Consider the following 243,793-nt stretch of genomic DNA (forward strand, 5'->3'; position numbering starts at 1 on the left):
TTGAATTAGGATCTAGTTGTTAGGATGAACCAGTACTTATGTAATTTTCACACTATTGTAAGGGGATTTTGACTGTTGAAGAAATTTGGCTTTCCTGGAGCGAATCCAGTAAATTGGGAAAATCTAGTTTCTATGTATGTGAATGAGAAATTCCCTGACAAATCCCAAAGGATAATCTCCTTCGAATCTCTGAGTTATTGTGAAATTTGAAGTTTAATTGGTGTTCTGTGAGATTGAATGGACTTGTGTTGACTGTGTTAAATTCCATGTTTTCTTTTTAACTGAGTTTCTCGTGAATTCTAAGTGTGTGGAGCGGACGATCGAGATTAACAGAGGAAGACCAAGGACACAGTGGTGTGAAGATTTAATTTGGACTGTTAGATCTTGGTTGAGATAGATCTACAATGTTTGGGCGAGGAAGTTACCCGACAGTTAACGAGTAGAAGTGGGTTGGAGAAAACCACAAGTGGATTTCGGGCAGAGGAAAGGTTGTAAGTGGTAATTCCCCCGTTGGCTCTGATTCCATACACACAGTGACACGTAGCAGCGAGGAGAGAGAGGGAAACCGCTTTTCGGGCGGATTTGGAGTGCGCAAGTTAACGGGCCGATATGCGTGTGAGCCGTTAGATCTGGTGGAGCGAGATCGACGGTTGACAGACGTGGAGCAAGTTCGAGGTCGGGGAGTGTTGTGACCATTGGATCTTGAATAGATCAATGGTGAAGAAGTGCCGACGAGTTTTTAGAAGGCGGATTTCAAATTTTATTAAACTATGGTTTGGATCATCGTCAGGTCCAGAGTAGTGAAAGTTTAGCGGAACTCTGTGACTTTTGGGGGGGTCTGCTAACTTAGCGAAAGCTCTAAAGTTGTGAGTGGATGACAGAGAGCCCATTGAACCAAAAATTACACCTGCAAACAGAAGTAGAAGATATAATTTCACAATTTTGGAGATTAAGACTCCTGCTTGTACCTACACTGCCATCAAAAGCCTTTGCATTTTTCTCTACCTTTGGAGCCTTCTATTCCTTTCCCCTTATCATTGTTGGTGGCAAGTCACGAGACTTCTTGGATGCAAACTTCTCCTCGAACCTAACAACCTTACTCATAGTTGTCTTCCTCTACACTAGTATGAAGATCCTATAAGATTTTGAGGTCTTACTATACCCAACAAATATACCCTTTTGTCCTAAAGGCTCCAATTTCATCCTTTTCTTTGCAGGAACATGGATGTATATTGGACAACCAAAGATCCTCGAATATTCTATCTTTGGCTTCACCCCTGTGAAAGCTTCTTCAAGAGTCTTCTCCCCAAATATCCTGTGAGGACTACTCTTGTTTCTCCCATAAACTTTAGGGTTTACATGCTCTTTCCCAAAGAAAGAAAACATAGTTAACTCCTAGGCATGTATATCATGCCTTAGCACAATCAATGATGGACCAATTATTTCTCTTTGAAACCCCATTCTGTTGAGGGTAGTATTAGATTATCTGATTTGGATCAGTCTCTCTCAATCAATCTTCCTTGGCTAATTTGGATCCTTCTCCCGTATTACCCCTTGCACTCTTCTTCAAACCTTGCACACTCAGATGAAATTCCTTCTTCACCCAATCCCTAAGATCTCACTATCTCACTATGTATTTTGCACAAGACATGTCTTCTCTTTTAGCTTAGTATTCATTTATATGTTTGAATTATTGATAAAATCTATAATTTCATTGGCATAATCAATGACGGACCAATTCTTTCTCTTCGCAACCCCATTCTGTTGAGGGTTGTATTAGACTATCTAATTTGGATCCTTCTCTCTGAATCAATCTTGCTTTAGCTAATTTGGATGCTTCTCCCTTATTGCCACTTACACTCTTCTTCAAACCTTGCACACTTGGATGAAATTCCTTCTTTACCCAATTCACCCAATCCATGAGATCTCACTATCTCACTATGTCTTTTATGCAAGATGTGTCTTCTCTTTAGTGTTAAAATTGGCAACTAGGGCCGAACTCCACATGGGTCATCTTATTTATGAAATTTGATATTTTTCTTGGATTCCCCTCTCCGAGAGGTGTAGGATCGATCTAAAGATCATCCGATTCTGACATGTACAAATGAAATTATGAATTTATTTTGATTATGGTCAAATTGTCAAGGTCGGCCAACAAACTTATGTAGGTTCAGAATCCCAACAGTCACGTCTATTCATCCTTAACGTTGCATATTAATAGAAGGTGACTTAGCCTCATTTGGACACACTCATCTTCACACCTCTCTCTCTCTCTCTCCTCATTGATTGGGTATGGATTTCTGGGCCTCTCTCTCTCCACATGTCCGAAATTTAAGGAGAGCGAAATTTCAAGAGGGTGAAATTTCAGTAGAGTGAAATTTCAAGAGGCCAAAATTTCAGGAGACTGAATTTCTAGACAGTTGACCAAGCGTTGACTAGTATACGTTGACCTCCTTTGACTATGTTTTTGTGAGGGCTATCTCTATTTGGGCAAGCCACATTTTTGGGCACATAAATCGAGGCTAAATGTTGATTGCAGCTAGGGCTGACTACAGGTGCACTGTTTGACCAGATTTTGACTGGGCTATTTTGAGGGCTAATTCATCTTGCTGTGTGGAGGCCGAATTTGACCAATTAGTTGAGGGTCAAATATGCCTTGTTGACTAGAGATAACTTTTTTGGTTAGGGATCTTTTGTTGTTGTCATAAATTATCAGATTTGTAAATTGTACTATCTCTCTCTGCTGAACTATTGAAGACTAGAAGAAAAATTGATCAAGGGTTTCCTCACATTGGGGCTTGTCCCTGGCTGGTGCCACATCTTGTGTCCTCTTGTCTTGGCTTGTCTTCTACTGTTTATGTTTATGTTTTATCTGCATTTTACTATCATGTTGATATGATTTCTAAATTGGATATTGATATTTGACTAATTAAGATATTGAAGTAAAATTTCTCTAAAGCATAGAACATACCATTGTTACCTAAAATTAACATGGTATCAGAGTTGAGGTGAAGACAAAGCCCAAGCAAGAGTGAAAGAGCAATCACCAAAGACAGTTGGATAAGGACAAGAGGTTCAATGGGTTCCTCATCTTACTTCCCGGTTGAAGCCAAGATCCATGATAAATATGACTATCATGGATGGAATATGTCTCTTGATTTGACCTTGGAAGAAAAATAAGTGATGGACTATGTACAGTATTAAATCCCTAAACCTCTTTCAAATGCACCGACTGCTGTGAAGACCAAGCACAATAGGGTTGAAGTCAAAGAAAAGAAGAATATTATGGATTCCATTGAAAAGCATCTGGTGGCCTACATCTCCGAATTGAAGACCTTCAAGGAGATCTACAACAGGTTGGTCGGCATGTTCAAGGTTAGTAATGCTAATCATATTCTATTTCTCAAGAATAAGTGAAGAATATTAAAAAGGGCAAGGAAGAGGATATTCAATCTTATTTCTTGAGGATTACTGAGATCAAGAATGATATACTCTCGATTGGAGAAGTCATTCCTGACAGGGAACTTAGTCTCACCACCCTTGGAGGACTCCCACCTCAGTGGTATGTATTTAGAACCATCGTCCTCAACAATGATCGAATTCCAGGGTTTGAAAAATTGATGTCGAGATGCATTCAAGAAGAAACAAGAATGGTGGAGCAAGAAATGCCTTATAATAGAAGCAACCCCACTACATTCTTTGCTCATGCCAAAAGGAGAAATAATTCAGGGTCTAGACTCTAAAGGTCATTTCCATGGAAAGCCTGGATCTAAGGGAGGAAGGAAGGGAAGGTGCTTTGTTTGCAATAAGTTTGGCCACTTTGCAAGGGAGTGTCCAAATAGAAGGGACACATCACATGATGATGATCACAATCATTCCAGGGGCAATTTCAACAACAATGATCAAAGGAATGGCAGGTCCAATGGAAAAGGAAAAAGGAATGCGGGACATCAAGGAAATGGTTGACCCTCCAAGAAATGAAGGAACTCCAGGTATGTAGAATCAAATGTTGTTAGCAATAAGTAAAAAGAGTGCTATCTTATATCGACCCTTTCCACTACCTCTCCTTCGGACACTTTGGGAAATTCGCTGATTAATAGTGGTGCCTCAAGGCACTTCGCTGGATACAAGGAAGCTCTCTCCAATCATAGAGAAAATGATACAAACTTGGAGATCATCCTTGGAGACGATGCCACCTATCCCGTGAAGGGAGTAGGGAAGGTTACCCTTCAATTGAATCAAGGTAAGTCTAATCATTTGCAAGAAGTGCTATATGTACCTACTCTCAAGAAGACCCTGGTGTCCATTTTAGCCATGGAGTACAAAGGATTCAAGGTGGCATTCATCGATGGATAGGTACGTGTTTGGAAAAGAAATTTTAAAGATGCTTTTACTCTTGGGTTCGGGGTTGACACTTTGTATCAAGTTGGAGGAAGTCCATTTGGGAGCCATATCTTACGACACATATCTACAATGTGAACTATGGCACTAGAGGTTTCCCATCTTCATTATAAGGCCCTACCCGATGTGAGACAGATGGTGACAGGTATGCTCGAGTTAAAAGTAGAGCATGAAGGTGTATGTCCGGGATGTGTCGAAGGAAGACTTACAAGGGGACCATTCCCATCAAGTAATAGCAAGGCCATAGATATATTGCAATTGATCCACTCTGACATATCTAGTATGATGCTCATAAACTCTTTGGGAGGATACTTATATTATCTCACCTTTACAAATGATTATTCTTGCAAGACTTGGATCTACTTCTTGAAGAAGAAGGATGAAGTGTTCACCTGGTTTTGATATTTCAAAGCCTTGATCGAGAACCAATTCGAGAAGAAAATCAAGTTATTGAGGATTGATAATGGGACTGTGTACGAATCCAATGAATTCCAATATTATTGCAAAGAAGTTGGCATTAAGAGGGAGACTATAACACCATACACCCCCGAGCATAATGGTGTGTCTGAAAGGAAGAATTTCTCTATTTTAGAAGTTGTTCATGCCATGCTTCATGATCAAGGCCTTTCGAAGTTTCTATGGGCTGAAGCTGCAAATACCGCCATGTATGTTTAAAACGGATGCCCTCATCAAGCATTGGACTCCAAGACTCTCAAATAAATGTTCACTGGTAATAAACTCGATGTCTCTCATTTTAGAATTTTTGGAAGTCCAATATATTTTCATGTGCCGAAAGAGAAAAGAAGCAAATTGGGTGCATCTGGGAAGAAAGGAATCTTTGTGGGTTATAATGAAAATTCCAAGGGATATAGAATTTATGTGGCTGGTAAAAAGGAAGTTGAGATAAGTCATGATGCCACCTTTGATGAAGATATGGCCCTCAGGAAGATCAACAACCTTCCTATCCTAAGGAAGGACAAAGAAGTTGACATCGAAAATCAGGGTGCAAAAGAAGACGAAAAGATCCCTGATGCTGATCAACCTATGGATCCTATAGGTCCTCCTCCTCATGAGCCTTCCTCCTCCAAGAGGAGACCGTCATGGCTTAGGGAGACTCTTGAAGATGTTGAAAGACATATTGCACCAAGGGGGACTTTCTGTGGAAGCAAGAATCCAAACAGGTATCAAAGATATGTGACCGCCATGAGCACTATCATTCAAAATGAGCCTTCATCATTTGAAGAATCCATGAAGCATCAAGTATGGAAGGCTGTTATGAATGAAGAATATGAGTTAGTTATGAAGAATGATGTCTGAGATGTGGTCCTTAGACCCTAGGACAAATCGGTTGTCACCTCTAAGTGTCTCTACAAAATCAAGCATGGAGTTGATGGAAGTGTAGACCCTCTCATTCACCAATGTAAGAGGGAGTTGGCTTCTGAATTTGAGATGCACCTAGCACTGATGCACTATTTCCTAGGGTTGGAGTTCTGGCAAAAGGGGGGTGAAATTTTCCTTTCTCAAGGAAAATATGTTGTGAAGATATTGGAAAGATTTGGGATGGTGGACTGCAAGCCTATGACTACCCCGATGGAACTTAACTTTAAGAAGTTATGTGGTAATGCTGTTGGACCTGAATTAGGAAATGCTTTTGAGTATTGTCAACTCATAGGAACACTGATGTTGTTGGTGAATTCTCTTCCGGAAATATGTTTTGGATTTAACACATTGAGCCAATATATGGTTGAGCCTCATCATATACATTGGATTGGTGCCAAGAATATTCTGAGATATCTTCGGGGCACAATCACTCATGGATTGAGATACACTGCCGGAGATGTGAGGCTGCATGGTTATTCTGATGTTGATTGGGCTGGCAGTGTGGTGGATCGAAAGAGCACTTCTGGATGTTTTTTTTCTTTGGGTTATTCTTCGATATCCTGGATGAGCAGGAAGCAGAAATCGGCTGCCTTGAGCATCGTCGAGGCTGAATACATAGCTGCTAATATGGCCTCCTGTGAAGCTTTCTGGTTGAGGAAGCTCTTCAATGAGCTGTTTGGACATATGCTGGATACCACCATGATCCTCTACGACAACAAGAGTGTGATCCGATTATCAAAGATGTAGGGACCAACCCTATACAATTCTTTTTTTATTTTTTATTTTTTATTTTTATTTTTATTTATTTATTTATTTATTTTTATCTAAAGTACATACAACCATAAGAAAATAGCATTGGGAAGTCAAAAATTATTAAGCATTATATAAAACTTTCCTAAATTTCACTTCATTGAGCATATCATCTAATTTACATGTTATTAACTAAAACCATAATGAAGTCATACAAAAGAATACTATAACAACATAGTTACCGCTCACCAGGAGACGAGATTCCAACTTGACTTGCCACTATTTTCCCTCCTTTGTTGTCATTCACCTCCAAGTGTGAATGTCAATGTCCTCAATCCGAATGCAATGACCCACCAGTTGACCTCCCAACCTACTCCTTGGGTACTCTCCTTTCTCGCGGGCCCTCGAGCTGCAATGGGGTTGTACAACGACAAAATGTATTAGCTAGTAGAGGAGAACACTCTTTGGCTCAAGAGCCCCCTCTATAAAGTCCTCTACCACACCAAATTCACTATAGCTCGTAGTCACTACTCTGACATAGTCTCATCCATCCAACAGTAGGGTAAAGAAAAGTCCCTTCTCCCATGGCCTACCGCTTCTTTTATAGGAGTCCTCATAGGGGACACTTGGTATCTCATGCATAATTAATTATTTTTGATAATTTAAGAGTTTGATTATTCCCCACCCATGTGCCACTCTCTCATCAAGGGTCTCCAAATTTATTTACTTAAATTTTAATCTAAAACTAATATTTTTCCTCACCTCAACAAGATTCTTATTTCTTCTCCTAGTTGTCTCTTGATCCCCCTTTTTACTCCTTAATTTGTGTTCATTACTAAATTCAATTGATAAGTCAAGATTTTATCCCCTATATACTCCCTAATTTAACTCAAATTATCTATACCCATGTGTCACTCTCTCATCAAGGGTCTCCAAAATTATTTACTTAAATTTTAATTCAAAACTAATATTTTTCCTCACCTCAACAATATTCCTATTTCTTCTCCTAGTTGTCTCCTGATCCCCCCTTTTACTCCTTAATTTGTGTTCATTACTAAAGTCAATTGATAAGTCAAGATTTGATCCCCTATCTACTCCCTAATTTAACTTAAGTTATCTATTAGATGGATATTCTTATGATGGTTGTTGCCACATGGAGGTTATCTAAATTTCTCTGAAATTTGATTTATTAATCTTATTTTAATTCACCAGCCTCTTCTCTTAATTAGGTTTAACTATTTTAGAATTAATATTTATCCTTACATTTATGTCCCTTTTCCCCTTTTTACTTAATTAAACTACATTATCTACCTAATATTTTCCAAGACGGGAAAGGTAGAGTTTTTAAGGTAAAATATTTTATTTCTTCCTATGATCATTTTAACCCAGGTTTTATTCTTGATTTAATTACCTTAGTTTCTAACATCATTTACCCTTGATGTGAATTTACTTGGTTTTCATATCTTTATTATACTTATTAATTTATTTATTTTTAATGATTCCAAGGATGCCAAGTTTGGTTGTGCCCCTCAAGAACTTCCCTTGAAGTTCCAAGGGTGTCATGCCTAATAGTTTATTTGTGATGCCAAGGGTGCCATTTTGGTCATGCCCTTCAAGAAATTCCCTTGAAGTTCCAAGGGTGCCACGCCACTTGCCCTTCAAACATTTAGTGGCTACGAGGCGAAAGTATAGGTGCAACGATAGAGACCACTATCATCTCTTATGTTGCCTGCTGTAGTGGGACTAATGGTGTCGGGGATCAAGGAATCCGCCTTGATGTGTGCCTCCTGGTAAAATCCTCATGAGCGACCCAACGTTGGGACCTGCCCTCATGACATCATGATCTTCAAGGTGAAGGTGTTTCAACCTTTCCATCCCAAGTCACAACGGGAGTGCTAGTGGGTGAGATCAGTGACACTGTCCCACCCCTTCCATGCAATTCCATCCAATTTTACAACCCCATCACCCATATGTGATTCATTCGGCCAAGCAACGAATCTGTGCTTGCAACCACTAACATATCATCAGAGTATAGATAAACATATATAGCAGATTTCAAAATTGACTTAGAATTTCAAAGACAAAATATAAATTTTCATCAAACCAGGTGTCATCAACTAGTCATATGTGATTGCCTCTAGTGGTTACTTTCCATATACTCAATAATCATCAGTAACAAGGTTTCTCGTTGTTAGTCATTGTCATAATAGCATCATCAACATCACCTAGTCACTTGCATCATTGTTCATTGTGAACCAGAACTAATGCAAGTAGGTAACATAGGGGACACATCCATCATGGCTATCATCATCATAACATTAATGGAAACATGCATATCCATCAAAGCTATCAACATTGTAACATCAATAGAAAACATACCTATCCATCAAAACTATCATCATCACGATATCAATAGAGAGCACACATACACATCACAACCACTAATAATAGAGTCATGTGCCCGAATCCTCCTCAACCTGAGGTCAAAGAATAATGTGTGGGTATTAGCGCTAAATAAATGTTAATGTCATATCACTGTCAGTGAACTAGAGCGGGGCACTGCAAGAGAATCCCGTGTTTCATTATCGCTCCAAGCATATAGATATCATGTACCACTTTATCTGGGCTATGGTACAACGAGGAGCAATAAGGTTCCATCACATTGGGACTGATGAGCATGTCACCCATATTCTGACAAAGCCCTTGGGGAAGGTCAAGTTCTTGGCCTTCCAAGAATGACTTGTATCTGTGGAGAGACCCTCTTATGAGGGTCCTATATGAGATGGACATTGAGCTCTGGGAGCTTCGGGGGTTTGGAGTACTTCTTGGAGCGATGAGCAACCATAGGGTGAGTGGTTCAACCTTCCCTTAGTGGTTTGCTATGTACAGGGTGAGTGGTTTAGCCTTCCCTTGCGATACCCATTAGCGACATGTAGGTAGGATGAGTGGTTCATCCTTCTCCTGCTAAGACATCCTACCCATGTAGTCTGGGACTCATGGGAAGTACCTCTCATCTAGCCAATGAGTAGGGAAATGAGGATAGGGACTATAGTACTACCGATGGACGCATCGTGTACCACCGTACTCTTTATGCTAGGATGACCGATATTGATATGTAATCAATTGGAACTGACTTCGAGTCAGTAAGAGTGGTATGAGACACTCTCTTTTGATTGAAACTGACTTCGGATCAGTAAGAGTGGTATGACACACTCTCTTTATATTGGCACTGACTTCGGGTTAGTAAAGAATGGTATGATACATTCTCGATCACTTCTTCTTCTTCATAATTCAACAGAGCAGAGTGGTGCAGAGCAATGCATTGATGGCAAAGATAGTACAGATTGGCAGATGGAGTTCTCCCTAGATGAGAGGGAGTGTTAAAATTGGCAACTAGGGCCAAACTCCACATGGTTCATCTTATTTATGACAACTGATATTTTTCTTGGATTCCTCTCTCCGAGAGGTGTAGGATTGATCTAAAGATCGTCCGATTCTGACATGTACAAATGAAGTTATGAATCTATTTTGATTATGCTCAAATTGTCAAGGTCGACCAACAAACTTATGTAGGCTCAGAAGCCCAACAATGATGTCTATTCATCCTCAACATTGCATATAAATAGAATGTGACTTAGCCTCATTTTGACACACTCATCTTCACACTTCTCTCTCTCTCCCCACATTGATTGGGTATGGATTTCTGGGCCTCTCTATTTCCACACATTTGAAATTTCAAGAGGGCGAAATTTCAGGGGAGCGAAATTTCAGGAGGCTGAAATTTCAGGAGACCGAATTTCTGGACAATTGACCAAGCGTCGACCAGCGTGCGTTGACCTCCTTTGATTGTGTTTTTGTGAGGGCTATCTCTGTGGGCATGCCACATTTTTGGGCACAAAAGTCAAGGCTAAATGTTGACTTTGACCAGTATTGACTGCAGCTAGGGATGACTGCAAGTGTGCTGTTTGACTAGATTTCGACTAGACTCTTTTTGGGTTGTTTTTAGCGCTGATTCATCTTGCTGTTTGGAGGCCAAAGTTGACTGAAGTTGACCAATTAGTTGAGGGTAAAATCTGCCCTGTTGACCAATGTTGACTTTCCTGGTTAGGGCTCTTTTGTTGCTGTCATAAATGATCAAATTTGTAAATTGTACTATCTCTCTCTGATTAATTATTGAAGACTATAAGAATAATTGATCAAGGGTTTCCCCACATTGGGGTTTGTCCTTGGCTGGTGCCACATCTTGTGTCCTCTTGTCTTGGTTTGTCTTCTACTGTTTATGTTTATGTTCTATCTACATTTTACTATCATGTTGATGTGATTGCTAAACTAGATATTGATATTGGGCTAATTAAGAAATTGAAGTAAAATTACTCTAAAGCATATAACATAGAACATACCATTGTTGCCTAAAATTAACATTTCGCCCAGCCTTCGTTTTATATTTCAAGTTATTGATAAAATCCACAACCCTAATCTTTGAAGTGATTAATAGTTGTGATTAGGTCTCAACATTACTTTAGAATCTAGATTAATGATTGAGATTCATTCTAATTCACTAGTGCAAATAACCTTTGCATTTCATTAGATTAACTCAATATTCTATAAAAGTTTAGTTAAAGTAATTGTTAAGGTTAAAGGTCAATTAAACCATTTTTGTACATCTAGACACTTAGACCTTTGCAAAAGTACTTGCTCAATACTACAAACATAAAAAGGATGAAGTTTAAGTACTTATTTCATAAGATGGTACAATGCTCCAAGCTCTCCAAACCCTAGCTCAACAAAACCAAGAGGATTCCTAGTTCCACCAAGATACTCCAAGAAGCTAGAATAACCTCATGGAAGTCTTTCTTGGCCTCATGGAATTTTTTTTTGGCCTCATGCAAGGCATCTTTTCTTCTCTTTCTCCTCAAAAAGTAAAACTTAAATTTGATTACCAAACCCTAACTCTAATGCCCCCTTAGGGACCAAACCCTAAAGATGGCAGTGCCTTAAGACATGGAGAAAACATACAAATAAGATTGAGAGAGAGAGAGAGAGAGGAGAGAGAGAGTATTATTCTTCTTATGTATCTCATCCATAATGTAAAGAAACATAAGCATTTGTACATGATTGATTATAATAATTCTTCTCTTCTTCCTCTATTTATATGAGAGGTAAGGGATATCTACAATGACAAGTAGAGCTAGTCCACTATATGCAATCTACAAGACACAAGCCTGTTCACACATGTGAAGCACTCTAGTCCTAGTGACACATGTTAAGTGTAACAACCCAAATAAACATGTAATTACTTAACTAATTAACATCAAGTTAAAACTATGAGTAACACTTACTTGTGGTTGAATTCTGCGTACTGCAACAAGGTTTTGGGGACGACTCTCCACCCAACCGTAGGCTCAATTGCAAAAATTCTTGCTACAACTGGCCACCCCCGAGCCCTCAATCAACGTACCACTGCCAGGGTATCTTTTGTTTCACAACACTATTCTCCTAAGAGAATGGATGGTGGAATCATGGAACGATGGAATGCCTCCCATCTTCCTCACCATCTAATAAATAAAGCAAACATTGGAAGGGGAACCACATGCACACACTCCATGTGTCTACATGCAACTTTATTTTTTTCTTGTTTTATTTCTTTCTGATAACTTTATTGATTTTTTACTGTTTTCTTGTTTTATTTCTTTCTGATAGCTTTACTGATTTTTTACTGTTTTCTTGTTTTATTTCTTTCTGATAGCTTTACTGATCTTTTATTGTTTTCTTGTTTTATTTCTATTTATATTTATTTAGAGCTTTAGTATGGTTATTTATTATTTATTACTATTTTTATTTTTATTATTTTTTGCATTGTTTATTATTTATTTTCTTGTATATATTTTTCTTAATATTATTTATTATTTATTATTAAGGGACATTACATACTTTCTTGCTTTAAAAAACTTCGTCCCGAAGTTAAGTTGATTTTTTATTTTTATTTATTTATTTTTACTTCATGTTCGCCCGACACCCTCTGTTGTATTAGTATAACTAGCGGGCATTGAAAGTTTCACAACACCCGGGAAATCCCAAGGAATCTCTGTCCTTTTTCCCACTTTCGGCACCAGACATAACCCTGACCCGGTCTGTATCCTAGTCCAAGGCTGGCCGCAAGGCTCGTGCCTGACTCAGACCTCATCTGCCCCAAGGCAGGCATCTGGTACAGTACTCAATGACTCTGGGCATCTCGCAACACTGGCCCACTCCTTCCACAACTACTAAGGCGCACAACCCCAAGCATCGAAGTCCTTACACCCCCACCAGACTTTGACATCCCAATCCAATAAAAGGAACCTAGCCTAGAACATCAGGCACTTGACTTCTTCAAGATGGTCCCATAGCCCTACAAGAGTTATCCATCAAGAGCTACACAAGACGAATGAACTACTGGCATATGTAGTGTTGATTGAGTTTGTCCCTAGCCCATATGGTGTTACTTATTCTCCCTCGTGTGTATGGGCTTGCACGAGATCATCAAATAAACCGGCCCTCTCGGTCCATTTGTGGAGTTCTTGTCAGTCACCACATCTCAACATGCAACCACTACATTAATTATAATCATAATATCATATAAAATAATCTGCATGCAACTCTCCAACTTTGCTCTCAATTATAATAGCTAACGATTATGAAACCTAATACAATTTAAGAGAAATAAATAAATTGGAAATGAAATTTGCATTTAGCATTCTGAAATGAAAATGAAGAAACATTAAGAATTATCCTTATACGTTTATATGTATAGTATAAAGGTTTTTATTAAAAAGTTTGAAGTATAACTGAATTTAAAATATTATTTTGAAAATATCCATTTACTTTTTATAGTTATTTACAATGAAAGTGACATTGGTTATTATTGTATTTTCTTAAATTCCACATATTTTAATGTTGACGTTAAAATATTCAATATACAAATAATCAATATTATAGAAGTCAAAAAAAACTTCATATGGAGATAGACTTTACATGGATATTGTCAATATCAATTTAAACATGAAAGATGATTATGGATTAATAAAAATGAAATTGGTGAACTGTTATAGTTGTATATTTAGTATTTGTATCTAAATTGTATAATCTATTAAAGTAATAAAAGTTATTAATGAATTTATATAAGCAACATTTCAATATATTAAAAAGGAATTTAGATATGAAAATGGAAAATTATGGAACATGAAATAGTAATGGGTAACAACGTGTCCACTCTTTTCCTCTATTTTTTTGGATTAGTGAGAGTGAAACATAAGTAAAGGCTTCCATGCTATTGTTGCTTGTACATGCTTCGGAAGTGAAATGACGGTTGAAATGGATAATTCACAATGCGCTGTAACGTCATGAATTAACTTAGTTTCAATTATTTCAACGGCCACGTTGCCACTTGTTACCGATGGTAGGTCCTTCCCGTTTGTAACGCGCAAGAAGAGAGTTCATAGCAGTAAATGCAATACTCCGACAAAGCATATGCATATTCTTTTTGGTCTCACGACGGTAGGTTTATAAGGCAGCGCCTAACGAGCCATATATCAAGTATTAAATGCACCCGGAGATGCACGCGATATAGCTCGTTAACACGCAAAATGCCTTTTTTTATTTAGTGACGAGTTTTGCATTTTGCGTGTTAACGAGCTATATCGCGTGCATCTCCGGGTGCATTTAATACTTGATATATGGCTCGTTAGGTGCTGCCGGTTTATAAAATCATAAAAAGTCAACGTAGGTTAAAATGGAAAGATTTTTTTTTTTGCTATTTTATAAATAAAATATTTTTAATTTAATGATAAAAAAATTAAAGCTGCAAGAGTATTATAGAGTTAATATTCGTTAATGTGATACGCACATGATTTTAGCGATATAAATTTAAACACATGTACATGTTAATGTATCTGATCTTTTTGGGTTTTAATGGAAATATATATAATATTTTAATGTGAATAGTTATTATATATGGGTTTAAAATTATTTGTAATATGAATAAAGGTAGAGTAAAATTGATTTAAAAAGTGTTTAAGAGTGTTGATAGAAGATAAATGTAGTAGTGCATGTTTATCTGTATATTAACTTTTATTAAATACAAACCAAAAGAGCCTCATCATTTGGTAGTGGGCAGGGTAGTGCTAGTTTATGACCAATTTTTTGCCCTCATTTAAAGCATATGCAAGAACTTATAAATTAGCCTAGAAAATTATGAAAATAATCGAAATTTAAATAAAGTTATAATAAAATCCACTAACTTTTTTTATTTTATTTTTTTGAAAATATAACTGTTAAACTTTAAAATTTCTTTGTTATTTTTTTTTACCAAATTATGAGAAAAAATCTGCCACCATCACACATTTGTGGTTTTGCCTTAATTTAACCCCGGAGCCAGAACATGTGTGCAATTACCAAGACCATCAGAAATGCACATGGAATCTTATATTGAATTTCAATTTGTTCTGGGAGTAGTCTACCGAGGCGGAAGAATGGCCCAGTTTCCGGCGCCGCCCGGAAAAACCTCCGGCTCCGGCCGCCGCCAATTCCTCCGCCCAGCTCCGCCACCCTCCTCGAGCTCCGCCCAGCACCGCCGCGAGCTCCACCCAGCTCGATTCTGTGAACTTCCAAAGATTAACAAAACAGGGATCGTTAAAACAGGGATCCGTGGCGCAATGGTAGCGCGTCTGCCTCCAGCTCCGAAGGTTGCGTGTTCGATTCGCGTCGGGTTCAATTTTGCGAGTTCGTTTATTTTGCGTGTTCGATTCACGTCGTAAGGAGCTGGAAGAGTCTGCCATTCAGTCCTAAACCTACCGTTCTCCCTTGACTCGAAGAAAATTAAATTGTAACTCAAAACCAAAATAAGGAGCTGGAAGAGTCTGCCATTCAGTCCTAAACCTACCGTTCTCCCTTGACTCGAAGAAGAGAGAATGGTAGCTTTGGGAGAGTGACATAAATGAAGTCTTCTTGCTCTGCTAATTTCCATTCCAAAGCTAAGCAGAAAGCTGAGATAATCATGGCGGGCACTGGATTTTCAGCTTCAGTTTCATTAGTGGAAGATTTTAATGGCCGCATTAAGCTCTACAGCGACGGATCTGTGGTGCGTGGAGACGAACCAACTTCCACCCATCCTCCACTGAGTAAAAGTTACGACCACGTGTTATACAAAGACCCGACGTGAATCGAACACGCAAAATAAACGAACTCGCAAAATTGAACCCGACGTGAATCGAACACGCAACCTTCGGAGCTGGAGGCAGACGCGCTACCATTGCGCCACGGATCCCTGTTTTGTTAATCTTTGGAAGTTCACGGAATCGAGCTGGGCGGAGCTCGCGGCGGCGCTGGGCGGAGCTCGAGGAGGGTGGCGGAGCTGGGCGGAGGAATTGGCGGCGGCCGGAGCCGGAGGTTTTTCCGGGCGGCGCCGGAAACCGGGCCATTCTTCCGCCTCGGTAGACTACTCCTTTGTTCTGACTGTCACGTCAGAAAATCATGATGATTATTTGTTTGTAATGTTTACCATTTTAAAGCATTATGTAAATTCAGAAATGTTAATTTTGTTTTACTTCTTAACATATGAGTGATTAAATGAAAGAAGTCTATTTTGATGCGATTTATTACATATTTTCAATTTAATTTAATAAGTATAAGGTTGTGGGAAATTTTATTGAAAATGAAATATATGAAATAAATTAAACATAATTAAGATTTGTAAAAAAATAAAAAATAATAATAATTAATAAACAAAAAACTTTGTCATTAATATCTAAACTATTTGTTTTGAGTTGTTTTCTGCGAACAACCAACAAGATTGAAATGTATATGCTTATCGGCTAATTATTATTCTCAATTTTAAAAACAGAAATACATTATGTGAAATGTGAAATTCGAGTAAATGTCAAATTCCAGGGTTTCAGATTATGGATGTTGGATCACGTTGATATCGGATAAATGAAAAGTGGTTTAAGTTATAATTATTCTTCATGAAGGGCAAAGTATTACGTGGCAATTTTGATCATAGAATTTTGCTCAGTTTTGATTTTTCCTTAAAAAGAATCCAAATGACTAAATAAAAAAATAAAATAAAAATCATTTTCATTCTATATTTACTGTACGTTTATATTTCAACTTCCTTGTTGATTTCGATATCGTTTTTCTTTTTAATGTATTCGGCGACCAAGAAAGTCTCACCAAACATAAATATCTAAGTGATTGGACAACAAGGAGAAAACACATTTTTTTGACAATATTTAAAACTTAAAAAAAACGAAACGTTAAAAAAAAAACAAAAAAACAAAAAACTAATAAAGATAGAAACATCTTTATAGTTGTTTTATCTAATAATATAATTGATTTTTATCTCATATATTTTGTAATTAGAGGACGAAATTTACTAGAAAATGCCAGTTGCTGGGTTGAGTAAACTTAACATAAATTTCTTTATGTAGATTTTTTTTGTTTGAGTTTAAAAGAGCCCATCTGGACTCTTTAAGAGATCAGGGAGCATAACTTCATTTAAAAATTGTATAATCCCTTGAGACTTGAACATTATAAAAATTCCATTTTCTAAAAATGAACATAAATCTCTAATGAAATTTTTATGACTAGCTGTCTGCATGTTACCTGTTAGTAGGAATTTTGGGTGCATGATTTTTCATTGTGGCTACCTACGCTAAGGTTCATTTTCCAATTACAACCTTGCTTGTGTGTTTCTTTTCAAATATACAAGGCTACATCAAATTTGGTATTAGAGTGACCTACTCTAGAGAACAAATCCAGCTTGAAAAGTGCTTGTTCTTGAGGAATTTGCAACTCCAACAACATAGTTTTGCCGGATAAAGAGGACAAGGAATTAATTTAGCTTCTACACTACTCTACCTTATAGATCATATTCTTCAAAATTCACATTGAAGGATTTTAATGAGTAGATTGATTGCTTACTTAGCTAAAATAGATGCTTTCATGAAGCATCTAAAACATGTTTTATTGTTTAAAATTTATGATACATCTTAATCATACACTATGATTTCAGTTTAGTTTAATTAATTGTTATGATGTTGAGTATAATTTTTCATGAGGTTTCGTGATTCAAGGTTAATTGCATATATTGGTTAAAGTTGTCTAAGGAGAAATGGAAAGGAGAAACTTGCAAATTTTCTAATGATGATAACTAATAATAGCTCAATAAGAAATCAATAAGAAGAGGCAACCTATTTCAGAACATAATGCAACATACTGGGTACTATAAACGTATCACTATAAGGTCTATCTAAGGATGATGCACATAAAGAAAAAAATATCGGCAATCAACTAATGAAGTTGAATAATCATGGTAATAATTAAGGTCATTTTGAAGGAACCTGGAAGGTATGATGACATAGATTAAAGAAGTAAATCCGTAATAAAATTGATCAATTGGAGGAGATAAGTTGTTCGCATGATAACATCTATAATAGTTTTTCCCTCTAATGGGAGAGCCACATTGTAAAGTTTTCTATAGGTGACTAACTATATGCATGAATTAGGGATAACAAGATGTATGATCAGGCAATTTTATTATTTTGATGTCTTAAAACAGGAATGATAAGCATATTACATTCGGTAGCCATATTAATGAATTTATTTATAGGGTATTACCCAAGTTGGGGAATAGTAACAACATTTCCAAAGTGTATCAATGCTATGCTTCTAAGAGAGAAGGAAAAGAAGCCACAATGACTGGAGGTGAGAAATTAAAGTCAATTTAATAAAATAAGAATGAAGTGAAGAAGTTTCCATTTTTGAAGCTAGTAGACATGGAATATTAGGAAATTAAGACTAGGAGAAAAATAAAAATATATCTATGAATATCGGGTAGGAGGAAATGAAGGGATGTTCTATCAAGAAGAAAGTTCTTTTAAGGATATTGATGAGTGGACCGAGAAACATGATTGGTAATGGTCATAGTGATGATTTACATAGTTTAAAAGTGTGAAGATATGAAGCTGAGAATTTTCATAATGACCAGTGATGATAAATAAGGAAGATGTTTAAAGGTTTAAATGAAAAAAATATATATGTGTACATATTGACAAAAGAAGTGAGAGTCAATTAATAGAGGTTGTACTTGACTGATTTGCACTCGTTGTTTCATGAGTAGGACTTCACATAGAGAAACTTATCAAGTTTTGTTCCCATAGCGTTAAAAGAGGTTGTTTCGACAGAACACCACACATTTAATTTTTTCATGGACAATGATGGTAGTAGTGTTTCCAACTATTTCAAAATATAAAATAAAGATACTATTTAATGAGCAAGAATCTCTTGTCCAACTTGAATAAGGGTGAATTTACGATAAAGCAATCAAGTGGTATTGAGATAGGAACTTGTCGAGATAAGAAAATATTTGTGTGGATGAAAATGATAATTGTTAAGGGATGTGTGTTTAAGTCAACATGGATCAACAAACCCTCATGCAAGTAAATTAAGCATGACATAAAATTAAATCATGATGACCTACTGTTTATATGCAATTGCATATAGTAGTATTGGAATCGGTAAGACAAAGGGTAAATGGATGTAAAACAAAGGATTTTAATTTTGAGATAGATGATTTAAATAATGATTGTATGACTAATAATATCTTAACAATGAATTTCACCAGAATTTCCTTGAGGAAGGAAGAAAATATGACGAGAGATTAAGACTCAAGATGATGAGGCTCAAGTGAAATTTAATGATGTACTTAAATGATTATACCTATGGTGTAAATGGTCAACTTCCTAGTTGAAAGAATTGGAAATGATTATTGAAAAAGTAATTGGTATATTGACGAAAACATAACACTAATAACACTGATGAGATAACATAGATTCTAGATGGATGTTGAATAATCTTCATTCATAATTGAATGTTTGTAAAGTAAATGAAATTGATTTTTCTGATGAATCATGATAAGAATGTTTATAGAGTATTATTTTATATTTGATGAGTATTGAGATGTTTCTCATATTGATGATGATTCATGATATGATTGCATGTGGTTCATATTTATATATTTGTTACAATAGTGATGATGTATCCTTATAATGATGATGATATGCATAAGTATTATGATGTTATGTCAAGGTATATTGGAATATTCATTTACTACGTGATGATAGGTATTTAATGTTGAATACTCATGATGGCTATGATATGCATAACATGGCATAGGAATTATGATGCTATAATATGAGGTTTATTGACATGTGGTTCATTTATTATGTGAAGTCATGATATATCTTTGATGCAAATATGTTGATGTTATAACTTATGATGGTATCTCATGAGGTGAAGCATGTGATATTTGCGTACAAATTTATGTCATGCATGAGCATGCAGTTCGTTATTATTCATAATTTTGTGATTAACAATGATGAATGTTCTCATAATGACATGCAAGACTTGGCATGTGGATTATTTTCTATGATACTATGATGGTATAGCTAATGCATTGGTTGTATGTTGAGGTGTGATGATTCACAGGACTCCACAAATGAGCTGAGAGGGCTGGTTTATTTAATGATCTCGTGCAAGCCCATACGCACGAGGGAGAATAAGTAACACAATATGGGCTGGGGACAAACTCAATCAACACTACATATGCCAGTGGTTCCTTTGTTTTGTATAGCTCTTGATGGATAGCTCTTGAAGGGCTATGGGACCATCTTGAGGAAGCCAAGTGCCTGATGTTCTAGGTTAGGTTCCTGTTATTGGATTGGGATGTCGAAGTCTGGTGGGGGTGTAAGGACTTCGATGCCTGGGGCTGTGTGCCTTAGTAGTTGTGGAGGGAGTGGGCAAGCATTGCGAGATGCCCAGAGTCATTAAGTACCGTACGGGATGCCTGCCTTGGGGGCAGATGAGGTCTGAGTTAGGCGCGAGCCTTGCGCCTAGCCTTGGACTAGGATAATCTGTAGGCATATGAAAACAGAAGATCTCAAATGCAACAATTGGTTTAAAATAGAGATCGTTCCAGGTTTATAAATGTTAATTTATTTGAAGTATCATCAGGAAGAATGTATTAGCCTTGATGTTAGCAAAAAATTAATGGCTTATCAGATTTATCATGTGATCTAGAAATGAAAAAGAGGTTGTGTGACAAAAATATCAGATTCCTAGCTTACAGCATCATCCGCTATTGCCTTAGATTATGTGTGCTTTGAGTCAGAGTTGAAAAACTTGAATACAATTTTTTATCCTCACCGTTATAATGACATGTTTGAAAAAGGTTTTCAAAGCTAGATCAGGTTGAACACATGATAACCATCAATTGCTAGAATGTAATGACACACGAATAATACCGGCACAAAATCATGCCAAGTCCAAATTTTCCATAGAACTCGTCATTTTTAATCTCCGTTGCCATGAGAAGTGATATAAAACTATTTGTGTCATGAGAATTCTCACAACAGAATCAAAAGTTAACATAAATTGAAATTTTGTGTTGTCGAGTAAAATATTTTGAGTATCTGTTTAAGCAATTATAATCTATGTTAAAAATAAAAAATAAAAAAATTTAAATTAAATGGACTGTTTTTAACAAAACAAATCGTTAAACAAATTTATTGAATGTATCTTGAGATTCTTATGGCCATTAAATGGCTACTCGTCACCCCTAAAACGGAAAAAACAGAAGACAGAATCAGTGGCTTTTATCTTGAAGGGAAAGAGACAATGAGAGTGGCTAGTAGTCCGAATCGATGTATTCAGTGAGGAGTACGTTCTTTTCTTTCCTTTTAATGCACAAGCAGCTGCTAATTTAAACCAACATAAATAAATATAATAAGAATATCTAAGAACACATAAATAAATATAATAAGAATATCTAAGAACACGATAATGTTTATTTAGTTAAAAGAAAAATGTCTATCCAAAGTAGAGGAGAAAGGAAATCGCAGTATTTAATTCGCTATTATCAAAGGAGAAAAACGAAAAGTAACTAAGACTATAAATGTCAATGAAAAAACTGTTGCTCTGAACCCTCAAAACTGAGAAAATCACTGCTCTTCCTTTCAAGAGCAGGAGATGTTGATGCTAACGGCTTATAATTTACAAAAATTACAAAATTATTAAATTCACTTGTTATAATAAAAGCCAAAGCTGGCTACAAGTGCAATGAATTTAACAATATTCAATTTACAAGAAAATAAGAAAACAAAAAAACACCTTCTAAAGGCAAAGCAGAGCAAAGAGAACACAATAATTAATCGATTCCATTTCCAACCTCCATAACTTTTAACAATTTCACATTTAAAAACTTGAAGAGTGGGTATCATCAGATAAGGATAAGAGAAGGGGATTAGTGGAAAACTGCTTTTAAGACAAATGAAGGATTGTATGAATGGAGAGTTAATACCTTTTGGGTTGTCAAATGCACCAAGTACGTTTATGAGATTCATGAATGAAGTTTTTAAGGAGTTTATTGCTAAATTTGTAATAGTATATTTGGATGATATATTAGTTTACAGCGGGTCTAAGGAGAAGCACATGAGACATCTGAATTATGTCTTACAAAGGTTACAACAAGAGAAATTATTGCTGAATTTGAAGAAATGTTCATTCATGAAAGAGGAATTAGTGTATTTTGGTTTTGTTATTTCCGTTGAAGTTTTGAAGATGGATCCAGAGAAGATCAAGGAAATTATGGAGTGGCCTTCACCTAAAAGTATCTTTGAGGTAAGAAGTTTTTATGGTCTTGCTAGTTTTTATAGGAAATTCATAAAGAATACTAGTAAGATCAATGCTTCTATTGTTGAGACTATAGAGAAAGATAAGCAACCATTTAGATGGACTGCTGAAGCATAAAAGAATTTCCAGCTGTTGAAGAAGAAGATCACTGGAAAACCTATTTTGGTTCTACCTAATTTTAGTAAACCTTTTCAAGTGAAATGTGATGCCAGTGGAGAAGCTATTGGAGGTGTTTTAAGCCAGGAAGACAAAATAGCTTGTTTAGTGAAAAGCTAAATGATTCAAAGAAGAAGTATTCTTCTTATGATAAAGAGTTTTATGCAGTTGTGCAGTCATTGAAGAAGTGGAGACATTATCTAATGTCAAAAGAGTTCATACTTTATTCAGATAACCATGCATTGCAGTATATTATGCAGCAGCCAAAGCTTAACCAGAAACATGCCAAATCAGTAGAGTATCTTTAGGGTTTCCATTTTGTCTTGAAGCATATAAATGGCCAATCAAACAAAGTTGCAGATGCTTTAAGTAGGAGAAATACATTATTTCAAGCGAGTCAAATTCAAGTGTTTGGTTTTGATCTTCTTAAAGAATTGTATGAGACAGATTTAGATTTTAAAGAGGCATTTGAAGCTTGTAAGAATCTTGTTTTGATGAATAGGTATAAATGGTTGGATTATTTCTTACAAGATGGATTTTTGTTTAAGAGAAATCAGTTGTGCATACCAAATTGTTCTATGAGGGAGAACTTAATCAAAGAGAAACATAGTGGTGGACTTGCAGGACATTTTGGTATAGATAAGACTTATGAGCAGTTGAACAGAATTTATTTCTAGCCAAAAATGAGAGCTGAAGTGGAAAAGTATGTGAAAACTTGTAAAGTCTGTCAATATGCAAAGGGAAGAAGCCAAAACACAAGTTTGTATGTTCCATTAGCAATTCCAGATAGGCCTTGGGATATGGTAAGTATGGATTTTGTTTTGGGCTTACCAAAGACTCAAAGTGGAAATGATTCAATTTTTGTTGTAGTGGACAGATTTTCAAAAATGACACATTTTATTCCATGCTAAAACTAGTGATGCTACTCACATTGCTAATTTGTTTTTCAAGGAGATTGTAAGATTGCATGGGTTGCCTAAGAGTATTGTCTCAGACAGGGATTCCAAATTTGTTGGACATTTCTGGAGGACACTATGGAAAAAGTTGGGAACTAAATTGAGTTTCAGTTCTGCCTATCATCCACAGACTGATGGACAGATTGAAGTTGTGAACAGGAGTTTGGGTAATCTTTTAAGGAGTCTTACTGGAGAAAATCCAAAGCAGTGGGATCAAGTATTGGCACAGGCTGAATATGCATATAATGACTCACCTAACAGGAGTACAGGGTAGAGTCCATTCCATATAGTTTATGGAATGCATCCAAGAGGAGTGTCTGAGTTAAGAAACTTGGGAAAAGATGAGATGAGAAGTGTAGAGGGAGAAGATTTTGCTTCAGAAATACAAGCAATACATGAATAGGTGAAACAACAGCTACATGATAGCAACATCAAGTACAAAAACAAAGTAGACATGAGAAGAAGAGAAGTGAACTTTGAAGTTAGGGATTTGGTTTTAGCACACCTAAGGAAGGAAGTATAACAAATTGAAGTTCAAGAAAATTGGACCATGCAGAGTATTAAGGAAATTTTCTGCAAATGCATATGAAATTGAATTAACCCTTGATGTTGGAATATCTCCAATTTTGAATGTTGCTGATTTGTACAAGTATGAAGGTGAAATTGCAAATGATATAGAAGAAGACCAAGAGACACAGGAAATTGACTGGGTAAAACAGTTACCTACAGCAAAGGAATTACAGCCAGAAAGGATTTTAGACAAGAAAGTGTTCAAGAAAACCAGAGGACAGGAGTACTTTCAGTATTTGGTCAAATGGAAGGATTAGCCAATTGCTAAAGCTACTTGGGTAACAGAAAACATGCTACAGAAATTGGGCAGTTCTGTAGAAGAGCTCATGGACAGGATCCCATGAACGATTTTGTCCTCAGGAGTCTAATGTAGGAGCATAAGGCTTGAAGACAAATTCGAAGAATTATTCCAAAAATACAAAAGAATATTACAAGCAAAGGAGTGGGATCCTTTAGCCATCAATTTCCATGTTTTTCTAGTTAAGCATAGAGCTAGAATATAAGATTTGATCATGATGTAATAAGTTTTAGTTAGTTAGCTGTAGTGGAGATTCTCGAGGAGAATGTCTCGCAAGACAGATAGGGTTAATAAATTTTAGCCTTTGAATTAGGATCTAGTTGTTAGGATGAACCAGTACTTATGTAATTTTAACACTATTGTAAGGGGATTTTGACTGTTGAAGAAATTTGGCTTTCCTGGAGCGAATCCAGTAAATTGGGAAAATCTAGTTTCTATGTATGTGAATGAGAAATTCCCTGAAAAATCCCAAAGGATAATCTCCTTCGAATCTCTGAGTTATTGTGAAATTTGAAGTTTAATTGGTGTTCTGTGAGATTGAATGGACTTGTGTTGACTGTGTTAAATTCCATGTTTTCTTTTTAACTGAGTTTCTCATGAATTCTAAGTGTGTGGAGCGGACGATCGAGATTAACAGAGGAAGACCAAGGACACAGTGGTGTGAAGATTTAATTTGGACTGTTAGATCTTGGTTGAGATAGATCTACAATGTTTGGGCGAGGAAGTTACCCAACAGTTAACGAGCAGAAGTGGGTTGGAGAAAACCACAAGTGGATATCGGGCGGAGGAGAGGTTTTAAGTGGTAATTCCCCCGTTCGGTCTGATTCCATACACACGGTGACACGTAGCAGCGAGGAGAGAGAGGGAAACCGCTTTTCGAGCGGATTTGGAGTGCGCAAGTTAACGGGCCGATATGCGTGTGAGTCGTTAGATCTGGTGGAGCGAGATCGACGGTTGACAGACGTGGAGCAAGTTCGAGGTCAGGGAGTGTTGTGACCATTGGATCTTGAATAGATTAATGGTGAAGAAGTGCCGACGAGTTTTTAGAAGGCGGATTTCAAATTTTATTAAACTATGGTTTGTATCACCGTCAGGTCCAGAGTAGTGAAAGTTTAGCGGAACTCTGTGACTTTTGGAGGGGTCTGCTAACTTAGCGAAAGCTCTAAAGTTGTGAGTGGATGACAGAGAGCCCATTGAACCAACAATTACACCTGCAAACAGAAGTAGAAGATATAATTTCACAATTTTGGAGATTAAGACTCCTGCTTGTACCTACACTGCCATCAAAAGCCTTTGCATTTTTCTCTACCTTTGGAGCCTTCTATTCCTTGCCCCTTATCATTGTTGGTGGCAAGTCACGAGACTTCTTGGATGCAAACTTCTCCTCGAACCTAACAACCTTACTCATAGTTGTCTTCCTCTACACTAGTATGAAGATCCTATAAGCTTTTGAGGTCTTGCTATACCCAACAAATATACCCTTTTGTCCTAAAGGCTCCAACTTCATCCTTTTCTTTGCAGGAACATGGATGTATATTGGACAACCAAAGATCCTCGAATATTCTATCTTTGGCTTCACCCCTGTGAAAGCTTCTTCAAGAGTCTTCTCCCCAAATATCTTGTGAGGACTACTCTTGTTTCTCCCATAAACTTTAGTGTTTACATGCTCTTTCCCAAAGAAAGAAAACATAGTTAACTCCTAGGCATGTATATCATGCCTTAGCACAATCAATGATGGACCAATTATTTCTCTTTGAAACCCCATTCTGTTGAGGGTAGTATTAGATTATCTGATTTGGATCAGTCTCTCTCAATCAATCTTCCTTGGCTAATTTGGATCCTTCTCCCGTATTACCCCTTGCACTCTTCTTCAAACCTTGCACACTCAGATGAAATTCCTTCTTCACCCAATCCCTAAGATCTCATTATCTCACTATGTATTTTGCACAAGACATGTCTTTTCTTTTAGCTTAGTATTCATTTATATGTTTGAATTATTGATAAAATCTATAATTTTATTGGCATAATCAATGACGGACCAATTCTTTCTCTTCGCAACTCCATTCTGTTGATGTTTGTATTAGACTATGTAATTTGGATCCTTCTCTCTGAATCAATCTTGCTTTAGCTAATCTGGATGCTTCTCCCTTATTGCCACTTACACTCTTCTTCAAACCTTGCACACTTGGATGAAATTCCTTCTTTACCCAATTCACCCAATCCATGAGATCTCACTATCTCACTATGTCTTTTATGCAAGATGTGTCTTCTCTTTTAGTGTTAAAATTGGCAACTAGGGCCGAACTCCACATGGGTCATCTTATTTATGACATTTGATATTTTTCTTGGATTCCCCTCTCCGAGAGGTGTAGGATCGATCTAAAGATCATCCGATTCTGACATGTACAAATGAAATTATGAATTTATTTTGATTATGGTCAAATTGTCAAGGTCGGCCAACAAACTTATGTAGGTTCAGAATCCCAACAGTCACGTCTATTCATCCTTAACGTTGCATATAAATAGAAGGTGACTTAGCCTCATTTGGACACACTCATCTTCACACTCTCTCTCTCTCTCTCCTCATTGATTGGGTATGGATTTCTGGGCCTCTCTCTCTCCACATGTCCGAAATTTAAGGAGAGCGAAATTTCAAGAGGGTGAAATTTCAGGAGAGTGAAATTTCAAGAGGCCAAAATTTCAGGAGACTGAATTTCTAGACAGTTGACCAAGCGTTGACTAGTATGCGTTGACCTCCTTTGACTATGTTTTTGTGAGGGCTATCTCTATTTGGGCAAGCCACATTTTTGGGCACATAAATCGAGGCTAAATGTTGATTGCAGCTAGGGCTGACTGCAGGTGCACTGTTTGACCAGATTTTGACTGGGCTATTTTGAGGGCTAATTCATCTTGCTGTGTGGAGGCCGAATTTGACCAATTAGTTGAGGATCAAATATGCCTTGTTGACTAGAGATAACTTTTTTGGTTAGGGATCTTTTGTTGTTGTCATAAATTATCAGATTTGTAAATTGTACTATCTCTCTCTGCTGAATTATTGAAGACTAGAATAAAAATTGATCAAGGGTTTCCTCACATTGGGGCTTGTCCCTGGCTGGTGCCACATCTTGTTTCCTCTTGTCTTGGCTTGTCTTCTACTGTTTATGTTTATGTTTTATCTCCATTTTACTATCATGTTGATATGATTTCTAAATTGGATATTGATATTTGTCTAATTAAGATATTGAAGTAAAATTTCTCTAAAGCATAGAACATACCATTGTTACCTAAAATTAACATGGTATCAGAGTTGAGGTGAAGACAAAGCCCAAGCAAGAGTGAAAGAGCAATCACCAAAGACAGTTGGATAAGGACAAGAGGTTCAATGGGTTCCTCATCTTACTTCCCGGTTGAAGCCAAGCTCCATGATAAATATGACTATCATGGATGGAATATGTCTCTTGATTTGACCTTGGAAGAAAAATAAGTGATGGACTATGTACAGTATTAAATCCCTAAACCTCTTTCAAATGCACCGACTGCTGTGAAGACCAAGCACAATAGGGTTGAAGTCAAAGCAAAGAAGAATATTATGGATTCCATTGAAAAGCATCTGGTGGCCTACATCTCCGAATTGAAGACCTTCAAGGAGATCTACAACAGGTTGGTCGGCATGTTCAAGGTTAGTAATGCTAATCATATTCTATTTCTCAAGAATAAGTGAAGAATATTAAAAAGGGCAAGGAAGAGGATATTCAATCTTATTTCTTGAGGATTACTGAGATCAAGAATGATATACTCTCGATTGGAGAAGTCATTCCTGACAGGGAACTTAGTCTCACCACCCTTGGAGGACTCCCACCTCAGTGGTATGTATTTAGAACCATCGTCCTCAACAATGATCGAATTCCAGGGTTTGAAGAATTGATGTCGAGATGCATTCAAGAAGAAACAAGAATGGTGGAGCAAGAAATGCCTTATAATAGAAGCAACCCCACTACATTCTCTGCTCATGCCAAAAGGAGAAATAATTCAGGGTCTAGACTCTAAAGGTCATTTCCATGGAAAGCCTGGATCTAAGGGAGGAAGGAAGGGAAGGTGCTTTGTTTGCAATAAGTTTGGCCACTTTGCAAGGGAGTGTCCAAATAGAAGGGACACATCACATGATGATGATCACAATCATTCCAGGGGCAATTTCAACAACAACGATCAAAGGAATGGCAGGTCCAATGGCAAAGGAAAAAGGAATGCGGGACATCAAGGAAATGGTCGACCCTACAAGAAATGAAGGAACTCCAGGTATGTAGAATCAAATGTTGTTAGCAATAAGTAAAAAGAGTGCTATCTTATATCGACCCTTTCCACTACCTCTCCTTCGGACACTTTGGGAAATTCGCTGATTAATAGTGGTGCCTCAAGGCACTTCGCTGGATACAAGGAAGCTCTCTCCAATCATAGAGAAAATGATACAAACTTGGAGATCATCCTTGGAGACGATGCCACCTATCCCGTGAAGGGAGTAGGGAAGGTTACCCTTCAATTGAATCAAGGTAAGTCTAATCATTTGCAAGAAGTGCTATATGTACCTACTCTCAAGAAGACCCTGGTGTCCATTTTAGCCATGGAGGACAAAGGATTCAAGGTGGCATTCATCGATGGATAGGTACGTGTTTGGAAAAGAAATTTTAAAGATGCTTTTACTCTTGGGTTCAGGGTTGACACTTTGTATCAAGTTGGAGGAAGTCCATTTGGGAGCCATATCTTACGACACATATCTACAATCTGAACTATGGCACTAGAGGTTTCCCATCTTCATTATAAGGCCCTACCCGATGTGAGACAGATGGTGACAGGTATGCTCGAGTTAAAAGTAGAGCATGAAGGTGTATGTCCGGGATGTGTCGAAGGAAGACTTACAAGGGGACCATTCCCATCAAGTAATAGCAAGGCCATAGATATATTGCAATTGATCCACTCTGACATATCTATTATGATGCCCGTAAACTCTTTGGGAGGATACTTATATTATCTCACCTTTACAAATGATTATTCTTGCAAGACTTGGATCTACTTCTTGAAGAAGAAGGATGAAGTGTTCACCTGGTTCTGATATTTCAAAGCCTTGATCGAGAACCAATTCGAGAAGAAAATCAAGTTATTGAGGATTGATAATGGGACTGTGTACGAATCCAATGAATTCCAATATTATTGCAAAGAAGCTGGCATTAAGAGTGAGACTATAACACCATACACCCCCGAGCATAATGGTGTGTCTGAAAGGAAGAATTTCTCTATTTTAGAAGTTGTTCATGCCATGCTTCATGATCAAGGCCTTTCGAAGTTTCTATGGGCTGAAGCTGCAAATACCGCCATGTATGTTTAAAACGGATGCCCTCATCAAGCATTGGACTCCAAGACTCTCAAATAAATGTTCACTGGTAATAAACTCGATGTCTCTCATTTTAGAATTTTTGGAAGTCCAATATATTTTCATGTGCCGAAAGAGAAAAGAAGCAAATTGGGTGCATCTGGGAAGAAAGGAATCTTTGTGGGTTATAATGAAAATTCCAAGGGATATAGAATTTATGTGGCTGGTCAAAAGGAAGTTGAGATAAGTCATGATGCCACCTTTGATGAAGATATGGCCCTCAGGAAGATCAACAACCTTCCTATCCTAAGGAAGGACAAAGAAGTTGACATCGAAAATCAGGGTGCAAAAGAAGACGAAAAGATCCCTGATGCTGATCAACCTATGGATCCTATAGGTCCTCCTCCTCATGAGCCTTCCTCCTCCAAGAGGAGACCCTCATGGCTTAGGGAGACTCTTGAAGATGTTGAAAGACATATTGCACCAAGGGGGACTTTCTGTGGAAGCAAGAATCCAAACAGGTATCAAAGATATGTGACCGCCATGAGCACTATCATTCAAAATGAGCCTTCATCATTTGAAGAATCCATGAAGCATCAAGTATGGAAGGCTGTTATGAATGAAGAATATGAGTTAGTTATGAAGAATGATGTCTGAGATGTGGTCCTTAGACCCTAGGACAAATCGGTTGTCACCTCTAAGTGTCTCTACAAAATCAAGCATGGAGTTGATGGAAGTGTAGACCCTCTCATTCACCAATGTAAGAGGGAGTTGGCTTCTGAATTTGAGATGCACCTAGCACTGATGCACTATTTCCTAGGGTTGGAGTTCTGGCAAAAGGGGGGTGAAATTTTCCTCTCTCGAGGAAAATATGTTGTGAAGATATTGGAAAGATTTGGGATGGTGGACTGCAAGCCTATGACTACTCCGATGGAACTTAACTTTAAGAAGTTATGTGGTAATGCTGTTGGACCTGAATTAGGAAATGCTTTTGAGTATTGTCAACTCATAGGAGCACTGATGTTCTTGGTGAATTCTCGTCCGGAAATATGTTTTGGATTTAACACATTGAGCCAATATATGGTTGAGCCTCATCATATACATTGGATTGGTGCCAAGAATATTCTGAGATATCTTCGGGGCACAATCACTCATGGATTGAGATACACTGCCGGAGATGTGAGGCTGCATGGTTATTCTGATGTTGATTGGGCTGGCAGTGTGGTGGATCGAAAGAGCACTTCTGGATGTTTTTTTTCTTTGGGTTATTCTTCGATATCCTGGATGAGCAGGAAGCAGAAATCGGCTGCCTTGAGCATCGTCGAGGCTGAATACATAGCTGCTAATATGGCCTCCTGTGAAGCTTTCTGGTTGAGGAAGCTCTTCAATGAGCTGTTTGGACATATGCTGGATACCACCATGATCCTCTACGACAACAAGAGTGTGATCCGATTATCAAAGATGTAGGGACCAACCCTATACAATTCTTTTTTTATTTTTTATTTTTTATTTTTATTTTTATTTATTTATTTTTATCTAAAGTACATACAACCATAAGAAAATAGCATTGGGAGCTCAAAAATTATTAAGCATTATATGAAACTTTCCTAAATTTCACTTCATTGAGCATATCATCTAATTTACATGTTATTAACTAAAACCATAATGAAGTCATACAAAAGAATACTATAACAACATAGTTACCGTTCACCAGGAGACGAGATTCCAACTTGACTTGCCACTATTTTCCCTCCTTTGTTGTCATTCACCTCCAAGTGTGAATGTCGATGTGCTCAATCCGAATGCAATGACCCACCAGTTGACCTCCCAACCTACTCCTTGGGTACTCTCCTTTCTCGCGGGCCCTCGAGCTGCAATGGGGTTGTACAACGACAGAATGTATTAGCTAGTAGAGGAGAACACTCTTTGGCTCAAGAGCCCCCTCTATAAAGTCCTCTACCACACCAAATTCACTATAGCTCGTAGTCACTACTCTGACATAGTCTCATCCATCCAACAGTAGGGTAAAGAAAAGTCCCTTCTCCCATGGCCTACCCCTTCTTTTATAGGAGTCCTCATAGGGGACACTTGGTATCTCATGCATAATTAATTATTTTTGATAATTTAAGAGTTTGATTATTCCCCACCCATGTGCCACTCTCTCATCAAGGGTCTCCAAATTTATTTACTTAAATTTTAATCTAAAACTAATATTTTTCCTCACCTCAACAAGATTCTTATTTCTTCTCCTAGTTGTCTCTTGATCCCCCTTTTACTCTTTAATTTGTGTTCATTACTAAATTCAATTGATAAGTCAAGATTTTATCCCCTATATACTCCCTAATTTAACTCAAATTATCTATACCCATGTGTCACTCTCTCATCAAGGGTCTCCAAAATTATTTACTTAAATTTTAATTCAAAACTAATATTTTTCCTCACCTCAACAATATTCCTATTTCTTCTCCTAGTTGTCTCCTGATCCCCCCTTTTACTCCTTAATTTGTGTTCATTACTAAAGTCAATTGATAAGTCAAGATTTGATCCCCTATCTACTCCCTAATTTAACTTAAGTTATCTATTAGATGGATATTCTTATGATGGTTGTTGCCACATGGAGGTTATCTAAATTTCTCTGAAATTTAATTTATTAATCTTATTTTAATTCACCAGCCTCTTCTCTTAATTAGGTTTAACTATTTTAGAATTAATATTTATCCTTACATTTATGTCCCTTTTCCCCTTTTTACTTAATTAAACTACATTATCTACCTAATATTTTCCAAGACGGGAAAGGTAGAGTTTTTAACGTAAAATATTTTATTTCTTCCTATGATCATTTTAACCCAAGTTTTATTCTTGATTTAATTACCTCAGTTTCTAACATCATTTACCCTTGATGTGAATTTACTTGGTTTTCATATCTTGATTATATTTATTAATTTATTTATTTTTAATGATTCCAAGGGTGCCAAGTTTGGTTGTGCCCTTCAAGAACTTCCCTTGAAGTTCCAAGGGTGTCATGCCTAATAGTTTATTTGTGATGCCAAGGGTGCCAAGTTGGTCATGCCCTTCAAGAAATTCCCTTGAAGTTCCAAGGGTGCCACGCCACTTGCCCTTCAAGCATTTAGTGGCTACGAGGGGAAAGTATAGGTGCAACGACAGAGACCACTATCATCTCTTATGTTGCCTGCTATAGTGAGACTAATGGTGTCGGGGATCAAGGAATCCGCCTTGATGTGTGCCTCCTGGTAAAATCCTCATGAGCGACCCAACTTTGGGACCTGCCCTCATGACATCATGATCTTCAAGGTGAAGGTGTTTCAACCTTTCCATCCCAAGTCACAACGGGAGTGCTAGTGGGTGAGATCAGTGACACTGTCCCACCCCTTCCATGCAATTCCATCCAATTTTACAACCCCATCACCCATATGTGATCCATTCGGCCAAGCAACGAATCTGTGCTTGCAACCACTAACATATCATCAGAGTATAGATAAACATATATAGCAGATTTCAAAATTGACTTAGAATTTCAAAGACAAAATATAAATTTTCATCAAACCAGGTGTCATCAACTCGTCATATGTGATTGCCTCTAGTGGTTACCTGCCATACTCAATAATCATCAGTAACAAGGTTTCTCGTTGTTAGTCATTGTCATAATAGCATCATCAACATCACCTAGTCATTCGCATCATTGTTCATTGTGAACCAGAACTAATGCAAGTAGGTAACATAGGGGACACATCCATCATGGCTATCATCATCATAACATTAATGGAAACATGCATATCCATCAAAGCTATCAACATTGTAACATCAATAGAAAACATACCTATCCATCAAAACTATCATCATCACGATATCAATAGAGAGCACACATACACATCACAACCACTAATATCTCAACCACTAATAATAGAGTCATGTGCCCGAATCCTCCTCAAACTAAGGTCAAAGAATAATGTGTGGGTATTAGCGCTAAATAAATGTTAATGTCATATCACTGTCAGTGAACTAGAGCGGGGCACTGCAAGAGAATCCCGTGTTTCATGATCGCTCCAAGCATATAGATATCATGTACCACTTTATCTAGGCTATGGTACAACGAGGAGCAATAAGGTTCCATCACATTGGGACTGATGAGCATGTCACCCATATTCTGACAAAGCCCTTGGGGAAGGTCAAGTTCTTGGCCTTCCAAGAATGACTTGTAGCTGTGGAGAGACCCTCTTATGAGGGTCCTATATGAGATGGACATTGAGCTCTGGGAGCTTCGGGGGTTTGGAGTACTTCTTGGAGCGATGAGCAACCATAGGGTGAGTGGTTCAACCTTCCCTTAGTGGTTTGCTATGTACAGGGTGAGTGGTTTAGCCTTCCCCTGCGATACCCCTTAGCGACATGTAGGTAGGATGAGTGGTTCATCCTTCTCCTGCTAAGACATCCTACCCATGTAGTCTGGGACTCATGGGAAGTACCTCTCATCTAGCCAATGAATAGGGAAATGAGGATAGGGACTATAGTACTACCGATGGACGCATCGTGTACCACCGTACTCTTTATGCTAGGATGACCGATATTGATATGGAATCAATTGGAACTGACTTCGAGTCAGTAAGAGTGGTATGAGACACTCTCTTTTGATTGAAACTGACTTCAGATCAGTAAGAGTGGTATGACACACTCTCTTTATATTGGCACCAACTTCGGGTTAGTAAAGAATGGTATGATACATTCTCGATCACTTCTTCTTCTTCATAGTTCAGCAGAGCAGAGTGGTGCAGAGCAATGCATTGATGGCAAAGATAGTACAGATTGGCAGATGGAGTTCTCCCTAGATGAGAGGGAGTGTTAAAATTGTCAACTAGGGCAAAACTCCACATGGTTCATCTTATTTATGACAACTGATATTTTTCTTGGATTCCTCTCTCCGAGAGGTGTAGGATTGATCTAAAGATCGTCCGATTCTGACATGTACAAATGAAGTTATGAATCTATTTTGATTAGCTCAAATTGTCAAGGTCGACCAACAAACTTATGTAGGCTCAGAAGCCCAACAATGATGTCTATTCATCCTCAACATTGCATATAAATAGAAGGTGACTTAGCCTCATTTGGACACACTCATCTTCACACTTCTCTCTCTCTCCCCACATTGATTGGGTATGGATTTCTGGGCCTCTCTATTTCCACACATTTGAAATTTCAAGAGGGCGAAATTTCAGGGGAGCGAAATTTCAGGAGGCTGAAATTTCAGGAGACCGAATTTCTGGACAATTGACCAAGCGTCGACCAGCGTGCGTTGACCTCCTTTGATTGTGTTTTTGTGAGGGCTACCTCTGTTTGGGCATGCCACATTTTTGGGCACAAAAGTCAAGGCTAAATGTTGACTTTGACCAGTATTGACTGCAGCTAGGGATGACTGCAAGTGTGCTGTTTGACTAGATTTCAACTCGACTCTTTTTGGGTTGTTTTTAGCGCTGATTCATCTTGCTGTTTGGAGGCCAAAGTTGACTGAAGTTGACCAATTAGTTGAGGGTCAAATCTGCCCTGTTGACCAATGTTGACTTTCCTGGTTAGGGCTCTTTTGTTGCTGTCATAAATGATCAAATTTGTAAATTGTACTATCTCTCTCTGATTAATTATTGAAGACTATAAGAATAATTGATCAAGGGTTTCCCCACATTGGGGTTTGTCCTTGGCTGGTGCCACATCTTGTGTCCTCTTGTCTTGGTTTGTCTTCTATTGTTTATGTTTATGTTCTATCTACATTTTACTATCATGTTGATGTGATTGCTAAACTAGATATTGATATTGGGCTAATTAAGAAATTGAAGTAAAATTACTCTAAAGCATATAACATAGAACATACCATTGTTGCCTAAAATTAACATTTCGCCTAGCCTTCGTTTTATATTTCAAGTTATTGATAAAATCCACAACCCTAATCTTTGAAGTGATTAATAGTTGTGATTAGGTCTCAACATTACTTTAGAATCTAGATTAATGATTGAGATTCATTCTAATTCACTAGTGCAAATAACCTTTGCATTTCATTAGATTAACTCAATATTCTATAAAAGTTTAGTTAAAGTAATTGTTAAGGTTAAAGGTCAATTAAACCATTTTTGTACATCTAGACACTTAGACCTTTGCAAAAGTACTTGCTCAATACTACAAACATAAAAAGGATGAAGTTTAAGTACTTATTGCATAAGATGGTACAATGCTCCAAGCTCTCCAAACCCTAGCTCAACAAAACCAAGAGGATTCCTAGTTCCACCAAGATACTCCAAGAAGCTAGAATCACCTCATGGAAGTCTTTGTTGGCCTCATGGAAGTTTTTGTTGGCCTCATGCAAGGCATCTTTTCTTCTCTTTCTCCTCAAAAAGTAAAACTTAAATTTGATTACCAAACCCTAACTCTAATGCCCCCTTAGGGACCAAACCCTAAAGATGGCAGTGCCTTAAGACATGGAGAAAACATACAAATAAGATTGAGAGAGAGAGAGAGAGAGGAGAGAGAGAGTATTATTCTTCTTATGTATCTCATCCATAATGTAAAGAAACATAAGCATTTGTACATGATTGATTATAATAATTCTTCTCTTCTTCCTCTATTTATATGAGAGGTAAGGGATATCTACAATGACAAGTAGAGCTAGTCCACTATATGCAATCTACAAGACACAAGCCTGTTCACACATGTGAAGCACTCTAGTCCTAGTGACACATGTTAAGTGTAACAACCCAAATAAACATGTAATTACTTAACTAATTAACATCAAGTTAAAACTATGAGTAACACTTACTTGTGGTTGAAGTCTGCGTACTGCAACAAGGTTTTGGGGACGACTCTCCACCCAACCGTAGGCTCAATTGCAAAAAATATTGCTACAACTGGCCACCCTCGAGCCCTCAATCAACGTACCACTGCCAAGGTATCTTTTGTTTCACAACACTATTCTCCTAAGAGAATGGATGGTGGAATCATGGAATGATGGAATGTCTCCCATCTTCCTCACCATCTAATAAATAAAGCAAACATTGGAAGGGGAACCACATGCACACACTCCATGTGTCTACATGCAACTTTATTTTTTTCTTGTTTTATTTCTTTCTGATAACTTTATTGATTTTTTACTGTTTTCTTGTTTTATTTCTTTCTGATAGCTTTACTGATTTTTTACTGTTTTCTTGTTTTATTTCTTTCTGATAGCTTTACTGATCTTTTATTGTTTTCTTGTTTTATTTCTATTTATATTTATTTAGAGCTTTAGTATGGTTATTTATTATTTATTGCTATTTTTATTTTTATTATTTTTTGCATTGTTTATTATTTATTTTCTTGTATATATTTTTCTTAATATTATTTATTATTTATTATTAAGGGACATTACATACTTTCTTGCTTTAAAAAACTTCGTCCCGAAGTTAAGTTGATTTTTTATTTTTATTTATTTATTTTTACTTCATGTTCGCCCGACACCCTCTGTTGAATTAGTATAACTAGCGGGCATTGAAAGTTTCACAACACTCGGGAAATCCCAAGGAATCTCTGTCCTTTTTCCCACTTTCGGCACCAGACATAACCCTGACCCGGTCTGTATCCTAGTCCAAGGCTGGCCGCAAGGCTCGTGCCTGACTCAGACCTCATCTGCCCCAAGGCAAGCATCTGGTACAGTACTCAATGACTCTGGGCATCTCGCAACACTGGCCCACTCCTTCCACAACTACTAAGGCGCACAACCCCAAGCATCGAAGTCCTTACACCCCCACCAGACTTTGACATCCCAATCCAATAAAAGGAACCTAGCCTAGAACATCAGGCACTTGACTTCTTCAAGATGGTCCCATAGCCCTACAAGAGTTATCCATCAAGAGCTACACAAGACGAATGAACTACTGGCATATGTAGTGTTGATTGAGTTTGTCCCTAGCCCATATGGTGTTACTTATTCTCCCTCGTGCGTATGGGCTTGCACGAGATCATCAAATAAACCGGCCCTCTCGGCCCATTTGTGGAGTTCTTGTCAGTCACCACATCTCAACATGCAACCACTGCATTAATTATAATCATAATATCATAGAAAATAATCTGCATGCCAACTCTCCAACTCTGCTCTCAATTATAATAGCTAACGATTATGAAACTTAATACAATTTAAGAGAAATAAATAAATTGGAAAATGAAATTTGCATTTAGCATTCTGAAATGAAAATGAAGAAACATTAAGAATTATCCTTATACGTTTATATGTATAGTATAAAGGTTTTTATTAAAAATTTTGAAGTATAACTGAATTTAAAATATTATTTTGAAAATATCCATTTACTTTTTATAGTTATTTACAATGAAAGTGACATTGGTTATTATTGTATTTTCTTAAATTCCACATATTTCAGTGTTGAAGTTAAAATATTCAATATACAAATAATCAATATTATAGAAGTCAAAATAAACTTCATATGGAGATAGACTTTACATGGATATTGTCAAAATCAATTTAAACATGAAAGATGATTATGGATTAATAAAAATGAAATTGGTGAACTGTTATAGTTGTATGTTTAGTATTTGTATCTAAATTGTATAATCTATTAAAGTAATAGAAGTTATTAATGAATTTATATAAGCAACATTTCAATATATTAAAAAGGAATTTAGATATGAAAATGGAAAATTATGGAACATGAAATAGTAATGGGTAACAACGTGTCCACTCTTTTCCTCTATTTTTTTGGATTAGTGAGAGTGAAACATAAGTAAAGGCTTCCATGCTATTGTTGCTTGTACATGCTTCGGAAGTGAAATGGCGGTTGAAATGGATAATTCACAATGCGTTGTAACGTCATGAATTAACTTAGTTTCAATTATTTCAACGGCCACGTTGCCACTTGTTACCGATGGTAGGTCCTTCCCGTTTGTAACGCGCAAGAAGAGAGTTCATAGCAGTAAATGCAATACTCCGACAAAGCATATGCATATTCTTTTTGGTCTCACGAAGGTAGGTTTATAAGGCAGCGCCTAACGAGCCATATATCAAGTATTAAATGCACCCGGAGATGCACGCGATATAGCTCGTTAACACGCAAAATGCCTTTTTTTATTTAGTGACGAGTTTTGCATTTTGCGTGTTAACGAGCTATATCGCGTGCATCTCCGGGTGCATTTAATACTTGATATATGGCTCGTTAGGCGCTGCCGGTTTATAAAATAATAAAAAGTCAACGTAGGTTAAAATGGAAAGGTATTTTTTTTTGCTATTTTATAAATAAAATATTTTTAATTTAATGATAAAAAAATTAAAGTTGTAAGAGTATTATAGAGTTAATATTCATTAATGTGATACGCACATGATTTTAGCTATATAAATTTAAACACATGTACATGTTAATGTATCTGATCTTTTTGGGTTTTAATGGAAATATATATAATATTTTAATGTGAATAGTTATTATATATGGGTTTAAAATTATTTGTAATATGAATAAAGGTAGAGTAAAATTGATTTAAAAAGTGTTTAAGAGTGTTGATAGAAGATAAATGTAGTAGTGCATGTTTATCTGTATATTAACTTTTATTAAATACAAACCAAAAGAGCCTCATCATTTGGTAGTGGGCAGGGTAGTGCTAGTTTATGACCAATTTTTTGCCCTCATTTAAAGCATATGCAAGAACTTATAAATTAGCCTAGAAAATTATGAAAATAATCGAAATTTAAATAAAATTATAATAAAATCCACTAACTTTTTTTATTTTATTTTTTTGAAAATATAACGGTTAAACTTTAAAATTTCTTTGTTATTTTTTTTTACCAAATTATGAGAAAAAATCTGCCACCATCACACTTTTGTGGTTTTGCCTTAATTTAACCCGGAGCCAGAACATGTGTGCAATTACCAAGACCATCAGAAACGCACATGGAATCTTATATTGAATTTCAATTTGTTCTGACTGTCACGTCAGAAAATCATGATGATTATTTGTTTGTAATGTTTACCATTTTAAAGCATTATGTAAATTCAGAAATGTTAATTTTGTTTTACTTCTTAACATATGAGTGATTAAATGAAAGAAGTCTATTTTGATGCGATTTATTACATATTTTCAATTTAATTTAATAAGTATAAGGTTGTGGGAAATTTTATTGAAAATGAAATATATGAAATAAATTAAACATAATTAAGATTTGTAAAAAAATAAAAAATAATAATAATTAATAAACAAAAAACTTTGTCATTAATATCTAAACTATTTGTTTTGAGTTGTTTTCTGCGAACAACCGGCAAGATTGAAATATATATGCTTATCGGCTAATTATTATTCCCACTTTTAAAAACAGAAATACATTATGCGAAATGTGAAATTCGAGTAAACGTCAAATTCCAGGGTTTCAAATTATGGATGTTGGATCACGTTGATATCGGATAAATGGAAAAGTGGTTTAAGTTATAATTATTCTTCATGAAGGGCAAAGTATTACGTGGCAATTTTGATCATAGAATTTTGCTCAGTTTTGATTTTTCCTTAAAAAGAATCCAAATGACTAAATAAAAAAATAAAATAAAAATCTTTTTCATTCTATATTTACTGTACGTTTATATTTCAACTTCCTTGTTGATTTCGATATCGATTTTCTTTTCAATGTATTCGGCAACCAAGAAAGTCTCACCAAACATAAATATCTAAGTGATTGGACAACAACGAGAAAACACATTTTTTTGACAATATTTAAAACTTAAAAAAACGAAACGTTAAAAAAAACAAAAAAACAAAAAACTAATAAAGATAGAAACATCTTTATAGTTGTTTTATCTAATAATATAATTGATTTTTATCTCATATATTTTGTAATTAGAGGACGAAATTTACTAGAAAATGCCAGTTGCTGGGTTGAGTAAAATTAACATAAATTTCTTTATGTAGATTTTTTTTGTTTGAGTTTAAAAGAGCCCATCTGGACTCTTTAAGAGATCAGGGAGCATAACTTCATTTAAAAATTGTATAATCCCTTGAGACTTGAACATTATAAAAATTCTATTTTCTAAAAATGAACATAAATCTCTAATGAAATTTTTATGACTAGTTGTCTGCATGTTACCTGTTAGTAGGAATTTTGGGTGCATGATTTTTCATTGTGGCTACCTACTCTAAGGTTCATTTTCCAATTACAACCTTGCTTGTGTGTTTCTTTTCAAATATACAAGGCTACATCAAATTTGGTATTAGAGTGACCTACTCTAGAGAACAAATCCAGCTTGAAAAGTGCTTGTTCTTGAGGAATTTGCAACTCCAACAACATAGTTTTGCCGGATAAAGAGGACAAGGAATTAATTTAGCTTCTACACTACTCTACCTTATAGATCATATTCTTCAAAATTCACATTGAAGGATTTTAATGAGTAGATTGATTGCTTACTTAGCTAAAATAGATGCTTTCATGAAGCATATAAAACATGTTTTATTGTTTAAAATTTATGATACATCTTAATCATACACTATGATTTCAGTTTAGTTTAATTAATTGTTATGATGTTGAGTATAATGTTTCATGAGGTTTCGTGATTCAAGGTTAATTGCATATATTGGTTAAAGTTGTCTAAGGAGAAATGGAAAGGAGAAACTTGCAAATTTTCTAATGATGATAACTAATAATAGCTCAATAAGAAATCAATAAGAGGCAACCTATTTCAGAACATAATGCAACATACTGGGTACTATAAACATATCACTATAAGGTCTATCTAAGGATGATGCACATAAAGAAAAAAATATCGGCAATCAACTAATGAAGTTGAATAATCATGGTAATAATTAAGGTCATTTTGAAGGAATCTGGAAGGTATGATGACATAGATTAAAGAAGTAAATCCGTAATAAAATTGATCAATTGGAGGAGATAAGTTGTTCGCATGATAACATCTATAATAGTTTTTCCCTCTAATGGGAGAGCCACATTGTAAAGTTTTCTATAGGTGACTAACTATATGCATGAATTAGGGATAACAAGATGTATGATCAGGTAATTTTATTATTTTGATGTCTTAAAACAGGAATGATAAGCATATTACATTCGGTAGCCATATTAATGAATTTATTTATAGGGTATTACCCAAGTTGGGGAATAGTAACAACATTTCCAAAGTGTATCAATGCTATGCTTCTAAGAGAGAAGGAAAAGAAGCCACAATGACTGGAGGTGAGAAATTAAAGTCAATTTAATAAAATAAGAATGAAGTGAAGAAGTTTCCATTTTTGAAGCTAGTAGACATGGAATATTAGGAAATTAAGACTAGGAGAAAAATAAAAATATATCTATGAATATCGGGTAGGAGGAAATGAAGGGATGTTCTATCAAGAAGAAAGTTCTTTTAAGGATATTGATGAGTGGACCGAGAAACATGATTGGTAATGGTCATAGTGATGATTTACATAGTTTAAAAGTGTGAAGATATGAAGCTGAGAATTTTCATAATGACCAGTGATGATAAATAAGGAAGATGTTTAAAGGTTTAAATGAAAAAAATATATATGTGTACATATTGACAAAAGAAATGAGAGTCAATTAATAGAGGTTGTACTTGACTGATTTGCACTCGTTGTTTCATGAGTAGGACTTCACATAGAGAAACTTATCAAGTTTTGTTCCCATAGCGTTAAAAGAGGTTGTTTCGACAGAACACCACACATTTAATTTTTTCATGGACAATGATGGTAGTAGTGTTTCCAACTATTTCAAAATATAAAATAAAGATGCTATTTAATGAGCAAGAATCTCTTGTCCAACTTGAATAAGGGTGAATTTACGATAAAGCAATCAAGTGGTATTGAGATAGGAACTTGTCGAGATAAGAAAATATTTGTGTGGATGAAAATGATAATTGTTAAGGGATGTGTGTTTAAGTCAACATGGATCAACAAACCCTCATGCAAGTAAATTAAGCATGATATAAAATTAAATCATGATGACCTACTGTTTATATGCAATTGCATATAGCAGTATTGGAATTGGTAAGACAAAGGGTAAATGGATGTAAAACAAAGGATTTTAATTTTGAGATAGATGATTTAAATAATGATTGTATGACTAATAATATCTTAACAATGAATTTCACCAGAATTTCCTTGAGGAAGGAAGAAAATATGACGAGAGATTAAGACTCAAGATGATGAGGCTCAAGTGAAATTTAATGATGTACTTAAATGATTATACCTATGGTGTAAATGGTCAACTTCCTAGTTGAAAGAATTGGAAATGATTATTGAAAAAGTAATTGGTATATTGACGAAAACATAACACTAATAACACTGATGAGATAACATAGATTCTAGATGGATGTTGAATAATCTTCATTCATAATTGAATGTTTGTAAAGTAAATGAAATTGATTTTTCTGATGAATCATGATAAGAATGCTTATAGAGTATTATTTTATATTTGATGAGTATTGAGATGTTTCTCATATTGATGATGATTCATGATATGATTGCATGTGGTTCATATTTATATATTTGTTACAATAGTGATGATGTATCCTTATAATGATGATGATATGCATAAGTATTATGATGTTATGTCAAGGTATATTGGAATATTCATTTACTACGTGATGATAGGTATTTAATGTTGAATACTCATGATGGCTATGATATGCATAACATGGCATAGGAATTATGATGCTATAATATGAGGTTTATTGACATGTGGTTCATTTATTATGTGAAGTCATGATATATCTTTGATGCAAATATGTTGATGTTATAACTTATGATGGTATCTCATGAGGTGAAGCATGTGATATTTGCGTACAAATTTATGTCATGCATGAGCATGCAGTTCGTTATTATTCATAATTTTGTGATTAACAATGATGAATGTTCTCATAATGACATGCAAGACTTGGCATGTGGATTATTTTCTATGATACTATGATGGTATAGCTAATGCATTGGTTGTATGTTGAGGTGTGATGATTCACAGGACTCCACAAATGGGCTGAGAGGGCTGGTTTATTTAATGATCTCGTGCAAGCCCATACGCACGAGGGAGAATAAGTAACACAATATGGGCTGGGGACAAACTCAATCAACACTACATATGCCAGTGGTTCCTTTGTTTTGTATAGCTCTTGATGGATAGCTCTTGAAGGGCTATGGGACCATCTTGAGGAAGCCAAGTGCCTGATGTTCTAGGTTAGGTTCCTGTTATTGGATTGGGATGTCGAAGTCTGGTGGGGGTGTAAGGACTTCGATGCCTGGGGCTGTGTGCCTTAGTAGTTGTGGAGGGAGTGGGCCAGCATTGCGAGATGCCCAAAGTCATTAAGTACCGTACGGGATGCCTGCCTTGGGGGCAGATGAGGTCTGAGTTAGGCGCGAGCCTTGCGCCTAGCCTTGGACTAGGATAATCTGTAGGCATATGAAAACAGAAGATCTCAAATGCAACAATTGGTTTAAAACAGAGATCGTTCCAGATTTATAAATGTTAATTTATTTGAAGTATCATCAGGAAGAATGTATTAGCCTTGATGTTAGCAAAAAATTAATGGCTTATCAGAGTTATCATGTGATCTAGAAATGAAAAAGAGGTTAATGTGTGACAAAAATATCAGATTCCTAGCTTGCAGCATCATCCGCTATTGCCTTAGATTATGTGTGATTTGAGTCAGAGTTGAAAAACTTGAATACAAATTTTTATCATCACTGTTATAATGACATGTCTGGAAAAGGTTTTCAAAGCTAGATCAGGTTGAACACATGATAACCAGCAATTGCTAGAATGTAATGACACACGAATAATACCAGCACAAAATCATGCCAAGTCCAAATTTTCCATAGAACTCGTCATTTTTAATCTTCGTTGCCATGAGAAGTGATATAAAACTATTTGTGTCATGAGAATTCTCACAACAGAATCAAAAGTTAACATAAATTGAAATTCTGTGTTGTCGAGTAAAATATTTTGAGTATCTGTTTAAGCAATCATAATCTATGTTAAAAATAAAAAATAAAAAATAAAAAAATTTAAATTAAATGGACTGTTTTTAACAAAACAAATCGTTAAACAAATTTATTGAATGTATCTTGAGATTCTTATGGCCATTAAATGATTAAGAAATCAAACAACCAAAGAAATATTCCAATAGAAACACACCATAAACAAGAAGAGACACCGCCACCTGATCCAAAACTGAATCGGATGACTGGGAAGGTTACCTCTCCCCAAAACACAAAATAAAATCATTTTATTAATAAGATGGCCCGCCTGCAAGCGCACCTGCGAAGGCAACCCCATATCAAACCCTTAACAAGCTTTAATATCTACGGGGTTTTACATTCATTAATTACAACATAAAGATCGAAACAATACCAGGAAACTCTGAACAACCTTTGGTTACAATACATTTTAGCTATAATGATTTTAGCGCTTTGAATTCTTGACGAGAGAAGGAGCTTCTTTTGGTGCTTAGACTTTGAACAGATATGCACTTCCTTTGAGGTAACCTTGTGGATCATATAAACATGCTGACTTCCAAAGGGTCGTGCTAACTTCTTGTAAATTTGAAATTTATTAGTAATATAAGGGATGAAAGACTGTGATCTGCAAAAGCTAATGAATTGACAGCAGATCATTTACCATTAAGTCGTTAAAAGAGTTTGATCTGCAATAAAACAATCATAATGACGGAGTAAAGAGATCAACCTGCATTTAAATGCCAAATTTTCTTTGAAAGGTGGAAAACATCACCTGACATGATCAGACCAATAAATAGTGAAAGTTTGTGACTTCAAACAAGATGTTGAGATTTTAATTATCAAACTAGTAAGTAACAATTCCTACAAATTCAATCTAAATTTTTAATCATTATCTGCAAATTCAAGCTGCATCTTTAATTATTATATCAACAATTCTCACATTACTATATCAACATTCTAAATATTACTATATCAACATTCTAAATAGATTATTCACATTACTAAATCAACATTTTTAAACAGATTATTCACATTACTAAATCAACATTTTTAAACAGATTATTCATATTACTAAATCAATCTGTTTGCGCAGAGTCTTCAGCTAGGATGTCGTCATGACTTGGTACGGTAGCCTTATGTGAGGGAGATTATCCATTCCTGTGTTCTTGTCTGCACCAACCTCCCTTAATAATAAATATAATAAATAATAAATAATAGTTGGTTAGAGAGTGTGGTTGTTAACCACAAGGTCGGAGGTTCAAGCCCTCCTTCTAGTGTCATTCTTCTCAATTGGACATAAACATTAGGTCATCATTGTTTAACTCTTTTTGTCATGCTCACTTGCACAAGGGATGGTGGATCCTTGTTGATTTATCCTTCACTTAGTCATATTGTTGTTCAGTTATCCCATCATATTCTATCTCAAAGGCACTTGATCCCCTTAGATGCACCCTTCTTCAAGTGATGATTTACTTGGACTAAGACCAACAATATTCCTTCAAAATTTTATTTATAACCCTTGCATTAAATATTCAATTAAAAATATCACTATGTAAAATCAACTTTATATTACAAAATGTCTCAAACCATTTTATTAATCAGTAAGACATATACAAAATATTTATTAATATCTCATCCTAACTCACAAAACTAATTTCTTATTTCTATATTTTTATTTTAAAAATAAACGAATAAATATATAAAATTTAATATCTTTTTAATCCAAATCATCCTTTCTTATATTAAAATAAAAATATCAGACTCTTAAAATAAATCTAATAAATATTAAAAAATAAAACTTTATATTCACTCGAGTTTTTTTTGGTTTCTACCCCAAAATTTCGCTTCCCTTGACAACACTTTTCTTTTATATAAATCAATTATTTACTTGTTAAATAATATATATAACACATATAAATTCATTATTAAATAATATAATTTTATTAATATCCCTATTTCGTTTAATCGAATCATTCTCATTTGATGAATTATTTTCATATTTCAACCTAAGAAAATCGAAGACCAAAAGAAATTGTATAACATATTGTTTTTCCTTCTTATTTCCCAGTGATTTGCCGTCAAGCTTCAATGTAAAGTACTTTGTAGTTGTTGGATTACGAGTTAAAGCTCGTACAGAAGCTCGTCCAAAGCGTTGTTTACCGTCACAAAATCGCTCATATATTTAACATGGCGGAGCTCAAAAAATAGATTGAGTCTGAAGGACAAAAGAGCGGGTACTTACATTAAAAATAAATTATCCTAACAAGAATAGAAGCCATGAGAACAAAACTCCTGACCTTCACACACACTGGAAATTTGATCTTTACTTAATTTTTCATATTATATATCTTAATATTTTAACCAGTTGTCTATAAGGCGACTTTTTGAAAGTTTTTCCGGTCGAAATCCGGCAGGAATTTATTCGAATCGCAAGTTTGATAGCTAGTTTCTGCACAATGAAAGCGTCCCAGGGGTTTTTCAGGTGCTGAATCCAAATATGCAGTTAAAAAACCATTTTAACTGCAACAAATCAAGATTTAACCTCAATTTCTTCTGCCGGATTCCGTCACCGGAATCTCCAAAAAGTCACATTATAGACAACTCCATATTTTAAAGTCAATTTAGAAAAAAGAAATTTTATCCATTACGACATGCATGATCTTAATATTTTAAAGTCAATTACGACATGCATGATCTTAATATTTTAAAGTCAATTTAGAAAAAAGAAATTTTATCCATTACGACATGCATGATTTTAAATATATGAAGTTATTTACTAAATAAATAATTTAATGTGTATATATTAAACATATTAATCAATTATAAAGAAGATAATCTAAAGTTCTTTATAATCTAAAGTTCAATAGAGTTGAAGCTTGCTCCGATGGTCTTTTTTATGTACAAATTGTAAAAAAAAATAAAATTGTGCTTGATTAAATTCTTTTATTATAACAAAAATATATTGATAAATTTAATTAATTGTTTTTCTCAATTTTCTACTTAGAGGTTCCCCGTTCTGATACCATATGTAACAACCTAAATAAACATGTAATTAATCAACTAATTAACATCAAATTCAAACTATGAGTAGCACTTACCTGTGGTGGAAGTCTGCTTACTGCAACAAGGTTTTGGAGACGCCTCTCCACCCAACCGTAGGCTCAATTGCACAAAATCTTGCTACAACTGGCCACCCCTCCAAGGTCCAATGCTCCCCCTTCAAGGCTCTAAAGCTCTAATGCATCTCCAAGGTCACAAGCCTCCTTAGAGACCACCGCACCTACATGTCCACTCCCTAAATCTAAGTTTTCTCAAGTAAAGTGTAAGCCTCCATGAAAGCAACCAAACAGCCCCATGTTGTCAACACATGTGAAGCACTCTAGTCCAAGTGACACATGTTAAGCTTAAGGTGAAGATGAATGTGTCAAGCTCCAAGGCATGAATGCTCCCCCCAAGGTCCAATGCTCCTCCTTCAAGGCTCTAAAGCTCTAATGCATCTCCAAGGTCACAAGCCTCCTTAGAGACCACCACACTTTATTGTCCACTCCCTTAATCTAAGTGTTCTCAAGTAAAGTGTAAGCCTCCATGAAAGCAACCAAATAACCCCATGTTGTCCAGGGCTTGACACTCTCCCTTAGAATGTCAAGTGGCCCTCCTACAATGCAAGGTGCTCAAAGCAGGCAACCTCCCTTCATGTGATAGTTACATGAAGTCGTCACAAAACTCCATAAGTATCCAACACTCCAAGGAAAAATGTCATACAAGCATACATACAAAGTCTATCAACTAAAAAATAAGCCACTACCAATGTGCAAGTCCCCCATGGAACACCAAAGTTTTCGGGATGACTCTCCACCCAACCATAGGCTCAATTGCACAAAATCTTGCTACAACTGGCCACCCCTGAGCCCTCAATCCACGTACTAATGCCAAGGTATCATTTGTCTCACAACACTATTCTCCCAAGAGAATGGATGGTGGAATCATGGAATGATGGAATGCCTCCCATCTTCCTCACCATCTAATAAATAGAGCAAACATTGGAAGGGGAACCACATGCGCACACTCCATGTGTCTACATGCAACTTTATTGTTTTATTTCTTTTTGAAAGCTTTACTGATTTTTTATTGTTTTCTTGTTTTATTTCTATTTATATTTATTTAGAGCTTTAGTATGGTTATTTATTATTTATTACTATTTTTATTTTTATTATTTTTTCATTGTTTATTATTTATTTTCTTGTATATTTTTTTAATATTATTTACTATTATTATTATTTTATTTATTTATTATTTATTATTTATTATTTATTATTAAGGGACGTTACATTAAGCTCAAGGTGATGATGAATGTTTCAAGCTCCAAGGCATGGATGTTCCTCCCAAGGTCCAATGCTCCCCCTTCAAGGCTCTAAAGATCTAATGCATCTCCAAGGTCACAAGTCTCCTTAGAGACCACTGCACCTACATGTCCACTCCCTTAATCTAAGTGTTCTCAAGTAAAGTGTAAGCCTCCATGAAAGCAACCATATGACCCCATGTTGTCAACACATGTGAAGCACTCTAGTCTAAGTGACACATGTTAAGCTCAAGGTGAAGATGAATGTGTCAAGCTCCAAGGCATGGATGATCCCCCCCAAGGTCCAATGCAACTCCTTCAAGGCTCTAAAGCTCTAATGCATCTCCAAGGTCACAAGCCTCCTTAGAGACCACCACACTTCCATGTCCACTCCCTTAATCTAAGTGTTCTCAAGTAAAGTGTAAGCCTCCATGAAAGCAACCAAATAACCTCATGTTGTCTAGGGCTTGACACTCTCCTTTAGAATGTCAAGTGGCCTTCTTACAATGCAAGGTGCTCCAAGCAAGCAACCTCCCTTTATGTGATAGTTACATGAAGTCGTCACAAAGCTCCATAAGTCTCCAACACTCCAAGGAAAAATGTCATACAAGCATCCATACAAAGTCTAGCAACTAAAAAATAAGCCACGTCTAATGTGCAAGTCCCCCATGGAACACCAAGGGTCGATCACACACACCATGCACCTCACATCTCATGAAGCACCCCCAAACAATGGTGTAAACACTTTTGGATTAACAACCAAACTTTAAAGCTAACAATCCTAATAAAGATCACAACTTGTCACAAACATGCTTTTGTATGTGTTTCTCTAATAGTGAAAGGGAGCAAATTTGACATTTTTCCTTTATATTTGTCCTCAAATTTTGAAGAATCTCAAACTCAAAAATTTCATAGGTGTTCCTAATAAGAGTTTTAGTTGTCACAAACATGCTCATGTATGCATTTCTTTGATACTTAATAGGAGCAAATTTGACCATTTTGCCTTTTTATGTTTTTCTCTAACAATCAATGGGAGCAAATTTGACTTTTGCATTTATTTCTGTCATCAAATTTTGAACAATCTCAAACTCAATTATTTCGTAATTGTTCTTAGTAAGAGTTTTAATTGTCACAAGCATGCTCATGTATGCATTTCTTTGATAGTAAATAGGAGCAAATTTGACCCTTTTGCCTTGTTGAAATTTTAAAAATTATGTTGAAAATTTGTAAGGCACATTTGTTCTTTTGAGAACAACTTAACTTGATTTGCATGCTTTTCCTTCATAGGTTATTTGATAAAGATGAAAACAAGGAGACTGTTGATCCCTCGTCAGTTGAAATGTCTATATATAGTAAAGGTGAGTCCATAAATGCATTTGTTGATGATGAAACTGAAGATGAAGATGAGGATATTCTACTAAGGCATGATGAGGATAATAACTCTAAGGAAGATGAAAATGAAGACTTAAAAGGATTTAGTGTCAACCACTAAAAAAGACTGGTAAGCAGATCAATGGAAACGAGATGAACTTCATAGGAAATGGATTGAAAAATGGGATGCTGCTAAAGTTGGTGATATTTTTCCGACGCTGTGATGTGGTTGGAGACAAAAAAGAGGCTAGGAAGCCAGACACTTCTTCATGAGGATGATGACGTTGCTTTTGATGATGATGGAGATGACATTGTTGAATGTGATGATAACCTAGGACACAATAGCCTTGTTTCTCAAAAATATGAACACGATGATGCTGACTCTAATATGCAAGCATATCCTCTAAAATCAATTATAGACGATGATGATGTTTATGAGTCATTAGATGATGAAGAATTGGAAGAAACTCTGATGCCTCAACGAGTGCTTGAGGAATTTGTAAGTAACTTCTCATGTCTCAATGTATGAACTCATCCTAAGCTTCTCTATGTTTCAATAATTGGTAAATGTAAGGCTAAAGTATAACAAAATTTTCTCTTCTACAATCTAGTGAAATTATTACTTTGAAACTACGATTTTGTGATTTATATTCCTTCTGATTTTAATGAAAGAAGATACTTCTCTTATGGATGTGAATCAAGAGGATAGATAAGCATTTTTAAGTACAGAAGATGGTGAAATTTGAAGAGAAGGTTTTGGCCTTATAAAGAAAGTGATTCTTGCCCCAATTGTCAAGAAGAAAACAAAACTATCATCAAGTACGATGTTTTATGGCCCTTTTCATTGTTTTCTTAATCAAGTCTTGACATTTGGGCATTGACTAAACATGATATTTCCAATTCTCAAAGTGTTGCATAAATGTGACTGGTGTGTGCAACATGTCGCTGAGTACTACAATCAAATGTAAATGCGTACATTGCTAGTCAATAAGTATGCATTCCTATTCTTTGTACATATTGTGAATTTTTTCTCATGTTATTGTTTATGCAAATTTATATACATGCACTAGTAATTGAACTCTATGATACATTGCAGGGTGAAGGATCTATTGCTTCTTAGTTTAACACTGCAAAATAATAGACTTCTAGCATACATTGTTGCATATACTATTTTCAAATGCAAACATCAGAGATTTTAGACATACTAGATCAAGACAAGCCAATCAAGGTCAGGGTGGAAGGGGGTTGTCTGAGGAAACTATCTCTCGTGCTATATATCATGTGGTATGAATTGTGGTTTTTCATGTGATTTTTATTGTGTTGAACTATTGTTAGCCAAATGGGATTTCTTTAATCTTAACACTAAGGAGGGAAAATAGAGTATTGATGTGTTAATAGAAAGCTTTGCAGATAGAATTTATACAATTCTTTGTATTTTTAGATACAATTTTTGGTAGGGGCTCCAATATGGCAAGGGAGAATGGAGGCTACCAAAGTGTAAAACAAGGCTAGCAGAAACTCTACCTTACCTTCTTCCATGACCTCATAGAATGTTCAAAAGAGAAATTCTCCAGTATCAATTTATATAATTCTTTGTAGATACAGTTGTTTGTAGGGGCTCAAATATGGCCAAGGAAAATGGAGGCTACCAAAGTGTAAAACAAGGCTAGCAGAAATTCTACCTTCCCTTCGTCCATGACCTCATAGAATGTTGTTCAAACTAAGAGAAATTCTCCAATATCAAAGTGTCTACCTTACCTTCTTCCATGACCTCATAGAATGTTCAAACTAAGAGAAATTCTCCAATATCAATTTATACAATTCTTTGTAGATACAGTGGTTGGTAGGGGCTCAAATATGGCCAAGGAAAATGGAGGCTACCAAAGTGTAAAACAAGGCTAGCAAAAATTCTACCTTCCCTTCATTCATGACCTCATAGAATGTTGTTCAAACTAAGAGAAATTCTCCAATATAAAAGTGTGTATTCTTAGACTTCTTAGATGGATTTTACTTTCAAATATGTTTAAATAAATTTGGAAGTTTTGGCTGGAAAATCTATAGCAAGTTACAATGTCTATCCTTTCAATTGTTTTCCATCTTTGAAGCAGTTGCTTATGTGGTAGACATTTGGAGATGTGCTATTGCTTTTTCTGTAATGATGAATTAATCAGAGCTAGTATTGTCATTTCCGGCTTGTTGTCTATGACTTCAAAAAAGTTCTTAGATTCAATTGTAGATATATAAAACCTTTGTTTGTGGGCGGGTGGTTGGTAACTAGAGGGGGTGTAAAATCATCGCTGTGTGGTGTTTAAAGTTGAAAAAGTCTATATGATTCCACCGAGTTGAGAACCCGCATTTTATAACAGTGAAATCGATTCATTACCGTGCCTTTCATTGCTCAAAAACCTAAAAGAATATGAAGTTGGCATATTGTCCTAGTTGTATTAGCAGCTGTGGGTAGGTCTCATTCTTTGGTTAGCTCTTTGTTCTCAACGCTATAATTTTGGGTTTATTGCTTTGCTTAAGTCTGTCTTTTTAAATATATGTAATTTTATTTTTGCACTTCAGATGAACTATTTGCTAGTTTTGTTTATCTTGCAGTGCCTTGACAACATCCACCAGAAGTACATTTGTCATCTCCAATGGGTTATCAGCAGATGCACATGCTCCATAAACCAGGCAGGAAGTTGATGTCCTGCTGCTGCACAAAACTTGATGGGTGATGTCTTGAAGTCGAGGAATGTACAACAACCACCGACTCCTTAATCCGCACGCGCAACTGCTTCGACCCCTGTATCAGTGCAAGGACAGTCAATAGTTGGTTCTCAGCAGTATATTTCTCATGTGACTCTGACATTTGTTTCAGGGGTGCATACGTCATTTTTAGATCCTATTCAACTCCTATTGTGATTGTATATTTGGTTGAGTATCCTTCTCATAGGCAGAAGCTGGTCTTCATATTGCTGTAATGTATCTGAATTTTTTTTTGTCTCTCTCTGCTTATTGCTAGAGAGTAACTGCTTATCCCTGGAGTAAGGGACTGATTCTATGGAGATCATTCAAAATCAACGGATCTAGACTCTACTAAAAGTCTAAATATGATGCTTAAAATCTCATTCTATATATAGGAGGATTCTTAATCACCTTGCTCAGATTGATACAGTTGAGGAAATTGAAAATGAAGATTGAAGGAGACGATGGTCTTCTTTCTCAGCAGGTTTAACTCAGCATGCAATTTTTTTAAGAGACATTAGGTGATGCATCGGGTTGGGACTCAGGAGGATGTTGGAGGATCTTGTACTTTAAATGATCTATTTGTTAATTTTGTTTTGTCTTGCAGCTCTTCGATAGCGTCCACCAGTGGTACATTTGTCATATCCAATGGGATGTCGACAGACGTACATGTTGCACAAAACTAGGCAGGAAGTTGAAGCCCTGCTGCTGCACAAAACTTAATGGGTGATGTCTTAAAGTCAAGTAATTTACAACAACCACCGACTCCTTAATCCCACGTGCAACTGCTTCAACTCCTGTAACAGTGCAAGGACAATCAATAGCTGGTTCTCAGCAGTGTATTTCTTCCGTGACTTTGACATCATTTCGATTCCTGCATGGCCTGTCGCAAATGCGTCCCTGAATGGTGAGAACATTCGTGGGTGTGGTTTCACCATGGTTACAATAGAGTCCAAGGATTCCCATGCAGTGGAGTTTAGATTCATTAGAATAATTGCGGAAGAATTCAAAGACAAATGGGAGCGAATTCAATTTGATTGGAAGATTTTTGAAACATATTAGGTTTAATATTTAATTTATATTTTTTTAATATGTTTAATAATTAGGATATATTTTAATATTAGGTTTAGGTTTAGTATTTACGTTTATATCAACCACATTTGTGCTAGTATATTTACAGTTGAGATACTGAATGACTCACTTTGTATTGTGCGATTGGTTGCATTACTGAAAGTGCAAGAATGTAATGACTCAGTTTGTATTGTGTGATTGGTTGCATTGCTGAAAGTGCAAGAATATTCACTGTTGAGATATTGAAGTTGCATTATTGAAAGGGCAAGAATGTAATGACTCACTTTGTATTGTGTGATTGGTTGCATTGCTGAAAGTGCAAGAATGTAACGACTCACTTACTTTTTATGGTGTGATTGGTTGCATTACTGAAAGTGCAATAATGCTTTGTTGAAGAATTTTTTTTTTGAGAAATTTTATTGAAACTCTAACTAAGCAGAAATCTAGGGCAAGAATTACCCTAAGTTACTACATATTATAACATTGGGAGATTTTCATGGTGCACCTTATCTTTTTAGATGGGAGAGATACTTTTGGTACTAAAAATACTTGCGGTACTTTATTTAGTTGCTACTGTATTTAGTGTCATAGCAGTTGGACATTACCATGGTGGAGGTTTAGTGTTATAATATTTGAAGATTCTTACGGTGGAGGTATATGATGAGATATAGCATGTTTAATTGATGGATGCCAGTATCTTGAATTCCTGTGATTGAAGCTCATATGTGAGTGGAACTTGACCAGAGGTTCCTGTGTGTCGTAGCATTTCGAGATTACCATGGTGGAGGTTTAGTGTTATAGCATTTGGATATTCTTATGGTGGAGGTATAGGATGAGGTATAGCATGTTTAGTTGATGGATGCCTATCTTGAATTCCTGTGATTGACGCTGATATGTGAGCGGAACTTGACTAGAGGTTTCATGTGATTGAAGATGACATGTGAGTGGAACTTGACCAGAGGTGAGGTATAGGATGTTTAGTTGATGGATGCATATCTTGAATTCCTGTGATTGAAGCTGATATGTGAGTGGAACTTGACCTATAGGACATTTAGTTGATGGATGCCTATCTAGAATTGCTATGATTATGATATATAAGTGGAAATTGACCAGAGGTTTTATTTTCATCTTTGAAGGGTTTTTTCTTTTAAAAAAATACATTAGTTTTTGATATCTATCAATAAAAGAATAAAATTTGACAAGAAGTTTTACATTTGTTCCCAATATTTACAAAACTTACTAGTTTACAAAATGTGCATGAAATTTTGTTACAAGGACTTGATGTAGATTTCACACAATACCCAAATTCAAGGGCCCATGTTGATATTACATAATATGCAAATATTCACAAACCTTACTATACTTTTTGAAATGTTCATGCAATTTGTAAAATGTTTAACTAACATAATATACAAATTCCTTGGTCAGTGGTTGACCATACATCTCTACTTTGTGAAATGTTCATGCAATTTGTTAAATATTATTTAACTGACATAATATGCAAATTCCTTGGTCATTTAACTGACATAATATGCAAATTCCTTGGTCATTTAACTGACATAATATGCAAATTCCTTGGTCATTAGTTAATGACCATAAATCAGAATTTGGTCATAAGGTTTAACTAGTTCATGATTTTGTAAAATGTTTAACTAACATAATATGCAAATTCCTTGGTCATTAGTTGACCATACATCTCTACTTGTGAAATGTTTATGCAATTTGTTGAATATTATTTAGCTAACATAATATGCAAATTCCTTGGTCATTAGTTAATGACCATAAATCGGAATTCGGTCATTAGTTGACCCTACATCCTAATATAGGATTTAGGATCTAATCAAGAATATCTTAAATAAATGAGCTAATCGTGACTTGATATTTCACACAAAATGCATATGACATAATATGTGAAGTTCTGTTGGCATTAGTTGACCATGCATCGCTGATATAGGAGCTAATCACTTAAACTTAGATCTAATCAACTTTCTGTATGATATTTCACACAAAATGCATATGACATAATATGTGAAGATTTGTTGGCATTAGTTGACCGTGCATCGCTAATATAGGATCTAATCACTTAAACTTAGATCTAATCAACTTTCTGTATTTTTATTACTATCAAGATTAGTTTCACATTTGGTTTGGCCATTTTATTATGGGTGTCTTTATCTTATCATTCCACCTCATAAAATTGAACAACTAAGTTACATAAAAGTGAACCATTGTTGAGTAATATACTACAACAAAGTTACATAAAAGTGAAACTATTCCATACTGTGGTATGAAATTTTTGTAGTATATTTTTGTTAATTGATAGTCATTTTTCTACTTTTTTGTAAGTTACAAAAAAAGGAACAACTATTTAATATTGCATTGTAGATGAACATATTCTTGCTCATCAAAATTTTACCTTATCATAAGTTACTTTTTTCACCATTTTTTTAAAGCTGCATAAAAGTGAACAACTAGTCAATGTTGCATTGCGGATGAGCATATTCTTGTTCATCAATGGACTAAAAGTTGTATCATAATCATTGCCTACAACATATTCTCAATGCTTTGATTAATGGATATTAGTTTTTAAGTTGATAATACTGCATTATGGATGGGCATACATATTTTCAATGTTTTGCTAATAATGCATATTAGTTTTTAAGTTGATAATACTGCATTATGGATAAGTATATTCATATTCATAAATGGTGTGAAGGTTGTAAGTTGTATCATAATCATTGCCTACAACGCACACTCAATATTTTGAAAGTAATCAATATTAATTATGTTGATGATGTCCAAATGCACATTGTATTTGGCCATATTTTATATCAAAGCAATAGTAAATGCTTTGTGAGATAATATTTTGAAAGTAATAAATATTAATTATGTTGATGATGTCTCAATGCACATTGTATTTGGTCATATTTTATATCAAAGCAATAGTCAATGTTTTGTGAGATGTGATAGCTTGACTCGTTGGAGGTTGGGAAGAGAGAGGGATGATTTATAGAGACACTTTTAGTTGGGTTTGAATGAGTGTAGATGTCTCTTGTTTCTTTTGTTTGAGAGTCAATGGTTTGAAAGTATAGATGTGTTTGGGTGTTGCATTTTTTTATTTGATAGTGAATATTTTGCATTTCAATAGATTGAGAATTGAAAATTAATTTAATAGCTTTCACGAAAAAATATATAGTGCTTTTATTTACTAGTGAATCTTTCACATTATAATAAGTTAGAATGAAAACACCATTGTGAAACCTTTTTACGAGAAAATTAATTATTTTAATGTGTGATTCTTGTGCATTTCAATAGATTGGGAATTGAAAATTAATCTAATAGCTTTCACGAAAAAAGATATAATGCTTTATTTACTAGTGAATCTTTCACATTATAATAAGTTAGAATGAAAACACAATTGTGAAACCTTTTTACGAGAAAATTAATTATTTTAATGAGTGATTCTTGTGAGATGAGATAGCTTGATTAAAAAGTTGGAGGTTGGGAGGAGAGAGAGGGATGATCTACAGAGACTGTTTTAGTCGGGTTTGAATGAATGTGGATGTCTCTTGTATTATTTTATTTGATAGTCAATGGTTTGAAGGTATGGATGTTTTTGTGTGATGAATTTTTTTATTTGATAGTGAATATTTTACATTTCAATAGATTGGGAATTGAAAATTAATTAATTTAATAGCTTTCATGAAAAAAGATATAGTGCTTTTATTTACTAGTGGATCTTTCACATAATAATAAGTTAGAATGAAAACATCATTTTGAAACCTTTTTATGAGAGAATTAATAATTTTAATAGAGTGTGGTCCTCTCTTCACTAAAAAAAACAGAACTGATTACAAATTCACGATGTAGTAATCTTTGTTGTTAATATTAAACAACATTTAAAAAAATTGTATTTAAACATTCATGATGTGGTAATATTAGTTATTAAACAATGTTTATAGTTGTAGTTGTTAGAGAATGAAAATTTCGGGGTAGATATTTGCTCTTCTCAATATTATCAACAATTAAATAGATTACATAGAAAACATCAACAATAAATGGCTACAATGAGATTGCACTACATCTCAATCGAATTGGACTGAACTCTAACTGATTGTTACATGAATGGACAATTATGACACCTAGTAGCTGGTTGGAATTACATTCTCCAACGCTCCCCCTTAATTACAACCACAAAAAGTTAAACTAAGATACCCTTGCTGGTCTGATTCTCAGCGAGGCTTACAATTTAAAAAACAATTGACATAGCTAGTTTTCTTTTCTTCCATATATTGTATCCTCTAAATTACTTTAGCTTTGTCTTTTCATTGTAGGTTCCAAACTTTAGTTTTTTCATTTTCTAGTGCACGTCTTCCATCTAGTGGGCCAGAACTTGGCCCTCCAATGTTTGACAAGTGGTGGCCATCTAATGCTCTGATCTGGGCCATCTAATGGACCAATCTGAACCATCCATGGCATGCCAAGTGGTGGACATCTAATGGACCAATATGAACCATCTTGGCATGCCAAGTGGCGGCCATTTAATGGCGTGATTTGGATCGTCCCGAGTGTAACAAGTGGAAACTATCTAATGGCATGATCTGGACCGTATAGAGCGTGAAAAGTGGCGACCATATAACTCTCCATTTTATTGAGTAGAGTTGCAAATTTCCACAACGACAGGTCATTTCACCTTTGATTTACAAATTTCTTTAGGGGAGGGCCATATGTACAAAAGTAATTTACAACTATCCATTTGGGATGAACTCATTCATGGGCAATGAGATGCCAAGAGTGAAACTTTGGATCGGGCATGTAAAACCCTTTCGGTAACATCAGAGAGAGACACTAGTTCCAGGACACCTATAACCATAACAAATAAGCAAAAAAACCCATAGCTAGTCAACTACCCCATCTCGGCCAAAGTCTAGCATGCTTATGATCCATCAACAACACTACTCACACAAGTGAGTTTTCTGCCATTCGAATAACGATATTTTTCTCTTTTCTGCCTTTCATCCATTCTGCAATGGCTTTTCCACTTTTAATGGTATATGTTTTAATATAATACTCTTGTCTTTTTTAATTATGTTTTCTTCTAATTGACCTTGAGAGTTAAAATGTTCAAATGAAATGTGAAATTGATTGGATAGTTTTCACCTTCTTATTTTTTTGTCGTTCATCTCTAAATTTTGTCATGACATAATAAATTGGCCCATTCTTATGATCCAACAATGGTATTACATACTCAGGTGAGTTTATTATCATATGAAATATTTTTTAATCTATTATAATATCCCATCCTTAATATTTTTTAATTTTTTAATTTTTTAATTTTTCCCCTCCCTATTGTGCAAGGGCTTTGCATTGGAATGATAATTCATTTGTATTAAACTTTAAAATTGCAAGTATCCTAGGACTGAAACATTTTCTAAGCTAAGTCAATTTTTGATATCCATGAAACTTTATACATTTTTATAGAAATACATCCATAACATTTTATACATGTAATGCAATTTGCAATTACAATTGTATAAATTACATTGATATTATTGCAGAAAATGAATGTATAGTACAAAAGTACTTTAGGTAGATATTGCATTTTACTTATGCATATATGAGCCTGGATTTTTTTCCTCTTTAAACAATGAATTGGAATGATAATTTATTTGTTTTCAATGTTGAAGTTGCAAGTATTATGGGACTGATAAATATTTACTAAACTAAATCAATTTCTGTTGCTATAATATATCTGGTTGATATCCATGAAACTTTATACATGTTTATTTTATACAGGTTATCTAACTTGCAATTACAATTGTATAAATGACATTGATATTATTGCAATTAACAAGTTGGTAAATTAATGTATAGTATAGAGTAGTTTAGGTAGATATTGTATTTTACGTATGTGTATGCATTTATGAGCTTGGATTTTGGCAGCCCAAGTTGTCCTCTATAGAGGATAAAAGAAACAAATAACCTAATTCAATATTTTTTTGGGAACAAACCTTAAGAGGTTTTTCTATTTTGCCTATTGAGCTCAGGGTAAAACGATATCCATAGAGGTCAAAGTCATCGATGCCACATTAGATTACAATTCCATGCTTCGACAATGAGGGTAGAGAACATGAGGCCCTATAACCCCTGCAGTGGTATATGAAATTTGTCGAGACTGGTGCCTAGGGTGTATGTTATAAAAATTGTTTCATCAGTTTTCTAGGTCATGATGTTTCATTGGTCTTCCATGTCATGATGTTTTCTCATTAGGGTAAGTTTGTCACTATTAACCAATTGACATTTTTCAAGCCCCACTTGCCTTTTCACGATAGCAAATTACTTCCTTAGATGAGATTCCACTCCAAATTTTGAAAATGTTAGATGATATTCAAACATTCTTCATTAATGAGTACACCTCCTCTGATCTTATATACTACCACCTTTAATTTAATATCTCTCATCACCAATGGATCCCTTTTCCAGTGGTGCTTATGGAATTTAATTTAACTGTGATGTTTATGGAAGATTAACCTCATATATTTAATTTAATATATTTAATAAATTTAATAGATATTACATATATATTTTTAATGTGGTCCATAGACACTGAGTGGTTTCTACATCCACGAGAAAATCCAGGTTGATCAACACGAAGGGATCTACCTGCCAACCAAACTAGCAAGGCCTAACCCCAAGGGCACCGAGGAGATTTGATCCCGTGAACTCCCGATAGACGAGGTACTTAGCAACATAAACTCAACCGAGCTCTCCCTTGGGGCTTAATAGATATCATATATTAAATTAATCAATTTAATATATAATATATTTATTTAATTCAATTTTGAATTTATTAAGAAAGGAAAAGATAAAAAACTATTGAGATTTATAATGTGTATTTTTATATTAAATATTAAAAATAAAGTAAAATGAAACACTATTAAAATCTACAATTAAAACTATTTGAAATTTATAATTAGTAAATATACTAAATATTAAAATATAAAAAATTAAATCTATCACCACTGACATCGAAGTCATCAAATTTAGTCTTTAGGATAATACTTTAGTTTTTAGGACAATAATTAAAGTTAATCATTCGAAATTGAAATAAATCCGAAGGAAAAAATACAAAATACATAGACATATAATTAATACTTAATACATCAACACATCCATCCCATCACATCCATAAAATATAATTTGTGATTTGATACTTCTTAATATTTCAACACATCCATTTCATCCCAAGTTTAAAATGATTCTAAAAAGAAGACAACTCGAATGTATTTCCCAACACTATAAAAAAGGCTTTCCACCCTCGTCTTTTTCTTGGGTTACTTGAGTTAGAAAAGATGGGTTATTTGGTGTCTAGTATAGGGAAAAATGGTTCACTGCCTACAAATTTGTAGCTCGATAGTCGATGTTAAACCCTGCCAATGACACAAGGCAAGGTCAAAACTAGCTCGATAGTCAATGTTAAACCCTTTCAATGACACAAGGCAAGGTCAAAACTTCTTACTTACAGAGACACACGAAAGTAAAAACGTCATATATGAGGGTGAGTAAATATATTAAATAGATCATATAAAATTCATAGAAATATAAGTTAAAAACATGAAATAAAGTGTAGATCAGTGGTAATAGCAACACGTGATAAGGTAAAACAAATACCTAAACTCATGATATGCTCAAACAAATACTAAAACAGAAAGACAAAAATTAAATTGGTTTAGGAATGTATTCACATTGATCATATGGTTAATGATAGATAAAATGTTTGGCCTTGGTTAGGAATAAGAAGAGCAGAAGGAGCCCTTCCCTTTGTTGTTACTACCTCACGTCACCTCTAATGATAGACTCATCTACAATGAAAGCCTCAGCCTTGACAAGGCAATGTATAATGTTCATAAAATTATTAAACATAGAGGAGGGAAATGTGAATTATTAAATTGCCATAAACAATTTTCACCTTGGTTAATTGAAGTCGGTGGTAATAGCAACACGTGATAAGGTAAAACAAATACCTAAACTCATGATATGCTCAAACAAATACTAAAACAGAAAGACAAAAATTAAATTGGTTTAGGAATGTATTCACATTGATCATATGGTTAATGATAGATAAAATGTTTGGCCTTGGTTAGGAATAAGAAGAGCAGAAAGAGCCCTTCCCTTTGTTGTTATTACCTCACATCACCTCTAACGATAGACTCATCTACAATGAAAGCCTCAGCCTTGACAAGGTGATGTATAATGTTCATAAAATTATTAAACATAGAGGAGGGAAATGTGAATCATTAAATTGCCATAAACAATTTTCACCTTGGTTAATTGAAGTCACAAGCACATTAGCATAAGTTATTGTATCAAAAATAATTTTACGCCCTTTGTATAAGGCTCAAAAGTGGGCTCTAATCGCAAAGAAGAGAGATAAACCAATGCTTTGTGAAGCCTAATAATCGCACAAAAACACAAGCTTTGGAACTTTACATGTTGTGCATGAGCTATGATTTTTTACAGTCCTTGTAATATTGATTGTAATTGCCACATTTTCTAGGATATTGGTGATGATTTAGCCTCCTAGTAAACTTCACGAGCAACGGGCTAGTTGATCTGCTCACAGATTCAATTTTTCTCAACCTTTCAATACTTCAAATAAATATAATATTTGGTCAACCACATAATGAAGGTTTACCTTAACATAGGTGTATTCGATCAAGTGATTATAATAATCACAATAATCCTTCAGGCACAACTACCAACTTGCCCCAACCAATAATATGTTAATGGATAATTGCAAATGGTGTATGCTAGTCATCCATATGGAATAATGCCATATGGGAATGTTTTCATTCATAAACATGTGCTAACATACAACAAACATTATCAACACCATCAAGGGTAACTTTTCTCAACAAGTTTGTAGTAAAAAACTCTGTAATCACATTAGCATCTATAAAGGATAAATGTGGAAACCCACAAGAACTAAGCTCCAACTTTCCAACCTTGAGATACTAAGAATCATCTACTATGAATTTCACCAGCTAAGGATATTTCATTATCAATAGATTTGGTTAGTCAAATCAATTTAAATTTGAATACTTGAGATTCAATGAAAACATTGTCAAATTAAGCAGCAGCGAATAACATTGGACTATCATATTTTCAAGAAGATTGCATTTTGATACAGGCATGTACTAAAATGTATGAATATATAATATATTCTATCTTTTAACCCAAATTAATAAAAAATGATTTGTAGTGTCTTTTACTTGAAGAATGGCAATTTGTTGGTCGAGTCCACATGAATAAATGGATAGTGGAATGATAGCTATGGAAATAACATAAGAGGGAGGTTCATGTACTTCGTAAAAATTGGAAATTGACAATGTATGTTTAACATTGATGAAGATGTATTAGGAATGAATGAACTATTGAGTGTTGCAACAATAGGAATGGCATCAAATAGTTAGATGCATATAAACAGAGTTCAACGGAAAGTGTTGGTAATGAAAACGAAGCTAAAAAGTGGCAACATAAAGGAATTGGGTGAAAATTCCTTTAGTTGAAATTGAAATTTTTGTTTCAAATTTATGCATGCTCTGCATGGATATCAGGAAGTTCCCTAGCCTTACCACTGTATGACATATGTATGTGCTATATTTCATGAACATTTTAATGATTAATGTCATTGATACCATTTTATTTGATAATTTGTTGTCAGGAATCATTCTTGTGGAAAGATGATTACTTAATACTCATAAAAATATGATGAATATATGAATGACATGTTTGGGATAATATAATGAAATTATCTAATGAGATCCCCTGTCATGTGAGGGATCCATTGAGTAAGTGATAATTTTTGCTATTAATTATTATTATGATCATGTGATTATGACATTTATGTGCCCATATTTATATTACGTTTAAAACCAAGAAATGTTGATTGTGTTATCAAGATATATACTAACTACTAATTTGATTCCTTGGTCAAATAATTGGGTACATACAACTCGGCTATTGCCACCACCAATGTACTAACTAGCCACTTATATATACTTGCTGAACAATGACACTTTCCTTATGGAAGTGTAATCATATTGGAGGACAGGTAGACTACCTCGAGTGGGGGTTGCTTAGGCCTAAGAGGGGTGATGATATTGGAGGTATGGTGATAAATATATTCTTGTTGACAAAATACTACTTGAATTGTAGTGCAGACAATCATTGGGAAGCAAGTGAAGAGGGGGAGGGGCTTATTTGGACCTGTATGAAAAGAATGTGTAGAGAAACATATCTTCCACTGAGTGCTTCCCTTGATGGTGAAACTACTCAGTGAGCTAGCCTGTAGACGAAGTTGGTTGAAGACTACACGGAGCATATATAACAATGAGTGCTTACTTCAACAAATAAACCACTTAGTGTAGAGGCAAAGAGGAAGCCACAAAGATAAGTATTAATTATCACTTAAAATATTTTTTTCTTAAGATTATGCTTTAATTTGGTTTAAAGTTCCGATTCATAATGACTTGAGTTATGTTTTAATATGATTATGCTATGTTTTATATTGATGTAAAAACTTTAGATTATCTCTCATGACATATATGTCCATGATGTAGGGGAACCATTGAATTGTCCAATATGAGCATATGAGGTTGACTGCAAGGCATACAACAACAACTTGTAATACTAAAGTGTGCAATGACAACTTAATAGAGCGGAAGACCTCAAGAACTAAGTCATTAAAATCGTGTTGGAAACCCGTGGAGCCTATGCGGATTTTAGAGAGAAAATGGGCCACTAAGTGTTGACTGTTGAGTTGGCAGAGCACTGGAATAGTGGACTCCATTTCTTGAAATTATGATAAACCCATTGGTTTAAACTCCTTTCCCTGAGCAAGATTTTCCTTCATTCCCTAGATCTAGCATGGGGGTGGTCAACCGCAAGAAAGGTTGTAGTGCAATTGGCCTATGGTTGGGTGGAGAGTGGAAGTCCCTCCTTCAATTACCAATTTAATACATTCAGATAAGTGTTTATATGGTAAATCCCATGATGTGGAGAGAGGGAAGGGCTAAACAAAAAGAAACAGAGGAAGAGAAGGAGAGCTCAACAGGATAGGAGTGCAAGGAGCACATGCGCAAGAGGAGATGCATCAAGAAGAACAAAACATTGTATGCTAGGATATTGGAAATGGTTGACCTAGGCTGGGTTGTATTTTCCCTTTTCTTTGGTGGACTGCCATTGGTTTCATAACTTGATTTGGGTAACCAACCATGTGTTCATTCCTTATAATCGGTGGGATATTTTTCTGAACTTGTGGACCCTATGCGGATTTCAGAGAGAAAATGGTACACTAAGTGTTGACTGTTGAGTTGGCAAAGCACTGGAATAGTGGACTCCATCTCCTGAAATTATGATAAACCCATTGGTGTTAACTCCTTTCCCTGAGCAAGCTTTTCCTTCAGTCCCTAGATCTAGCTCGAGGGTGGTCAACCACAAGAAAGGTTGCAATGTAATTGGCCTATGGTTGGGTGGAGTGTGGAAGTCCCTCCTTCAATTGCCAATTTAATACATTCAGATACGTGTGCGTGTGTGTGTGTGTGTGTATATATACTTGTGGTTGCAATGTAATTGGCCTATGGTTGGGTGGAGTGTGGAAGTCCCTCCTTCAATTGCCAATTTAATACATTCAGATACGTGTGCGTGTGTGTGTGTGTGTGTATATATATATATATATATATATATATAATGTTGTGAATGACTAATGAATAACCTTTTGATGTCTATGTAAGATTACTTGAGTTACTAGGTTGCAATATGGTAAGGTATGATGTTGGACATACACTTGTATTGTCAGTGAAGAATTGAATATTCCTATAGCATTGTTGTAGGAATGTCTAATGTATTATATAGTCATGATTGTTCAACTATCTAGTGTATCTATGGTGTATACAAGATACTTGAGCTACATGCTTGCAATCGTACTAATTCAATTGTAGGTTGCTTGATGTGTCCATGGCCGATGGTCTAAAGACAAGTATAATTAATTGGTTATTTCACATGTTTTAGACATTTTCTATGTTTATGAGTTGGGGTAGTTCCCTGTCATAATAATGTTTGCGGGTGGTCTCTTGAGTCATATCCATAAGTATGCATGGTTGTCTAATATGCATCAACACTGCTAAGGAATTAGTAAGTATTCATGTATGTATTTGTAATACAATGTGTTCGCAATGGGATACAATGCAACAAATATTTGCAAGCTCAAAATATGAGGAACTAGTATAATCCAGTAAATATTGATGTGTTCTTGGATATTTGCATGATTCCTGATGTTTATTTAAGAATTTAGTTGAATTGTTATGGATGTGTGAGTTTTCATGGTTTAAAGACTATAGCTAGTGGAGGATATTTATGTTTGATCAGTAAGAGAGTATTTGTCGTTAATGAACCATACATGGTTTGTTGTGAGTTCATCTGGACCTCTATTATGTTGAACTAATGGGTGTTTTTGTTCTCATGAAATGGTAATAGAGATCATGCATGAATGTTTATATAAATCTAATCACATATCAGGGGAATTGGGGTCATGATTCACATCACAAGTTTTTGCAGCCATGATTGACTAGGATTAAGCTTTGTTCATAGAGAGAACTTGCACCCTGTGAGTGCACTCTGATAATGGACTGCATTAGGGTTACTAATGCTAGTTGAATAAATATATACATGGATGCATGTATATGTGCATGTCCCTAAATTTATGTGGGTCTTAGGAGGAATTAATATTTTAAAGGAAGTTGGGTTAAATTCCTGAATCATTCGAAGAAAACCAAAAAGGTATTCAGGTGCGCTAGGCAAAAATCTCCCTTGGGTTCAGGATGAACTTGGACTAGACTACACTAGTTCGGGAGTTCAACTATTCAGGGGAAAAGAGGAGCGCTAAGTCATCATGGAGTCGAACCCCTAATGGGTCGGACTCAACTAACGTAGACGTTAAATAATAATCAAATTAAGTTAGAGTTTATTTGGCGTGGTGCCTAGTTAGGCTAACATTTATTGTGTTGGGGGTCAATCACATTTATAAAATAAAAAGGCGCTAAATGTTAGTTGAATTAAATAAGAAAAGGGGCGCAATGGATGGTTGGGCCCAATTGGATTGGATTAGTTCGGGAGTTTGGGGCGATCGAGAGAATGAATGCATTTAGGGCATTCGGGAGACCGATTGCGTTCAGGGGCATTTAGGAGACCAAATATGTTCGGGGAATTCAAGAGACTGGATGCAACGTAGGTTTGGAGGTGCACGCCAGAGAGTGTAGTTTGGGAGTTTGAACCCCCAAACATGTGAATTTTTCAGAGGAGCTCAAATCTACAGGTTCCAGATATAAAAAAAACACGTTAAGGGGGTTGAACTTGTGGGCCAGTTTAGTTGAATGGCATGGAAGGTGCCATGTGGATAGAAATAAGGACATGTTGATGCCAAGATGTGACATGGCACCATGTGGCATGCCCTTGCCTACACGGAAAGGATTAAATAGTAAGACTTCAAATGGCCATATCTTTTGATCTAAGCATCAGATTTCAATAAAAATTATATCGTTGAAAATATCTCAACAAGCTTAATGCGATGGTGTTACCTAAAGCTAATTCCACTAAGTTTGGGAAAGGAGGAATTTTGGATGCCCCATTTCTATAATGCGACCTTGGAAATTAAGTTAGCTCAATGTAACACCTTCCATTGCCCGAGAATAACTAAAGGGGATGGAAGGTTGTGTTACAATATGGCCTTGCAAATTATCCCACATGATTTAGTCTTATACTTTATAATAAATGCAAAAGTGGTATTGGATAGTAGGTTGTAATGTGACCCATATTTAATGTTTTGGTCAGTGCCGATTCCATAATAAGTGGCAACCTACCCAACATTCTAAGCTGCCATTATTGGGAACAAAGAAATATTTCTCTATATATTCCAATAACCCGAGGTGACTATATACAAATATCTCTTGCTCATAACAACCATCATTCATGTGGCCTTGCAAATGACCCCATTTTAGTTACTCAATAATGGATAATAAATGTAAAACTAATGCCATATTTAATATAATAACACATGAGAATATCAACCACATAAAGGTAATCTAATTAACAATATCAATTAATTCTATTTAAAAATTTAAAAATTAAAATAAACTTTATTAAACTTTATAAATTTACACCTTTATAATTAAAAAAATTAAAAATTAATTACATTTTATGTCAAAAGTGAACACTATGAGGCACTCAATTATCAATATAGAAATACCAACTTCACAATTATCAATATAGAAATACCAGACAAAATGTTTATGCATAGTTCAAATTAGGATAGTGTGAATCTTGCTCCATTATTTTTTTCAAATGTTGAAATCCAACATTAGAAAATTGAAAATTTGTTTAAGGTAAATTACAATTTAATTTTATAATGAAAAAATGATATTTAAAATAATTGATTGCTAATATTAAAAAAAATATTTTACAATATCAAAATGTTTATATTTCTTATAAACCACAAATTTACATATTTTATAAAAGTTGTACTATACATATACTTTATATGTGTACCCAAAAGCCTAGGCGTAAGAACCAACCTAGCATATTCACCATTCATTTTAACCTAGCAAAACAAATATTAAAATTCTTTTAGTACCAAAGGAAAAAGCAACGATATAGTTTGTTCACTATGTATCATGCACAAACCAATATCTCTCATGTTCCCTTTTAGTTTAAAGAAATATATTCAAATTTGAACACCAAAATAAAATATCAAATATATGATTGGCTTGAGATACATTAAAGAGACATGGGCTCTATTATTAATTTGAATAGAGTTAATCATCATGTCAATTATAGTCTATGACCAATTATCTAACTAAAGTGGAGCAAGGGTAGTTTTCCCACTCTTCTTTGGGACCTACTCCTAGAGATTAGAATCATCCTATCACTGTTCCCCTCATCCCTTCCCTTTCCTTCTGTTTACTTGCCTCTTGGTTCCTGTCCTTGCCCTCCTGGTTCCCTTTCATCATGTCAAGTAGAAAAATAAGAAAATTATTATTTTTTTAATCAGAAAGAAACAACCGAAAATATAATTTTGGAAAATATATTCAACAAAATCCAATATATTTCCCTATCTCTTTGCAACAATTAATTCCATTTTCCAAGTGCAAACAAATTCTTTTAGTACCAAAGGAAAAGGCAAGGATATAGTGTGTTCACTATGTATCATGTACACACCAATATCTCTCATGTTCCCTTCTACTTTAAAGAAATATATTCAAATTTGAACACTAAAAAAAAATATCAAATATATAATTGGCTTGAGATACATCAAAGAGCCATGTACTTTATTACTAATTTAAATCAAATATATAATTGGCTTGAGCTGCATTAAAGAGTCATGTACTTTATTACTAATTTGAATAGAATTAATATATAATTGGCTTGAGATACATCAAAGAGCCATGTACTTTATTACTAATTTGAATACAATGAATCATCATCTCAAGTAGAAAACATAATTTCTTTTTTCAATCAGAAAGAAACAACCAAAAATATAATTTTGGAAAGATATATTTAGCAAAATCCAATATATCTCATGTTCCCCATCCCTTTGTAACAATTAATTCCATTTCAACACCAAAATAAAATAATGACATGATTGGCTAGAGTTAATTTAAAAGCTATGGATCATATTTTGAGAGAATACTTATTTTTGGAATATCATTTGAAAATTAGCTTATAACATTCCTCCTCTATTCCTCCTCTATGCTCAATTATAAATTCAATATTTGTTGCCAACTACAAACTTGCCATTTCCTGATCCAGTACAGGTTTTTAAATTCAATATTCCCATCCTATACTTTCCTTAGACCCAATCTATTATTTTCTTTGGATCATAATACTTTCCATTTCCTAATCTGGGACAGGTTTTTAAATTCAACATTCCCATCCTATATTTTCCTCGGACCCAATCTATTACTTCCTTTGGATCATAATACCTGAATTTGTGATATCCTTTTATCCACTCCCAATTTTAAGACGAACTTAAATGCAATTAACGTAATTGTTAATGCCCCTACCCATACCTTCTTTGAAATGAAAGAAATGATCATCATATATGAATAGACAACCTCCAAGACCACAAACAAATTCAGTATCTTTACTTGCTCCATCAGAGAAGCCCGAGCGAATTGACTTGTCAATTTGGAGATGTTATATAAGTCTAATTTATAATTCTTTGGTATAGGATTTAAAAATCCCATAAACAAATATAATTTGAGAAGCACATTAATAAGGAGTGTATCTATCATAAAATATACTTTCTTTTATAGCTATCTAAATACCTAACCCACCACAAATGGGAGGGCCTCTCCCCATGAAGGTCTTATCCAAACATTCATACATCTAGTCACTACTTCTATCCATAACAAAATTGTCACTACCTCCATTTCTATCCATAACAAAACTACATAAGGATAGGAGATTAATAATTAATTTATGGATTATCCTCCTATAATCCTAGTTTATCGAGGGTGCTTATTCCTAGGGCATTCTAACTATGCTTTTGTAATGCATCCCTTGTGAAGGTTTTTTTTCTAAGCACCGACGACATAATGACATTATGTTTTAAAGGATACTTTATTTTCCACATAAATTTCCACCACCAAGACTCCTCTCCTTCTCCTTGACGAACTTCTTCATATAGGACCTTGTAACCTAACATCCCCCTGACAAGGATTCTAGATCATATTAGAGCATCCTCCTCTTTATTAAACCTAATACAACATTTCTATAGATGAATAATGTAGGCCTTCCACAATGGTGTTTCTTTCCCTATCAACATAAAGTCATCCCCTTTTTCAAGCCTTGTTAGAATATAAAGGTAGTTATAAAATCAACTTCCTTTTCTAGGGTGCATATACATTATCTTTATAAAGGTTCTATCAACCTATAGGGTGGTCTAAGTAGATTTCCATTACCAACCCAATTATAACTCTATCCTTTTCCGTACTTTCTAAAAAGCCGATTTCTAGTCAAAAGAAAATTCTTTACTAGACCTTCCCAAGAGATGGCACAACTACCAAGATTCGGTGAATGGGAATGGGAGGGAGAAACTACCAAATTGGGAATGCTTATGGTCTGGTTTGGTACAAGAGGAAATAAGGCGGAATAGAAGAGACGGGACTTCAATCAAGGGCGAGGATGAAGAGAAATGTGCCTTGGCTAGAAAGACAAAGAAGGGGAAAGGGAAAAAATCCCAATCTAAATCAAAATCTTGTCAAGGAGGAAAGAAGAAAGATTTGTCCAGAATCAAGTGCTTTCACTTCATGAATTCAGAAACTATACCATGAAGGGTCCACACAATAAGACAAGTAAGAAGACCTCAGGAGGAGGAGCAAGTGAAGCTTTGGCTTCGTAGTTCGAGCTTGATTTTACTCTCGTTGCATGCATGGCCAACACAATGATGAGGAGCGTGTGGTACTTGGACAATAGTGCCTCATTCCATATGACAGAGAATAGAGATTTTTTCAGTAATTCGGAGGAGAGATATTTCCATATGCACATTGAGATGGGAGATGACAGAAGGTACAACGTGATTGGGATTGGTACAGTCACCTTTTAGAGGGAGTCAAGCTCCCCTCCCAGACTCAAGGATGTGATGTTTCTTCCAGGTTTAAAGAAGAATCTTGTCTCTGTTGCAGTTTTGGAAGACTGTGGTTATGACGTGATCTTCAGCAAAGGAAAGGCATTCCTGAGACACATATCCATGGGACAAGTGAAGCATATCGGGGTTTGTGTGAAGAACCTATACAAGCTAGATGTGGAGGATTGTGTTGCATTGAGCACAAAGGCGGAGAAGGTGCAAATCTGCAATGCCGATGAACTTTGGCATAGAATACTAGGCCATTTGCATCATGGCGCTTTGAAAACTATGCATCAGATAACCACATGCCTCCCCAAAAGAGCACTAGAGTAGCAAGATAGATGGAAAAGGTCTAACCTTGTGGAAGTACACAAAAGCCACTTTCCATGATCGGGACAACAAAGCACATGCAGTCCTTGAAAAGATCCACTCTGATGTCTATGGACCTTTCTCAACAATCTCCACCCCCAAGCACAAATATTTTGTCATTTTTATTGATGACTTCTCACGTAAGTGTTGGATCTCCTTCAAGTGGAACAAGGATGATACTTTCTAAGTTCTTAAAATTCAGAGCACTGGTCGAGAAAGAAATGAGAAAGAAGGTGAAGGCTCTCAAGAGCAATAATGTAGGCGAGTACGTGTTGAATGAGTTTAAAAATTTATGTGGAAAAAAAGGCATTCAACGAGAGTTGACAACACCCCACAACACACAACAGAATGGGGTGGCTAAGAGGAAGAACCACAACATTGTGGGAGCAACGAGGGCGATGTTGCACGACGAAAGCCTACCTATACACTTGTGGGCTGAAGCATCAAACACATCGGTCTATTTGCAAAACAAGAGTCCTCATCGAATTCTTAGCATGATCACACTAGATGAGGCTTTCTCAGGGAGGAAGCTGTATGTGTCACACTTCAAGATTTTTGGAGCTTTTGTTTACTACCATGTCTCCAAAGAATAAAAGAAGAAGCTAGAGCCGACAACAAAATTGAGGGTATTTGTGGGTTACATAGAAACTCCCCATAACTGTTGTGTGTACCTGCCATCCCTTAGAATGACAGTTGCATGAAGGGATGTAAAATTTGATGAAGACAAAGCCATGTGATGCTCTCTTTAGAGGGAGATTCAAATCCCACCAGAGAAGGAACTTTTATCTCCAAAGGAGGAGCCTCAAGATGTTGTGGAGTAACCACAAGTTGAGGAGCAGAGAGTGGAGACAACCACTAAAGAAGAACCATCCAGAGAAGGCAGGAAAAGGACCAAGGAAGCTAAGAGACTTGTGTAGGATGCGAGGGAGAATGTGGGTGCTCCTTCAAATCAACATAGGTAGAGAAGGTCACCAGATCGGTACACTAGCTACATGGCTCTAATGAATGAGCTAGTAGAGACTGAGCCATCCTCTTTTGAGGAAGCAATAGAGCAACCTGTATGGGTTGATGCAATGGTGGAGGAGTACAAATCCATTGTAAACAACAGTGTTTTGTAAGTGGTTCCAAGACCACCAAAGAAATCAATTGTGGGTTCGAGATGGATCTTCAAGGTGAAGCATGCAGTAGACGGAATCATAGAAAAGTACAAGGCCAAATTTGTGGCCAAGGGGTACTCTCAGGTTGAGGGGATTGACTATGATGAGACATTTTCTCCTGTAGCAAGGTGCTCATCCATCGGATCAATCCTTGCTCTGATTGCACAAATGGGGTGGAAGATCTACTAGAGGATGTGAAAACAACATTCCTTAATGGAGTTATTGAGGAGGAGTTGTATATCGAGCAACCAAAAGGCTTCGAGACTTTTGATCGAGAGTCTCATGTGTGCAGATTCAAGCGAGCATTGTATGGTCTCAAGCAAGAACCCCATGCTTGGTACACCAGGATCGATAGCTATCTCACCAGTTTGGGCTTCACCAAAAGTGAAGTGGATGCAAACCTCTATCATATTTTGGTAGAAGTTAAATTGTTGATTATTGTCTTATTTGTTGATGACTTGATTTTGACTAGTGATGCACAACTTATCATATTTCGCAGATAGGACCTTGTAAGAGATTTTGAGATGAAGGACATGGGTCTCATGCACTACTTCCTCAGATTGGAAGTATGGCAAGGTCATGGGGAACTGTTTGTCTCTTATGGAAAGTATGCCAATGATATACTTTAGAGGTTAGGCATGGACAGGTGAAAACCCATGGAAACTCCTCTAGCGACCAACTTGAGGAAAGAGGATGCCACTTCAGGTGAGGAAGTGGATGCTACTATTTACCGACAGTTGGTGGGTTCATTCATGTATCTTATGAACACACGACCAAACATGCCCTTTGCAGTCAACCAATTGAGCCAAGCTATGGTTAGGCCAACCAAATTATTTTGGAGGGCAACTAAGTATGTTCTACAGTACCTCAGAGGCACTACCTAGTTTGGACTATGATACAGACAAATAGAGGGAGTGGTAGCATCGGATGTGCTCTAAGCCTCAAAATTTGCAGGGAGGCTAAAACACATGTATTCCAGAATACCCAGAAAATCGTTTTGGGAAATTCCACCCAGAGACAATTTTATTAAAATAATTAATTATTTTTAATGAATGCCTAAGTCTAAACTTAGGAAATTAAAATAATTAAAGGGAAATGATAAAACTGGGTGTGAATCTTCTAGAAGAAGACGAAGATCGAGTCAATATGATATGAGCCATTAATTATAATTTAAGTTGGGTCATTGATTACTCAACAAGAAGATTATAAGGACTTCAATGGGCATTTGGAAGACACGTCGAGTGAGATATTAAAGATCGATTTTCGCAAGAGAGCAACGCAATAGTTGCCGAAGAGGTCATCGAGGAGATTTCTTGTAGTGAGGCACAAGGATAGTTTTATGTTTGGAGAGTTTCCTGATCCGGGGATACATTGCAGTGGAGGCAGAGAGAGATCCAGAAGAGGCAACATAGAGCCATGCTGAGGCAATGCAGAGCCTAAGAGGAGATTCAAAATTTGTTGGAAAGCTGAGTTCTAGAGCCAGAAGCCGGGTGTGAGACTGGAAGGGCAGAGAGTCGAAGTTCCAGAGGCAAATCAACTAGTAAGAAGGGTGATGCAAAGCCTAGTCGTTGTGACACTAAACTGCATAGGCTGATACAGAGGCAGCATAGAGGCAGTGTGGGGCTTTCCATCCAGAGCCTAGATCAATATTGAATCTCCACCGATAGTGTGAGGTATTTCTCACTAATTTCTTTGCTAGTTAGATTCTTTGTATCAGATAGCCAGCAAGGCATCCAAAGATTGTATTAAGAAACTACTGCATAATAATACAAAACCTTAGCTATTGCACCACTTTTCTCGCATTGGGTTTTTCTAGGGACATTTGTCCAAAAACAACGGTTTCATTTGTGTGTGTGGTTATTTATTCTTACTCAGTTCTTGTTTCCGCATATAATTTAATTAGTGAAGGTTGAAATCGTATTTACTTTGATATTTACAGTGTAACACATTAAATAACTTGCATGAATTAACAAGTAGAAGTAATATAAGTTTGTTGCAGTAGGGATTTGGGTCTCCAAATTTTCACATGGTATCAGAGGGAAGGTGAAGCAAGAGAGATCGAGGTGTTGCGTAGGCAGTAGATTGAATCCCTAGAGGGATTACGCAGTCCATGCTAGGAGGGCAAAATTCTCAAGGAAAATCTCTCTCTAAGTGAGTTGACAGAGAGGTAAGATTTTTAGTTCGTGATTTATCAGTGGCAGAGGGAGCAACACAACATTAGATTCAACGTTGAGTAGTATTTAGGTGGGAGACAGTTTTCTGCAGCAATTGCTAGGGCAGAAAAATGTCGGAAGAAGGAAGAAGACATTTTTTGAGGGAATTCCTTCCTCGGTGAATTCCGAGCCAAGGAATTCTATTTCTTAGTTGCTAAGCAACAATACCAAGAAGTAGATCTACCAACTCCAGCAAGGAGTGCGTAGGCCAACCTAGTAGCTGCGCAGAGGAGAGAGGGAGTAGTTCGAATTTTGTTGGTAGAAATGGCAGCTAATGGGTTGAGAGATCAAGATAGGTTGGAAGGAGCATCCAACTATGTGATTTGGAAGGCTAGGATCTCCTGCCTTCTAGATGAGCATGATCTCAAAACCTATGTCGATAGTGTGGTGGCTGAACCTACCGATGAAAATCCGCTCAAGAAGTACAAGGTTGAGATGGCGAAGGCCAAGTGGTTGATGCTCGATGGAGTGAGGGATCACGTTGTATGTCACATTGCTGGAAAAGGGACGACCAAAGAGATGTGGGATGCCTTGGCTACATTGCATCAAGGATCTTCCAAGTAGTGAAAGATGTACTTCGACGAGAAAATGAGATCTGCAAGGAAGCATAAGGGGGAATGCATTGATCTGTTCCTATCGAAGCTTTAGGAAGCCCGAGATCAGTTGGAAGCTATAGGATCAACACCTCAGTCTAAGTGAGGCTTAGCCCTGAGTTCAATCTCCGAAGAATGGAAAGTATTTGTCCAGAGTATCCTGGGCAGCGAGAAATTGATGGATTGGGAAGGGATGTGGGTTGCTCTTCAATAGGAAGATATGAGGCGAGACTTAGTCAAGTGCAAACTTGACGGCAATAACAACAGTGGGACGAAGCCCAAGGAGGAGGAGGAGAATGCATCCCTTGCATCAAAGGGGCAACAATAGCAGCGAAGATGGAAGAAGGACGTCTCGAAGATCAAATGTTTCCAGTGTGGTGAATTTGGTCACCACGCTACGTAGTGTCCTCTTAAGAAGGACAAGGACGAGAAACATGATCTGCAAGTTGCAACCACAAAGATCAAGGAGGAGTTTGCCATGATTGCCCAGATACCTCCAGGGGAGAGGTGGGGTGATATAGTACTATAGTTCGAAAGAACTACAGATGGGAAGATTCCTTGAGGAGTCCACCTCTTGGATCAAGACCTTGCTATGAGAGCCCATAGTCAGTAGTAGCAGGATGGACCAGTGTTTGGCGGTGCAGTCAGGGGCCAGAGTGACAGATGAAGCGCCTAGTAGTAGTCAGATACTGAACAACGCAGAGCTAGTGTTGGCAGCAGTGCAGTTGGCACAGAGGAGGGTCAGCTGCAATGTAAAAGATTCAATGACAACGCAGAGTCTAACAGCAGTCAGAACTCAGACGACAGACGCATCATACTGAACACAGTTAGTTCAATATTTTGGATGTTTTTCCGTTGCAGATGTTGCAGTGGCAGCAACAACAGAGTTGTAGTGCAGATGCAGTAGTTGACAATAGTTCAACAGAGTCAGCAGCAGCACAGATGCAGCGCAAATTAGAGTTGTGTAGTAGTTGGTGGGTAGTGATGCCAGACATTAGCAGCGCAGAGGGAGATGTTACAGAGTTAGGGTGATGCTTCAGCAGGTTGCATTATTAGAGCACATTCCTTGCTAAGAGGGAATGTTGATTTCTGGTAGCACCATAAGTGCTCTAAGCCTCAAAATTTGCAGGGAGACTAGGACACATGTATTCCAGAATACCCAGAAATCCTTTTGGGAAATTCCACCCTGAGACAATTTTATTAAAATAATTAATTATTTTTAATGAATGTCTAAGTCTAAACTTAGGAAATTAAAAGAATTAAAGGGTATTAATAAGACTGGGTGTGAATCTTCTATAAGAAGACAAAGATCGAGTCAATATGATCTGAGCCACTGATTAGAATTTAATCTGGGTTGTTGATTACTCAACGAGAAGATTATAAGAAGGACTTCGATGGGCATTTGGAATACACATCGAGTGAGAGATCAGAGATCGATTTTCTCAAGAGAGAAACACAACAATTGCCGGAGAGGTCATCAAGAAGATTTCTTGTAGTTAGGGGCAGGGATAGTTTTCCAGTTGGAGAGTATCCTGATCCGGGGATACACTGCAGAGGAGACAGAGAGAGATCCAAAAGAGGTAGCATAGAGCCACGTTGAGGTAGTGCAGAGCCTGAGAGGAGATTCAAAATTTGTTAAAAAGTCAAGTTCTAAAGCCAGAAGCCAGGGTGTGAGACCGAAAGGGTAGAGAGTCGAAGTTCCAGAGGAAAATCGACCAACAAGAAGGGTGACGCAAAGCCTAGTAGCTGTGACGCTGAACTGCTTAGGCTGACGCAAAGGTGGTGTGGGGCTTGCCATCTAGATCCTGGATCAGTATTGAATCTCCAGTGATAGTGTGAGGTATTTCTCACTCATTTCTCTACCAGTCAGGTTCTCTGTATCAGATAGCCAGTAAGGCATCCAAAGATTGTATGCAGAAACTACTACATAATAGTACAAACCCTCAGCTGCTGCACCGGTTTTCTTGCATTGGGTTTTTCCAGGGACATTTGTCCAAAAACAAAAGTGTCATTTGTGTGTGGGGTTATTTCTGATTGCTCAGTTCTTGTTTCCGCATATAATTTAATTAGTGAAGGCTGCAGTCATATTTACTTCGATATTTATAGTGTAACAAAATAAATAACTTGCATGAATTAACAAGTAGGAGAAGTAATATCAGTTTGTTGTAGTAGGGATTTGGCTCTCCAATTTTTCACAATGCTCAGCTCGGCAAAAGTAAAATACATGGCTGCAAGTCAAGCAACATGTGAGGTGATCTGGATGAGAAAGAAACTTGTTGGGATTTTTGGTCAAATGATGGATCCAACTATGATTTACTATGATAATCAAAGTTGCAGCAAGCTCTCTGAAAAACCTATTTTTCGTAGTAGATCCAAGCATATTGATATCTGTTATGACCATCTACGAGATTATGTGTAGAGGCATATTATGTTGTTGCAGTACATTCCAATAGAGGAACAATATGCTAACATTTTGACAAAGGCCTTATCAAGAGGGAAGTTTGAGTTCCACAGGTGCAGGTGATCTGGGAGGATCCAGAAATACAAGTGGCCTTGAAAATATCTCAAAAATCAAAGTTGTCATATGGAAGTGAAACCAGGACCATATCATATGCTCGTCACCCTAATTCCAAATGTGTGAATGACACTCAAATCCGAGTTCGTATGGTCGAGATATGGCTGGCCAAAGTTTTGGTCAAAGTGGAGAAGTGGCAGGCTTAAGGAGGCTACAAATTGACCGGGACCTGGCACACTGAATCCGGCTCTGAGAACGGGCAAATTTGTAGGATGGTTAGTTTATCTATGACCCCTTAAATTTGGAAAAATTGAGAAAGGTTAGTTGGCTATATAAAAAAACAAAAAAAATATAATTATGGGCAGGTGGGCTGCCACCCCCACTCCGCATATTATATGGCATATATATATAAAGTTTGGGTCAGGGCCACGTGGTGTTGACCCTACCCACCAAACAACAACCAATAGCTGAGACGGACAGGGCTTGAACCCACCTGGCCCACATGGTAGTCTCCTACTGGGCGATCCTAAAACTCCACCCAACGACAGATATCAACAACACAATAGATATATGTATTAATAACTGGCGGTTAAAAAAAATCTCCAATAGTTCAAGCAATGCCAAGAGCTCAAAACAGATCCGCGTCATATTTAAAACAAATATGCCATAGGTGGGGGGTCGACAGGATTGGAACCCCTGACCTCACCTCTTCAACCTCTATGCGCTAACCAATGCGCCAAGGGGGGCGCTTTGTAAAGTCTCCCCTCGACTTGTATAAGAACATTTTCCAAGCAGTCAAACGAGGGGAGAACTAGTGGACTAGTGGAGCAGATAGGTGAAACCTTGATCCTAGCAGAGCGGTGGAACCCTGCCCAAGGGAATCTTTGGGTGCAGAAGGTGACATTGTCAGAATTTGATAAATTTATAGTCGTTTTTCCACGCTTTCACACTAGGTATTCAATGGTTACGTTAGTTTCAACAGCTGGGCTGTCCATTTTCAGGCCATGTTCCGGATTGGAGGTATAAGGGCCATTTATGTAATGTTGCTTGTACTTGACTTTTTTTATGCCACTTAATGAAAGAAGGCATCTCCACTGTTGAGCAAGGCCTAGAGATGTAGCTGACATTGGGTGAACTCTGTAATCAAATTGTTGTGTCTTGATATCATTCTTGTTTATGTTTTTTCGCTTCATTTATCATGTGGTTTAATTTACCTGGTTAACATGCTCGATTATATGTAACTCTAAGTGCATCCTTGAAGTTAAAAGATCTGGATTAGCAGGGTAGAGGTGGTTGATAATCCCTTTCTTGCTGAGAGGTAGTGTTGAAAATGCAACAAAAAAAATCTCAGTTTGACTTTGCCTTGGTCAAACTAGAGAAAATTTGAATTTCTATTTGAACAAAAATATTGGAGGTATTTAACTGAGCTGACATGGAACTTGTCACTCAATTAACTCAATTAATTCGAGTTGGGGAAGATTGAGTTCAAATCAGTATGATTGATTTCTAATTTGTATCAATCTAAATCAGTTAATTTGAGTTATTGTCAATTAAACTAGTTCTAAATGTCAGAAGAACTAGTGGAGGTCAAGTTGTGGAAGAGGAACTTCAACCACACTCAGTGATCAACCAGTTAATTGATCAATCAATCAAAGATAATTGTTGAATGAGGAGAATTCGAGTTACCCAGTTGAGATGGAGATTCCAAGGTAGTGTACTATCAATTATAGAATATTCCCATGTGTACAGGTGGTGCATGCAATGAGAGGAAGGACCTAGAAGAATTGTGCAATTCAATAGAGGGAATATCCTAAATAATAGGGGCTATTTCCTCAAGGAACAACACAAATAAATAAGAGCTTGGAGTGTTTGAAATGGGCTAAGTGTTGGCCAGAGTCAGTCAGTCAGGTAGAGGGATAGACCATACACCTATAGGGTGTGCTCATGCTTGAGCAATCATATGTATTTCATCTCTATTCTCTGATTAATGCAATATAGGTAGGGAGGGGTTTTAATCTGTTGGTTTCCCCTAGATAAATCTTTGTGCATGTGTGATGTTTCCTTTTGCATGTCTATGATTTGTGTTCTAGAAGGCGAATTAACTTCCACATATCAGTAGAGTAGCATCTAGTCTTGTGATTTAGTAAATTTCAGGAGCATTTTCGAATATACACATTAATTTCTACATGAGCCACATGGTGATGTACTCAATCGAATGACACCTTGTTCTAGTAACTGTTGTAATTGTTTCTTCACCTCACTTGCTTCTATGACAAATTGTATGTATAGTTGAAGGTTTGGAAATGGGGAGTCCAACAATAGCTGGGTCTCGTGCTCCAATTTTCTCTTAGGTGGTAACCTTTTAGGCGCCCAGAATACATTCCTATATGCCTGGAGCAACTCTTTCAATTTTTGTCTTTGTTTATTAATACACCTCTCTAGGGATCTTATTCACTCTTCTATAGACTGATTCTCTCTCAAAAACAATAAAACATACTTCTTGCTAGAATTGATCAATTTATTGGCTTGGTTGGCACTTACCAACGAAATTTTTGACTTGCCTTTGTGCACGTTGATGGTGAATGATTTTCCATCCCTGATGAGCTAGTACTAGTTGGCTCTTCACATGAAGATTGCATCGCACATATACATGTATGGAATTCCAAACATCGCCCCACATACAGCAAGGGGAACTACATCTAGTTCTACTTCATCAATAAAATCAACACTGGTAGGAAACCTAATTTTGCCCTGTTTTTTTACTTTCAACTTTGCATCCTTATTTACCCATCCAAATGGATATGGGCTTGGATGATTATGAACTTCCAATCCCAATTTGTTGGTTAACATGCTACAATAATATTTGCCTGTGATCCTAAGTGAAACATAACATCAAAATTTTTCTTTTTGACCTGTGCCTTTATGAGGAAGAGTTTGGTCATTTCTTTCTTTTTCTATTGCTAAATGATACTCAGATTCACCTCCTTTTACACTAATGTACAAAAGATATTCTCATCCACATTCGAGTTGCTTTCAACCTAGTTTCTCGTATGGGTGGTCGTGTTCTTTATGTTAAGCTCTATATGGAGCTTCCAAACACTTCTTTGTGTGGATGTCAATGTTACAGTGGTTGGAGTGGTCGTTGGGATATTTGCACTGGTGTTTTGTGACTTCTTTCATTTTATATTTTCCCTCCTTCCACTTCTTCTTCCCCTGCTTATAAGTGTGATGTTGCTCCTTTTGCTTTGATCCACTTGAATTCCATTTCTTCAAGCCTATGTTATGTTGAAAGAAGTTGTCATTGATGTCAAACGTTGTTCAAGAAAAAGAGAATTTGATATCTTTTATTTGAATTATTTTTTACTCCACTCACCTAGCTCACATGGAAGCATTAATAAATGGTTGGAAAGCTTATTCCAAGACATTTCCAACAATATATTTCACTTCCTCTAACTCGTCACGGTTGAGGAGAAATCCATTTTTTAAGTTTATATATTATTTCCCCAAAAGTCAAGTCGACCCACAAAAATAATTTGAAGAGTTTTAGTGGTTGGAATAGACGCATCCTTTCACTCCAAAGAGCTCTATATATAGGCAAACATTTAGGTACTTCGCTCAAGAAATAATTCATATATGTTTAATGAAGCACATGAAAGAAGGGTTCTCAAGGCTTATATCTCATGAGCCATAAGTCAAGAATAGTTGATTTGAAGTTATTTTCTCTGGGAATTTGGCACATGTTTAAATGTTTTTAGGCTTGTTTATAGCCTACTAAATTGAGGATTATCTTGTGGGGTTGATTTATGGGAGGAGAACAACAACCTTATAGTAGCTTGAATTTGAGTCTTTCATCACTATATTATAAGCCAAGTTGTTTCTCTTGAAGCGCACAACTTTTAAGAGCAAGGTAGATCCATATTGGAGGTGCAAGAGGAAGGGACGAGCCATCTTTAGGACTACCTGCAAGCTATTACAATTCCGGACCTTGGAAAATAGGCAACCACAGTCATATTTGGAATAGACTAACCCCTTTCAAGGGAAATTTCAGTAATTGGAAGAAGGCAACATCACTTGGATTGAGGGCGACTATCTTGAAGGTATTTTGGAGTATGTTTTCACTGATTATTAAGGTTTGATCTATAACAAGAGTGGACAAAATATATTGTTGTATTTTTTTCTCGTGTAGTGTATGTGAGAGAGCCAATATTCATGGTACAAGAGTCCTTATTTCTCTTTATTAAAGCAAGGGTGGAAGGGCGTTGCAAGGCAAAGGAGTTGTAGCTTCCTTCAAATTGAAGCTTGTAATTCAGGGGGCTGGTGACTCCTTCTAGTAGGCGCTGGCAAACTAGGGGGTTGTTGCCTTCTTCAAGTTGGTAATTATAAACATTGAAACTATTTAAGATAATTGTGATCCACAATTTAATGTGTTGTTGATAAGTATTATTTGCATGATGTCTTTGAAGTTTTAAAGTATTGTTAAAAGTGTCAACCATTGATTCATTAGGGGAATTTTGAGTCCTAAAATTGGCCTCCTAGAGAAATTATAAAATAATAGTGGAAATAATAAAATAATATTAGATTACATCATCAAATTTTAGAGGGTAAAAAGAAAAAAACTATTTTTTCAACTTATATCCCTATGGGTTCACACAAATTTCGAGCGGAAACACTAGTTGGATGCAAAATTTGATTCATCATCTAAAGAGTACCCATGTTGCATACTTTGGATGGACCCTGCTACACGAAAAATAAGAAATACATGAAAAACGTGATTGCAATCACATTTTTTCATATATTTCTCATTTTTTGTGTAGTAGGGTCCATCAAAAGTATGCACCATGGGTACTCCTTGGATGAGGGATAAAATTTTGCATACAATGAGTACTCCCACTTGAAATTTAAGTAAATCTTTAAGAAGATAAGTTGAAAATACGAGTTAAAAAAATAATTTTATTATTTTATTATTTTTTAATCTTTTTACATTTTTACATTTTTCTTAGGAGGCCCATTTTAAACTTCAATACTCCCCTAATGCAAGCCCCACTCTCAGATGTGGTGATTTTGGTCAATACATCACCTAGTCTCTGAAGAGATAGAAGTACAAGAAGGGGCAATAGACAATAGCTTCTGCATAGATCGATGAGTTTACCTCTAGATTGGAGGAATTCGCATTGATAAAGACAATACCTCCAAATGGAGGAGGATCATGATACTCTAGAATGCTTTGAATGGGCAGGGTCCATGGAAGAGAAACAAGAAGTCTAGATCATATCTAGTTGTTGTATATTCTTCACATGGATCAAAACCTTTGATACAAAAGCCTAATGTATCAAAGTAGCAGGAGGACCGAGGTGTCAGCAAGGCACAGTCAGATCTTGAGGGACAATGTAGATATTGTTGATGTTAGATACTTGAGAGACAATTGCAAAGCTAGTTGGGCACAATCTTGTTCTCAATAGACAGTGTAGAGTTAGTTGTACACAAGGACTCAAGGGACGGTTGAAGAGCTAGTTGCAAGGGCACAATAGATTAGAAAGAGATCGAGACTCAGAGGGAAGCTAGCTTTAGAGGGAGCAACCTTATGGAAGCTTGATATTCAGATTCTGAGCAGATCAATACACAGTTGCAGTGGTAGTATCAATGCAGAAGTAGCAATGCAGTGGCACCAATAATATTGTTGGATGTGGAGCATGATTATTTAGAGGTCTTTGTTTCAGCCAGATGTATACCCCAGGAAGTTTGTACACCCCTCCACGCGGGGGGGTGTGGGGGGGACTTGTCCCCCCCCCAACGGGGGTTCGGGGGGGCCCATCCCCCCCGGCTGGGGGGTCCGAGGGCCAGCGGTAACCTGGCAGGGGTTTCGGGAGCAGCGCCCTCAAAGCTAAAAATAGATGTAAAATTGCCTTGTAAAAGTATAGTAATTTCTAGTCAATCTGGGCCGTTCATTAGGTGAATGATCTGACGGTAGAACTTACGTTTAGTTTAGGGTTTTTTGCCCTAGAAGGAAACCACTCCCTTTGTATGAGGGCATTGTATTGAGGCTGTGTCATAGATGTGTATTCGCCGAGCGAGAAACAGAGAGGTGAAACTGTGAGAGAAAACAGAGGATATTACAGTGGATCTGATGTAGGTTGTGTCTCTTCATTTTGCTGGATAATAGAAAGGAAGGACTGGCTGTTCGTGGTGGACGTAGCCCAAACTGGGTGAATCACGTATATCTGTGTCTCTCTGGTTTTATGCGTTTTTTTGTGTTTATATTTATGCAATATTCTATGTGTTCCATTGCTCTGTAATATATAATTTTCTAAGAACTGGCATCAAAGTCGAAGGTCTATTTGGCTGACAAACTCGCAGGAAAGAAGGGTTCCTGGTTCAAGTGGGAGCAATGGCGGAAGATGGTAAGTTTAGGGTCAAGAAATTTAACGGCCAAAACTTCTCACTGTGGAAGATGCAGATGGAAGATTATCTGTATCAGAAAGATCTGTACCTACCATTGGGTGGAAAAACAAAGATGCTGATGGGTATGACAGATGAAGAATGGAACATTCTCGATAGCAAGGCACTTGGAATAGTACGGTTGTGCTTCGCAGCGTCGGTCGCCTTCAAAATTTCGAAGGAAACAATGACAGAGGGTTTGATTAAGGCATTGGCGAAACTATATGAAAAACCCTCGGCCTCAAACAAGGTATTTCTTATGAAAAGATTATTTAATGATGTCTGAAGGTGGATTTGTTGCAGACCATTTAAATGATTTTAATACCTTTACAAGTTAGTTAAGTTCTATAGGGGTAAATTTTGATGATGAAGTTAGAGCTATGTTATTCTTGTGCTCATTGCCAGAAAGTTGGAATGGTTTAGTAATGGCCATTAGTAACTCTGTTTCTGGATCTAGTACTTTAAATTTTGATGATGTTATCGGTGCTATCCTTAGTGAGGAAATGCGACGGAAAAGCTTCGGTGAGACATCGGGTAATGCTTTGAGTGCAGAGTCTAGGGGAAGAAAAATGGAAAGAGGAAAGAGCTCAAGATGTCGTAGTAAATCAAGGAAAGGTAGATCCAAGTCCAGATCGGGGATAATGTGTTGGAAATGCAGAAAGAAAGGACATCTAAAGAAAGACTGTAGATCTCGGAAGGGAAAAGAAGGAGATGCACAACAAGAAAACAATCATGAAGCAAATGTGACAAGTGAGGTGTTACAAGATGCTTTGATTCTTTTTTTCGAAAATATGATTCCTGAGTGGTAGATTCAGGGGCCTCATTCCATGCCACACCTGATAAGAAAAAATTTCATGACTATGTTCAAGGAGATTTTGGACAAGCCTGTTTGGGTGATGACAAACCCTGTAAAATTGTTGAAATGGATAAAGTTCTTGTAAAACAGCAGAATGGAAACCAATGGCTACTAAAGGAGGTAAGGCATGTTCCAGATCTGAAGAAAAATCTGATTTCAACAGGGTAGTTAGGCGGTGAAGGTTGTGTGACAACTTTCACAGATAAAGCTGGGAAGGTCACCAAAGGAGCACTGGTAATAGCAAAAGGCGAAAAGGTTGGTACATTGTATTTATGCAATGGTGTTTCTAACTCTGTTAATGCTTTAACTTCCAAAGGAGCAGATGCAACATTATGGCATCATAGGCTCGGACACATGAGTGAGAAGGGGATGAAGATCCTTCACTTAAGGAATTTGTTGCCGGGTTTGAAGAATGTTGATTTAGACTTCTGTGAAAATTGCATTTATGGAAAACAGAAGAGAGTCAGATTTCTCAGAGTTGGGAAACAAAAGAAGAGCAAAAAATTAGAGCTTGTGCATACAGATGTATGGGGACCTGCTCAGGTATCATCTCTCGGTGGCTCTCGTTATTATGTTACTTTTATTGATGATGCAACTAGAAAAACTTGGATTTATTGTATTCAGAATAAATCTGATGTATTTGATACTTTCAAGAAATGGAAAGCTTTGGTTGAAATTGAGATAAGAAAGAAATTGAAATGTCTCAGATCAGACAATAGAGGTGAATATTGCAGCAAAGAGTTTGATAGGTATTGTTCAGAGCATGGAATTTGCAGAGAGAAGATAGTTCCAAGAACACCACAAGAAAATGGTGTGTCAGAAAGGATAAACAGAACAATCATGGAGCGTGCGAGGTGCATGAGATTGCATGCAGGATTGCCTTTACAGTTTTGGGTAGATGCTGTAGATATTGCTATTTATCTAATAAACAGAGGACCTTCAAGTTCCTTGGATGGTGGTGTTCCAGAGGAAGCATAGACAAGTAAAAAGGTAAACTACTCCTTTTTTAAAGTCTTTTGGTTGTGAAGCCTTTGTCCATATTAATAAAGAAAATAGAACAAAGCTTGAGGCAAAATAAAAAAAATGCACCTTTATTGGATATCATGTTAATGATTTTGGTTATCGCTTATATGATTATGAAAATCACAAAATCATTAGGAGCAGAAATGTAATATTCAATGAAAAGGTCTTGTATAAGAATCAGTTGCAGGAAAAGAAACAGGGAAAAGAAAAAAAGGAATACACAGTTCTTGATGAGATCACTGAAAAAGTAAAGGTGCCTGAAAATAATAATAATCAACAACCACAACAACAACAACCACACAACAGCAACAGACACCCCAAACACCTGAAAGTGGTGTTAGAAAATCTACCAGGATAAGTATACCCCCTGAACGATACTCTCCTTCATTATATTATTTATTGTTGACTGATTCTGGTGAACCCGAATGTTATGAAGAAGCAATGTAGGTTGAAAGCAGGAAGAAGTGGGAGGTAGCCATGGAAGAAGAGATGGACTCCTTAATGCATAACCAGACTTGGGACTTAGTCAGGTTGCGTGCAAGGAAAACTACATTGAAGAATAAATGGGTTTATAGGCTGAAAGAAGAAGATGGAGGAAAACAAAGGTACAAAGCTAGACTTGTGGCGAAGGGGTTTGAACAGAAGAAAGGTATTGATTTTGATGAAATATTTTCTCCTGTTGTTAAAGTGACTTCAATCATAACTATTTTAAGTCTAGTAGTAGTTGAAGATTTGCATCTTGAGCTGTTAGATGTAAAGACAACCTTTCTCCATGGGGATTTGGAGGAAAAGATATATATGCAGCAGCCACAAGGATATGAGGTAAAAGGGAAGGAGAAACTAGTGTGCAGGTTGAAGAAGAGCTTGTATGGCTTAAAACAGGCTCCAAGGTAGTGGTATCTAAAATTTGACAAGTTTATGTCTGAACAAGGTTATACTAGATGTCACTCTGATCATTTTGTTTATCTGAAAAAGAAAAATGATGGCAGCTATATTATATTGTTATTGTATGTGGATGACATGCTTGTTGCAGGGTCTAACATGCAGGAAATAAATGTGCTCAAAAGAAAATTGGCAAATTCATTTGCAATGAAGGATTTGGGAGTTGCAAAACAAATCCTTGGTATGAGAATAACTAGAGACAAGAAAAATCGCAAATTAACATTGTCTCAGAATGAGTACATACAAAAGGTGTTGAAAAGATTTAATATGCACAATGCAAAACCAGTTAGTACACATTTTGCTAGCCATTTCAAACTTAGTAAGGAAATGTGCCCAAAGACCCAAGAAAACATGGATTATATGTCTAAAGTTCCATATGCATCAGCAATTGGAAGCTTAATGTATGCAATGGTCTGCACAAGGCCTGATATTGCACATGCAGTGGGAGTTGTAAGCAAGTACATGAACAATCCAAGAAAGGAACATTGGATGGCAGTGAAATGGATTCTCAGATATTTGAAAGGTGCCATAAATCAAGCATTATGCTTTGGTGGTTCAAACATTTCTCTACAAGGATATGTTGATGCAGATATGGCAGGTGACAGAGATAACAGGAGGAGCACTACAGGATATGTATTTACTGTAGGTGGAACAACTGTCAGTTGAGTTTCAAAAATCCAAAGTGCTGTTGCACTTTCAACAACGGAAGTAGAGTATGTTGCTGCTACAGAGGCTAGTAAAGAAATGATTTGGTTACAAAGGTTTATGGGTGAATTGGGTAAGAAGCATGACATGGGAACGTTATACAGTGATAGCCAAAGGCCATTCATCTTGCAAAGAACTCAACATTTCATTCCAGGACTAAACACATACAGCTCAACTACCATTTCATACGATCAGTGTTGGAAGATGGAGAGTTGAAGCTGGGAAAGATACACACTAGCCAGAATCCTGCAGATATGCTAACAAAAGTTGTAACTAGGGAGAAACTGAGAATATGCTCAGTTTCAATTGGTCTTCAAGGATGACGATGAAGATGAGAAACAGCCAGGTCCAAAGAGGAGCTATTGTCCAGCAAATGACGTAGCAGTGAAGTTGCTACAATCATTCTGCAAGTGGGAGATTGTTGGGTGTGGAGCATGATTATTTAGAGGTCTTTGTTTCCGCTGGATGTATACCCCGGGAAGTTTGTACACCCCTCCATGCGGAGGGGGTGCGGGGGGGGGGGGGCTTGTCCCCCCTGCGAGGTTCGGGGGGGCCCATCCCCCTAGCTGGGGGGTCCGGGGGCCAGCGGTCCCCCGGCGGGGGTTTCAGGGGCAGCGCCCCCAAAACTAAAAACAAATGTAAAATTGCCTTGTAAAAGTATAGTAATTTCTAGTCAATCTGGACCGTTCATTAGGTCGATGATCTGACGGTAGAACTTATGTTTAGTTTATGGTATTTGCCCTAGAAGGCAACCCCTATCTTTGTATGAGGGCATTGTATTGAGGCTGTGTAATAGATGTGTATTCTCCAAGCGAGAAACAGAGAGGTGAGACTGTGAGAGAAAACAGAGGATATTACAGCAGATCTGCTGTAGGTTATGTCTCTTCATTTTGTTGGATAACAGAAAGGAAAGACTGGCTGTTCGGGGTGGACGTAGCCCAAATTGGGTGAACCACGTATATCTGTGTCTCTATGGTTTTATGCGTTTTTCTGTGTTTATATTTATGCAATATTCTATGTGCTCCATTGCTCTGTAATATATAATTTTCTAACAAGTATGAGATCAACAATTGATTCAACTATCGCTGGTGGTGTTGTTTTTCCACAATCCTGGTGTTTAGGATAGAATCTTAAATCACTAACGCTACCAAACCAAGAATCACAACAAATCTACTTTGCACTGCGGAATATAAACAATCATACGTCTACAAGTGCACAATATAAACACAACATTTTACACAACTTTGTACAATAGCCCAACTTTGCTATATTAATCCAACTGAATAATACAATAGTATAGGGCTCCCGTACTAGGGATAATGGCCCTAATACATCCACTGATACAAGATATACAACAAAGACTGCTTGGTGTTTGTCACGATGACCACCAATCTACCCTCAAAAAGATACTCTAACCATCTCGTTGATGTAGCACGCTCTCTCATCTCCTCTTGGTCGTACCCTGTACCTTCCTGGTCCTTCGACTCCCGATCTGCAGCACCTGCCTCTATCAATGCTCCAAGTCCATCCGACCATTGAATCTAGGCTATCAATCTGCTCACTAGTTGTGCCATAGTCCATCAAGGGAACAACACATCAAGATTCTTGTTGAGTTGTTCACAGCTCCACTTGTGAGCAACTCTTAACTACCAACTACTGCTCCTCAGCTACTCAGAGACTACAGCCCACTATAGTCTTCCCGCGCTTCTCCAATCAAGACTAACATAGAGCACGAAGGGTTGCCACCTATCACTGCAAGATTTCCATCTCTCACAATGAACAAGGGCTAGGAGGACTTCCCTTCATCTATTATAGATGTCCTTCTCCACACACAAGTCTAGGGTTGCACAAACTGCTCCTCGCTGATTAGACCCATAAGCTCAACAATTGCAACTCTAGCAACCACTTGAGTCCATGAAGATGGTGCATACCGGGCTCCAACTTGGGCACTATCACGCTGCCCTCCAACAAACCATAAATGCCCAATCCACTATCCTCACTTGGTCCATTCTCACTCTGCCCTACAATAGACCACGAGTGACCAATCCTTACTGTAGCATCTGCTTGTGGTTAGGGCATCCAACCACCTAGGAAACCCTTCCTCTTGGATGCTAAAATACTTCCAAATTGTCCTCTCCTAGGACACCATCCTCTAGCATCAATTCAACCTTAACACATTAATACAATACATACCTAGCCCTGCACATCTTCTGCATCACCCTGGTGTAGTCTGCTACATGCTCAACCCTCACTCGTGTTGCCTGCACTAGCGCACTCCTACACTCATGCGTTCATGGACTTGCGCGTTCATGCACTCGCATTCTTGCACTCACGCATTCCTGCACTTGCACGTTCCTGCACTCACACATTCCTGCACTCGTGTTGCCCACACTCAAGCTGCCTTTCTTGATGTGTAAACCATGAAAGATGCTTCTTGGATATGTTAAATGACTATCCTCCACCTTACATTTATACACAATACAAAGATTCCATCAAGTGACATGTGCGGGATTGACAACTTGTCACAAAGTCTCCAAACACCTAGCTGACCTGGACCAAACCCACACATTAACTTCAAAAATTAATATCTCCACATAGACAACTCATATCTCGGTGATTTTCGTTGTGTTGGATTTGTCTCAACATCCTCTATCATATCCATTAATCACATGTCCAATAAGCCTCATGGATTCACACCCACAAGCTCGAGTGCAAAGCCCCCATGCATGGGTTCCATGCCCACAAGCCACACTTGTGTGCCAACTCCTCCACAACCCTCCAGCCTAGTGTTTGGAGTACCTACCAAGCTACAAATCTCAACACTCCTTAACAAGGGAGGTACTTCCAACACTAGGAAGTCTCCATCAATACTAACGACACTAGCCCATCTGACATCCATCACTGCAACATACTTTGTAGAATGAACCCTGCAATCTCAATAGTGCCTCTACCTCATCACATCTGAACCTGAAGATCCTAAACCTCCATAGGGCTGCTCCCTCTAAGGATAGACTCCCTCTGAGCCTACACGATCTCCACTGGCTTAGTCCTGCAAGCACTCATCCTCCTGGATCAAATACCATTCATGAAAATCCCTCCAATCTCGGATATGCAACATCACGATCCGATGAAGACTCTAGCCTGCCAATATCTAGTCCATCACATGAAGAAATCTCAATCATCCTGATCTCATCCATGCCAAAGAAATCCTCGAGCTGTCCCAATGATCCATGGAAAATCAACAGAATTCCATGATCAACAATTTTCCCTACAACAAACTGTTGTTCACTAGGGTTGTCCACCAATCCACCAGAACTCCTAGCCAATCTCGCTGCCAAGCCAGTCAAGACGACATCTCCATGTCCTCAACTGAACACTCTACTCCATGATCTAGACACCCACAACTCCCTCTAATCAATGTGCACTCTTTGATTCACTGTCCCTGAAAGTAGCTCAGATAGGCTCTGATACCATGTTGTTTTTCCACAATCCTGGTGTCTAGGATAGAATCTTAAATCACTTACGCTACCAAACCAAGAATCACAACGCACAACGGAATATAAACAATAATAAGTCTTCTAGTGCACAAAATATACACATATTTTTACACAATTTTGTACAATAACCCAACTTCTTTATATTAATCCAACTGAATAATACAATAGTCTAAGCCTCACGTATGAGGGATAATGGCCCTCATACATCCACTGATACAAGATATACAATAACCAGGGCTTGGTGTTTGTCGTGATGACCACCAATCTACCCTCAACAAGATACTCTAACTATCTGGTTGACGTAGCGCACTCTCTGATCTCATCTCAGTCATACCCTATACTTGCCAGGTCCTTCGGCTCCTGATCTACAACACCTGCCTCTATCAATGCTCTAATTCCATTTGGCCACTGAATCTCGACTATCCAATCTGCTCACTAGTTGTGCCTTAGTCCATCAAGGGCACAACACATCCAGACTCCTGTCGAGTTGTTCTCAACTCCACTTGTGAACAACTTTCGACTGCCCACTACTGCTCCTCAACTACTCAGCGAATTCAACCCACTAAAGTCTTCCTGCACTGCTCCAATGAAGACTAACATAGGGCACGAAGGGCTGCCACCTATCACTGCAAAATGTCCATCTACCACAATGAACACAGGCTAGGAGTACTTCCCTTCATCTGCTATAGATGTCCTTCTCCACACACAAGTCTAGGGCTGCACAAACTGCTCCTAGTTGATCAGGCCCCTGAGCTCAATAATTGCTACTCTAGAAACCACTTGAGTCCATCAAGATGGTGCACATTGAGCTCCAACTTGGGAACTATCACGCAGCCCTCCAACAAACCATAAATTCCCAATCCACTATCCACACTTGTTCCACTCTCACGCTGTCCTCCAACGACTAACCAATCCTTCTTGTAGCATCTGCTCTTGGTTAGAGCATCCAACCACCTAGGAAACCCTTCCTCTTCGTTGCTAACAGACTTCCAAATTGTCCTCTCCTAGGACACCATCCATTAGCATCAATTCTACCTTAACACATCAATACAATACGTACCTAGCCCTGCAGAGCTTCTGCGTCACCCTAGTGTAATCTGCTACACATTCAACCCTCTCTTGCGCTTCTTGCACTCACATTCCTGCACTTGTGCGTTACTGCACTCACGCGTTCCTGCATTTGCACTGCCTGCACTCGAGCTAGTTGCACTCGCACTGCCTTTCTTGATGCGTAGACCATGAAAGATGCTTCTTGGATTTGTTAAATGACTCTCCTCCACCTTATATTTATACACAATACAAGGGCTCCATCAAGTCACATGTGTGGGCTTGACAACTAGTCACAAGGTCTCTAAATGCCTAGTCGACCTTGACCAAACCAAGACATTAACTTTGAAAATTAATATCTCCAGATAGACAACTCGGATTTTGATGATTTTTGTTGTGTTGGATTTGTCTCAACGTCCTCTATCATCTCCATCAATCACATGTCCAATAAACCTCATGGATTCACACCCTTAAGCTTGGGTGCAGAGCCCACATGTTTGGGTTCCATGCCCATAAGCCACACTTGTGTGCCAACTCCTCTGCAACCCTCAAGCCTAGGGTTTAGAGTACCTCCTAAGATACAAATCTCAACAGGTGGCAGGTAAATCAAATTATGTGCAGTAGCATGGTGAATAATGTTTCCCTAATTAACTTCTTCACAGTGATTTCTAGTGACAGGGAATTAGATTAGTTTGAGATGTGAAAAAAGAAGGTACAACAAATGTCAATCACCAGTAGCGTGGATCAATCCAGCTATAGGTTTCTCATCAAGGAGAAGATAAGTAGAACGAAGAATGGATAACACCTTCCTCGCTAAGAGGGAGTGATAGTTTTTTATGGGTATGGTAGCATCAAACACTTGTTCTAGTCTCTAAGGTGTCAGAGGGGTTAAGGAACACAAGATCTCCAAAACCCATAAAAGGTTTTGGAAAAAGCACTTAGAAAACTCTCAATTAAATTAATTGATCAATAATTAAAAAGCTCCTAAGTCTAACTTAGGAAAATTGATTAATTAATGGGCATTAATTAAGGAAATAGATTTTTCTCTATAAATTTCTGGAAAAGTGACTTGACATAGCTTAAATTGATCTAAGCCATCAATCACTATTAGATCTTGGTCGTTGATGCTCTAGTGAGATATTATAAGAGCAGATCGAAGGGATTGGAGAAGATACATCGACTTAGAAAGGCAGTTTGAATTACCCAGTTCACAGTATTCAATAGGGTGCAATTCAAGCCAAGGGTGAGATAGTAGCAGGGGTTTGCAACATTGAGAATTTCTGAAGAAATTCTCAGGAGGTTTTCTAATGACCTAGAGTTGGGACAAGAGATCGAATTATCTAGTAGAGGAGGTCGTATTTTGCAATGCGAGTTAGCCAAATTCCCAATGTGAGTTGTCGGAAGGAGGGTCACTTCAGTTGCAAGTGCTTGAATATATTCCCGGGAGGTAGAGAGAATTGATTCCAGGGGAAGAGGGAGGTTAGACGTCCCACCCGGAAGAGTTTCTTGGTTAAAAACAAATTCCCAGAGGTTGCAATGCACATTTCTAGTCAGCGGTGTGAGTGTTGGGGAGGAGTGCGAGTGGACAAGGAGAGGCCAGATCGATTTGTTGAAAGGGAAAATAATTTTCCCAATATTTTTCCAGTTGAGATAAATTGTTGGAGGATTTCCAGTTGGGGATCTAGTTATAATTCTCTAATTTTGCTGCATAATAAAAAACACTCATCTGTTACACTGGTTTTCCCCTTGGGTTTTTTCCAAGGACTTTTGTCCAAAAATACCGATGTCATATTCTATTGTGTGTGTGCATCTATTTCTTAGTTTCGTATTTTTGTTTCCGTAGCATAATTTTATTGTGAAGAATTGCAGTGTGAATTATTTACTATTTGTCATAATAATAAAAACTTTAAGACAAATAAACTATTAAATTTAGGAGAATAATATCCAGTTTCTACAGTTCATGGAATTTTCACAATAGAGGTAGAGCTCATGCTTGGCTTTTGGCCACATCCTAATTTGTAAGTCCCAACCATCTTTTGAATTTTTTTATGCTCTTTCTTTTTCTTTTAGCTGCATCAACCTCCAAAGATGCATTTCCATGTTTTCTATATTGCTAATTATATTTGATGATTTTTTTTAGTCTTTTCACATTCTAATTCATTACTTCATCATTCAATAATTATTAAAAAGACATCAATAGTATAATTCTTAAAACATTATGATCACAAAGAGACATCCACACAAAATAAATAAAGAGTTTACCCTAGGAAAACCCACATGGGGAAAGCCCAACAACTTTTCCAATATAGAAATCTTCAATTCAATAGAGATACATCTTAGTCAATAACTAGGTCAAACTTGGTCCAACCTCCTAGTCAAGTCAACTTCCCACAAAATGGATTAGGCTTCTGTCTTTCTCAGAATTCGATCCCCTTATGCTCTTTTTCATCTCAGAACTTCGACCTTCTCATGGAGTCTCTACCTCAGACTTTGTTGCCTCAGATAGTCCTTGGCCTTAGAATAACCCTTCACTTGCCTCAAAAATAATACTTCGCTTGCCTCAGAAATAAATCGTCTGTTACCTTAGAATAGGCCGAACCTAAAAGAAAGGAGACCTGAATTTCTCTTTCATAAAAGCTATGTGAATTTCCCTTGAGGAGGTCGAGTCACTCTTTATTTATAGTTTTTCAATAGGCCGAATGGGTGTGTCCTTCAACTGAGCTTGTTTGAGCATTTGAGGGGTCGACTTGACTGAGAGGAGGCCAACATGGCTAATTTGGAGCTATAATTTTATTTCAAAAATTAAAAATTCTCTCCTTTTAAAAATCCAAAAGGGATAGTACTGAAATATTTTTTCTTTTTTTTATTCTATCTTGAATAACATGCTTACAAATACATAAATGACTCAAACATACATTATGAAAACCGACCATAGTTACAAAAATTAACACTACCCAAGGTATGAGGATGTGAGGATGCCAAGTCCCAATGAACCAATGGCCAATTGGCCCGAAGAAGGGATGTGGGATAAGGGCTCGTTATGTAAGATGGAAAGTCATATGGAAAGGGATGGATGGGACATGTTATCTCAATCATGACTTCTTGAGTAGTGCCCCTTCCTAAAGCCATGGGCCATTAAGGGAGGTCCAACTGGTCTAGGATAGAAAATTAACTCGCCATTTAAGGTTAGGGAATAAGACTATAGCCAAAACCCTTCCTTATTCTAAGTCACCCCATAATCCATGCCAAAATGTGTGAAACTTTCATGAATGCACCAACTAGAGTTTAATCTTCTAACTATTAAGTCACTAATGCACTCTTCATAATAAAAATATGTTGCGGAATATAAAATCAAGAACCAAGAAATAGATGGACACACATAAAAATAGACACCGATATTTTTGGCCTAAACGTCCCAAGAAAAATCGGTGCAGCAGATGAGGGTTTATTTTATTATTCAATAATCTGAGAAAAAATTACAATTGGATGCGCAACTGGCTATCCTACGGAAATATACTGGCAAAATAAGATCCCAAATTTCCTCTCAAATCAACTCATCCTCTCTCCAACCACACATATTTCCCAACAATTCATTCAACTGGACTAGAAATGCGCACTGCCTAGTTAGAGCAAATTGTACGACCCCGAATCTTCCTCTAACTGAGTTGTCTTTCCTCCCTCCGCCTCTAGAAGAAATCAACTCTGCCTTCGAAACACTAATCTGACCTCCGGCAACTGAATAGACCCTCTTCCGGCAACTCGCACTAGGATTTTTGTCTATTTTCACTAGTTGTAGCGGCCCTCTCTATAGATAATTTAGCCTCCCTTCTCCTATCTCTCCAATACCGGAAAATCACTGGGAATCTCTCTCAAATCCTATTCACAAATTTTTTGTTGCTCCCTCTCTTCGATGCTATTCACCCTGGCTCAAACTGTGCCCTTACTGAAGACTACAAACTGGGTAGCTCGATCTACGATTCACAACTTGATCACTCTGATGCTATCTCCAAGCGTCCAACCTACTCTTAATAATCTCTCATTGGAGTCTCAACGACCATGATTTAATCTCTATCGACAACTAAGATCAATTAGTCTTCATCAATAAAAGTCTCTAGAGCAATCTTGAACATCCTTAATTAATTAACTTTAATTTACCACTTTTCCTAAGTTAGACTTGGGAAATATTTTAATTATGGAAAATTAATTTAATTAAGGTGTTCCCTAAGCTTATCTCATGAAACCTTTTCAGGGTTTTGGAGTTCTAGTGTTCCTTAGACTCTTAGCATCATCCGAGACTAGAACACATGTCCGATACTACACAAACTAACACTCCCTCTTAGCGATGAAGGTGCTCTCCACTACACCCATGTGTCCTCTGAAATAAATGAACTTAGCTCTATCTGCAACCTGCTGCTCTGTGGGAACATGTTGTAGCTAGACTGCTCTATGTTGCTTATGTCTGACTTCTGTTGTACCTCCTTTGTTCACATCTAAACTGATCTGACTCCTAGTCACTTGAAGTCACTGTGAAGAAGAAGTTGACCTGAAGACATTATCTATCAACCACTGCTCTGTTGCTGCTACAACTATTGCAATAGCAAGTTAGATCTCACTTGGTCTCCCTCTGAAGCAGAATTGGGAAATCTCTTTTGGATGGAAACTCCCTCTATGAGTCTCGCTCTGATTGGAATTGTCCCTGCAACTTGCAACTAGGCAATTCACATTGTCCCCTCCAATTCCACGAAATTCCCGCAACTGCACTTGGAAATTTGATCTCTCTTGATTTACTGTGCCCTTGTCTTGTGACTGGATCTGCAACTATCTCATGAGATCTGACTGCAACTAGTTGTGCACTATCTACTGAGCATCTGACTACGCGCAACTGGCTCCACACTATCTCTCACATAACTAACTGTGCCTACAACACTGATCTCCTACCACTGTGATTATGGGCTCCCGTAGCAAAGGTACTGATCCATGTGAAAAACCACTGCGTGTGATCTAGACTTCCTGCTACTCTTTGATGGACCTTGGTCATACAGTAATCTGAAGCATCATGCTCCTCCTCCATGTGGAGGTATCACTGCTATCAATAAAAATTCCTCCAATATAGAGGTTAACTCGTTGATTTCTGTCGAAGTTGTTGTCTATTGCCCTTTCTTGTCCTTCTTCCTCTTTAAGCACTAGGTGATGTAGTGACCAAATTCACCACATCTAAAGCACTTGAACTTCGATAGGTTTTTCTTCTTCTTCTCTACTCCTTTTGAGTTTTATTCCTGACTGTGACCTTTCTTCGCCTTTCCCTTACCTACAAGGGCCACATTCTCCTCTTCCTTCTCCACCTTCGGTCCCTTACTACTATTGTTGAAAACACCCTCTCCAACACTGAGCTGTAGCTCCTCCTAAGTGAAGTCACTCCACATGTGTTCCCAATTTGGTAGCTTGTCTCGTCCAGTGATTCACAGAATGAAAGTTTGCCATTCCTTGGTAAACTTGTTTAGAGTTGTCCACACCAGTTCACTATCTGTTGGCTTCTCTCCTACAACTGCAAGTTATTTTCAGACTCCTAAAATCCTTGTAAGGTAGGAAGTTATGCTCTCATCCTTCTGCATCTTTGTTGTCCTCAACTTCTCCTGGAGAATCATTTTACGATTCTCAAATGGATCTTCGAACAACTTCACAATGGCCTCTCACATTTCCTTTTTCGTATTCTGTTCTATGCGAGACGATATGATCCCGAACCCCGTCTAGGACCATCCTCTTTTCTTTTGCAATGTCCTTCTTGAAATCAAGATACTGGATAGGATCAGTTTGTTCAGCTACAATTGTTGTCACAAACACCTTCAAACCATGCTCACCTAACAAGAATTGCATTTTGGCTTGCCTTCCAGATGCCAAATTTTCAGCCTCCATCAAGTCTGTCTCGATCTCTGAGTCCTACTGTGACCATCTTTGGGAAACTCAAATAAACTGGAGAAATATCTATTGGAAATATCCTTCTCCTTCTGGAAACTCAACCTCTTCTCTAATACACGCACTCCCCTAGAATGCGCAGATTTGCTTCTGTCCTTGCCTTCGGTATCCTTCCCAGAATTCACATTGCCTACTATTTCTACTAGGTAACTCGTTCTACCTCGCGGAAGTCCTGCAAAATCTCGCACATGTACTGCTAAACCTAAAACTCGTACTAGATGGACTGACAAGTCTGTTGGCCTTTTGTTGCTAGAAATCACGGCGTCCTTTCCTCCTTTGGAAAACTCAAAACCCACTGAGAAATAAACTGGAATTTCCCTCACTGTGCTTTTCTCTTCCTACCCTGCGCAGATTTGCAACTACAAACCCTTGCTGCAAATCTTTGCACTCAAATCTACTCTGCGAAATCACTGATCTACTCAACGGAACCCTCTATCGATCAAATACACACAACCTATTGCAACTACTTCTAGGACAAATCAATCTTTTCCTTCACTCTGAATTGTAAGTCGATTTTCATTTCCCAACAATTCGCACTGCCTGGCTAGCCTGTGTAGATATGGAAACGGGTGCTTCAAATCTCCCTTTGAAACAACACAATATACTTCCTTCACTTATGAGCTTCAGTTCTAATCAACAATGCTCTAATACAATGTGAATACACCAACTGGAGTTTAAACTTCTAACTATTAGCAATTTATTTCTTTACAGAAAAGAGCAATTAAATCATTGATGCACTCTTTGCAATAAAAATACGTTGTAGAATATAAAATCAGGGACTGAGAAATAGATGCACACACATAAAAATAGACACCCATATTTTTGAACTAAACGTGCCCGGAAAAATCTCTAAGGGAAAACCGGTGCAACAGATGAGGGTTTATTTTATTATGCAACAATTTGAGAAATAATTACAACTGGATTCTCAACTGGCTATCCTCCGGAAATATACTGGCAAAATAATCTAGATCTCCTCTGCAAATCAACTCGGCCTCTCTCCAACCACACACACTTCCCAACAATTCATTTAGTTGGACTGGAAATGCGCAATGCCTAGCTGAAGAAAATTGTACATTGATCCGGCCTATGAAAACTGAATCGACCCTCTTCCGGCAACTCGCACTGGGGTTTCTGGGTATTTGCACTCGCTATAGTCACCCTCTCTGCAAATAATTCAGCCTCCCTTCTCCTGTCTCTCCAATATTGGAAAATCACAAGGAATCTCTTTGAAATCCTACTCCCAAATTTTCTATTGCACCCTCTCTCTGATGCTCTTCCCTCTGGCTCGAACTATTCCCTCGCTGAAGACTGCAAATTGGGTAGTTTGATCTGCCTCTCACAACTCGATCACTCTGATTCTATCTCCAAGCCTTCGACCTGCTCTTATAATCTCTCATTGAAGTCTCAACGACCATAATTTAATCTCCAACAACGACTAAGATCAATTAGACTTCATTAATAGAATTTTCTAGAGAAATATCGAACATCCTTAATTAATTAAATTTAATTTACCACTTTTCCTAAGTTAGACTTTGGAAATATTTTAATTATGACAAATTAATTTAATTAAGGTGTTTCACAAGCTTATCTCGTGAAACCTTTTCTGGGTTTTGGAGATCTAGTGTTCCTTAGCCTCTTAGCATCATGTGAGACTAGAACACCTATCTACCATTGCAAAAGCTAAAAAAAATTCCCAAATACAAACAAGCATAAGCACCTTATTGCATAATGAATAAAGTACCTTTTGATCATAATTCCATCTTCCAACATGTGCTCTTGACAAATGGCCGAAAAAACATATGACTAATGTAAATGGAAGAGAGATGACCGACACATAACATTGGCTAAAAAGTGGCACATAGGGGCTGCTTGCTGTCGATTGGAAGAGATGAATAGGAGAAGGGGTCACCCACTTTTGGTGGGTACAATAACCTACAAAATCAATAAATAAAAAGCAAAGATCCATGAACAACGACAAAAATACAAAACATAAGGAAAGAGCGTCCACAAGCAAGGGAAGGCACTCTCAAAAGTAGTGTGCATAAATGCGAGGAAGCACTCTCAATGTGAAAATTTCATCTTTCACAACAACTAGAAATTACTTTCCTAATTGTTAATTTGTTTAACAATTTATTTGCAGTTTGCTACGACAAACACCAAATAATTCACACTGTGATTCTCACAAATAAACTGTGAAAGAAAATAGCCCATGAAACCGAGAAAATTCTAGCAAACACACAATGAAAATGACAATATTATTTTTGGACAAATGTCCCTGGAAAAACCCAACTTGGGGAAACCGGTGTAGCATATGAGGGTTCCATTATTATGCAACAGTGAAATCTGAGTACAATCTATGGATGCACAACTGGCAATCCAAACAACAAGAAAATCTGGCAAAAATTATGTAAGGGAATTACCCTTCTTCCACAAGCAACCTTGGCATAACTTTCCTTTAGAAAGCTTGTCCTCCTGGACCCCTCTGTGGAGTGCTTGCGAAGGCCCTATGACGTCTAGCCTCTAAACTTCCTCTCATGAAGTTGTTCTACCTATCCCTACTGAGGAAATCACTTCTCTAGCACTCTGGAACCTCTATCCGACCTCTGGAACTGAAAATGATTTTTCCTCCAGCTAAATTGAGTTGCTCTTCTGAAGCAATTGTGTAGTCCTCTACGCTGCCTCACTAGGAATAACTCAGCCTCCTAGTTGTTGCCTCTTTGCATTTAGAAAACTTCCTCTGGATCACTGTCTCTACTTCGATCTCTAGCTCTCCAGCAACTGTTGTTGCTCTCTGGAAATCGATCGGCCAAGGAAATTCAATTGCCCAAATGTGTTCTCCATCACCACATCGATCCCTTCTTATATCTTCCTATTGGGACTCTAACGACCAAGATTAAATCTTAGTCGACGACTCATATCATTTCTGGATCGATCTGTGTGAGTTTCTAGACTATTCTCACCTTGACTTAATTAAGTATGATTAATTAACTAGTTTTCCTATGTTTAGACTTGGGAAAAAAAAAATGGATTAATAATCTAATTAAGTCATCTCTAGGTGGAATTTCCATAAACAATTTCTGGGTTTTGGAGATCTCATGCATTCTAGACTTTTTACCAATTTTCATGGCTAGAACGCATCTGATGTTATAGAAACTATCACTCCCTCTTAGCGAGGACTATGTTCTCTCTAGTGTTGCACATCCTGCCACAACACCCTGTTTATGTATCAGTTTCTTTCATGTGGTTGATGTCTGGTCATACCGCCCACCAAGCCACTGCACAGCTATGATGCTACATATGTGTTGCTGCTAACGCTGCCATACTGCTGCCAACTCTAAATTTGCACTGCAACTACCTCTCATTTGTTGTTGCTCCAACTAAAACTACTGCAACTGAGAAGCATCCTAAATATTGAATCATTTGTGTTCAATATGATGCATCTGTCTCCCAAGTCTTTGACTACTACTAGCATTTGCACTGTTACTGAAGACTCTGCGCTACTGCCAACTCTACATTGAGCCACTTGCTTTGCTGTTAACACTGTACTGTGCTCCTCAACATTTGACTGCTACTAGTCAGTGACTGTCACTTTGGTACTGACTGCATCAATTGCCATTGATCCATCATGCTAGAGAATACTATGGGCCCCTCGTAGCCAGGTAATGATCCATGAGGTGTACTCCTCAAGGACCCTGCCCACCTCTATAGCTCTTGGGGCTACAACACCAAATCACCCCACCTCACTCTTGGAGGTATATCAGATATCTGCATCGCGAAATCTTCCTTCAACCTAGAGGACAACCTATTTATCTCAGCATGTGTTGCCGCCTAGTCCTGCTTCTCATGCTTGTCCTTCTTTTGAGATGACAATGGGTACTGTAGTGGCCAAACTCGCCACACTTGAAGCACTTGATTTTAGATAGGTCCTTCTTTTTCTTTTGCCCCCCTTTCGCTGACTGGGACCCTTCAATACAAGGGCCAAATTCTCCTCCTCCTCCTTCACACTCTTCGATTTACTACTATTGCTGCCACTGATGGAGCTCTTTAACCGAGCTTGTCTCAACTCCTTGTGCTACAAATTGGCCCACATCCTGTCCCATCTTGGAAAAATGTCTCTACCCAATATACTTTGCAAAAACACTTGCCAATCCTCCAATACACTGTCTAGTGCCAATCACACTAGATTTGATGGTTGAGGCACTGCCACAGCAACTGTACGCTGATCCCCGACCTCTTAAATCTTGGTGAAGAAGAGATCTATGCCTTCTCCCTTTTGCATCCTTATGCATCTCAGTTTTCTTCCAGGAACGTCTTCTATTGCTTGGAAGCACCTTGATATAGCATGGAGAGAGCTACCCACATCTCTTTGGCTATAGCTTTATTTGCCAGATGTGAGACTATATGGTCTCAGAGTCCATCCAGGATCAACCATTTCACCCTTGCCATCTCCTTTATGTATTCTTTGAGTTGATTTTCATCTTGGGGAACTACCACCACATTTTCTACGTAGGCTTTCGGGCCATATTCATCTAGAAGGAATGACATCCTAGCATTCTAGATGACATAGTTGGAAGCTCCATCCAACCTATCCTGATTTCTAAGCCCTATTGTGGCCACCTTTGAATCTGTCGAAAACTCCCCTCTTTCCCTTTGAATGGTTGTTGCTCTACTACTCGCACTCCCCCCTGGAATGCACATGTCTGCTAGCTGCTACTGCCAATTTGCCTAGAAAAATCGAATTTATGAGACTCGAAGTTCCCTGAGAAAAATTTTCCCTTCTATTGTGTGTGATTTTCTCTTCTACCCGACGCTGGTTCTGCTACTACAAAACCCTCTATGTCCAACTAGAAATATTCTCAGTGAAAATTTGAGCTCCTGTTGCTCCCTCTGACTGTTGGAATCACTAACTCAGGAAACTCAACTTTTTTGCAGCCCTACAATTGAAAATCGAATTTTTGGCCTAGTAATTCGGTCTGCCTGTTAATGATCTGCACAACCTCTAGGAATTTAGGCCTGCTATATGCTCTCAGACTCCATCCAGGATCAACCACTTCACCCTTGCCATCTCCTTTATGTATTCTTTGAGTTGATTTGCATCCTGGGGAACTGCCACCACATTTTCTATGTAGGCTTTCAGGCCATATTCATCTAGAAGGAAGGACATCTTAGCATTCTAGATGACATAATTGGAAGCTCCATCCAACCTATCCTGATCTCTAAGCCCTGTTGTGGCCATCTTTGAATCTGTCGAAAACTCCCTCTTTCCCTTTGCATGGTTGTTGCTCTGCTACTCGCACTCCCCCCTGGAATGCACAAATCTGCTAGCTGCTACTGCCAATTTTCCTAGAAAAATCGAATTTATGAGACTCAAAATTTCCTGAGAAAAATTTTCCCTTCTGTTGTGTGTGATTTTCTCTTCCACCCAACGCTGGTTCTGCTACTGCAAAACCCTCTATGTCCAACTAGAAATATGCTCAATGAAAATTTGAGCTCCTGCTGCTCCCTCTGACTGTTGGAATCACTAACTTGGGAAACTAGACTTTTTTGTAGCCCTACAATTGAAAATTGAATTTTTTGCCTAGCAATTCGGCCTGCCTGTTAATGATCTGCGCAACCTCTAGGAATTTAGGCCTGCTACTCACTCTGAGTAGCAAAATTCTTTCCTCTGCTTTTGAGCTTCCCAATTGATCACTCACACTAATACCATGTGAACATTTCATCTATCACAACAACTAGAACTTATTTCATCTATCACAAATAAACTGCGGAAGAAAATAACGTTGGAAACTGAGAAAATTCTAGCACACACACATAATAAAAATGACAATTATTTTTGGACAAATGTCCCCAAAAAAACCCAACTTGGGAAAACCGGTGCAGTAGATGAGGGTTTTATTATTATGCAATAGTGAAATATGAGTACAATTTATGGATGCCCAACTGGAAATCCAAACAACAAGAAAATATGGCCAAAATTATGTAAGGGAATTACCCTTCTTCCACAAGCAACCTTGGCACAACTTTCGTTTCGAAAACTCGTCCTCCCGAACCCTCAACAGAGTGCTTGTGCAGGTCCTATGACATTTAGCCTCTGAACTTCCTCTGATGAAGTCATTTTGCATGTCTCTGTTGAGGAAATAGCTTCTCCAGCACTTTGGAACTTTTGTCCGGCCTCTGGAAATGAAAGCGATTTTTCCTCCAACTAAATCAAGTTGCTCTTCTAAAGCAACTATGCAGTCCTTTGTACTGTCTCACTGGGAATAATTCAACCTCCTTGCTCCTGCCTCTCCAGATATGGAAAACTTCCTCTAGATCACTATCTCTTCCCCTCACTGTCTTTTCTTCGATCTCTGGCTCTTTGACAACTGTTGTGTCCCTCTGGAAATCAATCTGCCAAGGAAATCGAATGGCTCAAGTGTTTTCTCCATCACCACATCGATCCCTTCTTATATCTTCCTGTTGGGACTCCAACTACCAAGATTAAATCTTAATCAATGGCTCATATCATTTATGGATTGATCCATGTGATTTTTTAGACTATTCTCACCTTGACTTAATTAATTATGATAAATTAACCAGTTTTACTAAGTTTAGACTTGGGAAACATTAAAAAAATGGGTTAATAATCTAATTAAGTCATCTCTAGGTTGAATTTCCAGAAACGATTTATGGGTTTTGGAGATCTCGTGCATTCGGGACTCTCCACCAAATTTCGTGGCTGAAACACATCCGATGCTAGAGAAACTAACATTCAAAAGTATTTGAAGGCTAAAGTCAACAGAGAGGAATCACAAACTAATATAATCATGCACAATTTAGAGATGTGCAAGAAAAGCTTCCCCTTCCCAATGAATATATTCATAAATTTTTGGACAAAGGAACTCTAATCCATGGGAAGTGTAATGTATTCACGAAGAAACAAGATAGTAAAGTTATATATTCCATGAGAGAAATAGCAACTAGTCATTGAACTATGGACAAACAAAATCTTGCATATGGACAAAGTTTTTCATAACAATTTGTGACCTCACAAACATCGAAGTAAACAAAAAGTACCAATGCCCAAAAATACAAAGGTCCAATACACATGCAAAGGATGAGGATTTCACTCCTAAAATCAACCCTCAATTAAACTAAATTAAATGGGCGTGAACTAAAAACTTACTTAGATAGTCAAAGGTGGTTGGTTAGTCTTGCATGTAAGCATTTGATGGAAAATCTTGCATATGGACAAAGTTTTTCATAACAATTTGTGACCTCACAAACATCGAAATAAACAAAAAGTACCAATGCCCAAAAAGACAATGGTCCAAGACACATACAAAGGATGAGGATTTCACTCCTGAAATCAACCCTCAATTAAACTAAATTAATTGGGTGTGAACTAAAAACTTACTTACATAGTCAAAGGTGGTTGGTTAGTCTTGCATGTAAGCATTTGATGGACTCGGGTCATAGCGATACTGAGAGGAATATTGCTTTAATGTGATGAGTTACGATTCGATACTAAGAAGAATATTTTTTTAATGTGATAAGTTACAATTCGAAAGGTAAACTACAAAGAAGTATAGCAATTAACTACATTAAATTAAGGGCAGCAAAAGAGTCATGAAGGGAAAGATGAACCGATATACTAGTTTAAAATGATGCTTTCAAAACTCACCATGAGCCATGGTATTGCCATAGGTCATGTTTTTTGTACTACATTCCCTTAAGGAGCAAAATGCCAATTATCATGGAAGCATGGTTGCATATGTTTTGAATGGGAACAGGGTAGGAATGGAAAAGAGTAACAATCAAATAAAGTAGGAAAATATACTGAGCATTTAAGAAAATATTCATGGCAGTTCAAGGGCCAAAGATCTACCATGAGGAAGATAAGAAATCAATCATGTATGGGTGGCAACTTGCAATGTAACGTAATGTAGGGTAGGTTCATATTTAGACTATACCCTAAGGCAGTTTGTCACTTGCATAATGTGTCCAAGAGACTTTGAACTAAGACAACACTACAAACTAGATAAACAACAAGGTCCTTTGTTCATATTAAGACTATACCCTAAGGCAGTTTGTCACTTGCATAATGTGTCCAAGAGACTTTGAACTAAGACAACACTACAAACTAGATGAACAACAAGGTCCTTTGTGCAAGTGGATACCATAGTTCATGGGTTTCCTCACCGTCCACCAACCATGAAAAAGATAAGCATGTTAGTACACATTGTTGTATTGTCCTACAAGGTCCTTTTTTCATATTTAGACTATCCCCTAAGGCAGTTTGTCACTTGTATAATGTGTCCAAGAGACTTTGAACTAAGACAACACTACAAACTAGATGAACAACAAGGTCCTTTGTGCAAGTGGATACCATAGTTCATAGGTTTCCACACCGTCCACCAACCATGAAAAAGATAAGCATGTTAGTACACATTGTTGTATTGTACTTGGGTTCAAATAGATGAGAGGTAAGTTCTGTTCAACCAAAATGAAAACATTATATATAATAAATTAATAAAAAAAAATCATACGCAAAGTCAAAATCCATATGTTACACCAACTCTTGTGGGGCTTGTCGAAGTTTTATGAAAGAACATGTTTGAAACAAAATAAAAAAAAAGATCATGGATTGAACTTGTGTAAGTGAAACTCTTAAAAGAGTAATTTAAAAGAGATCATGTTGCCACCTAAACTATCAGGTTTGTCAAGGTTCCTACAACCCTATACACTATGGCACAATAAACAAACGTCCATTGTCATTTCAATGCATGTCCCCACTCTTTAATACCAACTCCTACCTGAATGACTGTGGAAGAATTCCCTCTATGGGATGCTTCACCCAACAATTAGTAGTAGACTAGTGCCTTAAATGGGGTCTTGGGTGAAGAGGGAAATTAATTTTCTTATTAGGTTGATCTGGAAATGATATTATGCATACAAATCTTTTTGACCAACAAAGTGATTTAAATGGGTTCTTGGGTGAAGAGGGAAATTAATTTTCTTATTAGGTTGATCTGGAAATGATATTATGCATACAAATCTTTTTTACCAACAAAGTGATTTACTCTAAACTTGAGATATTAAACATGTAAACAGTTCATAAAAATAAAAATATAATACACTCACCAAATATATAAGTTGTTCTTGAAACGGACCTTTGGTAAGGGGCTGTCTTGTGTTTTTCTGCTTCTTGTCATCTAACTGCAGATCTGTAAAACATAGAAAAAACAGAAAACAGCAAAAAAAATCTTTCAAGGCCACCCACAAATGTCTATACACTGTAAAATTGATAATCTAGGAGTGGGGCAGCTAGGACAGCAAATGGTATATCAACTTAACCATTCCTAAGCTTCATATGTGCAAGAAATTTGTGTTTCTAGCAAGCTGGAAACTTGTTGCATAAGTCTAAGGGTTCAATACCCATGAGGTGAAAACCCAGAAATTTGTTTTGGTTTGTAATTTAGCTTTCTAATTGTTGTAATTGGCTATAAATAGTCCCAAAACAGTGATATAAACTTTATCAATAAATTCGGTAACTAATACAAGGGTTTTATGAATTTATATGTAGTTGGAAATTGCCCTATAAATAGTCCCAAAACAGTGATATAAACTAGATCAATAAATTCAGTAACTAATGCAAGGGTTTTATGAATGTATACGTAGTTGGAAAACGCCCTCGTACCTTGACTTTTGTTGGTTTTTGTTGGGTCTAAGGATGTATTATTGTAAATTAGTGCAGATTTGCAAAAATTAACTCAATATACCTCATGAAATATGTGCGTTTGAAAGCCCAAAATAAGGTGTAGTTTTCCCTTGGATAAAATCTAAAAATTATCGCTTAAAACACCACAATTAAAGAGCTAATTTGAAGATAAAACTCAGAAAGTGTAAGCTAGTAAATATTTTTATTCTTTATTTTTATAAAACAGAAAAATAAAATGATTTTGAATTTTTATAATAGGATGGTTTCCGAGATATACTTACCTTAGCCCAATATTTACCTTCAAGTGCAGGTTGTGAATTAAAACCACTCTTAAGTTGGCCTTGCACTTCGGACAATGAAATGAGTTTGGAATCCAATAAACCATTTCACCCCAACCTTGTTTAAGATAGTTACACAAGTCCCCCAGTTCAACTAGGTGCTACTTCAAGTGAAGTGTCTCTAATTTTCAGGTCCATTATGCCACTGGAAGAGATATTCATCTAGTTGAAAATATCCCCGATAAGGGTTTGGCCAACCATTATAGCCCCACCCTTGAACAAGTTTTCAACCAAGACTAGGTCCTTGGTTGCATGCTCTAAGTGACTATGTAGCCCCTTGGTGGATCTTCCCCTATATTCTATGTAACTGGAATTTACTTGTCTGTTATTAAGAACTATTTACAACAAGAGCCAAGAGAAAACGAAATAGAAAAATCCACTGATAAATTGTACACAAAATGTTTATAAATGAAAATTTCTTTAGTAACATGTCATTTGGACATCACTCTTTAGTAACATCTGGTGGTTAGTTACAACTTAGTCAAACATGGTCAATAGGTCAAAATAGTTTTCTAGGCCATAGAACTAGGGCAATATTAGGATGTCCGTGACATGCATGATGTCAAAATTGGTCTACCCATTTCCAGCCCTACTTAAATTTTTAGTTTAAAACTCACGTAACTTAGGTGTGGAAGATAGATAGAAAGGACAGTCGAAATTTCTTTAGTAACACCCAATGGTTAGTTACAACTTAGTCAAACATGGTCAATTGGTCAAGATAGGTTTCTAGGCGATAGAACTAGGACAATATTAGGATGTCCAAGACATGCATGATGTCAAAATTGGTCTACCCTGTGACATGCATGATGTCAAAATTGGTCTACCCATTTCCAGCCCTACTTAAATTTTTAGTTTAAAACTCACGTAACTTAGGTGCGGAAGATAGATAGGATAGTCGAAATTCACTTTTTTAGTTTAAATATGGAAATTATTTTAGTGAGTACACCAAGAGGGTTTAACCCAAATTTTGAATTTGCAACGTGTTAAAAATTCATTTTCAATCCTATTTTAGCTGTGGGGAGGCCTCAAATGTGAAAATTACTTGAATGCAATAAACCAATGTTGTGAAAAGCGCGAGCGGGATTAAATCGGTGCGGGGAACAAATTGGAAAAAATCGGAAAAATCGGGAAAAAATCGGAAAAGAGCGGGAAAAAATCGTTTGGTTCAAAAATATTCATTTTTTTCAATTTTTTTAATATCTAAACCATCTACAACATAAAATAAATACATTGACACATAAATATGATAAAAAAACTAATATATAAGATGTTTAATATCATTTCTAGCGCTAAAATCACACATAACATTGAATCATGTCCTGAATAGTAAGTCCTGACTCCTGAGTCCCAACTCAGCCTCAAAATATCAACAAAAAATATGATAATGTATCTCATCATGTCATAATTTCATATACAATAAAATGAGGTCTAATCCTATTGATTTCCTCTGCCCCTCTTGCGAGAAAATGCCACAGCTTTCCCTTTCCCTCTAGATGTAGATGCTAGTGCCTGTGCTGGTGGAGATGGCAGTGGAGTTTGATGTGCTCTAGAAGCTGAAGAACTAGAAGTAGGAGCTATAGGAGGTAGACCACTTCCTCTACTGGTGGCAGGGGTAGCCCGAGCAGGTGGTGTCACCTGGAAACATTACAATCTCCTAATCCTGAAATCCTGAAAAACTGATAAGTCTGCTGGATTTTAAATGAAATCTAAAATTCTACTTTCTCCATATGAAATCCAATGACACTGGAACCACTCTCAAACATCCTGAGTCATTTCATGGTAATGTTAAAAATTTAAGTAAAAGGATGAAAATGAAGATTAAGGAGAATGTCACTTTTACTTTAAGAATTTAACATTACCATGAATAGCATTTCCATACTAGGGCCTAGACTTGATCATTACGCTGCCCCACTCAAAATTTATTTGTTTCTTTCAAAAAATTGCATGAAAAAACCCAAATGACCAAATGAAAAACCAAAAAAAAAATTATAAAATCGTGCTGTCTCGGCAACCCTGCGCTTTTTTCGGAAAAAAATCGCGCTTTTTTCGGAAAAAAATCGTGCTTTTTTCGAAAAAAGCGTGCTTTTTTCAGAAAAAAAATCGGCAAAAAAATAGCCGATTTTTTCGTGTAAAAAGCGCGATTTAATCGCGCTTTTCACAACACTGATCTTGAGGTCTACATGTGACCTTTTAGCCTAGCGGAATGCTTCAAGCAAATTTTTGAGGATTTTTGTTGTAGATTAGTGAAAAATGACTTGATTGCCCTCGTATAAATAAAGGGAAGTCATTTTCAATTAATAATCATCACACGCTCTCTCTCTTTTCTTATCTTGAATGAATGCACACTAGTGTTCTTTTCTTATTCCCTTGGTCACAAGCGATGGTTGACGAAGTGAATTGTTTGGAAAGAGATGTTTTTGCGTGAAGAAACTATTTTTGGATTCTTGAAATGATTCTTGATTGAACGACATAAGTTTATTATCATTTCCTTCAATTTTGCATATTATTTTCTGAAATTAGGGTTTCTCTTGTGCCATATTAAAGTGAAAAATCTTTCATGAAATCTTGTTTCTACATGTTTTGCAAAATTTTCCATTCAGGAATTCATCAAAGGAACTTGTTGTGTTTATCCTCTTATTTTAACTATCCTACTAAAAGAAGTCACTTAGATTTCTGAGAGAAGTTATTTAGTCTTCCACCCTCTACATACAAGTCCTTCTATCATCGACCTCACCCAATTGAATAAAGGCACTAGTCTAGTTGTGGGATCACCTTTTGAAATTTCTCTCTCCCTTATTTTCTGGTAACTAGGGTTAGGATTTGGTGTAAATTTGCATTTAATAGCGATTTTGATTTCCAGGGGAAGTTATTTAGTCTTCCACACTCTTCAACCAAGTCCTTCTATCATGGAACTCACCCAATTGAGTAGAGGCACTAGTTTAGTTGTGGGATCACCTTTTCAAATTTCTCTCCCTTAGTTTTTGGTAACTATCATGGAACTCCCCCAATTGAGTAGAGTCACTAGTTTAGTTGTGGGATCACCTTTTCAAATTTCTCTCCCTTATTTTTTGGTAACTAGGGTTAGGATTTGGTTTAAATTTGCATTTAATACAAGTTTTCTCCTATTTGTTATTGTATTTAGGTGTAAATTAGATGTATTAATATTTGAAAAGGAACATCTATCATTTATTGCATGTTTTCATCCCAAATATAGTGTTCTTGTCTAGGATTTATATTGTTGTTCTATCATTTTTAACCATTAAAAACCTAAATTTTCCCTAACCTATGTTTAACTATCTAATAGCCTAATAGCCTTCAATCCTTTGATGATATAATCATTGATATGTTGTTTCCTTGTTATTATATGCTTTTGTATACCATAAGTATGCATATCACAAAAAGCCTAGTTTATAATAACTTTTCTATGGTTTATTGGGGTTGGAGGAAACTGTACTTTAACATTTCTAACTTTCATCTTGGCCTGCAACGCTTTGCAGGAACCTTCTCCCATAAACATTAGACTTTTATCACCTTTGAACCCTCTATTGAAGACTTATAAGTGATTTATTTAGTCTTCCACCCTCTAAATCCAAGTCCTTCTATCATCGACCTCACCCAATTGAATAAAGGCACTAGTCTAGTTGTGGGATCACCTTTTGAAATTTCTCTCCCTTATTTTCTGGTAACTAGGGTTAGGGTTTAGTGTAAATTTGCATTTAATACAAATTTTGATTTCCAAGAGAGGCTATTTAGTCTCCCACACTCTTCAACCAAGTCCTTCTATCATGGAACTCGCCCAATTGAGTAGAGGCACGAGTTTAGTTGTGGGATCACCTTTTCAAATTTCTCTCCCTTATTTTCTGGTAACTAGGGTTAGGATTTGGTTTAAATTTCCATTTAATACAAGTTTGTTCCTATTTGTTATTGTATTTAGGTGTAAATTACATGTATTAATATTCGAAAAGGAAAATCTATTATTTATTGCATGTTTTCACCCCAAATATAGTGTTGTTGTCTAGGATTTCCATTGTTGTTTTATCCATTTTTAATCATTAAAAACCTAAAGTTACCCTATCCCATGTTTACCTAGGATTTCCATTGTTGTTCTATCCATTTTTAACCATTAAAAACCTAAAGTTGCCCTATCCCATGTTTACCTATCTAATAGCCTAATATCCTTCAATCCTTTTGATGGTATAATCATTTATATGTTGTTTCCTTGTTGTTATATGCTTTTGTGTAACATAAGTAAGCATATCATAAAAAGCATAGCTTACAATAACTTTTCTAAGGTTTATTGGGGTTGGAGGAAATTGTACTTGAACATTTCTAACTTTCATCTTGGCTGGCAAGGCTTTGCAGGAACCTTCTCCCATAAACATTAGACTCTTATTACCTTTGAACCCTCCTTTATTGGAGACTTATAATTGATTTATTTACAAGCTCCTTAAAAGAACCATATGGCTTGAAACTCTAATCATGTATCATGTAAATCTTGCTACAGAAACCTCCCTTGTGATGATGACATCTATTGTCACCTTCTGAAAAGAGAATTCTATTTGTACAAAGAGGGCAAAAGAACAGAGAGGAGGTTGTTGTGCTTTGTAAATTGGAGATTGAAGGGGGAAGAAAAGGTCCAGCTTAAATAGTTTTGGAGAAATTTCCATATTCTCTAAAAACCATTTCATTCACAAACCCCATTTTTCCTTCTTCTTTTTCTAACTCTAGTCGCAGTAACCCATTTTTAACTCTAGCCGAAACCCTTTTGTATATCCAACTCTAGTTGTGTTTCCCATTCCCCTTTGAAATGTTTCAAAATATTTAGAAATCATGTCGAAACCCTCTTTAAGTGTCGGGACCAACAAACCATAATCGCTATCAGCCCTTTTCCCTTTTTGTGATACATATCCGCCCATCATCACTCCTTCCCACTGATTGCGATGGAATCCCTCCTCCACTGATATCACATATCGCAATGTTTCCCCGTCGATTGCCATATCCACCAGTCACCACTCCTCGTTGATTGTGATAATTCTTCCCCCCCGATTGCAATATCTCAATCGGGGATCACACAAGTCAAAGTCCCTCCTCCGCCGAAGTCCATTCCAACTCGCGATTGCGATGTGCGAGAACCCTCCCGAATGCGATATTTTATGTGATATATTCTATATACCATCGTGTCTAGAACATCAAAAATCACCTTAAATCCGTGTTAAAGCCCATTTTCCCTTTTCAATGGTGATATGTGATGTCTTAGTTCCAGATGCGATATTTTATGTATCATGCCTTATGGCAGTTTCGCGTCCGGACAGTCAACAAGCACTATGAAATATGGTAAAAGGGCCCTCTCCTGCATTTACGATTGTGATACCATCAGGCCCAGATCAACGACCCAGAAAGAATCGGCCCAGATCAACGAGCATTAAAACGTCTATTTCGCTTCCGCTCAGTGGCATGGCTATGGTGTTTTTCAGCGTATATCAAGTAGCACGGTCATCAGACGGAGAAAACAGAGGTAACACTAAGTAATGGTCAATTGCAATATCCTGAGTGGGCCCAATCCCACATATCGGCAATCACAATTGTCAAGGGGAGGCACTCCCGTCCTGTAAGGACCTTTAATGTAAAACCCCGATGCGATAGCTCTGCGATGTAGTAACGCAAAGCTTTAAAAGCATGGTGGGTTGGAAGCTGAGGCATTCAAGAAAGGAAGTGCATCATTCAAAATTGGCATGGGTTGACCTAGAAAGGCCCACTGTGACACAAAACCAGGGTCAAAAAATACAGAGTAAATGAAGGCATGGAAGGTCAGGGTTGATGATCCAGCATGGTGCTCCATACAGAGGGAAGACGAAGTACTTCCCAGGTGTCCTCTACGTCTATACTATGGCATTAAACTGATAAGCTGACCGCTCTCAGTTTTGAAGAACGAACGATCCGAGCAGTAAAGGCAGAAGAGATGGGAATTGACTGGGTGGAACAGGAGGCTAGACCATGGGCAAGCAACAACAAGAAGCAAAGGCAATCACAGGGATGGGCATGGAGATATTTTTGGCATTTTTATCTGCTATTATTAGCTTGTTTTGTTGTACTGTAATGTGTCGTTATTTAATAGTGCAATTAATATTTTGTAGTGGTTTTTTGGGCCACAGAGCCATCCCAGGCCGAGACAGCTAGTTGATCTGACAACTGAGGCTCGGCTGAGATATTTTGTTGTAATTATTGTTCAATGCTCCCCTCCACAGATAAATAGTGGGAAGCAACACTTTACACAGGTTCAAAATCCTAAAGAAAGAAGTACACGTTATTTTCAGACTGTATGACTTTATGATATGCATCTTTCAGAATAATAAGGGAATGGTGGTGATTCCCACTTCGAGTACTACAATATGTTATCCCTCTGTTAAATTCCATTATGTTCATGTTTCTTCTCTGAATTCATGTAATCGTAGCTGCTAGAAATGTTTCATACTTTCTTACAGATTCATTTGTATTGACTTGTTAATGCATGTGCCTGTATGGATTGTGAGATCATATCTTTAAATTGCGCTCCATGAAACATCGCACCCAATATCTCTTTCGTCCATTATATCTACCTGTAGCTCAAACAAGCATCAAAATTCTTGATGCTTCAAGCTCTATATGATAAGCGTAGAATTCCTAACGCTTCAAGCTCTATGTGATGAGTTACTCCTCGTTATCCTCTCTCATTGCTCCGTCAAAGCTTATTAAACTGTAGGTCCTTCAACTACTCGGCCTCCACTATTTTATGCATATATTTCTGTGAATTGTATATGTGAAGAAGTACCAGAAATACATGGCTTACGCCTTTAGATGAATGAACCAACCCACGTTGTTTATTATAAATATATAAAATATATGTGATGTCTCCAGTTTCCTAAGAATCATATGAGACACAGAGAATCTAGATGTGCCCAGGCACAGGTCATGTAAGTAATCCAAGGTTGTCTCTGGGAGCGACAACATCTTCTGGCGTCACTGCCGGGAACGTATTGAAGGATTTTTCCCCTGGGATATGACAAGTTAAGCACTCTTTGTGTAGGTGAGCAAAGACATTCTGATTGCATCCTCATCACCTTGGCGACTCCACAAATCCCATTATCATTTATCATCCTGGCATTTAGAAATCCTCACACTCGCTCAGATACCTCTCAACAAAAAACCCTGTTTGTATCTAACCCAGAGAAATTAATTTTCAGGAAAGTTTGGAAGGAGAAAACTCCTACTGCCTATGCTACTGCCTCATCATTTTTTGAAGTTTCCTCATCCAGCTCCCAACCTACTGTCACTCACTGCTTAGAATCTACTCCTAAGGTACTTACGTACCCTGCTCTCGGTCTATCCACTCCAACCACTGTCGTTCTGACCCAAGTTCCTCCAACAAATCTCAATCCCCCTCCATTAATTCAGATGGATGTTTCGGGTTTCTTATTGAATAAATATGCCCCTCTTGATTTACCTCAACCTCTAAGTGCTATGCCTCAGGACTACTCAAAGCTTTTACCTAGGTTCAATGGGGAGGATGAAAACACTGCACAGAGACACATTGAAACCTTTTGCGCTTTTGCTGAGCTTATAAATGTAGAAAAACTTGATGTGGTCCTGATACTTTTTGTACAATCCCTTGATGGAGAGGTCAAAAAATGGTTTAAAGCCCTACCCAATGCCTCCATCTGTTAATTTATGGTATGTTCTATGCTTAGAGCAGTTTACTTCTTTTCTTATTATTATCCATAGATTAGCAATCACATGTACATTAAGTAAAGTGTAGATAGAACATTAAACAATTGACAAAAAAACAAGCCAAGACAAGAGACACAAGATGTGGCGGCTAGTCAGGGACAAACCCCAATATGGGGAAACCCTTTGATCAAATCTTCTTTTTATCTTCAATAATTCAGTAGAGAGAAATAGTACATAAATCTGATTTACATTAGTAGCAGCAAACCCTAGATCAACCCTCAACTAGGGCAGACAATATCTTGCAAATTGACCATCGAATCGGCTTGATTCCTTCAACAAAAAATGCGGGCTTCTGAGGAGAGTCAGTTCCACCTACAACGCAGTTCTGAGAGAGAGTCTGATGGTCAACGCTGGTCAAACTTCCGATCTGCAGTTACAGCCCTAAATCTGCGTCCTTCCTTCCACACGTGTGAGAGAAGAGTCTCTTTCTGCATAGTAGGAGAAGAGCCTCTTTTCTGTGCAGGAGAGAGAGAGAGAGACATGTGATGAGATGAGTGTGTCCAAATGAGGAAAATACCTCCTATATTTATATACAAATGTTGATGATTGAATAGACGCGACTGTTGGGCTTCTGAGCCTACATGAGTTGCTGGTCGGTTTGATAATTATTCCATAATCAAAATAAATTCATATTTCCATAAATACTTATCGGAATTCGATGATCTTTAGATCAATCCTACACCTCTCGACGAGAGGAGTCTAATAAAAATATTATCAGCCATGAATAAGATGACCCATATGGAGTTTGGCCCTAGTTGCCAATTTTAACAGTCCCTCTGAACTAGGGAGAACTCCATTTGCAATTCGTCTGTCGGTCGCTACTATTCATCCATCAAATGCACTGCCCTGTACAGCTTGACCCCTGCTCTGCTCTACTCTATTCTGCCTGCTCTGCTCTGTTTTGTTCTGCCCTGTTCTGATCTGCTCTGCTCTGCTCTGTCCAAATTATGAAGAAGAAGAAATGATCGAGGATGTATCATACCATCCTCCACTGACTCAAAGTCAGTCTCAGAGTGTGTACCACTGGTCCCAGACTAGTCCTCAACCGACCCAAAGTCGGTGTCATAATGGGTACAACTCCTACCACTGGTCCCAGACCAGTATCATTGATCCCAGATCAATGAAGGTCATCTTAGCATAGGGAGTATGGTAGATATAGCGATGCATCCATCGGTACTACTATGGTCCCTATCCTCATTTCCCTGCTCATTGATCAGATGAGAGGTACTTCCCATGAGTCCTAGACTGCATGGGTAGGATGCCTCGATAGGAGAACTAATCAATCCCGTCCACAGGAGAGCGAATCATCCTGTCCCACAAGAGAGCGAATCATCTTGTCCACAGGAGAGCGAATCATCCTATCCACAGGAGAGCAAATCATCCTGTCCACAATTGCCATGGAGAGCACATCATCCAAACCTCACAGGAGAACTAACAATCCTGCTACATAGTTGCCATGGGGTGTCATAGGGAAAGTTTTGATTCTTTTACCTTGTACACGTACATCACCAGGGGATGGTGAGTCACCCTGTGGTCATATGTTGCTCCAAGAAGTACCCCGCGTCCCCCGGAGCTCCCAGAGCTCAATACATCATACAGGACCCTCATCAGAGGGTTTCTGAACGACACCAAGTCATTCTCGGAAAATCAAAAATTTGACCTTTCATAGGGGCTTTGTCAGAATGTCGGTGACCTGTTCATCTGTACCAATATGTTGGAGCCTTATAGCTCCCTGTTGCACCATATCTAAAATATAGTGGTACCTGATATCGATATGCTTGGAGCAATCATGAAATATGGGATTCTCTGACAAATGAATCCCACTCTGGTTGTCACATAGGATCACGGTGGTATCCAATGTAAATCCAAACAGCTCACTGAAGAGCTTTCGCAACCAGACTGCCTCACAGGAGGCCATGCTAGCAGCAATATACTCTGCCTCGGTGGTGCTCAAAGCCACCGACTTCTGCTTCCTACTCATCCAGGATATCGAAGCAGATCCCAAGGAGAAACAACACCCGGAAGTGCTCTTACGATCCACCACACTGCCTGCCCAATCAGCATCAGTGTATCCAAGTAGTCTCACATCTTTGGCAGTGTATCTTAACCCATATGTAATTGTGCCATGAAGATATCTTAACAGATTCTTGGCACCAATCCAATGTATGTGGTGAGGTTCAACCATATGTTGACTTAATGTGTTGACTGCAAAGCATATATCTGGACGGGAGTTCACTAAGAACATTAATGCTCCGACGAGTTGCCGATACTCGGTGGCATTTCGTAAAACAAGTCCAGCAGCACTACTGCTTAACTTCTTGAAGTCAAGCTCCATTGGGGTAGTTACAGGCTTGCAATCCACCATACCGAATCTTTCCAATACCTTCACCACATATTTTCCTTGAGATAGGAAAATTTCCCTTGGCTTCTGCCACACTTCAAGTCCTAGGAAATAGTGCATCAGTCCTAGGTCCTTCATTTCAAATTCAGAAGCCAACTCCCTCTTACATTTGTGAATGAGAGGGTTTGCACCTGTTAGAAAGAGGTCATCCACATACAACACCAGTATGAGAGGTTTGTCATCTTCAACCTTAAAGTAAAGGTTAGGATCGAATTCACTCCTAGTGAATCCCAGCTTCATCAAGTAGCTATCGATCCTCTCATACCATGCTCAGGGTGCTTGCTTCAGCCCATAGAGAGCCTTCTTCAACCTGCATACATGAGATTTTCAATCATACATCTCAAATCCTTCGGGTTGCTCCACGTAGACCTCTTCTTTGATCGAACCATGCAAGAACGCGGTCTTGACATCCATCTGATGTAGGTTCCATCCTTGTGAAGCCGCAAGGGCTATGATCAAGCGGATGGTGGTATATCTAGCAACAGGTGCAAATATCTCGTCATAGTCTATACCTTCCTTTTGGGAGAAGCCACGAGCGACAAAATGAGCCTTATACATTTCCATACTTCCATCTGCTGCATGGCTTTATCTTGTAAAGTCGTTTAGAAGTGACAACTGTCTTGTCCTGGGGTCTGAGAACTACTTCCCGGACATCATTCTTCATAATAGATTCATATTCTTCGGTCATAGCATCCTTCCATACTTGATGCTTGACCACATCTGAGAATGATGAAGGCTCATTTTGTATGATCGTGCTCATGATGGTCAAGTATCCCTGATACCTGTTAGGTTTCTTACTTTCACGAAAGGTTCCTCGGGGTGCAGTATGTCTTCAGCATCATCGAGTAACCCCCTAAGCTAAGAGGGCCTCTTCCTAGAAGAGGAAGGCTCAGGTGGATCAATAGGATCCATGGGTTCATCCACATCGGGCATTGTTACATCATCTTTTTGTTTCAGTTCCCTAGTGTCAGCTTCCTGAGAGCTCCTCAAAGTAGGAAGATTGTCCACTTTGTTGAGAGCCATATCTTCGTCAAAGGTGACATCATGACTAATCACGACTTCCCTTTGACCGGCTACATAGATTCTATAGCCCTTAGTATTTTCACCATAGCCCACAAAGATTCCTTTCTTTCCAGATGCACCCAATTTATTCCTTTTCTCTTTCGGCACATGAAAATATACAGGGCTTCCAAAAATTCTAAAATGAGATACATCAGGTTTCTTACTGGTGAACATTTCTTCAGGAGTCTTGGAACCCAATGCTTGATGAGGGCATCAGTTTTGTACATATACAGCGGTGTTTGCAGCTTCGGCCCATAGAAACTTCGGAAGTCTTTGATCATGGAGCATGGCACGGACAGCTTCCACAATCATACGGTTCTTCCTTTCCGCCACACCATTCTGTTCAAGAGTATATGGTGTAGTAGTCTCCCTCTTAATGCCAGCTTCTTTACAAAAGTCATGAAACTCGTTAGATTCATATTCAATCCCATTATCAGTGCTTAAGATCTTGATCTTCTTTTCGGTTTGATTCTCGATCAAGGCCTTGAAGTGTTGAAAAACACTTCATCCTTCTTTTTCAAGAAGTATATCCAAGTCTTTCGAGAATAGTCATCTGTAAAAGTAAGGTAATATGAATATCCTCCCAAGGAGTTCACAAGCATCATACCAAATATGTCTGATTGAACCAACTGTAATATATCCGAGGTCTTGCTTTGGCTTGAGGGGAATGGTCCCCTTTTGAGCTTTCCTTCAGCACATCCCAAACATACACCTTCTTTCTCTACTCGGAATTCGGGCATCCCTGTCACCATTTGTCTTACATCGGGTAGAGCTTTATAATGAAGGTGTGTAAACCTCCGATGCCAAAGTTCGGACTAAAGAGATGTGTCACAAGACATGATACCTAGCGGACTTCCACCAACCTGATATAATGAATCAACTCGAAACCCAAGAGTGAAGGAATTTTTAACATTGTTTTTCCATACACGTACCTTGCCATCACTGAAGGTCACCTTGTAGCCTTTGTCTTCCATTGCCAAGATGGACACTAGGTTCTTTTTTAGGTCAGGTACATCTAATACATCCTGTAAGTGGATCGTATTACCTTGATTCAATTTAAGAGAGACATTGCCTACACCTTTCACGGGATATTTCATATTATCTCCAAGGGAAATTTCCAGGTTAGTTTCTTTCTCTATCAGATTATGGAGAACCTCTTTGTAACCAGTGAAGTGCCTCAAGGCACCACTATCAATAAGCCAAATTCCCAGCGAGTCTGAAGGAAGAGAGGTAGATAGAGCAACTGGTAGATAATATTCATCCTGCTTATTGTCAATAGTGTTAGATTCATACCTGGAATTTCTAGCCTTCTTGAATGATTGTCCTCTTCCTTGATTTCCAGCACTCCTTTTACCTCTGCTATTAGATTTTCCATGCCTTTGATTGCCATGAGAGGGATTTTGATCATCGTCCCGGTGTGAGTCCCTTCTATCAGGCACTCCCTTGCATAGTGACCTACTTTATCACAAATGTAACATCTTCCTTTTCTTCCACCCTTAGGTCCAGCCTTTCTTTTTTATTTAGTCCCGGAATTATTTCTTTTCTTAGCATGAGAAGAAAAGGTAGCAGGAGGACCTTTAGGCATGGGAATTTCTTGCTCTTCTATCCTTGTTTCTTCTTGAATGCATCTTGCCATTAATTCCTCGAAACCAAGAATTACATTATTGTTGAGAAGAGTAGTCCTGAACATGTACCATTTAGATGGTAATCCTCCAAGAGTCGTGAGTGCCATTTCCCTATCAGTAATAATCTCCCCAATAGATAGGAGATCGTTCCTGATCTCGGTGATTCTTAAGAAGTATGCTTACATACTCTCATCTTTTCCCTTCTTAATTTCCTTCAGCTTATTTCTAAGAAACAAGACTTGATTTGCATCATTAACTTTAAATAAACTCACCAGTCTATCGTAGATTTCCTTGGAGGTGTTTAGGTCGAAGATGTAGGCCACCAAGCGCTTGTCGATAGAGTCCCAGATGATCTTCTTTGTTTTGACTTCGCCGGTTTTCCATTTGTTCCGAGCAGCAGCGAGTGCATTTGATGGAGGCTCAACAATATTGCCTCTCACATGGTCCAACACTCTTTGATCTTCTAAGGTTAGATCGAGAGACATCTTCCATCTGTGATAGTCAGCTTTCTCACGAAGCTTGTCTTCGGCAGGGAAGAGTGTCGAGGACCCCATAATTCTTTTAGGATAGCCTTGCCAATCTTCTCTTCGGTGATTGCTCTTGCTCTTGCTCGGGCTTTGTCTTCACCTCAGCTCTGATACCATGTTAATTTATGGTATGTTCTATGCTTAGAGAAATTTACTTCTTTTCTTATTATTATCCACAGATTAACAATCACATGTACAGTAAGTAAAGTGCAGATAGAACATTAAACGATTGACAAAAAACAAGCCAAGACAAGAGACACAAGATGTGGCAACTAGCCAGGGACAAACCCCAATATGGGGAAACCCTTTGATCAAATCTTATTTTATCTTCAATAATTCTACAGAGAGAAATATTAGATAAATCTGATTTACATCAGCAGCAGCAAACCCTAGATCAGCCCTCAACTAGGGCAAACTATATCTTGCAAACCGACCGTCGAATCGGCTTGATTCCTTCACCAAAAAATGCAGCCTTCTAAGGAGAGTCGATTCCACCTACAGCGCAGTTCTAAGAGAGAGTCTGATGGTCAACGCTGGTCAAACTTCTGATCTGCAGTTGCAGCCCTAAATCTGCGTCCTTCCTTCCACACGTGTGAGAGAAGAGTCTCTTTCTACGCAATAGGAGAAGAGCCTCTTTTCTGCATAGGAGAGAGAGAGAGAGAGATGTGATGAGATGAGTGTGTCCAAATGAGGAAAAGACCTCCTGTATTTATATACAAATGTTGATGATTGAATAGATGTGATTGTTGGGCTTCTGAGCCTACATGAGTTGCTAGTCGGCTTGATAATTATTCCATAATCAAAATAAATTCATATCTCCATAAATACTTATCAGAATCGGATGATCTTTAGATCAATCCTACACCTCTCGATGAGAGGAATCTAATAAAAATATTATCAGCCATGAATAAGATGACCCATATGGAGTTTGGCCCTAGTTGCCAATTTTAACACCATCACTACCTAGGAGGAACTCGAAAACTCTTTCACACAAAAAAAGGGGTGAAAAGAGAAGTCATGAGTATGTCCTCACAGATTTCAATGCTATAAGGAAGAAGCCCGAAGAGGATATTTCAGAATTCATAAAAAGATTCAATAAGCAGTATAATAACTTGCCTGGTGAAATAAAGCCTCCTCAAGTTGTTGCTTGTGTAATATTTGTGGGAGTTTTTGAATCTGACTTTGGTTTTACCCTAAGAGAAAGGAAGTCTTGCACTTTGGATCAACTCCAAGTTTATGCCCTTGAGGTAGAAGCAAATTTCACCTCGGCAGGGAAGTCAAGAGGTAAGGATGAACCTACAGAGAAGAAAAGGGGGAAAGAAGAAACATCCTCCTCTAGTCAAACTAAAGAATCACCAGATATAAAGTGGGAAGAAATGGATAAACTCATCAGGAGTTTATTGCAAAAAGTTGTGAAACTTGAGCTGGAGAACAAGAGTATCCCGAAACTGTATGCTCAAGGTAACAACCGAGGTTACAACCCACAATACAGAAGGCCACCATTGCATATACTTCCAAGGGAAAGAAAAGATCAACTCGATCAAATCCCTCCTCCTCTATATTTAGAAGATGATACCAATGAACAATCATCGAATACACATGAGATGCAGGGAATCTTGTATTCCCATTTCTCTGAAGAAGAACATGAAAACATGGCTCATCACGAGATAGACAAGGAAAGAGAAGCAACAGCAAATGAAGAGGACATAGGTGATTATTTTAAACAGTTTTCTGATTTCATGCAAACACAGCTACACCGGAAGTATGATCTAAGATCTTCAAGAAAGAGGTCAAGGGAGCAGGAACAACAAGAGAGAACTGCTCCGCAAGATATGTCCCCCAGTGCCAGATAAAGGGAAAGGTAAGTTGAATCTTGACTCATCCAAGGTAAAAGTCCCCTCAAATAAGGAATGCAATAGCCTTGAGATACACACAGAAGAGAAGGCACCTGCTCTGATAAAAACTACCAGCAATAAGGAAAGAGAAGCAAAGCTAGGAGGTGTAGAAAAAAGCCAACCTGCATTCAATCTTCAGAAGGAACTCGAAAAGGTAGATTCTTGTCGCTCTAATTGAACTTCTAAAGCAACCCTCTTATAAAGCTCAAGTCTCTCAATTCATGCTTTTATCCGCCTCAACACCAACCCATGACTGTTTAAACCTTTAAGAAGGAAGACCAATGGTTGTTTTTGGGCCTCATGTTAAAGAACTTGATCCTTCCATTGCACCCTTCTATGTGACCCTAGTAATTCATGACCTCTTATTGCATAACTGCATGTTGGACTCTGAAGCCTCGCATAACCTCATGCCCTTAGCCGTGATGGAACAACTTGGCTTGCAGATCACCAAGCCCTACAAGGACCTATACTCCTTTGACTCTAAGAGGGTCAAATGCTTGGGAATGATAAAAGATCTGGTGGTAAACCTAGCTCAGATCCCTGTGAAGAGCATAGTGATGGACATCGTAGTGGCAGATATTCCCCCTCGATTCGGCATGCTCCTATCTAGATCTTGGGGTTCCAAGGTGGGGGGATATATCAAATTAGATCTAACTTATGCCACTATTCCCACTTTTGGAGGCGAAGAAAGGAGGTTGTACAGAGAGTCCAGATTTGTAAAAACTGTGACCCCAGCTGAAGGTTCTAAAAATTCTCTAGTATATGGAAAAGAAAGTGACCTCTCTTGCCTGTTCCTAGAAGAAGATGAGACCATCTTAGAAGAAACACCAGTACATCTAACAATGCAATTAGAACACCAGCACACAGATGAAAACAAAGTGTGGAAATTATACTTTGACGGAGAAAATTCCAAAGAGGGAAATGGAGCAGGAGTATTGTTGGTATCTCTTAAGGGCAGCGTGATACCCCTCTCATTCACGCTGGATTTTGATGCAACCAAAAATGTGGCAGAGTATGAAGCATTGCTCCTTGGGCTACAAATAGCAAGGAATATGAATATTGAATGCTTAACGGTGCATGGAGACTCCGAGCTAGTTGTAAAGCAGATTATAAATCAGTGCCAGGCTAAACACCCCAAATTGAGGACTTACTGAAATGAAGTATGGGATTTGATTGATAACTTCTTCCTGGCCTTTAATATCCAATTTCTACCCAGAGAAGGAAACAGAATGGTTGATTCCCTTGTTGTAGCAGCAAGCAATTTCAAACCCCCTTAAAATCTGCTTCTCAGGTACGAGGTGGAGGTCAGATACAAACCCTCTATACCTGATAATGTCAAGCACTGGCAGGTATTCAAGGACGATGAGCAAATCAAACAATTTATAGAAGTAGTTGGGGAGTTCGCTAACTCAACCATTGATCAAGGAGAAGAAAAAGAGGCCAATCAAGAACCCACTTCGCGGGAAGACACAGTCGCTGGACATGGAATTCTACAACTGAAAGGGAATACCATTCCCCGTGGACTAGTCCCATTGGAAATATTATTTAACAAGGATGATGTAGCCTTCAAACCAATGGCTCCGGAGATGGACGAACAAGTAGAAGATTGCAATATCAGCTCAGAGGATGAACCCCAGATGGTCAGACTATCAAAAGGAATCCCCTTGCAATATAAACAAAGGTATTTAAATCTCTTCAAAATCTACAAGGATGTTTTTGCTTGGTCTTATGAGGATTTAAAAGCATTTGATACTAACATCATATAGCATAAGATTCCTTTAAAGACTCTAATAAAACCATGCAAGCAGAAGCTCAGGCAGATTAATCCACTCTTACTCCCCTCCATTGAAAAACAAGTGAGGAAACTTCTACATGCTAAAATCATAGTGCCTTTAGGGTACTCGGAGTGGGTGGCCAACTTATTCCCAGTCCGGAAAAAGAACGGAGAAATAAGGCTATGTGAAGATTTTCGGAACCTTAACAACACATTGTTGAAAGACAACTCCCCACTGCCTAAGATGGATCACATATTGCAAAAGGTGGTTGGCTCAACCAAAATGTCCATGATGGACGGGTTCTCTGGTTACAACCAAGTGGCAGTCCACCCTAATGATCAGAAGAATACTACCTTCACCAACCCGTCGGGAACATTCATGCATGCTCGCATGCCTTTCAGTCTTATCAATGCAGGGGCTACATTTCAGAGAGCTATGGATATAGCTTTTGTAGGGGAGCAAGACAAGTTCGTAGTGGTATATTTGGACAATATCACAGTGTTCTCTAAGACCGATGAAGAACACATCCTCCATTTGAAGCTAAACATTCATGCATGCTCGCATGCCTTTTAGTGTTATTAATGCAGGGGCTACGTTTCAGAGAGCAATGTATATAGCTTTTGTAGGGGAGCAAGACAAGTTCGTAGTGGTATATTTGGACGATATCACAGTCTTCTCTAAGACTGATGAAGAACACATCCTCCACTTGAAGCTCACCTTTGATAAATGCAGGAGGTATGGTCTTTCTTTGAATCCCAAGAAATATCAGTTCGCCCTGAGTGAGGGGAAGCTACTAGGACACATAGTAGCACAAGAAGGAGTGAAAATCGATCCTAAGCGAGTCGAAGCTATCAGTCATATTCCTCTACCTAGAAATAAGAAAGAGGTCCAAGCCTTTTTGGGGAGAATCAATTTCTTGAGGAGGTTCATACCCAACTATGCAGAAATAGTGAAGGGTATTACAAATATGCTAAAAAGGGAAAATGAATTCAAGTGGAGCCCTATCCCCCGAGATTCTTTTACTAGAATTAAAGAAGCTTTGGTTGAAGCCCTGGTACTAGTTAGCCCTGACTACTCAGCGCCTTTCTATATCTTTTCTTTTGCTTCTCCGCATACTATTGCCGCAGTTCTGCTACAAAAGAATAAAGATGGTTATGAACAGCCCATCGCCTTCTTCAACCAAGTCTTGAGGGATGTTGAGTTGAAATATAACATCTTGGAGAAACAAACCTATGCACTAGTGAAGGATTTGAAGGCATTTCGAGTGTATATGCATCAATCAGAAATCACCGCATTTGTCCTAACAACAGCGGTCAAGGACATTCTTGTGCAAGGAGACAATGAAGGAAAAAGGGGTGGTGGATAGCAAAGATACAGAAATATGAATGAGACATAAAGCCTACTAGGCTCATCAAAAGGCCAGGGGTTGGCCAAGATTTTATCAGAGTCTAATTGCCAAGCTTTGGGGATAAACCTGATAACAGAGGAAGGCAAAACAGAAGTTCAGCAGAATGAGTTTAAAACATCAAAGAAAAAGATCTATGCTAGATATGAGGGATCACCCTGGTATAAGAATATCTCCCATTATCTCTTATTCCTAAGGTTTCCACTAGGGCTGAATAAATCCAAATACAGAACTCTAAGACTGCAAACTCAAAAGTATATCATATCAAATGGTCAACTCTACTAGAAGGACCCAGTGGGAGTTTTGTTGTTATGTTTGGTAGAAGGCGAGACTCATAAAGTGATAGAGGAATTTCATGGAGGAGATTGTGAAGGTCATTACAGCTGGAAGACCACATCTCACAAAATCCTCAAGGCAAGATTCTACTGGCCTACGCTGTTTGGAAATGTTCATTCCTAGGTCACGTCATGTCAGAAGTGCCAAGTGTTTGTTGAGAGATAAAAACTTTCTCCTCTTCGCCTGATTCCAGTGCATGCGGAAGAACCCTTCAGACAATGGGGACTAGACTTCATAGGAGAAATAAACCCACCTTCTAGTGGCCAACACAAGTGGATATTAATGGCCACAGATTATTTCACCAAGTGAGTAGAGGCCATCCTAGCCAGAAACGCCACAGATTCAGTAGTAATCAAGTTTATGGAGGAGAACATATTATCTCGCTTTGGTTGTCCTATCAAAATTATCACTAACAATACTCAAGTCTTTAAATCTGCAAAGTTCATCAGCTTCTGCTAGAAATTCAATATCATTATCGGGCACTCCACTATCTACTATCCTGAAGGTAACTGCTTGGCTGAGTCCTCAAACAAAACTGTGGTGGGAGTGCTGAAGAAGACCACCATCGAGAATCAAAGGAACTAGGACTCCCAATTAAAGTTTGCCCTCTGGGCTAACCGAGTAACTCCAAAATGATCCATTGGAAAATCACCTTTCGAGTTAGTGTATGGTAAGGATGCAGTATTCCCAATCCAATTAGCAATGCTCGTGCCGAAGTTACTACAAGAAGCTGAGAAGGAGCCAAGTGCTTTGACACAAAGGATAAACCAACTGGTTGAGCTTCATGAAAACAGAGAACAAGTGGGGGCTAAATTGGCAAATTACCAACAGAAGATGAAATCCCTATTTGACAAGGCGGCCAAGGATTGACCTCTTCAACTAGGAGATTTAGTTCTCTGATGGGACTTCCGACAGGAAGAAAAAGGCAAACACAAAAAATTCAATCCACCCTGGTTCGACCCTTTCAAAATTTCAGAATAAAGAGGAAATAACACATACCTGCTTGAAAATCTGGATGGTGAATCGTTGGAATTGCCTGTAAATGGTAAGTGCCTCAAACTCTATTTCCAAAATTAGAGGTTGTCTTTCACTCATTGTAAATACCAGTGTGTGTGTTGTAATTATTATATGAAATTTCCAGTTTCTGTTGAAAATTCCACTTTCACAAAATTCTAATTTGTTTAGAAAAGACTCCATGCCCAAAGGAGAAGGTCACAGTCTACAGGTTCTCGACGCATTGCAATCCAATGCCCCATCCCTAGTTGGAGCCAATGTTGTCACCTTGTGAAAAAGAGAATTCTCTTTGTATAAAGAGGGCAGAAGAACATAGAGGAGGTTGTTGTGCTTTGCAAATTGGAGATTGCAGAGGGAAGAAAAGGTCCAACTCAAATCATTTTGGAGAAATTTCCATATTCTCTAAAAACCATTTATTTCACAAACCCCATTTTTCCTTCTTTCCTTTTTTTTTAACTCTAGCCACAGTGACCCATTTTTAACTCTAGCTGAAACCCCTTTGTATATCAAACTCTAGCCATGTTTCCCATTCCCCTTTGAAATGTTTTAAAACATTCAGAAATCATGTCGAAACCCTCTTTAAGTGTCGGGACCCACAAGCCATAATCGCTATCGGCCCCTTTCGTTTTTTGTGATACATATCCGCCCGTCATCACTCCTTCTCGCTGATTGCGATAGAATCCCTCCTTCACCAATATCGCATATCGTAATGTTTCCCCGTCGATTGCCATATCCGCCTGTCACCACTCCTTGTCGATTGCAATAATTCCCCCCCCCCCGATTGCGATATTGCAAGTGGGGATCGCACAAGTCAAAGTCCCTCCTCCACCGAAGTCCCTTCCAATTTGCGATTGGGATGTGCAAGAACCCTCCTAGATGTGATATTTTATGTGATACATTCTTTAAACCATCGCGTTCGAAACATAGGAAATCACCGTAAATCTGTGTTAAAGCCCCTTTTCCCTTTCCGATGTCAATATGCGATGTCCTGGTTCCGGATGCGATATTTTATGTATCATGCCTTATGGAATTTTCGCATCCGAACAATCGGCGAGCACTATGAAATGTGGTAAAAGGGCCGTCTCCTGCATTTGCGATTGTGATACCATCAGGCCTGGATCAACGTCCCAGATTAAATCGGCCTGGATCAACGGCCCAGATTGAATCGGTCTAGATCAACGGCCCAGATCAACAACATTAAAACATCTATTTCGCTTCCGCTCAGTGGGAAAGCGAGGGTGTTTTTTGGCGTATATCAAGAAGCACGGTCATCAAACAGAGAAAATAGAGGTAACACTAGGTAATGGTCGATTGCGATATCCCGAGTGGGCCCAATCCCGCATATCGGCGATCGGAATTGTCAAGGGGAGGCACTCCCGTCCCGTAAGGACCCTTTATGTAAAACCCCAATGCGATAGCTCTGCGATGTAGTAACACAAAGCTTTACAGGCATGGTGGGTCAGCAGTTGAGGCAATTAAGAAAGGAAGTGCAGCATTCAAAATCAGCATGGGTTGACCCAGAAAGGCCCACTATGACACGAAATCAAGGTCGACAAATATAGAGTAAATGAAGGCATGGAAGGTCAGGGGGACTCGATGATCCAAAATAGTGCTCCATACAGAGCGAAGACGAAGTACTACCCAGGCGTCCTCTATGTCTATACTATGGTATTAAACTGATAAGCTGACCGCTCTCAGTTTTGAAGAACGGGCGATCCGAGCAATAAAGGCAGAAGCAATGGGAATCGGCTAGGCGACACAAGAGGCCAAACCATGGGCAAGCAACAACCTAAAGCAAAGGCGATCACAGGGATGGGCATGAAGATATTTTTGGGAATTTTTATCTGACTATTAGCTTGTTTTGTTGTACTGTAATGTGTCATCATTTAATAGTGCAATTAATCTTTTGTAGTGGTGTTTTGGGCCACAAAACCATCCTAGGCCGAGACAGCTATTCGATCTGACAGTTGAGGCTCGACTGAGATATTTTGTTGTAATTACTATTCAATGCTCCCCTCCACAAATAAATAGTGGGAAGCAACACTTTACACAGGTTCAGAATCCTAAAGAAAGAACTACATGTTATTTTCAAACTGTATCACTTTATGATATGCATATCTCAGAATATTAAGGGAATGGTGGTGATTCCCCCTTCGAGTACTACAATATGTTATACCTCTGTTAAATTTATTAAGTTCATGCTTCTTCTATGAATTCATGAAATCGTAGCTGCTAGAAATGTTTCATTCTTTCTTACAGATTCATTTGTATTGACTTGTTAATGCATGTGCCTGTATGGCTTGTGAGATCATATCTTTAAAATTGTGCTCCATGAATCATCGCACCCAATCTCTCTTTCATCCATTATATCTACCTGTAGCTCAGACAAGCATAGAAATTCTTGATGCTTCAAGCTCTATGTGATAAGCGTAGAATTTCTGACGCTTCAAGCTCTATGTGATGAGTTACTCCTCCTCCTTATCCTCTCTCATTGCTCTGTCAAAGCTTATTAAACTGTACGTCCTTGAACTACTCGACCTCCACTATTTTATGCATATATTTCTGTGAGTTGTATATGTGAAGAAGTACCAGAAATACATGGCTTATGCCTTTAGATGAATGAACCAACCCATGTTGTTTATTATAAATATACAAAATATATGTGATGTCTCCAGTTTCCTGAGAATCATATGAGACACAAAATCTAGATGTGCCCAGGCACTGGTCTTGTAAGGAATCCAAGGTTGTCTCCGAGAGCAACAACAACATCCAACCACTAAACAACAGGAAAAATTCCATTAAGGTGACAGTGGTGGCTAATATCTCTTGTTGCCATAAGACCTAAATTTCCTTCTGACTCTTTTTGTTAGTGTATGGTAGAAGTGAATAGGTGTTATAGTCTCTATGATGTTTAAGATACTAAGAGGCTAAGGAACACAAGATCTCCAAAACCCAGAAAAGGTTTCATGAGATAAGACTCAAAATCACCTTAATTGAATTTTTTTAACCAATAATTTAATTATTTCCTAAGCCTAACTTAGGGAAGTTGGTTAATTAATTAATTAATTAAGGTAGTTCGAATTTTCTCTAGAGACTTTTAATGATGGAGTCAAAGAAATCTAAGCCATTGAGCGGGATTAGGTCTTGGTTGTTGGTTGCCCAACAAAACATTATAAAAGCAAGTCAAGGGCATGGAGAAGGAGCATTGAGTATCATTTGAGCAGTTCGATTACCTAGTTGCAAGTTTGAAACAAGGACACAGTTGAAGCTAGGGGAGAGATAGTAGCGGGGTTTGTAGCAGTGAGAATTTCCGGAGAAATTCTCAAGATGTTTCCCAATGGTCTAGGCTCAGGACAGTAGGCCAAATTATCCAACATAAGAGGTCGTATTCTGCAGTGCGAGTTAGCCAGATTCCCAGTGCGAGTTGCCAGAAGAGACTTTGTTTTAGTTGCTAGACAGGGGATCCATTTCCAGGGGGGAGTGAGTGGATCTAGAGGCAATGGGAGACGAGACAGATTGCTAGGAAGGATTCCCAGAGGCTAAGAAAATCTGGAGCAAGTAGTGTCCATTTCCAACTAGGTTGTGCGAGTTGACAGAGAAATGCGAGTTTGCCAGAGGACACCATATCGAGTTGCTGTGAGGGAAAAGGATTTTCCCAATAAATGTCCAGTTGAGATAACTTGTCGAAGCTAAGACAGAAAGGCTAGAAGTTGTAATTCTCTAATTTCGCTGCATAATAATAAAACCCTCATATGTTGCACTAGTTTTCCCTTTGGGGTTTTTCTAGGGACAATTGTCCAAAAATAATGTTGTCTATTTTGTTTTGTGTGTGAATCTATTTCTCAATTACGTGCTTTTATTTCCACAATGTTTTTATGGTGAATAATGCATCAGTGATTTAATAGTTATTTTCCATTAATAATTAACAGGAGACAAATAAACCTCAATTGTTGCATTCAAGGAATGTTGACACTTTTCTCCCATAACCATTAGACTTCCCAAGTCCCCTAAGCTGTTCAACATCGACATAGTTTCTCCACAAAGACGAACCAAATTGAGTTTACTAATGCTAGGACTATGCCTCTAGCCTATATACCTTATAGCGAGACTAATATCTTATACGTGTGTAATCTGTTGGAATTTCTAAGTCTGACCCATTAGAAACCCTTCATGTACTTTACTGATTTATTCCTACCTACTTGTTCTATTAATTAACAAGTTATTTACCATGTAAATACTGGAAATAAATACAAGTACATGCTCAACACATTATAGATCATCAACTGAAGGAAATAGAAACAAGCACACAAGTGACATCGTTGTTTTTGGACTAATGTCCCCAGAAAAACCCAATGCGGGAAAACCGGTGCAGCGATCTGAGGGTTTTATTATCAAGCAACGCTTTTTTCTGAGTACATTGGGTGCCAAACTAGCTAACCCGACAAAGATAAAAAATCTGGCAACAATGCCTCTCTTCGGAAACAGGTATTCGAAAAGCATTTTGCATGAAATCCCTCTACAGCACAATCTGAAGCTCAACGCCAGCCCTATTGGCCTCTGCGTCAACCTGAAACTCTCTGCGTCAGCCTACTGAGGCTCTGTGCAGCCTCTCTGGCTCTTAGCGTCACTCCTGTAGCCTCTGCATGCTTGACGTAGGCCCTTTTGTCTCTGCGCAGTCTCTGCTGCTTTTGCATGGCTCCCTCTGGCTCTGCGTCTGCCTCTCTATGCTTCTGCGCTGGTCTCTCGGCACTGTCCCTGCCTCTCTGCCTCGTACTCACCGCCCCTCGCTACAATGGATCACTGATTCTGTCTCTCTTGGCAAACCCTGCTCTAGAGAATAGAATGACTGATCACTCTGGTGTGTTCTCCAAGTGACCCTCAAGCCTCCTCTTATACTTTTCTCGTTGAGAAATCAACAGCCGAGATTAAGTCCCTAATCGACGGCTAAGATTAAATCTAGCTTGATCCATGTCTTTTGAAACCATTCTAACATTATTTTATATTAATTCACATTAATATTTTAATTTCCCTAAGTTTAGACTTAGGGACTCCATTAAAAATATTAATTATTTTAATATCTCCCAAACTGTTTATAATCTGCCCAAACCCTTTCTGGGTTTTGGAGATCTCATGTGCCCTAACCTCTCCACCACATTTCGTGGCTAGAGCACATCCGATGCTACCCCAAATCAACACTACCTCTTAGCGAGGACTGTGCTCTAGCAATATTCCTTATTGAGTATCACCCTAATCATCTAGCATCGGTCCCTGTGCTGATGCTAGGCCTGTTGCCCATCATCCTCTGCACTGTTGCATCTTGTACTACTGCCCATATCTCTGCCACTACCATTACTGCATTTATATGACAACTCCCTCTGCATCCGTGTTGCTGCCCATGGTCCTACCACTACCACTGCTACGTCTGCACTGCATCTCCTCTCATCGTGCTGCCCATATCACTACCACTGCTAACTATTGCACTGCAACTCAGTTACTGAGAAGTAAGTAACTGATCTCTCAACTCTAACCTCTCTGTCAGGCTAGAGTACTCTTGATGTTGAAGCTCCCTCTGCCGCTGACAAGTGCTCCCTCTCTGACCTCTGCACTACTGCAACAACTCCCTGCATCTCGCACCATTGCACGCCTCTCTGTGCCATCGTGCACTGGTATAACACTCCCGTGTCTCTCGCACTGTTTAAGCCTGCTAGCCTCGTGTTGTCTTGGGAATTCTGCATTGTAGCTCTCTCTGCTGCTTCATCCGCATCCGTCTCTACTGACATCGCCAGTACTGCTACTCCTCCTCGGGGCTCCCATAGCAAGGTCTAATCCAAGAGGCTGGGTACCTCGAGGATCCTTGCCCTCATCGCATGTAGTCTGCCTGACTATAGCTTGATGTCTCCCCACTTCCGCTCAAGTGGTGTGTGTTCCCTCATGGCACACAGAACAGAAAGGATCCTTGCCTTCCAGATGACAAAGTTGGATGCCTCATCCAACCTGTCCTAATCCCTCAACCCATTCATGGCCATCTCCCTACTCTTCTTGTTCAACTCCTGCTAAGTCTACTTCCCGTTTGGAAGTTCTCTATTCAACTCCTGCTGAATCTACTTCCCATCTAGAAGTTCTCTGTTCAACTCCTGCTGAGTCTACTTCCCGTCTGGAAGTTCTCTATTCGACTCCTGCTGAGTCTCTCTACTTCCTTCCCGGAAGTTCTCAGTTTGACTCCTGCTGAGTCTCTCCACTTCCCGTCTGGAAGTTCTCGGTTCGACTCTTGCTGAGTCTCTCTACTTCCCGTCTGGAAGTTCTCTTCTACACTCCCTCTGAGTCCCGATTTCCCACCTGGAAATCCTTCTGCCAATGTCAAGTTCCCCCTCTCTAATCGTCTGTGCCACAAAAACACTAATCCCGATTCCTTGGCTAGAAATCCACCTCGGTAGCAACTCCCTCTACCTTGCCCTTGCCCTGTTAGGTACTGTTTTGACTACAGTACCCCACCAACTCCACTCTGCAACTTACCCACAGCCTCCTAAACCCCAGCGAATTGAAGGTTAGAGCTCCTAGGCTCTATGCAATCCCGGCACCAGCAAATCAACTTCCTCAGCCAACTGCATTAGCCTTTCTGGCCTCTGTGTGAGCCCGTCTTTGCCTCCCTCAGCCTCTGCACAGCCTCTTCTTGGCTCAATCTTGATGAAGCAGGCACTGTGTCACCCCTTTCTTGCTGCTACTTTGCTAGGAACAACTTCTGTCACTCAGGACAACTGTTTTCAGTTGTTGCTGCTCTTGCTCGCTAATGTCCTCAGTTCTCCTGTGATCTGCAACCATGCTCTGATACCATGTTGGAATTTCTAAATCTGACCCGTTAGAAACCCTTCATGTACTTCACTGATTTATTCCTACCTACTTGTTCTGTTAATTAACAAGTTATTTACCATGTAAATATTGGAAATAAATACAAGTACATGCTCAACACATTACAGATCATCAACTGAAGGAAATAAAGCACAGAAGTGGCACTATTGTTTTTGGACTAATGTCCCCGGAAAAACCCAATACAGGAAAACTGTTGCAGCGATCTGAGGGTTTTATTATTAAGCAAATCTTTTCTGAGTACACTAGGTGCCAAACTAGCTAACCCGACAGAGATAAAAAAAAATCTAGCAGTAATGCCTCTCTTTGGAAACAGGTATTCAGAAAGCTTGCTCCACGAAATCCTTCTCCAGCACAATATGAAGCTCAGCGCCAGCCCTGCTGGCCTCTGCGTCAGCCTGAAACTCCCTGAATCAGCCTACTGAGGCTCTACACAGCCTCTCTGGCTCTCTGCGTCACTCCTACAGCCTCTACGTGGATGATGCAGGCCCTTCTGGCTCTGCGCAGTCTCTGCTACTTCTACGTGGCTCCCTCTGTCTATGCTTCTACCTCTCTTTGCTTCTGCGCTAGTCTCTCGGCACTGTCCCTACCTCTCTGCCTCGTACTCATTGCCCTTCACTGCAACAAATCACTGATTCTATCTCTCTTAGCAAACCCAGCTCTAGAGAATAGAATGACTGATCACTCTGGTGTGCTCTCCAAGTGGCCCACAAACCCCTTCTTATATTTTTCTCATTGACAAATCAACGGCCTAGATTAAGTTCCTAATCGACGACTAAGATTAGATATGGCTTGATTCATGTCTTTTGGACCATTCTAACATAATTTTATATTAATTCACATTAATATTTTAATTTCCCTAAGTTCAGAGTTAGGGACTCCTTTAAAATATAAATTATTTTAATATATCCCAAACTGTTTAGAATCTGCCCAAACCCTTTCTGGGTATTGGAGATCTCATGTGCCCTAACCTCTCCACCAAATTTCGTGGCTAGAGCACATTCGATTCTACCCCAAATCGACATAATCAGTGTTCAACAAAATCTAACAACAATGACCTTTCACTTCACTTCAATTATCCTGGCCTTTCACTTAACTTCAATTATCCAAATTATTTTTAACTTCGCAACATAAAACCAATATGCATAATGCACACATAATAATACAATGGAATAAGAAGGGGAACTCCCAAAATACTTCCCCGCACTTCATTTTTATTACTTCAGAAAGTTCATTTTTAATACTTCCAAATAGTTCGATGCCACAACATTCATACATAAATAACAATATAGCTGAGTTGCAACACTTCAGTTTGCAACCAACATCTGATACCAAATATCAAACCCAACCCTGCAGGATACCCCATGACATATGAAAACTAGCAACAATACAACGTGTCAGCAATTCACAAAACCATAGACAAACTTTGCCTCACCCTTCCTTTATAGCTCGCTTTACAATGAGCTCATCTCATGAACTTGGCTTTTCTTCCCCTTCTTCACATGACTTCTTGTGCTATGCGATCTTGCTTCTACTTGGATGAACTACATTGCTTCAATGCTTCCCCAACTCATCTTCCCTTCCTTTTATTTATACACAATTCGCCCTCCACATGAACCATCGTGTCCCTTCATATGGGCGTTCAGGCCGACCTATGTTCTCCCAAAGCCGACCTTTGTTCGATTGAGTCGACCTTCCCTTCGGTCATCTCCTTTGTTCAAGAAGGCATACCTTATCGTGCCATTGTTTGGGTGCACCTTCATTGTTCCATCTTGTCATGTTACTCCAATCACTCCAGCAAACTCGTCTTGGGCACGCTCTTAATTCCCTCGTTGGGCTTGTTCAAAATAACTCGTCTTGCCCCAGCTTGGATGCGTTCCAGCATTCAAGCTGAAGGGTTTGACATCCTCCCCTAGTTAAAAATGGTTGTCCTCCTCGACAAAACACCTCTTCGCAAACTTCTTCATCAGGGCCAAAGACTATCCCCTTTATCATGAACAACCTCTGACTTCATCAATATGGAAGAATCTCACCTCTGGCATACATGCCATGTGTCTGCATGAATCACATCGTGTAAGAATGACATGTGTTGGATCCCCTCGTGCAATCAACTGACCAGGTAGCTAATCTGGTCGTAACACCAACTCCACAAGAATGCATGCACCCAAACATATGCAACCATTGTCACATCTTCTCTGTCACAGGATCCTTCCTCCAGTTCTACTCATCATGAAGCAACCTTCAATGACACCTCATTCTTTAAAAGGGTCTCACCATCCTAAGCCACCGACAGTGAGCCCATATCATTCATGGAAATAAAAAAGATGGAGGGGTGGGGAAGTCATATGGCTTCCCTTTCTCAATCGCAATGCGCCATCTCTCTGCATCTCCTGAAATGATCCTCCCATACTTGGTATGTACCCTCCATACTTCTGCATGATGTACTTCATCAAGGTTGGATAGGAACACATGCCCCCACTCTCTTCCACCAAGTTCATTAAAATCATATCATCATGGCCTCATATATCTATCTCCACAGCTTCATCCTAGTCCACACAGACATCCTTCCATCATCATCCTATTCTACCAAACTCTCAATCCATGCATCAACATCTTCTTGCAAGTCAACATACTTATTCCATTCATGTTGACCCTCATCTTTTCTACACTCTTTTGCTATAAGTTTGGGTATCAACCTTCTCAACTTCAATGGCCTCGCACTCTGTAATATCCCGTTTCCAGGATATCCCTCAAACCCAAGCAAGCTCCAACCAAACACGTCCAATTGATATAGTGACCGGGAAACTCAAGTGATAAAAATAACAGTAGTACAACATATAATAATGTGAACATGAAATATAAGCAGATACTCAAGAAATGCAGAGAGAAATGCTAAGCCATTTTATTATACTAAGTAATGGAATGAGTACAGGAGGTGATCAAAAAGATGGCACCTCGACTTGCACAAGGCAAGTGAAGAAATACACTCAAAATAGCCAAGGAATGGCCTCTCTCTGAACTGCGTCCAAGCTGTTGGAGAACTGCCATGCTGCTGCTATTGCTGGAAATCAAGTGAGGATTTGGGGCTATTCCCTTCCTCAGAAAATGCTGAAACTTTGGAATCAGACTCTACTCAAGAAACCCAGCAAAACCCAGAAAGCTTTTCTGAAATAGCCGACCCCCGAAAATCACCCCCTTCGGGATCTACACTGTCCCTCAAGGCTCTATGCTGCCACTGAATAAAATCCACCAAAACTCAGCCCGAAACTCTGCCAAAATCCTCCAATATGCAAGAGTTGATCCCTTGCTCAATCTCCCAACTCTAATCCTCCACAAAACCCCCAATCCGGAACTCCCACCAAAAGAACTGCATCCCTCTCTCTCAAGACTGCGCAGTCCTCAAATGCTCAGCTCCTCCACAACACAAAAGATCAATCCTACTGCAAAGACTGCTGGAAACTACCTTGCCCGAGTAGGCACTCGAAGTCCCCGGGGCTAAGGGTGAGATCTCCGAACGGAGACACTCAATGCACTAAACAGTGCTGCAGATAGGCTAAACAGCCAGCGTGCTCCAAGTCGAAGTGACTAGCTCAAATGCACATAATCGAATGACAAAATGAGGAGGCTCCCCTCTCCTTTATAGCGTTGGCCTCTCTCAATCCCAAGGCTCACCTCCTCCAACGTAGTCCCTCTCTTGCCACGTGTTCCTTTCCATCCACGCAGTTCCTCCAAGTGTCTGCGTGGGCCCCATCTCTGCGTGGTCCTTTGGCCCCCTTGGCTCCCCTTTAAGTCACAACGTTGTGCTACTAGGGAGTGACTTTATTCTAAAGGTGAGTTATGTCCCCCTTTTCCTCACCTTTTTATTTATAAATAACTATAGAAGGCAAAATTGAGCAAAATCGAATATTCCAATTAGCCATGGCTAATTAGGAATATTACAGTCTCCCCCGGCAAAATGTTGTTTGTCCTCAAGCAAGTGAAGTGATGGATGCTGCAAAATTTTCTCACTCTCCCAAGTGGCATCCTCATCCTGGCAAATTCTTCCACCTCACCAAGAATTCCCGGACCATCCTGCTCCGCATCTGCCTCTCCCTGATATCAATCATAACCTCTGGCTGCAACACCAAATGCCCCTCATCATCTGTGGGTAGTAGTTCATTTGTCACTGTCACATGCTGCCCCAATGCCTTTTTTCAGGCATGATACATGAAAGAGGTTATGAATCTTGCTGCCTTGGGGCAGCTCTAACTCATACGCAACCTATCCAATCCTGCTTATCACCCTGTATGGCCCATAAAAGCAGGGCTTGAGCTTCTCAGTCCGCTTCTGCTTTAGTGACAACTGTCGGTATGGCTGTAACCGTAGGTAGACCAAGTCCCCTACCTCAAACTGTCTCTCCACCCGATCCCTGTTGGCATACAGCTTCTGCTAGTTTTGTGTTGTAGCCATATTATCCTCGAGAGCTCAGAGAATATCCTGACTCTCTTGGATCCAAATATTGGCTCTCGGAGTCTTGCTAGCACCAAACATCACATCAACAAACGATAAGGGATGATATCCATACAAAGCATAGAATGGTGACATACCAATGGACATGTGATGTCCAGTGTTGTAGCAGTACTCCCCCAGATGCAGCCACTTCAGCCAGGCTCGCTACTGCCCACTGACATAGTTATGCAAGTAGCCCTCCAGCCACTTGTTAACTATCTATGTCTGCCCGTCCGTCTGTGGGTGATAACTGGTACTCGGTGTCAACTCCGTCCCCACCAACCGGAAAAGCCCCTTCCAAAATCCGCCCATGAAACAGCTGTCCCTATCACTGGTGATGGTCTTGGGAAGACCATGTAGCCTGAAGATCTCTCTGAAGAACAACTCGACCACCTGTGCTGCTGTGTAGTGTGCGGATATGGCAAAAAAGTGTGAGTACTTCGTCAGTCGATCAACGACGACAAAGATGCAATCCTTGCCCTGTACCATGGGAAACCCTGTGATGAAGTCCATCTAAATACACTCCCAATTCCCCTCCGAAATGGGAAGAGGCTGCAATAATCTTGCGGGATGGCTCATCTCCCCCTTGTTCCTCTGGCAAACGCTGCACTCCCGGACATGCTGGAGTACGTTCTCCTTGAGGCCCTTCCATGAGAACCTCTCTCTAATGGCCCTGTAGGTTTTGGTAAACCCCAGATGGCCTGCCAATGGTGAATCATGTGACGCCTGAAGTATCTTCTTCTTGAGCTAAGATCTCTCAGTCAAGAAGATCCAGTCCCTGTAGTAGATGATCTCATCGACCACCCTGTACTTGTCATCCGCCACCTGCCCATCCAGAACCTCACATGCAAATCTGTCCTTGGAGTACTCTACTAAGAGTCAAGCCCTCCAGTCTGTGTCCAAGCTCATAAGAGACAACGTGGCTGGTCTACGTGAAAGGGCATCTGCTACCACGTTGTTCTTACCCTTGACATACTCAATGTCAAAGTCATATGCTTGGATCTTACTGATCCACTTCTGTTGCCTCTCCTGTAGCTGCTTCTGCTCCAAAAAGAACCTGAGGCTATTGTGATCAGTCCTCACCCTAAACCTATTACCCACTAAATATTGCCGGTACTTGTTCAATGCATGCATGATGGCCAGCATCTCCTTGTCGTATATAGAATACAACCTCTCGTGCGGAAGGAGCTTTTGGCTCTCAAAGGCTATAGGGTGACCTCCTTGCGTCAACACTGCGCCAATCCCCTCTCCCGACGCATCACACTCCAAAACAAATGGCTGCGTAAAATCCAACAATTCAAGCACTGGGCAGCTGCTCATAACCTCCTTGAGCCTGTCAAAGGCTCGCTGCGCTGTATCCGACCAACTGAATGCCCCCTTCCTCATTAGATCTGTCAAGGGTGCAGCAAGCTGTGAGAAACTCTTGACAAACTTCCGGTAGTAAGTACAAATGCTAATGAATCCTCGAAGTTCTGTCACGTTTCTCGGCTCCGGCCAATCTCTGATGGCCTTGATCTTCTCCTCGTGGACCCTCACTCCGTCCACCCCTATGATGTGTCCCAAGTATAACATCTCCATCAATCCAAACTCACACTTGGAGAGTTTGGCATAGAACTGCTGCTCCTCCAAGATGCTCAATAATGTCTCAATGTGTAGGAGATGCTCCTCCCAAGTCCTGCTGTAAATGAGGATATCATCAAAGAACACCAACACAAAATTCCTTAAGTGACTGCGGAAAATGTGATTCATGCAAGACTGGAATGTAGTTGGGGCGTTGGTTAGCCTAAAGGGCATCACAAAAAACTCAAATTGCCCATAGTGACACCTGAAAGCGGTCTTGGGAATGTCCTACTCCCTCACACAAATCTGATGGTACCCAGATCTCAAATCAATCTTTGAGAAGAATCGTGCTCCTCTCAACTCATCCATCATCTCATCAATCCTGGGTATGGGGTACCTGTTCTTTAGTGTCTTCTTGTTCAGGGCCTTGTAGTCAATTTGCCGTCCTTCTTCTTCACCAACACCACGGAAGAAGCAAAAGGACTCGTGCTCGGCCGAATGTGCCCAAGAGCCAGCAACACCTAAATGGCCCGCTCAATCTCATCCCAATAGGCCTTGGGATGCCTATAGGGGGTAGTAATCATTGCCTGTATGCCCTGGTCAAGCTCAATGGTGTGCTCAAACCCCCGGTCCGGTGGCTGTCCTGGCGGAATCTCCCCAAATACTGTGGCATACCGGTCAAGGATGGACTGTATCTCCGGGTGCATTGTCTGCCCTGTAGTCCCTGTCTCTGATGCACGTAGCTCTACTGCCCACTCTATGTCTCCCTTCCGGAAGACTGCCTCTATCCGATGAGCCAAAGTAGTCTGAGGCGGATATGTGTGCTGTCCCCATATCTTCTCATGCCTCCCTGTCTTCTCATCATCCCACTCCATCTCTAGGGCCTTCCAATCTGTTGTGACCTTCCCTAGAGTGATAAGCCACTGAACACCCAGTACTATGTTGGTGTCTGGAATATTGACCACGAAAAAGTGGTCAGTCAGTGTGTAGGTGCCCATCGTCACTGATAACTCTGGGACATAACGAGCACACACCATGGTCTGATCTCCTGGGACCAAAGCTGAAAATCTATCAAAGCTCTCTGTCTGTATACCTCTCCGCTCAACCATCTGTGCATCGATGAAGTTGTGGGTTGCCCCAATGTCAACCAAAACTGATACTCGCTGGCCACGTATTGTCCCCATTAGGCACTGCTCAAATACTTGGGAACTGCTCGCAATGCTGCAAGGGCCCCTCCAGTAGGTGCAAAAGCTGCACCACCTGTTGCTGGTGGTGGAGGTGGCAAAGGATCCTGCGCAGCATGACTATCTCTTGCCTCCACATCATCCTCCTCATCCTCTTCCCCACTGCTCTCGGAGAAGACCTCAATAAATTGTGCTTTGCCAGCAGCACATCTATGTCCTGGTGCCCACGGCTCCTGACAGGTAAAGCACAACCGCTTCTTCTTCAACTCCCTCCTGGCGTCATCATCAATCTGTGCTCGTCCTGGATTCCCTTTCGGAGGCGGAATCCTCACGTCTTTCCCCTTAGGCTGGAAAGCCTGTCTCTGGGGGTAAGGTGTCCGGGTCCTGGGTAAGGCATCCTGTAAGTCCCAGGTCCTGCTGATAGCATCCTGGAGTGTGACTGGTCTAGTGGACCTGACTAGACCCCGAAGTGGCTCTGCTAACCCCTCAACAAACATGTAGATCCTGCGTGCCATGGATAGATCTGGCACCATCGCTAAAATCCTCAAGAAGTCTGCAATGTAGGTCTCTAGGCTCCCTGTCTGCTTGAGCCTCGTCAGCTCAACGAAGGGCTGTTCTGGATCCCTCCGGTCAAACCTCTCCATCAATCTCCTGGTAAACTCGGCATATGTCGTCACTGTGGAATGTCCGAGTGTAACCATCCGATGGAACCACCAATCCTGGGCCTCACCATCCAAATGTAATGTCGCCACCTTGATGGCCTCTACCTCCGACATCTGGTTAAGCTGGAAATAGATGTCTATCTTCTCCACCCAAGACCTTGCCGAACTGTTTGATCATCATCTTTGCCATATCTGATAAACTCAAAATACCATTTGACAATGCCTATATCAACTTCAAGTGTTCTGTGAGCATGGACTCTACACGACACAATCTCTCATGAACCTCTTCTTCCTACTGCCTTGCCTCCACACAAATGGTTGTCATCTTTCATTATTCTGCCACGTCTCCCATGATATGGACGATCACTGGCTCCCTCATTCCTGCATGAATGAACAATTTACCCAATGTGGTACTAGCACAACCTCCTGCCCAATCATAAACTCTATGCCAAGTACAACTTCATAGTCATCCATCTTGATGATAGTGAAGTCAACCTTCCCTTTCCAACTTCCAATCTTCACGAAACATCTTCTCCTATCCGAAGAACTCTGCTTCCTTCTAAATTCACTGCTTTGAGAGATGCACGGTTCGAAATGAACTTCAATCCCAATATCCTAGCCACATCTTCCTTCGTGAAGTTGTGAGACGCTCTGCAATCCAACATAGCCATCGGCGCACTCCCAACTACATCCATATTCACAAACTTCAGCTTTCACATTTTCAAATCATGTTTCGGGGTAGCTCCCATCACCGTAGCCGCTCCCAAAACCTACATAACCTTGTTCTCTCTCGTACTTTTCCACTTGCTGCAAAGTTGTGGCCTTATTAATGGACAATGCTTTTCCAAGTGCTCCTCAGAACAAAACCAACATACAAGAGGTTTATTCCCCTTTGGAAAGCCACATGACTTCTTTCCATCCTCCTTCCAAAAATTTTCTTTTTCTTTATTTGTTTTCTTCTTCCTCTCTCCCTGCTCCTTCCCTTTTGTCTTTCCTTTACGGTAGTCCAGAAGCTTATCTGCAGCAGTGATGGCTTCTTCAAGAGATTGAACCTTCTTCCTCATTACTTTAGGTTGATCCCAAGGTTGCAACCCTATTACAAAATTGAACATGTCCTTCTCCACCATATCTGGAAGCTCCATTATCAAACTTGATATTCCTTAATATATGCTTGTAGGCTCCTTTTTTTCTTGATAGATTTCACCTTCACTCTCATACTACAAATCTCATCTTGGGGTCCACAATGATCTATCAAGGCTTCCTTCATCTTCTCCCATGTGGTGATGTCCTTCGCCATGTTACCAAAGGAATTTGCATTGCACGCCTTCTCCACCACATCTTCTCATCCTTTGTCAAGGATGTTCCTTCATCTTCTCCCATGTGATGTTGTCCTTCGTCATGTTACCAAAGGAATCTACTTTGCACGCCTTCTCAACCACATATTCTCATCCTTTGTCAGTGATGATATAGAAATCCTTATCTTTCATCTTGGCCTGCAAGGCTTTGCAGGAACCTTCTCCCATAACCATTAGACTCTTATCACCTTTGAACCCTCCTTTATTGAAGACTTATAAATGATTTATCTACAAGATTCGTAAAAATCCATTTGACTTTAAACTTTAATCATGCATCCTCTAAATATTTCTAGGGAAGCCTCCATTATGATGATGACATGCAACTACTAAACAACAGGAAAAAAGGTCATTGAGGTGACAATGGTGGCTAATATCTCTTGCTGCCATAAGATCTAGGTTTCCTTGTTTCCATAAGACAGATTTACCGTGTAAGCCTTCTTGATGATGATGTATTTGTAGAGAAGATGTTACTTGGAGATATATCCATGCATTTTAATGGAGTCTCTTGGAGTGAAGAGGACACTTAGACCCACTTTATCACTTGCTTGATGGAGATGCCCATTTGTGGAGAATGACATCATGTTGGAGAGAATGTCCTCCCACATATGTGGAGGATTTATGGCATATGGCTTATTTTATCATTTTGTAAAGCTATCTTGAGGTCGACTTGTGACCTTTTAGCCTAGTGGAATGCTTCAAGCAAACTTTTGAGGATTTTTGTTGTAGATTAGTGAAAAATGACTTGATTGCCCTCATCTAAATAAAGGGAAGTCATTTTCACTTAATCATCAAGCAAACTTTTGAGGATTTTTGTTGTCGATTAGTGAAAAATGACTTGCTTGCCCTCATATAAATAAAGGGAAGTCATTTTCACTTAATCATCATCAAACACTCTCTTTTCTTATCTTGAGTGAATGCACACTAGAGTTCTTCTCTTCTTCCCTTGGTCGCGATGGATGGTTGATGGAGTGAATTGTCTGGGGAGAGATGTTTTTTGCGTGAAGAGACTATTTTTGGATTCATTAAATGATTCTTGATTGAACGACATAAGTTTATTGTCATTTCCTTCAATTTTTCATATTATTTTCTGAAATTAGGGTTTCTATTGTGCCATATTAAAGTGAAAAATCTTTCATGAAATCTTGTTTCTACATGTTTTGCAAAATTTTCCATTCAAGAATTCATCGAAGGAACTTGTTGTATTTATCCTTTTATTTTAAATATCCTACTAAAATAAGTCACTTGGATTTCTAAGAGAAGTTATTTAGTCTTCCAACCTCTACATCCAAGTCCTTCTATAATCGACCTCACCCAATTGAATAAAGACACTAGTCTAGATGTGGGATCGCCTTTTGAAATTTCTCTCTCCCTTGTTTTCTGGTAAATAGGGTTAGGGTTTGGTGTAAATTTGCATTTAATAGCAATTTTGATTTCCGGGAGAAGCTATTTAGTCTTCCACACTCTTCAACCAAGTCCTTCTATCATGGATATCGCCCAATTGAGTAGAGGCGCTAGTCTAGTTGTGGGATCACCTTTTCAAATTTCTCTCCCATATTTTCTAGTAACTAGGGTTAGGATTTGGTTTAAATTTGCATTTAATACAAGTTTGTTCCTATTTGTTATTGTATTTAGGTGTAAATTACATGTATTAATATTTCAAAAGGAAAATCTATCATTTATTTTGTGTTTTCACCCCAAATATAGTGTTGTTGAATAGGATTTCTATTGTTGTTCTATCCATTTTTAACCATTAAAAACCTAAGGTTTCCCTATCCCATGTTTACCTATCTAATAGACTTCAATTGTTTTGATGATGTAATCATTTATATGTTGTTTCCTTGTTATTATATGCTTTTGTATGCCATAATTAAGCATATCACAAAAAACCTAGTTTATAATAACTTTTCTATGGTTTATTGCGGTTGGAGGAAACTTTACTTGAACATTTCTAACTAGGCTTTGCAGGAACCTTCTCCCATAAACATTAGACTGTTATCACCTTTGAACCCTCCTTTATTGAAGACTTATAAGTGATTTATCTACAAGTTCCTTAAAGATCCCTTTGGCTTGAAACTCTAATCATGCATCATGTAAATCTTGTTGGGGAATCCTCCCTTGTGATGGCGACATCCAACCACTAAACAATAGGAAAAAGTCCATTGAGGTGACAATGGTGACTAATATCTCTTGTTTCGATAAGACTTAGATTTCCTTGTGACTCTTTTTGTTAGTTTATGGTAGTAGACCTAGATTTCCTTGTGACTCTTCTTGTTAGTTTATGGTAGCAGCGAACAGGTGTTATAGTCTCTATGATGTTTAAGAGATTAATAGGCTAAGGAACACGAGATCTCCAAAACCCAAAAAAGGTTTCGTGAGATAAGACTCAAAATCACCTTAATTAAATTTTTTTACCAATAATTTAATTATTTCCTAAGTCTAACTTAGGGAAATTGGTTAATTAATTAAGGTAATTCGGTTTTTCTCTAGAGACTTCTAATGATGGAGTCAAAGTGATCTAAGCCATTGAGCGAGATTAGATCTTGGGTTTTGGTTGCCCAACAAAAGATTATAAGAACAAGTCAAGGGCTTGGAGAAGGGGCATCGAGTATCATTTGAGCAGTTCGACTACCTAGTTGCAGGTTTTAAACAAGGGCGCAGTTGAAGCTGAGGAGAGACAGTAGAGGGGTTTGTAGCAGTGAGGATTTCCAGAGAAATTCTCAGGATGTTTCTCAATGGTCCAGGGTCAGGACAGGAGGCTAAATTATCCAACAAAGGTGGTCGTATTCTACAGTGCGAGTTAGCCAGATTCCCAGTGTGAGTACCTAGAAGAGACTTCGTTTTAGTTGCTAGAGACCGGATCTATTTCCAGGGGGGTGAGCAAGTGGATCTAGAGGTAAGGGGAGGAAGGATGAATTACTGGGAAGGATTCCCAAAGGCAAAGCGAATCTGGAGCTTCGAGTGTTCTGTGCAGATGGACTCTACACAACCCAATCTCTCATGATCCTCTTCTTCCTACTACCTTGCCTCCATAAGAATTGTTGTCATCCTGCATTCTTCCGCCGCGTCTCCCACGATAGGGACAATCGTTGGCTCCCTCATTCCTACATGAATTAAGAATTTCCCCGAGTGTGGTGCTGGAACATCCTCGAATCAAATCATAAACTGTACGCCAAGTACAACTTCATAGTCATCCATCTTGATGATAATGAAGTCAACCTTCCCTTTCCATCTTCCAATCTTCACGAGAACATCTTCTCCTATCCCAAGGACTTTGTTTCCTTCTAAATTAACCACTTTGAAAGATGCACATGTCGGAACGAAATTCAATCCCAATCTCCCAACTACATCTTCCTTTATGAAGTTGTGAGATGCTTTGCTATCCAAAATAGAAATCAACAGACTCCTAGTTACATCCATCTTCACGAAATTTAACCTCCTCCTTTTCAGATCATGTTTCGGGGTAGATCTCCCTTCAGTGTAGCCGCTCCCAAAACCTGCATAACCTTGTTTTCTCTCATCCTTCTCCACTTGTTGCAAAGTTGTTCCCTTCTTCCTTAACGAAAAATGTTTCAGTATGTCCTCCTCACTACACAACCAACACACAAGAGATTTCTTCCCCTTGAGAAATCCACCTGACTTCATTCCATCCTCCTTCAAAGATTTCTCTTTTCCTTTATCTGTTTTCTTCTTCCACTCGCCTTGCTACTTCCCTTCTATCTTTCCTTAACGACAGTCCAGAAGCTTATCTGCAGTAGTGATGGCCTTCTTCAAGACACTGAACCTTCTGCTTCTTTACTTCAGCTTGGTAGATTTCACCTTCTACCTGTTTGCTTGATAGATTTCACCTTCGCTCTCACACTCAAAGTCTCATCTTGGTATCCAAAATGAGTTATCAAGGCTTCCTTCATCTTGTCCCATGTGGTTATGTCCTCTGTCATGTTACTCAAAGAAGTCTGCTCTGCACACCATCTCAACCACACCTTCGCATCTTTTGTCAAGAATGATACAACATTCCTTATCTTCATTTCCTCTGAAGTCACCCCCAATCGATCCAAGTACACCTCCATATCCCAAACAAAGTTGCCCAATATCTTCATGTTCCATGCACCATCGTACGAATGTGATTCTTTCATTTTCACATGGATAGAAATTTTCGACGAACTCTACCCAACAACCTTCTTCAAAACTGCTAATTCATTTGTCATGGCAGTGTAGACGTTTCCCACCAACTCCAACTTCTAGAACCTCTTAAATGCTTCATGGCTCTGATCCCAGCAGTCATGGCCCCAAGGTGCACCTCCAAGTTATACTCTTCCCAAGTCCCCTAAGGTGTGTGTCATCGACGTGGTTTCTCCTCAATTCCTAAACCAACTTGAGTCTACTAACGCCCAGACTACGCGTCTAGTCTACGTACCTTGTAGCAAGACTGATATCCCATACTTGCGGAATTAGTATTCAACCAAATCTCCATACAATAGCACTTCACTTAACTTCGATTATCCAATTTATGTTTTTACAATGTACAACTAGTACACAAAATACACACAAAAGTAATACAATGGAACAGGAGGGCAAACTCCCAAAGTACTTCCCCACATTTCAGTTTTATTACTTCAGAAATTTGGTTACAATACACTTCGATTCACTTAGGCCAAACTCCAAAAAGTTTTCTACCACATCCTTCATAGAGAAATAATAATATAGCCGAGTTGCAGCTATTCAGCTCACAGCGCAAAACCAATACAAAATATCAAACACAACCCTGCATGATACCCCATAGCATATGAAGTCTGCAACAATACAACGTGTAAGAAACTAACAAAACCATAGACAAACTTTTCCTCGCCCTTATTTCATTGCTCTCTTTAGAGCGAGCTTGCCTTATGAACTTGACTTATATTCCCTTTCTTCACATGATTTCCTGTGCTCTGCAATCTTGCTTCTTGTTGGATAATCTTCATTGCTTCGATGCTTCCTCAACTTGTCTTCCCTTCATTTTATTTATGCTCAATTCGCCCTCCACACGAACAATGGTGTCTCTTTATATGCACGTTCTAGCAGACCTGCCTTCTCCCTGAGCTGACCAACATTCGTTCAAGTCGCTATTCCATGTAGTCATCTCAATTCATCATGAAAAACCTTTGACTTCATCAATATCCCCTTCATCATGAACAATTTCCATTATCCCCTTCACTATGAACAACCTCTTACTACATCAATATGGAAGAATCTCTCCTCTGAGATACATCCCATGTGTCTGCATGAATCACATCTTGTAAGAATGACATGTGTTGGATCCCCCTATGCAATCGACAAACCAAGTAGCTAATCTGGTCGTAACGCCAACTCCACAAGAACACATGCACCCAAACATATGCAACCATCGCCACATATTCTTTGTCACACTATCCTTCCTCAAGTTCTACGCATCATGAAGTAACCTTCAATGACACCTCACGCTTCAAAAAGGTCTCATAATCCTGAGCCAGCGACAGTGAGCCCATGTCCTTCATGGAATTCAAAACGCTGGTGGGGTGGGGAAGTCATATGGCTTCCCTTTCCCCATTGCAATGCGCCATCAATCTGCACCTCTAGAAATGATCCTCCCATACCTGGTATGAACACTCCATACTTTTGCATGAAGTACTTCATCAAGGTTACATAGGAACACATACCCCACTCTCTTCCACCAAGTTCATTAAAATTATACCATCATGGCCTCGCATCTCTATCTCTACAGCTTCATCCTGGTCCACAGACATCCTTCCATCATCATCCTATTTTACCAAATTCTCAATCCATGCATCAACTTCTTCCTCCAAGTCAACATGCTTCTTCACTTCATGTTGATCCTCATCTCTTCTACACTCTTTTGCAGTAGAAGTTTGGGCATCAACCTTCTCAACTTCAATGGCCACACACTCTCTCGTACAAGTCCCTGTGACCACCATCTTTGGCATATCTAACAAACTTAAAATACCATTTGACAATGCCTTTATCCACTTCGAGTGTTCTGTGAGCATGGACTCTACACAACCCAATCTCTGATGAACCTCTTCTTCCTACTACCCTACCTCCACATGAATCGTTGTCAACCTGCATTCTTCTGCCGTGACTCCGAAGTGTGGTACTGGCACAACCTCTCGCCCAATCATAAAATCTACGCCAAGTACAACTTCATAGTCATCCATCTTGGTGATAGTGAAGTCACCCTCCCTTTCCAATTTCCAATCTTCACCCGAACAACTTATGTTATCCCAAGGAATCTGCCTCCTTCTAAAATTCACTGCCTTGAAAGATGCATGTGTCAGAACGAGCTTCAATCCCAATCTCCTAGCCACATCTTCCTTCATGAAGTTGTGAGTTGTGAGATGCTCTCTTATCCAACATAGCCATCAGAGGACCCCCAACTACTCCCATCTTCACAAAATTCAACTTCCTCCTTTTCGGATCATGTTTCGGGGTAGCTCCCTTCACTATAGTCACTCCCAAGACAATGCTTCGCCATGTGCTCCTTACTACACAACCAACATACAGGAGGTTTCTTCCCCTTCGAAAAGCCACCTAACTTCGTTCCATCCTCCTTCAAAGATTTCTCTTTTCCTTTATTTGTTTTCTTCTTCCACTCGCCCTGCTCCTTTAATTCAACCCTTTTACAAAATTGAACAACATTTGCTTCTCCACCATATTTTAAAGCTCCATCAATAAACATTATACTCCTTTATATACGCTTGTAGGCTCCCTATTTGCGTGATAGATTTCACCTTCGCTCTTGCACTCCAAGTCTCATCATGTGGTCCAAAATGAGCTATCAAGGATTCCTTCATCTTCTTCCATGTGGTGATGTCCTCTGTCATGTTACCCAAAGCAATCTGCTCTCCACGCCTTCTCAACAACATCTTCACATCCTTTGTCACAAATGATACAATAGTCCTTACCTTCATTTCCTTTGAAGTCACACCCAATCAATCCGAGTATGGCTCCATATCCCAAACAAATTTGCCCAGTATATTCATGTTCCATGCACCATTGTACGACTATGATTCCTTCGCTTTCACATGGATAGAAATGTTGGATGAACCCTTCACAACAACCTTCTTCAAAACTACTAATTCATATGTCACGGTAGAGGAGAGGTTTCCCACCAACTCCTCCAACTTCTACAATCTCTTAAATGCTTCATGGACTTGATCCCAGCAGTCACAAACCCAGGGTGCACCTCCAAGCTATACTCTTCCCAAGTCCAGTAAGGTTTGTGGCATTAGTGCAGTTTCTCCTCAATTCCTAAACCAACTTGAGTCTATTAACACCCAGACTATTCCTCTAGCCTATGTACCCTGTAGCGAGACTGATATCTTATACTCGCGGAATTAGTATTCAACAAAATCTTAATACAATATCCCTTCACTTATCTTATCTTCAATTACCCAATTCATGTTTTCACAATGTAAAACTAGTACACAAAATATGCACAAAAATAATACAATGGAACAAGAGGGGGAACTCCCAAAGTACTTCCCCACGCTTCAATTTTATTACTTTAGAAATTTGGTTACAGTACACTTTGGTTTGGTTAGGCTGAACTCCAAACAGTTTTCTACCACAGCCTTCATGCAAAAATAATAATACAGTCAGGTTGCAGCTATTCAACTCGCAGCGCACAACCAATACAAAATATCAAAACCAACACTACACAATACCCCACAACTTATGAAACCTGCAACAATACGTGTTAGAACTGAATAAAACCATACAAAAACTTTGCCTCACCCTTACTTCACTACTCTCTTTAGAGTGAGCTCGCCTCATGAAATCGGCTTATCTTCCCCTTCTTCGCACAATTTCTTATGCTCTACAATTTTGCTTCTTGTTGGATGATCTTCGTTGCTTCGATGCTTCCTCAACTCGTCTTCCCTTCCTTTTATTTATGCTTGATTCACCCTCCACACGAACAATCGCATCTCTTTGTATGCACGTTCAAGCAAACCTGCCTTCTCCTCGAGCCGACCTTCGTTCGTCCATGCTGACATTCCATGCATTCATCTCCATTTGAGCGGGCACACCTTGTCGTGTCATCGTTCGAGCGCACCTTCGTCATTCCATCTCGTCAATTCATTCCAATCGTTCCATTAATCTCACCTCGAGTACACTCATGCACTCATTCATGTCGTTTAACTAAACTCGTCTCGCCCCAACTTGGGTGCACTAAGGGTGCTCATGTGCGCTCTTCATGTACTCATTTGACTCATTCAACCAAACTCCTCTCACCCCAACTTGGCTGCGCTAGGGAGCTCAAGCTCGAGAGCTTGACATGAATCCTCCCTCCACAACTTCATCCTGGTCCACAAATATCCTTCCATCATCATCCTATTCTACCAATTTCTCAATCCATGCATCAACGTCTTCCTCCAAGTCAACATACTTCTTCTCTTCATGTTGATCCTCATCTCTTCTACACTCTTCTACAGTAGAAGTTTGGGCATCGACCTTCCCAACTTCAATGGCCTCACACTCTCTCGTACAAGTCCCTGTGACCATCATCTTTGGAATATCTGATAAACTCAAAATATCATTTGATAATGCCTTTATCATCTTCGAGTGTTTTGTGAGCATGGACTCTACACGACCCAATCTCTGATGAACCTCTTCTTCCTACTACCCTACCTTCACATGAATCTTTGTCATCTTGCATTCTTTCGTCGTGTCTCCCATGATAGGCACAATCATTGGCTCCCTCATTCTTTCATATATTAACAATTTCCCCAAGTGTGTTACTGGCACAGCCTCCTGTCCAATCATAAACTCTACGCCAAGTATAACTTCATAGTCATCCATCTTGGTGATAGTGAAGCCAACCTTCACTTTCCAATTTCCAATCTTCAACCGAACATCTTCTGCTATCCCAAGGAATCTTCCTCCTAAAATTCACCGCCTTGAAAGATGCATGTGTCGGAATGAGCTTTAATCCCAATCTCCTAGCCACATCTTCCTTCATGAAGTTATGAGTTGTGAGACGCTTCGTAATCCAACATGCCCATCTTCACGAAATGCAGCTTCCTCCTTTTCGGATCATGTTTCGACGTAGCTCCCTTCACTATAGTCGCTCTCAGGACAATGCTTTGCCATGTTCTCCTCTCTATACAGCCAACATATAAGAGGTTTCTTCCCCTTCGAAAATCCACCTGACTTCATTCCATCCTCCTTCAAATATTCTCTTTTCCTTTATTTGTTTTTTTCTTCCACTCGCCCTGCTCCTTCCCTTTTATCTTTCCTTTACGACAGTCCAGAACTTATCTGCAACAACGATGGCTTCTTCAAGAGACTAAGCCTTCTACCTCTTTACTTCAGCTTGATCCCAAGGTTGCAACCCTTCTACGAAATTGAACAACATTTGCTTCTCCATCATATTTCAAAGCTCCATCCATCAATAAACACTATACTCCTTTATATATGCTTGTAGGATCCCTATTCGCCTGATAGATTTCACCTTCTCTCTTGCACTCCAAGTCTCATCATGTAGTCCAAAATGAGCTATCAAGGATTCCTTCATCTTCTCCCACGTGGTGACATCCTCCGTCATGTTACCCAAAGCAATCTTCTCTCCACGCCTTCTCAACGACATCTTCACATCCTTTGTCAAGAATGATACAACAATCCTTATCTTCATTTCCTCTAAAGTCACACCCAATCGATCCAAGTATGGCTCCATATCCCAAACAAAGTTGCGCAATATCTTCATGTTCCATGCACCATCATACGACTGTGATTCCTTCACTTTCACATGGATAGAAATGTTGAATGAACCCTACCCAACAACCTTATTCAAAACTGCTAATTCCTTTGTCATGGTAGCGGAGAGGTTTCCCACCAACGCCTCCAACTTCTACAATCTCTTAAATGCTTCATGGCTTTGATCCCAGTAGTCACAGCCCCAGGGCACACCTCCAAGTTATACTCTTCCCAAGTCCCCTAAGGTTTGTGGCACTGGTGTGGTTTCTCCTTAATGGCAAAACCAACTTGAGTATATTAACGCCCACACTATGCCTCTAGCTTATGTACCCTGTAGCGAGACTGATATCTTATACTTGCGAAATTAATATTCAACCAAATATCAATACAATAGCCCTTAACTTAACTTATCTTCAATTATCCAATTCATGTTTTCACAATGTAAAACTGGTACACAAAATATGCACATAAATAATACAATGGAACAAGAGGGGGAACTCCCAAAGTACTCCCCACACCTCAGTTTAATTACTTCAGAAATTTGGTTACAACACACTTCGGTTCAGTTAGGCTGAAATCCAAATACTTTGCTACCACAACCTTCATACAGAAATAATAATATAGTGGATTTGCAGCTATTCAACTTGCAGTGCACAACCAATACAAAATATCAAACCCAACCCTTCACGATACCCCACAACATATGAAACTTGCAACAACACGTTAGAACTTAACAAAACCATAGACAAACTTTGCTCACCCTTACTTCACTACTCTCTTTAGAATGAGCTCGCCTCATGAACTTGGCTTATCTTCCCCTTCTTCACACGATTTCTTATGCTTTGCAACCTTGCTTCTTGTTGGATGATCTTCGTTGCTTCGATGATTCCTCAACTCGTCTTCCCTTCCTTTTATTTATGCTCGATTCACCCTGCACACGAACAATCGCATCTCTTTGTATGCATGTTTGAGCAAACTTGCCTTATCCTCTAGCTGACCTTCATTCATCCATGCTGAAATTCCATGCATTCTTCTCCATTTGAGCAGGCGCATCTGGTCGTGCCATCGTTCAAGCACACCTTTTTCGTGCCATTGTTCAAGCGCACCTTCTTCATGCCATCTCGTCAATTCATTCCAATCGTTCCACCAATGTAATCTTGGGTGCGCTCATGCACTCATTCATATCGTTTAACTGAACTCGTCTCGCTGCAACTTGGGCGCACTAGGGCGCTCGTGTGCGCTCTTCATGTACTCATTCGACTCATTCAACCAAACTCCTCTCGCCCCAACATGGGTGCGCTAGGGAGCTCAAGCCCGAGGGTTTGACAGGAAGCTTCCCTTGTGAGGATAACATCCAACCACTAAGCAACATTGGACCACCTATCGTCAAAGCCTAAGCTCTACAAGAAACTCAACTCAAGAAAAGGTAAAGATAGTGTATGTTGATTTAGGTTGTAAAAACTATACTTGTTCTGAGGTTTGCCTTCCCAAACTCCACAAATAAAATGAAATACATTAGCATGAGTAAGGTGAGCGTGAATTTAAGGCAAAGATAGTGTGTTATGTGAGCATCAACCCTACGTGACCCAATATCTCATGAACCTCTTCTTCCTACTGCCCTGCCTCCACACGATTGGTTGTCATCCTTCATTCTTCCGCCACATCTCCCATTATAGGGACAATCACTGGCTCCCTCATTCCTGCATGAATGAACAATTTCCCTGAGTGTGGTACTAGCACAACCTCCTACCCAATCATAAAATCTATGCCAAGTACAACTTCATATTCATCCATCTTGATGATACTGAAGTCAACCTTCCCTTCCCAACTTCCACTCTTCACTAGAACATCTTCTACTATCCCATGGACTTTGCTTCCTTCTGAATTCACAGCTTTGAAACATGCACAGTTCGAAACGAACTTCAATCCCAATCTCCTAGCCACATCTTCCTTCATGAGGTTGTGAGACGCTCTCCTATCCAACATAGCCATCAGTGGACTCCCAACTATGTCCATCTTCATGAAATTCAGCTTCCTCCTTTTCAGATCATGTTTCGGGGTAGCTCCCTTCACCATAGCCGCTCCCAAAACGTGCATAACCTTGTTCTCTCTCATCCTTCTCCACTTGCTGCAAAGTTGTGGCCTTCTGTGTTAACAGACAATGCTTCTCTAAGTGCTTCTCACTACAAAACCAACAAATAAGAGGTTTCTTCCCCTTCAGAAAGCCACATGACTTCTTTACATCCTCACTCGTAGATTTTTCTTTCCTTTATCTATTTTCTTCCTCCTCTCACCCTACTCTGTCCCTTCTGTCATGCCTACATGGTAGTCCAAAAGCTTATGTGCAGTGGTGATGACTTCTTCAAGAGACTGAACCTTCTGCCTCCTTACTTCAGCTTGATCTCTGTAATGTCCTAAAAAGGAAATAGCAGTGCTAAATAAGCAAAATACACATATGACACAGAAAAAATCAGACAACAATTAAACACCCATAAAATTGCACTATAACTATGCCAAACTGAGCCATTTTATTATCAAAGGAGAGTACAATGCATGGAATGTATGCACCTTGCTTGCCAAAGCAAGCCAAACAATCCGAGGTGAGAACAATGCTACCTAGATGCAAGGGAGAAGAATTCTCCCAGTGTTCTGCGTTGGGCCTAGAAATTCTACAACCGTTGGCTGGAAGAAACCCCTATTTGAGCTTCCAAAAGTGCTCAGAAAATTCCGCCAAATTAATCTTGAGCTCTCCACCAAAAATCCAGAAAGGGTTTGGCTTATATCCTAGCCAAAGTCGAACCCATAAAATGGTGCAAATTCCCCAATTAACTTGCAGCTTGCCCTGTTATAAGAATAAAGATTTGAGGCTCGAATATCACCCAGAAACTTCTAAAATTTAAGCCACAGACTCCTCTCACAAAACCCTCAAAAACCCATAAATGGTTTGGCCTGGTTTTGACCTTCCAAAATCAACCCCAAAAAAGGCACTACGCAGTCCTCAATAATTCTACAGTGTATGCTGGAAAGATACAGTTGAGAACCCCACTTCCAGTACTCAGAAAATTCTGCAAATTTATATTTGAGGTCCTTGTCAAAAACCCAGAAAAACCCAAAATGGTTTGGCCTAGTTTTGACCTTCCATAATCGACCCCCAAAAAGCCCTACGCCCTCGAAATCTGCTAAAGCATACTACCTTCCAATACACCAGCAAAATCCTCCTCAAAATACAAATGCTGGAAAACTCTCTACAAATCTCCTCCAGATGATAATGGATGAACCTCTCCATGGCGGTACTCGAAGTCCCCCGAAGAAAGGGCGAGTCTTCCACCTGGAAAACTCTTGCTAAACAAGTGACCCAACTAAACAACTCAAGCAACCAAATAAAATTCAATAAGCCAAGAATGCCAAATGAAGAGTGTTGCCTTCGTTTTATAAATTTTGTGGAGCCTTTCTTCCCGCCTTTTCTTCCCTCTCATGCATTTCGAATCATTGGCTTAGGGAGTGTGTATTTCTTATGTGGGTGCCCCCCACATATCATTAACAAAACAAAATAAAACAAAATTAACTTGCCTCTAACTCCTAAGTCTTTTATCAGAAATCAAATGGGCCCCGTCTTAACCAAAATTGGCACCCAAAATGTAGAAATAAATCATGTTCCAAAATAATTTAGGAAGGGACATTACAGTCCTCCCCGCCTAAAATTGTTTGTCCTCAAGCAATGCCTGAACAAGTTCCCTCTCTGACCATTGATCACCATTGTAACCACCAATAATACCAGGGTCCCAAATGTACCATTGATTCATCCCTCAATACCAGTATCCCAAGCCATCCTAATCAATGTGAAGCACACCTTGCTCCACTCACTATCCAACCAAATACAGGTACCAGAAGCCCTCCGCATACTAGCAATAAGTAAAGCATCATGATAATGTAGGACTCTACCCAACTCCCCATGAAATTTCCCTACTGAGTAATCCATATCATGCACTACAAGAGTAAACTCCTGAAGTTGAAATCCAATCCTAGTGTGATTGATCCCGCGTCTGCCCGGGCCTCCCCTGATCTCCTCCTATCGATCACCCTGCCACACCGGTGAAGTTCCCTACACCATCAATGAATCACTAAAACCAAATGGGAGATCTGGATGACCCTCCCCTATAGAAACCAACTCATCTCTACGGGTAGCTGAACTACTCAGCACTGTTATGCCAGAATCCCCTGCCCGTCGCAGAAGGAACCTATCCTGTTGACATCATGACACTCTGATCATGATTAACTGCTTAACATGCTCATACCAGAGCCTCCTCTCCCATAACTCTTGGCCATAATCTATGCGATGATTGAGGCTAGGCCAATCTTACCAAAGCGACTCAACAGTGTCAGCACCTATCACTCCATGGCTAGCCCCAATCCTAAGCAACAATCTGCCTCGTCCTATGGGGAGGGCTTCAGTGATCCCCCCATGTGTTCGCCTATGAATTGATCAGTTTGCCTGTTATCCCGACCGTGCTCACTAAGGAGTGGAGTATCCAACCAATCCACTGGATCCCTGGATCCCATAACCATACTGGAGGTCCACAACCCCCAATCTTCTCTACCTGTCGATGTGATATGCTCCTAAGCAGTTGGGACCCCTCTATGCCCCGTCTCTGCCTATTGTAGGTATCCAATAGGTAGCATCGAGCATCAAGACCCTGTGTCGCGAATATCCAGCTACTATGTGCCTACCAAATTACACAACAAGATCTGCTATCCCAATATCTGATGATGTGCCCAAGTACTACCGGAAGCCTAGGCATCATCCTGCCAACAAGGACTACCGTCCTCTGCACCTCATGCTCACCTAATGCCTCAAGTTGTCTAGCTGAAAAAGCACCATGTAACTCCTTCTCGATCACCTCCCCAAGTGTGAGCTTAGGGGTGGAACATATGCTGCCTCAATAATCAACCATGCCATCCCTAAGCATGTAACCGTCAACTCGTGCACCTACCAAGTGTCTCAACTGGAGAGTCTCCTCTCGGCCCATGACACGTGGTGTCTCATCCAACTACCTAGGGTGAGCCTCCCATGCCCTATTGCCTGAATGGAGAGTGTCAAAGGGCAACAGCCAAACCCTCTGCGACTGTAAGCAACACTGAAGGATGATGGGTGGGTATGTCCTAAAGAGTATGATCAAGAGTCTGTCAGAATGCTCGAGTAATCCTACGGATGATCCTCTCTCCACCTTAGATCTGTTGATAACCCCCTCGAGGCCCTGCCTCCAATAAATATGGTGCCCTCAAATGCTCAACAATGTCCTCATCGATCCTAGGTGAGTTGCGTCTAATGGTACACTTATTGTCCCTATCCATAAGTCTCCCTGAAGGCAATGCTCCAAGACCTTGTTGCACCACATCATGTGTCGCTGCATACCACCAAGTACCATCGCACTCCTCGACATGCCACTGTACGCCGCAACCCGTCCTTGTAAACTACTGGATACCCTCGACTACAAATATACCATCCCGTACTATCCTCTGTCTTGCCTGTGTCATTGCACCCGTCACTCCCCGCACGTCCTTAATGCGATGCAAGTCACTCCTCCTACCCCATAGTGTGAACCAACATGTTGTGGTATACCACCATGCATCTTCATGCTCCTCTGCAAGGCATTGCTCCTCACTCTATGGTATACCACCATGCATCTCCATGCTCCTATGTAAGGCACTGCTCCTCGCTGCATATCCCTGCACACCACTGGGTGTTATGGCCTAGAATTAGGTCAGTATGCATCAAGCCATATCCCTCTATATAACATTGGATGCTATGACCTGACTCTGCGTAGTCTTGTGTACCACTGTCATACCACCCTGTAACATATGGTATCCCGCATGTGCCAAAGTGTCTTCCACTCTACTAGTGACCCCACCATGACACGCGTCGTGTCCCCTCGTCCATCCTGGTAGACCTGAACACCCTAACTCCACTCTTGCTAGAGGGGATATCTCTGCTGTGGCGATACTCTGTGACCCCTGAGTCCTTAACCTCAATGGGAGAACATTGTCTCCATACAATATCCTGTCTGATGGCCTACCCATGCCACCTCCTCCAAGCAGCTCTTGCCAAAGAATGTTAATCATACTGCTCCCCAATGCACACCCAACATGCCAAAACAACCAATGGAGTCTGCTCACAAACCACCTGGCCACTAGCGCCGACTGGAACTCCTGTAAGGAATGCATGTGCTCAGGCACTAAGTTGACTACTTCATCAATGCCATAGCCATCACGCATGTCTGATATCAGATAGGAAGCCCTGCCTAGATCCCAATGCCAACTTGGGCCTCCAATACCCTTGATGTCAAAGAACTCCCATTGAGCTTCCCTTTGAACTACGACCATCTCCATGAGTCTAGCCCACTCCACCAGGTACTAACCCAGAATCTCTCACCATCCAACCCCAAGAGAGGGATCGAATGCACAAACTCTAGCACATAGAACAACCCTAACATGTGGATGTTGCACCTTGTGCAACTCCAATCATCTCATCCCGCTATCCAGGTCAACACATGAGATCTGGCTAGGTAGATCTATCTCCCTCTCTCCAATGGGCAAAGGTGACCCAAAAGTGTTGCTAACCTGATCATCTCCTCTAGTATGTCTATTCAACTCTACCTCCCTCAACCCAATGCATAAGAGTGGGCTAATAACGATGTAGATCCTTTCAATGTGCCTTTGAAGCAAGCTATGCTGAAATCCCAATGTGTGGTCTTTACGTTGCCCCTCATCAATGGCTAGCCCAAAGGATGGCTGCACATCCTTATCCATCGTGGACTCAACATAAGCCTCCAACTGCTCCTCCATAGACAACCCAACATGCAAGACATGCTCACCAATCAGTTGCAGTTGACTGTCATCCAGCAACTCCATCATGGATCTGGATGCCTCTGTACCTATTTGCTCCTCATCAATAGTGGGGATGTCTCGCGACACCTCATCAACCTGTGGTGCGCTATTATCACCTAAGAACTCGGTCACAACTTGGGATACCTCATCAATGGGTACCTCAATAAAGGATGGCATCTCATCAACGAGTGTATGCTCAACTGTCTCCTTTCCAACCATGCCCCCTTGAACTACTCTCTCGTCTTCTTCCTTAATCCTCTCCATCATCCCAACATAATTCCATTGAATCCCCATTGGTTTGTGCATGCCTCTTAGTTCACAGAACTCCCAAAAAGAGAGGGACACCTGAATTTCATGACCCAACGATTGGTATGCCCTCCAATTTTCTTCTAATAGCTCCACATCAATTGCAATCATGTCCTGCCATCTTGATGCATTACTCATAATTCTGGGCATAGTGGATTTGTTGTATAATTGAGAATGGTCCTGATTCCCAATTGCGGAATGAATCAACTTCTCCCCCACATCAATCATCATTTGTTGCATCCTAATCACCTCATTCAAGGTTACTGCCATGTTGTTTGATTCTAATCTTTCTTTGGATCCCATGATTTCTTAGCCTTTTATTCTGGTCTTGTCATAGAACGAAGAGTTTCCCACAGGCTAAGCCAAGATTGTTGCTCTAATACAATTGTAATGTCCCACAAAGGAAATAACAGTGCTAAATAAGCAAAATACACATATGACAGAAAAATTCAGGCAACAATTTAACACCCATAAAATTGCACTAGAATTGCACCAAACGGAGCCATTTTATTATCAAAGGAGAGTACAATGCATGGAATGTATGCACCTAGCTTGCAAAAGCAAGCTAGACAATCTCAGGTAAGAAAAATGTTGTGGATGCAAAGGAAAAAATTCTCCTAAATTTTCTGCACTGGCCCTAGAAATTCTACAACTGTTGCCTGGAAGAAAACCCCCTGTTTGAGCCTCCAAAAGTGCTCAGAAAATTCCGCCAAATTACTTTAAAGCTCTCCACCAAAAACCCAATAAAACCCAGAAAGGGTTTGGCCTATCTCCAAGCCAAAGTCGAACCCACAAAATGGTGCAAATTCCCCAACTAACTAGCAATTTGCCCTATTATAAGAATAAGGATTTCAGGCCCGAATATTGCCCGGAAAATTTTGAAATTTTAGCCACAGACTCCTCTCACAAAACCAACAAAAAACCCAGAATTGGTTTTCCCTAGTTTTGACCTTCCAAAATCTACCCTCAAAAAGGCACTGCGCAGTCCTCAGCAATTCTACACTATCTGCTGCAAAGATACAACTGAAAACCCCACCTCTGGTGCTTGGAAAATTCTACAAATTTATATAAGAGGTCCTTGTCAAAACCTAGAAAAACCCAGAAATGGTTTGGCCTGGTTTTGACCTTCCAAAATCGACCCCCAAAAGGCCCTATGCCCTCGAAATCTGCTGAAGCAAACTGCCTGCTAATACACCAGCAAAATGCTCCTCAAAATAAAAATGCTGGAAAACCCACTACGAATCTCCTCCAGATGATAATGAATGAACCTGTCTAAGGTGGCACTCGAAGTCCCCTGAAGAAAGGGTGAGTTCTCTGCTTGGAAAACTCTTGCTAAACAACAAGTGACCTGGCTAAACAACTCGAGCAACAGAATCAAATTCAATAAGCCAAGAATGCCAAATGAAGTGTGCCACCTTCCTTTTATAACTTTCGTGGAGCCTTTCTTCCTGCCTTTTCTTCCCTCTCATTCATTTCAAATCATTGGCTTAGGGAGTGTGTATTTCTTACGTGGGTGGCCCCCACATATCATTAACAAAACAAAATAAAATAAAATTAACTTTCCTCTAACTCCCAAGTCTTCTATCAAAAGTCAAATGGCCCCGTCTTCACCAAAATTGGCCCCCAAAATGTAGAAATAAATCATGTTCCAAAATAATTTAGGAAGGGACATTACAATCTCAAGGTTGCAACCCTATTACGAAATTGAACAATATGTCCTTCTCCACCATATCCAACTAGGAGCAATTTTGATTCCCAAGAGAAGCATTTAGTCTTCCACACTCTTCATCCAAGCCATTCTATCATGGAGCTCACCCAAAGGCACTAGTCTAGTTGTGGGATCACCTTTTCAAATTTCTCTCCCTTATTTTCTGGTAACTAGGTTTAGGATTTGGTTTAAATTTGCATTTAATACAAGTTTGTTCCTATTTGTTATTGTATTTAGGTGTAAATTACATTCATTAATATTCAAAAAGGAAAATCTATCATTTATCACATTTTTTTCCCCAAATATAGTGCTGATGTCTAGGATTTCTATTGTTGTTCTATGCATTTTTAACCATTAGAAACCCAAAGTTGGCCTATCCCATGTTTACCTATCTAATAGCCTAATAGCCTTCAATCCAATGATGATATCATCATTTATATGTTGTTTCCCTATTGTTATATGCTTTCGTATGCTATAAATAAGCATATCACAAAAACCCTAGCTTATAATAACTTTTCTATGGTTTATTGGGATTGGAGGAAACTGTACTTAAACATTTCTAACTTTCATCTTTGGCCTGCAAGGCTCTGTAGGAACCTTCTCCCATAAACAATAGACTCTTATCACCTTTGAACGCCCCTTTATTGAAGACTTATAAGTGATTTATCTACAAGCTCCTTAAAGATCCATTTGGATTGAAAGTCTAATCATGTATCCTCTAAATTTTGCTAGGGAAGCCTCCCTTGTGACGATGACATCAAGAAAAAGGCCATTCCCGCTTTCCCTTCTGCTGTTCCGACCCCCATGGACGGCCTGCCCCCGTTGGATATAAATTAGTTGTTGGTCTAGCTATCCCATTGAGGTGATCGTGGTAGCTAATATCTCTTGTTGCCATAAGACCTAGATTTCCTTTTGACTCTTTTTGTTAGTTTATGGCAGCAGCGAGCAAGTGTTATAGTCTCTATGATGTTTAAGAGGCTAAGAGGCTAAGGAACACGAGATCTCCAAAACCGAGAAAAGGTTTTGCGATATAAGAATCAAAACCGCCTTAATTAAATTTATTAGACAATAATTTAATTATTTCCTAAGTCTAACTTAGGAAAGTTGATTAATTAATATTAATTAATTAAGGTAATTCAATTTTGCTCTAGATATTTCTATTAATGGAGTCAAAGTGATCTAAGCCATTGAGTGAGATTAGATCTTGGTCATTGGTTGCCCAAGAGAAGATTATAAGAGCAAGACAAGGACCTGGAGAAGGGGCATCAAGTATCATTTGAGCAGTTCGACTACCCAATTGCAAGTATTCAATAAGGGCACAATTGAAGCTAGGGAAGAGACAGTAGTGAGGTTTGTAGCAGCGAGAGAAATTCTCATGAGGTTTTCCAGTGGTCCAGCATCAAGATAGGAGGTTGAATTATCCAGTAGAGGAGGTCATACTCCACAGTGCGAGTTGTCGGAAGATATTTCGTTTCAGTTGATAGAGACTCGATCTATTTCTAGGAAGCAGAGAGAGTGGATCTAGAGGTGGGGGGCTAGGACGAATTATTGGCAAGGATTCCCAAAGGCTAAGCAAATCTAGATCAATCTAGATCAAGCAGTGTGCATTTCCAGCCAGGTTGTGCGAATTGCCTAAGAAGTGCGATTTTTCCAGAGAAGGCCAGATCGAGTTGCTATGAGGAAAAAGGATTTTCCCAATATATTTCTAGTTGAGATAAATTGTCGGAGCTAAGCCAGAAAGGCTAGCAGTTGTAATTCTCTAATTTTGTTGCATAATAATAAAACCCTCATCTGTTGCACTAGTTTTTCCTTAGAGGTTTTTCCAAGGACAATTGTCCAAAAATAACGATGTATGTTTTATTGGGTGTGTGCATCTAATTCTCAGTTCCATGTTTTTGTTTCTGCAACATTTTTATGGTGAAGACTGCATCAATGACTTGATAGTTATTTTCCATTAATAATTAACATAATACAAATAAACTACTAAATTTTAGAAGATTAAACTCCAATGGTTGCATTCAAGGAATTTTCACGCTTTTCTCCCATAACCATTAGAATTCCAGAGTCCCCTGAGGTATGCAACATCGGCACAGATTCTCCTCAATGGTGAAAAAAAATTGAGTCTACTAATGTCAGGACTATGCCTCAAACCTATATACCTTGTAGCGAGACTAATATCGTATACTTGCGTAATTAATATTCAACCAAATCTCACAACAATAGCCTTTCACTTAACTTCAATTATCCAAATTATGTTTTACTTCGCAATATAAAACCAATACTCATAATACACACATAAATAATACAATGGAACAAGAAGGGGAAATCCCAAAATACTTCCCCACACTTTATTTTTATTACTTCAGAAGGTTCATTTTTATTACTTCCAAATAGTTCGATGCCACAACCTTTGTACAAAAATAACAATACAGTCGAGTTACAACACTTTAGCTCGCAACCCACATCTGATACAAAATATCAAACTCAACCCTGCATGATAACCCACGGCATATGAAAACCCACAACAATACAACGTGTTAGCACTTCGCAAAACCATAGACAAACTTCACCTCACCCTTCCTTCGCAGCTCACATTACAGTGAACTTATCTCATGAACTTGGCTCGTCTTCCCCTTCTTCCCGCGACTTCTTGTGCTCTGCAAATCTTGCTTCTACTTGGATGAACTTCATTCCTTCGATGCTTCCTCAACTCATCTTCTCTTCCTTTTATTTATACACAATTCGCCCTCCACGTAAGTTTCTGTGTCTCTTCATATGGGCATTCAGGCCAACCTGCCTGCTCTCGTAGTCGTCCTTTATTAGTTTGAGTCGACCTTACCTTCGGTTGTCTCCTTCATTCAAGCGAGCATGTCATGTCGTGTCATTGTTCGGGTGCACCTTTGTTGTTCCATCTCGTCATGTCGCTCGAATCACTCCAGAAAACTCGTCTCAGGCACGTTCTTCATTCGCTCATTGGGTTCATTCAACCGAACTCGTCTTGTCCCAACTACGCTACGCTCGAACTCTCAAGCCTTAGGGTTTGACATCCTCCCCCACTCAAAAATGGTTTTCATCCTTAGCAACACACCTCTTCGCAAACTTCTTTGCCAGGGCCCAAAGACTATCCCCTTCATCATGAACACCCTCTGACTTCATCAATATGGAAGAATCTCCCCTCTGACGTACATCCCATGTGTCTACATGAATCGCATCTTGTAAGAATGACATGTGTTGGATCCCCTAGTGCAATCGACTAACCAGGTAGCTAATCTGGTCGTAACGGCAACTCCACAAGAACACATGCACCCAAACATATGCAACCATCGTCACATCTTCTCTATCACTCAATCCTTCCTCCTGTTCTTCTCATCATGAAGCGGCCTTCAATGACACCTCACACTTCAAAAAGGTCTCAACATGCTGAGCCATCGACAGTGAGCCCATATCTTTCATGGAATTCAAAAAGCTAGTGGGGTGGGGAAGTCTTATGGCTTCCCTTTCCCAATTGCAATGCACCATCTCTCTACACATTCAGAATTGATCCTCCCATACCTAGTATGAACCCTCCATACTTCTGCATGATGCACTTCATTAAGGCTGGATAGGAACACATACCCCCACTCTCTTCCACCAACTTCATTAAAATCATATCAACATGGCCTCGTATATTTGTCTCTACAGCTTCATCCTGGTCCACATACATCCTTCCATCATCATCCTATTCTACCAAATTCGCAATCCATGCATCAACATTTTCTTCCAAGTCAACATACTTCTTCTCTTCATGTTGACCCTCATCGCTTCTAAACTCTTTTGCGGAAAAAGTTTGGACATCACCCTTCTCAACTTAAATGGCCTCACACTCTCCCATACAAGTCCTTGTAACCAACATCTTTGGCATATCTTATCAACTCAAAATACCATTTGACAATGCCTTTATCAGCTTCGAGTGTTCTGTGAGCATGGACTCTACACGACCCAATCTCTCATGAACCTCTTCTTCCTACTACCTTGCCTCCAAATAAATGGTTGTCATCTTGCATTCTTTCGCCGTGCCTCCCATGATAGGGACAATTGTTGGCTCCCTCATTCCTACCTGAATGAACAGTTTCCCCAAGTGTGGTACTATCACAACCTCCTGCCCAATCATAAACTCTATGCCAAGTACAACTTCATAGTCATCCATCTTGATGATAGTGAAGTCAACCTTCCCTTTACAACTTCCAATCTTCACCGGAATATCTTCTTCTATCCCAAGGACTCTGCTTCCTTCTAAATTCACCGCTTTGAAAGATGCACGTGTCAGAATGAACTTCAATCCCAATCTCCTAGCCACATCTTCCTTCATGAAGTTGTGAGACGTTGTGCTATCCAACATAGCTATCAGCGGACTCCCAACTACACCCATCTTAAATAAATTCATCTTCCTCCTTTTCGGATCATGTTTCAGGGTAGCTCCCTTCACTATAGCCACTCCCAAAACCTGCATATCCTTGTTCTCTCTCGTCCTTCTCCTCTTGTTGCAAAGTTGAGGCCTTCTTCCTTAGTGGAAAATGCTTCTCCATTTGCTCCTCACTACACAAAAAACATACAAGAGGTTTCCTCCCCTTTAGAGAGCCACTTGACTTCATTCCATCCTCCATCAAAGATTTCTATTTTCCTTTATTTATTTTCTTCCACTCACCCTGCTCCTTCCTTTCTATCTTGCCTTCACAATAATGAAGAAGTTTATCTATGGCAACGATGGCTTCTTCAAGAGACTGAACCTACTTCCTCTTTACTTCAACTTGATCCCAAGGTTGCAACCAAATTACGAAATTGAACATGTCCTTCTCCACCACATCCAAAACCTCCATCATTAAACTTTATACTCCTTTAGATACTCTTGAAGGCTCCCTGTTTTCTTGATAGATTCCACCTTCGTTTTCACACTCCAAGTCTCATCTTGCGGTGGCTTCCTTCATCTTCTTCCATGTGGTGATGTCCTTTGTCATGTTACCCACATCAATCTTCTTTCCACACATTCTTAACAACATCTTCGCATCCTTTGTCAAGAATGATACAACAATCCTTATCTTCATTTCCTCTGAAGTCACCCCCAATCTATCCAAGTACGGCTCCAAAATCCCAAACAAAGTTTCCCAATATCTTTGTGTTACATGCACCATTGTACGATTGTGATTCCTTCACTTTCACATGCATAGAAATGTCGAATGAACCCTGCCCAACAACCTTCTTCAAAACTACTAATTCATTTGTCACTATAGTGGAGAGGTTTCTCAACAACTCCTCCAACTTCTACAATCTCCTAAATGCTTCATGGCTCTAATCCCAACAATCACAGCCCCAAGGCGCACCTCCAAGCTATACTCTTCCCAAGTTCCCTAAGGTGTGTGGCACCGACGCAGTTTCTCCTCAATGGAAAAACCATCTTGAGTCTACTAATGCCTAGACTACGCCTCTAGCCTATGTACCCTGTAGCAAGACTGATATCTTATACTTGCGGAACTAATATTCAACCAAATCTTAATACAATAGCCATTCACTTAACTTAATTTCAATTATCCAATTTATTTTTTCACAATGTAAAACTAGTACACAAAATACACACAAAAATATTACAATGGAAAAGGAAGGGGAATTCCCAAATTACTTCCCCATACTTCAGTTTTATTACTTTAGAAATTCATGTGTATTGCATTCCCAAACTCCACAAAATATTATATTAAAATGAAATATTATGGCACGAGTAAGTTGTGCGTGACTCTAAGGCAAAGATAGTGTGTTATGTGAGCACAGACTCTACAGGACACAATCTCTCATGAACCTCTTCTGCCTACTACCTTGCCTCCACACGAATGGTTGTCATCTTGCATTATTCTGCCACGTCTCCCACGATAGGGACGATCACTGGCTCCCTCATTCTTGCATGAATGAACAATTTACCTAATGTGGTACTAGCACAACCTCCTGCCCAATCATAAACTCTATGCCAAGTATACCTTCATAGTCATCCATCTTGATGATAGTGAAGTCAATTGTCCCTTCCCAACTTCCAATCTTCACCAATACATCTTCTACTATCCCAAGGACTCTGCTTCCTTTTGAATTCACCTCTTTGAAAGATGCACAGTTCGGAACGAACTTCAATACCAATCTCCTAGCCACATCTTCCTTCATGAAGTTGTTAGACGATCTTCTATCCAACATAGCCATCAGCGGAATCCCAACTACATCCATCTTCACGAAATTCAACTTCCTCTTTTTCGGATCATGTTTTGGGGTAGCTCCCTTCACTGTAGCCACTCCCGAAACCTGCGTAACCTTTTTCTCTCTCATCCTTCTCCACTTGCTGCAAAGTTGTGTCCTTCTACCTTAACGGACAATGCTTTGCTAAGTGCTCCTCAGTACAAAACCAACATACAAGAGGTTTCTTCATCTTCGGAAAGCCACATGGCTTCTTTCCATCCTCCTTCATAGATTTTTCTTTTCCTTTATCTTTTTTCTTCTTCCTCTCACCCTGCTCCTTCCCTTCTGTCTTGCCTTCATGGTAGTCCAAAAGCTTATCTGCAACAACAATGGCTTCTTCAAGAGACTGAACCTTCTACCTCTTTACTTCAACTTGATCCCGAGGTTGCAACACTATTACGAAATTGAAAAACATGTCCTTCTCTACCATATCTGGAAGCTCCATCATCAAACTTGATACTACTGAATATACGCTTGTAGGCTCCTTGTTTGCTTGATAGATTTCACCTTCACTCTTATACTGCAAGTCTCATCTTTTGATCGAAAACAAGCTATCAAGGCTTCCTTCATCTTCTCCCATGTGGTGATGTCTCTGGCATGTTACCAAATAAATCTGCTTTGCACACCTTCTCCACCACATCTTCTCATTCTTTGTCAAGAATGATACAACAGTCCTTATCTTCGTTTCCTCAATGGCGAAACCAACTTGCGTTTACTAACGCCTAGACTATGCCTCTAGCCTATGTACCTTGTAGAGAGATTGATATCTTATACTTGCGTTACTAGCATTCAACCAAATCTCAATACATTAGCCATTCACTTAACTTAACTTCAATTATCCAATTTATGTTTTACTTCATAATGTAAAACTAGTACACAAAACATCCATAGAAATAATACAATGGAACTAGAGGGAACTCCCAAAATACTTCCCCACACTTCAGTGTTATTACTTAAAAGGTTTGGTTACAATACACTTCGGTTCGGTTAGGCCAAACTTCAAACAATTTGCTACCACAACCTTCATAAAAATATAATAATACAATTGAGTTGTAGCTCTTCAGCTCACAACGCACAATCAATACAAAATATCAAACCCAACCCTGCGCAATACCCCACAACATATGAAACCTGCAACAATATAATATGTCAGCACTCCGCAAAACCATAGACAAACTTAGCCTTGCCATTACTTCACTGCTCTCTTAGAGTGAGCTCATCTCATGAACTCGACTCATCTTCCCCCTCTTCACACAATTTCTTGTGCTCTGCAATATTACTTCTTGTTGGATGATCTTCGTTGCTTTGATGCTTCCTCAACTCGGCTTCATTTCCTTTTATTTATAAATGATTCACCCTCTACACGAACAATCACATCTCTTAGTATGGGCGTTCGGTCAGACATACCTTCTCCCCTAGCCAACTTTCGTTCGTTCAAGTCGACCTTCCATGCAGTCATCGCCTTCTTTCAGGTGGGTGTGCCTTGTCGTGCCATCATTCGAGCACGACAAGCGTCCAAGCTGCTAGGAAAACTGCTGCGCTGCTGCTGCTGCTAGAAATCAAACGAGGATTTGGGACTACTCCCCTCCTCAGAAAAAGCTGAAACTCTGGAATCAGACTCTACTCAAGAAACCCAGAAAGCTTTCCTGGAATGGCCAACCCCCGAAAATCACCCCATTGGGGTTCTGCGCAGTTTCTCGCTGCTCTGCGCAGCCACTGAATAGAACCCTCCGAAACTCAGCCCAAAACTCTGCCAAACTCCTCCAATATGTAAGAGTTGATCTCTTGCTCAATCCCTCGGCTCAAATCCTCCACAAACCCTCAACCCAGACTGCTCCCAAAAGAACTGCGTCCGTCTCCCAGTGCTGCGCAGTCCTCCAGAACACTGATAAAACCACTGCTGAAATGCTGAAGATACTGCTGCTGAAATGCCAATGAAAATACCTTTCCCGAGCAGGCACTCGAAGTCCCCCGGGGCTAAGGGTGAGATCTCCGAACGGAGACACTCAATGCACTAAACAGTGTTGCAGACTAGCTAAACAGCCAGCGTGCTCTAAGCCAAAACGACTATCACAAATGCACATAACCGAATGATCAAAATGAGGGGGCTCCTCTCTCTTTTATAGCTTCTGCCTCTCTCAATCCCAATGCTCACCTTCTCCTACATGATTCCCCTTTTGCCATGTGTTCCTCCCCTCCTGCGCAGTCCCTCCATGTGTCTGCGTGGGCTCCATTTCTGCGTCCCCCTTTTGGCCCCCTTGGCTCTCCCTTTAAGTCACAATGTTGTGCTACTAGGAAGTGAATTTTATTTTAAAAGTGAATTATGTCCCCCTTTCTCACTTTTTTTTATTTACAAAATAACTATAGAAGGAAAACTTTGGCAAAATCGAATATTCCAATTAGCTGGGGCTAATTAGGAATATTACAGTCTCCCCCGGCAAAATGTTGCTTGTCCTCAAGCAACTGAAGTGATGGATGTTGTAAGATCTTCTCATTCTCCCAAGTGGCATTCTCATCTAGCAAATTCTTCCACCTCACCAAGAATTCCCGAATAGTCCTGCTCAGCAGCTGCCTTTCCTTGGTATCAATGATAGCCTCCGGCTGCAATACCAAATGCCCCTCATCATCCATAGGTGGTAGCTCATCTGTCACTATTACCTGCTGCCCCAATGCCTTTTTCAGGCATGATACATGAAAAATGTTATGAATCTTGCTGCCTTGGGGCAGCTCCAACTCATATGCAACCTGTCCAATCCTACGTATCACCCTGTATGGCCCATAAAAGAAGGGCTTGAGCTTTTCAGCCCCCTTTTGCTTCAGTGATGACTGTCGGTATGGTTGTAATCGTAGGTAGACCATGTCCCCCACCTCGAACTACCTCTCTACCCAACCCCTATCGGCATACAGCTTCTGCTAGTTTTGCATTGTAGCCATGTTATCCTTGAGAGCTCGGAGGATATCCAGACTCTCTTGGATCCAAATCTTGGCTCTAGGAGCCCTGCTGTCACCAAACATCACGTCAACAAAAGATAAAGGATGATACCCATGTAAGGCATAGAATGGTGACATACCAATGGATATGTGATGTGAAGTATTGTAGCAATACTCCCCCAGATGCAACCACTTCAGCGATGCTCGCTGCTGCCCACTGACATAGTTATGCAAGTAGCCCTCCAGCCACTTGTTAACTATCTCTGTCTGCCCATCCGTCTGTGGGTGATAACTGGTACTCGGAGTCAACTCCGTCCCCACCAACCGGAAAAGCTCCTGCCAAAACCCGCCCATGAAATGGCTGTCCCTGTCACTGACGATGGTCTTAGGAAGACCATGTAGCCTGAAGATCTCCCTGAAGAATAGCTCGGCCACCTGTGCTGCTGTGTAGTGTGCGGATATGGCAAAGAAATGCGCGTACTTTGTCAGTCGGTCAACGACGACAAAGATACAATCCTTGCCTTGTACCGTGGGCAATCCTATGATGAAGTCCATCGAAATGCTCTCCCATTTCCCCTCTGAAATGGGTAGCGGCTGCAATAAACCCGCGAGATGGCTCATCTCTCCCTTGTTCCGCTGGCAAACATTGCACTCCCTGATATGCTGGAGTACGTCCTCCTTGAGGCCCTTCCAAGAGAACCTCTCTCTAATGGCCCTGTAGGTTTTGGTAAACCCCTGATGGCCTGCCAATGGTGAATCATGTGATGCCTGGAGTATCTTCTTCTTGAGCTGAGACCCCTCAGTCAAGAAGATTTGATCCCTGTAATAGATGATCTCATCGATCACCCTGAACCTGTCATCTGCCACCTGCCCGTCCAGAATCTCACATGCAAACCTGTCCTTGGAGTACTCTATTAAGAGTCAAGCCCTCCAGTCTGTATCCAAGCTCATAAGAGACAACGTGGCTGGTCTACGTGAAAGGGCATCTGCTACCACGTTGTTCTTACCCTTGACATACTCAATGTCAAAGTCATATGCTTGGATCTTACTGATCCACTTCTGCTGCCTCTCCTGCAACTGCTTCTGCTCCAAAAAGAACTTGAGGTTATTGTGATCAGTCCTCACCCTGAACCTGTTCCCCACCAAATACTGCCGGTACTTAGCCAATGCATGCATGATGGCCAGCATCTCCTTGTCGTATATAGAATACAACCTCTCGTGCGGAAGGAGCTTCCGGCTCTCAAAGGCTATAGGGTGACCTCCCTGCATCAATACTGCACCGATCCCCTCTCCCGACGCATCACACTCCAAAACAAATGGCTGCGTAAAATCTGGCAATGCAAGCACTAGGCAGCTGCTCATAACCTCCTTAAGCTTGTAAAAGGCTCGCTGCGCTGTATCCGACCAACTGAATGCCCCATTCCTCGTCAAATCTGTCAGGGGTGCAGCACGCTGTGAGAAACCTTTGACGAACTTCTAGTAGTAAGTACAAATGCCAATGAATCCTCGAAGTTCCATCACGTTTCTTGGCTCTGGCCAATCTCTGATGGCCCTAATATTCTCCTCGTGGACCCTCACTCCGTCCACTCCAATGATGTGTCCCAAGTATAACATCTCTGTCAACCCGAACTCACATTTGGAGAGCTTGGCATAGAACTGCTGCTCCTCCAAGATGCGTAATACTGTCTCAATATGCTAGAGATGCTCCTCCCACGTCCTGCTGTAAATGAGTATATCATCAAAGAACACCAACACAAACTTCCTCAAGTGACTACGGAAGATGTGATTCATGCAAGACTGGAATGTAGCTGGGGCGTTGGTTAGCCCGAAGGGCATCACCAAAAACTCAAAGTGCCCATAGTGACATCTGAAGGCGGTCTTGGGAATGTCCTGCTCCCTCACGCGAATCTAATGGTACCCTGATCTCAAATCAATCTTTGAGAAGAACCGTGCTCCTCTCAACTCATCCATCAACTCATCGATCCTGGGTATGGGGTACCTGTTCTTCAGTGTCCTCTTGTTCAGGGCCCTGTAGTCAATGCACATCCTCAATGTACCGTCCTTCTTCTTCACCAACACCACAGAAGAAGCAAAAGGACTCGTGCTTGGTCGGATGTGCCCAAGAGCCAGCAACTCCTGAATGGCCCGCTCTATCTCGTCCCGATAGGCCTTGGGATGCCTATAAGGGGTAGTAATCACTGCCTGTATGCCCTGCTCAAGCTCAATAGTGTGCTCAAACCCCCGGTCCGGTGGTTGACCTGGCAAAATCTCCCCAAATACTATGGCATACCGGTCAAGGATGGACTGTATCTCTGGGTGCATTGTTTGCCCTATAGTCCCTGCCTCCGATACACGCAGCTCTACTGCCCACTCTATGTCTCCCTTCCGGAAGACTGCCTCCATCTGATGAGCCGAAACAGTCTAAGGCAGATACGTATGTTGTCCTCGTATATTCTCATGCCTCCCTGTCGTCTCATCATCCCACTCCATCTCTAGGGTCTTCCAATCCGTCGTGACCTTCCCTAGAGTGATGAGCCATTGAACACCCAATATCATGTTGGTGTCCGGAATATCGACCACGAAAAAGTGGTCAGTCAATGTGTAGGTGCCCATCATCACTGAAAGCTCTGGAACATATCGAGCACACGTCATGGTCTGATCTCCTGGGACCAAGACTGAAAACCCATCGAAGCTCTCTGTCTGTATGCCTCTCCGCTCAACCATCTGTGCATCGATGAAGTTGTGGGTCACCCCACTGTCAACCAAAACTAACACTTGCTGGCCACGTACCGTCCCTCGTACACGTAGCGTCAGATACTTGGGAACTCCTTGCAATGCGGCAAGGGCCCCTCCGGTGGGTGCAAAAGATGCACCACCTGCTGCTGGCGATGGAGGTGGCAAAGGTCCCTATCCATCATGGCTATCTCCTGCCTCCACACCATCCTAATCATCCTCTTCTCCACTGCTCTCGGAGAAAACCTCAATGAAATGTGCCTTGCCAGCAACACATCTATGTCCTGGTGCCCATGGCTCCTGACATTTGAAGCACAACCACTTCTTCTTCAGCTCCCCCTTGACATCATCGTCAATCTGCACTCGTCCTGGATTCCCCTTTGGAGGTGGGATCCTCACATCCTTCCCCTTAGACTGGAAAGTCTGTCTCTGGGGGTAAGGTGTTCGGGTCCTGGGTAAGACATCTTATAAGTCCCAGGTCCTGCTGATAGCATCCTGAAGGGTGGTTGGTCTAGCGGATCTGACTAGACCCCGAAGTGGCTCTACTAACCCCTCAACATACATATAGATCCTCCATGCCGTGGATAGATCTGGCACCATCATTGAGATCCTCAAGAAATATGCAATGTAGGTCTCCGAGCTCCCTGTCTGTTTGAGCCTTGTCAGCTCAACAAAATGCTGCTCTGGATCCCTCCGATCAAATCGCTCCATCAATCTCCTGGTGAACTCGGCATATGTCGTCACCATGGAGTGTCCTAGTGTAACCATCCCATGAAACCACCAATCCTAGGCCTCACCATCCAAATGCAGTGTCACCACCTTGATGGCCTCTGTCTCCAACATCTGGTTAAGCTGGAAATAAATGTCCAGCTTCTCCACCCAAGACCTTGCCAAATTGTTTGATGAGCCATCAAACGTAGGCAAGTGGAATCTACTCGCTGCACGGTGGGTGTCACCATCATGATAATGTCGGTACCCTCTGTGATGGTCGCGGGGTCTACTATCCCGCTGGAGCTGAACAAAATCACGGAATGAGAGGGCTTCCCTAAACTCCTGCCCATAGGCCTGGTACTCTGCAAAATAATCACCCATGTGTCCATGCTCTGCCTCCTGCTGGGCTACAGCCCCCGTGTCTGCTCCTAAGAAAGTGGGCATGGTAGAGCGTGTAGGGGCATGTGAGGCCACCTGTTGCGCAGTATCACGCTGCTTTGGCAAACTGTGGGATGCACCCGATCCCTCACCAACCTGGAAAACCCGTGGGCTCTCACGCTGTCTGGCCTCTACTTCCGTGAATCTCTGCCCCATCACCTCAATCTGCCTCGACAGATCTTGCACTGATTTGAAGAGCATATCTGTAAATCTCTTCCTGTCATCATCTGCCATTGGAGCCTCCTGCTCTACGTCCACCACCGGCTCCCTCTGTTCTGCGTCCACCACAGGCTCCTCCTGTTTTGCGTCCACCACCGGAACACAGTCTCCCTCTCCGTAGGTATTCTCCAACCTACGCCCAACGTCTCTGTATCTCCGACCTCTGTAACAGATATAGGGTTTCTCCCCCGGTGTCATAGATTGCTAGCTCCACAAGCTGAGCCAGATCTATGCTCTGATACCACTATAATATCCCATATCAGGAATATACCCCAAACACAAGCAAACTCCAACCAGAGATGGACTGGGAGGGCATTTACCAGATATGTCGCCTCTAAAAAGAGGACGAGATCCGGAGGCTACCTGGCCCTTTCCAGACTCTATCTAAGAGTATAATAGAAACACACAAGTGGTATAATAGCCGAGAATGCTCACAGAGATACAAGTAACAATGATACTATATATATCAAATAAACCATAAACAGATACACAAGAAATGCAGAGAGAATGCTAAGCCATTTTATTATACTGAGTAATAAAATGAGTACAGGAGGTGATCAGGAAGATGGCACCTCTACTTGCACAAGAAAAGTGAAGAAATACACTCAGAATAGCAAAGGAATGGTCCCTCTCTGATCTGCGTCCAAGCTACTGGGAAAATTGTTGCACTACTGCTGCTGCTAGAAATCAAATGAGGATTTGGGACTGCTCCCCTCCTCAGAAAACGCTGAAACTCTGGAATCAGACTCTACTCAAGAAACCCAGAAAAACCTAGAAAGCTTTCCTGGAATGGCCGACCCTCGGAAATCACCCCCTTGGGGTTCTACGCAATTCCTCACTGCTTTGCGCTGCCACTGAATAGAACCCTCCGAAACTCAGCCCAGAACTTTGCCACTCCTCCAATATGCAAGAGCTGATCTCTTGCTCAATCCCTCGGCTCAAATCCTCAACAAACCCTCAATCCAGACTGCTCCCAAAAAGAACTGCGTCCCTCTCCCAATGCTGCGTAGTCCTCCAGAACACTGATAAAACCACTGCTGAAATGCTGAAGATACTGCTGCTGAAATGCCAACGAAAATACCTTGCCCGAGCAGGCACTCGAAGTCCCCCGAGGCTAAGGGTGAGATCTCCGAACAGAGACACTCAATGCACTAAACAGTGTTGCAGACTAGCTAAACAACCAGCATGCTCTAAGCCAAAACGACTATCACAAATGCACATAACCGAATGATCAAAATGAGGGGGCTCCTCTCTCTTTTATAGCTTCTGCCTCTCTCAATCCCAATGCTCACCTTCTCCTGTGTGATTCCCCTTTTGCCACGTGTTCCTCCCCTCCTGCGCAGTCCCTCCATGTGTCTACGTGGGCTCCATTTCTGCGTCCCCCTTTTGGCCCCCTTGGCTCTCCCTTTAAGTCACAATGTTGTGCTACTAGGAAGTGACTTTTATTCTAAAAGTGAGTTATGTCCCCCTTTCTCACTTTTTTTTATTTACAAAATAACTATAGAAGGCAAAATTTGGCAAAATCGAATATTCCAATTAGCTGGGGCTAATTAGGAACATTACATGTACCCTATGGTGTTTCACAATCTATCATTTGGTAGAATAAACAACATTTTTGAGCGATTTTGACCATTTCCAGTGACATTTTTAGACCCTTCTTCTAAACTTTTTTTGGTAGAATAAAGAACATCTTTGAGGTGTTTTGACCATTTCGAGTAACATATTTTGAGCCTACCTAAGTGGTAAAGAGTGGCATGGTACCCAATGGTACCAATGGAAACTATTACCCCATCTATAGCGTGATTGTTGTTACCCCTCATATTGCCATGAGTTGGTAAATTGTGATTTTCATCATGTGACAACAATAACTTGAGAGAAGCTAATGATACACACCTTATTTCTGCATGATCATGAAGGATTGTGGTTGACCGTTGATGATCATTGTTGCATGTTCCTTCAATAGTTTGTGGCGATGGATCACCTAGATGAATGTTCTTCTCTTCATAATGCTTAGCTCCTTAGTTTTACATCTTCATAGTTTATGTTTTATGGATCAACTTATTTTATGGTTGTGCTAATGCTTCATGGTTCCTTACAATTACTTACACAATTGTATGGAGATATGATATGTCTCTTGTAGAAGAACACTCTACCATTTTACATGTATTGTTATTCTTATGTTTGATGTTGGACATAGGAGACAACCATTTTTGCAGAGCACTCACCTCCTCTCACCTCCTTACCTTCTTTTTGAGCACCCCGGTGGGTTTGGCTACGAGTTGGTGATGGTATGGTGAGATATTGTTTTTTCATGGAGCACCCAAGAATTTGAGGTGTATATTAGGCTCCTACAATAATATAAACAAATAATCTAGTAGAATGTTTACCTCCTTTAGCCTATTTTTCAGCAACCTAGGGTTTCAAGTCTATTTTTGGCATGATTGAAGCTTAACACTAATTGGATAAAGTGACCTAGAATTTATTACGTCTATCATGGTCCTATGGTCATTCTTGATAGATTTGACGCCCTTTGTTAAGGAATGCTCCAATCTTCCTCGGATTTCCAACACATGGCTCAATGTTTAGGTCATTTTCAGCTTGTGGAGGAGGATGGATAACATAGCTTGAGAGTGCCCTAAAGTTTCAAGAATCTATTAAGGTCCTACCGTTTCCTCGTGTCCTTTTAGTCATGTATGGCATAGATGGAAGGGAAACCCACTTCTTGTTCACACTTCACTCCATTGCCTGATTACCTCGCTTCTTGGGTTTTTTTTTTCTTTTTTCTTTTCTCTCTTTTTTTTTATGACTATACATTCCATTCTATTATCGTAAAGTGCTCCCTTTCTTTGTTTTTATGACTACACATTCCATTCTATTCTCATAAAGTGCTCCCTTTATTCTACACATGTGGAGGAATTTCTCATGGATGGAGGTTGTTATATAGGGTTGTTACATGCATGTGAAGGTAAAGATTGTTGGGCCTTCAATGATTTGGCACTTGATCTATAGTGTTTATTTATTATTAAGCAACCTTCTAAATTGATATCCACCTCATCTACCTTGATCCTTGGGTGATTTGGAGCGACATTTATCACGTAGAAGATTCTTATTGCATATTTGTTGGAGTTGGTTATATATCTTGGATTTTGAACTTTTATAGTCCATTTCACTTGAGAGCTCCATTATTTCAGCTATCTATTCCATGATGAGGACTTGAGGGAACTATTAGCACATGCCACCGCACTATTTGTGGATTTTGAGATTTTATATTCTATTTCACTTGAGAGTGTCATTATTTCAGTTATCTATGCCATGATGAGGACTTGAGGGAGATATTAGCACATGTCACCTTACTATTTGTGGAAGAAATCCAGTCGAGATGTTGGATTGCAAATTTGTGAATCCATATGGATGAGGGAGCTATTAGCACATGTCACCTTACTATTTGTGGAAGAAATCCAGTGGAGATGTTGGATTGCAAATTTGTGCATCCATATGGATGAGGTCACTTTGCACACTTCTCCTGGGGATGTTGGATTGCACATTTCTGCATCCAAGTGGATGAAGTCACTTTGCACACTTCTTCATTCATCTTGATCAGGATGTCCACACTTTTGGAGTGCCTATTTAGTCTTCCACCACATTTTTGCATCCATGTGGATGAAGTCACTTTGCACACTTCTTCTTTCATCTTGATCAGGATGTCCACACTTTTGGAATTCCTATTTAGTCTTCCACCACTACCTCCACTACTACCTCTACCTTGAGATCATGCACACGTGTCATATGGACTCATTCTCAATAACATTCCATGGGGCAGGCCCTATCTAACAGACACACATGAAGATGAGGTTAATTACTCACACATATATCCACGGATTAATGGGAGGAGATTATTTGTACACATTCCCTATTCCATTATTAAGGTGTTTCCACATCATCCATGCCTATCTCACATGTGGGACACTTCTAGGAGGGAATACACGTGGATAGAGATCTACTTGCTATTTTTAAATCCTAAACTCGGTTCATCTTAAACAAAGGAGGCGCCTAGCTAATTAGCTCTAATTGGATCTCTTTTTAGATTGTAGTTGTAACTAAATCCATATTTTTATCATTGTAACAAACTTTTCTCTATCTTCAATAAGAAGTTTGTTGAATGATTAAACTCGGTTCGTCTCAAACAAAGGAGGCGCTTAGCTAATTGGCTGTAATTGGATCTCTTTTTAGATTGTAATTGTAACTAAATCCATATTTTATCATTGTAACAAACTTTTCTCTATCTTCAATAAGAAGTTTGTTGAATGATTATTTTATCATTATTCCTTGAAGAACTAATGGATCTAGGAAAACAAATTTTTTTTCTTTAATGGATCTAGTGTGAGTAAATGCATAATTGCATAACTTTAATCTTAGACAAAGTTGTTAGTTTTTGTAGCATTGGATGTGTTCTAGACACGAAATTTGGTGGGGAGGCTAGAATGCATGAGATTTTCAAAACCCAGAAATCGTTTCTGGAAATTCCACCTAGAGATGACTTAATTATATTATTAACCTATTTTTTAATGCTTCCTAAGTCTAAACCTAGGAAAACTGGTTAATTAATCATAATTAATTAAGTCAAGATGAGAATACTCTAGAAACTCACAGGGATCAATCCAGAAATGATATGAGCCATTGATTAAGATTTAATCTTGGCCATTGGAGTCCCAATAGGAAGATATAAAAAAAGATCGATGTGGTGATAGAGAACACACTTGAGCAGTTCGATTTCTTGGCAAATCGATTTCCAGAGTAGCAAAAACCAGTTGTCGAAGAGAGCTAGAGACCGAAGCAGTGTGAGAGGGACAAACACAGTGAGGTTGGAGGAAGTATTCCAGATCCAGTGACTGCATTTGCAGAGAGGCAGAAGAGCCACAAAGAAGTTGACGCAGGGGAAACACAACAACTTTTAGAGGCAAGTTTGATTTGCTAAGAGGTAGAAATGTCTTCAGTTCCAGAGGTCGGAAAGGAGTCCCAGAGTGTTGGAGAAGCATCTTCCCAACCAGTAGAAGGAAAAACGACTTCATTTGAGACCAGGCAAATGCTTAACGTCCAACAGGCTGCACAGAGCAGTGCAGAGGCTGACGCAAAGGGTCAGAGGGCCGAGTTTCTGAAGGCAAGTTGTGTCGGGAGTTTGCCTGTGGGGTGAGGAAAATTCCTCACTAGATTTTTGCCAGTATTTTTCTCTGTAGGATTGCCAGATTTCGGCATCCAATTGTACTCAGAATTTCTCACTGCTGCTTAATAATAAAACCCTCAACCACTGCACCGATTTTCCCAAGTTGGGGTTTTCCAGGGACATTTGTACAAAAATAATTGTCTCATATTTTATGTGTGCTAGCATTTCTCAGTTTCCAGCACCTTATGTTTCCATAGTATTTTATTTGTGAAGGTTGTAGTGTGTCTATTTTGATTTGTCGTAGCAAATAAATTGTTAAATTAATTAACAATTAGGAGAAATAATACCAGTTGCTGTAATAGGGTTCTAGTTTGGAAATTCCGCATGGTATCAAAGCGTAGTTTATCAGTCGGAGAGCTCAGAAAAATGAAAGAAAGGAATTTTGCTGCTTAGTAAGGGCAGCATGCCGCATTCCCAAGGGCAACACAGTATTTTCCCAGGAGGTCGCTGCTTGAGCTTGAGGAAGTTCGATTTTTCTGAAAAGGGCAGAAAAATTTGATCCTTCCCGATCGAGTGATTCCATAGGTAGAGGGAGTAGCTCAATACTTTCGTTGGGCATATCTCTAGCTAGATGCAGAGGTTTTTGCAGCGGTTCGCTAGAGCAAAACCAACGTCGGGGTGGAAGAGAGAAGAGCACACATAGAGGGAAAATTTTCCTCAGGGAACTTCTAGTCTCAAGAAGTTCGATTTTCCCTGCAAATCGATAGTATTTGTGAGCAGATTTCTCACTCCGGAAGGAAGTGGCAACAGCGGAGCAGTAGCAGAGCAGAAGGGAAGAGGAAGTTTTTGAGAGTTCGTTGAGATGGCCACCGCTGGGCTTCGTAATCAGGACAAATTGGATGGAGCTTCCAACTACATCATCTGGAAGGCAAGGATGTCCTTCCTTCTAGTTGAATATGGCCTGAAAGCCTATATTGATGCAGTGGTGGCAGTTCCTCGAGTTGCAGATCAGAAGAAAGAGTACAAGGAGATGGCATGGGTGGAACGATTGATCCTATATGGAGTCCGGGATAATGTTGTTTCACGTATAGCTAGCAAAGACACTGCCAAGCATATGTGGGATGCTCTCTCCACATTGTACTAGGGTACTTCTGGGCAACGAAAGATGTACCTAGAGGAGAAGTTGAGACTCATCCGGATGCAGAAAGGGGAAGTTATAGACCCCTTCCTTACCAAGATTCAGGGGGTCTGAGACCAGTTATCAGTTGTTGGGGAAACACCTTAACCCAGGAGCTAGTGTGATTGGAACTCAACAATGTCTCAGAGCAGTGGCGTGTCTTTGTCCAAATCATATTGGGCAGAGATAAGCTACCAAACTGGGATAGAATGTGGGTTGATTTGCAGCAAGAGTTGAGTCGAGCTACGTTAAAGAGCTCCATTAGTGGAAACAGTAGATTGAAGACAGTGAAGGAGGAGGAGAAGGTGACCCTCGCATCAAAGGTTCCCATTCAGGGACAGGGGAGCAGAGAAAGAAGAAGGACCTGTCAAAGGTCAAGTGCCTCAAATGTGGTGAGCTCGGTCTCTACAATACCCAATTTCCTCTCAGGAAGAAGGACAAGAAGGAGAAGAAGGACCAGCGGGCAGCTTCAGCAGAGATTTATAAGTTTTCCTCTAGGTTGGAGGAAGACTTCGCTATGTTTGTCGATATACCTCCAAGAGTGAGGTGGGGTGACTTGGTGTTGTAGCCCCAGAGTGCTACAATTGTGCAGGATCCTTGAGAAGTCCACCTCATGGATCATTACCTGGCTACGGGTGACCACAGTATTCAGTAGCAAGATGTATCAGTGACAATTGATGCAGTCAGTACCAGAGTGACAGTTGCAAACTAGTAGCAGTCAAAGGCTAGGGAGCACAGTGCAGTGTTGACGGTAAAGAAGTGGCTCGGTGAAGAGTCAGCAACAACGCAAATCCTTTAGTGGCAGTGCATATGCTAGTAGCAGTCAGAGACTCGGGAGACATATGCATCATACTGACCCACAGATGATTTAGTATTTCGGATGCTTCTCAGTTGCAGTAGTTGTAGTCGTAGCAAGTTGCAACAATAGAGGAGAGGTAGTTGCAATGCAGATGTAGAGTTGGAAGCAGTGTGGCAATGTTAGCAGTAGCACAGATGCAACATCAAAGTTGTGCAATGGTTGGTGGGCAGTATGGCTAGACATCAGCAACATGCCAGGAGGTGATATAGAAATAGGGTGTTGTGGCACGATGTGCAGCGCTAGAGAGCACACAGTCCTCGCTAAGAGGGAGTGTTAGTTTTTGTAGCATCAGATGTGTTCCAGCCACGAAATTTGGTGGAGAGGCTAAAATGCATGAGATCTCCAAAACCCAGAAATTGTTTCTGAAAATTCCACCTAGAGATGACTTAATTAGATTATTAACCTATTTTTTAATGTTTCCTAAGTCTAAACTTAGGAAAACTGTAATTAATCAGAATTAAATAAGTAAAGATGAGAATAGTCTAGAAACTCACACAAATTTATCCAGAAATGATCTGAGCCACCGATTAATATTTAATATTGGCCATTGGATTCCCAACACAAAGAAATAAGAAGGGATCGATGTGGTGATGGAAAACACACTTGAGCAGTTCGATTTCTTGGCAGATCGATTTCCAGAGTAGCAACAGTTAGTTGCCGGAGAGAGCTAGAGATCGAAGCAGTGTGAGAGGGGCAAAGACAGTGAGGCTGGAGGAAGTATTCCAGATCCAGTGAGTGCATTTGCAGAGAGGCAAAAGAGCCACAAAGAAGCTGACACAGGGGCGGCACAACAACTTCTAGAGGCAAGTTATATTTACTGAGAGGGAGTGACGTATTCAATTCCAGAGGTCAAGAAGGAGTCCCAGAGTGTCAGAGAAGCATCTTCCCAGTCAGCAAAAGGCAGAACAACTTCATCAAAGACTAGTTAGAGGTTTGACGTCCAGCACGCTGCGCAAAGCAGCGCAAAGGGTCAGAGGGCCGAGTTTCTGAAGGCAAGTTGTGTTGGGAATTTGCTTGTGGGGTGAGGAAAATTCCTTGCTAGATTTTTGCCACTATTTTTCTCTGTAGGATTGCCACATTTTGGCATCTCGTTGCACTCAGAATTTCTCACTATTACTTAATAATAAAACCCTAAGCTACTGCACCAGTTTTCCCAAGTTGGGTTTTTCTGGGGACATTTGTCCAAAAATAATTCTCATATTTTATGTGTGTGTGCTAGCATTTCTCAGTTTCCATCGCTTTATTTTTCTGCAGTATTTTATTTGTGAAAGTTGTAGTGTGTTTATTTCGATATTTGTCATAGCAGATAGATTGTTAAATAAATTAACAATTAGGAGAAATAATACCAATTGCTGCAATAGGGTTCTAGTTTGGAATTTTCACAAAAGTTTCTTGTAGGTTGGGTTGATTTGGTTATGGAGCTTCCCCTTAGAGAAGAGGTTAAAAATGATTATTTTATCATTAAATTCCATGAAGAGAATAATGAATCTAGGAAAACAATTCATTATTTATTGAATGAGGAGATGGAAACTTATATAGGGTTTACTCCCTCCAATTGAAATTCAACGATTGAATGAATGAAGAACTTGTGGGCAAGCTCCAAGCATTTAAATAAAGGTATCTCACATTTTCTAGTTCTAGTTAATTGTATGTACAATTTATTTTGTGTGGCATTTAAACTTATACAAGGTTTACTCTCTCCAATTGCAATTTAGCGATTGAATGAATGATGAACTTGTGGGCAAGATCCAAGCATTTAAATAAAGGTGTATCACATTTTCTAAGTTTTGGTTAATTTTATGTACAATTTATTTTGTGTGGCATATAGAAACAATGTTTTCCATTGTAGATTTAGATTATGGAAGATTATTTAGGAGCCATCATTTTGTCTCAAAGAGAAGAAGTTAAACACTCTAAACGTAGTGTGAGTAAGTTTTCCATTGTAGATTTAGATTATGGAAGATTATTTAGGAGCCATCATTTTGTCTCAATGAGAAGAAGTTAAACACCCTAAACGTAGTGTGAGTAAGTTTTCCATTGTAGATTTAGATTATGGAAGATTATTTAGGAGCCATCATTTTGTCTCAAAGAGAAGTTAAACACCCTAAATGTAGTGTGAGTAAGTTTTCTATTGTAGATTTAGATTATGGAACATTATTTAGGAGCCATCATTTTGTCTCAGAGAGAAGAAGTTAAACACCCTAAACATAGTGTGAGTAAATGCATAACTACATAAATTTAATCTTAGACAAAGTTTCTTCTAGGTTGGGTTGTGGTCTGGTTGTGGAGCTTCCCCTTAGAGAAGTCCCTTTCCTTCTATTTTTTGGTAGCATCTTGTTTACTAAATTAGCAATGTCACATGAAATGTCACCTTTGTTACTTGTAGCACAAATTACCACTGTCACATAACATTACCTTTGTTACTTGTAGCCCCTACTCTCCCTTGAAGAATAATCCCTCTTTGTTTCTTCTAGGTTGGTTTGGTTGTGGAGCTTCACCTTAGAGAAGTCCCTTCCCTTCTACATTTTGTAGTATTTTTCTTACTAAATTAGCATTTTCATAGGGAATGTCACCTATATTACTTGTGAAATGCCCCTAATCTTCCTTGAATAATATGCCCTCTTAAATTGCACGCACGATCCCATAGACTAAAAGAATAAGACCCCTGTTTTCCTTTCATCCACTATCCAAAAAACCACAAATTTCATTTATTTTCTTTCTTTTTCTAAGTTGCTAAGCTCTCTTTCTTCCATTCCATACTGCTCAAATTAGCCTAGTAACTCATAGGGAAGCCCCCTTCATTTCATCCCAAGCCTAAAGTGTAGAATAGAGGCAAGCCCCCCATTCATTGCATCCCAAGCCTAATGTGTGGAATAGAGGGAAGCGCCCCCTTCATTGCATCCCAAGCCTAATGTGTAGAATAAAGGGAAGCCCACCCTTCATTGCATCCTAAGCCTAATGTGTAGAATAGAGGGAAGCCCCCTATTCATTGCATACCAAGCCTAATGTGTAGAATAGAGGGAAGCCCCCCCCCTTCGTTGCATCCCAAGCCTAATGTGTAGAATAGAGGGAAGTCCCCCTAGTGTGTAGAATAGAGGGAAGCCCCCCATTCATTGCATACCAAGCCTAATGTGTAGAATAGAGGGAAAGCCCCCCCTTCATTGCATCCCAAGCCTAATGTGTAGAATAGAGTCAGTGAGGTGACAATGACCAACCTCTTAGTTACACAAATCTTCACCTAAGAGTTTGGGACTTTCACAATTTCTTGGGTGACATTTTCTAGTAACAACCCTATAAGACAAAACAAAGATAGGGAACCGAACTTTGAGGAGTTTATAACCTTGGTAATTAAAGGTAATTCTTATATATAAAAGTTAACGTTCTCCTTTATCTTTCCTTGCATTCTCTTTCATCTTACTTTTTCTTTTCTCTTTTCTCTTTTCTCTTTTCTCTTTTTTTATCCTTTTTTTCTTTTTTATTGTGTCTAGAGGAATCGACAAATAGACCAAGTTCGTACTCGTGTGATACGCAGTTGATTATGGTTCCTACCACTATAACCTCTAGGTGAACCCATACGCACCCTTATGCACAACCCACATGATACGGCAAGGAGGAACTTAAACCTGGAACCTCAAAGTTCATATAAAAACCTCAAGTCATTGCAATCACCAATCGAGCTACCCCCTGAGGGATATTCTCCTTTATCTTATATTTTCTATCTTTTTCTTAAATGTTTAATAATAGCATTAATTGTTCTAAGATGTTTAAAAGCGGTTCCAAACAATACAATTGACTAAACAATTTTCAGGATTTCAAGATAAGCGAGATTTTCAATATTTCAAGGATAGCGGGATTGTAGCATCTTCATTGGCTTCAATCATGTATGAATGAGAATTTTCAAGATTTCAAGGTAAGCAAGATTTTCAAGATTTCAAGGTTAGCGGGATTGTAGCATCTTCATTAGATTCAATCATGTATGAATGAGGATATGGGATTGGTATTAATAAAAACCACCAAACAATGGGATTTGCATCATAAACATGGGTCTCTTTCTGAAATCTAATTTATCTATATCATTCTTATTTTCTTGTAATTTAATGTATTATTTACGAAATTTATATATTTATGTTTATTTTTTATTCATCTGTCGTACTTCCCAAGATATCCATTTCTGGGGGGTCATATTTCCAAGCATCCCTATTGGAAAAACTTGTACACATTCCCACGTTTCATGTAACTTCGATGTGACCTTATATATGGGGGCATAGAAGCTCCAAACTAAAATGTATCAATCCTTTCAAGGTTGCTAGGAGTACATTCATTATTGAACCTACATGTTGGTGTGCTACGAGTACATCCATTATTGAACCTACAAGTCGGTGCAAACTCCAAACCAATGAAAATGAGGCCAAGAGAATGAGGTGAGAAAGGGAGAAGATAAAGGAATAGGAGGTGCAAGACTAGGTAAGGTAGCAATGGAGATAATACTCACAAATAACCCAAAATTGCGAAACACTTTGTGGATTCTCATTAATCAAACTGGACAAGGGCAGGAATACCCCCAAATTGAAAAGGTTAAGCCAAAGGATAGTGGTCACACCCCAAAATAAGAAAATATATAAATATTTTGTTGATTTGGGTAGCATCGAATGTGATCTAGCCATGAAAATTGGTGGAGAGGATAAGGCACATGAGATCTCCAATACCCATAAATGGTTTGGATAGATTGTACCCATTTTGGAAGATATTAAAATAATTAATATTTTTAATGGAGTTCCTAAGTCTAAACTTAGGAAAAATAAAATATTAATGGATATTAATATAAAACTGGGTTAAAAGGGTCCAAAAATCATGGATCAAGCCAAATCTAATCTTAGTTGTTGATTAGATATTTAATCTCAGTCGTTGATGGACCAACGAGAAAAGTATAAGAGGAGACCTGAAGGTCAGTTGGAGAACACACCAGAGTGATCAGGCATTCTATTCTCTAGAGCGGGGTTTGCTAAGAGAGATAGAATTAGTGATAAGCAGCGAGGGGTAGTGAATACATAGCAGAGAGGCAGAGTTGGTACCAGAGAGACAGCACAAAGCCGGGAGAGGTTGACGCAGAGGCAACTGGGTGCTACGCAGAGGCAACTAAGAGTTGCGCAGAGCCAGGAGAGGCCAACGTGTGTGACGCAGAGGGTCTAAGGGCTGATGCAGAAGCTCCAGAAGCTAGCAGAGCTGACGCAGGGCCAAGAGGCAGCACTGGGAGGATTTCGTGGGATAGACTGGGAGTTGGTGAGCCGGGTAGGGTGACATAGTCCCTATCAGAGTGACGCAGAGCAGTGAGAGCTGCAATTGTTGCTGTGGGATTATTCATCCGGTGATTGATCAGCTGGAATATCTGTCTCCGAGGAGAGGTACTACTACCGAGGGCATTCTCTGTTGGGTGAGCCATTTCTAGAACCCTAGTTGTATTCTGAAAACTACATAATAATAAAACCCTTTGAATGGCTACACCAGTTTTCCCGTATTGGGTTTTTCCGGGGACATTGGTCCAAAAATAACGTTGTCACTTGTGTGCTTGTTTTCTTTCAGTTGATGATCTGTAGATGTTGATACTATACTTGTGTTTATTTTCAGTGTTTACATGGTAAATAACTTGTGAAGTAATTAAACAAGTAGGAAGAAATAAACCAGATAGTACAAGAAGAATTTCCAACGGGTTAAACTTAGAAATTCCAACATGGTATTAGAGCGTGGTTGCAGATCACATGATAACTGAAGGCATCAGTCAAGCAGAGCATTTGTAGCAGAATCAGCTGTCTTGAGTGACAGAGTTGATCACTGCAAAAGGCGACAGAGGAAGGAGTGATGCAGAGGGACTGTGTCATCATTCTGGGTCAGAGAGAGGCAGCGCAGAGGCTAAGGGAGGCAGAATTAGGCTCACGCAGAGCTACACAGAGGTCAGGGGGGCATAAGAGGCTGTGGGTAATTTGTAGAGCGAAGATGGTGGGGTACTATGGTCAGAACAGTACCAAATAGGGGAAGACCAAGGAGAAGGGAGTTGCTGCTGAGGCGAATTTCTATCCAAGAAATCCGGATCAGTGGTGCAGTTTCACAGACGATTGGAGTGGGGTAACTCGACGTTGGCATAAGGATTTCCAGGAGGGAAATCGAGACTCAGAGGGAGTCCAGAGGAGAACTTCCAAACGGGAAGTAAAGAGACTTGAAGGAGTCGACAGAAGAGCAACGAGATGGCCGTGAATGGGCTGAGAGATTAGGACAGGCTGGACGGAGCGTCCAACTTTGTGGTCTGGAAGGCCAGGATCTTGTCCATTCTAGACAGACATTACATCAAGGGCTTCACATTGAGAACAATGGCTATCCCAGTTGACCCGGTGGTTAACGACAGGTACGAAGAGGCAATGGCTAAGGCAAAGTACTTCATCCTTGATGGGGTCAAGGATCATGTGGTACCACATATTGCCGAGAAGGAAACGACAAAGGAGATGTGGGACACTTTGAAGACATTGTACCAGCATACTTCCGTGCAGAGGAAGATGCTCTTGGAGAATCAGCTAAGGTCATACCAGATGCAGAAGGGAGAGCAGATAGATGTCTTCCTCAGTCGATTAAAGGAGATCCGGTACTAGCTAACTTCCATATGGGCCCCACCGGATGAGGAATTGATGGTGAGGACCGCAATGAACATAGTTTCCAAGGATTGGGAGGTATTTGTCCGGAGCATACTGGGCAGGACGAAGCTTCCAGATTGGGAAGAACTATGGGCGGCTCTTCGACAAGAAGGGATCAAACGGCTAACCAAGGTGGGGAGTTGCAGTAAAGGGGTTAGGATCAAGAAGGAGAAATAAGAAGATGCGGCTCTAGGATCTGCAGGAAAGTAGGAGAAGTGGAAGAATAAGGACCTCGCCAAGGTCAAGTGCTTCCATTGTGGGGAACTGGGTCATTTTGCGAACCAGTGTCCAAGGAAGAAGAGCAAGGGAGAGGCTTCCGAGACCAAGGCAGCACTAGCGAGGGAGGAGAAAGAAGGTGAGGAGGATGATGATTGTGCCACGAGTGCTCATGGGCCACTTAAGAAGAAGTGGGGAGACATCGAGCTATAGTCAGAAGGACTACAGGGGATGAGGGGCAAGATCCTTGAGGTACCCAACCTCTTGGATTATACCTTGCTACGGGAGCCCTGAAGAGGAGTAGCAGGACTAGCAGATGTCGATAGAGACGGATGCGGATGAAGCGGTAGAGAGTGCTACAGTGCAGGAGTCCCCGGGCAGTGCGAGGCTAGCAGGCTGCAACAGTGCGAGAGGCACGAGAGTGTTGCACCAGTGCAGGATGGCACAGAGAGGTGTGCAACGGTGCGAGATGCAGGGAGTTGTTGCAACAGCGCAGAGGTCAGTAGAGGGAGCACTTGTTAGCGGCAGAGAGCTTCAGCATCGAGAGTATTTCTAGCCTGACAGGGATGTCAGAGTTGGGTGGATCAGTTACTTACTTCTCAGTAACTGGGTTGCAGTGCAGTAGCACGATGCGGCGTGAGGAGAAGGTGATGTAGTGCAGATGCAGTGCTGGGTGTATGAACCAGTAGCAACACAGATGCAAAGGGAGTTGTCATACGAATGCAACAGTGGAAGTGGCAGGGCCATGGACAACAGTACAGGATGCAGCAGTGTAGAGGATGTTGGGCGGGGAGGCCTAGCATCAGCACAGGGACCGATGCTGGGTGATTAGGGTGATACTCAGTTAGGAGTCTTACTAGAGCACAATGCTCGCTAAGAGGGAGTGTTGATTTGGGGTAGCATCGGATGTGCTCTAGCCTTGAAAATTGGTGGAGAGGCTAAGGCACATGAGATCTCCAAAACCAAGAAATGGTTTGGACAAATTGTACCCGGTTTGGGAGATATTAAAATAATTAATATTTTTAATGGAGTTCCTAAGTCCAAACTTAGGAAAAATAAAATATTAATGGGTATTAATAATAAACTGGGTTAGAAGGGTCCAAAAGTCATGGATCAAGCCAAATCTAATCTTAGCCATTGACTAGAGATTTAATCTCGGTCGTTGATGGATCAACGAGAAAAGTATAAGGGGAGGCTTGAGGGTCATTTGGAGAACACACCAGAGTGAGCAGTGATTCTATTCCCTACAACAGGGTTTGCTAAGAGAGATAGAATCAGTGATCAGCAACGAAGGGAAGTGAATACATAACAGAGACGCAGAGTTGGTACCAGAGAGACAACGCAGAGTCGGGAGAGGTTGACGCAGAGGCAGTTGGGTGCTACGCAGAGGTAGGAGAGGCCAACGTGTGTGACGCAGAGAGTCTAAGGGCTGACGCAGAAGCTCCATAAGCTACACAAAGGCTAGTAGAGCTGACACAGGCAGGGCCAGGAGGCAGCGCTGAGAGGATTTTGTGGGACAAACTGGGAGCTTGTGAGTCGGGTAAGGTGACGCAGTACCTATCAGAGTGATGCAGAGCCAGGGGAGGCCAACGTGTGTGACGCAGAGGGTCTAAGGGCTGACACTGAAACTCCAGAAGTTGCGTAGAGGCTAGTAGAGCTGACGTAGGGCCAAGAGGCAGCACTGGGAGGATCTTGTGGGACAGACTGGGAGCTAGTGAGCTAATTAAGGTGACGCAGTACCTATCAGAGTGACGCAAAGCAGTGAGAGTTGCAATTGTTGTTGTGGGATTGTTCATCCGGTGATTGATCAGCCGAAATATCTATCTCTGAGGAGAGGTACTACTGTCAAGAACATTCTCTGTTGGGTGAGCCATTCCTAGAACCCTAGTTGTATACTGAAAATTGCATAATAATAAAACCCTCTGAATAGCTGCACCAGTTTTCCCACATTGGGTTTTTCCGAGGACATTGGTCCAAAAATAACGTGTCATTTGTGTGATTGTTTTCTTTTAGTTGATGATCTGTAGATGTTGATACTGTACTTGTGTTTATTTTCAGTATTTATATGGTAAATAACTTGTGAAGTAATTAAACAAGAAGGAAGAAATAAACTTGAGAGTACAGGAAGAATTTCTAACGGGTTAAACTTGGAAATTCCCACTTAAACTTGGAAATTCCAACATATTTCCCACCAAGAAGTGGGCCCCTTGTTAAAAACCGAGGCTAAACAAAGTAACAAACCCTTCACTACAGTAATTTTAATGAACTGGTGTCTTGCATAGTAACCTAAGTAATCAAAGACAATACTCAATAGCATATGGTAAGGTTACTTACAATAATTTATTGAATTATATGGTAAGGTTACTTATAATAATTTAATGAATTGATGATTTGCAAATTAAACTAAGTAATCAAAGAAAATCCTCGGTAGTATATGATAAGGTTACTTAGTGATATTCATTCTCCTAAGAATGGCAAGTTAGTATATGGTAAGGTTACTTAGTGATGGCCATTCTCCTATGAATGGAGAGCTAATTACAGTAGGAAAAGTTGGCAATGGCTCACTGCAAAGCAAGGAGCCCAAATAATCAAAGTGAACTAAGGGTGACAAAGGAGACATGAATGGAAGGGAAAACCACTATAAAAAGTTGGAGCAACTTCTAGAAATCCACCAATGTATATATAGTAGCACAAAAAAGACACTTTGCTACAATGGTGGGATGAGCATGCCATAGACAGTGATGTCATGGTTGTGTACACATTGAATAAGCAGGGGACAATCATGAAAAAAAAGAAACATGTAAATCAAGTAAGAGAAGAAAAGCAATCAAGAATACGTTAATCTTAAAATCAAGAAAAAAACAAGGAAATGACTAGATGTAAAGTAAGCAAGCAATAAACTATGAAGGCAACAATAAACTATACAGACAACATTCAAGCAATAAACTATGTAGGAAGCATTGAAGTAAACAAGCAAACAATGTCAAAGTCAATAATTAGTAAAAGCTAAAATGAAAGAGCATATGTAAACAAGCAAACAATGTCAAAGTCAATAATTAGTAAAAGCTAAAATGAAAGAGCATATGTACACATCTTTGTGGGTCTCTCTAATACAAGTATTGATGTTGATCACTGAAATCTCCTATGAACACTTAGGTGGTTGTGTGACCACGTTGAATAGGGGAAAAGAGTTAACACTTAAATGAAAGAGCATATGTACACATCTTTGTGGGTCTCTCTAATACAAGTATTCATGTTGATCACTAAAATCTCCTATGAACACTTAGGTGGTTGTGTGACCATGTTGAATTGGGGAAAAGAGTTAACCCTTATGAAATAGGCGTACATGATGTATAGGACGGAAAAAAAGGAATTATGCCCTATGATTGGTAATCGACGAAAACCAACATGAAAACTAAAACCTAGAAGAATGATAGTGTCTTTCACAATTGAAGAAGATGCCAAAAGTTCTGGGTTATCTCATCATCCACATCTAGGGGTAGATAAGCATGTGAATATGTGTAGTTGTATTCAACTTGAATCCAAAACAAAGATCAATTCATCCTTTTGGACATGCAAATTTATTTTTAAACAATTGTAGCAATAGCCAAAGTGTCAGCTAAAGTGTTTTTAGGACCAAACTACCACCACAAAAAGAGAGGATGAATTAAGGGATGACCTAAGCCACATAGATTCCAAGGATAAGCTCAAGGAAAGAAAATAGTGCCATGTTACCCACCAAAGGTGGGTAGCCCCTAGGAGAAAATTCTTCTCCCCATGGGCCAGCCAACAACCCTATGATGATCCATAGATAGCTTTACTTCAAAACTCTCCACCTATGCTCTAGTCAATGTTCTCTCCCATCTAGCATACTTCTTAAAGGAAGGAGGATTATCTATTAAAAGGGACACTAACCATTCTTGTAATCATGTGCTTGCATTTAATGATTAAGGCATACTAATATGGATCACAGGCCAAAATGATTGGCCTCTTGATTTTACCCTTGTTCCCATAGTTCATCTAGGAAATTATCCTTTGCCCCTAGTCTAGTGTGACCTCCCCTAATGCCCTAGGAAATTATCCTTTGCCCTAGTCTAGCGTGACATCCTCTCACACCCTTTTCATCCACTGCTAGATTGACAGTAATTGGAGGCACTAAAGTCACCAATAAGAGGCACTAATTGATATAGCATGCCCAAGGTAATCAATGCTTACCACCTTCCATTTCTCTCTTACATCCACTTCCATTCTTTGCATTAATTATCATTGGTCATGGGAACTTGCACCCTATATCCTCATATTGAGTCAAGACCCTAAGATTTGCCCTACGACCTTCCATTTATCTCTTACATCCACTTCCATTCTTTGCATTAATTATCATTGGTCATTGGAACTTGCACCCAATATCCTCATATTTGAGTCAAGACCCCAAGATTTTTCCCTAAGAGGTAAGAGGTTAATGGAGTTAAAAGGAAAATAAAAGCATACAAAGCCACAAATGAAAGAAAATGAAAAATGCAGAAGATAATTAGGACATATATAATGTATGGAAAAAAACCCTAGCAAGAGCTATACCCCCCTCATTAGCCATCAACCAAATGCTTTGTGGAACTTATGAATGTCCCAACCCTGAAAAACGATAAACTACTACATCTTTCAGGAGTATAGGAAAAGCATAAAGAAATATGGGTCACCTCATATATGCACGCAAGAAAGACAAATCATTAAAGTAAAAAAGCACACCAAAGGGGTGGAAAAGGTAGGCCAAGAAATGGGTAACTCAGGCCTCCATGATTGCTCCCTATTCTCATCATTATACTCAAGATGTTGGACCTCATTCAATTGGTACCATGGTACTATCATTCCCCTTAGGGGCTGGAATCACCTAATGGGGCTAACTATAAAATCATCCCTAACATAAGTATAGTAACGTCCTTACAAATCATGAGCTAGAAATTCATTTGAAGGGAAGGTTTCTTGTGCCCCTAACATTAAATATGGTCCACTGTGATGCTTTAATGGCTTTTCTCCCTAATGATATTGATCTCACTTGATCTTGAGAGTGTATTTCAAATGGGTCATCACACATGTAGCAAATATCGTTTTAAGGATGGCTTGATACCTTTCCATTACGGTGAAGAGGACATCTAGCCTAGCCTTGAGAGCACATGTGACATTGTAGCCTCAATGTTGCCCCTCCTGAGATGAGAGACATTGGGCTTTGAGGAACTTCCCCATGGTTGTATGCCCCTTGATACAACTCTAGATGATGAAAGATTGAACTAAGAAACAAAAGTGTTGCCTTGATTCGTGATGTGCCCACATGGACCCAGGCTATCCTAAGACTTGTTTGATGGATGTTGCCTTGTTCTAAAGCTCATATGATGATGGAGACCACATGAGATGGTTTGGGAGAACCAGCGCAACTTATGTTAATGCCAATGCATGAACCTAACATATGCCAATGTGAGATCTAACGTCTACCACACACCCATGCATGTCCTAGGAGTGTGGTGTGAGCCTTTTGGATGATGATGTATAATGTCCCTTCTCAACAAAGTTTTGTCCAAGGAAGAACTACAATTTTGCAATTTTGAAGCCTGCACAACTTTGGGCGCCAACTTAGGAAAAATGGGTCGAAATATTTGAGTTGGTGGAATGTGGGGGGTACCCCCACATGAAATACACACCCCTTGGAAGAGAAACCGATTTTGCTAAGGGAAAGTCAAAATATTTAGTGAAGGGGCCCACATGGGGAAGGAAGGCAACAAGTATAAATAAGAGGAGGATGGAAACTATTGGGACTTTTTGATAACTTGACATTTACCATTGTTGCTCAAGTTGTTCAGCTGAGTCACAAGTGTTGTTTAGCACCAGAGTTTTCCAAGGAGAAAACTCACCCTTTCTTCGGTGGACCTTGAGTGCCACCTTAGGGAGGAAATGCTAAGTTTATTGGACATTTACCATTGTTGCTCAAGTTGTTCAGCTGAGTCACAAGTGTTGTTTAGCACCCAAGTTTTCCAAGGAGAAAACTCACCCATTCTTCGATGGACCTTGAGTGCCACCCTAGGGAGGTATTTATAAGTTCAGTGGAGGGACATTGGTGGGCAATTGTAGGACCATTCAGCCTTTTTCCTCAGCCAGTTTGAACTCCAGGAAGGACGCACGAGCAAATTCGTATCACTCAGTAAAGTGAGTTTCCAGGGGTATTTTGGGAGGAGAATTTTGGAGAAATTTCATTAGGGGTGGACCAGCACTTGTGGCAATATTTAGAGTTGGAGATTGCTGCTCTTGAGAGGGCTGAATTTGTCATTACTAGGCCTGTGCAGGATGGCACTAGGAAAAAATTCGTGGAGCTGGGATCAGCCCTCTTGTGCGGGATTTTGGGGAAGAGACTCACTCACTCTTCCGGCGATAATTTCTAGAGCGTTTCTATAGCAAATTGAGGAGATATAAGGCCACATTCAGTAGTGGTGGATTTGGGGGACGCAGTTTTCTGGCAAGGAGGGCGTAGCATAAAATTGGGTAATTACGGGAGGGTGGAGTTACCCCTATTCATTTCTGGGTTTTGTTGGACTAGCCCCAAGGAGCGCACAACTAATTTTGTAAAATTGTTGGCAGTGTTCTAAGCCCTCAAACTCCAATTCGACTACGACAGCAGTGAAGAAATTTCTAGGTGGAATGTACAGCCTATTGGAGCCATTTGCATGGGATTTTTCAGCTATCTTCACCTCAGTATTTTCTTGCTTTCATAGCAAGCCCAAGTGCACATTTTCCACCACCTATAGTAATCAAATTCTAGTACATCATTAATAAAATGGCTCAGATTTCTTATGGTTGCATTATGAGTTTTTAATGTGTGCATGTGTGTGTCAATGGCTCAGATTTCTTATGGTTGCATTATGGGTTTTTAATGTGCACATTCTTGTGTCAATTTCCAGAATTTTATACTTGTTCATATGTTGTAGCTAATGCATGTCTTTGGTATTCCAATAAATAATTCCATTAGGAATATTACATTGGTATCAGAGCATGTTCCTGGCTAGTTTGAGGAACAAGAGCGGGTGATGCCACCAAGGTACCAAGGAGTGGTTTTCCAAAGGGGTCGTAGAAGAGGAGGCAAGGGTCGAGGTAGAGAGGGAGCACAAGACCCATTTTCAGATACGGAGGTGGAAAACATCAGGGATCACATGGATAACTAAGAGGACAACCAACAACCCAGACAGGGGAGCCAAAACCAAATTTAGAAGAGTTGTTGAGGACAAACCAGCAAATGTTGAGGCAAGGGCAGCTCATGATGGATATGATGCAACAGGTGATGGGCCTGCAAGTGAATGGGAGACCAGAGGGAGAGCACCAAGGTGACGGGGGTTCCAAATCCGGGGGAGGCAGTCATACATTTCAACCACCACACACCCCTCTGTGGTTAGGCAGGCCGTCCCACCATGCCTCATTTTGTGGACGAGCTAGAGCTTGAGAGGGAGCCAGACCCAGTTGCGGATTTAGTCCACTCAATTCCATCAAGCTTTGATGACTATGAGGGGATAGATGCCAGGATTAAGAGGGTGATGTCCTTTGAGGAGTATACTGACCTCAAGGAAAGGTGTACCACTGGGGGCAATCTAGCTAGGAGGTACAAAGGATAGTGGGGAAGGTTACACTCCACAACTTTGATGGGTCGGCTAAGAGTTCAACCAGTCTTGGAAATCCCCTTCAATAGAATATTCATCACTATATTGTACATTAGGATATTCATGAAGGAGAGAGAAAGTGTCTCGAAGGAGAATTCGGGGCATGTGTTCAAAAGCTAGACACATACTTCCACCTGAACCCCATGCATGAGACAGATGTTATCCGGTTTGCTACCCTACATATGGAGGGTGATGTACAGGAGTGGTGGTACCATGGGTTGATTACATTGGGGCACATTCACATCACTTATTACACCCTGAGACTGATTGAGATGTTTGAGAGGAAGGGGCCTAAGCTACATTTTAGGGAGTCGGCCGACCTGAGACATACTAACAGCGCAGAGATCTATATTTCATAATTTCAGAGGTTGGTCATGATGGTGACCGATATCTCAAAGGCCCGGTTGATTATGTTGTTTGTGGAGGGGCTTGCTAAGCCATTATGTGTTGGGTGAGGGCCTACAAGCCCACGTCCTTATTGGATGCTATCTACAAAACTCGACACATGATTAATGCAGTGCCTAAGACCTGGGCCTTAGTACCACCAACCAAGCCCATTGCACCGCAGGGGAACTGGGACACTTGCCCATATCAGAAGGATGGAGGGCGTGGTCAGTTGGATGAGGAGACTAGGAGAGATCTCAAGAGGAGGAAGCTATGATTCACGTGCCAAGATCCTTGGGCACTCAAGCACAAATGCACCAAAGGCTAGGCACAGATCAAGGAGATGAGGGGGCACAGTCATCGGGTGGAACACCACCACCACCCCATGGAGGAGGGCCATTCGTTCCATTTGGGGGAGTTCTTGCTTCACTTCGGGGAGTTCCGAAGTACTTGACACTTAGGATCAGAGGGACTGTACAGGGGCAGCGAGTGTCAGTTCTAGTAGACAGTGGGGCCACCCACAACTTTATTGATGCCCAGATGGTGGAGTGGAGGGGCATTCACACAGAGACATTTGAGGGGTTCTCTGTGTTGGTGCCAAGAGACCGCACAATGTAGAGCACGAAGTATGTTCCCAGCTTGACTCTGATAATGGGGAACTACTCTGTCACTGACCATTTCTTTATGGTTGATGTTCCAAACACCAACGTGGTGTTGGGTGTCCAGTGGTTGTACTCGTTGGGGAGGGTCACCACTGATTGGCAGAAGCTGGTGATGGAGTTCACAGGCCCAGATGGGAAGCTAGTAGTGTTGAGGGGAATGCACTCTTACCCACCCCAGACAGTCTCCGCTCATTGGATGGAGGCAGATTTACGGCATGGGGACATAGAGTGGGTAATGGAGCTTAGGATTTCAGAGACAGGGACTCAGACATGATCTGTGCATCCAGACATATTAGCCTTGTTGGAGAGACATCAGGAGGTTTTTGGCAAGATTCCTCTAGGCAGACCACCGAACAAGGGATTTGAGCACACTATTGAGCTGGAGGAGGGGATGAACGTAATCATTTCTACTCCTTATAAGCACCCCAAATCCTATCGGGACGAGATTGAGAGGGAAATATAAGAGTTGTTGAGATTGGGGCACATCAGGCCCAGTTCGAGTCCCTTTGCTTCTTCCGTGGTGTTGGTGAAGAAGAAGGATGGGACTCTCCGCATGTGCATCGACTACAAGGCCCTCAACAAGAAGACTCTGAAGAATAGATACCCCATCCCGTGCATTGATGAGTTGATGGACGAGCTTAGAGGAGCGAGATACTTCTCTAAGATAGATCTACGCTCAGGAAATCAACAGATCCGGGTGAGGGAGCAAGACATCCCCAAGATTGCCTTTCGCTGCAACTATGGACACTTCGAGTTTTTGGTGATTCCCTTCGGGCTAACCAACCCTCTGGCCACATTTCAGTCCTATATGAAACATGTGTTCTTTGACGACATTCTTATCTACAGTCGGACTTGTGAGGAGCACCTCCAACACCTGGAGGAAGTACTTCACATACTTGAGGAGCAACAATTGTATGTGAAGATGTCCAAATGTGAGTTTGGACTGACAGAGATGTTGTACCTTGGGCACGTGATAAGAGAGGATGGAGTGAAGGTACACCAGGAGAAGATTAGGGCCATTATAGATTGTCCTACGCTAAGGAATGTGACTGAGCTGAGAGGATTCTTGGGCATTTTCACATACTACAGGAGGTTTGTGAGAGGATTCTCACAGCTTGTAGCACCCCTCACACACTTAACAAAGAAGGAGGCCTTTGAGTGGACGCAGGTAGCACAGGAGGCATTTGAGCGCCTTAAGAAGGTCATGAGAAGTTGTCCCGTTTTGGCTTTGCCGAATTTCACATAGCCATTTGTACTGGAGTGTGATGCCTCTGGTGAAGCAGTTGGAGTCATGTTGACTCAGGGGGGGTGCCTATAGCATTTGAGAGTAGGAAATTGTTGCCCCATGAACGATTGTACTCTATTTATGACAAAGAGATGTTGTTCATGATGCATGCACTGGGCAAGTTCAGGAAGTATATGGTGGGCAACCGATTCAAGGTGAAGACTAACCACAACAGTTTTTGGTTTTTCCTAAAGCAACAGATGTTACCGGAGAGACAACAAAAGTGGGCGAGTAAAATCCAGGCCTACGACTTTGAGATTGAGTATGTCAAGGGCAAGCAGAACGTAGTAACAGATTCCCTTTCCTGGAGGCCCGCAACATTATCTCTGATAGACGTCACTCGGGATTAGAAGGCTCAACTCTTGGTTGAGTACTCCAAGGATAAGCAAGCTTACGAGATATTGGATGACACATAGGGGGATGATAGGTTCAGAGTGATGGATAATGTGACTATAAGGACAGGATGTACTTGGTGCCCAGATCTCAACTCAGGGAGAAGATTATGCAGGTAGCTCATGACTTCCCTCTTTTCCTCAAGATATATTGTGCCATCAGGGAGCGTGTTTCATGGAGGGGTCTCAAGCGAGACATATTGAGGCATGTGCAGGAGTGCATAGTCTATCAAAGGAATAAGGGGGAGCTATCACACCCAGCAGGGCTACTTCAGTCGCTCCCTATCCCAGAGCGGAAATGGGAGAGTGTATCCATGGACTTCATCACGGGGCTCCCAGTTGCATAGGGACGGGATTGTATTTATTTTGTGGTGGATAGGCTGACCAAGTTTGCTCATTTATTCGCAATCCCTTAGAGGTCTCCTACCTCTCAGGTAGCAGAGTTGTTCTTCATAGAGGTATTTCGGCTACATGGTCTTCCGAAGACCATAGCCAGTGATGGAGATAGCAGATTTATGGGGGTTTTTTGGCATGAGTTTTTAGACTAGTGGGGAGAGAGCTTACTCCCAGTACTAGTTATCACCCTCAGACGAATAGGAAAAACAAGATTGTGAAAAAGTGGTTGGAAGGGTACCTACGTAACTATGTGACTGGGCAACAAAGATCATGGGTGAAGTGGCTTCACCTAGGAGAATTATGCTACAACACTACCTACCATATGTTGATTGGTATGTCTCCTTTTTGAGATATTTATGGATATGATGCACTTTCTTTCTCTGACATGTTTTTTGGAGATAGCACGACCCTTGGAGCAAGCAAGGACCGGGTCCAAGAAAGCCAAGATATCCTCAGGGCTTTCAAGGACAACTTACAAGTGTTACAAAACTAGCAAAAATTGTACGCTGATAGGTGCAGGGTGGAGAGGCAATTTGAGGTTGGGGGATATGGTCTACTTACGTCTCCAACCTTACGACAGTCATCACTGAAGCAAAAGGGGACCAATAATCTCAAGCCCTACTCTTATGGGCCTTACAGGGTGGTCAGAAGAGTTGGGTAGGTAGCATACGAGCTCGAGTTACCCCAGCGAGTCGAATCCACAATGTGTTTCACATCTCATGCCCGAAAAAGGCCTTGGGACAGCAGGTTACAGTAGCCACTGAACTGCCTCCTTTGGATGATGAGGGGCACTTAGTACTGACACCAGAAGCCATCTTGGAGACACAAGAGAGGAAGTTGAGGAGCAGGGTCATCCGGGAGTACTTGGTTAGTGTCAACTTAGTGGGTCCTGAAGGGGACCCCATCCCAACACTTAGATGGAAGGACTTGCCAGTTGAGGATGCCACATGGGAGAGTGAACAGATCTTGCAACATCTAGCATTGTAGTTGCTTGAGGACAAGCAACATTTGGGAGGGGAGGACTGTAATGTCCCTTCTCAATAATTTTTTGTCAAAGGAAGAACTACAATTTTACAATTTTAAAGCCGACACAATTTTGGGCACCAACTTAGGAAAAGTGGGTTGAAATATTTGAGTGGGTGGAATGTGGGGGCCACCCCCACATGAAATACGTACCCCTTGGAAAAGAAATTGATTTTGCTAAGGGAAATTCGAAATATTTGGTGGAAGGACCCACATGGGGAAGGAAGGAAACAAGTATAAATAGGAGGAGGATGGCAGTTATTAGGACCTTTTGATAACTTGACATTTACCATTATTGCTCAAGCTTTTCAGTTGAGTCACAAGTGTTATTTAGCACCAGAGTTTTCCAAGGAGAAAACTCACCCTTTCTTCAGTGGACTTTGAGTGCCATCTAGGGAGGTATTGCTAAGTTTAGTGGAGGGACATTGGTGGGAGATCGTGGGACCATTTGGCCTTTCTCCTCAGCCAGTTTGTGCTCTAGGAAGGACGCACAAACCAAGTCGCACCACTTAGTAGAGCGGATTTCCAGGAGTAACTGACTAGGGAATTTTGAGGAATTTCACTAGGGGTGGACCAACAATTGTGGGAATTTTTAGAGTTGGATGCTACTCTTGAGAGGGCCAAATTTGTCATTACTGGGCCTGCGCAGGGGGTCAATGGGAAAAAATTTGTGGAGCAGTGCTCTTGTGTGGGATTTTGGGGAAGAAACTCACTCACTCTTCCGAGGATAATTTCTGGAGCGTTTGTACAACAGATTGATGAGAGATAAGGCCACAGTTAGCAGTGGTGGATTTGGGCGACACAATTTTCTGGCAAGGATGGCGTAACATAAAATTGGGTAATTCTGGGAGGTCGAAATTACTCCAATTCCTTTCTGGGTTTTCTTGGAGTAGCCCCAAGGAGCACACACCTAATTTTGAAGAATTTTTTGTGGTGTTTTGAGCCCTCAAACTCCAGTTCGACTAGAGCAGCAATTCAGAAATTTCTGGGTGCAGCGTACAACCTGTTGGAGCCATTTGCGTGGGATTTTCAGCTATCTTCACCTATGTATTTGCTTGCTTTCATAGCAAGCCCAGGTGCACACTTTCCACCAACTATTGTAATCAAACTTTAGTACATCATCAATAAAATGGCTTAGATTCCTTATCGTTGCATTATGAGTTTTTAATATGTGCATACTTGTGTCGATTTCCAGAATTTTATACTTGTTCATTTGTTGTAGCTAGTGCATGTCTTTGGTATTCCACTGAATACTTCCATTAGGAATATTACATGACGGAATGTTACTTGGAGATATACCCAGGCATTTTAATGATGTCTCTTGGAGTGAAGAGGACACTTCGACCCACTTTATCACTTGCTTGATGGAGATGCCCATTTTTGGAGGATGACACCATGTTGGAGAGTACTTCCTCCCACATATGTGGAGGATTTATGGCATGTCTTAGACCCACTTTATCACTTGCTTAATGGACATGCCCATTTTTGGAGGATGACATCCTGTCCCACATATGTGGAGGATTTATGGCATATGTCTTATTTTTATCATTTTGTAAATCTATCTTAAGGTCGACTTGTGACCTTTTAGCCTAGTGGAATGCTTTAAGCAAACCTTTGAGGATTTTTGTTTTAGATTAGTGAAAAATGACTTTTGCCCTCATATAAATAGAGGGAATTCATTTTCACTTAATCCTCACCACACATTCTCTTCTTTTATCTTGAGCAAGTGCACACTATTGTTCTTCTCTTCTTCCCTTAGTCGCATTGGATTGTTGATGGAGCGAATTGTCTTGGGAGAGATGTTTTTGCGTGAAAATACTATTTTTGGATTGATGAAATGATTCTTGATTTAGTGGCATAACTTTATGGTCATGTCCTTCCATTTTGCATATTATTTTCTGAAATTAGGGTTTCTATTGTGCCAAATAAAGTGCAAAATCATTCATGAAATCTTATTTCTACATGTTTTGCAAAATTTTCCATTCAAGAATTAATCAAAGGAACTTGTTGCATGTATCCTTTGATCTTGAATATCCTACTAAAAGAAGTCACTTGGATTTATGGGAGAAGCTATTTAGTCTTCCACCCTCTACATCCAAGTCCTCCTATCATCGACCTCACTCAATTAAATGAAGGCACTAGTCTAGTTGTGGGATCACCTTTTGAAATTTCTCTCCCCCTTATTTTCTAGTAACTAGGGTTGGGGTTTGGTGTAAATTTGCATTTAGTACAAGTTTGTTCCTATTTGTTATTGTATTTAGGTGTAAATTACATTTATTAATATTTGAAAAGGAAAATCTATCATTTATCGCATGTTTTCGCCCAAAATATAATGTTGATGTCTAGGATTTGTTCTATGCATTTTTAACCATTAAAATCCTAAAGTTGACCTATAGGGTTAGGGTTTGTTTTAAATTTGCATTTAATACATGTATGTTCCTATTTGTTATTGTATTTAGGTGTATATTACATTTATTAATATTTGAATAGGAAAATCTATCATTTATCGCATGTTTTCACCCCAAATATAGTGTTGAAACTTGATGTCTAGGATTTATATTGTTGTCCTATGAATTTTTAACCATTAAAAACATAAAGTTGACATATCCCATGTTTACCTGTCTAATAGCCTAATAACCTTCAATCCTTTGATGATCTCATCATTTGTTTATATGTTGTTTCCTTGTTGTTATATGCTTTTGTATTCTATAAATATGCATATCACAAAAACCATAGCTTATAATAAATTTTATACGGTTTATTGGGGTTGGAGGAAGTTGTACTTGAGCATTTCTAACTTTCATCTTGGCCTACAAGGCTTTGTAGGAACCTTCTCACATGACCATTAGACTGTTATCACCTTTGAACCCTTCTTTATTGAAGACTTATAAGTGATTTATCTACAAGCTCCTTAAAGATCCATTTCACTTGAAACTCTAATAATGTATCCTCTAAATCTTGCTAGGGAAGCCTCCCTTGTGATGATGACATCCAACCACTAAACAGTAGGAAAAAGACCATTGAGGTGATAATGGTGGCTAATAACTCTTATTGCCATAAGACCTAGATTTCCGTGTGACTCTTTTCTCCCATAACCATTATAATTCCCAAGTCCCTTGAGGTGTGTAACACCGACATAATTTCTCATCAATGGTGGAACCAACTTGAGTCTACTAACGCCAGGACTATGCCTCTAGCCTATGTACCCTATAACGAGACTAATATGTTATACTTGCAGAATTAGTATTCAACCAAATCTCACAACAATATCCTTTCACTTAACTTAAATTATTCAATTTATGTTTCACTTCGCAATACACGAAATACACACATACATAATACAATGGAACGAGAAGGTGAGATCCCAAAACACCTCCCCACACTTCATTTTAATTACTTTAGAAAGTCAGTTACAAAACACTTTGGTTCATTTGGCCTGAACTCCAAGCAATTCGCTGCCACATCCTTCGTATAGAAATAATAATACAGTTGAGTTGCAGCGCTTCAACTTGCAACCCACAACCAAAACAAAATATCAAACCCAACCATGCACAATACCCCACGACATATGAAAACCCAAAGAAACACATTTCAACACTTCGCATAACCATAGACATACTTCGCCTTGCCCTTCCTTCGCAACTCACTTTAAAGTGAGCTCATCTCATGAACTTGGCTCATCTTCCCCTTCTTCACATGACTTCTCGTGCTCTGTGATCTTACTTCTTCTTGGATGAACTTCATTGCCTCGATGCTTCCTCAACTCATCTTCGCTTCCTTGTATTTATACACAATTTTCCCTCCACATGAACCATCGTGTCTCTTCATATGGGCATTCAGGCTGACTTGCCTTCTCCCAGAGCCGACCTTTGTTTGTTTGAGTCGACCTTCCCTTTGGTCATCACCTTTGTTCAGGCAGGCATGCCTTGTCATGCCATGGTTCGGGTGTGCTTTTGTTGTTCCATCTCATCAAGTCGCTCCAATCGTTCCACCAAACTCGTCTCGGGCATGCTCTTCGTGCGCTCATTGGGCTCGTTCAACCAAACCTGTCTCTCCCCAACTTGAGTGTGCTTGGGAACTCAAGCCTGAGGGTTTGACATCTTCCCCCAATCAAAGATGGTTGTAATCCGCGACAACACACCTCTTTGCAAACTTCTTCACCAGGGCCCAAAGACTACCCGCTTCATAATGAACAACCTTTGACTTCATCAATATGGAAGAATCTCACCTATGACATACATCCCATGTGTCTACATGAATCACATCCTATAAGAATGACATGTGTTGGATCCCCTCGTGCAATCAACTAACCAGGTAGCTAATCTGGTCGTAACGCCAACTGCACAAGAACACATGCACCCAAACATATGCAACCATCGTCACATCTTCCTTATCACACGATCCTTCCTCCAGTTCTGCTCATCATGAAGCAACCTTCAATGGAACATCATGCTTCAAAAGGGTCTCACCATCCTGAGCAATCGACAGTGAGCCCATCTCCTTCATGGAATTCAAAAATACGATGGGGTGGGGAAGTCATATGACTTCCCTTTCCCCATTGCAATTCCATCTCTTTGCACCTCTGAAATTATCCTCCCATACCCGGTATGGACCCTCCATACTTCTCCATGATGTACTTCATCAAGGGTGGATAGGAACACATACACCCGTTTTCACCTACCAACTTCATCAAAATCATATCATCATGGCCAAGTATATTTGTCTTAAACGCGGCTTCATCCTGGTCCACAATCGTCCTTCCATCTTCATCCTCTTCTACTGAACTCTCAATCCATGCATCAACGTCTTCCTCCAAGTCGACATACTTCTTCTCTTCATGTTGACTCTCATCTCTTCTACACTCTTCTATGGTAGAATTCTGAGTATCAACCTTTTCAACTTCAATGGCCTCGAACTCTCTCATACATGTCATCATCTTTGGCCTATCTAATAAACTCAGAATAACATTTGACAATGCCTTTATCAACTTCAAGTATTCTGAGAGCGTGGACTCTACACAACCCAATATCTCATGAACCTTTTCTTCCTACTACCTTGGCTCCACACAAATGGCTATCCTCTTGCATTATTCCACCATGTCTCCCACGATAGGGATAATCATTGGTTCCTTCATTCATGCATGAATGAACAATTTCCCCAATTATGGTACTAGCATAGCCTCCTGCTCAATCATAAACTCTATGCCAAGTACAACTTCATAATCATCCATCTTGATGATAGTGAAGTCAACCTTCCCTTTCCAACTTCCAATCTTCATCGAAACATCTTTTGTTATCCCAAGGATTGCGTCCTTCTGAATTCACAACTTTGAAAGATGGACGGGTCAGAACGAACTTCAATCACAATCTCCTAGCCACATCTTCCTTCATGAAGTTGTGAGATGCTCTGCTATCCAACATAGCCATTAACGGACTCCCAACTACATCCATCTTCATGAAATTCAGTGTCCTCCTTTTTGAATCATTTTTTTGGGGTAGATCCCTTCACCGTAGCTACTCCCAAAACCTGCATAACCTTGTTCTCTCTCGTCCTTCTCCGCTTGCCGCAAAGTTGTGGCCTTCTACCTTAATGGACAATGCTTCGTCGTGTAATCCTCGCTGCACAACCAATATACAAGAGGTTTCATCCCCTTTGGAAAGCCACTTGACTTCGTTCCATCCTCCTTCAAAGATTTATCTTTTCCTTTATCTATTTTCTTCTTCCTCTAACCGTGCTTCTTCCCTTTTGTCTTACCTTCATGATAATTCAGAAGCTTATCGACAGTAGCGATGGCTTCTTCAACATGCTGAACCTTCTTCCTCTTTACTTCATCTTGAGCCCAAGGTCACAACCCTATTACGAAATTGAACAACTTGTCCTTATCCACCATATCTGGAAGCTCCGACATCAAACTTAATACTCTTGTACATACACTTGTAGGCTCCTTGTTTTCTTGATAAATTTCACCTTCGCTCTCACACTCAAGTATCATCTTGTGGTCCAAAATGAGCTATCAAGGCTTCCTTCATCTTCTCCCATGTGGTGATGTCCTTCCTCATCTTACCCAAAGCAATCTTCTATACATGCCTTCTCCACCACATCTTCACGTCCTTTGTCAAGAATGATACATCAATCCTTATCTTTGTTTCCTCTGAAGTCACCCTCAATCGATCCAAGTACTACTCCATATCCCAAAAAAGGTTACCCAATATCTTTGTGTTCCTTGCGCCATCGTTTGAATCTGATTCCTTCATTTTCACATGGGCAACAATGTTGGATGATCTTTGAACCTTCAAGAGACTAAACCTTCTTCCTCTTTACTTCATCTTGAGCCCATGGTTGCAACCCTATTACGAAATTGAACCACCTGTCCTTCTCCACCATATCTGGAAGCTCCAACATCAAACTTGATACTCCTGTACATACACTTGTAGGCTCCCTGTTTACTCAATAGATTTCACCTTCGCTCTCACACTCCAAGTCTCATCTTGTGGTCCAAAATGAGTTATCAAGGCTTCCTTCATCTTCTCCCATGTGGTGATGTCCTCCACCATGTTACCCAAAGAAATCTTCTTTGCACACCTTCTCCACCACATATTCGCATCCTTTGTCCAAAATGATACAACAGTCCTTATCTTTGTTTCCTCTCAAGTCCCCCCAATCGATGCACACCTTCTCCACCACATATTCGAATCCTTTGTCAAGAATGATACAACATTCCTTATCTTTGTTTCCTTTAAAGTCACCCCAATCAATCCATGTATTGCTCCATATCCCAGACAAAGTTGCCCAATATCCCTGTGTTCCTTGCACCATCATATGACTCCAATTCCTTCATTTTCACATGGAAAGCAATGCTAGATGAACCATGCCCAACAACCTTCTTCAAAACTGTTGATTTATTTGTCACGATAGTGGAGAGGTTTCTCACCGACTTCTTCAATATCTTAAATGCTTCATGACTCTCATCCCAACAATCACGACCCCAAGGCACATGTCCAAGCTATAACCTTCCAAAGTCCCCTCAGGTGTGCGGCACTGGTGCGGTTTCTACTCAACGACGAAACCAACTTGAGTCTACTAACACCCAGATTACTCATCTAGCCTATGTACCCTGTAGTGAGACTGATATCTTATTCTTTCGGAATTAGTATTCAACCAAATCTCAATACAATAGCCCTCCACTTAACTTCAATTACCCAATTTATGTTTTACTTCACAATGTAAAACTAGTACACAAAATATGCACAAAAATAATACAATGGAACAAGAGGGGGAAATCCCAAAATACTTTCCCACACTTCAGTTTTATTACTTCAAAAATTCAGTTACAATACACTTCAGTTCAGTTAGGTCAAACTCCAAACAGTTTGTTACCACAACCTTTATACAGAAATAATAATATAGTCAAGTTACAACTCTTCGGCTCATAACCTACAACCAATACAAAATATCAAACCCAACCCTGCATGACACCCCATGGCATATGAAACCCATAGCAATGTTGAAGGAAATGTAACTACGCTAGGTCTTCATAAATGTAATTTTGATATTTGTACTTAGTCAAGAATAGAGAAATTATTTTTGTATTATTTTTCAGTGAGTTTCTTGCTCATTGAAAATAGGTCAAGCCCATTTTGAAGTGCTTCTAGAGAGTCAAAGTCAAAATGCAATTATGATAAGACCCTTTGAGAGCATGTTACATCATGTATGACATCATACAAGGTCAAGGGAACACCTCCAAGCATGATCAAATCCTCTCCTAGCATCAACGTGGTCTCCAAGCAACAAACTATGGGTAAAAGATGAAATATAATATAACTGTCAAGTCGGCCTAGAGGACAGTCAAGTTGGCCTAAAGAGGAGGGACAAACCTCTATTTATAGAGGCTATACACTCCTCATTCAACGTGCAACACAAGCTCGGAAATCCACAAGCAAGAGGAGATAAGAAGGATGAGGAAAAGCCAAGGTGAAGGGTTTGTTAGGGTAGTCAGGCAAAGAGAAAGAACAGAGAAGAAAATCAGAAGTTTTCTAGAGCTTCTGCAGCCACACGTGCGAAGGTAAAGGAGGCTCCCTATAGTCATTACAGCAGTAACAAGTATCTTGGTTTTTGGGCTAAGGAACAAGCACTATAAGGCCTCCCCAACCAGCGAAGAAGAGGGAAAAGACAACTAGTAGAAGAAGGTTGTTTTACTATTTCTGTTCACATGTGCAGCAAGTAAACTTTACAGATTTGACAGCAGTTAAGGGCAGCAGCATAAGAAGCCTAATTCGGATGTGCATTTAGGTCTACAAGGTATTCCAAGAAAAGCGAAGAAGGTTATCTCTATAATGAAGTAAAGAATCCCGAATGTTCTAGGGTTTCCTAACTTTGAAGACAAAGTGCTGGAAAACGAAGTGCAGGAAGATGTGCCAGAAGTGAAAGTGCAGAAAGAGGAAGGATTTGACTCATGCTTGGAGGATATCCTAGTCAAGGGTCTAGGGTTTGGCAGTTGTTCAAATAAGAAGCTTCAATAAGAGAAATCTTCCAAAAGGTTTCCCTCTCAAGAGTGGAGATGGTTTCTCCCTAGCAGGGAGCCAAACTTTGTGTTCTTGTTATTTTGTTTTGGTAGCAGTTTGATGAAACACACACGCTAATAAGAAAAAGAAGATAAATTGTAAAAGTACATCACAAATTGTTATCAAACAATGGAGAATCACTTTACACTACTTTGCCCTAGATTCTCTAACAAGTAATACATGTCGGCACTCCGAAAAACTATAGACAAATTTCATCTCGCCCTTACTACATTGTTCACTTTAGAGAGAACTCATCTCATGAACTCGGCTCGTCTTCCCCTTCATCGCATGATTTCTTGTGCCTTACAATATTGCTTCTTGTTGGATGATCTTCGTTGCTTTGATGCTTCCTCAACTCGTCTTACCTTCCTTTTATTTATACACGATTCGCCCTCCACACAAACAGTCACATCTCTTTGTATGAGCATTCAAGCAGACTTGCCTTCTCCCCGAGTCGACCTTCCCTGCTATCATCACCTTCATTTGAGCAGGTGTGCCTTGTCCTGCCATCGTTCAGGTGCGCCTTCGTCATGCGATCTTGTTAAATCATTCCAATCATTCCACCAAACTTGTCTTTGGCGCACTCTTTGTGCACTCTCTATGCGTCGATTTGGCTTATTCAATTGAACTTGTCTTACCCCAACTTGGGCACACTTGGGCACTCAAGCCTGAGGGCTTAAGCAAAAGCCTCCCTTGTGAGGATAACATCTAACCACTAAACAACAAGAAAAAGGAAACTAAACTGACAGTAATAGCTGATATTTTTTGTTGCCATAAGACCTGACAGTGATGGTTGATATATTTTGTTTCCATAAGGCCTAGATTGCCTTGTGAGACTTTGCACTAGGCTTGCTAAATTTTTGGTAACATGCCAAAAATATAAGAGAGGGTTGTTAATTTAAGAGGTTGAACTTGTGATTATTTCACAATGTTTGAATTTATGCTTTACATGTTTTGTTTATGCCAAAGTAAAAGAAAAGAAAATGGTTTAATAATTAACGAATTCCTCTAGTGTGTATAATTATTTCAAAAGTTTCGACTTAAACTTCATGTATGTTTTGAATCTGCAAGAGTGAAAGGATAATGTGTATAATTATTTCAAAAGTTTCGACTTAAAATTCATGTATGTTTTGAATATGCAAGAGTGAAAGGAATGAAAATGGTTTGTTTATTAAACTAGCAAATGAAAATAAAATATTAAGGGAAGGGAACATAATTATTTTCTGAAGTTGGTTCCTTAATCCATTCTACCTAGCGAAGTGAATGGCCATATTTCTCCTGCAAATTCATTTCATTTTTCAATATAAAAAGAAATTAAATATTGGAAAGGATCAAGCCAAAGAGGACACCTCACAAAAGGCTTGTGGAGGGCTTTTGGAAGGTGTAGTATGAGGTCCTAAAAATACATTTGTAAAGAAACACAACAGTTCTCATGGTTATATCATGTGCAAACGAATATATTGGAGCACGAGACCATGGCAATTCCTATGCAAGTGTATTAAACACTATCAAATTCCATGGGAGCCCATGCGAGAGGTGTGGCATGAACTCGACTTGAAGCAGAAGCAAAAATATGTGGTATAATTACTACTAATGAGGCCAATTATGTGACTCTTCCACTTCCAATTTTCTTCGTTCAAAAGATGGCAACATGTTGAAGGGAAAGTACAATTAGGGAAATCATAAGAACTATCCCTACGCTTTGTCTACTAATAAACTATGATAAAGCGCAATGAGTGGCCAAAAAGGAAAAATGTTAAAATTGGCAACTAGGGCCAAACTCCACATGGCTCATCTTATTTATGACATCTGATATTTTTCTTGGATTCCTCTCTCCGAGAGGTGTAGGATTGATCTAAAGATCATTTGATTCCGAAATGTACAAATAAAGGTATGAATTTATTTATATTATGGACATTGTCAAGGTCGAACAGCAAGCAAAACATGCATTCAAAACCCCAAATCATCCTCAACGTTGCATTTTCACCATCATCTCATCTCACATCTCTTCTCTCCTCTTGTGATTGGGTACGCATTTTTTGGGCAGCTTTCTCTCTCACACGTGCAAAGGAAAGGAGGACGAAATTCTGTTTTGGGCGTTGACCAAATTTCAGTAAGTGTTTTGACTAGCGTTGACCAGAAATGTTGACTTGTTTGACTGTGTTATTGGGTGAGATACTTCTGTTTGGGCAAGCCGCGTTTTTGGGCACAAAAATCGAGGTCAAACATTGACTTTGACCAATGTTGACTGCAGCGGGGGCTGACCGTAGGGTTGCCTGCTTGACCAAGTTTGACTGGATTGTTTTGGGTTGTCTTGAAGGCTGATTCATCCCATTGTTTGGAGGCTGAAGTTGACTGAAGTTAACCATTTTGTTGAGGGTCAAATCTACCCTGTTGACCAGCGTTGAATTTTCTGGTTAGGGCTCTTTTGCTACTGTCATAAATTATCAAATTTGTAAATTGTACTATCTCTCTCTCTTTGCTGAACTATTGAAGAATATAAGAAGAATTGATCAAGGATTTCCCCACATTAGGGTTTGTCCCTAGCTGGTGCCACATCTTGTGTCCTCTTGTCTTGGCTTGTCTTCTACTATTTATGTTTATGTTCTATCTGCATTTTACTATCATGTTGATGTGATTGCTAAACTGGATATTGATATTGGGCTAATAAAGAAATTGAAGTAAAATTTCTCTTAAGCATAGAACATACCATTGTTACCTAAAATTAACATGGTATCAAAGCTGAGGTGAAGACAAAGCCCAAGCAAGAGTGAAAGAGCAATCACCAAAGACAGTTGGACAAGGACAAAAGGCTCAATGGGTTCCTCATCCCACTTCCTGGCTGAAGACAAGCTCCGTGAAAAATCTGACTATCATGGATGGAAGATGTCTCTTGATTTGACCTTGGAAGAACAAGAAGTGTTGGATTATGTGAAGGGTAAAATCCCTGAGCCTCCTTCAAATGCATCGGCTGCTGCAAAGACCAAGTACAATAGGGTTGAAGTCAAAGCAAAGAAGATTATTAGAGATTCCATTGACAAGCGTCTAGTGGCCTACCATCTCCAAATTGAAGACCTCCAAGGAGATCTACGACAAGTTGATCGACATGTTCAAGGCTAGTGATGCTAATCAAATTTTATTTCTCAAAAATAAGTTGAAGGATATTCAAGGACGTGGATATTCAATCCTACTTAAGGATCACTGAGATCAAGAATGATCTACTTTCGATTAGAGAAGTAATTCCTAATAGGGAACTTACTATCACTACCCTTGGAGGACTCCCACCCGAGTGGTATATATTTAGAACCACTATTCTCAATAATGATCGAATTCCAAGGTTTGAAGAATTGATGTCGAGATACATTCAAGAAGAAACAAGAATGGTGGAGCAAGAAATGCCTTCTAATAGAAGCAACCCTACTGCATTCTCCACTCATGCCAAAAGGATAAATAATGTAGGGTCTAAAGGTCATTTCAATGGAAATCCTGGATCTAAGGGAGGAAAGAAGGGCAGGTGCTTTGTTTGCAATAAGTTTGGCCACTATGCAACGGAGTGTCCAAATAGAAGGGACACATTGCATGATGATGATCACAATTATTCCAGGGGAAACTTCAACAACAATGATCAAAGGAATGGCAGTTCCTATGGCAAGGGAAAAAGGAATGCGGGACATCAAGGAAATGGTCGACCCTCCAAGAAAGCAAGGAACTCCAAGTATGAAGAATAAAATGTTGTTAACAATAAGCAAAAGGAGTACTAACTTATATCGGCCCTCTCCACTACCTCTCCATCGGACACTTTAGGGAATTGGCTAATTGATAGTGGTGCCTCAAGGCACTTCACCAGATACAAGTAAGCTCTCTCTAATCTAATAGAGAAGGAGACAAACTTGGAGATTATCCTTGGAGACGATTCCACCTATCACGTGAAGGGAGTAGTGAATGTTACCCTTCAACTGAATCAAGGTAACACTATTCATTTACAAGAAGTACTATATGTACCTGATCTCAAGAAGAACCTGTTGTCCATTTCGGCAATGGAAGACAAAAAATACAAGGTGGCATTCATCGATGGAAAGGTACGTGTTTTGAAAATAAATTTTAAAGATGCTTTTACTCTTGGGTTCAGGGTTGACACTTTGTATCAAGCTGGAGGAAATCCATTGGGAGCCATGTCTTGCGACTCATCTCTACAATCTGAACTATGGCACCGGAGGTTTTCCCATCTTCATTATAAGGCTCTACCCGATGTGAAACAGATGGTGACAGGTATGGCCGAGTTCAAAGTAGAGCATGAAGGTGTATGCTGAGTTCAAAGTAGAGCATGAAGGTGTATGTTCGAGATGTGCTGAAGGAAAAATTACATAGGGACCATTCCCCTCAAGTAATAGCAAGACCACATATATATTGCAATAGATCCACTCCGACATATCTGGTATTATGCCCGTAAACACTTTGGGAGGATACTTATATTATCTCACCTTGACGAATGATTATTCTCGCAAGACCTAGATCTACTTCTTGAAAAGGAAGGATGAAGTGTTCACCTAGTTCCGTCACTTCAAAGCCTTGATCGAAAACCAATCCGAGAAGAAAACCAAGATATTGAGGATTGATAATGGGACTGAGTACGAATCATGAATTCCATGATTATTGCAGAGAAATTGGCATTAAGAGGGAGACTACAACACCATACACTCCAGAGTAGAATGGTGTAGCTGAAAGGAAGAATCGTACTATTGTAGAAGTTCGTGCCATGCTTCATGATCAAGGGATTCCGAAGTTCCTATGCACTGAAGCTGCAAATATTGTCGTGTATGTTCAAAACCGATGCCCTCATCCAGCATTGGACTCCAAGACTCCCAAAGAAGTGTTCTCTAGTAAGAAACCCGATGTCTCTCATTTTAAAATTTTTGGAAGCCCGTATATTTTCATGTGCCGAAAGAGAAAAGAAGCAAATTGGGTGCATCAAGGAAGAAAGGAATCTTTGTGGGCTAGAGTGAAAATTCTAAGGGTTATAGAATTTATGTGGTTGGTCAAAGGGAAGTTGAGATAAGTCATGATGTCACCTTCGACGAAGATATGGCCCTCAGCAAGATCAAAAACCTTCCTATCCCAAGGAAGGAAAAAGAAGCTGACACTGGAAAACAAGGTGCAAAAGAAGATGAAACGATGTTGAACATTGATGAACCTATGGATCCTATTGATTTTCCTGCCCAAGAGCCCTCCTCCTCCAATAGGAGACCCTCATGGCTTAGGGAGACTCTCGAAGATGTCGAGAGACATATTGCACCAAGGGGGACTTTCCGTGAAAGCAAGAAGCCAAACAAGTATCAAGGATACTTGACTGTCATGAGCACTATCATTCAAAATGAGCCTTCATCATTCGAAGAAGTTGTGAAGCAACAAGTATGGAAGGATGCTATGAATGAATAATACAAGTTAATTATGAAGAATGATGTATGGGATGTGGTTCCTAGACCCCAGGACAAATCGGTTGTCACCTCTAAGTGGCTCTACAAAATCAAGCATGGAGCTGATGGAAGTGCAGAAAAGTTCAAGGCTCACTTTGTTGCTCAAGGCTTCTCTCAAAAGGAAGGTGTAGATTATGATGATATATTTGCACCTATTGCCTGATACACCACCATCCACTCGATCATAGCCCTTGCTTCCTCGCAAGGATGGAACCTACATCAGATGGATGTAAAGACCGCTTTCTTGCATGGTTCGATCAAAGAGGAAGTCTATGTGGAACAACCCGAGGGGTTTGAGGTTCATGACCAAGAATCTCATGTATGCAAGTTGAAGAAAGCTCTCTATGGCTTGAAACAAGCACCCCGGGCTTAGTATGAGAGGATTGATAGCTATCTGATGAAGCTGAGATTCACTAGAAGTGAATTCGATCTGAACCTTTACTTTAAGGTTGAAAATGATAAACCTCTCATACTAGTACATTATGTGGACGGACTCTTTCTGACATGTGCAGACCCTCTCATTCACAGATGTAGGAGGGAATTGGCTTCTGAATTTGATATGAAGGACCTAGGACTAATGCGCTACTTCCTAGGGTTGGATGTCTAGCAAAAGCCAGATGTCTAGCAAAAGCCAGGAGAAATTTTCCTATCTCAAGGAAAATATGTTGTGAAGATATTGGAAAGATTTGGGATGGTAGACTGCAAGCTTGTGACTACCCCGATGGAACTTAACTTTAAGAAGTTATGTGGTAGTGTTGTCAGACCTGAATTGGGAAATGCTTCTAAGTATCGTCAACTCATAAGAGCACTGATGTTCTTGGTGAACTCCCGTCCAGACATATGCTTTGCAGTTAACACGTTGAGCCAATATATGGTTGAGCCTCATCATATACATTGGATTGGTGCCAAGAATCTTCTGAGATATCTTCAGGGCACAATCACTCATGGACTGAGATACACTGCCGTAGATGTGAGGCTGCATGGTTATTTTGACGCTGATTGGGTTGGCAGTGTGGTGGATCGCAAGAGCACTTCTAAATGTTGTTCTTCTTTGGGTTTTGCTTGATATCCTAGGTGAGCAGGAAGCAGAAATCGGTTGCCTTGAGCACCACTGAGGCTGAATACATAGCTGCTAGTATGGCCTCTTGTGAAGTTGTCTGGTTGAGGAAGCTCTTTAGTGAGCTGTTTGGACATGTGCAGGATACCATTGTGATCCTCTGTGACAACCAAAGTGGGATCTGATTATCAGAGAATCTCGTGTTTCATGATCGCTCCAAGCATATATATATCAGGTATTACTTTATCCGGGATATGGTACAACAAGGAGAAATAAGGCTCCATCACATTGGGACTGATGTGCAGGTCACCAATATTCTGAAAAAGCCCCTGGGGGTCAAGTTCTTGGCCTTCCGAGAACAACTTGGAGTCGTGGAGAGACCCTCTTGTGAGGGTCTTGTATGATATGGAAATTGAGCTCTGGGAGCTCCAGGGGGCTTGGGGTACTTCTTGGAGCAATGAGCAACCATAGGGTGAGTGGTTTAGCCTTCCCCTAGTGGTTTGCTTTGTATAGGGTGAGTGGTTCAACCTTCCCCTGTGATGCCCCATGGCGACATGTATGCAGGATAAGTGGTCCATCCTTCTCCTACTGAGACATCCTACCCATGCAGTCTAGGACTCATGGGAAGTACCTGTCATCTGGCCAATGAGTAGGTAAATGAGGATAGGGACCATAGTACTACTGATGGATGCATCGTGTACTACCGTACACCATATGCTAGGATGATATTGATCTGGGACCAATTGGAACTGACTTCGGGTCAGTAAGAGAGGTATGACACACTCTCTTTTGATTAGAACTGACTTCAGGTCAATAAGAGTGGTATGAGACACTCTCTTTTGTCTAGGACTGACTTCGGATCAATAGAGAACGGTATGATACATTCTCGATCACTTCTTATTCATAGTTCAACAAAACAGAGCAGTGCAACGCAGTGCATTGATGGCAGAGATAGTACCCACTGGCAGATGGATTAGCAAATGGAGTTCTCCCTAGTTGCGAGGGAGAGTTAAAATTGGAAACTAGGGCCAAACTCCACATAGGTCATCTTATTTATGACAACTGATATTTTTCTTGGATTCCTCTCTTTGAGAGGTGTAGGATTGATCTAAAGATCACCCGATTCCGACATGTACAATAAAGCTATGAATTTATTTATATTATGGACAAATTGTCAAGGTCAGCCAGCAAGCAAAAAAGGTATTCAAAACCCCATCTCACCCTCAACATTGCATATAAAAGAAGGAGACCTCAAGTCATTTTCACCATCATCTCATCTCACATCTCTTCTCTCCTCTTGTGATTGGGTACGCATTTTCTAGGTAGCTTTCTCTCTCACACGTGCGAAGGAAAGGAGGACAAAGTTTTGTTTTGGGCGTTGACCAAATTTCAGCAAGTCTTTTGACTAGCGTTGACCAGCAACGTTGACTTGTTTGACTGTGTTTTTGGGTGAGATACTTCTGTTTGGGCAGGCCGCATTTCTGGGCATGGAGATCAAGGTCAATCGTTGACTTTGAAAAATGTTGACTACAGCTAGGGTTGACCACAGGGTTGCCTGTTTGACTAGGTTTGACTGGACTGTGTTGATTTGTTTTGAAGGCTTATTCATCCTACAGTTTGGAGGCCGAAGTTTACTAAAGTTGACCATAAAGTTGACGGGCAAATCTGCCCTGTTGACCAGTGTTGACTTCTCTGGTTAGGGCTCTTTTGTTGTTGTCATAAATTATCAGATTTGTAAATTGTACTCTCTCTCTACTGAACTATTGAATAATATAAGAATAATTGATCAAGGGTTTCCCCACATTAGGGTTTGTCCCTAGTTGGTGCCACATCTTCTGTCCTCTTGTCTTGGCTTGTCTTCTGCTGTTATCTTTATGTTCTATCTGCATTTAACTATCATGTTGATGTGATTGCTAAACTCGATATTGATATTGGGCTAACAAAGAAATTGAAGTAAAATTGCTCTTAAGCACAGAACATACCATTGTTAGCTAAAATTAACAAAAAATGACAACTAGGGAACAAAAGGGAGGTTCAAAAGCCAAAAAGGTACTTGAGATGCTAAAAAGGGAGGTCAAAAGGCCAAACAGGGCGATAGCAAGGCCACAAGGAGGATTGGGATGCTAAAAGAAAGGCCAATAGGAAAAAATGAGGACTATGAGACCATAGGTTGAATTATAGGCTATAAGAAAAGTGGTGGACCAAAATGGAGGTTGAATTGAGCAATGTTGAACTAGGGAAAATAAATAAATAAATAAATCTCATGTCTAGTTCAAGAAAAAATCCCATGTTTTGGGGAATAATTGAGGAAAACACCAAAGGACATGTTACTAAAAATAATAAAATTAATGGAAGAATAAGGATGGGAAAACATACAACCAAAGGTATTTGAGGTGGATACATTAAGAACACATCCACAACTCTAGGCTAAGAAGCTAAAGTACGAAGGAAATTACCCTCAAGGCCCAAATAATTGAATAAAGGTATAACCGACATAGAACATGAAAACAAAGGTATAACCAACATAGACCATGAAAACAAATATCCAAATAAAAGTATAACCACCATAGACAATGAGAACAAATTACCGAATAAAGGTATAACCACCACAGACCATGAGCACACCATAGATGGCAAAGGGGAACTACTCCTTAATGAGGCCACATGCAACACAATGGCAAGAGTCTACAATGGGCAATAACCACCACAGACCATGAGCACACCACAGATGGCAAAGGGGAACTACTCCTTAATGAGGCCACATGCAGCACAATGGCAAGAATCTACAATGGGCAATACAACCAATGTGGGGATTTGCAATGAGTGACAAAAAAGAATAAATTAATACCAAGATCATTGTAATGAGGAGGGAAACACAATGTAGAGATATTGAAAGGCATCATCTGAGGATTCGAAAAGGACGAAAGATCAAGCATATAATAACCATGGGAAAAATCCAATCAAGGTGGAGCGTGTCATACATTCATGGAATTTAAACAATTTATTGGAAAAATGGAATATGTAAAGACACAACCAAAGAAAAGAAGAAAAATAGTTTATGAAAGAATTTTGGCAAATAAATTTGTATAGAAACCTAGGCTAATAACAATGATGGGAGGATACGAAATTTTAAGAAAAAAGGTGAGCCACTTCAATAACAAAGAATCGAGTGAAGAACCAGAGAAATGGGAGAGGAAAGAAAATTCCCCATTACACCTTCATGTAGTTAGTGTTCAATCACTATGAGAGAGGCCACACAAGGATCTAAACACTAAGCTACACCACCACTCAATGAAATCAATAAAGGAAACAATGGAAAAACAAGAGAGCCAAAGGAAAACAAGGCAAAAACCAAATACCCATTGAGGAGACATGGTAGAGTAAACTTGTAGAATATTACAATAATAAAAAAAGAGGAAGGCAGGTAAATAGGGTCCACGAGAGATGACTTCTTGAGCCATTTAAGGTCCAAGGCTAAGATTAAAAAAAGTCAAAATTGAGCCACAAAGAGAGGGCTTACAAAAAGAAAATTTTGAGCCACAAAGAGAGGACTTGATGATCTAGGTTGTTGAACTTGCGCTTGTTTCAAAAGTTTTGATTTTGTGCTTCACATGTTTTACATTTGTGATAGTGAAAGAAAAGAAAAAGGTTCATTTACCTAAGTCTTCTCGTGTGAACCCATTTAAATTAGTACTGGAAAGTAAAACAAGGTGACAAGGTAGAGCAATTCTTTCACATTCTCTCAAATATAACAAAACAATGTTGGATGCATAACACATTACAACTAGTGAGGTCAATAGCTATTTGTTTCATTCAAATCAATTTCACTTTTTAAAATAAAAGAAACTAAATTGTTAAAGGGATTACAAGAAAGGACTCCTCCCAAAAGGTCTCATTGTAAGACCTCCTTAAAGTGTGAGGTCCTGCAAAAGTGTTTGTGGGTGTTGAACACACTATGCTCAAGAAATTTTGAACTTTCAAGACCCTTGTAAAATGGGGTTCAAGGAGAAGATATAAGGCACCTTCTAGAACCAACCCTATAAGACCTATATACCTTCCTTTATGGACCAAATCAATAACAATTCCCTTCCTTTTAGACCAACCAACCTACAAGGTCTATAATATCTTCTCAATTATACTCGAGATGAATGCCAGAAGGTCTATAATATCTTCTCAATTATACTCGCAATGAATGCATGCTCCTATAACTTGGAACATGGAGGAATCTAAGTTAGAAAGGGTGGGCTCAAGTATGATTAACTTCTAGCTTAGGCAAGTGATTCCATGAGTTGCCTTACTAGAAAGCGCTTAATTAATACTGCCTTATATTTTGCGGAAGATAATGTTCATGGCCTCTACTTTCTACACTAGATGGCTTGTCAAACTTTTCTTTTTATATGATGCATGCTAGCTACTTGAGTAAGGAAAACTCCCAAAAGTTCCTATTAAAGGCCCATGGAAATCGAACTATGAGGTCCTATCCTACAAAAGAGTACAAGGTCCTACGAAAACATTTATGTGCGTGAAACAAACAAGGTTTAGAGGGCAGATCATGTACAAGAGAAGCTAGATATGTCATCTTGTGCAACCATGTGTTAAGCTCAAATTTTTTGAAACAAGTATTTAAAAACAAAAAACAAAAAAGGGCAAGAAAACTTATACCAAAGAATTTGAAGTGGCTACAAGGAGTGACAAGGATGACTCAAAACAAGAAATACAAACTAGAACGACTTACCCTTGAGACATGACGGTATATAATATCTTCTCAACTATACTCGCGATGCCTCAAAGCAAGAGATATAAACTAGAGGGGCTTACCCTTGAGACATGAAGGTCTATAATATCTTCTCAACTATACTCGCGAAGAATGCACGCTCCTATAAATTGGAACATGGGGGAATCTAAGCTAGAAAGGATGGGCTCAAGTATAATTAATTTGGGCTCGAGTATGATTAAATTCTAGCTTAGGTAAGTGATTCCATGAGCTACCATACTAGAGAGCGATTAATTAAGATTGCCTTGTATTTTGCGGAAGATAATGTTCATGGCCTCTACTTTATGCACTTGATGTTGTATTTTACGGAAGATAATGTTCATGGCCTCTATTTTCTACACTTGATGGCTTGTCAAACTTTTTTTTTATATGATGCATGCTAGCTACTTGAGTAAGGACGACTTGTAAAAGTTCCTACTAGAGCCCACTGAAAACGAACTATGAGGTGCTATCCTACAAAAGGGTACAAGGTCCTCTTGTGCAACCATGTGTTAAGCTCAAAATTTTTGAAGCAAATATTTAAGAAAGGGGTCAAAGCATTTGTGACCCAAAAAAAAAGGCAAGAAAACTTATACCAAAGAATTTGAAGTGGCTACAAGGAATGACAAGGATGACTCTAGAGGGGCTTACCCTTGAGACATGGAGGTTAAGAGATGTTGAAGGAAGCATCAAACAAAAGACTAAAGTAAGGCTTCACACACAGGAATCATGTATGCACTGTGTAAAGGGGATAAAATAGCAAATGAAGCTACTTGCAAAGTAGAGGTGATATGACAAAGTAGAATTGTATAAGGTTCGAGGGATTAAATACAAACTAGAGGGGCTTACCCTTGAGACATGTGGGGGATTTAATAATGACAAGAGGATGTAATCTCACCCATATAATTTTTATGAGCGTGAATGCACCACTATAATAGAAAGGATATTGCCAAGTTGCTCGGTTTAGGGAAATTAATAATGACAAGACGATGTAACCTCACCCATTTAACTTTTATGAGCATGAAGGCACCACTATAATAGAATCAAGATTGCCAAGCTGCTCACAAGACGATGTAATCTCACTCATTTAACTTTTATAAGCATGAAGGCACCACTATAATAGAAAGGAGATTGCCGAGCTGCTCAAAGTAGACTTGTATAAGGTTCGGGGGAATGAAATACAAACTAGAGGGGCTTACCCTTTGACATGAGGGGAATTAATAATGACAAGAGGATGTAATCTCACCCATATAACTTTTATGGGCATGAATGCACTACTATAATAGAAAGGATATTTCCAAGTTGCTTGGTTCGGGGGAATTAATAACGACAAATGATGTAATCTCACCCATTTAACTTTTATGAGCATGAAGGCTAATAAAAAGGAGATTGCCAAGCAGCTCAATTGCCTGGAGTTGGAGGATGAAAAAGGAAAGAAGGGGAAACATGTTGCAACAAAGGGTTCTCCTTTAGAAGTGGGAAAATTATTAAGAGAAGGTTAAGGGAAAATAAAGAAAATTTATTAGGGAATGGCCATGTCGCAACAAAGGGTTCTCTTTTAGAAGTAGGAAAAGAGAAGGTTAGGGGAAACTAAAGAACATTTATTAGGGAATGGCCATGTTGCAACAAAGAGTTCTCTTTTAGAAGTAGGAAAATAGAAGGTTAGGGGAAACTAATGAACATTTATTAGGGAATGGCCATGTTGCAACGAAGGGTTCTCTTTTAGAAGTGGGAAAATTATAAAGAGAGAAGGTTAGGGGAAAATAAAGAACATTTATTAGGGAATGGCCATACAAGGATAAGTGATTGCAAAATTGCATTGCAAGGTGTCTTTAGGCAACGACAAAGTTGGCTAAAAGATAGTTAAACCAAAGGAAATGTAGTGCATCCAAGGGAGCTTGGGGGAGACATGGTCCTCAAACAACCGCAAATAAGAGGGCCTCTTAACCAAGAGGACCTTAAAAAAGTTCATGATGAAACCACTAAAGAAATAAGGAGAAAGGTGGAGAGGTGAATTCTTCCTTATGTGAACCTGCATGAAAGTAAATGTACAAATGTAAATGTGTAAGGGAGAGAAGATGTATATCTTCACATTCATTTATGTGAACCTGCTTAGCATGTTTATACTAATGCAGCAAAGTAAATGTACAAAAGTAAATGTGTAAGGGAGAGGAGATGTATATCTTCACATTGATTTATGTGAACCTGCTTAGCATGTGTATACCAATGCATGAAAGTAAATGTACAAAAGTAAAAGTAAATGGGTAAAGGAGAGGAGAAATACCATTAGAAAATAATCAATCAAATAGTAAGCATATACCAATAAAATAAACAAAAAGCTAAATAATCAAAATAGTACATATGGCGATAAAATAAACAAAATAATAAGGACACGGTGTGCACATGGGTAACTCTATAAATTTTGTGCAAGAAAATGAAAAGCTACACTACAAGAAATTAAAAATTAAACCCAGAATGACATCCATAATAATTAGACATTAGCTAGTTTTCAACTAAAAGGATTAGAACCAAGCCCTATTAAAACTAATCAAATTTTTAATAATAACTAACCCCTTAGTTTTCTTTTGAAAAAAAGAGGTACATGCATCAATACAACAATAACAGTCAAAACATATGACATCCAAGCTCACAATTATAATCACTGAAAACTTTTAAATTTTTATTGAAGAAAAATATATAGTAATCCTTGCACCCATGGGAGACATGATGTTTGTTAGATGGTGTATGCATCGGATGGGTGATATCATTCCTTAGATATGTTGAGTAACGAAATTTGTAAAACCCATTAGCCATTCATTCTTAGTTCATTTGACAAAGTTGAGATGGACTGATTCATTTTGACCTAGCAGTGTGTTTGTGTTTATCCATTTTGTTTAATCAAAAAAGTCATATCATTTAAGGGCAGAATGTGTACCTATCTGTCTGCCTGATTCGCTTCGACGCTATGGACGTGGAGATGTTTCAACCAACGACCTCACATTACATATTATATTCTTCTCCTCTGATCTATCCATGTCATGTCAATATATTGCGAAGAGCTAATTTCCTGGATATTTCGGCTGCTCGTCACCCTAAAACGGAAAAAAAAAAAGGCAGAATCAGTGGCTTTTATATTGAAGAGAGAGACGATGAAAGCTTTTATCTTCAAGAGAGAGAGACAATGAGAGCTGCTAGAAATCCGAATCTATGTATTCAACTAGGAGTATGCTTTTTTCTTTCCTTTTAATGAAGAACTAACTGCTAATTTAAACCAACCTAAATAAATATAATAAGAATATCTAAGAAACTAAAAGAAAAATGCCTATCCAAAGTAGGGCAGAAAGGATACCACGGTATTTAATTCGCTGTTATCAAAGGAGAGAAACGAAAAGTAACTAAAAGTAACTAAGACTGTCATGTGGCTAAACTGGAAATCAACAGCACACTATGTCTAAACTGAAAACTGGAAAGATGATGAGATATATGTAATTAGAAGATGAAAACACTATAAATGTCTGAAAATTTATTTACCAATAATGTTGCTCTGAACCCTCAAAACTGAGAAAATCACTGCTCTTATTTTCAAGAGCATTTTCAAGAACATGAGATGTTGACGCTAGCAATTTTTAATTTAAAAAAATACAATAATATTAAATTCGCTTGTTATTATAAAAACTAAAGCTGGCTACAGGTAATGAAATTTAACGATATTCAATTTACAAGAAAATAAGAAAACGAAAAAACACCTTCCAGCGGCAAAGCAGAGCAAAGAGAACACTTAATCGATTCCATTTCCAACCTCCATAACTTTTACCAATTTCACATTTAAAAACTTGATACCCTATTACTCTCCTGAGATATCAAGAACGATTTTTAATAAGTAGAGAAGCTTCCTTCTCGAAACTAGTAAGTAGAGAAGCTTCCCTCATAAGTAGAGAAGCTTCCTTTACTCTTTTTTCTTTGAGAAAAGGAGATGTGAAATTAGCTACTTGTAACAGAATGATATTTTAAAGGTTATTAAATTAAAGAAAGAAAGAAAATTATTTTTATATTTATTAGGCTAAAGATAGTTTATGAGACAGATTGTTTCTTTATCTGGTCCAGTTTTTCAACAATCTCTTTCTTAAATAGATTATCCCAAGAGCTAGCCCCTCACATTCTAAAAATAGTCTATCCCAAGAGCTAACTACCAGAATATCTGCATAACTTTCCCTGTTGTCTTTGAAGGCCTCACATTCTAAAAATAGTATATCCCAAGAGCTAGCTACCAGAATATCTACATAAATTTCGGTGTTGCCTTTGAAGGCCTCGCATTCTAAAAATAGTCTATCCCAAGAGCTAGCTACCAGAATATCTGCATAACTTTCAATGTTGTCTTTGAAGGCCTCGCATTCTAAAAATAGTCTATGGGAGTACTAGACTCCCTGTTTTTGGCCTTTTGCAATTCAACCTTTTTTTTGCCTTTTTCTTACTCAAATTATATTGATGATGAGCTGACCCAACCTTCTAAAATTATAGATGAAGAGAGAAAAGAGTTTTACTCAAATCTAACAGTCCCCTAACCTTCTAACATTAACATTCCCTAACCTTTTAACATCAATGTTATAACAAAAGAGATGAAGAGATGAAAAGAGAAAAGAGTCTTACTCAAATCTTTTTCATCTTTTTCTTACCCAAATTGATGATACACTGACCCAACTTTCTAATCTTTTTCATCTTTTCCTTACTCAAATTGATTCAAATTTTGATAATGATACAAATTGAAAATTGATAATGATTCAAATTGAAAATTGATGATAAACTGACCCAACCTTCTAATCTTTTTCATCTTTTTCTTACTCAAATTGATAATAATTCAAATTTTGATAAAAATTCAAATAAATAATAAACTAACTCAACCTTTTAACCATCCCTTAACTTTCTAATAAACCTTCTAACAGTGCCCTAACCTTCTAACAAAAAAGATTAAGAGAATTAGAAAGTAATGTTTAGCGAGAGAGTGTGATGACTAGGTCAGCTAAAAACATAAAAAAATCAAGATCTCTTGCTACAATAATAACATTTAATTAAAAAAAGTCAGGCTAATAAACGCAAAGAGGGCAATGATATAATATTATTTAAATTTCAAGAAGAAAAAAAGATATCCAACGTGAATCAAATCCCGATGCTCCGCTTTTTTCACAGATTCCAATCCTATTCACCCACAAAACCTCTAACTTCTAACAATTTCACATACACAACACACATAAAGACATATAACATGACACAGCAAAGTAAAAAGATCAAGATCTCTGGCTACAATAATAACATGTAATTAAAAACAATAATATTACTCTCCTGGGATATTAAGAGCGATTTTTAATTAGCCATAAAAAACCATAAGATTTTTTTTTCCAGAGTGAAAATCAGAAAATAAAAAACCATAAGATGTCAATGAAAAAATTTACTAAACAATAATTTATTGCTCTTAACGCTCGAAACTAAGAAAATAAGAGGATAACGCTTCAAACTTAGAAAAAAATAAGGGGAGAAGCAAGTTTCCGTTACTCTTTTATCTTCAAGAAACAGAGATGTGAGATTAACTACCTGTAATTTATGATGGGGATGATTAGCCCGACGGGGAGATTAGAATGATTACCAGACAGTGAGATGATTAGATCGACTACCTGTAATTTACGGAAAAAATAAAAAATCAATATCTCCTGATACAATAATAACATTTAATTTTAAAAAAAAAGAGTCGTTTAATAAACACAAAGAAGAGAAATGATATAATAATATTTAATTTTCAAGGAGAGAAAAAAAAGCTCTAGTAAAGAGGGGGCCAAGATAAAAACAAATACCTCGGCGACTTCATATCCAACGTGTGTGAGTTGATTCAAATCCCGATGCTCCGTTTTTTTCACAGTTTCCAAATCCATTCTCTACAACTTTCAACATATAACATGAAACAGAGAAAAGAGAAACGACAAGACAACACAACACATTGAAAGCGCTTCTGGAGCACATGAACACACAAACACCAGAGAATTTCACATATATAACACATATAACATGACAACACAACACATTGGAAGCGCTTCTTGAACACACGAACACACACAAAAACCAGAACAGAGACAGAGGAGCCGAAGGAGAATAAGCAGAGCTGTATGTAGGTTCAGAGACATCTCTTCTCTTTCTACTCTCATTTCCAACAACGCTAGAATTTTCTTTCTTAAAAGTTCCAAAAGATCTCCAATCTACCCATCTCAATCCAGCACCATATGCTATTTTTCCATAGACGGATCACCTGTAATAATAAAATAAATATTCAAATTACACCCAGAGGAAATTAAATAAAAAAACATTGACATATGAAATGATATCCATTGTCCGGTAAATTTAATTCAGTTTAATTAAATTAATTCATATTAATATAAATAATTTAATTATTGTCCGGTAAATTTAATTCAGTTTAATTAAATTAATTCATATTAATATAAATAATTAATTAAAGTGAGAAATCTAAAAATTTCAGAATAAACCTACAGTTATAGAAAAAAATGATCTATCGCTGTACCATACCATAAATGTTAACACCAAGGAATTAGAAATGGAAAAGAAAGAAATGCAAATATTAGATTAAATGACACGACAACTGGGGGACCCTTAACACCAAGGAATCAGAAATGGAAAAGAAAGAAATGCAAATATTAGATTAAATGACACGACAACTGGGGGACCCCATTAGATCAAACAGCATTCAAGAAAAAAAAAAGCATTTCCTTACCCCACCGAATTATATTGTAAAGAATTGCCGTAGTCTTTAAGGTGACTTTTTGAAAGCTTTTCCGGCGATTTTTTCCGGTGAAAATCCGGCAGTGATTTATGGAAATCCAAGTTTGATAACTAATTTCTGCACAATGAAACTGTCCCAGGGGTTTTTCAGGGTGCTGAATCCGAATATGCAGTTAAAAAACCATTTTAACTGCAACAAATCATGATTTCAGCTCAATTTCTTCCGCCGGATTCCGTCACCGGAATCTCAAAAAGTCGCATTATAGACAACTTCTAAAGAATTTAGTCAAAATAATTCCTCTGCTTCGGAAATCGCTTCTTAATGCCTTCCATATTTTCTCAATCCTTCCGCTCTGATTTCACACTGCATATCTGACATGAATTCCTCTTCCGCACCTCCGTCTTCCACTGCATTACACCTGCATTTTCTTACATTTCCCGCGGAAAATTCAAAACCCCAACCAGCTTCTTCACCATGGGAGGAAGCAAAGAGAGGCAGAATGGAACCACCACACCAGTAAGCGAGGTCACCACACCATTAAATCCGGAAGCGGGGAGGCCATCCGGAGGCTTCATTGGAAAATTTCATCAGAAATTCGCCGTTAACATGGCTGTCTAGTACAAATTTAACACATAAAAAACTTCTTTCGTGGTTACCCACTTTTATCAGAGACAGGACAGGGCCGCTGCGCTTCTCACCTTTCATTCATCGTTGCCCTCTTTCTCACCTCGAAGGATGAAACATGTGAAATCGAGAAGCCCTGTAATGGTCCTGCCACAAAAATCCCAAGTGAATGCTGCAGCCACAAATCGGTACAAAATGCAAGATGATATTTAACGCCTGGTACGATTGGATTAGACAGCTCCGCTCTGCGTTTCTGCGTTTAACACAAATCCTGTAAAATGCATTAACCAACCAGAACAGCATCATACAAACACGCTTGTGAAGGCAGGCTGGACACGAGTCGCCCGGCATGGAAATCTTTCATGCATTGAAAATTAAATGCTCTGCATCCAACGGCTTCAGAAGCAAACATTAAATATTACATTCTGACGAAAAAAGCAAACATCGGTAACCCCGAAAAAGCCAAAAAACTTGCTAAGGCTAAGAAGAAAAAAGCAAGCCAATACAAAAGCGAGCATCGCTAATAATAACCAAAAAAGCAAACATAAAAGCATGGTCAATTCAATTAGAATTTGGAATCATGATTATAAATATAAATAAATAAACAACTTCACACAAACAAATTTCAAGTTTAAACATTAAAAATAAAATAGTATTAGATAAATAGGAGATTACGATGCTTTTTGTTTGTACCATATTTGTTTTTTTTTTTTTTTTTGTACCATATTTGTTATATAATATTGGTTGAACTTTTATTTTATTTTATTTTATTTAGGATAAGTGTTTAAAATGAGTAATGTTAAACGTTTATTTATTTATAAAAGGATTTGTTTTTAGAACATTTATATTGTTTTTAGAATATTTATATCAATTACTATGGTCATTTGGAATATTTTTATTTATATTACAATATTTTTAAATAATTTAGAATAAATTATATAAAATTTATTACTAATCATTAATTTATTAAAAATAATATGTTGTAAAATATAATTTAGATTTAATAAAAGAAATTATTTTTACAACTATTTAAAATATTTTAAAATAAATATTTATGAATTAAAGATAATCAATGAATCAAAATGTTATAATAATTTAATTTTTATTTTTTATAAAAAATAATTATTGATATACAGATATGACATAATTTTATAATAGTTTTTCATGTATAATTTATAAAAAAAATTGATAAAATTGCAATATAAACATCAAACTCATTATTTAAATCTCATTTCTTATTATCATGTTTTATAAAGAAAAAATATATTGAATATAAAGAATAGATTTTAATCATTGAGATAATGGTATCTATATTAATATCAAATAATTATGTTTATGTTAATGTGATTATAATAGTGATGATTCATGTTCATTGAGATCAAAATTAGTTTATCTCATTTTTAAAAGGTAATGATTATTTAAATTTCTTTAAAATTTTGTTTTTAGAAGGTAAATTTTATTTAAATTCATTGAAATCTTGTTTTTATGCTTAAAAAATTGTAAGAGAAGCTTTCCAAGATTATCATAGTTTTGTAGAACACGGGTGGGACTACCCATCTCCCTTTAGAGGTCGATGATGGGACTTGCTTTCATATTGCTTGTATCCTCTCACACTATGGGCGTACTTGGGAGGTTAGAAAGGTAAATGAGTTTTAATTTGAGAAAGTGATTTTCATCTTCAACCTTCACAAAGATATAAATTTTTACATCCCATGGCTTTTGGAATTTTCCCAATGCCCATTGTAGTTATGTAGTTCATGGGAGTTGGTTCTTGTTTTAGTAATGTTGATTTCTTCTTTATACTAGTTAGAATTAAAAGATATTTTTGCTTGTAATATCTTGGCTTCCTTTTAATGTCTAACTCTTCATTGCACCACAAATCCTCTTTAAATTTAGATATAATTATATTTTTAATATTGTCGGTATCGTGTAGGATGACATCCTCCTGTATTCCCTAATGATTTAACCAACACTTCATCTTGATGTCATCTTTGCTTGAGGTGTTGGTGGTAATGGATAAAGTTGAAAAAAAATTGAGGAGTCTCTTATCATCAATGTTTATCGTATTCATGTACATTAGGTCCTTAACCATGGTTGATCTATAAACTATCATGGATATTCCACTAGATAGTTCATCAAAACATATATGTTACTTAAATATAAATCTATACTATGAAGGGTTAATTCCTTTAGATTCAAGATCCCTTATTACCAATTTCGTTGTTTATGTATTCAATAAATTAAATGTGAAAAATAAAGAAAAGTAATCACAATCACTCAGAAACCACAATGAACACCAATTATTTTCTTGGAAAACCCTTTCAAAAGAAAATTCATTCGAAAGGTGAATCTACTATGTTCTCTTTTATCTGGAATTGAAATAATGCAAGTGCAAAGGAGAAGAAACGATCTATGTTATTACCTAAGACATGTGGACCATGGGCTATTACAAATTTTAATCCTCTTGATTGTTCTCTCTCTGTCTCTATCCACTCTGAGCTACTCTGCTCTATTGTGGAAGAAAATGCAAGAAAAAATAATGGAACCCTTTTTCATCCTAGTAGTATGATCATAACACAACCCAATAGCAAACTAGGGGTCAAATTTGACTCCTTTACCGCTTAACTAAAGTTACAACTTTAACCCTTCTTGAGTCTTCTTCATAGTGTTTGTGTGGCTAACACCTTTGCATGAATAACCAAAGCTAATGTGGCAACCTCTTGAATTATGGTGGTCAATCACAATAGATCAACTTCCAGGAGGCATAACTTTTGCATTTGAACTTTGATTGGCGTGATTCTTGCATCATTAGAAAGATCTTCGAGTGTAGAATAGTGCTAAAGGGTATGACATTGCTACCAAAAAAAAAAATTATACCACACACCCCCCCGCTACAAACTGGCCCTAAAAAGTTTCAAACCCATTCTCTAAATTGTGTCTCACTGCTAAAATTATTGTTCTAAATTAATTTCTTCAAAATTTCCACTTCAAAAGCACTACTATGGATGACAAATAATATAATGATTCATTCTAGAAAAATGACCATGCAACCAATGGAGGAAAGGCTCATTTATATAAGGAGGATAGGATATGGTGCATTGCTTTTGATATTTAAGAGAATAAATATAAAATTATTTTAGATTTGGTATATCATTCTCTAAGATTCTCTAGAGATATTGCATTCCCAGACTTCACAACCATATAAGATAATAACAGCTACGAGAGTATTAAATAACGTATTTTTCTTACCCTACAACTAAAGGTATGCCAATTTACACTTATTTTCAATCCCATATACTTTCCACCCTCCATTTACCCCTTTTTCAACACTATAATTCCAATTGAACTCACTATAATTTCAATTGAACTCATGATGAATATTGATTCTAAGATATCTGCATAAGGGCACTTACTATAAACTATTATTGTAGTATATGAAAGTGTCATAAGTGATCTTATAGGATTTGAATATCATAACCTTTGTTTTGTTCATCTTCACAGTCATATTCATACTAGAGTAGAAGTCCTTGAGGATTTTTAGATGATTATTGAGATCATAAGGATTATGTGCCATAAGAACAATACAGGGGAAATTTTAGGGGCTAATATTCGTAGATGGGCTAATTTTGCATCCTTTTTCCAAAAAAAAATATTCGTCAATTCCCATTTTTCCCTAAAAATGGTTCACCCAAATTTTATAAGAAAAATTATTTTACCTTAAAAATCGCTAAAATTTTATAGAGATTATATAAAATCATTAATCGTTTGAATATTTTTACTAAAATATCACCAAGGATTTTGTGGTTCACATATTATGGATTAGTAAGATTCACCAAGTTTTCTAATATTTAAGATAAATTTCCATCCTTAAAATTTTCCCTGGAACAATATTATTGTCATAAAGGAGAAGGATGATGACTAGACGAGCGAAAGTCAAGCCTATACACTCAAATTCTTCTAACCAACATTTAACTTATCAATGTAAATGCCAAAGAGAATAGAGGATATGAGACAACATTTATTGAGTACTACATTACAATTAGTTTCTTTCAACCACCTTGTAGTGTTCATAAGCTTGGCAATGGCCCTTTCATATAGCCTTACAACAATAACTCTCAACTCATAAGGAACTTTTTAACTCTTCTAACTTATTCAAAATCAACAAAACAAAAAAGGAGATTAATTTTATTACTAAACCACATGTACTTGATCTTTAATTATCATTGGATCAAAGGAGGGAAAATAACATAAAAAATAATGAAATTCCATTATTTTGTCTAGCACAATGGAGTATTATATGGTAATGTCATGCAAATGGTCCTAAACGCTCCAAAATGTGAAACCACAAACACTCATTGTTCATGTATTAGTGACTTGTCAAACTAAAAATTTCCCTTGCTTCCCAAAGAAAACTATGGATCAAGAACTTTGAAATTAAAATTAAATAAAGAAAATCATAACTATGGTATGCAAAATAGTTCAAATAATATTTCAACTTCAACACTAAATATCACCTCATGATCTAAATGGGGAACCTATTCATAAACTTCCTGAGATTGATAATAAAAATAATAATCATATAATTAAATATAGTGAAGCAATTTAGACTAGTAGGATCTATGCATTTATATTTAATTGTAATCTAGACATGCATTGTAATGATTTGTTAAGTGTTATGGATGGCCAATCACCCTCAAGCAATTTGGATAAATAAAAATAAATATTTTCAAATTGAATAATCTTTAAAACATGCATTCTCTAAATTTCCCTACAAAATAGAAATAGATATCTCTAAACATTTACCCTATAAAATAGATTTAAAAATCTAAAAAACATATATTCTATAAAGTATTATAAAATATTGATATTTATGTAAGGACCATGTATTTTCATGTTTTGGTCTATGTACTTTTTATAAAATCAAGGTTGAAACTTTATTTTCCTTTCCCCCGTCTTTTACCATTTTTGAACCACATAAATTTAAAATTCCTTCCTAAGATTGACAAGCATTTCCATTCAAGAAAAATGGATCCCATGACTGAACACAAATTGAAAAAAAAAAAAAAAAGCAAAGAAATGGTTCATGTAAATTAAACTTAGATAACCTCATATGAATCAAGAAAATCATTGTCCTTCCATGCAAAAATAAAAAGTTTAGGGGAGGAGGCCATATATGAAACTATCTTAGTCAGTTTGTATGTACATTGCATTTCATGTTGGTAGTCATCTTTTGAGATTTCAACTTTTGAAGTGGTTCCTATGGGGCTTTTCTAAACTTGAACATATGGTAAGGTACCTTTTGTTGTAGGTTTTGACATCTAACTCTCTTTATGATAGTCTAAGTCTTCCATATATTGAACAATATATTTTGTACTTGGTTCTCTATTACTATTTTCTACCTTGAAGTCAAAGTCAAGTTTCAACACTCAATCAATTTGATAAATAGGTCAAAATACATAACACAATGCAAATTTAATGAAAAATCCATAAGCTTACAATTTGTAACTTTTTGCTTGCAACCTACCTCAACTGAAAAAGGTGTGGAACCTTCACATTATTAATTGCATTCTCCCCTTTTGCACTCTTTTCTAAAAAAATATTTAGAATGCATACTTTCCTTAAAATCTCCCCATTATTTAGGAGTTATAGTAGAGCTAGACCTCTCTTTTCCATTAAGAATGATTTTTCTACATATTCGTCTAAAATTGTTCATCAAAATTCTCATTCTATTATTGTAATATTTTAGTGAAATATTTCCACCAATAGTATCAAAATAATTTTCTGTTTTATATATGACAATATTAACACTTCTTGGCTATTGGTCCATAAAACTTGATTTGCAAATATCCAAATCATACCTACATCTTGTACCTAGCTCTGTGGCCCAATTTGTAGCATGTGGGCTTATGGAGTCACCATTTTTGAACACCTCAACCAAGAAAGCTTTCTTCTCTTCTAATTTTATTTCTTTGTGACTAAGTCTTTAACTTTTGACAAAAATAAATACAATTTTAAAACCTAAAGTATTGGGTGATTCTACTGCATTAATATTTTTAGATGCATCCAATGTATTTTAAGACACATTCCTTGGAAAAGTTGTAACTGATGTGTATTCACTTGCATTAGGATAAACTATTTTCCCCTTGGGCATAACATGTCATTTTCCTTCTTTTTTTTTCTAAATTTTGAATAAAAGAATTGCAGACTTGATTTTTTCCCTCATGTTTATCAATAATATATCACATATCATGTGATATATTATCCTCCTCATGATCACAAGTATTGTCTTGAATTACATGAATTAAATCACAAATGTGTTGTCTTCTACAAGTTGGCCACAATATGCCTTTACTTGCCCTTTGTTTTCCATCTTTTTTACAATCTAGTTCTCCCCTATAAAACATAAAAACATACAATGTTGATATTTAACACATGTGGGACCTACATAAACGAATTATATAGTACTTTTATGAAATATGCTAAGTAGAGGTGAAAAAGTAAGTAGATAATTTCTTACTCATTTGTCAAACAAAAAGATGTCAACATTTTTTTGACATCTATTCTTTATAAAGATTCTTATTTTCTATCATATTTTCAACAATGTCATTGTCACTTTTGTGCTTCAATCCCTTCATATCATGGCATCCAATATTTCACATAAATAATCTCCTTTTGTACTTTTTATTCATATATGTATGCATAAAACCACGAGACATGAAAATTTTAGACTACCCTTCATCAATTAGCTTTAGAACTAGAAACTTAAAATTTATCAAATGATGATTCATCAACCTTTTTTCCACACACACACATATTTTTTTTGTTTGTCAAGTTGTCTGAGTTCTCCATAGATTACATCAGGCTTGACCTGTGGCTTGAGAAACCACAACCCAAGGGCATCTAAGTCGTCAAAATCACCTGGGGATCTCACTTGGCCTAGGCCACACCAACCCTTAACATGGTTGGATTTTTTCTCACAAAGTTTCGAAACATTAACCTTCACATCACGGAGTGACTTAACAGTATACCCCATCACCATCTATTCTACGTCTTGTGGGATTTCCAAAAACACATATTAAAAAAGACCATGAGACCTACAAATTTCGATTTACCCTTCATCAATTAGATTTAGAATTAGAAACATAAAAATTCATGAATGATATTCCATGACGAATACAAAAAAAAAAAAAAAAAAAAAAATTAATAGCTATAGACTGCAAAGTGTGATACCAAGAACAAAATGATAAATTGAAATTTAAGATTGTATGTATGATATATTATAACTTTAGAAAGCTAGCAATATGCCTTATAAATGATGATAATACAAAAAGACAATAAATGCATCACAACAACAGACCCCATTATTATTCAAACTGCAACAACAAACTTGCAAACCACATTGTTATTTATTATTTTAAAGACTACTTGTAATAACAAAGTTGTAAACCCCATTACTATTATAATTGTAATTGAAAAGTTGCAAGAAAAAAAAAATTGCAACAACTTGCAATTTACAATAATATTAGGTGCTAGGAGTATTCTAGTTCTTAAACGGCTAGACAACAAAACATCTTTCAAGACTTGCAATTTCCTAACTACGAAGTTATGGATAAATATTTTAGTTCTAGAGTATCCCGACACGTGATGATAATGACAAAATTCTTATGAACAAGAAATTAGCATTGACTATTATGTTCATATTCTAATTAAATGACATGTTTTTATTTTTTTTACAGATGAGGATATTTTGAAGTTATGTCCATCTAGCAAGTCAATGTCCTTGTATATCTAGCTTTAGTTGAAGACTTCTTGCAAAATATTGCATCAACTCATGGGAAGCTAAAGAGATGTCATAAAAAACACCACAAAAAATTACTATGATTGTTCTGCATGACTATAGTGAAGGTATTTGAGTTTGTTTCATTATTGAGACCTAACTAAAAATTATCTTAATATGCATTCTCTTTCCATCGTACCTTTTTCTATAGGTAGGCATGTGATTAATTATGAAATAGGATATTGATTAAGTTCATGGATATACCTATAAGTATTTAAGAAATATACCATATTTACATCACCCCTACATAGAATGAGGGGGAACGCCTAGAGTTTGCAATTGTGTAATCTAGGTGGATATTGGTGGCCACCCGCCTATTCCACCTAGACCCCCCAGTCAGTTTCATTTGTTTCCTTGTTCATTTCATCATTTACTATTTTTATCAGTTTTTTGGGTTCTAAACTTCCAGAGCAGTTTTGACCCCCTAAATAACGTTTTTTTGGTGTCCGTGGCAGGCCTGTACCCATTGTTAAGGGCATGCAACAAAACCTATAGTACTTGGCGATACCTTTCCAACAAGGTTTCATACACACCAAACAGAGATAATATGACCAAGTTACGACCCTGGGAAGTTGGTTGCCCAACTAACCCCAACGGGGTCCACAAACTCTTGGTATTACATTTCCTGGGGTTAGAGTTTTGGTTGTTCAGGGTTTTCTCATGTTTTCAAATAATAAATAGGCCCTTGAGCCTCATTGTAACACAGTTCAGAGGCATGTAGCTGCCACATCTCTTCTCGGAGATAAGCTACCATCGCCTGAGCTATCTTATTTCCATTCTGTTTGTAAGCATAACTCAGTATTTTTCTATTAATGAAATGAAGTGTTTTTATGTTGCATCTCTGTGTTTATGATTATATCTGTAAGTTGTTGCATTCTTGTTTAAATTCGGATTAGTGGTATTAGAGCAGTCTGCTCTTTCTCTGTTTTTCTTTGCATGTCCCCAACGAGGTTAGGGTATAAGGAGTTAGGTATTGATTTGGTTGAACCATTGCAAGATCAGCCTCGCAAACCCCGATGACATCCCATGGCGGAAGAAAAGAAATACAAGGGGGCAGGAGATCCTTTCAAAATGTTGCTTGAGAAAGCCCTCAAGCGACAGAGGGATGTGATGATGGATAACTTTTTCTAGATCCTTCGACAACTACCCACACGCGATGCATCTTCATCCAGCAGCCACTCTGGAGGCAACACTCCTTTTAAGGTACAAGTTAACTTAGATATTCCCATATTCGAAGGCCTGATAGATGAAGACGTTGTAGATAAATGGTTAAATTTGTTGGAAGGATATTTTTCAGTTCATAACTTTTCTAATCAGGAAAAGATTACTTTTGCACTTCTCAAATCCACCCCACACGTCAAGGAAAGGTGGGAAACATACTATGAACAAAAGGACGAGAGTGAACCCTCGTTTTTTCAGTCACACCCCCTTGGAATTATTTCTAAGATGCCATTAAGGAACAATATTACCCTATTGGAATCTATGAAGAAAAATACATAAAGTGGACCACACTATGGCAAGGAAGGGACCAAGATGTGCTAGAGTTCACAAATATTTTCTATACCCTTCGTACGAAGCTGGGTATCAAGGATACTCAGTAGAATTTGGTGCTCAATTATTGTGGATGTCTACACAAGTACATCTAGGATGAAATGGAGTTCCTGGGCATTTCCTCGCTCGGCACAACGTCTCGGTACGCTGTCAAGATTGAGCAAAAGCTTAAACATAAGAATCGAGACTTTGGATCTAAAAATCCAAAGCAAGGAAAGGCACCCCCAAACCACAGAATAAAGGACCAAGCCAAGGCGGGGCTACCTAAGATAGCCTGCCGAAGCCGCAAGCAAAGAACAACACTACGAAGACGAAGGACACAAGAAAATGGGGTGAGTTCCATAAGAGCTCCACTCACAATACAAGTGAGTGTCAAGCCAAGAAATCACTCGTGGCCGAGTTAAAGGCTTCTGAATCAGATGCAAGTTCTGACTTTGAATCAGAACCTGATAAGGGACCTGACAAAGGGAAGAAAATCATTGATGCAGAGTCCAGTGCCACCATGGCCACCACCAATATCCAAAAGTTTGAGCATGAAGATCCAGAGGAGGGGGAATGCCTCTTCCACTCACAGATGTGGGTGAAGTTTTCTCCACTGTAGTTCATTGTCGACAGCGGGAGCAAAAGAACCTCATTTCAGCAGAGGTCGTGAAGCAGCTGGGCCTAAAGACTACAACACATCTGTAGCCATACACCATCAGGTGGCTTCACCAAGGAAAGGATCTTCGCATTAGCCAACAATGTCGCCTTCCCTACAACATCAAGTACTTCACGGATAAGGTACTGTGTGACATTGCTACTCTTGAAGTTTGTTATGTATTGTTAGGACAACCATACTTGTGGAAGTGACATGTTATATATGACCCTAGACCTTGCTCCGTGATTATTACTTTGGCTAATAAGTTGTACAGGATATCAGAGTTAGCCCCGCCTACTTCCATCTCTTTGATCACTGCCAAGCAATGCAGTAAGATCATTTCCCAGACCAGGAAATTTGTTTTCCTTATGATTCGCCCCCAGGGTAAGAAGAAGGTTGTGGCCAAGAATTTTAGGAAGGGCTCCTCTGCACAGTAACAACAGATGGACAAGGTCGTGGAGGAGTATAGAGATATTTTCTCCTCACCCACAGGGGTACCTCTACGCTATCAGGTCAAGCACTCCATCGATCTAACCCCGGGCACACCGCTACCCAATGGAAAAATTTATTGACGCTCTGTTCTGGAGAATGATGAGATCAAGAGGTGGATTCAAGAACTATTGTAGAAAGGGCACATCGGGCCAATCTCATCACATTGTGGGAGCCCGATTATATTGGTACAGAAGAAGGATGGGACCTGGAGGCTCTGTATTGACTATCATGCGCTAAACAAGATCATTGTCCGAAATAGGTACCCAATCCCACGGATTGATGACCTTCTGGACCAAGTAAAAGGGACTAAATATTTGAGCAATATCGACTTGAAGTCAAGTATCACCAGGTGCCTATCAAACCCTCTGATGTGTGGAATGCTGCCTTCAAATCCACGAAGGTCCTTTACGAATGGATGGTCATGTCGTTTGGATTGACAAACACCCCTGCAACCTTCATGAGACTGATGGAACACATCTTGCGACCCTTCACCTATGCATGCATGGTGGTGTATTTTAATGAAATCTTGATCTTCAGCTAGAGTTGGGAAGAGCACCTCCACCATTTTTTACGGGTTCTTCAAACCCTGCGTCAACACAAGTTGTGTCCTAACTTGAAGAAATGCACCTTTGGCCTGGCCTAGGTTCAATATCTGGGATACATCATTGATGAGAAGGTTGTACATGTGGACCCATCCAAGATACAAGTCATTCGGGATCGACCAGCCCCTACCGCTCTAACAGAGCTTCGTAGCTTTTTGGGTCTTACCAATTTCTACCATAGGTTCGTGTTGGGGTTCTCTCATATCACTTGGCCTTTAAGTCAAGCCACCAAGGGTGGAGAAAAATCCAAATTTTTTTGGTCGGAAACCCAACAAAAAGCATTCTCTGAGTTGAAGAATCGCCTTTGTTCTGCACCAATGCTCACATTACCAGAACTGCAACAACCATTTGATATTGAGACAGATTCCTCTGACTATGCTATTGGTATAGTTATTACTCAGCATGGGCATCCAGTGGCTTACCATAGGGAGACACTTTCAGACACAGTCCAAAAGTACCCCACTTACGACAAATAAATGTATTCCATTGTACAAGCCTGTCGACAACGGAAGCATTACATTTTGCGGAAGGAAACGATCATCCAAATAGACCACCAACCTCTACAGTTCATACAGACACAAGGGAAGTTGCATAACGATCGCCATAAAAAATGATCCACCCATCTGCAACAGTTCCATTTGAACATTAAGTATAAGAAGGGCAACACCAATAACATCGTTGATTGCCTCAGCTGATCACTGTGCTCAACTCCTGTGGGCATGAAACATCGGGGTGGTTGCATATTTACAAGAGTGATCAAGAATTCGACAGCATATACCAGACACTCCTGGAAGGGAAGTAAGTTCCAAATTTTCACCTTCAAGATGCTTTGTTAGGCTACCTAGGACACATATGTGTTCCTTCAAGTAAGCATGCCAAGATGATTTTGGAGGTGCACTACAGTCGGGTTGCTGGACATTCGAAGTAGAGAAAATAATGGCGTTATTGCAAATGTATTTTTATTGGCTGAAAATTCATCAAGATGTTGGGAAGTACATTAGATCCTGCACCGCTTGCACCATTGCCAAACCAACCATCAAGAAGCAAGGCCTATATACTGCTCTACCTACTCCTAGTCAACCTTGGGAATTTGTCTCCATGGATTACATGTCAGATCTTCCTTCTACTAAGCACAACAACGATTTCATTTTCGTGGTCGTCAACAAATTCTCTAAGATGGCCATCATGGCAGCCTACAAGAAGAGTATCACAGCAGAGGCCACTGCTAAGCTCTTATTTGAGCAAGTGTGGGTACACTTTGGGATCCCATAGTCCATTGTCTCAGATCGGGAAAAAGATTCCCGAGTGCATTTTGGTTAAGTCTCTAGTCGATGCTGGATACAAAACTTATTAAGTCCACGACTTTCCATCCCCAAATTGATGGCCAAACATAGGTTGTCAATAGGATGATCGTACACATTCTGCACATGTACAACTCGAAGCATTCACACACGTGGGATGAAAGTCTCCCTTATGGCCAACACAGCTACAACAGAGCTCTCGACAGCTCAACAGGCCATAACACCTTTCAGGTAGGGCTAGGATTTAAGCCATTATGCCCCATTGATGTGGCCATAACATTTGCAGCCAATCAGGCAGATTCAGCTCACATTCAGTTTGAAGTTGAAAGGGCTAACAACTTCATTGAGCTCATTCAACACATCTGCCAACAGGTCCATGATATATTGGACAAAGTCAATGTTAAGTACAAGCAACGCCATGATTAACATCGAGTGTTGCACAAGTTCCAAGTGGGTGACAAAGTTTGGCTACATTTGCAGAAGGAGCGCCTTGTTGGATCCCACCGCAAGCTTTGCCTGCTCCAATATGGGTTGTACACCATCACCAAGGCCTTTGGTGACAATGCCTTGGAGCTCAGCATCCCACCATTCCTTGGTTTGCACCTAGTGTTCAATGTAGATCACCTTTAGCCATACTTTCCACCATTGTTAGACACATCTGACATTGCAGAACAGTTCACACCAACAAAACTCAACCTGGACTGCATGGAACAGGCCACAACTGATTAGATCATGGACACACAGATCAAGAACACTCACCAACAAAGGATATAGTTATATCGAGTTGTCAAAGCAAGCCAACTCCTTCACCAGGGAAAGTGGTTCACTAGGGACTAAGTTCAACAAAAATTTCCTCACCTCATGGAGGCTCTGCACGCAATGGGGACCATTGCTTCCTAAGGGGGGAGGAATGATCCAGGTGGATATTGGTGGCCACCTGCCTATTCCACCTAGACCCCCCAGTCAGTTTCATCTGTTTCCTTGTTCATTTCAGCATTTACTATTTTTAGCAGTTTTTTGGGTCCTAAACTTCCGGAGCAGTTTTGACCCCCCTAAAAGACATTTTTTGGGGTCCACGTTACGTCCCTGGGAAGTTGGCTTCCCAACTAACTCCAACTGGGCCTACAAAACCTTGGTGTTACATCTCCTTGGTTTGGGTTTTGGTTGTTTAGGGTTTTCTCATGTTTTCCAATAATAAATAGGCCCTTGAGCCTCAATGTAACATAATTAAGA

General features: G+C 39.2%; 1 long non-coding RNA gene across 1 annotated transcript; it reads right to left on the reverse strand.

Moving 5' to 3' along the window:
- Positions 1–68,743: 68,743 nt before the first annotated feature.
- Positions 68,744–228,656, reverse strand: LOC149216732 (uncharacterized). Its single transcript, XR_016250101.1, has 5 exons — positions 228,579–228,656; positions 228,322–228,401; positions 225,671–225,827; positions 108,224–108,306; positions 68,744–69,147 (listed from the first exon to the last, which is right to left on the reverse strand). It is a non-coding gene; the product is annotated as an uncharacterized LOC149216732 (long non-coding RNA).
- Positions 228,657–243,793: the final 15,137 nt, after the last annotated feature.

This window comes from Pinus tabuliformis, chromosome 1_1 (genome assembly GCF_031772625.1).
Source record: "Pinus tabuliformis cultivar Carrire ecotype Pingquan chromosome 1_1, CPIR1, whole genome shotgun sequence".
NCBI lineage: Eukaryota > Viridiplantae > Streptophyta > Pinopsida > Pinales > Pinaceae > Pinus > Pinus tabuliformis.